This window comes from Aricia agestis, chromosome 5, assembly GCF_905147365.1.
Source record: "Aricia agestis chromosome 5, ilAriAges1.1, whole genome shotgun sequence".
Lineage (NCBI taxonomy): Eukaryota > Metazoa > Arthropoda > Insecta > Lepidoptera > Lycaenidae > Aricia > Aricia agestis.
The window spans coordinates 19854779-20120882 of NC_056410.1; the positions used below are offsets into that span (position 1 = coordinate 19854779).

At 37.1% G+C, this 266104-nt stretch overlaps 7 protein-coding genes and 3 long non-coding RNA genes across 13 annotated transcripts; 6 read left to right on the plus strand and 4 right to left on the minus strand.

Moving 5' to 3' along the window:
- The first annotated feature begins 19289 nt into the window (after nt 1–19289).
- On the plus strand, nt 19290–70871 carry LOC121726967 (fatty-acid amide hydrolase 2-B). 3 transcript variants are annotated; one of them, XM_042114630.1, is made up of 9 exons: nt 19290–19307; nt 61876–62058; nt 64203–64422; nt 65980–66197; nt 67037–67166; nt 68348–68487; nt 68819–68959; nt 69595–69864; nt 70441–70871. In XM_042114630.1, the coding sequence occupies exons 2-9, from the start codon at nt 61885–61887 to the stop codon at nt 70741–70743; spliced, it is 1596 nt and encodes a 531-aa protein (XP_041970564.1). In that variant the 5' UTR covers nt 19290–19307; nt 61876–61884; the 3' UTR covers nt 70744–70871. The 3 variants fall into 3 exon arrangements, with proteins under 3 accessions (XP_041970564.1, XP_041970563.1, XP_041970562.1); XM_042114629.1 differs by lacking the exon at nt 19290–19307 and adding an exon at nt 29339–29416; XM_042114628.1 differs by lacking the exon at nt 19290–19307 and adding an exon at nt 39728–40319.
- LOC121726968 lies at nt 42345–43064 on the plus strand. The gene is made up of 3 exons (XR_006035602.1): nt 42345–42400; nt 42650–42817; nt 42935–43064. It is a non-coding gene; the product is annotated as an uncharacterized LOC121726968 (long non-coding RNA).
- A 12941-nt stretch (nt 70872–83812) lies between the features above and the next one.
- Nucleotides 83813–96057, plus strand: LOC121727151 (carbonic anhydrase 7). The gene is made up of 5 exons (XM_042114830.1): nt 83813–83860; nt 88925–89128; nt 89575–89846; nt 93724–93954; nt 95114–96057. Exons 1-5 carry the CDS (start codon nt 83827–83829, stop codon nt 95315–95317), a joined length of 945 nt encoding a protein of 314 aa, XP_041970764.1. The 5' UTR covers nt 83813–83826; the 3' UTR covers nt 95318–96057.
- A 477-nt stretch (nt 96058–96534) lies between these two features.
- Nucleotides 96535–98090, minus strand: LOC121727152 (V-type proton ATPase subunit F). Its single transcript, XM_042114831.1, has 5 exons — nt 97931–98090; nt 97771–97852; nt 97476–97681; nt 97121–97144; nt 96535–96627 (listed from the first exon to the last, which is right to left on the minus strand). Exons 1-5 carry the CDS (start codon nt 97982–97984, stop codon nt 96595–96597), a joined length of 399 nt encoding a protein of 132 aa, XP_041970765.1. The 5' UTR covers nt 97985–98090; the 3' UTR covers nt 96535–96594.
- Nucleotides 98091–98215: 125 nt separating this feature from the next.
- LOC121726840 (pre-mRNA-processing factor 17) lies at nt 98216–135267 on the plus strand. Its single transcript, XM_042114412.1, has 11 exons — nt 98216–98469; nt 98552–98819; nt 99068–99227; nt 99676–99791; nt 101982–102085; nt 103407–103514; nt 103904–104012; nt 104316–104470; nt 107008–107141; nt 107712–107933; nt 134965–135267. Exons 1-11 carry the CDS (start codon nt 98296–98298, stop codon nt 135140–135142), a joined length of 1728 nt encoding a protein of 575 aa, XP_041970346.1. The 5' UTR covers nt 98216–98295; the 3' UTR covers nt 135143–135267.
- On the minus strand, nt 135161–137082 carry LOC121726841 (5-aminolevulinate synthase, erythroid-specific, mitochondrial). Its single transcript, XM_042114413.1, has one exon. The coding sequence runs from the start codon at nt 136837–136839 to the stop codon at nt 135319–135321; it is 1521 nt and encodes a 506-aa protein (XP_041970347.1). The 5' UTR covers nt 136840–137082; the 3' UTR covers nt 135161–135318.
- A 4687-nt stretch (nt 137083–141769) lies between these two features.
- On the plus strand, nt 141770–142692 carry LOC121726903 (glycosylphosphatidylinositol anchor biosynthesis protein 11). Its single transcript, XM_042114547.1, has one exon. The coding sequence runs from the start codon at nt 141917–141919 to the stop codon at nt 142622–142624; it is 708 nt and encodes a 235-aa protein (XP_041970481.1). The 5' UTR covers nt 141770–141916; the 3' UTR covers nt 142625–142692.
- A 962-nt stretch (nt 142693–143654) lies between these two features.
- LOC121726799 lies at nt 143655–160872 on the plus strand. Its single transcript, XR_006035580.1, has 3 exons — nt 143655–143730; nt 147377–147388; nt 160862–160872. It is a non-coding gene; the product is annotated as an uncharacterized LOC121726799 (long non-coding RNA).
- Nucleotides 150813–243465, minus strand: LOC121726797 (protein GDAP2 homolog). Of its 2 annotated transcripts, none has more exons than XM_042114326.1 (12): nt 243371–243465; nt 210836–210965; nt 209748–209890; nt 208792–208924; nt 205626–205735; nt 204975–205172; nt 196709–196847; nt 158857–159010; nt 157007–157146; nt 153002–153056; nt 151844–151987; nt 150813–150921 (listed from the first exon to the last, which is right to left on the minus strand). In XM_042114326.1, exons 2-12 carry the CDS (start codon nt 210955–210957, stop codon nt 150877–150879), a joined length of 1383 nt encoding a protein of 460 aa, XP_041970260.1. In that variant the 5' UTR covers nt 210958–210965; nt 243371–243465; the 3' UTR covers nt 150813–150876. The 2 variants fall into 2 exon arrangements, with proteins under 2 accessions (XP_041970260.1, XP_041970259.1); XM_042114325.1 differs by lacking the exon at nt 243371–243465 and adding an exon at nt 228448–228584.
- LOC121726800 lies at nt 166607–184500 on the minus strand. Its single transcript, XR_006035581.1, has 3 exons — nt 184490–184500; nt 175608–175616; nt 166607–166696 (listed from the first exon to the last, which is right to left on the minus strand). It is a non-coding gene; the product is annotated as an uncharacterized LOC121726800 (long non-coding RNA).
- Nucleotides 243466–266104: the final 22639 nt, after the last annotated feature.

Here is a 266104-nt window from a genome sequence, read left to right on the forward strand (position 1 = left end):
TATCGAAACAACTTAATATGAGAACAGTAAAAGAGGAAATAAAACAAGCCTCTACCGCCTATAAATACTGACTTGAAAATGACCTAAAGGCTAAATGACTTGGCTACTGTATACTGCTTCTGTAAGCTACTGAATATTACCTACAACAAACGCCTCAAGCGCTCTGAAAGTCTGAATAATCTGATATACAAAGCCTAAAAGACCTCTGGTAAAACTGAAAGGTGTCCTGCTGTGGAGACATAAAATGACAAACCGTGATAACACATTAGTAGTCAAGAGACTGATTGCAAATTAAAACAGAAAAAAATATATCGAATTGATGATGATGCTACATTCAAGATGTATGATATTGATTTTATGATAATAGAAACGAAAAAGTATTTTGTTATACTTAGTAGAGACAGTTATCAATTATTTTTATTTGGATTGTTACAACCAGTTCTTTTAAAGTTAAAAATAATTAAAAGTACCCTTCATCTCATCATTACAAACGAATCGAGGTGACGTATCATGTTATGTTACCCACGAAAATTTTATTTTGTTTGAATGCAGTCTTGTTCTAAATCATCTAGAGAACATAGCTGCTTTCATAATTGAAAACGTGGGAGAGCCATGCTCTGGCACGAATGGGCTGGCTCGACCGGAGAAATACCACGTTCTCACAGAAAACCGGCGTGAAACAGCGCTTGCGCTGTGTTTCGCCGAGTGAGTGAGTTCACCGGAGGCCCAATCCCCTACCCTATTCCCTTCCCTACCCTCCCCTATTACCCTATTCCCTCTTAAAAGGCCGGCAACGCACCTGTAGCTCTTCTGATGCTGCGAGTGTCCATGGGCGACGGAAGTTGCTTTCCATCAGGTGACCCGTATGCTCGTTTGCCCCCTTATCATATAAAAAAAATACGTATTTTTTTGTGGGAATACTTAACAGCATCCATTAATATGATTATATCTACTGCTTAACAGGACCATGTGTAATAACGGCTCTATGTTTATCCTCACTCAGTCTCACTTGTGTAAGTTAAGGAAAGGTTAAGGCGCCCCCACACCCATCCCAGACGTTTCCGAAGGCTCCCGAATTCCCCCGATGTGGCCCGAAGTATCGCTTAATGCAACTTTATTATCTCCCACCGTTGAGTATTAATTAATGCTTTTCGTTACTTTCTAAGAATTTTCCATTTTATGCTTCCGTGTTTATTATCTCGGTTGAAAATCTGATTTGATCCCGGCCGATCATGAATAAAAAATCGTAGATTAAAATTATTATAATTCGAGGCGAAATAAGTCACTAACAATATTTATTTTCATAAAATATTATAATCATATTATGATAATATGTGTACCATCCCATATGATGGTTAAAATGTTCTATATCTATTTCAATATAGCAATATAAAGAAAATTGGGTGGAAGAATAATACAGTTACACATACATAGATTCTCCTATAAGCTTACATACCACTTAATATAAAATAATATAAAATAAGGTATCGACGACTAAATTGTAACCTTGAATGACTCTAAAGTGACACGAAACGTCATTTTTATCATAATATTAATTAAAGTTTAAGCTAGTGTAGACGACGCATTATGAAATCTTCAAAGTTTGACGCAAAGTTAAGTAGAGTTGTACAGTCAACTAGCTATAAACTGCAACTTAAAGCAATGTTTTGTACAAATGTGTCCGGATATTAACCGATGAGCAGAAGCATTGTTTCAATAATTTTTCACCGTGTAAAAATCGTCTGGTTTTATCTTAAACATAGTCTATTATAATCTATCATAGACACGAATTTTTAGTCCGCAAAAGTACTGTAGGTACAGTAAGAATATTATAAATGCGAAAGTGTGTCTGTCTTTATGTTTTTTATGATTTATTTTGCTACATGGAGACACATCGAGTCCCGGGAAAGGACACATGATACTTTTATCCCCCAAAATGTACTTTCTGCGCGATAAACGAAATCTTATGCAACGTAGTTGTGGAAGTCATCTAGTACTTTAATATGTAACTTGAGAAAAACCTAGTATATTTTAATACCTTAGATACAAAAAACCAATGTTACTATATAATATCAACTACGCATGTATTATTATGATTGCGTATTAACAAGATAACCGTAAGCAAGACAAATAATCAAATTAATCGGAAGGAGGACCGATATCAACATTATTAATTCAGACCACCCGACCTCCCGGCTCGGGGGGTGAACCCCCGCCCTCCACCTCCACGCCAGAAGGTTACAAAACTCAGACCTAAACTATGTGGGAATAAACCGCAATAAAAATGAGCTGGACTGAATGTGTTTAGTTTAGAGTAGTAAAGACAGTTTAAATTGTATTAACGCATTTATAATACTAATAAATAATAGTATTATAAATGCGAAAATGTGTCAGTCTGTCTGTCTGTTACCTCTTCACGCCCAAACTGCTGAACCGATTATGCTGATATTTGGTATAATAATAATAACTCCCACACCGGTTTCGATGACGGTGCCCGGCTTCATTGAAACCAGGCCAGTTACGCGGGAATAATTTTATAGTGCCCAAGTATGTGCGCAGGACACAAGAGCACACTCTATTCCTTTTACTCTCATAATTCAGTAAGACGGAAGACCGACACGACTGGCGAGAGATCAGGCGCAGGATCGACTTTTTACATGCCCATCCGACGTATGGATCATCTTACTTGTCAGACAATCTGGTTATCAGCCTGCAGTGTCCTAACCAAACTTGGAAATTACATGTTTCCAACGCGGGAATCGAACCCACGACCTCCGAGTCAAGAGCCACGCACTAAACACACGCTTAAAATGCCTTCTATTTATATAGCGTTTTGATTGTTTTTAACATCAAATGGAACGCGTAACGCGTATCATAATATGATAATATTATGAGATATATACCTCATAATATTATCATAAAATGCATGCATCTAAATTTCTAAATAATTAGCATTTTAAAGATTGCGTTTTGGTTACATTTCCTTGAAAATTCCACGTGTATCCATTTTCCTGCTTGTGCCTATACCACTAACATACCAGGCCACCAACCTACATGTCCCTAGAGCTTCCGCTAACTTAATTACAAACTTGTACCACATTGATACGTATAATAGACCCTTAACAACTTCAAATTATACATTAATAATAATAAGGCTGTTCGGCGCATTCCGCATAGTGCGTCCAAGTCAAGTTTTTTTTTAAATATTAATTACATAAGGAAAACATACAAAACAATAAGAAACACATGAAAAAAATACTTATTAATTTTTATGCTAGACTACTTAATACTAACCCTAGACTTTAATAAGGCTGCGTTCACACCAAACTGACTGTCAGCCGCCAAAAGTGACGAGTGTAGTTTATGGTATTTCCATCAATACTAATAATAAAGTAATATTATAAATGCGAAAGTGTGTATGTCGTTTGTTTGTTACCTCTTCACGCCCAAACCGCTGAATCGATTTTTCTGGGTATAAATATACCTTGAGTCCCAGGATAAGGCATCTAACGATACTTTTCATCGCGCAAAATGTTTTTTGCGCTATAAACGAATTTTTGCGCAAAGGAGTAGCGGGTGCCATCTATAGCATAGTAAACGAATGCTTCTGCTTGGAAAAGTCGAAAGCAGAAATTTTGACTTTGGTACCTTGTTTAAACTAGTTAGGAGATAAACATACAAAAAGTCCTGACCCCTCCGAAAAGGAGGTCCCGTTTTTTGGTTTTTTGCTTACTCATCATAAACGGTGCTTCATACGAAATTCTCTTGTACTACATAATAAAAGCTATTTAAATTTTCTATAACTTTGTCCTTTCCACTTTATATTTATCTCCAATCATTGCCTCGCTATGAGCTTCTAAAATTGATCGTTCACACCTAACCGACAATAGGAATGACGAATTTTTTTTTTCTAGTTGGTAAGTATTTAGGATCATTAAAAATAAAAATATCGGTGAAAATGACTCTGATAGCTTAAAAACTCCCCAGGATATCACAATTCAAAACTTACATAAAATAGACTTTCCCAAAACGCTCCATACAAAATGTAAGCTAACTATGACGTCACGCCTAGCTAGTTTGTTCGCATCGCGCGAAGATTTTGTTCGATATCTATGTTAAATATTGCGTTTATGAAATTGGTCTCATAAGAAAAATTGTTATAAATTGCACAACTCACCGAATGGTATACTTACATAAAAATTAAGAGATTTCATTTTAAAAAATCGACTTGACTATCCAACTTTGAAGACTCATAAGTCATAACAAAAATAATACATAAGTTATAAAGCTGAAATTTTGGGAATACTTATTTTTTATCGCTATATCATTATTTTATTTAAAAATCAGCAGATCTTTGACCTTGTCGTCATCACTATTCGTTATTACGATATTCTATTGAACTAGTGAGCTTTTTTTCAGTTGGCAGCTGACATTAGATGTTTGGTATGAACACAGCCTAATTTAAGTATAACTTTAACTAAAAAAAAATCTAACTTACAACAAAAAACATGTTGTCACGCCATACACACAGCCTTAAAGCTATAAAACCAAACATTTTTCCGTATAATCATAACACATTCAGTGAATAATTTAGCTGCTCCCTTTTTATGGCCGTTCATTAGGATGGAGGCGACGGAACAATCAGGACACGCCTACAATATTGTCAATTTTGTAATTATATAATGTGTTTTAAGGTGCCGGTTGGCAGCGGGCGACATAACAGATGACGTGTCGTCGCGACACTACTGGTTCTATGTATTTCTATGAAATACCCTGCGCAGCTAGCGACACGAAGCTAGCATAGTAAAAGGAGGGGAAGTAGGATAACTCCGGCCCAATCCGCGATATAATTACCTACTGTCTTAGGGTTGTCAATTTTAGGCGGCGCGGCGGGTTGGTGTGGGAGCGGCAGTCCGACAGTGCCGTGTGGCGAAGCATTGATACCATGGCGCACACATACAAGCCGCGCGCGGTGCCTTTGTATGAAGATAACTTACTTCCCCTATTTTTACTATGAAGCTAGCGACACTTATTCATATAAATACATAGAAACCAGTAGTGTCGCGACGACACGTCGTCTGCGGTTGCTTCATGTCGCCCGCTGCCAACCGGCACCTTTAATCATCTACTACCTAATCGTCATACACGAAAAAAAAACATGCGGATCAAAGGCGAGTTTTATTCGACAAATATATTATTATCATCCCGTTGCGCCAAAATTCGTTTATCGCGCGGGAACCATACATTTTTCCAGGATAAAAAGTATCCTATGTCGTTTTCCGGGACTCAAAGTAGTTCCATACCAAATTTCAGCAAAATTGGTTCAGCGGTTTAGGGGTAAGTAACAGATAGACAGATAGAAGGACAGACGGACATACTACTTTATTTATAATATTAGTATGGATTAGACTTCGACACAATTTATTTACTAAAATATTGCCATACCAACTTGAATGCTAAACTACATCTGACGCTTAAGACGCTCCCCCAACGGAGATGCCGTAATTTACCGTTGTAGAGCCTTATTAACTCAAAATTTGAATGCTACAAAATTATAATAAAAATACAGCAATAATCTTCAGCATAATATGAACGTTCCTTTCATAGTTATAAATTTCCTATTTTTGTTTATTAAACTCATGATATCAGCTTCCAAAATAATACCAATTTATTTAAATTCAAACAAATATTTAGTATCTCCCTAGTATTTACAAATTACGGTTATTTAAAACACACGCAAATAGATCGACAATTTAATTAACTACATACTCCCGTTTGAATTTTTTAGGTCAATTTTGAACTAAGGTAAAAAATAGGATTTTGGCGCGATCTCGGCTACGCGGCAAATGTATGGTTAAGGTCGTTTGCTCAGGGGATCGCCTTAAGAGTCCGGGTGCCATCGAAACTCTCATACAAATGTAATACCAAGATCATTTCGTGTCGAGCGTGAGCCTTTGACGCGGATTGACGTACACAGTAAAATTTTATTGATACTAACTGTACACTATGAATAAGTGTGGTCTGTGGAATTTGTAAAAAAGCGGTCACGAAAAAATCGCCCGCAATAACTTGCAGCCGATGTGAAATTGCTGTTCATGAGAAGACGGAATGCAGTGGTCTAAACAACAAACAAAGAACCGCTCTTCGAGCAACTGAGACGCTCGAATGGGTGTGTAGCGCATGTCGCCTCTCGTCAACTCGAAGAACATCATTTCTATCAGCTCAAGAAGATGAGGACGAAGACGAAGATGAAGTTAATTCCGACACTATGCCTGGGGTTGATGTAAAGAAAATGCTGGATAATATAAGCAAAGAAGTTCATAAAATTGTAACGAAGGAGTTGGAGCAAATAATAAAATCAATGCAACATATAAGTGATAAATTTGATGAATACGAAGAACATATTTCTGCAACATCTGAAAAAATTAAAATACTAGAACGTAAACAAGTGGCACTAAAAAATCAATGCACCCACCTAGAAACAAAAATGGCTTCTTTGGAACAACGTCTAGAATTGGGGGAACAGTCGGCGTTGGTAAACTGCATTGAAATTGCAGGAATACCAACCCAAAATGATGAGGATGTGAACAAACTGGTAAAAATAGTAGCTAACTTAGTACAAATGGGCACCGAGGATAAACCCCAATTACAAGGTGCGTGACGCCTACCCGCACGAAAAGGCAAAAATGGTGCTATTTTGGTGCATTTACATGACCAGGAACGAAAAACTCAATGGATAACCGCTGGCCGAATCGCAAGACGCTTTCTGTGTGCTACCTAACTTATCTGGAGAGATTGCAGCCGAACCCATCTACATCCGAGAAGCACTCACCCTACGTACCAAGTATATTTTGTCTAAGGCCAAACAAGATCTTAAGGAGACAAACAAATTTAAATTTGTATGGTTTCTGGCACTTGCAGAAAGCATCATTTCCTACGGATTAAGTAGTTATGGCCGAACGTTTAAAACACACTTGGACAATTTTTATAAACTACAAAAACGACTTTTAAAACTTATTATACCTTACCATGTCAAAACAAAAATTAAAAATGATTTTGATTTATTTCAATATTGCAGTATTCTACCTGTTCACATTAACTTTAAATATCAGATACTAAAGGAACAATATTTTAGGCAAGAAATTCAGTATCTCAGTGACTCCCACAAGCTAACCAGGAAACTCACAAATAAAATTTTAATACCGCCCAAATTTACAAACTTCTATGGTCAGAGAACGTCACGATATACAGGGTGTAACAAAAATAAGTGATAATACTTTAGGGTGTGTACGTGTTCCTTGTAGAGAGTTCACTGTGAAAGTAGCAGCGCTGAAAGAATAAATTTTTTTTTCACTTTTGTATGGGGAAGCTCGTGACGCTCGGGCCCTTGCCCATACAAAAGTGAAAAAATTTTTTCATCTTTCAGCGCTGCTACTTTCACAGTGAACTCTCTACAAGGAACACGTACACACCCTAAAGTATTATCACTTATTTTTGTTACACACTGTATAATACCCCATCTAATAAATCAGATCCCAACATATGTTAAGGAAAAAATTACAGTCAAGACCCTACATAAAATCATAAAGAATCACCTTTTCGAATCGTATAAAAATACTTACCTTTCAGATCATTCTGTATAACATTACTGCGAACCGGTTGACGAGTTGTTTATTGTGCATACAGTACTGTGTAGTCAGTAGTGAGCGATTCACCGCGGCCGTGCGCGGCGGTGTGTCGCATTTCACTTCAACCGTTTTCGCTTGCGTATGCGCTCGACATCTAACTTCCAAGTTTGTATTAAACTAATAATTTATTGATTTATTTAATTAGGCTGTCAGATAGTCGGTAGTTTAATGCAAATATGGCACCGAGACAAACCCTTGTCGGGTTTAATGGTGCTGCCATTCGGTTTAAATATAATGTTTGTGTATCCTATGCTTAATAAATAAACAAATTTCCCATACGAGAATACCAAAAATATGAACGATTACAATATTTACATACTAAATTGTAATCGTTCATATTTTTTGGTACTTATGTAAATATTTTTCAGTGAATCTTTGTACAGGAACCTAGGTAATTACTATTTTAAGCTGAATAATAACTCAAACATGTTAAATATTTTCGTATTAGAAAATGATTTTGGTATTACGTATGTATGAAAATTTCAATGGCACCCGGACTCTTAAGGTGCCGGTGCTATAGCTGCGCAATATTATATAATCCCAAACTACAAAAAGAATCAACTGGCCACTGGACATTGAAAATTTCTAGAAGTTAACTTGTTTTGCTGTCAGCTATAGTTCTACTTAATACAAAATCAGTCTAACTATAATAAAAATGTAAATAAAAACGCAATGTCTGTATACGCCCTTATTTCAGGAGTACTATTACCTATCAATATCAACGCAATCTCTACTAATAGCGCTAAAGAGTTTGTTTGTTTGTTTAAAAGCTCAGCTCTAGAGGGGAAATGGCGGGAAAAGTTTTTACTGTGACTGCGCATTTTTCTGTCAAACTTTTTTTTAAAGATTTATAGTACTTATAAAAGAAATATATCAACGATTTAATATTATGATCAAAATTTATTGATAGGTGATCAATTTCTAATTAAGTACTTGTTGCATTCGTGTCCTAGCTAAATAAATATTTACAGAGTGTATATTATTGTATAAATATATTGTATAAATTATAATACAATGTCTGATCGTCTTTGTCTTCCATATTGAAAACGTCACATGACAGACCTTAAAGTCAGAAGACCTTGATGGCACAACGTTATATATATTTATTACATACTTATTAGCACGAGGAAGGGGGGAAAAGTCTTTACATTTAGTTTTTTTTTATCCTGTTTATAGTCAATACGGCAAAAAAAGATAAAAAAAACTAACTGTAAAGACTTTTTTTCTTAACGGAATCACTGACAAAGAAATAAAGTCACACGTCTCTATAACGAGTCTAAATATGAACTGAAAAAGTCAAAACAATAGAACTAATACGAGCGACAAATCTTCAAACATTAAGAGTAACAAACCAAGACTAAATTTTCCTGTTGCTTACGACCCATCCCCGCGCACCCATCCACACCCATGCGCACCCATCCGCACCCTTCTTCCCACACCATAAGGTAACACTTCCAGTAAAAACTTATTTTCCGTTCGCAAATGTTGCCGTTTTATCTGTCACACTAGAATAATACACACTAAACTAATATCAACTCTATTTGCATAGAAATTGAGTTGTATTTCGCTTGTGGTAAGCTTTCCAGTGGCGGGCTTAGGGTGGGCCCCCCGCCGCCCAAACTGTACATGTTATTTACGCGCGAACACAACACCGAGGGTTCAATTTATCTGACCTACTGGGCCTCTAAAATATTACGAGTACCCTCACATACCCAGGAAATACTTGGATTAGTACCAAATGTGAATAGTTAATCGATATTTAAGTTGGCAAAAAGGGAGGTAGAAGATTACTTACTGGAAACTTTTAAAAGGTGTTAAAAAAATTTTTCTTTCAAGTTTTCAATCTCAAAAATATTTCAGATAAAAAGTATTAAATCGGAAAATAATGTGAAGAATATTTACGACAAAAATGATTATCTATTAATTATTTTACTGATAGAGCAAACTATAGAGAAAGTTAGTGCTATATTTAAAAGTTTTAACACTCCTTACTCGTGAGAAAAGTTGCGGCAAATAAATATGTTTTGGAACCAATATTTTAATAATTTAATTTTAATCTCTGTAAAATATTTTATAAAGCGTAAATAAAAACACATTTAAGATACCGGAGCGGGTAATAAAAAAAAATAATGGTACAGTAAAAAAATAACAGTCGCGCGTAACTTCGCAGTTCTAACACCCCCCGGCCTCAGAGAGAGGACATCCAAACACCTCCCGGTTATACCAGTATCACCCCTGGATATGACGGACCGAGTATCACAATGTCTTATATTTTTGTGTAGAAAGCCGATATTCCCCTAAGAGTTACGACATTTCAATTTGCCAAGGCGGGCGGAAAATGGAATTACGATTGAGGCGGGAACGGCCGAGCGGCGGCGAACGCGCCCGAGCGGGCCGAGTCGAGCCGAGCGCCGCCGAAGACGCCCGAACGCGGTCGCATCACGCCGTATTGATTAGATGCGGAACGCCCGATGCCATATAAATTAGGCCGCACGGAAAATATTTTTTTTTTTATTATTATTATTTTTTAATAATTGTTATTATATTGTGCTGTTGATAATAATTAAGAAAATGTCTTGCAGGTAAAAGTAGATAAAGTGAGAATTTTATAAATTTTTTACAAGTACAGTCAGCAGCGAAAAAAAATAGCGAAAACTTCTTTGTAATAAATGATATTAAATTTTATTATTAGTGTAGAGTCAGTGAAATTTTTCGGTAATGTTTTTATAATTACATACAATTATTATGATAATAATACTTTTCTTCCAGACAGTGCGTATTTAATGCTTAAAATATCAAAATTTCTGCTATTTCGATATCTTATTTTGAAATTTATTTTTTTAAATAGTTGCCTAATAATCCATTTTATAAAAATATATGCAACAAATCTCAATGTATTTCGAGGGGAGTAACCTTTCTTGAAATTCGAGGCGCCCAAACTTTTTAACTCTTTGTAAATATTAGACAAATTTTTAATAAGCCTTTAATTAGAAACATCATAACTCCCTCGTCTTTGTCTCGTTTCGGAGACAATTAATATAAAAGCCTATCTCAAGTAAACCGACTTCAGCACTCCAGAATAATGTAGACGAATAAATATACATTACATTATTAACGAATGTTGGCCCCGTTTTGCGCTCTCTTTGTTCCTATCGCGATTTCACTGGCTGCACGCGATTATGTACCGTATGACCGGGAAATAGAGTTGAAACAATTTGATTACGAAAAGATTTTGTTCTCGTCGATTTGTGATTTGTTGTTGATCGAATTTGAGCTCTATGGATTGTGGGAATAAGGTAGTATGTCGTCTGTGTGTCGCGAGTGGCAAGTTTCATGATTTGTGAGTTTATAGCGACGGTGGAGTGGCGGCGGGTAATGGGCGACGTCGGCGACATATTGAAAAAGTTTTGGCGCGAAAAAGGACAGCTCATACTGTTTACAATCGGTTAAGTTATCTGTTAATTTAACGAAAATAATGTTATTATTTTTAAAATTGTAAAACAATGAATTTTGTTTAAAGTTATTGTAAAAATTGAGTCTCTGTTACTAGACATCTACGATTGAAACTTATATTTTCTCATTTGACTTTGATAATAGATATGAAATAGTAATTAAGTACTTCTTAACAGCTACTATTTTATTTTTATTATGTACCTAGCGACGTGTTACTCGCCACGCCAATGTTTTGACTGCTACTATCTGATGTTTTACAAAATGACCAGCGTCACGTGATGATTTAACCCGGCGTCATGGGGGCAGAAAAGTGTTACACGGACGTTGGAGTGGGTCTCACATACCCGTATGTTAGATATCAAAATTAGTCCAACCTTTTATAATAATCATTTTTTTTATATGTTTATATTAAATTCAATGTGTATTTATATGATTTAATGAAACATAAATATGTTATATAATTTTAAACCATATTTAATAGAGCTTTAAAAAAAGAACGACAAAAGTCAACAAAATATTTCACCCCTACTTAAATGTTAGTCTATTACTAATTAACAATCAGTTTTAATTTTTAGGGTTCCGTACCTCAAAAGGAAAAAACGGAACCCTTATAGGATCACTTTGTTGTCCGTCTGTCCGTCCGTCCGTCTGTCAAGACCCTTTTTCTCAGGAACGCGTGGAGGTATGAAGCTGAAATTTATATCAATTACTCAGGTCTACTGTCCCTTGAAGCTGTGAAAAAATCAAACTTCTAAGCCAACGCAATCAAAAGATACAGCCGTTTATGCCGCAAATTTTCGACACTTGCAAGGGAATCAAAACCTACAGGGTGCTTCCCGTGAACTCAGAATCTTGAAATTTGGTACGAAGCAACGTCTTATAGCATAGATAAAGGAAAAATTACGAAAACCATAAATTTTTAGTTACATCACATAATATATATTTTTTTAATAATTTTAAACTTACTACCCATTTCCTCATAAACGCGTAGAGGTATTAAATTGAAATTCATACCAAATACTCAGGTCTATAATACCTTTAAGCTGTAACAAAATCAAACTTCTATGTCAACGCAATCAAAAGAAACAGCAATTTAAGCTGCATATTTTGAAACTCGCAAGTACTCGCAAGGGAATCAAAACCTAAAGGGTACTTCCAGTCGACCTAGAATCTTGAAATTTGGCATGAAGCAACGTTTTATAGCACACATAAAGGAAAAATTCCGAAAACCTTAAATTTTTAGTTACATTACAAAATATATATTTTTTAATAAATATAAACTTATTACTTTTTTCCTCATGTTCGCAAGTCTGCTGCAAGGCTAGTATAAGTGTTTCAGTTATATTATAGATAAATGATATGTGTTAATATAAAATAAAGGATTACTTAAACGATAAAGAGATCTTTGTCTTAAATTTATGCTCCTCCATCTTTCCCCATTGTAATGTTATGAATTTCATTTTGCAATAAAAATACCATAGTTATGACTCGATTGTCGTAATGAACGAACTTTGTAAACCTTGCAGGTTTGTACGGAACCCTCGGTGCGCGAGTCCGACTCGCACTTGGCCGGTTTTTTTAATAACACTTATTTAAAGAAAACTAAAATATTTTTATAAAAAAATTAACAAATAATCACATTTAATCATTATCTTTGGTGCAATCAGCACAGAAAGGTACAACATGTTCTAAGCAAATGTGTTTGGTGCAAGTTGCAACTTTCGCAAATGAAATAATTCGTTTTACGGTCTTTTTTGGCTGAACAGTCTTGGCATCTTTTGCGAATATTCGGCTTCTTTGCCGGAGGTTCCCCTGAAGATTCACCAAGAAATTTTTCAATAGGCGTCTTGTACCAAATTGTACCGTCTTTGCCACGAACAGCCGATTCAGATACAGTACAATGCTCTTCCGACAATCGATTTCTATCTGCAAGCGAAGACAGTGGAATGTCATCATCACCAGAGATATCTTGCTCTGCGTCACTAGGATTACTACGTTTACTCAAGAGATCTTCTTCTTTGCATATTTCCTGGTCTGACGAGGTAGAATCAGAGTCCGAGTTCCGACTCTTGTAAAATTGAAAGAATGCAAATGGGTTGTCGTTCTTCCTCTTCTCAATCCATTTTGAGATCCATAAAATCACCGGTGATCGCGATAACAATAGAAAAACAATAGATTTCCAAGAATCCACGATCGAAAGATTAAAGTACTTCAAGTACTTACCTACAAAAAACGCAAAGTAATTAAGTAAGTACCTACAAAAAATAAAATACATTTTACTATAAATCATCTAATTTTATTGTAAAACACAACAAAAATACAAAAAGAAATATTAAAAACACTGATAATCATTAAAATAATGTCTGTGTAAGATGTCCCGAAATTGTAACACTGACTGCGGGGATGGGTCTCACATACCTTATGCAACTTTGGGCCCCTGTTACTACCGCTGCGGCCGTCGCAGGACTAACGCGTTACCTGTGACTCATAGACCAACTCAACAGCTCCAGCTATTGAGAAATTTGGCAATGCTGAACGCATGGTAACTGAATTACAAGTGAAATAAAAAGTGATGGGTCTCACAGACCCAACCCCCATGACGCCGGGTTAATTTATTACATCCTACCCCCCGTAGCAGCCGTAGCACGATTGCTACGGCTGATTCAAGTAAGATACCCTAATACAGTAGGCCATCTTGAATGCACGCACACATAAGCGTGGCTTCATAATATAACTTTAGAGAGCAGTATAATGAAGTATCACGCTTAAAACTTGTATCTGAATTGCACGAATTTGATATCAAGAACATGGTACATTACTGTATCATTAATACTTTTACAATAGACATAAAGTCTGTCTCGCTCTTTTACATCTCGACTCTATGGCATATAAAAATACTGTATTTTAAATTACAATAATACTATGCGTATAACTTATTGGCTCCTGATATTTCTTTACCATCTGATACACAATACAATACAGTACAATAGTTGTGATGGTCTTTGTTTATCCAGAGACAAAAATAATTACTCCTTTTGCCCCCACTTGAAGTTCCTCTTGCCCCATCCGACTTGAACTTGCTTGGGATCGATGTGAATTCCTCGTAATTTAAGACACTTACGGCCGTTCCCAATATTTGATCTATCTCTGGTTTTGCCCTACTAGAGATAGGAATAGCTCACATTTGACATAAAATATATGTCTCTAATGTCTAATCTGAGCTATTCCTATCTCTAGTAGGGCAAAACTAGAGATAGATAAAATATTGGGAACGGCCGTTAGTTAACAATCACAGTTAAGTACGGTCAGCACAATCTCAAGGCCATAAAATTTTAAAATTGACATTTATTTACAAGTTCGTCTATTTAAATTTGATTAAAAAATTATAAGGCGCATGAGGGATAATGTTTTATTGTTGATTAGATTTAAAATCAGAAAAGGTATAAACTTTATACCCACATATCAATTATTTTTCACATAGAATTTAAGTCGTTATGTAAAAAATATTAGGCAAGTATTGTCCTTTGTATTTTTTTGTCTAACCGTACTTACTTAGATTACAATCCGGCTGCAAAATTGCTCAGTAAGTCTGTTCATTTGTATCAAATCTCTTGATAATATTAGAATACTTAATACGTTTATTTTACATAAGTGAAATAGTGTTTATTGTTACGTAAATAAATATAGTGATATTGTAATTTGATAAAAACAATATGTCCCACCTTAGGTATTCCTAAAATCTTCGTTCAATATCCAGATATTGAAATTCATTTTACCTTTAACAAAACTCGTGGCACATTTTCACATAAAATAAAATTCTCATCTCAAGAGATCTTTACGTTGGGAATCAGACTTTGTATATTGCTCGAGAGATAAAGGTTAGTATACACCCGTATAGGTATAGCCCTACGCACCCAGGGGTGACCAATAGGAATAATCTTGCAAAACCCCGAAAAATTCAAGGTAAGAGTAATTAAAATGCACAAAAATCTACCTTACGTTAATGGGTCAGGGTGTATTTCACATGAGCCAAATTGTGGGAGATACAACCTTTTTATAGGGCGGCGGATTGACACCTTTTTGGGTGCTTATGGTAGAATTGTTTCACAGGATGAGTACAGGTAATATATTTTATTTGGATTTTCTGGTACAGTCGACGTGAATAAAACCTTTACTAGATTTGGATCAATTATTATGATTTTGTGTTTTACGTGGTTAACTGTAGTTGTCTTTAGAACTATGAGCTAATTACGAGTTAGCGTTTCAACTTTTTGTTTTTTGAACATACTTTTCTAGGACTACTTCAAAAAATAGACTAAACAATATATTTTTATACAATAACTAGCTGTCCCGGTGAACTTCGTGTCACTTTAAAACCTTCCCTGGACTTCTACGAACATTTTAAGACTAAAATCAGCTTAATCAGCCCAATCCGTTCAGCCGTTTACGAGTTTTAGCGCGACTAACACATTTGAAAATCCATATTTATATATAAGTTAATTACTTAATAATAGTATTATCTTACTTAGAGTTTTGGTCATGAAACTCTACCTAAACTATATTTTTTAAAGCTTTCTCAAATTAGATAAGTATTCATAATAATACATAATGCAATACAAAGTAACTCCAGAGGTTAAAAATGTTACTTTGTGTTGTATTTTAAATTTTAATAATAATATTAATAAATCCACATATTATGCGTTGCGGGGGTGTTGGTGGGGCTTCCACGATGGCATAATATAGTCCATCGGCGACGTTTGCACACGCACCAACTGACTGACGGTTTTCACACCGTGTTGCGACGTCGCATTGCATCGCTGATGTCCGAACGCACGGCATCCCCAACATCATCCTGAAAATACTCTGGCTATAAAAAGCTGGACAGCCCCCTCCTGAAGCACTGGGTCCATGCACACGTGCATGTATCCGGTGCGCCAGAGGGTGGCAAATATTTAAATTAATAAAAATTATTTCCTTCTAGCTTAAGAATTTTTCTATGGGTATGAAATAAACGTAAAATATTTTATTTTATTTTTATATTTTATATCATAAAATTCAGGGCGCCCGCGCCGCCGCCCTACCGTGCGCCCACATTGGCGCGTGACGTCACCGCCTTAGCGCCGCCCCTGACAAATTGACATGGCTGTAATCACACGGATGATGGAAAACTTTATTTTTAGTCGTCAATTTTTATCTCAATTGATCGTTAATGATTCAGAAAGAAAGTTGCAATTTTTTTAACTGTCATCCATGATCCATACTAATTATCTATAACAAGTTTGAAAATGTCTGCCTTTCAGCTGTTAGTTACAGTTACTTTTTACCCTCGCGCTTAAACTGCATAATTATCATGAAATTCTGTATGGACTACTTTGAGTCCGCTTAGGTTGAAAGACATAAAAACGATTTTATCCCGAAAAATGCGCCGATCCCGGTAACACGGCGCCTTATATGAATATCGGTATAATAAAGTCGCGAAAAACATCGTTATTTACTTAGGTACTTTATAAATTAAAATCAAATTTTATAACAATTTAGTCTAGTTACTAGCTACTATAACAGCTCAATGCTGTAACATGCTGAAGTTTCCCGCCATAAGCCGACCACCGTAAGCTGATCTGTACACAGTATAAGTTATATACAGTAAACAATACATACGATACCTGGGGCCGTACAACGAAACCTGTTTGAGACTCAATCGAACGATTCGGAATGCTGCGTCCTACACTAACAAACGTGAAATGACGTTGTTAGAGCGGGACGCGGCATTCTGGGCCCGTACCACGAAACCGTTTTGAGACTCAAACAATCGAACGAGAATACCGCGTCGTACTCTAACAAACGTGAAACGACGTTGTTAGAGCAGGACGCAGCATTCTTGTTCGATTGTTTGACACTCAAAACAGTTTCGTGGTACGGGCCCAGATTTGATTGTTTGAGTCTCAAAACGGTTTCGTTGTAGGCCTCCTGAATCGGGGTGACTTTAGATAAGTTTCGAAAGCAGAACAGTGCAGTATCTCTATGTTGCATGAATTTGTTTCAGTAATACGGCTGCTACTGTACATATTTTGTACTATAGTAACAATTAATATCCATGTACAAAGAAGTTTTGTCTTAACTTCTTTGTACGTGGATATTAACTGTAACGCCTCCGTGGTCTAGTGGTTAGAGCGTCGCTATCGACTCCGGAGGTCGTGGGTTCGAATCCCGCGTTGGAAACATGTTATTTCCAAGTTTGGTTAGGACAATGCAGGCTGATCACCTGATTGTCTGACAAGTAAGATGATCCATGCGTCGGATGGGCATGTAAAAAGTCGGTCCTGCGCCTGATCTCTCGCCAGTCGTGTCGGTCTTCCGTCCCACTGGGTTATGAGAGTAAAGGAATAGAGAGTGCTCTTGTGAACTGCGCACACACTTGGGCACTATAAAAGTACTCCTGCGTGCCTGGCCTGGTTTCAATGAAACCGGCCACCGTCACCGAAACCGGTGTGGGGAGTATTATTATTACGTGGATATTAATTGTGAGAAAGTTCAGATAATAACTAATAACTGCACAGTACACTGTACAGCACTGTCTGTGTATCATTTTTTAGATTTTGTAAAATAGAATAAGCCTGACTTATAAGAATTTTTAAAATTTTCAAAACTTTTGAAATTCCTTAAACGTACCACAGGTATAAAAATACGTGTGGCACTCGGGATCTGCTGCGGTAAAGCAAAGCAAAGGCTAGTCGCACGCACATAAACACCGTGCCGAAACAAACTGAAACGACGTTAGACGATGTGTTAGTTTTAATTTCGTTACGGAATTTTCGTGATTCAATAGCTTTAAATCGTTCTTACAACGTTTACACCTGAAAACTTGAAATTAATCCGAAGCGACAAAACTCATCCCAATGAACAATAAAATAATGTGTAAACAGGAATGAGATTGGATCAGTTAATGACAGCGGCGGGCAGGGACGGGGACACGCTGCCATAAATCAGAGGTAGGGTTGCCAGGTCTAAGCCGAAAGGCCGGACTGAGAAGCCGGACAAATTTTAGCCGGACCGAAAAGCCGCAGAAAGCAGCGTAGCCGGACAAAGGTTAGCCGGAAAGAAAAGCCGGACAAAGCAGCGAAGCCGGACAAAGATTAGCCGGACCGAAAAGTCGGAAAAAGATTAGCCGGACAAAGTAGCGTAGCTGGGCCGAAGAGCCGGATAAAGCAGCTTAGCCGGACATTTGTATAAGAAAGCCGAAAACCCTGCTATCAAGTACTTACAATACCTTCGGCAGCGCGTGTACTTTTCTTTTGTTATTAAAACAATTCAAACTGTTATTGATAACATTTTACATCCTATTAGGTGTAAAGTTTTTCATAGGGACCTGTCATTTTTCATCTTATTGGGCAAAGAGCGGTCACGCGTTCAAGCATTCTGCGTTCGAGCGGTCAGTCACACAGAACTCCTGACGGAAATCTGACGCGGTCAGAAACGCGCCCCGTTTATTGTGAGTATCTCTAATCTCTATATAACATAATACAACACAAAGAAAGCATAACTGACCGCTTGGCCGCTTTTTGTCTGATAGGTCCCTAAGGTGTCTCAAATTATAAAATTATAGGTTCAAAGCTCTACAAAAGCCGGACTTCCTTTAATTTTGGCCGGAAACGCAATCGGAAAATCTTGACTGTCTCCGGCTTTATCCGGACGCCTGGCAACCCTAGGGAGGGGGTGAGGGGGCGACCCCCCGCGCCAGTGGGGCGGGGGGCGACCTACCCCCGGATCCGACATTTTTATAACGGGTTTTTGGGGTCACGACATAATGTGTGAATACTGAAAATGTTTATTGCCCTTTGTTGGGATTACAGGTATGACGGTGGTGACGATGATGGTGATGGTGGTTGTGGTGTGATGACGTAATGTGATGATGAGACAAATGGACAGACGGAGCGCCTGGTGAAGATCACCGTTAACCTTGAAGACTTGACACTAGAAGAGTTAAAGGTGTAAATTGTGCTGTGGTATTAAATTGGGTTTTTATTTTCAATAATCTCATCTTTAAAACATTAAAAAATCCTGACATCAATGGTCAATAATATTATGTAAAATATATTAAGTACTTATAAAAACTATACTTAAAAAACTATTAATTGTTTCAGGTTTGGAGTCTGAAAATGGCTAAAGGTAAGTGTAGCACTGTCGCTCTCAATATTTAATATCGTGATTTGTGAACAAAGATAAAATATATTGGAAAAAGTAAATGCGCACGCGCAGAACGTACCGCAATTTAGAATTATTCGTTGCATAATATGGTTGTATGAAATGATGTGAACCTTGCACATTCGTCCGCAGACCGCACCGTACGCGCCGCCTTAGATGAATCTCGCGCGCGTGAGACCAATCATTTATCTAAGCGCGCCGCATTTTGTACCCGATAGTTCGATGCGTACGGCGCGTACGATGCTGACAAAATATTTGCGATCAAGCTTTATCGTTCCAATTCTTTTCAATTGGACGTAAAACAGAATTAGAACGCTAAGATGACAAGATACCAAAGTATCTACTGCTTAAATAATAAACCATTGACACTATAATTTGGCCAAGTCCTTTATATTTACAGTTAGATCAAATAAAATCTAAACGTAGTTATGAAAATATATGAAGTGATGTTCGATAATAAGTAATAACAATTCAATGCTGCGAATTGCGAAATTCTGTCGGTGATATAGCAGACTTATTAATGACATTACAGTTAATTTACCTGACGTATGCTAACTGAGGGTTAACCTCTAGTTATGTAATCGATAACATTAATTTTGCACAACTCAAGTAATATTTATATGTAATAATTACGTAAAATGACATAAGATGGGTAATTATTGATTATAATTAACCGACAATTTGTTGAATGCTGAACTGTATTTTAAGTGCGAAGAAAAATTTTGAGCTCTTGATGCAACACTGCCATCTAGCGTCGAGTAGATGAGTCGTGTGAACTTAAAATTTAATAAGAACAATTATTTGCCATTAAGCATGTTTAACAATAACAATAATAATGTGTAATATTCCAGAAAATGTTAAATTTTTAAAATTATCTAAATAATTCTAGATTTTCAAATTAAATTGGTTTTGTAGTAACCAGTAACTCCACATTGCGTCATCTAGCGGCAAATGTTAATACTACAACGACTGTCAAAGACAACTTTGTTTTGATATATTGGCACTAGATAGCACTTCTATAACTGCATGGTCAAGAAAATTTTATTTTATCTTAATTTTATTTTTAACTTAAAAATTTAACAATTATTAATAAAGTAAGTACTAGACTAAATGATGAACGCAACTCGTTTTAAATCGCGCAGAAACTTTCCGTGAGCATTGTTCAAAACGCAAAACGTGCATTGTCTTAGAAATAATACGTGTCATTACTCATTAGACACCTGCATGGAGACAACAATTAATTCAAAGACAAACTTTCTTCTTCCTTGGACCAATAAAAAATGTCACTTCTTAAAAGGTTTCATCCGCCAATGAAGTTTGAGAACATTGCACATATTATATTTTAGTACCTGGATGACCGAGCTTTGCTCGGTAGGTATATCAAATCAAATCAAATCATTTAATTCAGGCATCAGAGGCCCATATAACAAATACCTTAAATCTAACATACATATAATTATATAATAAATACCTTAAAACTAACATAAATATTTTATATATACTTAAAAACTAACACTGTCACATTTTGCCGGCGACGTGACTCGCTTCGTTCCGGAGTCTCCCCCGGAACCTCCGATAGACTACATCCATCGGCCAGAACTCCGGCGCCTCGAAAGTCGACAGAAGATTCGTCGGTACTCTCACCACAAAGGAGCTAAAGTTAACCTTGTGGCGAGACTGCAGACGCTCGACCCTCAGGCGCAGTATCGTCTTCTTCTGGATGTAGTCCACGACGTCCTGGACCTCCATGGACCAGTGCAGGCGGAATATGTACAATGGCGTCGCGGGGACCTCGCTCCGCAGACACAGCTCAGGTACATATGGTGCGGTGCCGCGATGGTTGCAGGCGGCGGGCTTCTTCCTCCTCTCCACCAGTATGAAGCCCTCCTCATCGCACCTCCTGCCTTCGTCCTTGCGAAGCCGAGAAGACTCCACCTTGCGGCTCTTCGTAGCCTTGCGGCTCTCAGTCTCGCGACTCTTCGGAGCCTTGCGGTTCTCATTCGCCCCATTAGTTTTCACCCGCGGGGGAGGTGCGGGGCGACCAGCAACAGTCGCAAAGTTTTTCTGAGTCGCCTGAGGACTCGGGGTCGGCGCAACCGGGAGGGGAGCGGGGGCGGGGGCGGCAGCGGCGGTGTTCGTTGAGCCGTCCGATAATGCTGACGGGCTAAACGTGCTCGCTTGCGCGCCACGACGAGTAGTGACGAATGCGGCATCAGCATCAGGGGACCTACATATTGAATTACCACTTTTTAATTGCGATAATTCAATACGTAAGTCACTGATCGTAGACTCTGATGCCTGCAATCTACCTCGAACTCCGGCCAGCTCCTCCTTCAGGAACCTGATGTCCTTCAGTAGGCTGACGACGTCGACGTGGTCCAATGTGACGGGTGGCAGCTTGTGGAGCTCCTTTGCCACAAAAGCCGGCACCTCATCAGGATCCGTCTGCTTCAGCAGGGAGATGATGTCCTGCACGCTCCTTTCCGTTCCGTCTCTTCCTCGCGACGGCATATTCGCGCTCTGTCCGAGCGTCTCGTATAGCAGCTGCTTGCCCTTGCAAATCTCCTCGCTGGAGAAGGAGGACCTGCAGATCTGCATGATGCTGACCTCGTCCATAGTGTCGATGGCGTGCTGGATAAACGCCAGCAACTTGTTGGCCACGAGCGCCATGGTCACGTGCAGCGGCAATGTGCCGCGCGATTCGCAAAAATATTACTTTTGCTGCGTGTGTAACGCGGAGCACGACCGGTCGCTAACTCGACGCATTACACACTCATATATATATATATAGCAAACACTCATTGACTTCGTGTTACTTAATAACGCCTTCTGCTGGTCGTTAAAACAATTAGTTGCTAACAAAATAGTATTATTATTCGCCAATAGATGTCAGGAAGAGTCATATTTTTCAGTTTATCGATTATCGATAAAACACGAATAAAACGACATTTTCTGAAAATGATTCCTAGCTAGATCGATTTATCGCCCCCGAAACCCCCTATATACTAAATTTCATGACAATCGTTGGAGCCGATTCCGAGATTCCAATCTACACTACTATTATAAAGAGGAAAGATTTGATTGTTTGTTTGTCTTGAATAGGCTCCGAAACTACTGGATCGATTTGAAAGATTCTTTTACCATTGGAATCCTACATTAATTCTGCTGAACATAGGCTAAATTTTATTTTGGAAAAAAATAGGGTTCCGTAAGATATTTGGGATTTTCGGACGCAAGGTGTAAAAAATCAACCAGAAATGTTACTTTTTTCGCGTACGCTGGCTAAACTATAAAAGATAGAACCATAAAATGTTCTAAGTAATTGTAGATCTTTTAAATATCTACAAAAAAGTCCGGGACACACTATACCTATCTATGTTGAGTGAGGCACAATAACCATTTTTTTATTAAAAAATCTTGAATGTTTTTGGACTACATTTAAATGCCTTTATTTTACTCGTGGCATTAATTCTTATCAAAATAAATTATTTCATTACTAAGTACAGTTAATGTAGATAATATTTGGTCTTTGAATGATTTAAATTGGACGTTTGGTTTTAATGTTATGGCGAAATTAAAATATTACGATTTCTGCTGCACGTTGCGAATTGGGTGTCGTCAAGGCGCGCCGCGCGGGTGTGCTCGCCCGGAGAGTCCACGTAAATAATAAATATTAATTATTATTACCTCGATCATGGGAATCGCAGACACAATAGATTTATAATATAATAGTTTTGCGACAGCCGGGTGCCGCTTCATTGATGGGATAATATTATAGTGCTTCATTACGTTTTGAATGACTATTATTTTTGATTGCTATTATAATTAATTTCTATAACTATATTTTTATTTATTTTTTTTATTTATTGATAAAGTACAACCACATCGCATACATTTTTTACTTAAAACTAAAATAACAATTTGTATTACATCTAGTGCATACGACAACTACGGTGTACATAACATTAATAACAATAATATTATGTAATTATTATTCATCAAAATTTTTAATTTAAATAAAATAATATAAACTTAAATAGATGAGTCTCTTAATTTTTTCGTAAAGTCAAAATGTTTATCATGGTACACATCGAGATCAATAATACTATTTATTTTATTATATTGAGCAAATATTTTAGTCATCGGAGATTGTAACCCAAGATTAGTTTTGCAGGGAGGAATATAAAATGTCTTAGTTATTTTATTTCTAGGATATTTGTATGGTACGTTTAAGGTTACTATAAATCTCCAATAGCGGCAGCCGGCTGCCAGCATAACAATTATTGAAGATCTATTGTGTCTGCGATACCCACGATGCCGATGGAAGTATTTTTAAATCTACACTATTTCTGCTGAACATAGGCTATATAATTATTTAATGAGAGAAAAAAGGGAACCGTATTAACATTAATGTTAATTGTGTAAAAAAACTACCAAAATATTCCATATATTGTAAGCTTTATAAATCATTTTTTTTTATGAAATAAGGGGGCAAACGAGCAAACGGGTCACCTGATGGAAAGCAACTTCCGTCGCCCATGGACACTCGCAGCATCAGAAGAGCTGCAGGTGCGTTGCCGGCCTTTTAAGAGGGAATAGGGTAATAAGGGAGGGTAGGGATGGGAAGGGAATTTGGGAGGGTAGGGAAGGGAATAGGGTAGGGGATTGGGCCTCCGGTAAACTCACTCACTCGGCGAAACACAGCGCTAGCGCTGTTTCCCGCCGGTTTTCTGTGAGAACGTGGTATTTCTCCGGTCGAGCCGGCCCATTCGTGCCGAAGCATGGCTCTCCCACGTATATAGACTCAAAGTGATGTACTAGAGTCTTATAAGTTATAGAGGACATTAATATCAACGTAAAAGTCCGCGATATCGTATGTCTGACTATTACAATTATTATTATCCTACTTTTTATCTAAAAAAAAATATCCACAGCCGAACATATAACCTCCTCCTTTTTGGAAGTCGGTTAAAAATATGCAATAGTAACGTTGCGCCGGTACAAAACTACAAACCGCCGAATTACTTACCAGCTATAGCTTAGTTAGTATTTACCAGATTTAATAATAATAATTGAATTATATTTTAATCAAGTGTAACAATAATTATCCCAACCATTACATTTACTACGTTTACTTAATTAATAATGGTAAGGATAAAATAATCAAACATAACACTTAAAATATAAAAAAAATACAATAAAAATGTGTATAATAATTATAATATAGTAGTTACAAGCTAAATACTGTAAACCATTTTTATGTTCTGCTTAACATAAGGATTGACTAAGAAATAAAGATTGAAAACAAATTATTTAAAAATCTGTCCACCCGTGCGAAGCCGGGACGGGCCGCTAGTTAAATATATATATATATATATATATATATATATATATATATATATATATATATATATATATATATATATATATATATATATATATATATATATATATATATATATATATATATATATATATTTAACTAGCGGCCCGTCCCGGCTTCGCACGGGACGGGCCGTATATATATATATATATATATATATATATATATATATATATATATATATATATATATATATATATATATAAAATATATAATTTATTGCTCGTTTAAAGATAAAAATAAGTATACGTTTAAAGATAATATATACTTACGTTACCGTTTGCCACTATAACCTACTGTATAAAACTGGTATGTAATTATCCAGTAGTTAAAATGGTGGATGCAATGCAACGGATGGATGCCCAAGATGGGGATTGCGCATGTTGTGGGAGGCCTTCAGCAGTGGCGATAGGCTGATGATGATGATACCTTAAACTAGGTATAGATAGATAGGAGGCTGTTGCAAAATATGTATAAAGTATAAACAAAACCGGCTATGTGTGAGCCGACTCGCGCACGCATGGCTCCATACAAAATGATCAAAATTACGTTTTTTGAAGGGAACTTTATTGTTACAATTTTAAACGACTTCCCAAAAGGAGGCAATTATTCATATTTAAGTATCATTATTAATTTAATTATTAAACCGAACCGAACCGAACACAGATTTCTTTTCTTTATTACTTTGTTGTTATAACGATTGATTTAAAGCGATTTTGATTATTCTTTTTCCATCGCATGGTGGTCGCAACACCCGTGATAAGGGAATGTTGTTTGAAGACGTTTTCATTGCTGAAATTATTATTACCATTGACGTGCAAAACCCTAAAAAGCAATACTACCACTTTAAAATTTTGTGGGACACGGTCACTCGTTACATACGAGTAAGAATGTGTCATTGTCTTGACAGGTCGTGTGTACCAGAACTGTTTACTACGTACAACATACATGTAATGCATTTTCGTACTTGTAATTTGCGTGGTAAACATGCGTTTTAGTCGCACTCCAATGATTGTAAAAAGTAAGTTGGTTCAACCCACCCTGGTTCAGGCGCGGTCGCAGCCTAAAATTTTGGGGGGGTCACTCAGTAGTCACTATACTAATTTTTTTTTATCGGCGCCCTCGGACGGTTCTGGGTTTTATTTTATTTTCAACTTTACCTTACATTTTGGGAGGGGGGGGGTCATGTCCCCTGTGACCCCCCCCCCCCCCTTCGGACCGCGCCTGCCCATATTCACAATATAGACACCTGATGATGAATAATTTCGAAACCGGTCGTGTTATTTGTTAAAAGTTATAATAATATCTTAATATAGTGGAAAAAGTGCAAGAAAAGTGTGTTTTATTAGTGTAGAAAATATGTCTGTCTGTCTGTTACCTCTTCCACAGTTAAACCGCTGAACCGATTTTGGTATGCAGATACCTGAATCCCGAGAAAGGGCATAGGATAGTTTTTAGCTCATAAAAATGCGTGGCTCCCGCGTGATAAACTGCTTTCGGCGGAATGGATTTGCGGGCCTTATCTAGTAATGTACATGTCGTTTGCCGTGTTAGTTAATTTATATAAAATATAAAAATATATTCTTAGGGTGGGCTGCATCAGAGGCGTTGTTAAAGTTAAAGTTATGGTCAAAGTTATAGTTATAGTTAAGGCTAACTATAACCATATAGGTCAAAGTTAACTTCAACCTTAACTTTGACCACAGAATTTGACAGATGACAGCTGGTCCGACAAGGCTTGAAATGAGCGTTAGTTCCTTTTTTCGCCACGTTCATTCAAAGCCTTGTCGAGCTCAAGGTTATGGTTGAATATGGCGTCCATTTTTGACTTTAACCAAAGATTTGACATTTTGCATTGTCGTTATAGTTAAAGTTATAGTAAAGTAAGTTGGTGCAACCAGGGCAGGCGCGGTCCGAAGGGGGGGGGGGGGGGTCACAGAGGACATGACCCCCCCCCCCCCCAAAATGTAAGGTAAAATTGAAAATAAAATAAAACCCAGAACCGTCCGAGGGCGCAGATAAAAAAAAATTAGTATAGTGACTACTGAGTGACCCCCCCAAAATTTTAGGCTGCGACCGCGCCTGAACCAGGGTGGGTTGCACCAACTTACTTTTTACAATCATTGGAGTGCGACTAAAACGCATGTTTACCACGCAAATTACAAGTACGAAAATGCATGTATGTTGTACATTATAAGATTGTAAGTTAACAATATACATAATATAAAATTGTTACATATCTTAAAATCTAGACAACTCTACGTAGTAAACAGTTCTGGTACACACGACCTGTCAAGACAATGACACATTCTTACTCGTATGTAACGAGTGACCGTGTCCCACAAAATTTTAAAGTGGTAGTATTGCTTTTTAGGGTTTTGCACGTCAATGGTAATAATAATTTCAGCAATGATAACGTCTTCAAACAACATTCCCTTATCACGGGTGTTGCGACCACCATGCGATGGAAAAAGAATCATCAAAATCGCTTTAAATCAATCGTTATAACAACAAAGTAATAAAGAAAAGAAATCTGTGTTCGGTTTAATAATTAAATTAATAATGATACTTAAATATCAATAATTGCCTCCTTTTGGGAAGTCGTTTAAAATGTAGAACAATAAAGTTCCCTTAAAAAAACGTTATTTTGATCCTTTTGTACGGAGCCCTGCGTGCGCGAGTCGGCTTACGGGCTTACATATAGCCGGTTTTGTTTATACATATTATTTTGCAACATCATACATCAGCCTATGAGCCTTTATACCTTTCGAGAAGCTTATTCTGGTATGTTGAAATAAAAAATTATGAAAATACGTCTCTAGTCGTACGACTCGCATGCACACAAACACTGTGCCGAAGTCTGGCAACTTCTAGCTTAAACCTCGTAGCAGCTCTACAATGCTACTTTTTTCAGACTATATATTTATGTACTTTACAGTTAACTTAGCAATTTAAATATCATTTGACTTCTAACCCGAGAATGCTTGTTACACGACGATACGTTTAAATTATTCGGATTGTATTTAAACTTAGCAACAATTGGGATTTTTACACCATTGAACAGCAATAAGGAAAATATCGTCATACATCTAAATCTTTTGTTCGAGTGTTGATTAAATTCCTAAACGGCTGAACCGATTATGATGTCATTTTTCGTATTCGTTTAAGTAGGGTCGATAATAGTTAAGATTCAAAATTCAGTGAAGTGGAAGTTTTCTTTTTAATTGTTTGGTCCAGCCCCTTTAGCATGACCACAGTAGAAATGTGAAAAAATAGAAACACTCTGGAGATAAACCTTTAACTATTCTGTGGATAAACTCAAGGTATCGTTCCGATCTTTCTTCGGTTAACCGCGACCGACAAAAATTCAAATAAAATTCTACTTTATGACATAGACTATATTTATATCTATAATCTATATCTGCGGTTAGCCGCGGTAAAAATCGGAACGTTACCCTTAGTTTATCTCCATTTCTATTCTTTCGCATTTCTACTGTGGCCATGCTAAAGGGGCAGGTTGTAAACTACATAAGTATTTGAACAGTTTCTATGTGGGCTAATCTCAACAAAAACAATGCAATTAAATATTTTATATTACATAAATAATAATATATTTTCAAAATAAAATATAATATTATAAATTATAATATTTTGAGCAGAAGTAGATGCGTATTTAGGAGATGAAAAACTTGCAATAAATTTTATTTGTATTCCTGCTAGCATTGTGCAGACCTTGCTATTTAGACTATTTATTAATTCTAGATATTAGTATTCCTAAAGGCTATGTGGGATTAATAAATTAAGTTTATCTGCGAAAAATGCAGAATCGCAAAGTGTTTTGATGTGTCGTTACATAATTTAATTATGTGATAAACAATAATTTATATTAAAATATTTTATGAATAATAATAATAAATAGATTTTTCACGTGACTTCGTGCGAATGCGTAAAATAAAAATTCTGGAGAACTGTACATTTTCGTGTAGTAAAAAGTAGAAGTAAGTTTTCCTGTGGTCAACTCAATTTTAATAAAATCGGTCTAGTAAGTTTCTAACAAACCTTTTCTGGAATTTAATAAATTTAGATATTATGTTTCTATTTTTTATAAAAATATACTTATTATTAAAAAATGATATTCGAATAACAAATAAAATAATATTAGGTAGCCAATAAAATAAACCGATATTTGATTAGCTAATTGAATATTATACATTTTTATGCACCACCACACCAGCACAAAACAAAAATATAGGTAATATTATTTTTCTTTCAGAAAAAAGTAATTAAGTAAATAGTAAGTACTTATGTACTTTTTTTTATTTTTTTATAATTATTGATGAATGCAAAAAGAATACCAAAGTCTTATAAACCAATATAAAATACCAATCAACATTTTAAACTCTGTAACAAAAACTGCACAAAAATACCTAATGGTAAACTTCTGTTTATTTGTAAATAACTCCAGTTTTTTTCCAAATTTTCCTGTCAATGTTATAATAATTATGATTTAATGATAGTTAATGATTGATATTATTATAATTAAATTATCATTAAACTAATGAATGTGATATAGTTACCACTTAGGTACCCGTGACTCGTGAGTAGTGTCCGCGCCCCGGTCGTGAGCGCACGTGCCAGTTCGAACATCGATCTCACTTGGATTTACTTTCGATCTAGTTTTATACATAACGTAAGTTGTATTTACTTTCTATAATAGTAAATAGTTGAATAAAGTCAGTAGGTAATTTTAAGTAAAAGTTTTCTTTTTTATTGAAGAGGAAAAATATGAAAAAGGATATAAAATTTTTTGGATGGATTTATTTACTGGCTAAGTAACAGTACCTACTTTCTATATTATTAAATAGTTGAGTAATATTTTTAATAATAGCTGTAAAGAAATTAAAAAGGAGTTTGTATACATAAAATTAAATAAGTACCTATTATATTTGAATATTATGGCACTATACGCTGAAATAATCAATTTATTAGAAATTAATACCTTATTAGTTATTTATTTATTTATTCACCAACAGAATCACATTTAACAAACTACAAAATAATACAGCACAGTTTTGTATGGATGAAATGTGTTCCAATGAAAGTTATAGTCAAGGAATCAAGCGTGAAGGGCTAGATTGATTTTCATTAAAATTTGGCAATTTAACTAAGTAGACCACGGGGAAGGACAAGATAATATTATGATATTGTTATCTCGAGAATGTGCAAGACGTGTCCTGCGGGATTTTCTATGCGAAGTCGCGAGGAACAGCTAGTTAGTAGGTATTCAAATGAGGTTATTACATTTAATTATATATTATTATTCTATTAATTATTTAATTATTTAATACGTCTGAGCAACAATCATAATTCACACGTATTAAAACATTGTATAAGAGCATATTTGGCTAAAATGCACAGTTCCATGCATATTTTTCATATTTTTTTAAAAATATTTTTATTGTTATATTAAACAACAATTAGCCAGGGTTTCACAGAATATTCGAAATATCATGCTGGTTATTAAATTAAAATGTTAGATATTTATTAAAGTTCTTTCTTTTAATTGTATTTATTTATTTAACTTATTTAACTGTATGTTTGTCTATAATTGGATTAATTTTCATGACAGCTTTACAAGCTATTAAGCTAATAAATCATTGTAAAGCTATTAAAATAATAGAAGAATTATTATAGAAATCCATATCTAATATCTTACATATCCCAACATTGTATCCTAGAAGTAGCGTCTTTGACTTTCGCACTAATACCTCACTGTAAACATGTCGCCCGAAAATCTACGCTATTAGTTTATCGCGCGGCCGTGCATTTTTCGGTATGAAGTATCCCCTGAGACTCAAAGTACCTATCTCCATACCCAGCAAAATTGATTCACGATAACGCCCACGTGGTCTAGTGGTTAAGAGCGCGTCTCTTGACTCGGAGATCGTGGGTTCGATTCCCGCGTTGGAAACATGTTATTTCCAAGTTTGGTTAGGACAATGCAGGCTGATCACCTGATTGTCTGACAAGTAAGCTGATGATCCATGCGTCGGATGGGCATGTTAAAAGTCGGTCCTGCGCCTGATCTCTCGCCGGTCGTGTCGGTCTTCCGTCCCACTGGGTTATGAGAGTGAAAGGAATAGAGAGTGCTCTTGTGTACTGCGCACACACTTTGGCACTATAAAATTACTCCTGCGTAACTGGCCTGATTTGAGGTTTCAATGAAACTGGCCACCGTCACCGAAATCGGTGGTTTCAGTGGTTTGTGCGTAAAGAGGTAACAGACAGACAGAAACTCTTTGGCACCAATTTCGTGCGGTATTGTGGCGTGGGGCGCGCGGAGAAAGTTCCGGCGGCGTGTCCGGTGTCGACACAGCCGGTTTTGTGTTACGCAACCTTAATCACTTTCTTTCATCATCAACACGTGGTACCGTGTGCTAAAGGTCCCTTACCTTTGGTACACGGTACCTATTATAAGTTCCATTAGAGCAGGGGTTCCCAAACTTATTTTGTCTACTGCCCACTTTGAGAACTAATTACACTCTAGCGCCCCCTTTGTTTAAATTTAAAATGCATCCGGATGAAGTAAATCACCCCCCAAGCCCCTACACAACGTCCCATTTTTTTCTCGGTCCCACACTGCCCGCCTTTCAAAGACCTTCAGCGCCCACAAGGGGGTGTTATCGGCTTATCGCCCACTTTGGGTAAGGCTGCATTAGAGAGACTTCGCTGTATGGCCTGTATGTCTATCACGAATATCACAATGTAGCTGATTAATAAGTAAGTAGCTGTGAACCTTGAGGCTTGAACTGTATTCAGTATCCCACTCTCGAATAATGTATGTATGGTTTTGACATTACAGGTATCTTTAGTGTTACTCCAGAGTCCAGACTTTTTTTTTAATTAAAATATATGATTTTTTTGTCACTATAATGCCAATTTTTATTTTTCTCTCTGAACGTTACTTGAAAAGTATAGTAGGTCAGCGGTCCTCAAACTTTTTTGGTGGCGGAACCCTTTTAGAAGTGACATTTTTGATGGACCCCCAAATAAAAAGATTTTTCTGTCTTTGAATGAAATGACGTTTCTGAAAACTCGCTGACGGAATTCAAAGGTCTTTGCGAGCCCCGGGGTTCTGCGGAACACACTTTGAGAATAGCTGCTGTAGTTGATTTTACTTAACCTTAAAGCAGTAGTAAAATCGCTTGAATCCAAGCTAATTAAACTATAAAAGTTTTATGGATTGGTTAAAAGTACAAAACATTTTATATATAGAATTTTTATATCTCTATGACAAAAAATTACGCAAATGTAATTTAGCTCTTATCGGTCTTTTAATGTCACTAAGTAACATATTAATAATATTTTTGTTTTTGTGTACTTTTTTATAATTTTATATCCTGAATCCTGCTTGAGTGTATTAGGAGTTAGGACAATGTTTTCAAAATGCATAGTATCGCGGTCCGCGGAATATAAGTGCAGCTTTATTTCAATACGAACTTTAACTTATAACTTATAAGTATTGTCTGATACTCATGGTCCAAATCATACGACGAGTCACAAAACTTCACACTATTTCTGTGTAAACAAATTTACAATGTAAGTTCCAATATATATCCAGTATATGATTAGTGCAGTGTTCATGGTATCAAGAATCGACGCGACATCGTAGGTACTATCGATTCGTTCTGAAAATATATTCTTATAATATTATCACTTCGTTTTTTCGTCATAATATAATTTTATTCGTTTACATAAAGCGTCGGTTTCAAGACGTCATACACTAGACAGTACACTGGGTTTTATTTCAGAACTCACACATTATACTAGCGTTGTAGTTTGAAGTATTATACCTGCAAATTTAAAATGACAATCGAAACAAAGCGCCTTGTGTTCAGGATTTTTAAAATCTATTGTATGTTAATATCAGCTATAAGAAGATAACATTTTGATTTTACGTCATTAAAAAAAATATCTGAAATGTTATATAAAATAAATATAATATTCTAAACTACCCATAGATCAATGATTATATTAGCTGTCGAAGCCAAAATTTTCTGATACAAAATTACAAATGATGATGCGCAAAAATGTATGGGCTCTGGTATTGGGCTCAACAGGAATGGATTGTATATTTTTAGGAAGGTATACCCATGTACATTAATGATCAATAGGGCAATGTAACGTGATGTTAACAGTATGAAATGTATGAGCTGTATGGGCTCTGGTATTGGGCTCAACAGGAATGGATTGTATATTTTTAGGAAGGTATACCCATGTACATTAATGATCAATAGGGCAATGTAACGTGATGTTAACAGTATGAAATGTATGAGCGCTGATGTCACTTTTAACATGGCTTTACTCAAAAAGTACAACGAATCTTGACAAGCCTTGTCGAGATTCGTTGTACTTTGAGTCATCATTTTTAGGGTTCCGTAGTCAAGAAGGAACCCTTAGCCCTACCGGGCGCGCATTAGCGGTCAAACCTCAGCGGTGGCGGTCGCGACGGCCATCGAGATCACCTTAGTATGAAACCTCCATAGACCACTCGCACCTGGCCGCACGGCGGCCACTGGCCAGCGGTCACACCGTACTTTCGATAGCCGCCGCGACCTGGCCGCTGTATAGATTATAGATAGTTAATCCTATCATGTGCACTTTATGCTCGTTACGGAGGTTGTTGGGCAACAGGTAATTACAGTATTCAGTGTGTTGGAGTACATCCGATACGCTCTAACAGACCGGCTGAACATATTATTGTGATGTAACATAGTTCGTATCATCAAATTACTTTAAGTTACAGGTGTATAAGTTACAGGTGTATATTTATTATGTAAGTTACAGATGTAGTAGGTGTCCCTGAAAAAATCTCACATTAAAATCTCAATTTTAGTCTTATGACACATTGCTATTTTTTGGTTTAATATTATCAAAATTACGGACAAGTACGCAGCCCTTTAATTATATAAACCATTTTTTTTAGATCTTAAATACTTAATATGAGTAAAAATATTATAAAGATTTTAGATATTATGTCAGTGAATCAAGTCAAGCCAATGAATCAAGTCAAGTCAAGTCATTTTTTTATTAGGTTCACAAAACAAGATACAATTCACAATACACGTAGCCATAAATAATACAGTATGAAATGAATAATACCAGAGAATATTGTATCTCTCTAAGGAGTGAACACAACATGCACATTGCACATAACAAATAGAAATTGTATAGCACATAATATTATATTGTAAGAAATTAAAATGGGCAAACAAGCAGACGAATCGCCTCATAAAATCTACGGCTACTAGCAACACCCGCAGGCGTAGCATGGTCACCATAGAAACAGTTTCTTTCTACGGAAGAATAGACAAAGTGACAGTTAGACAATGGAAATCCGCCATTTTGTTGATAAAATCTGTCAGTATGTCGATTCTTTCCCATGTCTACTGTTGTTATGCTAGCCCTGCAGAAGAGTCGCAAATGAGCCTTTCTATCAACACAATTCCATCGTCATTTCACATTTAGCAGCAACATGGGGGGCGAAGTTCCATGTGCCAACTGCCAACGACCTTGAGGTGACGAAACGCATTGGGCCGCATTGGGCAATGTTTATCAGCCGGTCGCGCTCGTTAGAACCGTACCGTGATTGAAGGACGGACAAACACTTTCACTATATACACGCGTTTGTACATGAACATTGAATACTGAACAGTGAGAAATCGTGTCGATTTTGCAGAGGAATGTATAGGAATAAATAGATATTATATAGGAATAAATAACCATTCAGGCCTAAACTTGGTTTCACAAACTTGGGTTTGTGAAACCAAGGTTCACGCAAGGGCCGTTACATACTATCCTCGCAAATTAGATTACTTTATATTTACTTTATATAAATTTTTTATTTACTTTATATAAATCTTATTTTATTAACTGGAATTGATTTCATTGATTATATATTTTTATAAAATATTTATACTTGCAGCAACATTTTAACAGATCTTTTATACAAGGCGTAGCCTGTAATGTGGATTGCAGGATTACAGTTTCAGGATAATATTTATTGTCTATTACTTACTAAAGTTAGATACCCTTATAGTTAACTTATAGTTTATATACTATATTTTATTTTTCATTTGTTTTAGTACAATCACGTCTTGTCTATAAACAATATGTGGGATAGCCACGCTTGGGCACGAATGGGCCGGCTCCACCGGAGAAATACCACGTTCTCACAGAAAACCGGCGTGAAACATCGCTTGCGCTGTGTTTCGCCGAGTGAGTGAGTTTACCGGAGGCCCAATCCCCTACGCTATTCCCTTCCCTACCCTCCCCTATTACCCCTTTTCTCTCTTAAAAGGCCGACAACGCACCTGCAGCTTCTGATGCTGCGAGTGTCCATGGGCGACGGTAGTTGCTTTCTACCAGGTGACCCGTTTGCTCGTTTGCCCCCTTATTTCATAAAAAAAAATGTTATTTTCTTTGTTTTAAGTTATTTGTTCTTCCTTCCTTATAATATTTTATCTTTATACTGAAAACTGCTGCGATAACCATCCCTTTATGGGACCCAAAGTAGGTAGACAATACCTATCTCCAAACCGAATTTCATCACAATCGGTTTAACGGTTTAAGGGTGAAGAGGTAACAAACCGACAGACATGCTTTTGCATGTAATATTATCAGTATGGGCATTGGATAGTAATATTTAAAAAGTCCTACATTGATGTCCCACAGACACAAAAACACTACAAATTCTACTTCTTCAAGTTGGATTCATAAGTAATGCTTGTAACACCGAGAAACCCCACCCATAACCGGTTGAAGATGTTATAAAATTAATGACACTTAACCGCTAATACCTTGAGTAAATCATTGTAGTAATAATACGAGTGTATGTTTGTTTGCGTCGAGATGGCGCAAGAAACCGTCGTTCGCCGAACCGAGGTTGTTTAAACAAAAATATTCATGGTGCCACAGCCATTCATGGCGAAAATATGATGGTTATTATGTACCTACTTGTAAAGGCTACAAAATAATATTATATTGTATTATGGGACTGAACAGCCCTAGTGGACAAGTGGCAAGCGATTATCGTAAACGCTAACAAAATGTATGCGATTTGACATAAGTCATCGCTTCGCTAGCGAATACTAATGTCAAATTCCATACATTTTGTGGCTTTGGCGTTTACGATAATTGCTTGCCGCTTGTCTAGGCCCTCTGACAACTTAACAGTCAGCCGTTTGGGCGTTAAAAACTACCGGTAACTAAATAATAATTTAAGTAGGTACTATCAGAGAATTTGATTCCTAGGCAAATGGAGGACCTAAATAATTTGGCCGCGTAACGTCAAACGCAGCCGACAGATCACAGCTAACATTGAATTGACATAAGCCGACCACATCACGTAGGTCCGTCAACTGCCTAGGAATCAATTTCTTCGATGGTACCTGCATGGCAACGAAAATATTATATTAAATAAAAATAAATATATTTACATATTCAGATTACAAATACTTACTAAAATTCTTATTGTAACAAAAATCTCTGACACAATAAGAGTCAACCGAAAATATATTGGTGACTTCACTGTACGGTATCTTATCTTATTTGTAACTGAAAATGTATGATTTCGTTCTTGCACAGTCGCACTTTATAGTGAAAAAAGTTTAAGAACACTGTTTTATAAATGTCTACCAAAAGTCAAAGCTGAAAATTTATATACTTACGAAAGACGTTACAAGATATAATTTTACGCCAGTTTTGTGTGTGGATATGGTATATTTTCTATTGAGCTAGTTCATGGCCAATCGAGACGGACATAAGATAACAAAATAGTGATAAGAAGTATTTTTATTGGTTAATTTTTAACCGATAGTTATTGTTGCATAACAGTCAAAGTGCAATAACGAGATAAGGTTAAAATTTAACTGTTAGATAAGTATACAGATAAGAAGTGTTTGATAATGTCACGTCAAAATAATATGGATTTTTTTAATATTGTGTGTGTTCAAAAAAATGTTTCAGAGGCGTTCGCAATTCCGTAGCGCCAAAATTCGTTCATCGCACGAACTACATTTTCCGGGATAAAGGACTCAAAGTATGTCCATACAACATTTCAGTAAAATCAGTTCAGTGGTTTGGGCGTGAAGAGTAAACAGACGATAGACAATTTCGTACTCATAATATTATTAGTATCGATATACAAGAGGTAAATAAAAACCGGCCAAGTGCGTGTCGAGCCACGCGCAATATAGGGTTCCGTAGTACCGCTAGTTTTTGATAATTTTTGTATGAATGTCTTCCACATAATATACTACTCGGAATACAATTTTTTTAGTTAACCCTTAAGTACTGACGTGGTTATGTTGAGTAATATGTAGCGTGACGTGACGTCTCACAGACGGATTCGCAAATTACCTATAACTTTATATATTTTAAATGAATTAAGATTATTTCATAATTTGTAATATTTTAGAGGTATTCTGGAGTAATATAAATAAAAATACGGAGAAAATATATGCAACATCAACATTTATTTGGCATCTAGATAGGCCCTATTTAATTTCAGTATTTCAATTGTGTCTTGACTTTTACACTAGATTTTTAGAACTGTGAGGAAAAAAAGAAAACGTAAATGCTTTTAAACGAGTTAACAAATAATGACTTACATAAGAAAAATAAAATATGATATAATATCACTAAGAATTTCAAATAATTTCAGCGCAGTCAACACACATAGTTTTTTTCACGATTGGACTTGAATACGGAAGTGTAAAAGAGGAGTCATGAAAGCTTTCGTCTCTTCACAATCTGTTGGCCGTATTTCAACTTTATTAAGGTTTTTGAACTTGTCACGAACTTGAGAAAGTTTTTTATTAGTGTGATCAACAATTTAATCGATCATATTATGAGAAAAAAGTTCATACTACAGATTCTCACAACTAATAAATAATCTGGGCTGCATTCGAGGTATTTCAACAATATTGTGGCTCGACACGATCTACTTATAGGTTCTTCTGCCGACCATTTAAAACCGTTTTTGCCAAAACAATATTTTTGATATCCAGGATTGGAAGATCTTTCTGCCTGTAATTGTTCTATTAAGTTCCGTGTCTGAGATATGATAAGCGATATGTTTTCATCTTCTTCAAGCTCGGACTGCTCAGATTCGGTTTCATGAGCACTTTCCAAGTGGAAATCCGGGTCAACTTGCTCATCATCAACATCGCTGAAATCACCCTCAAAGTCTTGCTCTAACCACGTTTGTATGGCGTCATCAAAGTCTGGAGCCGTGCTAGATGTCACTTTTCTTCTTTTATTGCTACGTCCAGAAGTACTTGGTTCGTCCATCTAAAACAGTTGAACATTTTGTGACGTGACGTTCATGAGACACTTCAGAATAAACACACAAACCAGGACTTGACGTCCAAAAAAATAAATACACTAATACTGACCTTACGTCTCTCAGACACCAAAGCAGCGTACACGTTAAACTGTTAACTCGACGAGAATGCGAACTCGACAGGCCAATGGGAGTCGCAAATCCAGAAGCGGGGCGCGCGGGTGAAAAATATTTAAAACGACTAAATTACGGAGAAAATTGTCAACACGCCGTCTGTGGGACACCCACGTCACTACTTAAAGTTTAATTGACTATTACTCAATAACTTATGATTTATGAAGTCTTCTTACCCGTGATAGTTTTCCTTTTAAATTCAGCATATTTCCTACCCCTGTGAAGTTTTACACATTTCTAGAAGCAACCGTTTAGCTGGTAGAAGGGAGGGACACTGGACTATGACAACTTTTTCCACTTTAAAACTTCATATTTCACAAATGGATCCCTAAATCGGAAAATGGTAATTAAATATTCATAATATTTAAAAAAAAAACTGTCCAACGACACTACACACGCTGGAGGGGACGCGGAAAAAATAAATCATCCCGTTTGATGTGTAGGGGAGGTACCTACTTACCATAAAAACATTTATTTTAGATTTATATAGCATTTTGTCGGTGTCATTAAGATGTTCATACATGCCGAATTACAGCTTTGACAGCTTTGTAGGCCTTGTAGTCTCTGAGAAAAACCGCGGACAGACAGACGTACAGACGGACGAACAGATCGAAACTATAAGGGTTCCTTGTTGACTACGGAATCCTAATAAAATGATTGAAGATACGTTAACAAGCAGCAGGAGGCATCACAGGTTAAGCCAAAGATCCAAAAATATAACATTTTTTATAACTTTGACGTAAGCATAATATAAAAAACAACTTAATCAAGACTATTTCCTCTATCAATAAAAACTTCTAATAAATCGATTTTGGTAACAACTAGTTAAGTTAGCAGATCTACTTCTATATCGTCACATTTTGTCAAGTTGTTATTTACTTAAATTTTAAGGTTAAAAAATAATCTGCCGATACACCTCTACATCATTCTAAATATAACATAATATAGGTGTGACTTTGTAGATAATCATCATCACCAGTCTCTTGAAAATACCTTCTAAAATTATTTGCACGGCATGGTCTACATTGGCCGAAAAATCGATTTTCCTTCTTTCATTAACTTTTGACATTGGTGCCAGCGGCCAGCCCCAAAAATTGCTTAAATCCTTTGACACTCTATAATATTTAAGTTGGCTGGTACGCCTTCAAAAGTGTGAAGATTGAGTAGAGATTTTTTTAATTACTTATAGGAGAATTCTGAAAAGCCCGTGTTTAAAATATAACAATGATTATTTGATTCTTTTTTTGGAGTTGGAAGTTGGTTTACATTTTTTTGTTTAAAAACAGATACTTAATAATTTATTATTTTATGTTATATAATATCAACCATGTTTGTGGTCTTTCTTAAAGGCAAGCTATTCTCAAAGGAGAAGAAGAACCATTGATTGCTATTCCTATGAATGTAGGTAGTTGAAAATAAAAACAAAGGCCATTTTAATACAAGTCGAACCTTGACCTCTGTAATTGATAAGAAATATTCATTAGTAAATGTCGCCGGGTGTAGTGAGTGGACTGATATCAGAGACAGTTGTTCGGTACTAGATAGTGTACATGTGTAACATACTATGTTTTAACAAAAGGAAACTGTAAAGTGACTGTATACAAAAGTTAAAATGTTAAAATATATACTGAACAAAAAAAAAATGTGACAATTACGTTAAAAATGCAGTGAAGTTGTGCTTAAACAAAAAATAAATAATAATATGATTTTTTGGTTGTTTATATTGCAAATAAAAAAGTGAACAAGTGTTAAAAACACTTTCAACTTTCTTGAACCTTAACAGTGCAATAAACTTTTGACAATAGTGACACGATACTTAGCACGTGAACTTTTAACAATGAAAGAATCGGTGTTAAATTTGACAGTTCTATGTTTTTCTATCGGTGCTGAAATCATAACTCGGATCATTCTTATAATAATTCATTCTATGGTGTACCAAAGTTTCGTAATAGCTGAAGTACTAATGAACAACTATGCCGTGCTATATCCACAGTATATTTCGGATATAGTAAACGAAGTTCGTACTGGGTGCTACTACATTATATATTTTATTTTGAGAACAGTTTCAAAAAAGGTAGGTTGATGTTATTAATAGCCTTATACCAAACAGAGTTGGGCAAAAAGTAATTAGATTAACGATTACACAATTACAAATACATTGTAGTTGTTAATCTGATTACAAAATAATCAGATTGATGAAGTAATTGTGCACCTGAAATTAACCAGTAATTGATTCGAATGTAATTGGAATAAATTTTATTCTAATTACAATTTAATCAGATTACTTGTAATTTAAATACATGGAATTACTTTTTTTTTTCATAATGATAAGTCCTAGACCCTAATTTAACGTCGGAGTATCCTGGATTGACAGTTCACAATAGGACTTCCCATTTCGTAAAATAATCACAAATATTACATATTAACTCAGAAATAATACTTATAAACTAATTTTTTTTTTTATGAAATAAGGGGGCAAACGAGCAAACGGGTCACCTGATGGAAAGCAACTTCCATCGCCCATGGACACTCGCAGCATCAGAAGAGCTACAGGTGCGTTGCCGGCCTTTTGAGGGAATAGGGTAATAGGGGAGGGTAGGGATGGGAAGGAAAGGGAACAGGGGAGGGTAGGGAAGGGAATAGGGTAGGGAATTGGGCCTCCGGTAAACTCATTCACTCGGCGAAACACAGCGTAAGCGCTGTTTCACGCCGGTTTTCTGTGAGAACGTGGTATTTCTCCGGTCGAGCCGGCCCATCCGTGCCGAAGCATGGCTCTCTCACGAATATTTAAATTGTGGTTCGAATAAAGGTGAATGGCAGGATCCATACAGCATAATTTTGTTGTTGTTTTTCAACAGAATTTTTACTATGTACACACAACAGAATTTTTATTATGGCAATTAGACTATCTATTTTGATAAATTTATCTAAATAGGTATTTATAATGTAGATCTATCAGAATCTGATGGCGATTTTTAGCAGCAGATTATCAAAAAATATCCTTGATCATTAGATAGTTTTTTATATTTGCATGTTTCACACACAGAATCAGGCGCTATAAGAAAAAAAAAGGATCAAAATGTTTTATTCCAATTAATTACCCCGGTATTGCTAGAGTCAATAGGTACTCAATTTACTTTCTCACTTTTTGCTATCAGATTCTGGTAGACCTATCATTTTATGTTATATTTTTTTAATGTTGCCATAAGTAAAATACTTAATAAATACTAAAGTTATTATAGAAACGTTTATTATGAATTATTATTAAACTCTTATTTACTTATATCTCATAATGAAAAGAATATATTACATAAAATCACATTACATTATACATATTAAAAAAAAAAATCCATCGATATTTTTTCTTGTCATGGCAATCAGTTAATGAGGCCATTTATAAAGAAGAAGAAGAAGACAGATGAAGAAAATCATTAGAAAATCTCAAATCTCAATAATCCACTAATCTCAACTTGAACCAAAGATTATGAAACCCGCGGTAGTAATTATTATAATATTATTCTCTTTGTATGAAACCAATAATCAACATCCAACACAATCAACGGTAGCAGTTAGCACCATGTACCTATTAATTTGTTTGGGTAGCAGTTGTGAGTTGTGACTTGTGATTGTCAGTTATTTTCTGTTGTTTTCAAATTGAGAACTGAGAAGGCCTGCTTTATGCGACGAGAGTAAAGATCTTGTGAATATTAATCGACTGTGGATATATCTTGGATATTATGTAAGTAGTTTACTTCAAATAATATATTTTACGTGTTAGCCTAACCATGAACTTTTTATTAAATTTTAAGTGTTGAAATGTTTTCCTTTCATTTTAAACCATGAAACTTATCTAGCAAAGTACCTATTATTAAGGAAAAAGTAGGGAAGAACTAACAATACTTCTAATCACTATCATTATTTCCAGATTACACCTACTGATCATGTTTGCCATGCATGCTGGCAACTTGCGTATCATGCATCTACTGAAAATATGTCCAGCAGCAGCAGCGGTTCGCCATCATAATATCTGTGTTGTATCATGTGGATTATCCATAGCAATAGCAAATCGATGCAAAATTTAAATTGAAGGGACAAATGAAGAACAACAAAGAGTGGCTTCTATACCTAGTATCTTCTTGGATTCAAGCACGAGAGGTAAACAAACAACCAAACAAATCTTTATTTTCACATAAAAATTTTACAGGATATTCTTACACAATCACTGATCTCCATACTAGGATTCCGTGTGTTGTGGAGACCAGTAAGGTATTAAAATAAATGTATATGTAGTACCATCACTACTGTTTCTTAATTCATTATTGCAGTAGGAAATAAAGTAATTTATTTCCTCAGCGTAATACCGGATTCATGGCAAGCTTTTCTCTAATTATATTTTTATTTTAGCTTTGGTCTCAAGATGAAGAACCAGAATAGTCCAAGTAATTGAGGACTTTCAACCTGAATATATGGAATCAGCTTTAATGTGTACTGTATGTGGCCAGTCTGGACACCACAACTTCAGACTTAGAGTGGAATCCTGAAAACATTACTCGTTTGCTGGAGCAACAAGAGGTATATAGTTTAAACTCTAATCTAATAATCATATTAACATAATATGTCAGTGTTTAATTTGTTTTTTACTATTGTTGTTTTGATATCTGTCCATCTCATCAAATGATTTATTTACAGATGTCATCTATGAATGAAGTTTCTGGAGTTTGTTGGAACTAAGCTCGAGACATAAGGTCAGATATTCCAGAAGCTGATGAAAGATCCCAACAAAATATAGTGTTGTTCAATATAAGAAGAGCAGCTGAAACACCAGGACGGACCAGGACGACGTGCGTTTTTCAAGAATGCATGAATCCTGAGCAAAATGTTGTGCCTTGAGTTGCCTGTGCCTGTGTTGTGTTGTTGTGCTTTAAGCTAAAAAAAGTCCTGCCATTTAACTGCCAACAAAATAAGTTTTTCCAGAAGGAAAAACTTATTTTGTATTTATTGTAACAGAAAGAAACATGAATGGTCAGGTCGCTATCAAAAGCTATTGCTGTTACTGCATTGTAGGCTTTAGAACAGTGGGATGCTGCTCACATGTTTATGAGCATCATTTGGTACCTAAGCTATGTTCGCCATGAGGGTACTCCTGCCCCTGCCCCTATCTTAGATAAATATAATTGTAATAAGAATAATTATTAAGTTATAAATTATGATAAAGTTTTTCTTAAAAAAAAGTGTTGTTTTATTACCTGTGTATGTAGTACTTATATCTTAATGCCTGCACCCGAACCTTTTGTAATCTACAAACGTAGCGTACAAGCACAAAACAGCATAATATGATTATAGGTAAGGAAATGCTTAAGCAGCTCCGTAGTCTATAAAAATTATTATGAATGCCTTGCCGAGCTTAAAGAGAGATCTAAAAACAAAGGGATTATGGTGTCCTGCAGACCAAGAGGAAATTTTGTGTTCAGCTCTCACTTAACATACAAAACACAACAGCTGAAGCTGTCATTTAACACTATTTTTATGAGAGTGTAGTATTTCCCCGGTTACCGCTGTCCATTTTGACTGCAGGTCTAGCAGCTTGGCACTACCACTATTAAACTTCATAATTAAGTATTGAATTGTTGCACTATGCTTTTATACTGTACCTAAAGGTATGTCCAAGTTCATCCCACTGAGTGGATACCATCCTCATCTCAAATTATCTTCGGACTGTTATTATGTAGAACGGTAAAAATATGTAAAGTAGGTACGTTGAATTTATGAATATACTTAATTATTTTTAAAACATTAATTATTTACGTTTTTACGCAAAACTATAAGTACTGATACACACTGTAGGTCAATAATGTTTTTTTTAATAATATTGTAATGAGTAAGTATATAATATAATTAGGTAAGTAAGTATAAGTAATAATATCATAGCTGTAGGTAGGTACATAACCTCAAAATTTCAAACAAAACTGGCTATTACTTTTATGTCCCAAGTTTTAAAATCTATACGTAAAGTATTTAAATAGGTATACTTACTTATTATAAATTATAAATACGAAAGTGTGTCTGTCTGTCGTTCTATCTGTCTGACCTCTTCACGCCTAAACCACAGAAAGAAAAGGCTTTTTCTTGGTAAAGTAAATGTTTTTATTTTTCTTTGTGAATGTCATAAGCACAGACGTAAAAAAAGTACGGACGTAACCTTCTCTAATCACGAGTGAAGCCTAGTTATGGCCGCCCGTGTAGGACGTGTGCGTGATATGAGGGCTGCCATATAAATCATAAATTTCCCTACTTTTAAATTTTGTAAACTCAGACAAGTTAAATGTATTTTTTATACTTAAACATATTTTTATGTTTTTTTCGCTTCAGAAATGTAAGCTGTTGTTAAAGATGTCATAATGAAAATATTATTTTTATGACACTATAGATAGAAAAAAACACATATTACGTACAGAGAAGTATATTATTTACATAACATTATTAGTAATAATGATTATGTACAAACATTTACAATAATAAAATTATTACTAGCTATTTGACCGAGCTTTGCTCGGTATTCGATAAAACACGAATAAAATGACATTTTCTAAAAATAATTCCTAGCTAGACAGATTTATCGCCCCCGAAACCTATATAAGAAACCTGTATACGAAAAGATATAAGATACTTAAGTCCCGAAACCCGTTTCATCAAACAATCAAGTAATGTTAAATAAATAATGGCTTGTTAAATCAGTTAACGGCCTGTTAGAGCTATCGAGAGTTCTACCATGCGCTAACGTCAAATCAAATCACCTAACATGGTGTTAAATTTATTCCTGGTCTAGAGGTCCATTCAATATTTTCATTCCTACTAGGTCTCAATGACGCTCGAGTGACTACACCAATAGCACCTTCTCTCCCCTACTACTGAAGGAAATCTAAGACAACAATTTTATCTATGGACGCTTCACACCACGTCAGTCTGACCCCGTGCTAAGTACCTTCAGGTACTTAGTGTACTCCACCCGGACTTGTGTTACGGGTACCAGACAACGGAAATATATTTAATACTGTTATACTATACATATATTTAAGATTTTTATTATATGATACACATATTTAATACACACCCATGACCCAGGAACTTTGAAAACTTTTTGTTCCGTCGGCAGGATTCGAACCCGCGACCCCCGGCTTGAGCCACCGACAGCCCACCCACTGAGCCACAGAGGTCGTCAAACAACAGTTATATCCACTTTTGTAAATTAAGAAATTAATAGGGGTGTAGACTATTTTTAGGAAATATATTTATTTTACAGATGTACCATCAAGGAAGTTGATTCCTATGCAACTGACAGACCAACGCGACGTTATTTGGTCGAATACTTATGTCAATTTAATGTTAATTGTAATCTGTCGGCTGGGTTTGACGTAACGCAACCAAACTATTTATGTCCCCGATTTGCATAGGAATCAACTTCTCTGATAGTACATAAGTATTTTGTTACACCTAAAAATATGTATAAAAAATAAAAACACTCTTATTTCAATAAAAAAAATCACTTATTAAATATAAAAAATATTATAAAGTTATTAAGTAAAATATGTCCATTTTCGGTAATTCTATAATACAAACTCTCAAAAAAACAATAATTTGTATTAGATTTCGTTTACTGTCAACACCCCTATTATTGTATTCCTGCCTAATTAATGGTCAATAGTATGCTAAATACTTACATGACACTAATAAAAGACAATAAAATTAATTATTTGATTATTTAAAATTTAAAAATAATTGAAAATTTTCCCCGGTTTGGGGAAAATTTCCCCACTTTGTTATGGACATTACTGACCTGTTGAAGTTGAATTAATATTTACATTATTTTATCAAAATACTTTAAAAATATGTTATTTTACCTATGAAATATTATTCCTTGATGTTTTTTGTGTAAGATTGTATTGTTCTTGCGCCATTTTACAACACAAGATGGCATATTTATTTTTATTTATGAATGACAAAGATGTGTCACCGCGATGCAGTCTAATTGCGTAATGGCGGTACGATCGGCTTATTACAGTGCGAGTGTTTGTGCAAGATGTGTACATATGATCGCCCGGGCTTATTAAGGGTGCTTCACTCATTTCTTAATGGCGATCCGTCCGTATTTTTTTTACGTCCGTGGTCATAAGTACTTACTTCATGTTGTATTACTTATTTGTATGATATTATAAATTATTATTTACAATCTCCACTTCTTGTATCAATCTGATGGGCATATTTAATGCTTTATTTACCTATACCTACAGTAATTCCCTAAAAATAATACCTCTAGCACGGACGTAAAAAAAATAACCTCTAGATAGTAGATACCATGTAGATACAGTAAGGTGCATTGGGGCAATATCGTAAAGTTTTTGGAAGAGTGAGTATATTGTGTCATTGTTTCAAGTTTAGAAGACGAATTTGTATATATTGTTACCTATAACTGTAACATTTTAGTTATAATAAACATATTTCCATGTGAATTGTATATTTTTTAGTTCAAAAGTATTTACGGATTCTGATATAACTACCCCTTTAAAATATAACCCTATTTCTACTTTTCATGGGTAATTTCGAATACTCAAGGGGTAATTTCGAATATCAGCCGAAACACGACCTAATGTAATAATACATTTAAGGCACATATTTATTTTTATTCTATTTTACCCCATACAAAAACATTGTGCATACAAGCCATAGAAGACACCAAACTAAGTTTTGTACCGAAAAATTTTCGAAATTACCCCATCGGGGATGCAGATGTCCTCAACATTTGGAGCACAGAAATAAATAGAATAAGAACAATAAAAAAGCCAACGAAAGTGGTAGCTAACAGAGATAGAACTATTAACCTATCAATATACAGAAAATCAGCTGGTTAGGGGTGCGTTTTAGGGTTCCGTAGTCAATTAAGTTTTGTTGATTAGTGAACTAAAACGACTAAAACGGGTACCGTTTTAGTAATAAGCTGTTTTTTTTGTATAATGATAGGTTATTATAGTTATATAATTCAAGAGTAACCTTGTCCTACAAATAGAACAATCCATATTTTAGGACCATCAAATTTGGAATATTATATTTTGTTGGGCACCCCTGCAAAAGACTATGAAAAATTTTTTGGGGAAATTTCGTTAACAAATTTACCCCACTGGGGTTATTTCGAATGTTTATTAAAAATTATAGCTAGAGCAACATAACCTATTCTTAGGAAAGCAAAAAACGTCAAAGCTTCTTTAAGACAAACAAAATATTACGTAACTTACCTAATTTCTGAGTAAAACAATACGGGGTAATTTCGATAATTTCGATAATCCCAAAAAAATCGTAAAATTGCACTTGGCGCGAAAAAATGAACTTAGCGCACATACACTGCCGGCTGACGGCTCGAGGGAAAGGAAGTGGGGGAGGTGATTAAATTGGCGTCTCGGTTAATGTAGCCAGAGCTCAAAATTACTTTCTGTTTGGTAATTATTTGCCATTTTCGGAATATCCCCATTTTTTTTTTCTTCCGAAGTTACCCCAATGCACCTTACTCTGTTTTTAACTCCTGACAGTTGACACTGTAATAATATTAGAGTAATTAGTCGAAACCAAAGTATTCAATTACAAAAAAACTTAATTTCAAATTAATTAGATTTCTTTGAAATTGGATTACATAGGAATCAATTGCTTTGTGTAATTCTATATTTAAATTTGAAAGTATTTGAATTACAATGTAATTAGAATAAAATGTATTCTAATTACTTTGTAATTAGATTGCTAATTAGATTAACCAGTATTTCAATTATGCCCAACTCTGATACCAAATGATACCTAAGATTACTGTTGAACATAATTTCAAACAGAACTAAATGAGTCGTTCATGCTTATTTGTAATCTAAATCACAAACTAATTTCCACAAATTCATCTCAACTTTAAGTTTAAATATAGATTTTTAAAAATGAAGAAGGTTCAAAACAAACTTCTTTTAATTAAATAATCGGCTAATTGCGAGTCGGACTCGTGCACGAAGGGTTCCGTACCTATAGAGCAAAAATTTGCCAAAAATTGTGTATTTTTTGTGAAATTTAAGGGGCCCTTAAATTTTTATTTTATTTAAATATTATTATTAACTATTAAAGTACACATATATTTTAGGCCTTTGTGAAAATTTCAAGTGCCTACCTGTTGCCATTATTGATATCGAGCAAGAAAGGCCAAAATAATCACGTTTGTTCTATGGGAGCCCCCGTAAAATATTAAGTATTTTGTTTTTAGTCACTTAGTAAGTATTTGTTGTTATAGCGGCAACAGATATACACAATATGTGAAAATTTCAGATGTCCAGCAATAGCGGTTCTTGAGTTACAGCTTGGCGACAGACAGACAGACAACGAAGTCTTAGAATAGGGTCCCGTTTTTACCCTTTGGGTACGGAACCCTAAAAAAAGTAATAAACACAAATGAAGCAAAAAAATCGCAATCAAGTATTCTGTTTTATTTTTGTTAGTATTGTTTACCTCCGTAACTCAAAATCTGATCACAATGTCATTGTAGGTCGGTCACTGACTGATATTTTAACATCATCTTTGACATCGCTTAAAAGCGCTCGTCTTCTCAGACGAGACGTTTTTTCGACCCCTACAGTTTGAGCTTCGTCCTCCACCGTTTGTACTTTGTACTTTAGCCACCTAAGCTTATGAAAGCTCTGAGTACTAGGATTCAATCCCCGCCAGATTACTATTTCCTATTAGTATAAAGCATGTACTGAGTTAGTAACTAATAACTATATAGCATGTAGTCTACAAAATTCCTCCACAAAAAACTCATTGATATTCATCCACCGAATAATAATAAATATTATTATAACAGCTTAATGAAAAAAACCAATTATCTTGAGACCATAACCTATGCAAAAAATATGATATAAGATTTAAAATCTATTCCCGAAGTCGTAATAATCATAACATTCTTAATTTAGTGCGACTAACGAGTTTCCCATAATTGAAATCGTAAATGTGTATGTCTGATTTGTTCATATTTTGGTTATTATAATTTATAAGCAGACTTGGAGTTATCATTATATTAATACGCGAACGAAAAACTTTGTAACCCTTTTTACGAAAAATGGGGAAACGTAGGTGCATTAAATTTTGCACGATTATAGTTTATATGGTGAAGGAGTGCATCGAACTAATATTATTTTGAAATTATGCTTTTATCATACATTTTTTTAACAAATAAAACATTACACACACTACAACACACACACATGAGAAATGACAGATTTTTGAGTGACAAGCCTATGTACACTCTTTTATTTATGGTTGAAGTGTGTTGACAACAAGTTGACAAATTGAAAATGGATTATAGTTTTTTTATTGAATCTAAGATACTATTAGACAATGCTTACACAGCCAGTCTGAGATCAGCTAAGTCCCAGAGACAAGAGTTGAAAAAAAATGATAAAGTCAATATATTTTACAAAATATAGGTAGTAGTCCTAATGTCGTTGAAACGTATTTTAGGAATAATTAATATTGTTAAAATTAATTGTTAAATGATAATACTATAATATTATTATAAAGCCGAAGAGTTTGTTTGTTTGTTTGTTTGAACGCGGTAATCTAGATACTAGGACCGATTTCAAAAATTCTTTCACCAATGTAATAGCTAAGATATCCCGGAGTGCGTATGTAACACGGGCGGAGCCCGGGCGGACCACTGGTGACTATATAAAATAAATTAATTAAAAATCAAAAAACCCGACTGCAAAAATTGGAGGCATGTCACACCAAGTAAATCATAAAATATTATGCCTCCGACTGCATTTTATAATCCACTTTCTTCTTCTTCATTTTTCTATGTAACCTTCTATTTATCCTGGCATGAAACTCGTAAGCAAGAGTAGTATCAATTAAAACATGGATTCGATGCCTCCGGCAGAATTAGGTCTTGTTTCGTTCTTTTTAGTTAACACTTTTTTTGCAGTCGGGTTTTTTGATTTTTAATTAATTTATTTTATTTTCGACTTTTTAGTTGTAGCCATATAACCATTTCGACAATCAATCTAATACAAAATTGTAAAACTACTGTGCTGATATTTCTAAGTGTACCTACTATACGTTATAATAGGTACATAGGTACTGTTTCAATGTATGTTTCTAGTTTTAAGTACCAAATCATTGTTTTTTTTTAATACTTTGTCATTGAATTTTCATCTTGTTTCAGTAATGTCAGTTAAGATAACATTTTAAACTTTCGCGTTGCATTATAATTAAACTTTTTAATCGGGACTTAACGCGACTTATTTAAGTAGTAATGCTACTACGAGTACATACTTTTTCTCGACGTTTCGGCCGTGTTGCAACGGCCGTGGTCACGAGGGGACTGCAGGAGCGCGACGTCTTCGTTTGCACCGGGCGGTCGGTTCTACGACTACCCTCGAATTGTCCAATATTTGTGTTCCAATACACTGAAAGTCAGTAGGTTCACTGCGACACACAACACTAACTGTATCCGGGTTTACACTTATAGACAGAGGTGACACACGCGGTTTGCACTTATTGATCACTGGATTCCAGGCGGGCGACAATTTAAATCCGTCCTCACGATTGAAATTTTTGTACTTTTTAATTTCAATTGCTTCACGTATTACTCTCGTGTGGTAATGACGATCCGTAGAGAGGATTTTAGGGTCGTGTAGCTCCATCCAGTGATTAGTCCCCATATCAAGCAGATGTTCTGCTACCGCGGATTTATTTGTCTGGCGATTTTTCACTGCGGCTATGTGCTCTTTCACTCTTTCGCCAATAGTCCGTTTCGTTTGGCCAATGTACGAACTACCACAGCTACAATCTATTTTATAAACCCCAGGAGTTTGGAAAGGTAAGGAATCCTTTGGTGACCGAAGTACTTGTGATATTTTACGTAACGGAGTATACACAGTCTTAATGGAGTATTTCCTCAGCTCTGTTCCAATTTTGTCCGTTACGCCTTTGATGTATGGTAAAAATGCTGCTTGACGGTTCACCTCTGGATACCTCGTTTTCTCCTTTTGTCTTCTCAATCCCCTCGACACCTTATACCCGTTACGTCTAAGTACCTCCTGAACATGTGTTAGCTCCTTGGGTAAATGTTCAGGGTCACAAAGGTTATGAGCTCTGTTTGTTAATGATGATATAACAGATTGAAGATGCCGAGGATGATGATGAGAAGATGCGTGTAGATATCTGTCAGTGTGTGTAGGTTTTCTGTACACAGTGTGGGATAATGTACCATCCTCCTTCACTTTGATCTCCACATCCAAAAATGCGAGGCATCTGTTTTTCTCCATCTCGTAGGTGAACTTTATTTTTGGATGGATTGAGTTAAGGTAATTAACATACTGTTCTATTTCCTGTTGACCTCCATTAATAATGCAAAAAACATCATCAACGTACCTCTTCCAAAGCTTCACAGTACATGGTCCAGTAGCTAAAGCTAGGTCTTCAAAGTGCTCCATCCAGATATTTGCAATTATCGGTGCCAGAGGGCTACCCATTGCAACGCCATCGATCTGGAGGTAGTACTGATCTCTGAAGAGAAGGTAATTACCGTCCAAACAGTGTTCAATGAGAACAATATATTCCTTAGGCAACTCATGGTCACACAGCTTGTTTTTAATCACCTCGATGCAATCCTTGAGTGGAACGTTAGTAAAAAGTGACTCAACATCGAAACTCACCATGGTATCTCCGGGTTCCAACCTTATACTCTTCACTATGTCCCTGAAATGGACCGAATCCTTCACGAAAGACGGTGTTTTCCCAACTAATGGTCGCAGCACTCCAGCAACATGTTTAGCCAAGTTGTATGTCGGAGAGTCAATTTGACTCACAATGGGCCTCAGAGGAATGTTCCTTTTGTGAATTTTAGGCAGACCATATAGCTTAGGGGGTTGCACAGGTTTGGGTTTGTGTAGAAAATTGTACTCGTCCTCCGTGAAGACATCTTTGTTTTCGTGGATCAAAGTTCGAATGCGCCGAGTAACTCTGGCCGTTGGATTGTATGACACTGGCTTGTATACATTTGTGTCAGACAGCAAACTCCTTATTTTCTGCACATATTCTTCGGTACTCATAACTACAGTAGCGTTTCCTTTATCAGCCCTTAGCACTAAGATGTCATTGTTGTTTCTTAACTGTTTAAGTGCTAGCCGCTCTTCTGTAGTTATGTTACTCTTTGGCAGCTTCGACTTACGTAATATCACCGCTATATCCTGCCTTATAACTTCTGCATCCGCGGTTGGAACTTTATTACGTGAAATAGCCTGCTCCACGCTACACACTATTTCCTCGTAAGGAATTCGCTGAGGTGTTAATGCGTAATTCATTCCTTTGGCCAATATACTTTTTGTAGGGTCATCCAGCACTTCATCTGACAAATTGATCACCACACGTTCAATGTCTGACACAGAGTTAAGAGAAAAAGTATGTACTCGTAGTAGCATTACTACTTAAATAAGTCGCGTTAAGTCCCGATTAAAAAGTTTAATGTCAGTTAATTTTTAATTATGTAATCCATGCAGGAGGAATTTGTTTTTTCTTAATTTATTATTAGCGGTTGGCCGCGGCTCCGCCCGCGTGGATGTCGGTGAGCGCTGCAAAAAGCATACCCAGGAAAGACTCGGTTAGCAAAATTATTCCCAGGTCAATTCACAGACTCCAACATTAACATCGACGACGCAGTCATTATACGAAGGCTGCACCCTGCACAGATTGTCTTCCTCCCGCACGCGCACTATAGTAATATTTTAATTTCGCCATAATTTCAAAACCAAATGTCCATTTTTTTTCATTCAAAGAACAAATATTATTTACACAAACTGCACTTAATGATGGAATAATTTATTTTGGTAAGAATTAAAAGAATGAGTAAAATAAACGCGTTTAAATGTAGTCCAAAAAAATTCAAGATTATTAAATAAAAAAAATGGTTATTGTGCCTCACTCGACATAGATACGTATAGTGTGTCGCGGACTTTTTTGTAGATATTTATAAGTTCTACAAATACTTAAAACATTTTATGGTTCTATCTTTTATAGTTTAGGCAGCGTACGTAAAATAAGTAACTTTTCTGGTTGATTTTTTACACCTTGCGTCCGAAGAACCCAAATATCTTACGGAACCCTATTTTTTTCGAAAATAAAATTCAGCCTTTGTTCAGCAAAAATAATGTAGAATTGCAATGGTAAAATTTTTCAAATCGGTCCAGTAGTTTCGGAGCCAAACAAACAAAAAATCAAATCTTTCCACTTTATAATATTAGTGTAGATTTATCGTTCTATTTAATCGACATCTGCCATTTTGTTTTTTTTTTAATGTCACCTATCTAAGAACACTTGGGTCATTAAGACAAATCTAACGATACCTCAATTGTGAAAATAATAATAATAATAATAAAACATTTATTCAACACACATTCACACCACACTAAACTTAAATACATAAAAATATATTTAACATTAAAAAACAAAGTAAACTACAAACACAAAAAGAAAAATAATAATAATAATAATAAGGACATAAAAACTAAAATTTACCTTGCTACACTATCACTAGGTCGTAAATCCGTTTAGCGGTTCTGGAGATACAAGGTAATAAAGAATATTACAAACATACAAGATACGCGCCAAACACAACCCTCCTGGCAGTCGGGTAGTAAAAATATAAATTAATAAACCTGTATGTTTCCTAAATGGGCATTGTCCAAAAAAAATCACATGTACTTTTTATATTTTTTTTCGTTAAAATAGGGTATTTAAAGAATATAAATTAAATAATTTTGAAATTCATTAGCTAGTTTTTTCTCAATAAATTTTTAAAGTTTCGCTCTGACGTCATCATCGGCGGCCAATAATTGACCTCTGCAGTATGTTTTTTCCTTTCAATCTTATTTATAATGGCTGGTTCGTCAAATGCAAGTTCTCATTATGTGAAAGCTGATACGAGAAGCTTACCAAAAGTTCGAAACGTAATGTTGGTCGAATTTATTGCTAATTTAACGCCATTGAAGGTCAAACAAAGGTTAAACATATTTGTTCAAAAATATAAGTAACTAATGGGTATTTTTTTCGTTTATATACAGAAAAACGATCACTGACCTTATTCCTCGAAATGTTTTTGTAATGAGCAAAATAGAAAAAAAATGGACAATCCCCATTGAAGGGTCCTTAGACCTTACGGTATTTTAAAATACATTAAAATAAATTCGTTAAAAGTACCTGTACTGCCTCTCAAATTATGTATATGTATAGATATTATTTAGTATTTACTTGCACAGATATAATTGACATTCAATATTTCTGGACTAAAAGTATTAAACGCGGGCGAAGCTCATCAATATATTCAATCAAATCAATATATTGTAATAAGAATATTAGTGAATTGTTAATTAGGTTTCACTATTATCTTACAATAATTATAATCCCCTATGCCTACTTTTACATACTTACTTTTTTAGTGGGTAGATCCTACGGGGAGTCCCACATACCCCGGCCGATGTCTCTAATCCACCGGAGATGCGCAAAGCATTTCCACATGTAAAAAAAAACCGGCCAAGTGCGAGTTGGACTCGCCCATGGAGGGTTCCGCAGCAGCAATAAGATTTATCTTCTTGAAATTAAAAGTTTTTGATTTATTTTTATATTTCAGTTGATTTATTGAAAGTTAAATTAAGGTTTACTATTTATGACGTATAAAAAAACTTCTTGCTACATTTTTTTAACGTCATATTTATCATAACTCAATCACCTAATCATACAAATCAACTAATCATAATTAACGATTTATCATGCCCCTACTTTAGAAGTTAGAGGGGGGGGGGGGGGGACACATTTTACCACTTTGGAAGAGTCTCTCTCGCAAACTATCCAGGTTAGAAAAAAGTGATATTAGAAACCTCAATATGATTTTTAAAGACCTATTCATAGGTTTTCCACCCACACGCATAGGTTTTTTTGTTGCAGTTGTACCTATGGGGACCCCTAAAATTTAAAAAAAAATCTATTTTTGTATCAAAATCTTAATGCGGTTCACTTAATATTACATCTACTTACCAAGCTTAGGACAGACGGACGGACGGACGGACGGATAGACAGACAGACAGACAGACAGAAAAATAGGCCCTGGTTTCTTATTAGACAATAGGGTGGTCAACCTGCATTCTCGTAAAGAAACTTGAAAACAACGAACTAAAATCTCTAATGCGGGAGTCAAGCTATAAATTTTATACCACGGTGCGTTTTACATTTTTCAAGTCAATTCTTGTGAATCTTACATTGATGTACATTCCACAAAGGCCGGAAATATGAATGTTGTCTAGCAATCACACGTAAATCATCCAAAACGTGTAAAGGCCGAAGATGATCATGACAACAGTCTATAGGATACATCTAATACGATAAATGAAGCGTAAAATACATTTTTATGTGCGGAAATGAATAAGATTTATAATATCGTTCACAAAAACTTTGATTTACAATAGACTGGATGGTGCCCGAGACTTGGTACAAAAAAGACTTGGTTATTTTTAGAGCACCCGCCAACAAAATATTATAGATATCACTTATCACTTATCAATTTAACCTCCTTAAACTAATACCAGGTTCACAGAAACTCACCAAAAAGGAATTTAATGTAAAAAAAACTATTTGGTAAATCTTTTAGTCAAGCTATTGTCTGTTTAACAATATTCATCAAGAGGTATATTTTTTAATAATTAATGCAAACGAACAAACTGATTGCCTGATTGTGACAAATGCATTACCGACCGAGACCTTTTAAAAATAAGTTGTACAATAGTAATATCTTTGTCTTCATGTAAATAGATTCATGAGCTAAAGGGCCAGTTCTAAAAGGAACTGCATTGATATAACTATTCCTGACTAGGCCCTAGTTCGTTCACCGAAGGGTCGGACTCGTCCTACAACAAGTACTATAATTAGGGCTACATGCGCTGTACATTCCAGTTTAAATAAAAAATAAAACATTTTTCAAAATGTGAAGGACGGTCTTCTGACGTGACCACTTTTAATGCGTTGGGGCAAAATTATTTCTGTCCCACCATTTGCATTTTATAATAGTAGTAGGAAATTCTTTATTATTATTTATGATATTACATGGGAACCGTACATTTTTCCTTTATAAGCTTTCTATGTATTTATTTCCATTCCCATGCAAATCAATACAGCGGATTGAACTTGAAGACATACACACTTTCGCATTATAATAAGTATTCGTAAGGGGGTCTTTCCTGTTTTCATTAATTTCTTTCGAATCGTTTCTATGGTTTGATTTTAAAGAGGTAAAAACTAACATACATACTTAACAAGAAGCCTAAATAAGCCCTTACTTAGATTATAATAATTCCTAATTATGCCCTTCTCCCAAGTGACAGCCCTATTAAAAATCGTATGAATAGAATGCGTTTCGTCACCCCGCCTGACCTACCGCCGCTGTCGCAACACCTAGGGCTACCACTTGCACAAACGGATAACATGCTCCGGTGTGAAACTTCATATTACCCATGTTTTGTAACAATGTATTATAATGAATTTATTATAATAATTTCGCAAATCTGCCGCTCATTGCTGGAATTGCTGCAAATATCTAATATGTATTTTGTGGAAAAGTTAATAAAATAAAGTGGGAATATCTAATGTATGTCGTACGTGTAGACTAAGTTTATACCTGGGAGAGGCATGCTTCGGCACGAATGGGCCGGCTCGACCGGAGAAATACCACGTTCTTACAGAAAACCGGCGTGAAGCAGCGCTTGCGTTTCGCCGAGTGAGTGAGTTTACCGGAGGCCCAATCCCCTACCCTATTCCCTTCCCTTCCCATCCCCTACCCTCCCCTATTACCCGGCAACGCACCTGCAGCACTTCTAATGCTGCGAGTGTCCATGGGCGACGGAAGTTGCTTTCCATCAGGTGGCCGTTTGCTCGTTTGTCCCCTTATTTCATAAAAAAAAAATAACATATTACAGTATATGACTACTCTTCACCGTTCTAAAAACTGTAGTTTTGTTGCAAATTGCCATTGCGTGCAACATCAACGAGCTATTTATGTGGGCCATGGACACGTTTGGTAAATACTTTTGCAGAGTCTCAGTCTGTGAATGGCCTACAGGTAGATATTATGTAGTACATCCATAATATAAGTGTGTGCCTACATAAAGAAAAATATTTGGCTAGGACATCGCCAACTACTGAACGCCAACAAAGTTGGAAATCAAAAGCATTCGTTAATTTATAGGTACATATTTCTGACCTTCCTGTCGAAACATCGCAGCTCTTAACTCTTAAGCAGAGGTTCCCAAGCTCCTTTGTTTCGTGGCCCACTTTTAAGGTGTTGGTGCATACTGCGAACCCCCTGTAAACCCCCCCCCCCTCTGAATATTATGGAATATGCAAGTTCTAACAAAAACAATTTCTGAGCTTCATGATATTGGCTGCCTTTTTTTTTATTTATTAAATAAGGGGGCAAACGAGCAAACGGGTCACCTGATGGTAAGCAACTACCGTCGCCCATGGACACTCGCAACATCAGAAGAGCTGCAGGTGCGTTGCCGGCCTTTAAAATTCCTATAGGCCTATATTCATAGGAGAAGTAAGTCGGGTCATTTTATAGACCGCGGGGGTCTTGGTGGACCACCTGGACCACTTTGGGAATCAATGCTCTAAAGCAACGCCTATCTTCAATAGTTCTGTCCTAACTCATACAAGGGCTGCTATTTATGTATCCGGAACTGGCCACTTACAAGAACAATATTTAAAAAGTAATTACAACATTTGAAAATAGAACTCTTTGGTTGAAGAATACATTTTGTTTCATGTGACTGTCAATTATTTTTCCATTGTGGCGTCATTTTGAAAATTGCGTGTCTTCATTTGCCATGGATTTAACGCGTGAACATTTTCGTGCAATGATTTACTACGATTTTCGGCGTGGGCTAAATCAACAACAGTGCTTTATTCAACTCACCGCAACTTTTGGAGATGAAGCACCATCAAAAACCACTGTTTATCACTGGTACAGTGAGTTTAATCGTGGGCGGTCTATGCTCACGGATGAAAATAAAGAAGGTCGCCCAAAAACAGCTGTTGTCCCACAAAATATAGATGCTGTGCGGGAACTAATAATGCGTGATCGTCATGTTACATATCGCGAGATAGAGGCGTCCTTAGGCATAAGTATGACGAGCATACATAAGATATTACACGAACATTTGGCTGTAAAAAAAATATGTTCGCGTTGGATTCCGCACAACTCGACAATCGATCAAAAACGGGCTCGTGTCGATTGGTGCAAAAAAATGATAAAAAAATACAACCGTGGTACGTCAAAAGCCGTTTATAATATCTACACAGGTGATGAATCTTGGATCTATGCATATGACCCCGAAACTAAACAACAGTCAACGGTGTGGGTGTTCCAAGATGAGCCGAAACCAACAAAAGTTACTCGTGCAAAAAGTACTTTGAAGCAAATGGTCGCCTGTTTTTTTGGAATTAATGGACATGTGACTACAGTGCCATTAGAGAATCGTAAAACGGTTAATTCTGAATGGTATACGACCATTTGTTTACTAGAAGTCTTTGAAGAAATAAGAAAGGACAACCGACAACGCAGAATCATATTACATCACGACAATGCTAGCTGTCACACCTCAGCTGAAACAACTCAGTTTTTGGAGGGTCAAAAGATCGAATTGACTGGTCATCCGCCGTACAGCCCTGATTTGGCACCTAACGATTTCTTTTTATTTCCATACGCGAAGAACAAATTACGTGGTCAACGTTTTTCGAGCCGCGAAGAGGCTGTTGATGCGTTCAAAATGCACGTTTTGGAGATACCTCAATCAGAATGGAAAAAGTGCTATGAAAATTGGTTCCAGCGTATGCAAAAGTGTGTCGATCATCGCGGCGAATATTTTGAAAAGCAATAAAACCATATTAAATGATATATGTTTGTTTCTTTTTCTAATTCCGGATACATAAATAGCAGCCCTCGTAACGCAGTGCTTGAAATGCCAGACTAATAATTAAGAATATTATTGTTGTTTATTATTTGCAACATACGACTCAATATTTTCTATTTATTTGTCATGGATCACTGATGCGTAATTACTAATTAACTGGCTGATATTTACACATGTGTACAGTGAGCCATGACAGATAAATAGATTATATACATTACTAGATATATTTTAATATAACTTATTGTTAATTACAACTTGAGACTTAAGTAGTAAGCACGTACTACTACTATAAATATTTACTACACGTTGTCTCTTTGTGCATCATAATTATTGGTGCATAGATGCAAGTGGTAATTAAACTAATAAAACATATTCAAATTCAAATTCAAATTCAAATATTTTATTTGCCAGAATATGGTACAAAAAAGATGTTAATGACCATTTAGCCGTCCATATTTAATTTACATAATTATTATAAATAATATTTATTATTAATGGTTTCCTGCCTGCCTAGCATACGCAAACGAGATATCTCAGTCTCGAGATATTTAAAAACTAGGTACTCGTCTCATAATGTCAATATCTCGATATTATCTCGACAAAACTCTATAAAAATGTGTTACTTCGATGATAGATCTACGCGAGAAAAAATGTTTGTCATGCTAGGGTCAATAGAAATGAAGAGACAACCTATCAAACATCGAGAAAACATGTAGAGTGAGATATCTCGTTGGCGTATGCTAGGCAGGCTGGACACGAAAAACCAGATTACAAGTTACAACTGACATTTGTATTACTTTTGCAAAGTGACTTTCAACTTAGAAGAAACTTTAGGAGTAAGGACTAAGAATTTTTAATTTAAGCATGATATTGAAATAACAAGATCTTGATACAGATTTTACCATTGACATTGACATAATTCAATCCTCCTGGGTCTCCGAGACCATCACTTACTAACGATGAAAGAATGTGAGTACATAAGATGAAACAATGTGAGAACGTTAAGTCACATTTTCAAGTCACGCACTTTTCCAAAATGGCCAAGAGCATAGGCACCAAACCTAAAAAATATTTCTAAAATCATAATTGTTATGTTTTTTCATTCAAAATACCTGTAGACACGTCGGCGTCATATATCTATATATATGAAACTCAAGGGTGACTGACTGATTGACATAGTGATCTATCAACGCACAGCCCAAACCACTGGACGGATCGGGCTGAAATTTGGCATGCAGGTAGATGTTATGACGTAGGCATCCGCTAAGAAAGGATTTTGATAAATTCCAACTCCAAGGGGTTAAAATAGGGGATGAAAGTTTGTATATAATAATCCTTCTTAACGCGAGCGAAGCCGCGGGCAAAAGCTCGTCTTTCAAATAAAATTATATCTTTAACCCATTTGGCATTTACCAATACGATCCAGGAGACAATCGAACCCAAATAGTGTAATAAAAAATCAATATAATAAGTACCTCTCTCTCCATCCTATCTGCTCGATAGATTTAACTTTTCCCACCCTCCTGAAATCCCGTGCAGATCCAGTGTCAGAACTAACCTCTCCCTCCCATCCCATCGTACCAATTTCTACTCCTATTCCTTTACCGTGCACGCAGTCAGATTATGGAACTCGCTTCCCCACACTGTTCGTGACAGTCCAACTATCGCTGTGTTTAAAAGACGATTGAAAGAGCATTATCTTAATTCTCAATCACCGTAATTTGTATTATTATGTATACATATAGTATTTATTTATTATATTCATATTATTATTTATTGATTTTATATATAGGTTTTATATTATACTCTTAGTATAAATTATTATTAGTTCGATATTGTTGTATATATAGTTGATTTAGTTAAATTAGTTAATAGCTATTGATTGTGCACGTCCTATCTGCTGTCTTTTAAATTGTATCTCTTCGTAGGGCTGCTGTAAGAGATTTCTTTTAGAAATAAGCAGTTCCTTTGTGTCGTCTTTCTGTGTTAATTATATCTTTATATGTGTTTCTTGTGTACAATAAAGAGTTAAATAAATAAAAAAAAATACCTTTATGATTTAAATAGCAAACACGGTCTAGAACAGTGGTACTTTACCCACCTGTACCTTTTTTTACTGTACAATTTGTACATTCTTGTAGGGAGAGTAAAACACAAAATAATGTTATATCACTCAACACCACCACTCGGGCTCGTAGCTGATAGAAGAAGTGATCGTCAGACCGAAGTCGAGCGACCACTCCACTCTCCCTACTACCTACCCAAGTAGGCTTGTCTTTATTCATCAATACACTACATTTACAAAGGCCGAAAACACCTTTTTGTCTCGGTATCGCGGGTCGCAACCAAAATTTTTTAGGGTTAAAAACAGAATGACGTTCTTCAAGACAAGCGATTCAAAATAAAAATATTCACGACTTTAACCTTGACTTTGAACTATTTTGCCGGTGGGCGTGAATTTTAAAATGGTTTAACTTTACGCGGGCCACTGATCAAGTCCCGGCGCGGGTCCGCATGGGGAACGCGTGTTGAGGATAGCTGGTATAGACTATAGAAGACCACTGAACATGAATAATGTAACTTAAAATTCTTCATTTCCAGCTGGTCCTGATGCACGTGTGGCTGCGATGGTGCTGCCGGGCGCTAGTGTCGCTGTCGTGGGTGATCGTCTACCCGCTGACGTACCTGCTCAGCATTCGGCGGAACCGGAAGTGCCCGCCGCCCGCCAACCCCCTGCTCATGAAGTCCGCTACCACGCTCGTGTCGATGATAGCTAAGCGACAGGTACATTGTGATGATCGTTAACCCATCAAGCCCCATAAGCTCACCGGTGAGCGAAACACAATAGAATAACAATAGATTTCCAAGAATCCACGATCGAAGGATTAATCCCCAAACGGCAGCCGGCCTACGCATAACAATTGAAAATCTATTGTGTCTGCGATACATACGTTAATTCGTACATATCCATATTGATATCATTATACTTAAACTAGATGACGTCCGCAACTCCGTTGCACCGAAATTCGTTTATCGCGCAGAAATCGTACATTTTTCTGCAACAATAACTGTTGAGTCTTTCAAAGCATTTGCCAAAATTAATTTTAAATCAGTTTAGCCATTACGTATTCTGCTTTTGCTATTGTTAAAAACGGAGAATGAAAAGAAAAAAGACGTGCATTTTTACGTTACGTTGACGTACATTTACACGTCACGTCAACGTACCGTGCCACGTTACCGCACCGTTCCACGTTACCGCAACGTTCCACGTTGACGACGTCGTGAGTCGTGACGTGGAGATGTGGACGGCCTGTCCACATCAAACTATCGGATTCATAATAGCAGTAAGGGAGAAAAGGCGGTAACATTGCATCGAAAGGGCTATCCTTACTCAGCCTCCAGATAAATCCGGCATTACATGTTTTGTTTGCGGCGTTCATATGCATACACGATTACATTTTTCTATATTTAAAAATAATGTTGTTTTTTTTTAATTTCATAACCCATAAGTTTAAAATATAACCTTTCATGCGTTGTTTTAAATTACAAAATAATCGTGAGCATATTTTAATGGAACTTCCATGCGCCACAAAAGCAATTAAAATAATCGTAATTGAAACTATAGATTACCGATTACGCATATTAATATTCTTATAACGTTACGTAAAAGGTGTTTGGCCATCATCTTATGTCTATTATATCAGACATGAAGCAGTGTTTTTAAAATATAAATTTATTTAAACGAATAAGAAAAAATATTAAAATGAAAGTCAGAAGCTTGGCTACATAATCACGGTTTTATGCGTCATTAATTATACCCACTTTCACAATAATGCGATGTTAATATGACCATGTTCCAACCATGTTCCAACCATGTTCCACAGCCGAACATATAACCTCCTCGTTTTTTGGAAGTCGGTTAAAAAAAGTAGATTATCCGTAACATTCTACGTGAACTATCAAGCGAGCTGGGAGACCACTAATGTCACCGTCACTAGCTAACACGTTGCTTTGTATCAGAGAAGAAGAAAGTTGTATAAGTCGTAAGCATGACATTGTGTTATAATTTCTTTACGTTTATATACACATGAGAATTTTGTAAAATGTCTCAAGACGAAGCTGGTTAGCTTTTTTTGGAAACTGCAGCTATTTCTATTTTGTAGAATAAAGTGCACTTTTTGCTAAAGCAACTATTTGAAACAATTATAATATTTATTATTATTTGAGTACAAATTATACATTTACAAACTATTTTATTTAAGTGTAAAATGTTAACTAGTGTTTTTGTGTCAGGTTTTATAAAGTGCAATATTATTTGAATTAAAATTAAAACTGATTTTATTTATTTTTCACAAGCTTGTGAAGTTTAAATTTCTTTGTAAATTACCTAATGAACAGTACCTCTACTTTCATCCCCTATTTTAACCCCTTAGAGTTGGAATTGATCAAAATCCTTTCTTAGCGGATGCCTACGTCATAACGTCTACCTGCATTCCAAATTTCAGCCCGATCCGCCCAGTGGTTTGGGCTGTGCGTTGATAGATCACTATGTCAATCAGTCAGTCACCCTTGAGTTTTATATATATAGATTTATATATATAGATACAATATATAAAACAAGTTATAGTGATGAAACTTGACTCTGCTCTAAATAGCAGTAGGCTTTAGTGTAAATTTACTTTTTTTAACCGACTTCTTATATACTTACCTTTATTTAAGTAAAGGGCTTTTGCCATACATGGCATGCCAGCCCCATTTTTTTTTTATTGTATTATGAATAATTATGGTTCTTTAAAATGCAGGCTTACATTTTTTCACATTTATTAAAGTAAGCTTCATTTTACTTTTTTACGCACTTTTCACTTCATTACTATTATTATCATTTAACTGACCAGCAAAAATTCTCATATTATAACTTTTCTTTGCAGGTAACATCAGAGGAAGTGGTATCAGCGTACATAGATCGGTGCAAGGAAGTCAATCCTTACCTGAACGCCATAGTCGAGCCTCGCTACGACGCGGCGCTCAGGGAGGCTCGGTATATCGACAAGATGGTGGCTTCCAATGAGAAGACCCCGGAACAGCTGATGAAGGAGTTCCCGCTGCTGGGGGTTCCAATGACGGTGAAGGAGAGCATCGCCGTTGAGGGTGAGTCTAGTTTTTTTTTTAAATGAAATAAGGGGGCAAGCGAGCAAGCGGGTCACCTGATGGAAAGCAACTTCCGTCGTCCATGGACACTCGCAGCATCAGAAGAGCTGCAGGTGCGTTGCCGCTCTTTTAAGGGGGTATAGGGTAATAGGGGAGTGTAGGGAAGGGAATAGGGGAGGGTAGGGAAGGAAATAGGAGAGGGTAAGGAAGGGAAAAGGGCAGGGGATTGGGCCTCCGGTAAAGATCCTGGAAGGAAGTATTTCGATTTTTGCAACATACAATAAGATATTGTTGCCGTACCCCTAACCAACTCCGTGTATCGAATGCTTATGTTAATTCTATTCATTTTTAATCGACTAATTTATTATGCGATAAATAAAACCTGTTGGACAAACCCCCCTATTTCGTTTTCGTCACCACAAAATAGCGCTGCCAAAATCAATATCGCCTTTTTATGTTTTAAATCATATAAACTTATTATTATTTGCGCACAATATAAGAGTTCAGTAATTAATTCTACTCAACTTATTACTGCTAATTAATAAGAATTATGCGAAAGTGTGTCTGTCTGTCTATCTGTTTGTCTGTTACCTTTTCACGCCCAAACCGCTAAACCGATATTGGTGAGGTGTGGCTAGATAGATTGATTCCCGAGAAAGGACATAAAATACTTTTGTCCTCGAAAAATGTACGGTGCTTTCGCGATAAATTACTTTTGGCGCATGTAAATTAAGTACATAAATTAATTTTTAACCTAAAATTAAAATTATATTTTGTCGTGTAGAAGATGGCAATAAATTTTCTAACTTTAGTGGTTAAATTAACAAAATATAAGTAATATCACTATTTTTTGTTAAAAATAAAGTCGGTAGCAACATAATAGCAAAACTTATATAAGATAAGACATTTTATTATTATTATTTTAATTATTGTATGTAATAATGGATATAAATTATATGGGACGGTTTTTATAACTTATTGTAACATTAATTAACAAGTTAATTGGAGCAGCTCAGACTTTAAAATAATATGTTCATGTGAAACTATATATTATTATTATTCATTATTATGGTCTTATTCAGAAGTTATAAGTATTTATGCATGAATCATGATCAAGTAGGTACATTAGATGATTGGGGTTATTTATATTATCATCAGGTTATCCATTTCCCCTGTCTACCCTTATTAAAAAGGTTTGCCCCCTTCTTAAGTGGTAGAGCCATGTTTCGGCACGAATGGGCCGGCTCGACCGGAGAAATACCACGGGCTCACAGAAAACCGGCGTAAAACAGCGCTTGCGCTGTGTTTCGCCGAGTGAGTGAGTTTACCGGAGGCCCAATCCCCTACCCTATTCCCTTTCCTACCCTTCCCTATTCCCTTCCTTGCCCTCCCCTTTTCCCTCTTAAAATGCCGGCAACGCACCTGCAGCTGTTCTGATGTTGCGAGAGTCCATGGGCGACGGAAGTTGCTTCCCATCAGGTGACCCGTTTGCTCCTTTGCCCCCTTATATCATAAAAAAAATTTTAAAAAAATTATGATTTCCATAATGATTTTCAGGGATGAGCAACGACTGCGGCACGGTGTACCCCGTACGGAACCCGGCCAAGAAGGACGCAGATATAGTGAAGAGGGCGCGCGCGGCGGGGGCCATACCCATAGCGGTGACCAACACGCCCCAGCTGTGTATGAACTGGGAGACGTATAACAACGTGACCGGTTTGACTATGAACCCGTATGACCAGAAGCGCACCACGGGCGGGTCTTCAGGGGGCGAGGTGAGTTGCTGTGTGACTTTTTTTGCGTATAAAAAAAGTAGGGTTAACTCTCAATAAACTTTTACTCATAACTACTCATTAGTATCTTATTAGTATGCTTAGTTTTCTGAATGAAAATGAAAGGTTGAAGGGTGTACCTTTCCACTCATTATTATTTTTTCATCACCGCCAGAAAAGAATATTATCGCTAAAACACACTGAGTTATAAGTACTGTGGCTTACGTAGCATTGGGAGTTTCAACATATAAAGGACTTAACCGAAACCATAAATTACTGAATAGAGCCTTGGACACGGTTATCTAGAATTTTTAGTATCTAGCAATACCTATGGCACAGGTTACTATACTGTAATAGTTACTACGTAATTGTGACATGGTGACCAATAAATGCTAAGCGCCTAAGCATTTCGAATGGTCTCGTTTCAAACATTATTGCTCTATGAATATGAAGCCTGCCAATTGCCATTATTTACTGGGAATTAACTGACAAGTTGTATATTTAAATGGTTGTCTAGAAACCGCTCAAAGCGTTAAGACCGCCAATTGGTGCTCTTCCAATAATTTGTATTTTTTTTCTTACTTTGTATGTAATATATAAAATTTTTGTGTCACAGTGTTTGTGTGCGAACTCATCCAAAACGGTTCAACCGATTTCATTCAAATTTGTATAAGTTACATTCGTTAGGCCTAAGAATATGTTTTTATCGACTTTTTATATTGATACTAGTAATAATTTATATAGTAAAACAACATTTGCCGGGTCAGCTAGTGTTTTATGTAGATATGCAAAAAAAGAGTTAGTTTATTATTGTTTTAAACAATGTAAAACGTAATTTTCAGTGTGCTCTCCTGGCGTCAGCGGCCTCGGTGATCGGCGTGGGCTCCGACATCGCCGGTTCCCTCCGTCTACCACCGATGTTCAACGGGGTATTCGGCCACAAACCCACACCGAGGCTGCTCTCTGTTGAAGGTGAGTTTCTTTAAAGAAACCCGACCAAATATTCAGAGGCTTACTGCCTGTGAATCAATTTCTTGGATGGTATATCCTACTATTAGAATGTACCATCGAAAAAATTGACAATAGCTAATTCATTAATTTTAGGATACCCAAAGGGTAAAAACAGGACCCTATTACTAAGACTTCGTTGTCTGTCCGTCTGTCTGTCTCCAGGCTGTATCTCAAGAACCGCTTTAGCTAGACTTCTCAAATTTTAATAGATTATGTTACATATCTGTTGCCGCTATAACAACAAATACTGAGAACAAAATAAAATAAAATATATTAAAAGGGGGCTCCCATACAACAAACGTTATTTTTTCGGCCTTTTTGGCTCTATATAAATAATTTCAAGAGGTTAACACTGGAACATTTTACACATTCTTTTTTTACATGTGTACTTTAATATTTAATAATAATATTAAAATAAAATAACAATTAAAGGGGGCTCCCATACAAAAAACACAATAGCCTATTTTTGCTCTGTATCGGTACGGAACCTAAATAATAAGTAAATTAAAGTAAATTTAAAAAAGTAGTCAAAGAGCGTTTGTGTGCCAAAGCTTATTATAAGATCAATGATTTCATAGATGATGGCACATCTTGGTAGTAGGATGGCTTCTTGCAAGGCTACTTCTACATTATTATATTATGACTTACAATTATGTATGTTGACATTGTATATAATATTAAGTTACAAAATTGTAAACTTTATTTTAAAAAGAACAATTTTTCTCTCACTTTTTTGGTAAAAAGTGGGACCCGTGCGAGTTTCTTGCGCCGGTTCTTCTCGCCGGGGTAGTTCCCGAACCGTTGGTAGGCATCAGGTAGACATTCTGAAAAAATTAGATTCAAATTTACTCAGAAATAAAACATTTTTTATTTTATTTTATTTTAACCCTTCGTGCACGAGTCCGACTCGCACTTAGCCGATTTTATTATTTTACGTCTCCGTTGTAGTAAATAAAAAATATACATATAAATCGCCAATATCATGATGAAGATAATAATACCGTCTCATGTGCGTTAGTTTAGTTATTTGCGACTGCTTCATCCATATAACTCTAAGCTAGTGTCTCTATTAAACCTAATAATTTAGGAAAAAACTAGGTATCCTACTGCAATGACTAATAATATCAACCAACACATTCCAGGTCACAACCCTGACTGTTTGGACCCGGAGTTCGAGGAGTACTTCGCGTTAGGCCCCATGGTGCGGTACGCCGAGGATCTGACGCTGATGCTGAGAGTGCTGCGGCATCCCAGCGGCCCGCAAGTGCCGCTTGAGAAGCCCGTGAGTTATAGCTCTTAATTTGAGAAATTTAAATTAAAATATTATTGCAATGAAGGCACGAATGAGAGATTGACGGCCTTCCTAGTTTCTATACATATTGCATATTATTTTAGTTTCTTTTTTATTAACATTATTAATTTGTAAGTTAATGGTTACTACTTACTATACAATCCTGAAGAATGTAAATAAAACTGCCTTCTTTACATAGTTATCTCAGCACCTTAAATGTCCAAACACTTCTATTGCTTTTCGTAAAGTGTGGGTCACAAAGACCCAACCTCACCAACTATGTATCCACTCACATCACAGACTACATTTTTTTAATTTCCAGGTGGATATCAAACGTTTAAAGTTCTACTACATGGAGTACGACGAGAGCTACATCACGAACAAGATCGGCCCCGACGTGAAAAAGGCGTTTGACAAGGCCCGAGCGTACATGAAACATACACATGGGATTGAAGTTGAGAAGGTAAGAAAATTATTATTATACTAGCTGTCCCGGTGAACTTCGTGTCACTTTAAAACCTTCCCTGGACTTCTACGAATATTTTAAGACTAAAATCAGCCCAATCCGTTAAGCCGTTTTCGATTTTTAGCGCGACTAACACATTTGAAAATCCATTTTTATATATAATATTATTTTACTATAACTGACAGTGCATCCATCATCATCCATTCATTTAGGAAAAGGAAGGAAAGGTATTTGTTTTTATTTTAACTGACGGTGCTAGATGTATATTTTATGTTACATGCTCATCCAGCGCGCTCCTGACTATAAAGCCTTTTAATCGATTTATCGAATTTAAGCTTGAGATTTGTCTTTCCTTAAAGTGACACTAAGTACACGTTTTTTTATTCAAGAAACATACATACAAGTATTCGACATCGAAAATATAACAGTTTTAAATTGTATAATATTTTACATACTTAATATATTTTCAGATTATACAATTTGGTCATCTAAGCCCATTTAAATGAGTAATTAAACTCAAAAAAAAAATATATACCCACAGCCGAATATATAACCTCCTCGTTTTTTGGAAGTCGATTAAAAATCATCGAAATCTTCAACTAGTAATTTTCATATACTTAAAATTTTTTCAGTTAAAAATCAAGAATGTCGGTGACATGTTCGAAATTAGCGTCAGAGTGTTATTCAACATTCAGCACATAAAGAACATTTACACGGACCCTCAAAATCGGACGGGCTGGGTGTCGCTATGGCCCAACGTACTCAAGAAGATGTTCGGTCTCTCAGACCACAGCCTAACCGCCGTGTGCTACGGAGTGGTCAAGAAATTCTTCGATACCCTCCCGAAGTCGTCCTACAACAACATAGTGAAACAATTCGAGGAAATCAAACAAGACTTCGATGTAAGTATTACAAAAACATTATTAATTTATATTGAATACATTTAATATACAAAATAATCATAGGAATATTATTGGCACTCAATAACAATTGAAATCATATTAATTTCGGTTTCCAAAACTTTTATCCCTTTCAAATTCAAATGTCATATTGCGAAATAATCTTTGAATACTTAAACAACTGGTTGACTATAGTATATTTTATGTTTTGTCTGTACGTTGACAAGCCGGTTTAAGTAATAAAGGTAATAAACTGAATAAGACCACTGATTTTAGATTATAGTAGTGAATAACAAAGCGAGTAATAGGTAATTTTCTTTTTTACCAACTCCATTTCCGTCCCTCGATGGTATAGGGGGAGTAACAAAACTAAGTCATAATACCTTAGGGTATGTATGGGTCACCTGTATAGAGTTTATTGTAAAAGTAGCAGCGCTAAAAGAGTAACGTTTTCATACTTTTGAACGGGAAAATCCATGACGCTCGGGATAAATCGCAAAAAATTGCTCTTTCATTTATCACTTACTTTTGTTACACCTTTATTATTCTTGGCATTAAAATACTTTTTGCACATTCCAGCGTGCCCTATCAGACGACGCGGTGCTCCTGTTCCCCACCTACCCGGCGCCCGCTCACCTCCACTACCGCGTGTTCTCCAAGTTCCTCAACTGCGGCTACCTCACCATCTTCAACTGCCTCGGCCTCCCCGCGACCGCCTGTCCCATGGGTCTCACAGACTCAGGGTTACCGGTCGGGTTACAGATCGTAGCGAACAAGAACAACGACCACCTCACTATTGCGGTCGCCAAGGAGTTTGAGATGGCTTTCGGGGGTTGGGTTCCGCCGAATAAGCAGAGTATGATCACGATTAAGACGGCGTGAGGAACCCTAAACATCACAAACGTACGTGGTTTGGTAAATGTATAAACTATAAGTGTAACGGCCGCACAAAGACTAGGGTGGTTGCACCAGAGGCGTTGTTATAGTTAAAGTTAAGGTTATCGTCAAATATGGCGTCCATTATTGACTTTTACTAAAGATTTGACAGTTCATTTGACATTTTGTTAGAGTTAAAGTTATAGTTAAAGTAAGTTGGTGCAACCCGCCCTTAATGGAAACTTTAATTTTAATGACGATTTTGATATATAAACTCTTTACTTTATGTGTCAAACTCTTCATTAAATTCAAGTTAAGTTTCTCTGAGTGTGACCGTGTGTGTGCAATGTGTAATTGTTAAGATAACAATGATTTACTCAATCCAGGGCAAATGACAAAAATGATATAGAAGAAAGTGAGATGAGTGTAATATGATGTTTTTTCTCTTTGAAAAGACCTGTTGAGATGAGGTGTTTAACTTGAACGTGGAATACTTAGTCAACTGAGATTCGATGATTTCGACAGTTGGAAAAAATACAGCGTCGTAAACGCAAATCCTACACAATTTTTGATTTCTAACTTTTTCGTCTAAATTGTCGAATGCAAGTTGTCTAAATACACTGGTGTGAACGATCTACAAATAACTCTTCTAGGTTTATATTCTAGCTAGCTTTAAAGTTCGTGGCGGAGGACTGTTGACATGTCACTTTAGTTATAATGTTACTTGGCTAAGGCACAACAAATATTCAAAACATACTACTTAATAATATCACAAACTATTTCTTTGTTACACTTAAGGCTTTTTTACATATGTGATAAAATGTTTTATAGATGTTTTATACTCCCACTGAAGATATCTTACAGTATTTTTGTTAGTTATTAAGTTTTGCCTACCAAAATTTAGAATAAAGACATGTTAGTAATAATTAGGTATGTAGTTTTATTATTAAAATTCCTTTTTTAAAAAATATTGGATTTCATCGAACTATACTATAGTTCGTAGTATGTAGTTTAGCTGGCTTTTGTCACGTGGTGTCCGGCCGCACAATATCCGAAATTTCTGATCAGGAAAATTCGGACGCCCCGCCCCGCTCATACATTGTGACGCGTCAGAATAAATAATAATATATGCGGGGTCCACAACAAAATTTATGAACAGAGTGCGTTTCGGCAGGGCGTCCGATTTTTTTCTGATAAGAAATTTCGGATAATGTGCGGCCGGGTTAGGTTACGTCTGCTAGTATTGGTCTGGACTCTAGGTACAAATTAAAACGTGATTTAGTATAATAATAATAATAATATCTATAGACGCTTCACACCACGTCAGTCTGGCCCCGTGGTAAGTACCTGAAGGACTTGTGTTACGGGTACCAGACAACGGAAATATATTTAATACTTTTATACTATACATACATTTAAGATTTTTATTATATGATACACATATTTATAATACACATCCATGACCCAGGAACTTCGAAAACTTTTTGTTCCGTCGGCGGGATTCGAACCCGCGACCCCCGGCTTGAGCTACCAACGCGCTCACCACTGAGCCACAGAGGTCGTCAAATGGAGTATGATGTTATCACACTCATTTGTAATATTATGAAAGAGAACGTACCTATGATATTTTTAGGAACAACTTAGCGGGCCCCTTGACGATCAATTTTATTGCACAATATCACGTACTGGTCAATATTTTTGACCGTCTATTATTAACGTTCGTTAATTTTTAACGCCTTTCAATCTTATTGTCAAATAAGTTGTTCAACAAAATTGTTCAATATTATTGTAGGCCTAGGGCAGCCTTTCCCAAAGTGGGGGATAACGCCCCCTTGTGGGCGCTGAATGTCTTAAGGGGGGTGTAGGACCGACAAAAAAATGGGAGCGTTGTGTAGATACTTGGGGGGTGATTTCTTCATCTGGATGCATTTCAAATGAAAACAATGGGGGCGCTAAAATATAATTTGTTCTTAAGGTGACGCCTTGATAATTTGGCTGCAGCGATATCGATTTTTCTCAACAATGACTAAAGCTAAGAAAGTAAAGTTCATTGTCAGTATTTATCTTTGAATTACCCATAGCTTACCACGATAGGGCAACTTTTATAGCACAGAATAATTAATCAAAAATACCTCTATAAAAACAGGGATTCTAGTTTTGCCAACAGAGGAGAGTGATTATTAAGCTTCCAAAATTTGTACATAGATTTGTCCAAGCATACACTATAATTTGCCCATAGCTTATATATGAAATATATTTATGGTTTTTAAATTACGCGACAAAAAATATTTTGTCGCTTACGTCCTTTCCATTTCTTGCTGTTCCATTTCCTGTTTTCTATGAGAGGCCGGCCCTGCCCGGATCATAGAAAACAAGCGATCTAACCCATATCCAAAACGATTTTTTACTTTAACGCGGCGTCACCTTAAAGTGGGCGGCAGACAAAATAAGTTTGGGAGCCTCTGGTCTAGGGTCTCGCTAAGAATCTCAGTGAATAAGATGCGCTTATCCTAATTTTAATTCTTTTGATCCTTCTTAAAGCCTTTTAATTTGTCACGAATTCTTAATTTTATTACTGCTGCGTCTCCTTATCAATTGTATTGGTTGTTAAATAAATCTGGGCGTTACCTACTGCTTAATATTCTAACGCGGTTGTTACGTCGTAAAATTAATATTACTTACATCAAGTCTAGACGATCATTTATGACCTGGCAATTTATATTCTAATAAATCTAATAGGGGTAGGTACAGTCGATTTTTAGGACTCTTTGGTTGGGTAAGGATTGAGTTTTTGGTAGATCGCAATCAAACGGTAGGTTTAGTAGCTATATTTTTTTTTAACGGGCTTTGGCCCACCACACATTCCCACCACTGTATCTCCTGTGTCGCCAGGATTGACAGCGGTATCCAACCACGAAAACCCTTTGATATGATCTCAGGGAGCCCGAGGGACATGCTAAAGCTGTCTTGGGACCCGCAACGAAATTAATCAGAAGAAAATAGGAGGAGTAGGAAGAATTCCAGATTCCCTCCCCATATAAAGCGGGAGACAGCACAAGGTTGCAGTGACCGAAAGTCAAAGAACTGAAGGGGAGAAGCACCACGGGAATAAACGTTAATAATAATAGTGACTACTACGCTAGAGCTAAATTAATTTATTGTGTTAGACTGTTGCCAGTAGTAATTGTGACAAAAACGCTTGAAGGCACGGAAGTTCCTAGCGCTGTCCACGAGATCACCGTAGTATGCGACACCAGATGTACAGAGTAGGTTGTTTAGCATTGTAGTTCTTTCGTCCTGCCAGAGACTGCACTCCCAGAGAACATGATGAGCTGTTTGTTCAAACATGTTGCCTTCGGTCGAGCACTCGCACATGGGTGATGCTACTAGATTAAATCCGTAGAGTTTGGCCTTAAAATTTCCATGACCGGTCAGGAATTGAGAAACGCAGTGATCAATATCCATCCAATGTTTGGATAGCCGTTCACGAATATTAGGGAAAAAATTATAAAGATGTCGCCCTTTGTTGGAACAGTCCCATCGCGTCTGCCATTCGGAGATTAGGCTTTGCAAAGAGTTTTCTAAAGGTTCAAACAATCTTGCTATTTTAATTTTATCCCGAGCGCTTAAAAAAAACGGGTTGTCAATGTTTTTATTATGATAGTACATTGTCGCACGACGCTGAATCTCAAGGTCAACGGGTAAAACTCCGGCTAGCACGGGCAAGGCTTCGGTGCTTGTGGTTCTGTAAGCTTTGCACAAGAATATAAGAGCAAGACGTTGGCTTTGTAGCAACTTGCGACGAGCCGCGCCGATAGTTGCTCTGTCGGCCCACACGGGGGCCCCGTAGCAAATGCTGCCAAGGTAAGTAGCAGTGTAAATTAATTTTAAGGTTTTGAATGAGAGGCCCCATGTCGACGTAGATATTTTGGTAAAGGAGTAAAAGTTGCGTTTCGCTTTCTCACCGGTTTGAATTATATGTTCTAAAAATGTAAATTTATTTTCTAAGTAAAAACCAAGATAACAGAGTGACTGTTTGCGTTTAACGTTAATATTGTCAAGTTTGATGCTAGGGGAAGATATAAGGGATCCTTTTAAAAGAATTTGGTAAGTTTTTTGCGCGGCGAATTTCAGACGATTACGCTTACCCCAGTCAGATATTAAATTAAGACTACTGTTGGCTTTAGACTCAATTTCGGAACGCGAGTTTGCTTGAACGATAAGAAACCCGTCATCGGCGTAACCAACTAGTATACAAAGCGGTGGAAGTGGAAGACTTAACAAATCGTCGAATCCGATGTTCCATAATTTAGGCGAAATTACCGATCCTTGAGGGCAGCCGCAAGTTAAATCTTTGGCGTGTGTACAATGTCCTAGACGAAGCTTAGTTTGACCGTTAGAAAAGTAAGAATGTATTATGGAATAAATATTACAGTAACACCCTCGATTTTTTAGTTTTAATAGCACCATCGGCCACCAAGCATGGTCGAAGGCCCCGGAAATATCTAATGAAATGGCGACCACATATTTAGTTTCCGACAAGTTAACTATTTTTCTTACTTCTAACGCCGCGTCAACAGTCGATTTCCCGGCGGTGAAACCGAACTGATGGCTATGAAATTTAGGGCCACCAGGAAGCAGGCGAGGTACGATGAGACGTTCTAGTAATTTACCTAAGCAAGGCAGTAACGTTATCGGACGGTAAGATTTTGGGTCGTCAGGAGGTTTGTTTCCCGCTTTAGGTATTAATTTTATGCAACCGGAACGCCAAATTTTTGGAAATATACCTTCTGCGATACATCTGTTGTAAACATATTGAATCGATGAATTGGCCGCTAAACATGCTTGCTTTATCATAATATTCGATATTTTATCCTCACCCGCAGATTTTTTTATAGGTAAAAGGTTTACTATTTTAATAAACTCCTCCGAAGTTGGTAAATCTGAGACCGGTGTATGAATGGGGTCTAACATTCTACTCCTAATGTCGCGATGGTGTTCATCATCCAAGGAGGGCTCGTCGTCTGGGATGAGAACGTTTAGATATGCCTTCGCCGTTTCCTCTAAACTACAAGTGTAAGAGTTGTTAATTTTAATATTTGAGAAAAAGCTATAGCCTAAACTATATATATATATATATATATATATATATATATATATATATATATATATATATATATATATATATATATATATATATATATATATATATATATATATATATATATAGTTTAGTAGCTATAGCCTATAGAACGATAATGTTAGATATTGTATGTATGTAGTTATGTCGACGATTTTTTTTATGAACTCGCAGCATCAGAAAAGCTGCAGGTGCGTTGCCGGCCTTTTAAAAGGGAATAGGGTAACAGGGGAGGGTAGGGAAGGGAAAAGGGTAGGGGATTGCAAATGAGGAGGATTGGGCAATAGGTCCAAAATATTGCCCCTTCAATTTTGCCGAAAATCTTAATGTAACACGACACCTAGAACTTAGAAGCATGAACAAAAGTCGACAGATGCGTAACAATAATGAGACTGAAAGTGAACAGTAATCAATGATAAAAATATGTACTTATCCCTAAATTTCAAAGATATCTTTACGATGTTAAAATATTCCTGCTTCTTAAATATTTTTTTTATGAAATAAGGGGGCAAACGAGCAAACGGGTCACCTGATGGAAAGCAACTTCCGTCGCCCATGGACACTCGCAGCATCAGAAGAGCTGTAGGTGCGTTGCCGGCCTTTTAAGAGGGAATAGGGTAATTATAGGGGAGGGTAGGGATGGGAAGGGAAGGGAATAGGGGAGGGTAGGGAAGGGAATAGGGTAGGGGATTGGGCCTCCGGTAAACTCACTCACTCGGCGAAACACAGCGCAAGCGCTGTTTCACGCCGGTTTTCTGTGAGAACGTGGTATTTCTCCGGTCGAGCCGGCCCATTCGTGCCGAAGCATGGCTCTCCCACGTATAAAATATATTCTTTATAAAGACACATCACACACGTTATACCTACTCCTAATATGGTTACAGCTCGACTAATTAAAAATGCTCCCAAGTTACTAAGTATTCGTGGAGAGTCGCTGACAAGTAATAAAGTGCGGTTTATGATCTGCGCCGGTTAGGACCACGTAAATGTATTATTGTTCAATTAACGCGTGTGGTACAAGTCATAGGAGTCGGCATAGTGAATATATTAAAAAAAACTTAAAATCTTGAGATGTTTCTTGCGAAAATGTATTTTATTTTTAATTCTAAAAGTATTTATTTATTACAAGTAATTTATATTAGCTATTTATATTCTTAATAGAACAGTTTTTTGTTATGTATACTGCAGAGTGCAGACCCTTAAATAACTGTATTAGGTCTTATTTTCGCTGTGGTGATTTATACTCTACGAGCTTTTGCCCGCGGCTTCGCTCGCGTTAAGAAGTATTATTATGTACAAACTTTCATCCCCTATTTGAACCCCTCTACGTTATAACATCTACCTGCATGCCAAATTTCAGCCCGATCCGTCCAGTGGTTTGGACTGTGCGTTGATAGATCACTATGTCAATCAGTCAGTCACCTTTGAATTTTATATATATATATAGATTACGATGTATTATTTATTTTATCTTAACAAGATACTAAATCGCCGTTAATATTATTAACACTTACTTTTTGGTACCTTACGTCTGCTTAAATCCTTATAGATATTAGAAAAATACAGAATCGCTTGACGCTCCTACATTGTGCCAGCAACTTGCATACAATTTTCGTCCCGTAATTGCGATGCGATGCGCGTGCGCCGTCCGGACCATCCATCACAGGCGGAGTCGGGCAGACATAAATCATGTCACACTAGCGCCAGATATTAGCGCCGACACTAGCGCCAACTGACGTCGCTCTGCAGGGCGGAGCCAGCATATACGGGCGCTGGGATAAAGGATCTCAAGTTATAATATGCACATGCACCGTAGCGGCGTTAGGGGGGGGGCGGAGCTGGGCTACCGACCAGGGCGCCGGATAAAAAAGGGCGCCGAAGGCAAACAAAAAGGGGCGCCGTAGACTTCCCTTTTTTAGCACTACCAGTACCCTGGGCACCGAAGAAATCTCGCCCAGGGTGCTGGTAGTGTAGTGCTATTTTGTAAATATTTTTTTTTATAAACAAAAGTTTGAGTATCAAAATGTCTCTCAACAAAATCCGTCCTCTTACGTTATCCATCAAAAATCGACCCTCAGGGCCACGCAAAATATATCTTACCCACATCAAATTTCGGTCTTGCCCCGCCACTGCACTGAGCACATAATTCATTGTAGCCTGTATCTCCTTTTTCTAATCAGCGCCGAATTTTCAATTAGACGTAATAAGAACGCATATAGAATATTTTCAGCGTCATTACGTGGTTTGAATTGGCGCTGCAAGATCATAAATTACCCACCCTGGTAGCTGCATGTCAGCGTGGTGGATTGTTATTTGTTACCTACCCATAATCGGCAGTTCCTTACTGCGGTCCCAGAACTTTTCGCCTGTTACACAAAGAAATTCTACTCATAGACCATGTCGCTTACCTTAGAGCGGTGGAGTGGACAAATTGTGAGCTTATGGCATATTATATTATATGTATTTTGTTTTTAAAAATGAAAAGAAAAGTGAACAAGTGGATTAAAGAATTATTTATTGGTAGGTATTCAAATTCAAGTAGCTGTGTCTAAATTTTCTCACAATAAAAAATACGAATAATAAATAACCGAAACTGAATCTCTACACTGTACGGATACGGTTCATGCAAAAACAATCAGCTCAGCCATGAGTTAAGCGCGAAAAGCCACTCGAATTGTAGAGTTCCGTAGTTTTGCTTCCAAACCCCAATATTTTGCCAAACTGGGATTGCCAGTCGACAAATATAATAAATGACTAGCTATTGCCCGCGACTTCGTCCGCGTCAACATGGTACCTATAATAACAAAGATGGATAGCTTGTGGCATCAAGACTGCCCTTAATCAAAAATTATATTATTTTACTTAAGTGAGCATTTTATTCAATGGAACCCTAACATTATATTTAGACGATCATTATTAAATTTTTCTCGAATATCGGTGTTATGGTAGGTAAACGACCTCATTTTTACGATTACAACAGAGATAGACAATGAGAAGATAATATATCTCGCACATTTTGTCCATCAATCGTTAATTTACCATGCATTAGGGTTGGTTCACACTGAGTGGCGACGATACGCGATGCGGCGTTCAAAGCTAGGAAGACACGACACAGGACACAAGACACACAAGAGCGTCACAGAACCCGCAGCGTAATCCTACATTGAAACTTCTTGCATAGGAAATTAAGGCACTGTATTCCCAAACTCGATTTAATTGATGTATAAAAAACGACGATCAAAAAACTATAAAATAGCAGGCGCAAAGTGTGTGACTGAAAGCGTACCAGCCGAACCTTTGCGCCTGCTATTTTATAGTTTTTTGATCGTCGTTTTTTTATACATCAATTAAATCGAGTCAAAAAAACGAATCTCCCTAGATATATTCTTTGTCTTTAATTCAGTGCAAAAATTATCTGAAAATTCCAAATAATTTGGACATAGTATGGAAAATTCGTTAAAAAGAAGAGGTAAGTTTAGGGTTTGTTTCTATCGAGTGAAGTTCATGATATTGTGTAATGGAATATAAATTCCACTGTGTTAGATCCTTAACTACCACATATATTTTTTTCAGAATTTAAATTACTATATTTTTGTGTCTACTGTCACTTTTAAATCTTGAAAATCGTCCGTTTTTGGGAATACAGGGCCTTAAGGTCAAATTTTTGCGTCAACAGTTAAGTCTCCGATCATAGATGACGCCCGCAACTCCGTTGCGCCAACATTCGTTTATCACGATGGAACCGTACATTTTTCCGACATAATGTTCTTTTCCGGGACTAAAAGTATCTCCATACCAAACGGGAAAATCGGTTGAACGGTTTGGACGTGAAGATGTAACAGACAGACACACTTTCGCATTTATAATATTAGTATAGATTACTATGGGATCATTATTTCATTAATATAGGACTACTGGATATATCTGCAGAAGTCAGTAAGAAAACACAGTATATCGTAGTTTCTATGAGAGGTTGGAAGAGTAGCAAGAATGGGAAACCCAACTTCACACACCACATTCCTCAATTTATGATAAATACATATAGAATTCTTACTATTAAGATATTTCACGAAGACCTACTGACCTATCTATTTCTATACGATTTATAAATATCATGATTCGTGAACAATAAAAAAATTTAACTATAAATAATCCCATATATCATACAAATGAGACTTCGAGACGCGAGGCCCTCAAGGGGCCAGTTTCATATAAATATAACCATAAAAAAATTACCATCCATCGTACATAAATTGGTACCTTTACCTATTTATCTACGATGATAACTAAATAGTACATCAAAAAATTGATTCATAGGCGGATGATGGGCCTGTGTCATTTGGTCGGGCTATGTCAATTCAGTAGGTATTAGTTGTGATCTATCGTACTTGTGCTAGTAGTCCATTGAAATGTTACATCTTAAGGATTTATTAGAGGACGCAATTTTATTTTTGGAATATGTTGGGGGGAGGGGGTCAATAGAAGCTAAACTTCAAGTTTGTGGGGTCGCTATCCTTGTCCCTCGGCCGCCATCTTGAGAAAGGGGTGACAACACTATTTTCGCGATATTTCGGAAAAATTTTGTGAGATCATAATTTGTTGAAAATTATTATGCCTACAATTAATATGTTTTGACCCTAAATTAAAAAATTTAAAAGTTATTTAGCAAAAAAGTAAGATTTTTTTTAGGTTTTCTTTTTGCTCTTTAGCTTTGTTCAATACATTTAAAAAAAATACCTCAAATCAATCTTGCCCTCAATCCCCCCAGATCTCATGAAATTAATTTCTGCAGATGCAAAGGAAACTGTGGAAGCATGTGTGGCTGCAGAAAAGCAGGCGTGAAATGCTCTACAGTATGCCTACTATTCTGTAGAGCATTTCAGGTCTGCTTTTCTGCAGCCTCAGTCTACAGTATGCCTACTAATACTAGTCTAATCCAATACTAGTCTACATATGCCTACTGTACTGTAGACTGTAGAGCATTTCAGGCCTGCTTCTCTGCAGCGAAACATGCTTCAACAGTTTCCTTTGTATCTATAGAAAATTAATTTCATGAGATCAGGGGAGATCGGGGGATATTTTCCACAAAAGAGTATCTAAAAGAATAGTCCGAAGTTTTTTTTTGTAAAATGTATTTAACAAAGTTAAAGAGCAATAAGAAAACTTAAAAAAAATCTTACTTTTTTGCTTTAACTTGTTTAATTTTAAATTAAGGGTAAAAAGTTATATGAATATATTTGTAGGCAAAATAATTTGAAACGAATTATGTTCTTACAAATTTTTGTAAGACGTGTAGTTTCTGAAATATCACGAAAATAGTATTGTTACCACTTTTTTCAAGATGGCGAAGGGGGGACAGGGGTGGCCACCCCACAAACTTGAGGTTAAGCTTCTATTGACCCCCCCAACATATCCCAAAATTAAAATTGCATCCTCTAATTTACTATCGTGGTAAAGCTAATGCATAGCATTTTTATCAACTTATGCAATTATAATTCGCGTATGATGTATGTCTAGTCGCACGAACACAAACTCCGTGCCGAAGTCTGGTAACAACACTGCTGTGCCGGTCAAAGTGGGGATGTGTTAGGTTTTTTCGTGACGGAAATTAAAACAGCTATGCAATATATTGCTTAATATATATCTCTAAATAAAGGGCTACGCGACATACTTCGCCCAAATTTACTTTCACTGACGGGAATCCTTATTTCATCGACTTGTGAAGCCAAACGAGCGTAATTTTCTTAGTCGTGAGTCGCAGAATTTCGGTCGCGTAAATTATTTTTCATACTTCTCAGTAATCATGACTCATAAAATTACGCTCGTGTGAATGAAGTAGGAATTTTCTATGAAACTGACTGTGCCAGCAGAATTTCCGCCAACCGAAATTCCGCGACTCACGAGTCACGAGTCATGACTCACAAAATTACGCTTCACCCTAACTCCTGTCGGAAAAGACTTTTAATTCTCACCCTACAATATACTACAGTGTTGTCACTACATACCAAAACAAAGATCTCGCGTATTTTTTATTATGACAGCGATCAATGGCGATGTTTTGGTTATCTCCTAAATAATTGATCTATGCTAATATATCTATTGTTCATGATTTAACTAATCTGGACTTAACCCTTAAGATGTTGGTGTAATTTTTGCAACACAAGAACTCACGAATGGTGCAGGATCGACCCACATCCTTTTATTCCTATATCGATTACAGATTGACTAAAAGGGTAAAGTTATTAAGATAATCTTCTCATGTTTGTGCTCTATTATTTCTTTTTTTCTTCTTCTTGATAGATAAAATGTTACTAAAAATATAAGATTTTAATTATAATATATAAGTAAGTATCTGATATTTTTCATAATTCTTAATTCAAAAGCTTATAAGCTTCCCATCCCGTCATCAATGTAATTGCAAATATACTAGTGAAGCCAAACGAGCGTAATTTGTGAGTTGTGAGCTACGAATAATAAAAACTAATAGTATTGGATCCGACCGTCAAATCCTGCAGGAATCGTTTTTTTCGATCAAATATATTTTAAAATAATCTTTAGAACGTATAGAATGGATTAATGTTGGGTTGCCTTGTCAAAAGTAGCCGCAAGTACCTCTAATTAAGTTGAATGTTCATCAGATAAATGCATAATTTGCATGTATATTTTTTTTGTAAATTTTACATCATTTGTAAGAAAATGACGTGAGAAAATAAGGTATAAATGGTTGCCAGCACTAAGTCGGCCGCAACCTAGGGTTGCCAGCCCGTAAACAGACATAGTTCATCATCAAAATTGAAGCATCGATTTTTTAATAATTTTGATACCAAATTAAAGTTTTATGCATCTTGTACATGAATATCCATGGTTGCCAGTTGCACGATAGCCGCAAACTGGGGTTGCCATCACTTTTGTATATGACAATTGACAAATGTTCAGGCCTACAATTATTATGCCTGTCATTATTTGAGGACGTCGAGAACTCGCAAGATTGCTATTTTTATTTAACAGGCGTTTTTATTTTTATGTGTATTGTCCTGTCATTCCTCAATCTCATTCCTTCTTAATTCTCTTACTTTTCTATTGAATACACGCAAGTTTGTATTACGCGCTTTCATTTTGCTCAATTAGAGGTACTTGCGGCTACTTTTAACAAGGCAACCCAACATTAAACCATTCTATACGTTGGATTATTTTAAAATATATTTGATCGAAAAAAACGATTCATGCAGAATTTTACGGTCGGATCTTAGGATATAAGGAATCGTAACTCCCATACTATTACCGTTCTAAATTTGGTTCCTTTTGATCTGTCATGTAACGTCAGTCTAGTACCGCTCAAGGTCACCTAAATATTGCAAATGTATTGAAATGTGTACCTAAGGTACACTTTTTTGACAAGTATTGTGGAGCATGATTTTTGATGGAGTTACTTTTCCTTAGTTTTTATTATTCGTAGGTTGTGAGTCAAAGAATTTCGGCTGGCAGAAATTCTGCTGCATTCAGTTTCATACAAAAGTCCTGTTTCATTCACACGAGTGTAATTTTGTGAGTCATGATTTTTATGATAAGATATTTACGCGGCCGAAATCTGCGACTCACGACTCACAAAATTCCGCTCGTTTGGTATATATATATATATAAATACCCTAACTTTACAAAGCTCAAAACATGGCTAAAGTAAAATTATTTATTTTACTCGTAGATACAGTACGAACATAAAGCTACACTATCGGAAAATTTGAGTAATAAAAAAACTATGATACTGCAAAATGCACCTCTCGACTCAACTACTTACATCCAGAAAACAACGCAAAAACAGAATCATTGACAAAAATACCCCTTAAATGCCATAGGGTTAGCTCCATGACGTGTGCCATTGAAATCGCAGCGTCCAGCAGCCGCTAGTATATAACACCAGGTCTCGGAGACCACATCGCCTCAGTGTTAACATGCATTACATAATCACACTTGCGCTGATCAACGGTGAGTACTTCATTTTGATAAGAAAAAAATTAAGGGGTCAATTTTGATTATTTTAAATTTTAATCGTCATTATAATGTTATCTTTAATTAATATAAACGCATTAAAAATATTATTAAATGTGAGATTTTGCAGGATTATCAAAAAGTGCAAAATAGCGTTCCTATTTAGTATTTACTAACAATATAATTTCTTATAATTAAGACGTATAGCTTATTTTTGTCTTTAAAGGGTTGATAAATATTATATCTACGGAGGAGAATAAAAATTAGGTACTAAAACTTGATATCCAAGTGCATCCTTATAAGAGTAGAACCGATTATTAGCTCGATAGAATTTTTTTAATTCAAACTGTGAGAGGAAACTTCTTCAGTTAGTTTAACATTATTAACAGTAAGTAAATGACAAAATTTGAGACTACCTTCTACCCTCGACTTCGTTGCCCCAAAATTCGTATATCACGCGAGGACCATTTGTCCAGGATAAAACTATCCCATTGTCCTTTTCCTGGATTCATAGCGTGAACAGATAACACTTTCGCATATATATTATTTATTACCTCTATAGTATGTTTTTATTTTTGCAATAATATGTGTAAACAATTAGCGCTAAAAAGTCGCCTGAAAGCATGTAATTTTTTGCGCAAACTCTCGCTTATTTATAATATAACTTTATACATTATGTTACTACAGTAGAATACATTTAATAATAATTACTTGATTTGTAACTTTGCCCACATGTATTTCAGTTTTTAATTTATAGCTTATCATTACACATTGTCTTAAGTGGTCATGAAAGTATTATAATTTTAATTGTCGACCAAAGGAAGTTGTTAGGGGCATTTAAATATAGGTAATACAAATGACGTAGGATTGTAACCTTTCCAGGGTGACAACAAAACTAAGTTATATTAATACTTTAGGGTGTATATTATGTGTTCCTTATGTGTCATTGTGAAAGTAGCAGCGCTGACTGGGCACAATTTTTTTGTGATTTGTGTGTTGCGATTTTTGTGAAAAAAGTTACTGTTTCAGCGCTGCTACTTTCACATTGAACTCAAATTAGGGGACTCATAAGCACCCTAGTATTATCACTTAGTTTTTTACACCTTGTATATTTTGAAGAATTGTTTAAAACCAAATCTCTACCACTTAGCTAGGACAGAAGTCGGCAACAGGCCGACCACGAAAGATCGAACCGCGCACTGCCAAAATATATTGTAACGTATTTTAGTTAAAGCTTTTAGTTTAATACAGTTGATACCTAGCGTGAGGTATTATAATATTTTGCGATTTTTTGTTCAAAATGTTCAATCCGAACTGCAAATGAATGAAAGACATGGAGATGCTTTGAATTCCAGGAATGAAAGGGATGGGATATGCCGGCCAAAACTTATTTAAAACAGCCGTCCTTGCTGACAACATTTATTAGGGCACAATATAATTAGGTATTCGGGTTATAGCATTAACTTTTGCTATAATATTGGATTGTGCAGCTCCTTTGGAGACAACGCATTGTGAGACAATAAACAGTATAAGTACTGTTTACAAACAACACATTCTTCATTCAAATATTTCAGCATGAAAACAATAATTCTTTCATTTCATTTTCATTCAATATCTTCAGTAGTGTAGTACATAAATTCCCTCGGTCGCGGATTCTTGGAAATCTATTGTTATTCTATTGTTATCGCGGTCGGATTCGACCGCTTGGGGCTTAGAGGTTTAGTTAGCTAAGTATAAATATTTTCCTGAAATTCAAAAATAGAATACGAAGGTACAAAAAAATCTAAGCTACTTTACCTATCCCCTGTCCCCTGATCAATAGGGGATTAATACTGGACAGCATCAGGGGCGGATCTATCACCATAAGGTTTTTTTGGCTTAAGTCCAGGGCCCCGTGAATTAAGCCCCCATGTATAATAAAGTCATTGTTAAAAATAGACAATAATGCGACCACCCAAGGAGCCGATGAAAAGCTACCAGCGCCCTGGGCGCCGATGAAATCTCGCCCAGGGCGCTGGTAGTGCTAACCAGCGCCCTGGGCGAGATGTCTTCGGCGCCTAGGGAGAGCCATGCTTGGGCACGAATGTGCCGGCTCGACCGGAGAAATACCACGGGCTCACAGAAAACCGGCGTGAAACAGCGCTTGGGCTCTGTTTCGCCGAGTGAGTGAGTTTACCGGAGGCCCAATCCCCTACCCTTTTCCCTTACCTACCCTCCCCTATTTCCTTCCCTACCCTCCCCTATTCCCTTCCCTAGTCTCCCCTATACCTTATTCCCCCTTAAAAGGCTGGCAACGCACCTGCAGCTCTCCTGATGCTGTGAGTGTACATGGGCGACAGAAGTTGCTTTCCATCAGGTGACCCGCTTGCTCGTTTACATAAAAAAATAACCGGCACTGCTATAAAGGGGGCCCTTATTACATAAAAAAATAACCGGCACTGCTATAGAGGCTGCATAATATGCAGATATTCAAGAGCTACATAATATAATTTTTATACCTATTTATTAATTAATGAAATGATCAAAAAGTATAAAATCTTATTATTATACTTTAAACTAATAGAAGACAAAGTAGAAAATCAATTTTACCATGAAAATCAATTTATTACGTTGAAAATGAAATTAAACATTTTGTCACGTATCTTATATATATATATATATATATATATATATATATATATATATATATATATATATATATATATATATATATATATATATATATATATATATATATATATAATTGGAATCTCGGAATTGGCTCCAACGATTTTCATGAAATTTAGTTTAAAGGGGGTTTCGGGGGCGATAAATCGATCTAGCTAGGAATCATTTTTAGAAAATGTCATTTTCATCAAATACCAAGCCAAGCTCGGTCAAATAGCTAGTAATAATTATACTAATTACAATAATATACAGGCTGTAACAAAACAAAGTGATAATTCATAAGTGTCCCCTGTGAATATAGCAGTGCCACTGAAATAGTAACTTTTGAACTCTATGTTTGTGTGAAAAATGCCATAATGTTTTGAAATCGCCCATACAAAATCCATACTTACTAATAATATAAGTATGGATTTTGTATGGGCAATTTACTAATATTATAAATACGAAATCTGTCTGTTACCTCTTCAGGCCTAAACCGCTGGACCGATTTTGCTGAAATTTGATATAGGGATACTTTGAGTCCCGGGAAAGGACATAGGATACTTTTTATCCCGGAAAATGTACGGTTCCCGCGCGATAAACGAGTTTTGGCGCAATGAAGTTGCGGGCGTCATCTAGTCTAACTCTTTCAGCGCTGTTAGCCTGTTACTTTCACAGTAAACTAAAATATTAATTTAAATTTAATTAAGATAAAATTATTTTAATTAAATTATTAAAACTAAAATACTAATAAAATAAAAATAAAAAAATATATTAGGGACATATACACATTACACACCCAAAAATATGATGACTTTGTTACACAGCCTGTATAGTAAGTAGTAGACGAAATAAGTGTCATTTAAAAAATACGTACCGTACGTAATAAACACGGGTTTTCTGTGAGACCTCGAGGGCTTTTTTCAATTAAAAAAAACCGTAATCCAAGGAAGCGCGTTGAAATCTATTATATTAACAGTAACCAAAGTTTTACAAAATATAGAATTGTTAGAAAAGCTGAAATTAAAGTAAGTAGCTATATTATAGAATTTATAAACTAACTATATTAAATCGATCTGAATTAGAGTCTTAAGTGTACAGTTTACTTTATATTGAATTGTTTGTCATATATGGTTTTGTTGTTTGCTTGGTCAAGTCAAAGTCAAATTCCTCATTATATTAAACTTAAGTGATCAATAAACTCTCTGAGTATGGCCCCAGGTATGGTAAAATGGCACGTGATTTGGTTTATGTAGTATTTCAGTCACCACTTGCCTGCACTCATGTCTCATTACCATTCAATACATAATAACTCAAAGTTCACCCAAACGTATTTGACTAATTTGAACTGATCAATATTCTGTGGGTTTCTGGCATCAATTATAAATCTTGTATAAGCTGGAGCTGGCAGTTGAATTGTAATTAATAGAAATAGCTTTTTTTATAAGAATAGGGGGTCGGTTCTCGAAGAATTTGTCCAAAAATTCGGTACTTTCCTACCGAAGCGACTCAATCGCGCATAATTTGTCACTATCGAATAATCGAAGCGACATTCAAATTGCGAGAAAAACGGAGGTAAACGAGCAGCAAACAAATCGCCTGATGGAAAGCGATAACCGTCACTCTATAAATACGACATATTATTATTAGAGAAGTCGCTATCCAGTGATGTTGACTCTATGTATTGTATAATTAAATTGCAGTATTAAAATGCGATTCTAACCTGTAACCTTATTTATTTACTCAAAATTTAACAGAGTTTAATGATCACTTTTTAAAATCTATACATTTTCTGCCAGTCTTTATTAAATTTAAATTTAAGTAATCGTTAAATGTCTCTCGAGTGTGGCCGTTACACGTTGAGTAACTAGTTGTTAAGTTCAAGCGTGCTGCTAATAACACATTTTATTTGAAAATAATAGACAGTTCAACAATGTGATTGTTAACTAATACCACGTTGTCCTGACCATTGTTAATGCATCTTATTACACCAAACAAAAGGGAACGTTTTCATGAAAAACGTGAGAGCAGAAAATGCGAGTTTAGTAAATGTAGAGCATATAGGCTCCTATATAACTGATTGCTTGTCGAAACCGTGGGTGTAATCTCCGCTTTCCATGCGCTTGCCAATACGTTTAAAATAATTTCAATAGATTTTGTTAAAATGTTATAAAATACATTTGCTGATAGGTTAGGTTAGGTCACGTCTTTTGAGTGAAGAATCTATATTCTCACTGCATATTGGAGCATGATCGTAAGTCGATAATAACAACCTTAATTACACCTTTATAGTTCTTAAAAGTGCATGTTTTTATGCAACCATAATATAGTTGCATAAAAACATGCATAAAAACATTGCAATATAATAGTTCATAATAATGAAATGCTAACATAACTTGCTTTTTCGTTCTCCAGTGGCCCTCGTCCAGGGTTGGGGTTACCGCGCGTCGGACCAGCGACGATGGGCAGTGCTACACCCGGCGTGCGGCGGCAGGCAGCAGTCGCCCATAGCCATCTCCGCGCGCCAGGCCATACCCATCAACATCCCCGCTATGGAGCTGGTGGGCTACCATAACCCCCTGCCTGGACCTCTGAGCATCACTAATACTGGACATTCGGGTATGGCTGGCTGTGAGCCTTATATTATAGCAATCGCCTCTTCCACAAATCCCTTTGTGATAACTGATAACAAATATAAGGCTCTATATCAAAAACTATTAACTATGTAGGTGCTCTATTAAGATCTGACTGATAAAAAAATAAATTTGAAATGAATGTGTATTATAGAATGTAGATACAACTATAATCCACATTATTTTACGAGTAAAATAATTTTTTATATCCCTAGTTTCCCAAGGGCTTCGCTCCCGTTTAAGTCTTTTTCATCATACAAATTTTGAAGTCATGTATTTTTTTAATTTTGTTACTTAATTTAAATTTTGTAATCAGCAAAAATCACATGGGCGCCATGTGATTTTATCACGGTTGCTGATACCACAGGAATGAGAAAGTAGTCTCAATCGGAATTGCCTATTAACGTCTTATAGCCGAAAATATTTTTTCAGTCGCCCTAACCATCCCCAAATACTCAACCGACGAGGTGAAGAAAGGTTTCCGTCTGCCATACATCTTCGGTGGTCCCCTCGACAACGAGTATGAGATAGAAGGCCTGCACTTCCACTGGGGAGACAAGAACAACCGTGGCTCGGAACACACTCTCAACGACTTGAGACTGCCACTTGAGATGCACATCATACACAGGAACAGAAAGTATAAGAACGTGGGTGAAGCGCTGCAGCACCCTGATGGATTGTGTGTGCTTGCTTTCTTCTTCCAGGTGTGTAGAGTTTTTTTTTTATGAAATAAGGGGACAATCGAGCAAACGGGTCACCTGATGGAAAGCAACTTTCGTCGCCCATGGACACTCGCAGCATCAGAAGAGCTGCAGGCCTTTTAGGAGGAAATAGGGTAATAGGGGCGGGTAGGGATGGGAAGGGAAGGGAATAGGGGAGGGTAGGGAAGGGAATAGGGCATGGCTCTCCCACGTATAGCATGGCCACGTACCTATAGTAGGATTTTTTGTGCCAAGTCGGGACTTTGGAACTTTTTGAGTGAAAATAACGAGATTCTTCCGTCAAAAGCGACACATACCTAGTATAAAACGTACAAAACCAAAAGTTTTCGAATTTTTGTATTTTATTTGACTTAAAATACGTTTACATGACAGTAGATAGATAGTCAAAGTAGCCAAAACCCATTCCTCTATCTCCCACACTCTTATCTTCATTACGCAGTACGCTCACTCAGCACGCTGCAAGTACGTTCAAGTTATCCCCGAAAAGCGGGACTGAGAGTGTCCCGCGCGAGTCATTTAATTTTGATTTAAAAATCGGCACGTCTGGCAACGGAGAGTTTGTTGATTAATGAAAAAAAATAGCTCAACCTTAAATTAGCGCCATCTATCGGCAAGTAGAAAGGTTTCAGTTTAATTTCGTCTCTTCTTGGGTAATTCATGTTCGCTATTTTAAACGGTCAGATAGTAAACTATCTAACCTAACCACCAGAGGCGTGGTAAACTCTAACCACCAGGTTGCACCAGAGGCGTGGTTATAGTTACAGTTATAGTCAAAGTTATGGTTATGGCTAACTTAACTTTGACCACAAAGATATTATGTCTGTTGCTGGTTTGACAAGGCTTTAAATGAACATGGGCGGTCGCGGTGCTGGTAAAGGAGAACTGACAAAACTGGCGTTTTAGTATGATGACAGCGATAGTTCCTTGTTTCGCCACGTCCATTTAAAGCCTTGTCAAGCCCCTATGGTTATGGTTAAATATGGCGTCCATTTTTTACTTTAACCAAAGATGGTTACTAGGTTCATCGGATCATTGCCTTGTTAGGAGTTCTGTGCCACTTACGACGGTGTTAAGACAGCGCGCTGTTAAATACCGTCGTGTGTGGCACTACAAGTCAGCAGACTGGGATGGGATGCGGTCGTTTTTTGCATCCTATCCTTGGGGACACGTGTGCTTCTCGCCGGATGATCTCGACAACACTGCCAACTCTGTTGCCGATGTGGTGATGCAGGGGATGGAACTTTTCATTCCGACCTCTGTAGTGCCAACTGGCGGCAGATTTCGTCCCTGGTGTGGTTCATCCCCCAAAAAAGCTTCTCGCCGGAAGCAGGAGGCTTACCAATCCTGGGTCAACGCAGTGTCTGCTCGGGATTTAAATACCAGCACATATAAAAAGGAGTACAACCTTGCCTCTAGGTCCCTCAAGAAAGAGATTACTCGGGCAAAGCAACAGCACGTCAATAGAATTGGCAAGAGATTTGAGTGCCTCCCCTCGGGAACCCGTGCATTCTGGTCTCTGGCCAAAGCTATTGAAGGAAATTTCTGCAAGCCAACCCTACCATCCCTACACGTAGGAAATGGATCGTTGGCCCAGGACCCAAAGGACAAAGCCGATCTTCTGGGCATGCTCTTTGCGTCAAACTCGACCCTGGATGACGGGGGGCAGAAACCACCGACCATACCGCGATGCACGAGCATCATGTCGGATATTCGGTTTCATCAGCGCTCAGTGCGAAAAGCCCTTTATATCCAAAAGTCGAGTGGGCCTGACGGAATCCCGCCTATTGTGTTGAAAAAGTGTGCTCCAGAGTTGGCTCCGGTCTTGACGCGTCTTTTTCGGCTCTCCTATTCCACTGGCATCGTCCCGGCTTCCTGGAAGACAGCCTTGGTGCACCCGATCCCCAAAAAAGGTGACCGCTCAAATCCTTCCAACTACAGACCAATCGCTATAACCTCTCTCTTCTCGAAAATAATGGAATCCATTATCAATAGCCAGCTTCTTCGATACTTGGACGGCCAGGGATTGCTAAGCGACAAACAATACGGGTTCCGTAAGGGTCGCTCGGCTGGTGATCTCTTGGCATACCTGACTCATCGTTGGGCTCAGGCAATTAAGTCGAAGGGAGAGGCATTGGCTGTTAGTTTGGATATTGCGAAGGCCTTTGATCGGGTTTGGCATAAAGCGCTGCTATCAAAGCTTCCATCATACGGGCTGCCCGAGAAATTATGTAAGTGGGTCACTAGTTTCTTAGCAGACAGAAGCATAAAGGTCGTAGTTGACGGCGAATGCTCGGAAACTCAGTCTGTTAATGCTGGTGTCCCTCAGGGCTGTGTACTATCGCCTACTCTATTCATACTGCATATCAATGACATGTTACAAACCAACGGCATTCATTGCTATGCGGATGATAGTACAGGTGATGCTGTATATACCGGCTCCCCTAATATTTCTCGGCAAAATGTCACTGAGAGTCGAAACGAACTTGTGTCTAAGGTGGAGAATTCATTGGAGAAGGTCTCTGAATGGGGTAGACGTAACTTAGTCCAATTCAACCACACCAAGATACAAGTCTGCGCGTTCACCACTAAAAAGTCACCAATGGTCGTTTATCCTCGTTTCGAGGGCACATCTTTAACCATCTCCCCTAGCATTGAGATACTTGGCGTCAACATATCGAGCGAAGTCCAGTTCCGATATCATCTTGAGGGTAAGGCCAAATTAGCCTCGAAGAAGCTTGGTGTTCTTAACAGAGCGAGACAGTACTTCAGTCCGGACCAACGCCTACAACTCTACAAGGCGCAGGTTCGGCCTCATATGGAATATTGTTCTCATCTCTGGGCAGGGGCGCCAAAATACCAACTGCTCCCTCTGGATCGTATCCAACGAAGGGCTGCTCGAATTGTTGACTGCCATAGTGTTTCAAACAGCTTGGACCCCCTAGAATTACGCCGAGATGTAGCTTCACTCTGCATCCTCTATCGGTTGTATCACGGGGAGTGCTCTGAGGAATTGTTCGGAATCATACAACCTGCAACTTTTCGCTATCGTCCCACGCGAAAAACATACCATCCTCATCACCTTGATGAGTGGCAGTCTTCAACAGTGCGTTTTTCGCGTAACTTTCTGCCGCGCACTGTAAAACTCTGGAATGAACTGTCACCAGCAGTATTTCCGGACCGATACGACCTGCAAACCTTCAAGAAAAGAGCGTATTCCCTCTTAAAAGGCCGGCAACGCACCTGCAGCTCTTCTGATGTTGCGAGCGTCCATGGGCGACGGTAGTTGCTTACCATCAGATGACCCGTTTGCTCGTTTGCCCCCTTTAATAATAAAAAAAAAGATTTGACATTTTGCATTGTAGTTTATATAGTTACTCGTACAGTTATAGTTAAAGTAAGTTGGTGCAACCCACCCAGTAGCCTTTAATTAGTTTCATTAGACTTTAATTATATTGTGTATCGTAGGAATCACTAACGGCCGTTCCCAATATTTGATCTATCTCTGGTTTTGCCCTACTAGAGATAGGAATAGCTCACATTAGACATTAGAGACATAATTATATTTTATGTCAATTGTGAGCTATTCCTATCTCTAGTAGGGCAAAACCAGAGATAGATCAAATATTGGGAATGGCCGTAATTCAATTTGAAGTATCTATTATTTGATATAAGAGATACTTACTTCAAATTGAATTGAAATGTAGGTACTTACTTAATTTAGGAAGAGCTTAGATTTGGAGTTAATTTCCTGTTGCAATTTTTTAACCGACAATTTATAAGTATAAATAGGTACCTAAGTAAGTAGTTAATAATTATAAAGCGAAGATATTTTGCATAACCAAGCCCACTGTCTCTACAGGTCGTCGAATTCGACGCGAAGCTCCTCAGCCCGATCGTGAAGAATCTCTCCGCAATCGAGAACTACAACACGACGGTGCAGTTCTCCCACACGTTCTCTCTCTCCTCTATTCTCTCCGGGCTGGACGCGGAGAGATTCTACACGTACCGCGGGTCTCTGACAACACCGCCCTGCGCTGAGGCTGTCACTTGGGTTGTTTTCTCGGACTATTTGCCGATTTCTGTGTACCAGGTAAGTTTTTCTTTTAAATTAATAAAATAAGGTGGCAAACGAGCAATCGGGTAACCTGATGGAAAGCAACTACCGTCGCCCATGGACATTCGCAACATTAGAAGAGCAGGTGCGTTGCCGGCCTTTTAAGATGGAATACGCTCTCTTCTTGAAGGTTTGTAGGTCGTATTGCTTCGGAAATACTGCCGTTGACAGTCAGTCAGTGTGTCACGATCGCTCTCTCACATTACAGTTTTCAATAAAATTCAAGTAAGTAAATCATACGGGACTTGGGAGTGAATAGTTTTGGGTTAATGTATGAATTTCTATAGTAGGGTAGACTGGGTACGGTTGTGCCAGGGAACGGTTGTGACAGTCATCATAACAGCGAAACTATACGGAATATGGGGACGGGTGCTAAGAGAGAAAGACGCGTCTTGCAAGTCTGAATGCTTCTCCCAGCATTGCTTCCGCCAGCACTTGACGATAATGTTATCAGGGGCCTTCATTGCTTTTTAACAGTCAAAAGTAGGTTTTCTTGCTTGATTTATTTCAATGTTTACTATTTTTTGTATGCAAATAGCCTATGTCATTTATTTTCATGTTATAAATTGATCATTAGTAGTGAACTACAAGTGGTTATTTTTTACTTAAATCGTTTAGCCGATTCGTGGCGCTTGTTTGATAATTAAAATTCTGTGTTGGGTACGGTTGTGACAAATCTTATGGGTACGGTTGTGACATACATTTATCCTATAATTTTTCTTACATGTCAAAAAACGCTTGCAGGAGACCAAACGAGTGCAGGATATTATCAGTCAATACGACAATACTTACGAAGAAGTCAAACGTAGGACGTATTTACAGAGAACGGAGAAATTCATCAAATGAATCGGATGTCGTAGTTTTGGTCGATAAATATGTTTAGAAATAGACTATGTTTTGATACGCTAGATGAATTTGTTTAGAATAAGATTATGATGTTTTATGGTACATTTTGATTGAAATAAAAATCATATAAAACATTTTTTTGTAGATGTCACTACCGACCCCAACCACCGTCACAACCGTCCTTGGGTTGTGGTCGGTTAAAAAAGAGATAGTATTCGTACCTAAGTAATTAGTAGTTAGTTTGCATAGATGTTGTAGATATTGATCATATTATTTTCTCACTTCACAGATGGACAACTTCAGAGGTCTACTATCCAACTTGAACCTGCCTCTTGTCGACAACTTCAGGCAACTCCAGCCGCTCTTCGGCCGGCGAATCTTCGTCAGAATCACATCTAAACACCCCAAGTTCAAGAAGAACAAACTACAATACTCCAAGTGGGATTGGATTGGACACAGGAAGTCTGAAAATGACGTCATGGAAGACGATTGATGGCATTCCGACATCCCCTGGATAATTCACTAACAATTTCTAACACATCATTAATGTTCTGTAACACAAGGACAATCTAAACTTATCACTTATAGTTACTTAATTGAGATTTTCATAGGTACTTAATTGAAAAAAACCTTGATTGGGAAATGAAAAAACAATCCAACTATAATAACAATTATCCTTAAATTTTGAGTTATTAATGCAGCATTCAGCAAAAACTGTAGTCTAGGCCTTTCTTGTCCAGCAAGTACCTGACTCTTGAGCAGTAGCGGCGTAACCGAAACCGACGGTAAAAAGGCGACCGCCCAGGGCACCAGTTAAAAAGGGGCGCAGAGGCATGCAAAAGGGGAGACCATTTTTCAGCACTACTTTCATTCTCGCCCAGGGCGCTGGTAGTGCTAAAACCGGCCCTGCTCCTGAGTAGGACAAACCGTTTTAAAACATAGAGCGTAAACCATGATCTAGGTCAGTGGTACTCAACCTTTTTTTATACGAGCCACAAACACGTTTTGGTCTTGATGTCGCGGGCCGCAACTCGCAAGTCACAACCAAATTTTTTTATGGTTGAAAACTACTGAAAATAACGTTTTTTCAAGATTAGCGATTGTGGTAAATTTTACACGACTTTCACGACGACTGCACTATTTTGCTGCGGGTTGAGTAGGGTGGAACAAAACTAAGTGCTATTGGGTGTGTACGTGTTCCTTGTAAAGAGTTCTCTGTGCAAGTAGCAGCTCTGAAAGACCAAACAATTTTTTTTTTGTATGGGCAAGCGCCCCAGCGGCACGAGTTTCCTGAACTTTCTAGAAGGAACACATACACACCCTAAAGTATTATCACTTAGTTTTGTTACATCTTATATATATCTAGGTTATTTACCTATCAGATTCTATTACTAAGTTTTGCTTTCAAAAAACTAGTAACTTTTAGTCACTTTATAGCCTGATTTTGTCACTTAAATAATAAGCACTTTAGTGTCCTTTACCAATATTTCACAATTTATTTAAATAACTAATACACGATCAAAATATCTGTAGACTTCAAGCAATAGGCCACCATGCCGTCAGTCGTCATCAAATCAGAAAGTTGTCTTCAGAAATTTTGACCAAGTCATACATGTGCTCTTACCAACTAAACTTATTGTAATTTTGTATGATATTACGATAGTTGTGTTATTAATAAGATAATATTATAATTTGTAAATAAATAATTACTTATATAAACAAATATTTTTATTTGATTAAAAAATTAACTAAGTACATGATAAAGGAAAATTATGTAGCGTAGTTTTCAGCACCAAACATAGACTGTAAAAAGAAAGTATAAAAGTATGATTAGAAAATATTTTCATAAATAAAATAATATACAATAATACGAAAATAAAGAAATGAAAACAACAATACATAAATTAGTATAAAATAAAATACATAACAACAATACATAAATTAGTATAAAATAAAATACATAACAACAAAAAAATAATCATGCATATTTTGTTATACTTACCAAAAGTCCCAATCAGGAAAAATAAAACACATTGTTGATTGTTATAACATTACTCTATAATACATTTTTTAACATTCTATACAAGATTTGTAACATTTGAAACACATACATAAATTATTTAGTATTTGTAATTGAAAATGATTGCATCTTATTAGATTGGAATGAGCTGTTATTGTATCACACTATCAATCAAATGCGATCCCATTCGGGAATGTTAGTTAGTTATCTTCGTGTTGGCTATGTACATGTTGGTTGTTGTGCACACACACATGCAATATATTATATTTAGCGTACCAAGTCGTCTGGGTTGAACATGCCCTGAAAATTTAAAGTTAGATTGTTTTACAAATATTTAAAAGGCAAGAGTGTTGAACTCTTTGGTACTATTTGATTTGGTATATAGTAAGAGAATTTTGTAATTCTTAGATTGGTCTGTCACCACTTTTCTATTTCACCCACACAGAGATTTCTTATTCACTTGCTTTTATACACCCAATAAGATAATAATTAATAGCAAAATGTTTGTAAAAGTAACTTTTATTTTGCACTTGATAACATTAGAATTTAACAGTCAGTTTAGCGAACATGGGCCCACAAGTCAACGGAGTCGTGCGTGACAATAGAGTATCATTATTAAAATAACATTTACCTTTGCGCGACGTAAGATAGAGTCCTTGGTAGCGTCATACGGGTGGTCCTTCGATGGGATCTCCAATACTGAGGGAACGGGCGATGTGTGAGAGTCAATGACGTGACGGATCAACTCTGCAATGTTCTGGTTGATCAGGATGATGTCAATGTCGTCACGCTTGACGAATCTCTTGAAACAGTCCTCAATTTCGCTCACTGGTGTGTCTGAAAGATGTAAACCATTGATGTAAACATTAAACTACGATGATACACAAAAGATGTTAAATTGGTAAGTAAACGGCAAAAATACTGACTTTTGTCAACTACCATGAAGTTTGGGTGTCTGTTTTTGTTGATTTCTCCGATTCCACCCAGCAAAAACCCAACACAAGTGTCCTGAAAGAAGAGTTTTGATTCTCAGCACAACATGTAAATACTGGATAGTACCTGCGATATTTTGGAGCTGACACTTACTTCATCTCCGATAACACTGATCAGTTTTCCTTTAACGGCAGCTTGGAGGGCCATTTTTGCTAAAATATCCTCACAATTTTATAAAAATTAACAAATTGCGAACTGTCACAAGAAATCGTCACCTGACTATAGATTTTTTTTCATAATGTTGGCCATCCTGAAATAATGTTACCAGTATTTAAAATTCCTTTCCTTGATTGGTTTCCTTACCCATATTTTTGAACTTAAAAAAGCATAAACGTCACACGTGCGTCACAATTGTCAACGTCAAACGTACATCATTTTCACAGGTTGTTGTGTTGTTGTGCTAGAGTTTTGTGAAATATTTACTTTTTATTAGTTCTACTAATGCATAGACAGAAACAATGCTAAATATTCAAAACTACGGTAGTAGCTCTGAAGATGAGGAGGATGCAGATAAGGGGGTTGAAAAGCAGCACAGCAACGAGGCCTTGTTGACTCATTTGAAACCTGTTGATCCCAATTTCTCTGTTGCTAAAAGCATGCAGATATGTTCAGCCCCTGTTATTGTTCCAACGGTTTGTAGACTTATTATACTATACAATTTATATTATATCAAAAACTTATACCATGTTGTTAAGACAATTTTTAAAATTTTAGACTAACGACGACACTAGGATGTTACTCAAAGCTGGACAGGAATTAATGCATAATCCTAAGGTTGAAGAGTTGTATGCACCGTCGTATGGCCCGGAGAATCCCTTCCAAACACAACAAATGAAAGCAAACAGAAATATGCTCTCCGGCTATGTAGAGAAAGCACATATTAGTGAATTTCAGTTTGAAAACCAAAGAAGAACATTTACTAGCTACGGATATGCCATAGATCCCTCTACAGAACCAACAGAAGGAAATGACTCTGTTGTCTGTAAGTATCCCGAACAATTTACAATCTATCAGATAAAGTCAGATATTGCATTCAGGCTACAAATACTTTGAGTATTTGTAGCCTGTAGGACACCAAATAACAAATGAAATAATGTGTATTCACATTGTTTTTAACAAATCTCTTATAGAGATCCTAAAACAAGTGACATAAAAATTCCTGTAACAATAAATTTGTCAATATAATAAATTGTGTATAAATTATTAATATAGGAAAATTGTTATTTTCAGTGTCGGCTATGGTCGCACCCCCAGAGGAAACAGAAGGTAAAACAGTGTTTGAGAACATAAAGAAAAGGCCACTAGATAAGAAAAAGAGACATAAAAACGACAACCCTGACGATGTGAATGGATTTTTAGGACCCTGGGGTGGATATGTAGGGGAACAAAGGTATGCAAACTATTCAATCAATATTCTTTATCCAATGCTACAACACCTTTGTGTTATAACTTTTTAAATGTTTGCATGCTATCTTTATAGTTAATAGTGTAAGACCTGAGCAATGAACTTATGTTTACATCTATTGTACAACTTTTAACCTATCAACTCCCAAGCGGGCCGCAAATCTCAATAACAATAGATTTCCATGAATCTGCGATCAAAGGATTAAAGCAAATAATGATTGATTGATTGCTGTAGAGTTAGAACTTGATTCTAGTTTTCAAGGTAGTTGGTCCAATTCCTGCAATGGTCATGGAGCAGCAAAATTATTGTTTCTAAGTCTGGTTAAGACTGCATTACAGACTTATGTAAAGAAAAATTTATAAAACTTTTATTTGCATTTAATAACTGTAAATTTTCAATCTTTGAAGTTAATTAATTTTTTTCTAATTTTCAGGGTGATGAAACCTGAGGGTGAAGTGGCTAAAGAATTAGAAGAAATCCTGGCTAAGAGGCAGAAGAAGGGCAAAGTTGAAGATGATAAACCTTTGGAGGAGAAATCTATATTCCATAGTAAGATTTGTATTCTAAATGCATTCATAAATATGCAAATATTAATATAATCTATATATATAAAACTCAAAGCTGACTGACTGACATGGTGATCTATCAACGCACAGCCCAAACCACTGGACCGATTGGCTGAAATTTGGCATGCAGGTAGATGATATGATGTAGGCATCCGCTAAGAAAGGATTTTGATCAATTATACCTCCAAGAGGTTAAAATAGGGGATGAAAATTTGTATATAATAATACTTCTTAACGCGAGCGAAGCCGCGGGCAAAAGCTCATATGCAGATGTGTTTGTTTACATATATGTCGCAGCCGACTGGTTTAAATAGCCGTTCAATCAAACAGTTAGCCCTTTGACTGAACAACGCCATTCAATCACACGTCTAGCTTTTATATTGAATATTTTAGTCGCTCAAAACATTCAACACTACACCTAATTCAAAAGACGCCGTCTAATTGAAGTGGTTCAGCGCGCACCGCTGCGGCGCTAGGTGCGTTTTATTTACAATATGGCGTCAACTAGCAGGTGTTTGTGGTTGTTTTTCGAAAAGAAAGTAGTAAATAAAAGTTACAAGTGTTATTAAAGAGACAAAAATTGTGGAGGCACATACGAGTGAATTAAAATTTCAACAAATATTCGAGGAGAAATTACGGGATTATGAAATGGATGGACGCAGCCTCCCCCGAAAGCCCCCCGTCAAAACAAAAAGAAACACAATCCAGAAAGTCCAAAAGTTGGTTAGGTTAGGTTAGAACTTAGACCTCAACTCGGAGGAAGCCGAGCGAGCGTGCTGCGGCAGCAGCCGGCGACCGCCGTGAAATAAAAGGAGGGCTCGGGAGGCGCCCGGAAAACAAAAACAAACTAATTGGCTAAGCGTCGTCTAGCTGTAGTGTTGAACGTTGTAGTCAACAAGTCGGCTAAACGACGTATAGCCGTGTGATTGAATGGCGTTGTTCAGTTAAACGGCTAGCTGTTTGATTGAACGGCTATTTAGACCAGTCGGCTGCGATATATACATGCAATTAAAATGAAACAATTAAACTGATACCTGAGCTCTGGAAAAAAAATTGGCAGGTAGGTTTAATTATATATATATATATATATATATATATATATATATATATATATATAATTTCGTAGAATATATATATATATATATATATATATATATATATATATATATATATATATATATATATATATATATATATATATATATATATATTTATAATTATTGCAAAAGTGAAACACTAATAAAACACAATTTACATGAACTTTTTCCTACATATATAGCAATTTTTAACAATGAAAAAAAAATACACGACCCGTTTACATACTAATCATCATCAGGTGAAATCATACAATGAAATTCGCTATGGAGATACTTTTAGAGGCATAAGAGGACATAAAATAGGTATAGTATAGTTGTGGAAAAATGTATATTTTGTACTACGACGACGCCTCCGTGGTCTAGTGGTACAGAGCGCGGCTCTTGACTCGGAGGTCGTGGGTTCGATTCCCGCGTTGGAAACATGTTATTTCCAAGTTTGGTTAGGACAATGCAGGCTGATCACCTGATTGTCTGACAAGTAAGATGATCCATGCGTCGGATGGGCATGTAAAAAGTCGGTCCTGTGCCTGATCTCTCGCCAGTCGTCCGTCCCACTGGGTTATGAGAGTAAAAGGAATAGAGAGTGCTCTTGTGTACTGCGCACACACTTGGTCACTATAAAAATTACTCCTGCGTAGCTGGCCTGGTTTCAATGAAACCGGCCACCGTCACCGAAACCGGTGTGGGAGCTATTATTTTGTACTACGAATAATAAAAACTAAGGAAACGTAACTCCCATACTATTACCATTTTAAATTTGGTTCCTTTCGAACTGTCATGTAGGTAACATTAGCCTGATACCGCTCAAGGCCATCTAAATATTGCAAATGGATTGAAAATGTGTACCTAGGTACACATTTTTGACAAGTACACATAATTGTAGAACATGTTTTTTGACAGAGTTACTTTTCTTTAGTTTTTATTATTTCGTAGATCTCGTACAAAAAATAAATTCGAAAATCGTTGTTATGGGTATTGCCTAGTTATTATATAATTATATCTTAAAGTTTAAAGGCACACTGAGCATAAGTCAATGAAAAAACCCTAGCATAAATTACTATTTATTGCTATTGCAGTTGACAACGCGACGGACTACCAGGGTCGGTCGTGGCTGGAGGCACCGCGCGGCGAGACTCAGCTGCGGAGTGACACACCACCTGACAAATGCTTCCTACCTAAGGTGAGATATAAAACCAGTAGCAGTTTGGAGTCCAGAGCTGGTTTCTCAATAACTTCATGATCTGTACATTTTTTATACATGAAATATCTGTAAAGGTATTTCATAAATATTACAATCTAGCCTAGCTTAGAAGACTAATAAGCAATTTTAATTTAACAAAATCTGCTAAGTAGAGTTAACTAAGATTTTGTTCATCAACACTTTCTTGAAGTATCTATAAAGGACAAACAATAACGCGTATTACATTATTGTGTGTGTTCTGTCAAAGTCACTTTACGTTTTTCATGCTGATTTTAGTACATAATACACTACAAACGTTTTGTCCTTTTCAGTTCAATTATTATGAACTAGCTGTTGTCCGCGACTTCCTCCGCGTGGACTGCAGGTTAATAGCGCGCGGTGTCAACAAAATTGTCGTCAAATGTATTATTATTTTTAACAAAAAATTAAAACCGACTTCCAGGGTAAAAGCAATAATAATTTAAAATGAACAAAAAAGTATTAAATAATTTAATAATTCTTACTCTTTGAAGTGCCTTAGGCATAATTCTCCTAAACCTCAACTATTTCTGTACACAATCTTCATTATTTTGAAGACGGTACCAGCTAATAATACTGAGTTCTATGACAAAATATTTTTTATATTTAAGATTGGTACCGACTTCAAAATAATGAAGATATTTTGAAGTCGGTACCAGTTTTTTTTCACCCCCCTAACAACCCCCTTTTCCAGTTAAAAAGTAGCCGATGTCCTTTCTCAGGCTTTAGACTATCTGTGTACAAAATTTTATTACAATCGGTTCAGTAGTGTTGGCGTGAAAGCGAGACAAACAGACAGACAGACATACTTTCGCATTTATAATATTAGTACTTATAGATAACATTTTTTGTTTTACTGAGTGTTGGCTAAAATTACAAAGATTTTATGTGTTAGTTAACTGTTAACATTATTTATGACTATGCAGTGGGTTAAATCTGTAATAAATTATGTAAACTGATACTAATAAAGCTTTGTGTATTTTTCGAATTAAGTGCAATTTTAACCAATAAATTTAAAAAAAACTTGAGAGGTGTCAAGGGACACCCGAATGGACCGAAGTTATAAAAAAAACATAAAAGAGAGAGAGAGACAGAGAGAGAAACACGTAATACCGCACGGCTTACAACTATAGCATTTTTGCTCTCGTTGTAATATACGGACACTCTTGTGTCATGTTGTTACAACTTTTTCCGTTTATCCCCCTTTCGCAACGCGCGATAAGGAACTTCGTTCCAACTAATATATGTAACCAGATGTAACATAACTCTTTATCAATTCCAGGCACACATCCACACATGGAAGGGTCACACAAAAGGCGTGGCTGGTGTCAGATGGTTTCCCAAGACCGCCCACCTCATGTTGTCTGCGGGCATGGACTGTAGGGTTAAGGTACCATATAAAATAGGACAAGTAACAAATAATAGTTACAACGAATTATATTATAGTCAAGACCAAAAAATATGGTACAGAACTTGTTATACAAAGTGTAACAAAACTAAGTTATAGAGTTATAGTGCTTCAGCCGGAGCAGTGCTGAAAGAGTCACTTTAATTTTACTTTTGTATGGGCAAATTCCTGACACTGGGGCGATTTTATAATAATTAGGATCACTGGTAGCTGATGTTAAGTGATATGTATAATTGTATATGTATGAATTTATATGTAGCTAGCCAGTGGAGGCCTTAGGGTATCTAGATAAAACAAAACAAACTTCTTTGTGATATTATGATCGACTATTTCATAAAGTAATTAATAATAACTGTTTCACAACATTTCAGATCTGGGAGGTGTACGGGTCGCGGCGCTGTATACGGACGTACTTCGGTCACCGGCAGGCGGTGCGGGATGTCAACTTCTGTAACACCGGCAAACAGTTCCTGTCCGCTGGTGAGTTATTTTGACACTGTTAATAATGTGTTTAGAGTTTAACATACTAAATGTTCGTAGTTTAATTCTTAACCGTTGTAATCAATAATTCGTACGCCACATGTGTGGCGACTGGCGCATCATCTCAACTGGAATGTCAAACTGAAACTTGAGGGCTTGTTACTTGACTGTGGTCAATCCTAGTCCAGGTATTAGGCAAATAATTTAAGACCGCCATGAAACATTTAAGTTCGATCTATTAATAAAAACTTGATTTGAGTATAATCTTAGCGGTAATCATGGTAATAGTGGTAAATATTTCAGCGTACGACCGCTACATCAAACTATGGGACACGGAGACTGGCGCGTGCGTCTCCCGGTTCACGTCTCGCAAGGTGCCCTACTGCGTCAAGTTCCATCCTGACGATGATAAGCAGCATCTGTTCGTTGCTGGTACTAGTGACAAGAAGATTATATGTGTGAGTTGACTTAAAGTATTATTATTATTGTAGTGGTGTTTGTTTGTGATATAAAAATAATTATTTATTTATAAACTAGCTGTTGCCCGCGACTTCGTCCGCGTGGACTTCAGTTTATAGCGCGCGATGTCAACAAAATTGGTGTCAAAAGCTTTTATAAAAAAACCCTGGTACCCCTTAAATCAATACAGCTGTGCAGTGTGCAAACAATAAGTACTTCATTTTTGTATGTTAAACTTTATATATTATGCCAAATTTTAAAGCTTATTTAGCCCCCCAATTACACAACTTTACCCATAAACTATTTATCATTGATAGGTTTAGCCCCAATTTCACCAACGTCTGTTAGTGTTAACAGCTTGTTAAAATATCCTGTCTTCTCTTTCATTCATATGAAAAACGAAACAGCTAACGTGATACTAATTCGAGCATTAACTTTAACAGTCGTTGGTGAAATTTGGTCTTAAGGTTACGTCACTGCCTGCACAGATAAAGTACTGAGTTATTTAATACCGTAGAATAGATATAACAATCGAAAAAAATCGAGACTTAAATGTAAGATGACACCACCTCTTATAGAAAGACTTTTGAGCAAGCGTCAGCGCGATGTAGAAGACGCACGGCGCCATCTATTATGAATTTTTTGAACAAATTTACGACCCTTACAACCCTTTTTTCCAGTAAAAAAGTAGCCTATGTCCTTTCTCAGGCTTTAGACTATCAGTATACAAAATTTCATTACAATCGGTTCGGTAGTTTTGGCGTTTGGCGTGAAAGCGAGACTGACAGACAGACAGACAGACAGAGATACTTTCGCATTCATAATATTAGTACAGATTATGTGCACACTGCACAGCTGTTTTTGGGTATTTTGATTAATTAAGGGCCGCGCTACACCGGAATGGCAGCGGCGAGGCGAGCACATTCAGCGCTGCCATTCCGGTGTAGCGCGGCCCTAAGAGGGGTACCACTTACCAGGGTTTTAAAAAGTTTTTAAATTTGACACACATTTTGTTGACACCGCGCGCTATAAACTAAAGTCCACGCGGACGAAGTCGCGGGCAACAGCTAGTTATGAATAAAAACAATAATATATAATAAAGTAGGTATGATTAGTTCTGTTATAATAATGAAGTAAAAAATAAAGCGCCATCTGTTTTCATATATTAGAATTAAAATGTAAAAATATTTTCTGGATGGAATATAGGCCAACACAACACACTCGAACTCCTTAGAAATGCAGTAGGATTTCTATAAGATAAGATAGATTGATTATTATTATAGCAAGTGATAATATTATTAAACATAATATTCTAACGTATTAAAAACTATAAACAAAAACATAATAACTAATAAGTATGATTAGTTCTATGTTACAACGAAGTAAAAAAAAAGCGCCATCTGTTGAATCGTATTAGAACTAAAATGTTCATTGCATCGCGTCGATATATTTCTGGATTTTTTATAATATTATACATAAAATATATTTAAGATTTTTGAAATATTATTTTAATACACATCCAAGACCCAGGAACATTGAAAACTTTTTGTTCCGCCTGCGGGACTCGAACCCAGGACCCCCGGGATGAGCGCTGGCCACGCGCAATGCGAAGTAATTTTCATCGATATTTTCATGGAAATAAGATATTTTCCCACATCAAAATGTAGCCTATGTCCTTTCTCAGACTCTAGAATAACTGTGTACAAAATTTCATTGCAATCGGTTCAGTAGTTTTGGCGTGAAAGCGAGACAGACAGACAGACAGACAGACAGACAGACAGAGATACTTTCGCATTTATAATATTAGTATAGATAAGGTTCCGATGCAGTCCAAGTCCGGGATTCACAATGCACAATTCGATTCAGATTCGGAAACTTCATAACGCGACATCCAATTAACGCTCGCCGCGCCTGCATTGACCAATATCAGCATGGCAAAGTTTCCAAATTCGAGTATTAAATTGCCCTGCTCAGTGGCGTAAATAGGGCGGTGCCACCGGTGCCCAGGCACAGGGCGTAGAGTCTGAGGGGCGCAGGAATGGTCAGACAAAAGAAGCCTAAATAATAAATAGCATTGCTCTGGGTACCTATAATATATATAAAAAATCAGCCAAGTGCATTCTGTACCAATACAGAGCAAAATTAGGTTTCTTGAGATACCGCCTGGAGAAAGACAAACGGACAGACAACGAAGTCTTAGTAATAGGGTCCCTTTGGGTTCGTTTTTACCCTTTGGGTACGGAACCCTAAAAAACCAAGGGCGCAGTTATGGAAGCTCGCACAGGGCGCAAAAAAGGCTATTTACGGCACTGGCCCTGCTGGTGTAACAAGTAGCTGGTGTGTTTTAAATCTCAACACTTGAAATAAAAAAAAGTTAATTTGTCTAAATTTTGACATTTCATTTTTTTTAAAGATCAAGCGGCAATGAAAATACCAAACATCGATCGATACTAATGATGCGCTTCTGACCAATAGGGAATGGTTGCTGTCTATCAGTGCTGTTAACTAAGTCCTATACTTTTTTTTGTACCCACAGTGGGACACCAGAAGCGGCGAGATAGTCCAGGAATACGACCGGCACCTGGGCGCCGTCAACACCATCACCTTCGTCGACGACAACCGCCGCTTCGTCACCACCTCCGACGACAAGAGCCTGCGCGTGTGGGAGTGGTGAGTGACACTGAGATATGTGCTAAATAGGGTGTAAGAGAAACAGATGCACGATGGCGTGTACAAGTGCGTACGTGTTAGCGTGCATGTATGTTAGTACGTGCACGTAATGTGCAACGTAATTCAAAGTTTTAAAAAATGTTACCACACCTTAAGGGGGTAAAAAATAGAGGTCAAAAATTTGTTTAACGGCTACAAAACATCTTGAAACAACCCTTGGAATAAAGAAAACATTTTTATTGTTGTATTGTTAAGTGTTTCCCAATTGGTCTTTTTAGTAAAGATGTGCCACGTTGACGCAAGCGCAGCCTTGCTTGTCAAATAGTACATTGTAAAATATATAAGACTAGATGACGCCCGCAACTCCTTTGCGCCAAAATTCGTTTATCGCGCGGGGACCGTACATTTTTCCGAGATAAAAAAGTATCTTATGTCTTTTCCCAGTATACTTATATATCTACATACCCAGCAAAATCGGTTCAGTAGTTTGGGTGTGAAGAGGTAACAGACAGGTAGACAAACTTTCGCATTTATAATATTAGTATGGATTCATGGTACCTTTCCATACAGGGACATACCGGTCGACATGAAGTATATAGCGGACCCGGGAATGCACTCCCTGCCCGCCGTGACCGCGGCGCCGAACGGCAAGTGGCTGGCCTGCCAGTCCATGGACAACCGCGTCGTGGTCTTCTCAGCGCTCAACCGGTTCAAACTCAACCGCAAGAAGAGTTTCACTGGACACATGGTTGCGGGTTATGCGTGTTCGGTTGACTTCTCGCCGGATATGAGGTAGGTTTTGATATTTATTGTCTAGATTGTTGTACTTACCTAATGTTTCTAGATTCTTTTAGTTCTCCTACATTACCTGTGGAAAAGAAGTAAAAAAACAGGTTGTAACAAAACTAAGTGATAATACTTTAGGGTGTGTATGTGTTCATTTTTTCAATTACCATAGAAAAAACCAAGATTATCAAATGCCATTACATTGTTTTATTGGGACTATATCATCGTTTACATAAATGATGTCTGTTTTATATCGCGCGTGTAGTTATTACTATGTATTCTTAATACATCATATTTAATAATTAATAAGTAACTAATAACTCATTATAGATTTTATATGGCGCGTGTAAGTTGTTAAACTACAAAGTTTTTGATAGGGCTGCGAGGACGAACATAGTCAGATGCCGGATAAAGTCAGACATCAGACTATGTCCGGTTTTCGTGTCCGACGAAAATTAAAGCGGTCCGGTTTTTGTTGAGCTTTGCATCTATGATTACTACTTATATGAAAATTTTACTAATTACTCGCGATACCAAAGTCCAAATCTATTGATAGACTGAGAGCTAAGATGCTAACTGCCGCAGTCAGAGACATAATATTTTAATGATGAGTAAACTCGTAAACGCTTAAATGAAGAATATGATAGATAATAATAGTGCATGACTGGTGAGACATGTTCAATACTCGAGGATGTGATATTCGGCTATTATATTAGATGAAAAAAAAATATATAAAGAAATAATATCAATAATTGATCACTGAGTAGCGGCGCGGTGTTTCTTTGATGGCGCACACTGCCGCGCCGGTCGCATAGTATGCCTGCTTGCCTAACCGCGTAATTTACTTAGTGTCCATGACTAATTTATCTAACGGGAAATTCGGGCAAAAATTAAATACCTAATTTTATTACTTACATAATGTTAATGAGAATCGAGAATAGAGTGAACCTTAAGTATTGAACTGCATGTCTCACCAGTCATGTTGTACCTATATGGGGCTAATGTCAAAATTTTCATTTAATTATAGTTAAGTAATAAACAGTTATTGTGGCAGTAAGTCACCAATAGGCTAAGCTGGTTGGTTTGTCTGGCTATTGCATTTATCTGGCAACCCTAGTGCCAGATTACATTTTAGCCGATAGGTTACACGTGACTGGCTTTAGTTAAACAAATGCATTATCGCCACCTTTGGCCCGCGCTTTGCGGCGTTTTCTTTTTAAACGATTGTCACTTATTTAATAAGCGTGATTCTGATAACGTACATCTGTTAAATGCCGCTTTTTTGTGATGATTTCTTATCAGTTATCATGGTTGATTTATAGGTAGATGTGTGTGATTTGGTCGGGTTATGTCAAGTCTAGCGGATATACTACTTACCTGCACGCTTAGCATGGTCACCATACACAGTTTTATTCTTACGGTAAAGTAGACAATGTGATGGATTAACAAAGGAAATCTGTCAGTTTGTCCACAAAAACTGTCAGCGTTCCTATTCTTTCGCATTTCTACCGTGACCATGCTAAGCTTAATTTGCTATCAGTTTAGCAATTAATTCATCTGATTCTACATAATATAATAATATCTATGGACGCTTCACACCACGTCAGTCTGGCCCTGTGCTAAGTACCTAAAGGACTTGTGTTACAGGTACCAGACAACGGAAACATATTTAATACTTTTATACTATACATATATTTAAGATTTTTATTATATCATACACATATTTAATACACATCCAGACCCGGGAACATTATAAACTTTTTTGTTCCGTCGGCGGGATTCGAACCCGCCACCCCCGGCTTGAGCTACCAACGCGCTCACCACTGAGCCACAAAGGTCGTAAATAGATACATAGATATTAGGATTCCGCTAGTACTTTTTTAACAATTATCATTCCAGCTTACGTGTTGATTCAAATCAATGACATGAATATAAAGATTTATGAGTTATGGAAGAGCAAACACTAGATAGATTAGTCAGAACCAGCTAAAGGTTGAGGTACTTAATAAATAATCAGAAACATAGAAGAAACTTTCCGGAAACTTGAATGAAATAGGCGGCGGAATACGCTATGGAAAACGCCATGCTTCATGTACTTTGGCAGACTATGGAATATGGATGTTGTTTTTGTTTTATAACATAATCATCATGATAATGTCATAAAACAAAATCATTATTAGTGGTGGTTTTTTCTATATTGTAAACTGTAGGACCCCTGCCCAACAATATTAAATTTTAAAGCTTCCGTTTGACATCAATAATTTTCCAGCTTTCGTTTAACGTCGTTACAATGTTCTAGCGTTGTTTAACATTTAAATAATTATTTAGCTTTCGTTTAACGTGAACTTTAGAATTATCTGGCTTTTGTTAAACATCAATAGGATTTTCAAGGTTACGGTTAGCTTTAATAAGAGATAGCTTATATTTTACTAGGATCTTTTAGATTTCATCTATCGTCAAAAGAATTCTGTAGCTTTTCAAAGCAGCTTTCATTATCTTGTTACCTACTTAATATCAGTGACGTGCGAATTTTGCTGATAATAATATTTAATTTGTTTTTTCAAAGCTTATAAACAGCCGTATCTTTGACTTTTAGGTCGGCGAATCAGAAGATTTTTTAAATACACCGGTGATAAGTTTCGTGTAAACAATCTTCTTATGTGCCGAATTTTGATAAGGGGTGAAAGGGGAAAAAATTTTAATTGGAGATAAAACAGTTAGAAAATATGTACTAGGTAGTCATAAGTTCTATCTAAACGACAGCAAATAATCTATACTAATATTATAAAGCGGAATAGTTTGTTTGAACGCGCTAACTCCGGAACTACTGGTCCGATTTGAAAAAATATTTCAGTGTTAGATAGCCCATTTGTTGAGAAAGGCTATAGGCTATATTTTATCACGCTAAGACTAATAGGAGCGAAGAAATAAAGGAAAATGTGGAAAAAACGGAGAAAGCTATTTAAAATTGCTTATTATCTTAAGAAACTACTGGAGCAATTTTTATGTTATTTGGCACACATGAAGAATAGAACACGTAAAAGGACATAGATTTCTTTTTTTCCCAAAAAATGAACGGTTTTCGTGACATTCCCAAATTACGCGGGCGAAGCCGCGCGAAACATCTAGTTTATAATAATTTCATTGCACATCCGGAAAATCAAGAGTAAATCCTCCGAGCTTAGTCATGAACTTTTTTTGTCATAATATCAATATTTATTGAAGTATAAACTTTAATAATAATATAGTCGAATGGGCTTGGGAGTTGGGACGACCTTTTAAGTTCTGGTTTAATATTTTGTATTTAAATATCTAAGTATGAGGACGGTAACACGGTCAGACTGGCATCAGTTCAGTCCATAAGTTTTAGACTGACGCCAGAATGATGACCGGAAAGTAAATAATAATAATAAAAAATCAGTCAAACGGTTACACCAGGGGTTCCCAAAGTGTGCGCCGTGGAAAGGCAAGAGGGGCGCCGTGAACAGATCCTCCATCATTTCCCAAAACCACAAATAATATAAAATAAAATTATGATATCAATTATGTTAATCAGGTAGACGATTAAATATTTTGTATTACTATTGACTTGCTTAACCTAACTATATAATCATTAAAGGTATTTATTTGCGTATATTTTTGTAATAGCTAGGTGGAGTAGGGCGTCGCGCCGTGACAACATATTGTGACGTGTAACTGCACCGCAGGCTGAAAAAGATCGGGAACCCCTGGGTACTCACATACGGTTTTGCTCGATAGTTTTACTCCAAATCTAGCAATAACCACCGTGTGGACCGCAAAACTGACAGCTCGAAGGCTCGCTTCGAGCCGGCTCGATAGAATTAAATATGTCAATTATGTCATTTACTTCGATTTGGAGTAAAACTATCGAGCAAAACCGTATGTGAGTACTTAGCATTACACGAACATTCTCCCGTCAGTATGGATCATAGTTTTTCGTAGTCTTAGAGTTATTCCCCAGCATTTGTTTTGAGAACATCTTAATTTAAGAGCAGTAGCCAGTAGGCTTAGCATGGTCACCATAGAAGCGGTTTCTTTCTATGGAAGAATAGACAAAATGGCAGATTAACAAAGGTGCCGCGTAACAAAATCCGCCATTTTATCTGTAAAATCTGTCAGTATGTCGATTCTTTCCCGTTCCTAATGTTGTTATGCTAAGCCTGCAGGTGTCAATACCTTGCAAATCGGAATTATGTGATCGACGTTTAAAATTCCACGGCTTATGACATAATGCGACCTTTAATATAAACAATATTGTTTGTAGGTCAGTCTGTGAGACTTTCTCTTTACAGCCTCGGATTTTGATAGCTTTAGCGTTTGCTGCCGAACCATACTTTGCTCGTTGAAAGCTTAACTTTTATTGCCATTAAAGGCTAGTCTTGGGCTAGTTAACTGGACCAATGAAACGTTCACTGGACCAATGAACTGTTTCACGTAGACTCTCAGTGAATCACGATCCTAGTGGTAGGTACCAAATACCAACACAAAGATGAAAAAAAAAGTTACAATACATTTAACCCTGCATCAAACCCCATGCGGTACCCGGCTGCCGCATAACAATTGAAAATATATTGCGTCTGCGAATACCACGATCGAGGTATTAAAACATAACACTGCAATAACGACAAATAACGAATAAAGTATAAAATTTACAATGCAATAAAACACTTCTACGTATTTTACACTATACCTACAGTTCATTACAATCACAATATAATCTTAACTTAAAACAAGCCATCCTCGAGGCCAAACATATTAATAACCTATGTTTGGCCTCGAGATTTGTGCATTACCTTCGAGCTTCGACGGTATCTAGAGGTCTAATGGTAGAGACACTCGCAAAAATTCCAAAGCTTAAGGCTCAACTACACATTACTAAAATCGGAAATTCTTTTGAAGGGTTCAATTTTCTTGGGTTACCAGGTAACTTATTAAAAAATAGGTATTAACCTATTTTATGACTTGCCAATTATGATAAAAATCCCTTCAAGAAATATTTGCATAAAGAAACAAACATACACTCACAATCTTTCGCCTTTCTTATATTAGCATGATTTGTTAAAGTTGTTAGAATTCTAAGATCTTACAATATTCAATATTAGAGGATAAACGAGACGAAAATGAAGATTAGATTGCGTTTTCCTGTCTTTGTTTTTAATTTTTGCGAGTCAGTGTGAGCCAGCATATTCCTGTAAATATTGACAGTATCGAAGTAGTTTGAAAAACAAATCAGTGTCATGATCAGAGCACGTGATTCGATGTCAACGCGTAGTTCAAAATTAACATAAAATATTGAAAAAAATACTGCAAAACGCAAAAGGAATGTTGATAGAAACTGTAAAATAATTTAGCACTAATGTAGAGTCGCCGTAGCAATCATAATCATATTTTGTTCTGATATTTTAATCGAAACACGAAACTGGAAGGTTTTCATTCTATTCTATTCTAATTAGCCGTTTGTGTCCCACTGCTGGGCAAAGGCCTCCCCTCTTTCCTCCCACACGTCTCTATCCTTTGCTGTGTTTGGCCACTTTTTATCAACAGCATCTTCATACAATTTTTTATTTTTGTCATTTCATTTGAAATTTTCTAACTTGCTTCATGATTTGAACCACACAACAAAAACATGATGAAGCATCTCGTAGATTTATGATGGAACAATACAGGCGATTACGGACGTGTAAATTGGGCATAACATTCGTCTATCATGATTGAGTTGTGTCCTACTATATTTTCGCATTTACGGTGGCTATATTATCCACCATGGGCGTCGAGAGGGTTCTTAAGATAGATGATGTTCGTCGTTGAGGTTCATTTAGTAATCTGTGGTTGAGTCTACTGTACATAAATTAAGGGTTTTTGCACAAGTCTATTACACTTATTAACCTTTAACTTACATCAGTATCTCCTGAAGTATACCGACATTTATCACCTCTCAACAATTCTGAATATTCCAAATTATCTGTCCAGTGTCCACATTCTCGGCGGTGTAGGTAATGTTTTATTATTTTAGGTCTGTGCCCGGGGTATATGATCAGGAAATAACAAAAATTATCAATTAAATAAGCTTGTTATTGTCCGTTGGTTATATTTTGACCTTTAGGGGTGAACATTTTGAAAAATCATTACTGCCAATAGGAAAAGACGGCTAATGTTTTTTATAGTCTCATCTATGTTTATGTACCTAATATGTATGTATGCACCGTAGCATCCAATCTATAAATTATATAAAAATGAGTTGTAAAATGAGAATATTGGTATTCTTAATACATTATAAACAGATTTTTATAATACCAAACTTTAATTAGCTTAGTACCAACTTTCACACATTCATACCAATTTAATTGTTATCTTCTGGTTGTTAGACTAATATGACTGATACTTAATTTTTCGGAGATTACCACGTCTATCTTAACATATCGTAATACTTCATAGTAATCTGATATTATCCAATTTTTATCTCAATTCAACTTTGAGTCATAATTAGTTATCAGTAAACTATTGATCGAGTTAAAATATCTATTTCATTTATTTGTAAGTAAATGGAAATAGCTGAATTAAAAAAATGTTTTGTATTCAGCTCCGGAAAATGGTTAATGGTAATAAGATCGCGGAAAAATAGAATAAAATCCTCCACGATTGTTTGGAGCAACGTGTCTACTTTTTAAATAAAACTTAAAGTATATTTAATACATATTTTAAATACCATATTTCATCATTATCGACTCGCGCAGTTAATGTGTGAAGAGGTATCAGAGCGATAGACAGACGCACTTTCGTATTAATAATTAAGTATTAGTGGATTGTAGATGAATGATCTCTTCAGCCCTGTAAGTGGGAACAGGACAGATAGACACTCACTTTAGCATTAGTAATAAGTAATAACTAATAATTTTATCGAAGATGTCTGACGTTGCCAATCCCGACAATGTCGGTAAAACCCTGTATTTCCTCAAAGTCTGTATAGCGGAAAACCTTGTGTAAAGTAGAGAATATTGGTATTCTTAATACATTATTTATTTGGGCAGGTCTTTGCTCCACGGTTTTACAAATAGGAGTGCAAACAGAGGAACTTTCTAGTAAAATGTTCTATAGTCAAGCTCTACGCTTCTCACTTCTGTAAACATTTCTATTACGTATTTGACATAAACCTATGTAATTATAATAAGTAATTATATATACGTCTACGCTTCTATTTACGTTTTTATCCGTCTGTTTTGTTTTTGTATGTAGTGTACTATACACAGTACACACTTGTAACTAGGGACTGGAAAATCACGAATTCAATTGACAGCGCGTCCATTTAATGAAAATGGCCGATCAACACTCCAAAAATAATACGTACGTCCGTAGAATATAAAGATGATCAGGTTCTCGGAAGTCTTCTAAACAGCAGTTCCGTCAATGAAAAGCATATTAACCCATCAAGCCCCATAAGCTCACCGGTGAGCGAGACACAATAGAATAACAATAGATTTCCAAGAATCCACGATCGAAGGATTAAGTTTTGCTTTGATTCGTCAATGAAAAGCATAAGAGTGAGTCTGGGAGTGAGCATAAGATTCAGAAAAAAAAATTATAACTCTACCGGTATTATCCAGGGAGGAAACAGCGGACAGCGTTTGTATGGAAAAACGGCGGTGTGGATCGCTCTTAAAATTTTCTCTATAGAAAAAAATCACAAAGATGCATCTAATTTTCACGAATTTTTCATTTATTGCCATAACTGTGCATTGAACTAAGTTAATATTTTAATACAGTGTATAAAATTATATCATTGAGAGATCGACCTAGCGGATTTTAAAATCCTACATAATATTATAAAGGCGAAAGTTTGTTTGGATGTATGGATGTGTGGATGTATGGATGTTTGTTACTCTTTCACGCAAAAACTACTGAACGAATTTTAATGAAACTTTACAATAATATAGCTTATACATCAGAATAACACATAGGCTAATATTTTAACCGACTTTCAAAATGAGGGAGGTGTTATGTTCGTTTTCTTATGTTCAACGATTACTCCGCCGTTTGTTAACTAATTTTCAAAATTTTTCTTTTGGTATATAGGGTATCATTCCAATTTGGTATTATATTCACAAAAGTGGTGATCTGATGAAGGATGCATAAGTAATCGAGGGAACTCTTAAAAATTTATATGGAAAAATGTGATGACTTCGGTTTCGTGAGAAGTATTCTAAGCATAATATGCTACCAACAAGTAAGATTTTGCACCGAGGTATACCTGGTATACCGTGGTTCGGAAGGTGCTGAGAGAACTCCCGATTCTTTATAGATACAAGTTTGGGAGTTTCGGCGTTGTTTTAAGAACGGAAAGCATATGCTACTATGCAAATTACATTCATCATCATCATCATCATTCTACCATTTTATACCATACATCGTCTCATCGACTTATGAGCCTATAATGACTCTGTTATTGGTACGTTTTATAGTCTTTTAGATCGAGACTCGAGTTTGTCAAGCGATAATTAAAAAAAATCAATACCTACCTAATATTATAAACCTGAAGAGTATGTTTGTTTGAACGCGTTAATCTCAGGAACTACAGGTCCGATTTAAAAACTTATTTCAGTGTTAGATAGCTCATATTTATCGAGTAAGACTATAGGCTATATATTATCACGCTAAGACTAATACGACCGAAGAAACTCAGGAAAATGTGGGGAAAAAGGGGGAAGTATTAGAAATTACGAACTACTGGAGCAATTTTTATGGCAATATTTGGCACAGATATAGAGTAAACCAAGTGAAGGGAGTAGGGACATAAGAGCTATTTTTATGGCAAAATGTACGGTTTCCGTAAAATTCCTAATTTACGCGGGCGAAGCCGCACGGAACATCTAGTGTTGTATATTTATCGAGTTAATGAGAAAAAACTAATTTGGCGATGAATCCGCGTCGTTCTTTTTCACCTGGCATATGAAAGATGGGCGTGAGTGTGAAGAGAGAAGGACGATGTTTGATTTTTGGGGTCTGTCGCCCTCTTAAGTACAGTCATAACAAGGAACGACATTTTTTTTTGAGTATTGGAATAAAACTCATAAAAAGAGCATGTTTACGTATTTGCCGCAAGGTGGCACTTCACGTAACTAAAATATTTCTCAAATTAGTAGTTTACCCGTTACACTAATAATTTATTATAATACTATATAAGTTATAGCATAAACTATATACGGAAACCTCTTTAAGCCTTGACTCCTGACTCAGACTTGGTTAAGTTATTATCACTTTTTTGACAATGCAGAATTATACTTCTTTTTTGCACCAGTTACATTTTGCACCAGTTACATTTTGCACCAGTTACATTTTAATTTTTATCGTCATCAAATTTATGCCTGGAAGCGAAAAGGCCTTGATGATGCTACTTGGACCACAGAATATATATTAGTAGTACCAACTTGGACTTTATACTACTCTGATTAACAAATACTATATTATGAGAATTATTTCTTTATAAAGTTGTTCGCATGTTATAATCCTCATAATCAGTAGGCTTCTATGGCCCACTAGCACTAATCTGGATTAAAGTTATTCATAGGTTATATTTATTGTTTATATTTATTGTATAAGTAGTCTATTCGTTTTTAGGGCTCCGTACCCAAGGGGTGAAAACGGGACCCTATTACTAAGACTTCGATGTCTGTCCGTCTCTCCGTCCGTCCGTCTGTCTGTCTCTAGGCTGTAACTCAAAAACCGCTTTATCTAGACTTCTGAAATTTAGACAAATTGTATATTTTTGTCGCCGCTTTAACGAGATTTTTTCGGCCTTTTTTGCTCTATATCAATAATGGCAACAGGTAAGTAGTTGAATTTTTCACAAAATCCTTTATTATATGTGTACTTTAATATTTAATTATAATATTAAAATAAAATAAAACTTTAAGGGGGTTCCCATACAAAAACACGATTTTTGGCCTATTTTTCCTCTATAATGGTACGGAACCCTTCGTGCGCGAGTCCGACTCGCACTTGGCCGATTTTTTATAACTTATGATTTATGAAAGGGAAATAATGCTACCTATTACTTAAGTTAATAACAAACAATTTCCGTTGTCTGGTACCTGTAACACAAGTCCTTTAGGTACTTAGCACGGGGCCAGACTGACGTGGTGTGAAGCGTCCATAAAAAAAAAAAAAAAAAAAAACGCGCGATACATTTCGATAACTTCTTTCGTCTTTACATAATATTTTCATCATATTTTGTCTATGAACTATGAAGTTGAGTTAAAATATACACATAGTTATATTGAGAGCAAGCTCACTGTCATTATTATGGCTGATTATTTTCAGCCCTGAAAAAAGTTAGAGAAACTCGTCGAATGAAACTTGTTCTTATCAATTGCGATTACGTTTTATTGCAAATTCCTGACGCGCATACTGCAGTTTGGTTATAAACTTATACACATTTAAATGCCTTAATAGGTGGATAATGTCAAAGTATGACCTCAGAACAGCTGACTAAATTCGATCAAAGAGTAAACGTTCATACGTGGGAGAGCCATGCTTCGGCACGAATTGGCCGGCTCGACTGGAGAAATACCACGTTCTTACAGAAAACCGGCGTGAAACAGCGCTTGCGCTGTGTTTCGCCGAGTGAGTGAGTTTACCGGAGGCCCAATTCCCTTCCCTATCCTCCCCTATTCCCTTCCCTTCCCATCCCTACCCTCCCATAATAGCCTATTCCCTCTTAAAAGGCCGGCAACGCACCTGCAGCTCTTCTGATGCTGCGAGTGTCCATGGGCGACGGAAGTTGCTTTCCATCAGGTGACCCGATGCTCGTTTGCCCCCTTCTTTCATAAAAAAACCGCTTTGTACCGAAGCTATGAACGAAATAATTAGGTACTCGTATTGTAGGTACAAACAAGAAAATATTTTGCCAAATGCCAGTGCCATCATCATTAGAATATAAAATAATATATCTGTCTTCAAAAATAATACAATAATAATATTACGAATATATTATTATATATATTCTATTCTTCTATAAGGCATAATGTTATCATCAAACTGTTGTGTAAAACCTCTTGTTCGTAAGGTTTGAGGCCAATTATGAAGAAATGTACATTTTTTCATGTTATTTGCGAGTAAATACGCAAGGAATTTTAGTTATTTTTATTATTCTAAAAAGTTGAATTCATTCTTAAATCAAAATTTATTCAAATAACGATGAGTTCGCAATTCTTTATCAGTTTACATAATATTGTAGAGTCTAGTATACGGTAGTATGAATAGACGCTTACTATTATCAGTTATCACAATAATATTATTATGGTCTCTGTATTGTATTGTATAGCAAACAAAATATTTGCATAATCACCATGACAATGTAAATGACCGTACAGAGGTCAAACAAGGAGCGTTTGTGTAGACCTTTATAAAAATAACATTAAAAATAGTTTATATCTTATAGTTAGATAGTGCTTTATTATTTTATACACATTTGAAGTGTCACGTACGTATCTAATACTTGAGGCACTAATCCCACAGGTATAACAACTAACATCCTATTATACGCCCATATACATAATATATTATAGGTCGTCTAGCTTTAACACTAGAAAGACCGGAGCGGTCAAATGACCGCATTTTCATTTTTAATTTGCGATATTTTCGTTACCGTTGCGTGAAATTCGTTTTCCTCTCGTGACATTTAATAATTTTCGATAGTTTAAATTGAGATAACGTGTTTTTAATGATTGCTCAATAATTATAGGTTTTAAATAACAATCTTTCTAGAAAGACCGCAGCGGTCAATTGACCGCTTGAATAAAATTTCTAAAGAAAGTGGGTTTTTCTTGCAAGTATTATTTTTCTTTCAATTTTTTTATTATTATTATGGTTTGTTTGTGTATTTTTTTTAAATTTGATTTAAAATTTATAAAAAACTTGACTGAAATAGACTTGTCAATGACTCATAGGACAAAAGTGGGATAAATACTTTTATTTACATAAATAGTCTAAAAATTCACATTTTTATATGTGAAAATAATGGTAATATATTTACAAATATAGTATGTGCACAAATAAAACCTTTTGCCTTGCCTATTTTGATATTAAAACGTATTTCAAGTATTTTGCCTAATGAAACCCTGTTTTTTGAAAATTATCAACGTTACTACAAAAATCTGTGTCAATTTTTATAACACTGTTCAATAAAAAATTTATGCTGGGTTAATTTAATTTTTTGTTTTACCTATACAAACGAAGCAAATAACAAACTAAAGGTTGCGAAATTGTAGTTATATGAAAATATGATAAAAATTGTTATATTTATGCTAATTTCAAATATATTTCATTTTTAAAACATATTTTCGTACTTTTTTAGCTTTAGTGATAAAAGATTTTTATATTGGGACCAAAAATACGACACGAAAAAATAATAGTTTTGTCCTCCAATAGGGTATTTTCATCAAGATATTCATGGCTTCTAGACGTGAATTACTGTACATAAGAGTAACTTTACCATTCTATTGCTAAAATGAGAAAATATAAAATCTGAAACAGCGATGTTTCGGATATCCGCATCCGCATCCGCAAATGCGGAGCATCCGCATATGTTTGTACATCCGCATCCGCAAAAAATCAATGCGGATTTTTATGCGGATGCGAATGTCATACGAGTTGCGACAAGAAAAAAAAAACCCTAAAAGCGGCGGGGCTTGTGAATGGCGCGTGCCGTTTGCGCGTGACAAATGATCAATTATAGCTATGTCCACACTATGCAATTTCATCTTCAATTTTCGTCATCATCGTTTTATTCAACTTTCGTTTGGCATAATATTCAATAATTGAATGCGTCAAAATCCACCCGCGCTGGAAAGAAAAGTGTCATAGCGTCGTAGTCATACCTCACGTGCGATGTTGACTGCGCTATAACGCATGCCTTTGATGAACAAAAAAAAGCACAGTGTGGACAAAGCTAATGGGAGCCGGCCAAGTGCATATCGGCCACGCACAATAGAGGGTTCCGTAGTACCGCCAGTTTTTGATAATTTTTGTATCGTCAATGAATGTACAATTATAACATGTTTTACACTACTAAAAAAACATCATCTCAGTTAACATTCAAAGGAATTTGAATGAAAAATTACTCTGTACTTACTCAATAACTTATGAAGTCTTCTTAGCCGTGATAATTTTCTTTTTAAATTTAGCATATTTCCTACTCCCGTGAATTTTCCCACATATTTTTAAGAATCAACCATTTAGCTAATAGCTGGTAGAAGAGGGAGACACTGGACAGTAACGATTTCTTCCACTTTAAAACTTCATATTTCACAAACGGATCCCTAAATCGGAAAATGATCTTGGAATACTCGTAATAGTTTTAAAAACCCTATCCAACGACACTACACAGTGGAGTGGACGTAAAAAAAAAGAATTATCTCCGCGGAAGGGGAGGTTCCATATATTTTTTAAAGATTTTATATACCACTAGATAACGCCCGCAACTCCGTTGCAACAAAATTCGTTTATCGCGCGGCAACGGTACATTTTTCTGGGATAAAAAGTATCCTATGTCCATACCCGGGACTCAAAGGATCTCCATGCCAAATTTCAGCAAAATTGGTTCAGCGGTTAGGGCGCGAAGAGGTAACAGACAGGCAGACAGACACACTTTCGCATTTATAATATTAGTATGGAAGTATGGTTTTTGTCGACATCGTTTATAATGTGCATTCATGCTGAATTTCGGCTTTGTAGCTATTCTCTGAGCGAAACCGCGGAGAAACAGACAGACGGACAGATGGACCGAAATATAAGGGTTCCTTGTTGATTACGAAACCCTAAAAACGGTGACAGGATCTGACGCGTTTATTGTGGTGCATCAATTTTCTTGTGTAAATTAATCACTACGTGTTTGTTTGTGCTTCATACTTAATAAAAAGTGGCATTATTACTATTTAATAATTTAAGTATAATGCTTTATGCCCCTTTTTATAACTTCGTGTACTTACTAACAAAAAAGTGGTAGAGGTTAATACAGTGGAATTAATGTAATTTTCATTTAAAATTATCTCTTTAATACAAAAGTATTATTATAGTAAAGGTTCCCAGAACAATTTTTATTATTACTATCAAGGTAATTTTTCGTAAGCAGCTTCATTTTGATAAAACGAATAACAATTTCCTCAGCGAAAGTGGTAGCTAACAGAGATAAATATAATTTAATATTTCGATTTGATGGTCCTAAAATATGAATTGCTCTATTCAAAATGCGTTTCAAAATGAAGCTACTCACGAAAAATTAGCTTGATTAGCTAGATAGAATTTTAAAAAATGGTTCTAGGGAACCTGTAATATCTATCTATGGACGCTTCACACCACGTCAGTCTGGCCCCGTGCTAAGTACCTAAAGGACTTGTGTTACGGGTACCAGACAACGGAAATATATTTAATACTTTTATACTATACATATATTTAAGATTTTTATTATATCATACACATATTTAATACACATCCAGACCCGGGAACATTGAAAACTTTTTGTTCCGTCGGCGGACTTTTCGAACCCGCGACCCCCGGCTTGAGCTACCAACGCGCTCACCACTAAGCCACAGAGGTCGTCTGTATGTGTCTGTATCTGTAGTCTGTACTATTATATTTTGTAACACATTAACGCTTCAACTGTTGCCGCGAGAACAATAGATTTCCAAGAATCCACGATCGTAGGATTAATAAAAATTAAAATAATACTTTTTATTTTATAAACTAGATTTATGTAGGAACCGAAACATCCGCATTAGCGGAGGTGAACCTCTATAAATCCGCATCCGCATTCACATCCGCGGATGTGAAAAAATCGGGATCCGCAACATCCCTGATCTGAAAAAATGGTGTTTTATGCTCAAATACAGGAACAAAACCAATAAATCTTGTGGAGCCATTATAATGTCATTATACCAGTAGCAGGTCTATAAAATGCTTTTTTAAATCATTTTCTTGAATATTTGTACTATAATTTAATTTAGTTACATTTATAAATAATTAAATGATCAATAAAATGCAAAAGCAAGATAGTAAGACACACAAAAAATGTAAAAACATACGATGGGTCATTTGAGCGCTCTTGGTCTTTCTAGGAAGTTCAGAATTACAATACTTAAATTAAACAATACTTTACTCCTGTAAAGTATTGTTTTACTAAAATCTAAATTATTAGATCGTGACGAGTCTGAGGGGCAAAAGTAATCCAATATTATCAGAATCTACTTGAGTAGGTAATAGGTATACATAATATTTTACTTTAACACTAGAAAGACCGGAATTCTGAACTTCCTAGAAAGACCAAGAGCGCTCAAATGACCCATCGTATGTTTTTACATTTTTTGTGTGTCTTACTATCTTGCTTTTGCATTTTATTGATCATTTAATTATTTATAAATGTAACTAAATTAAATTATAGTACAAATATTCAAGAAAATGATTTAAAAAAGCATTTTATAGACCTGCTACTGGTATAATGACATTATAATGGCTCCACAAGATTTATTGGTTTTGTTCCTGTATTTGAGCATAAAACACCATTTTTTCAGATCAGGGATGTTGCGGATCCCGATTTTTTCACATCCGCGGATGTGAATGCGGATGCGGATTTATAGAGGTTCACCTCCGCTAATGCGGATGTTTCGGTTCCTACATAAATCTAGTTTATAAAATAAAAAGTATTATTTTAATTTTTATTAATCCTACGATCGTGGATTCTTGGAAATCTATTGTTCTCGCGGCAACAGTTGAAGCGTTAATGTGTTACAAAATATAATAGTACAGACTACAGATACAGACACATACAGACGACCTCTGTGGCTTAGTGGTGAGCGCGTTGGTAGCTCAAGCCGGGGGTCGCGGGTTCGAAAAGTCCGCCGACGGAACAAAAAGTTTTCAATGTTCCCGGGTCTGGATGTGTATTAAATATGTGTATGATATAATAAAAATCTTAAATATATGTATAGTATAAAAGTATTAAATATATTTCCGTTGTCTGGTACCCGTAACACAAGTCCTTTAGGTACTTAGCACGGGGCCAGACTGACGTGGTGTGAAGCGTCCATAGATAGATATTACAGGTTCCCTAGAACCATTTTTTAAAATTCTATCTAGCTAATCAAGCTAATTTTTCGTGAGTAGCTTCATTTTGAAACGCATTTTGAATAGAGCAATTCATATTTTAGGACCATCAAATCGAAATATTAAATTATATTTATCTCTGTTAGCTACCACTTTCGCTGAGGAAATTGTTATTCGTTTTATCAAAATGAAGCTGCTTACGAAAAATTACCTTGATAGTAATAATAAAAATTGTTCTGGGAACCTTTACTATAATAATACTTTTGTATTAAAGAGATAATTTTAAATGAAAATTACATTAATTCCACTGTATTAACCTCTACCACTTTTTTGTTAGTAAGTACACGAAGTTATAAAAAGGGGCATAAAGCATTATACTTAAATTATTAAATAGTAATAATGCCACTTTTTATTAAGTATGAAGCACAAACAAACACGTAGTGATTAATTTACACAAGAAAATTGATGCACCACAATAAACGCGTCAGATCCTGTCACCGTTTTTAGGGTTTCGTAATCAACAAGGAACCCTTATATTTCGGTCCATCTGTCCGTCTGTCTGTTTCTCCGCGGTTTCGCTCAGAGAATAGCTACAAAGCCGAAATTCAGCATGAATGCACATTATAAACGATGTTAGTAAAACAATACTTTACAGGAGTAAAGTATTGTTTTACTAAAATCTAAATTATATAATGTGGGAAATAGGAATTTCCCACATATTTTTGTGGATTATCATAGAAAACGTTGAGGTTACAGTTTAATGTTTATAATAATCAATATGGATAACTGGATAACCATTTCCTGGGTACAACTTACAAGTCACTGGGTTAGTTGGCCAATGCTGGAGATAAGCACTAAGGTCTATCCATATTCTTTACTAATATTATTATAAGTAAAAAGAGTCTGTCTGTTTCTCTTTATTATTAAAGATGTTCCGCGCGGCTCCGCCCACGTAAATTACATATTTGCGGGAACCGTACATTTTCTCTGAAAAAAGTACTCTATGTCCTTCCCAGTGGTCTACTCTATGACTGTGCCAAATGACATGAAAATCGGTCATGAATTTGTGAAATAAGCGCGTTCAAATTATAATTTTCCCCGTTTTCTCCACATTTTCCAATGTTTCTCCGCTCCTATTGGTCGCAGTGTGATGGTATATAGACTAAAGCCTTCCTCGATAAATGGTCTATCCAACACTAAAATAATTTTTCAATTCGAACCAGTAGTTCCTGAGATTAGCGCGTTCAAACAAACAAACAATCTCTTCAGCTTTATAATATTAGGTATAGAATAGTACTCGTATAGATCTCAAAATCAACAGCAGAAGTGAGCTGCTGAATTTGATAAAATGCATGTACTATCAGAGAAGTTGATTCCTAGGCAGATGGCGGACCTAATGGCTGGTTTACACGTATTAAGTTGATAAGTAGTTAACTTAATTTGAAGTGCCTGCCCGAAATGTGTCAAGTGACAAGCCCCGCCTGCCAACTTAACAGAAAATAGTCAAAATTCTACATTAGTTCCGTCCCTAGCATTTAGGAATCAATATCCTCGATGGTACATCAAAATACTATGAGTTCCGGAAAAGTCATAGAATTTTCCGCACGAGTAGCACAAGAGTGTCCTCTTTCGGGACTCAATGTATCACCATTCTAAATTCTGACACTCCGATTCCGATCCGATTCGGTCCAGCGTTTAAGCGTGAACAGCTTACAGAAGACAAAGACAATCTCTTGTATTTATTATAGTACCTGACCTTACTCAAAATCAACATCCGATCAATCTGTCAGCTTAGCTTAGAAACCAGTTCTTACGAGGCCAAAGACTAGGAAGTTTCTGTTTACATATTTTGGTTCTGATTTTGTTTCTTAAATCTAAGTATTTTGGGCTAACTACTAGTAGTTAGTCAATAAATTTAGATAAAGGTGATATCCACAATTGTAGGTATTTGAATGTTTACCTGAAGCGGTTGAGCGTGGGACCACCTACAGTGACGTCTGCAAGGCCCGTCAGGAAATTGACTTGGCGGCCCTGGGACTACTAGATGGCGTCAGAGTAAGGCGGGCGGCAACAGGGGCTTGTCTCATGGAGCTCCCGCCCAGCGCGACGAGCGAGATAGCAGACCGCCTGGCCGAAAAACTTAGGGGAGTCCTTGCCGGCGCGGCCAGAGTCTCTTGGCCTATCAGGTGTTCGGAAATCCGCATATCCGACCTCGATGACTCGGTAACTCAGCAGGATATTTTGGCGGCGGTAGTGCTGAAGACGGGCTGCTCCTCAGAACATGTTAAGGGGGGTGACATCCGCAAAGGTTCAAGAGGTATGGGGACCATATGGGTGAGGTGTTTCGCGACTGCAGCGGAAACCCTGGTGGCCATGAAGCGCTTGCTCGTTGGCTGGAGTTCAGCGCGCGTCCACCAGCTGGAACCAAGAGCAATGAAATGCTACCGCTGTCTTGAAATCGGGCACACAGGGCAGAGGTGCAAATCGGACGTCGACAGAAGCCAATCGTGTTTCCGCTGCGGCCAGACTGGGCACAAGTCTTCGTCCTGCATGGAAAAACCGCACTGTGTTGTCTGTGCAGAGGCAGGGAGAAACCCTAACCACACCATCGGCGGTAAAGGTTGCGCTCCCCCGAAGAGAGGGCGTAACCGCGAAAAGTCGCGTCCTAAAGAGACGAGTCGGCCTCAAGTCCGACAGGAGGTTGCCATGGGATCATGATGGTTAGACGACCTATGCAAGTCCTTCAGGCGAACATTAACCATTGCGCCGGCGCTCAGGATCTTTTGTTCCACGCGCTAGTGCACTGGGAAATAGACCATATTATATCCCGGTCCGTAACACCTGGGCTGGTGATCTGACGGGCTCTGTCGCTGTACATATAAGCGATACTGGTCCTCCGCTCGTTGTGCGGGAAAGAGGTCGAGGTTTCGTCGCAGTGGATCGGGGAGAATACACAATCTTCGGCGTTTACTTCTCCCCGAACCGAACACTCGCGGAATACGAAGCCTTTCTTGGCGAGTTGCTAGCGGCAGTTCTAAGAGCGGCCTCGAGGCCTACACTTGTCGCCGGCGACTTTAACGCTAAGAACACAGCATGGGGCTCCAGATTGTCCAACGCTAGAGGAAACGTTGTGCTAGAGTGGGCTATTCAAGCCGGACTGGCGATTTTAAACCGCGGAAACACACCTACATGTGTCCGACCGCAGGGGAGTTCTATAGTAGACCTCACTTTTGCCAACTCCGCGGTTGGTCAACTGGTCACGGACTGGAGGGTAGTTGGGGACGTGGAGACGCTGTCGGACCACTTGTATGTCCGATTCAGTGTGTCCCCGGCGAGTCCGCCTCGGGCGGTTTCTCGCCTACAGGGAGGTGCACCAAAGTTCTTACGTTGGTCGTTGACCAATATGGACCCGAAGGCCCTAAAGCAGGCTTTCGAAGCGGAGGCATGGACGCCCAGACCCCCGGCACTCATCGATGTGAACGTGGAGGCACGGTGGTTCCGGGAAGCTATGACTAGAATCTGTGATGCTGCCATGCCACGCGTTCGTGGCCCGTCTCCAAGAAAAAACGTATATTGGTGGACGGATGCAATTGCGGAGCTTCGGCGGCGTTGCGTAAGAGCCCGCCGACTATTCCAGCGTCAAATGAGTAGGAGTACGCGTGATGAGTCATTAGAGAGGGGGCTTAGAGCCGATTATAGCGTCGCTAAAAGCGCATTGCATCTGGCCATCAAGCAACCAAAAGAGTGGAAATGCTGGCGGAACTCGACCGAGACCCGTGGGGGCGCCCGTACCGAATGGTACGAAAAAAGTTTGGCCACGGCCCGCCGGTGATTGACACACTGCCTCCGGAGCAGCTACAGTCAATCGTGTCTGCTCTTTTCCCGACTGCTACCAATACTGAGTCACCAGATACCGTCTGTCTCGGAAGGAGAGCTTGATACAGCCATTTCCAGGCTGAGCTGGCGAAAGTCTGCGCCTGGCCCGGATGGAATCCCTGGACGGGTCTTGATGAAGGCTCTGGGACCGTTAAAGGAGAGGTTGCGAAAGCTTCTCAGTGAGTGCCTCACACAGGCGAAGTTTCCCGAGATCTGGAAGGAGGGCAAGCTCGTTCTCCTCCGAAAAGACGGCCGTCCTATGGACTCTCCTTCGACTTACAGGCCTATAGTCCTGTTAGACGAGGCTGGCAAACTTTTTGAGAGAGTGATCGCCTCCAGGGTGATTAAAAATCTCGAGCGTGCTGGGCCGAATTTGTCCGGAGCTCAATTCGGATTCCGTGCACAACGCTCCTCGAGGTGAAAAAGTTCTGCACGGAGCAGACGAAGAACGGCGGTGTCCTTTGACATCGCCAACGCTTTTAACACCTTGCCTTTCGAGGCCATTGAGGACGGGCTAGAATATCACGGACTGCCCCTGTACCTGCGCCGCACCATCAGCGGATATCTAAGGCGGCGAATTATCCTCTGTGTGGGTCGAGACGGTCGGGTGGTGCTTCGGATTGTAACGTGGTGCGGTGTTCCACAGGGGTCTGTTCTTGACCCACTCCTGTGGAACATCGGCTACGACAGAGTCTTGCGAGGTGCTCTTTTCCGCGGGCTACGCATAGTCTGCTACGCAGATGACACCTACATGCTAGCCAGCGGAGCATGCTTTGAAGAGGCGATTCGCTTGGCGAGGGTGAGTGCGTCCCAAGTTATTACACGGATCGAGGCGCAGGGTTTGCGCGTGGCCAAAGAAAAGACTGAGGCCATTTTCTTCCACGGTCCTCGTAGACGGCCTCCCGATGATACAACCCTCCTTATTGGTGAAGTCAGAGTGCCAATTGGCAGGGAGATGAAGTACCTGGGTTTAGTCCTAGACTCTAGATGGTCCTTCACGCCCCACTTCCGCAGATCATAGCTAAAAAAGACGGCCATGGTTCTTGGACGCCTCCTGCCCAACTTGGGGGGTCCGGGATCCGCCTTTATTATTAAGGAGACTTTATGCGGGGGTCCTTCAATCCATGGCCCTCTATGGAGCTTCTGTCTGGGCGGATAATCTCAATGCGCAGAGAAGAGCCTTATTCCCGACAGCCTGGGGGAGCCCAGGCGGCTCCCCCAGGCTGTCGGGAATGCATGAAGCATTTCCCAACGGCAAAAAAAAAGGTATTTAAATGTTTATTTGGTACACATTTCCTTGTTGTATCTTAGTGGGAATAAATTTGCAAAAAATTGTTAATTTTTTGGACATCTTTGTGCTTGATCTGCACATTGCACCTCAATCCTTACTAATTTTATCTAAACGCGAAAGTGTTAGTGTCTGATTCTTTGCCTCTTGGCTATTCACGCTTAAACAGTCGCTGAACCGATTAGGATGAAATTTTAGTATGGAAAATGAGTCTCGAGAAAGGGTATAGAATATGTTTAATTTAACGAATTTATGTGGAATGGGCACAATATAGTCTCTTATATAGTTATAGCTTGGCTCCATATTAGCTATAGCTTGTAAGTTCTATAGTAGTAATAGTCTTGCTACCTCTTAAACCTTAAGAAGACTTAATAGTGCCGAAACGATGTCCTAGATAAGAGTGACCTACAGTCGGTGCATTCACCTGAAATCAATCAAAATTCAACACAACACATTCTAAACTCTATCACCTTGAACATAAAGTTGGAAATCAATTAAAACATCTCTAAGGTGTTGTGATTTTTGCTCGCATGCCAAGTTTATGATAATTAGTCATTTTGTGGAAGGTGTGGACTGATCCGGATATTGATGATTATTTACTAATAATATAGTTAAATATAGTATAAGATTGCACATTGCACTTAGAGATATTATGTACTTTAAGATCTGCTTATGTAATATCAGAGAAGTTGATTCAGATGGCTGATCTATATGTAATTTGATCGTCTTATGTCAAATCCAGCCGAGAGATAACGACTAATGCTAGGTACTTCCATACGGTTTTACTCGATAGTTTTACTCCAAATGGAGTAAAAATTATCGTGTGGACCGCAAAGCTCACAGCTCGAAGGCTCGCATCGAGTCGGCTCGATGGAATTAAATAAACCTAATTTCCTTCGAACTTACTTTCGAGCCGTCGAGCTTTACTCAAGCCATACTCAAGCGTGTGAGTTTTGCGGTACACACGATAATTTTTACTCGATTTTGGAGTAAAACTATCAAGTAATGCTGAATGTGTGGACAAAAGCCTGAGCCGTGGTTTTCTACGAGATTGCTCGATCATACAAAGCCTTGCCTTGCCAAGTACTTGTCCATACAAAAGTGAAAAAAAATTCGTCTTTCAGAGCTGCTACTTTCACAGTGAACTCTCTACATGGAACACGTACACACCTTAAAGTATTATCACTTATTTTTGTTACACCCTGTTGTATATTCTCCGCTCTACTATTATCTATTCTGTGGCTCTACATTTTTCTTAACTTCGGCTATTACTAGTCATATCATTTGCTACACGATCCCTCCTGTAGTATGTTCCTTCCTTACATTTTAGTGACGATTATCGCTCGAAGATGATTGCAATGACGATAGCGAATTATTTAACAAATACAAGTATGTTATAGCGTTCATAAACATTATATTGTCGGATAGCTCCTAACACGTAATAGACAATACCTTTAATTGGAATACACCAAACGGTAACAGCTAATGTTTCAGACGAAACATTGCTAGAGCTCCAAAGAGAGAACTTTCAAGATTTTAGAATAAGCACAAAAAAGTTTTAAATAATCCAACGATTCTGAATTGCGCTCAATTACGAACAAAAGCTACATCAAAATCAGATTGTCTGTTTCAGGTGTACAGACAGACACATCAAAACACTCCTCTGTTTTCGTCGGAAGGATCATTTCAGAATGTAGAGTAACAAAACAAGCAAGCCCCCGAAACTTAGAACTAGAGTTACTTACTTTTTCATTTAAGGAGCTCAAAAAGTAGTTAATAATAATATACCTATAACCACTAGGTATTAAGGCTTTATAATATGTCGAGGACCACTAAAAATTAATTGCTTTTTCTTTACTGTCGCTATTCGCTACCATATTGGCTATTTCTTTTAGCAACAATAATTGGTTTCTTAATGTATTTATATTGTTACAACTTTAGCATTTAGGTGAATTTACGTGTCCTATCGAGTTTAAATTTTATTTTTGTTGAAAATGACTGTATTACATACGTAATATTATTTCCCTTCTAATTCCCAAGAATGTAGAGTAGAGACCACTCAGAAATTGTTAACTGAAATACTATGCCTTCTCTTTCGAATAAGTAAACGAAGAATGAGAGAGATAATATTATTGAATAAATGATAATAATCTAACAGCTAGTCTGTTGTCGCTCGCAGGTCTAGCTCTAGGATTAGAAAGTCTTTGGATTTCCGTGTATAAACTTTGTTTTACTTCCTGAACTTAGTGACTCGAGCTTTATTATAGAAGTCGTCTGCGGTCTGCGGAACATATTACTAGAAATATGTGGAATTAAGTATACTCAATACTTATTTTGCATTTCAGGAATACCATTAATTTGTGACTTCTTCAAGTCCCCTAAAGGGGTTATCTTCTTTCTAAAGGCCTTACTTTCTAAAGGGCTATGAAGAATAACTAAGATTGCGAAGCTGTCTACACTCCACAGTATGCACAATCGACGTCTATCATGGACAGTTAAAGGCGAAAATAAACTATCGTGATCGCCTAACTCTGTCCATCATGACCCAACGTCTATTAGGTCCAAAAGAGCTTGCCCACGTTTTGACATGACAATAACGAAGACTGTATGTTAATATATACATAACGACTCAAAACGTATAAGTTTAATGTAAATTCATTGACGTCATGAATTAATTTCCTACTGCGATGTTATTCGCGTGGTGTTTTTCCTAATGTTTTGGTCATCCAGGTTGCCCTTTGAAGGTCACTACCTCGATGACTGATCTGAGATTCCCTTACTGCATTGTAATGACGTCATCATCATGGCATTAATGCAGGCACCGATAGGTAATTTCGGATAACCGGACTTCTACCAAAATTTGGAAACCAACAAAATGCCACTTTGCAAATCGATACCAAAATGACAAGCATATCCCCTGAAGGTTGGACCTGGGTCCTATTCTAAACACATGCTGCCTACAGCCTAGACACCGATGATTATGAATATGACGAAATTAAGCCCTGGGTACTTGTACTACTATATATTTTGTGTCCTGGGGATTGAAAGTAAAATAATCTGTTCTGGAATATAAACAAATGATATTATACTTAATAATTATATGAATAAAATACATTTAGCAAAAAAATACGATATTATGAGGTAAATTACGTATACAATAGTCGTTAGGTGTAATAATTATCAATATGCACGTGAGAGTTACATAAGAACTGTGTCAATATTGGAATCACGTGAACACCGATGTGCCAAGTTGCTGAGGACACTTATAACCATGGGTGTTCCGTGTTACGTTCGTGGATGGACCAATTTCTGAGGACAGGTGGTTCACTATCCTATGTAACGTAAGCCAATTAATTGGCTCACGTCGAATACAAAGTTAACTAATCAACAAAAGGAAAGATAAACTCCTGTTGAAAAATCTCAGAAACAACATAAGTAGTTGAAGAGGCAGCAGCCAGAAGGTTTGGTCACCGGGGCCGGGTAGCAAAGTGCTGTTATCGATTATAATATGGACGTGACGCTGAATTGTTAAAGCGTCTCCCAGACAGACGCGGCCTGCGGTGGCGGTGGCGTTCAGTAGGATGTCTTGAGAGTTCTAGGAACGACACAGACACACGCGGCCAAGTCATCCAACTGACCGCCACCGCTGGCCGCGTCTGTCTGGAAGACGCTTAAAGGGTGACTGCCGGTCTTTAATCGGATCCGGAAAGACTGCCAAGTCTTTATTAATATTGCTATCGCTAATTCTATTAATCGATAGAATGCTAACATAACAACATTGATAGTAAAAAAGTTAAAATTGAGATGGCTCTATACGTACGTTTTTCGATGGGCTCCAGACCTTAGTTAGTTTAGACATTAGATAGAAATTCTTTAGATAGAACTTAGAAGCAATAACACAAGAAGTGCAACAAGCAAATCTGCAAAGCAAATAAAATAAGCTATTATTATTTTAAGTACATGAAATGAACGTGTGACGTTCTATGCCTAGTGCAGTTGAGTTAGGGACGCGGGCTATTTCTGTTGCCAAGGTTTCAAGCTCCCACTGTTACAATAAACAACTACAATTATAGTTTTGTTTGTTTGTGTAGATGTGTGGATTATTTGATCAGAGAGGTGTTGACAAATTCTCTGAAATTTCGGCGCGAAGTGGTTTGATCATGGACACAATTACTAACGTTGCACGTTGTTATCACAAAATCTAATACTTAGACTGAAGCCTGTATTAGATTTTGCTTATTGGTATTAGCTTATTTGTGTCTTCCTTTGAGGATTTTCTATAACAGATCTATTAAATAATTTTGAATCATAGAAGCTAATTAGTCTTTGACTCTTTAGCATTTCGGTTCGTTACTACGGTAGCTACAATTACTAAAATCGATGTAAGAATTTCCACAATATAACAATTAAGTTTTAGCGGAAAATTCTATATGTTTTGTCTGTGAAATCAGCCGTGTGCCAAGGTTTAGATTAGGGTACATACAACTGTGTTTCTTTAAATGAAAATTGGGGGCAAAGGAGCAAACGGGTCCCCTGATGGAAAGCAACTTCCGTCGCCCATGGACACTCGCAGCATCAGAAGAGCTGCAGGTGCGTTGCCGGCCTAAAGGCCCCTATTACCCTATTCCCTCTTAAAGGAGGGAATAGGGTAATAGGGGAGGGTAGGGAAGGGAAGGGAATAGGGGAGGGTAGGAAAGGGAATAGGGTAGGGGATTGGGCCTTCGGTAAACTCACTCACTCGGAGAAACACAGCGCAAGCGCTATTTCACGCCGGTTTTCTGTGAGAACGTGGTATTTCTCCGGTCGAGCCGGCCCATTCGTGCTGAAGCATGGCTCTCCCACGTATAAACGTGTCATTGGATAATTTTGGTCTTATGTGTGTCTGAACTCTGATATAAGATTGTACTTAGCACTAACTCGTCCATTTACTTGACTAGTTAAAGATGAGTTAAAGCCTAGTCAAAAGGTAAAGTTAATTAGCTATATTATACTATGCGATATTATATCTACTTAATCGTCGAGTCTCAACATTTGCATTTAAACCCGCGACAAGAAAGAGGGGTGTTATAAATTTGACGTTACTGTCTGTCTGTGTGTGTGTCTGTCTGTGGCATCGTAGCATCCAAACGGGAGGACCGATTTTGATATAGTTTTTTTTGTTTGAAAGCTGACATTACCAAGGGTTTATAGCTATACCTAGATCATTATCAGTGCTGGAGAATTTGAGTTAATCTACTTTTTTCTTAATTCAACATGTTAGACTAACTAAAACCAAACTATACTTATGATTAGTTTCATCATATACATTGTAGTCTAATTCAACCACAACAAGTTTCATTGAATATCTAGTAATTTTCCATTGAAGTTTAATCAATATCTCTATATTTCTGTTTAGTGGAAATCTATTAGCAAGCATTTAAATTTTTGAAATAATTACCAGAACTTTAGGCTTGGAAAATTATTAAAATACAAGATACTTTGATTAATACTTAGATTAAATTGTTAATATAATATGTATCCTTATTTATCTGTTATCGAATTTTATCTCGCAAATTATAACAAAATATTTTAAGTGTTAACAACAAGATAATATCGGATATTGGACTTTAATCTCCAGCGAAATAAATTCTGTTGGTCGTTTAAAATAATGTAAAAAAAATAAGTAGTTAATTTTTTAGTTAAGATAGTGTGCATTTAATTATAATCTTAGTTTTTTATAAAGCAGAAGTCTGACTTAAAAATAATTTTCTATTGTTTCAGTTACTTGGTGTCAGGTGATGCTGACGGAAAATGCTATATTTGGGACTGGAAGACGACGAAACTATACAAGAAATGGAAAGCTCATGACGGAGTCTGCATCACCTCGCTCTGGCACCCACATGAGCCCAGCAAACTGCTCACGGCCGGCTGGGACGGAGTCATCAAGTACTGGGATTAAATCATAAGACTTCATTTCAAGATATACATTTAATTCCCAAATTAAGATATTTTTTTTAAATTCTAAACAGTTACACCGTTTACCATAAATAGATCAACTAAATAAACTTTATATAAAACAACATATTATATGTCATATTATTTGCCCCCAATTAAAATTTACTAATAGAATCAACATTATGCTGCGATTTTAGGGTACTTCAGTGGTTCTTGGTACCCAATGTCCACCTTGTACTCCATGCTACATTCACGACATGCGCCGTTCTTCATGAACTCGTTGAAACTTATGTTGTTTTCGTGGAATGATTCAATAAGAGCAGTGATTAAGCTGTCTATCATCTCTGTAGTGTGGTACGGACCTGGAGCGAATCTCAGGCGTTCCTCGCCCCTCGCGACGGTGGGATAGTTTATAGCTTGGACGTAGTGGCCTCGTCTCATGAGGGACTCGGCCACAAGGGCCACCTTATCCGCCCCCGTAATAGGCACAGGGACGATGTGGCTCACAGATGGCAGTTGCGGGAGACCAGCTATCAATAACGACAGCTTCAGGTAGCGAACAATAGCTTGGTGTTTGGCTCTCAGACTCCTTCCCTCCTCGCTCGCCAGAAGTCTTATGGCGGCCAGAGATCCCGCCAAAACCGGAGGCGGGAGGGCAGTGGTAAAAATAAATCCCGGAGCTAAGGACCTCACGGTGTCTATCAACAGGGACGACCCGGCGATGTAGCCTCCCACGTTACCAAAAGCTTTTCCGAGGGTTCCTGACACAATATCTATGTGGTCCTCAATACCACGCTCCTCCCCAATCCCGGCACCATGCTTTCCATAGAGACCCACCGCATGAACCTCGTCTACAAAAGTAAGGGCTCCATACTCGTGGGCGATGTTGCACATCTCCTCCAGGGGGCAAATGGCTCCACTCATAGAGTGGACAGTCTCAAAAACGACTAGTTTCGGTACTCCCTCGGGCGACGCGGCCAGCAGCTCCTTCAAGTGGCTGGGATCGTTGTGTCTAAAGATATGCTTTTGTGCTCTACTGTTTCTGATTCCCTGTATCATTGATGCGTGGTTGCCTGCATCAGAGTAAACAATGCAACCGGGCAGTATCTTAGCTAAAGTGGAAAGGGTCGCGTCGTTCGCGACAAAACAAGAACTAAATATTAAAGCGGCAGGCTTCTTGTGAAGCTTAGCGAGCTCGTATTCGAGTTTTTCAGTCATTTGTGAGTTACCAGCGATGTTCCGGGTTCCCCCGGCGCCCGTGCCGTAGGACTTGATGGCGGAGATGGCGGCGTCCTTCACGACGGGGTGACGCGACGCACCGAGGTAGTCGTTGGCGCACCACACGGTCACGCGGCGGTTCTCGGCGCCCTCCAGCGCTTGAGGGTAAGCGCCGTCCGCGGCCAACCGCGAGACCTTGCGAAATACGCGGTACGAGTAATCCTTCTTCTTGGCGTTGATCTGGTCGTTGAAGAAGTTCTCGTACTTGTAGGCGGGCGCCTCCTTGATGTCCTCCGTCATCTCCTTGGGCGCGTCCGAGATGATCGGGTTGTTCTGGATGAAGGGACATTTCGTCTCGTCGACCCCGAGCGAGCGGAAACCGCGCGAGATGATGGGGCAGAAGTTTCCGTATTGCTTCATCAGAGCCCCTCCGTAGTTTCGGACGAAGGCTTGATTCATTGATCCCACGAACGGACAGGGCATTTTATGTAATCGATGTCGAGCACTCGGAAGCTGAATATAATACAGAACACTGCTGGTGCGCTGGAGCGATGAATTGCCTGGTTTTTTGCCGTCAACGTTGACTCGCACTGTAGCCGAACGTCTTGGGGATTAATATTCAACTGGTGGTTTAATACTCGTTAACTTTCATTTATAAAGTGTGTGTCGTCATATCGATCACGGTTACACCAACGTTATTGATAAACTTCGACTGGGTCAGGCAGCTGGCATCTGACAATTGACATTCCACGTAAAATTTTGACTTTGACGTTTAGATTAAATGACAGCAGCTGTGTAATTGCAACATCAAAAAAATATAATATTAATTACGTTGTATTTAGCGGCTAAACTTAATTAGCCATGAGAATGATATGTAAATGTAACCAGGGCAAAGGGCTTCATAACGTTATCGAATACCCGAAAAAATATCGTTAAGTACCGGTATTTTCATAATGGTAGCCAGATAACGGTATTTTTTTTTACGATATCTAGAACGATATCTAGTAACATAATCAAAAAATATCGTTATAAAAATATCGGTAAATATAACGATATTTTCTGGTATCAGGTATGCGGTATGCGTCGTGCAACAAATCTCACTCGCAGCCCAACTTCCGACTTCCGAGCACCAGTTTTGACATACGTGGGAAAGCCATGCTTCGGCACGAATGGGCCGGCTCGACCGGAGAAATACCACGTTCTCACAGAAAACCAGTGTGAAACAGCGCTTGCGCTGTGTTTCGCCGTGTGAGTGAGTTTACCGGAGGCCCAATCCCCTCCCCTATTCCCTTCCCTTCTCTTCCCTACCCTTCCCTATTATCCTATTCCCTCTTAAAAGGCCGGCAACGCCCCTGCAGCTCTTCTGATGCTGCGAGTGTCCATGGGCGACGGAAGTTGTTTTACATGAGGTGACCCGCTTGCTCGTTCGCCCCCTTATTTTCATTAAAAAAACTTTGACTCAACAAGTCAAGGTGGTGCTGCAATTTGTTAGGTCAATGAATGCAGAAAATTATGCAAGGTACCTATGTCCGTATTTATATACTTGTTTCAGTTGTGGCGAATACGGGGGATGGGCAAAATATAAATAATTATTTGTATGCCTTAGTATTTATTACTAGAATTCTAAGTTTAATACATATATATTTTGTAGACTGTAGTTAAAAACATCAACACATTTAAAAAAGGAAGCACAAAATTATATAATTTTGTGCTTCCTTTTTTAAATGTGTTAATACCTACATATTCTGTAGATGCTATCATATGATAGCATTTACAGAATATGTAAGTATTATAACACGGAGAATATTTTAAGGAGCGTAGCTCGTTGGATCAGAGGCGCCTTGCACACGACGGGGCTGGGCGGACCGGTCAATTTCGCCGCGAACGATAGCACAAAGGGAATCCTACAATATGTATTACCAACGCACACCAAGGGAAAAAAGACCGCTGCGCAGGTCCCCGGCGGGCTCTGGTGGCGCGGCATGTCCGCGACATGGCACACAAACCAGTTTACATGCAGTAACGCAGACGACGCGGCGGCGCGAGGCGGCTGCTAGCTCTATTCTTTCTATCTCCACTAGAACGAACGTCCTGAACTGACTGCCTCCACTCGTCGTGTGCTTTATGTACCTACGTGGCGAGGGCAGCTGCAGACATCGACGGGCAGACGCGGTCTTTATTCCTTCGTGGACAAAAAGCCCGCCTCGCCCCGTCGTCTGCAAAACAACAGAGTCCGCCCGGCAGCCAGCGCACGGCGCACGTGCTGACAATACAATAATTTACTATACAAACCATAAATTAGTAATATTTGAACAAAGATACTAAGCACTGAACTACTGAGTACTGACCATGTCATTCTCATTAGACGTATTTTTTCCTATAATAAATACCTACTGGTCACCAGACACCTCTAGTTTAATTTTGTGCATACTGGTGCATACTGAATTGACTGATTAAATTAAGGTACTTATTTTACAAAAGGTAACGTTATCAAAGAACATAATATATTTACCGTTATAAATCCTATTTACCGTCATAACATTTACCGGTATTAATTCCAATTTTTACCTTTATTTCTAGTACTAGCTGTTGCCCGCGACTTTGTCCGCGTGGACTTCAGTTTATAGTACTTTATAGCGCGGTGTCAACAAAATTGGTGTCAAAAGCTTTTATAAAAAAACCCTGGTACCCCTTAAATCAATACAGCTGTGCAGTGTGCACACAATAAGTATTTCATTTTTTTATATTAAACTTTATATTTTATGCCAAATTTTAAAGCTTATTTAGCCCTCCGATTACACAACTTTACCCATAAACTATTTATCATTGATAGATTTAAGATTACGTCACTGCACAGATAAAGTACTGAGTTATTTAATACCGTAGAATAGATATAACAATCAAAAAAATCGAAACTTAAATGTAAGATGATACCACGTCTTATAGGAACACTTTTGAGCAAGCGTCAGCGCGATGAAGAAGACGCACGGCGCCATCTATTATGAATTGTTGGAACTAACTTAATTTGAACAAATTTACGCATTTTCACCCCCTTACAACCCTTTTTTCCAATAAAAAAGTAGCCTATGTCCTTTCTCAGGCTTTAGACTATCTGTATACAAAATTTCATTACCATCGGTTCGGTAGTTTTGGCGTTTGGCGTGAAAGCGAGACTGACAGACAGACAGACAGACAGAGATACTTTTGGCGTTTGGCGTGAAAGCGAGACTGACAGACAGACAAAGATACTTTCGCATTTATAATATTAGTATAGATTATGTGCACACTGCACAGCTGTTTTTGGGTATTTTGATTAATTAAGGGCCGCGCTACACCGGAATGGCAGCGGCGAGGCGAGCACTTTCAGCGCTGCCATTCCGGTGTAACGCGGCCCTAAGAGGGGTACCACTTACCAGGGTTTTAAAAAGTTTTTAAATTTGACACAAATTTTGTTGACACCGCGCGCTATAAACTAAAGTCCACGCGGACGAAGTCGCGGGCAACATCTAGTTAGTTAATATTAACGTGTATAACAATCGAAAGAATCGTAAAACCTACCTCAACATGGTACCACCTCTTATAGAAATACGCATGAGCAAGCAATAGCGCGATCTAGGGGACTCTTGGCGCCATCTGTTTTGAGTTTTTTGGAACTAAGTTAATTTAACCAAATTTACGCATTTTCACCCCCTTACAACCCCTTTTTCCAGTTAAAAAGTAGCCTATGTCCTTTCTCAAGCTTTAGACTATCTGTGTACAAAATTTCATTACAATCGGTTCAGTAGTTTTGGCGCTGTTGTTTTTGAATTTGATGTCTAAGTTGGTAGGTGAGTTATTAGTTAATAACGTGTATAACAATCGAAAGAATCGAAAAAATCTAGCTCAATATGGTACCACCTCTTATAGAAATACGTATGAGCAAGCAATAGCGCGATCTAGGGGACTCTTGGCGCCATCTGTTTTAAGTTTTTGGAACTAAGTTAATTTGACCAAATTTACGCATTTTCACCCCCTTACAACCCCTTTTTCCAGTTAAAAAGTAGCCTATGTCCTTTCTCAGGCTTTAGACTATCTGTGTACAAAATTTCATTACTATCGGTTCAGTAGTTTTGGCGTGAAAGCGAGACAGACAGACAGACAGAGATACTTTCGCATTTATAATATTAGTATGGATCGGGTAAATTTTCATACCGTTATCTATGCCCTTGAAGCAATAACGTTATGAAAAGTACCGGTATTTGAAGCCTTATATGTAACAGTTAACACCAATAACGCCAAAAACTCGTTCCTATTCTAATAAAGTCTGGCCAACGAGAGTTGAACCCAGCATTTTCAGTATTTATTGTGTTTTTATGATGAAAACCATAGATAGAAGAGAAAGGGTGCTTACAGACGAACGGCACGTGTCGGAAGCAGGGACAGAAAACGGTATCAAAAATTTAACGTTAAATTTACCAAAACATTACTTACAAATTACCGCAACTTTTTTGATATCGTTAAAAAGTATCGATAATTTTTACCGGTATGTTTATCGTTATTTCTTTACGCCAGCGGTAGGCAACAAGCGGACCGCGGTCCGTATACGGATCGCGAAATATTGGAATGTATTTTATACCAAACTGTACCAATTAATACATAGATGAGGTATACGTAATACCTTTATTAATGAAAATAATATTTTTACGCTACATAGGAGAAGAAGAAGTGTGTTTTTTTCTGGACCTTGTAAAAAAAATCCCACAGTAACCGGACACCACCTAAAATTACTTGCCGACCCCTGCGTTAGGCCATTGCTTTACGCGCGACGTTGCCAGACCTCTGTGGTGGCAACCTCGCGCCTTGCGCAACGTCAACACGCGCGGGCCGCGGAGTGCGGACACGGGACAAGGAACTTGTCACACAGATTTCTTAGCTGCTGCGAGTGATGCGATTCGGCAGCACGCGTCGGCGGCAATCAACGGCAGTCAGCAGCACGCGTCCGCGGCATTGGCAGTCAAAATTTTTTACTGTTTTTTTACTAAAATTATATTTGAAAAGTAAGTACGGTAATGTTAAATGTAATCTTATAACAAAGTGTTCTGGAAACATTCAGATAGTTTTAGGAAAGGTCGCGACTCGTGGTAGGCCCTACAGGCTACAAGCGTAATAAACTGTCAACGGCTGCCATCAACTGCCGCCAACACGTGCCGTTGACTGCCATCGTTTGCCGAGTGCCGACTGCCGACGTGCCGTTTTTCTGTGAGCGCTTTAAAATCGATTGGACTTACCAGCGACCTCTAAATGCTAATGCCTTATTTACGACATGACCGTTGCATGCTTATATCCGCGAAAAGAAACATTTTTAATGCTGTCACTTGTTAGTTCACAGCACAGAATACAAATTACTCAGTTGACAGTTCACAGTTGTCATATTTCGAGTTTCGACTTTCGTCATGAATTCATGATAGTAGAAAGTTTATCAAAAATATTTAGGTATTTCAGTTGTCTTTACTTTTTCAATAAATAAAATGTTATAATTGAAGAGAGAACTGATTGACTGACCACTTAGGACGTCTGCAATATGTTCTCCTTAAATAATCAAGCTGAATTGAGAAAAGTAACGATTTCTAGTTTGATAACATGCATTTATCTTCCCAGTATTATTACGGTTATATCGTATAAAGATTTGCTGTACACCGTTGGAAACGGATCATCCTTTTACATACTGGTTCTTATCTTTATAGCGGAGTTGTTGAAATCCTTTTATTTATCATCTGGTGAAGATGCGCCCAAGAGGAAAGGAAGCAAGAACCGGGCCGGGGACATCATAAAGGCCTCCATATACTTGCTCGGTGTAATGTTCTGCTTTTTCGTGGGGATCATATTATTTGGAGCACCGTTTTTGGACAATCACGAGGAGACATTGATGCTATCAAGTTTGCTGACATTGCTCACAGTTTTCCCGTTGATAGCCCACGCAGGCATCGAGCCTGCGATGCAGCTGCTATTTGGAGTCAAGAATTACACAAGAGATACTGTAGTTTGCATGTTAGTGAACAATGCTCTGTGGGCGGTGGGCGGAGCTTGGTTGGGGGCGGTAGTGATACCTCTGGACTGGAACAAACCATGGCAGCAGTGGCCTGTGCCCTGCTATCTCGGAGCCCTCTGCGGCTACCTCATGTCCAATGTACTGACAGTCTCCAAAGTCACCTTGATGTCGGCAGCCACAAAATACCCAGTATTAAATATTATAGTTAACTGTTTGGACAGGTTACACATGTCCAAGTAAAATAAAATTTTATTATTTGTTAACATTTTTTAGCAATAAATTATTCTTATCAGTAATAATTGTGTTTTGTTAATACCAATCTAAGATTAGATTAATTTGTTTTATTATTTGCTTGTGCATTTTTATTATATTTTACTGATTTGTTCATAATTATTTAATTTCATTTAAAAGTAATTTGTGAAACATTAATGACGCGGATGCATTCTTGTTGTTTTAATTTCTGTTTTGGTCAGTAACTCCAAATTATTAAACCCTGGCATGTAGCAGTAATAAAATGAAAATCTAGGATTTTCCTTGTGTAACTTGCTTCTAAAATCATTATATTATATTAGAAACTTGTTTAATTTTTTTAAACAAAAGAAATCTTATAGGCTACCACATATTAATTAACTGACATTTTAATAAATAAAAGATTTATCAATTTTACGTCTTATTAAAATCCTTTTACCTGTTTACTAGGCAACTTTGAACCTACTTACATACTAAATAAGTCAAAATAGTGGTAATTTGATGATGCAATTACAAAGCATCACATACATCTCTCTCGCCCATAAATCTTGGTTGGGCGAGGTTCAATAATTGTAATTTTAAGTTTCATCAAATAAAATAAATACCATTACTTAATTAAAAAATCCCAAGTTTATACACAATATATTAGTCAGGTTTTATTGGAATTTTTGTTTAAAAAAATATTATAAAGGAATTATGATTTCACTAGTAATAAAACAAACCAATAGTAAATTAATAATTTTATTTGTGTTATATTTACACAGCTCATTTCAATGCTTTAATAAAATATGAAACTTAATAATTTTTCATCACAATAACTCTTAATTTACTCATCTGGCTCATGGTGTTCTTACACTCCTCAACACATATAGAATTTGCGACACATAGGTACTAAAACAACAATAGTCAACACACCTAAGGCCTGGCGCAGTGCAAAGTGATACAACACAACACATTTTCAAATACTTCTCTGTCTACTATCTAAGTACAGTCAGGTGTAAAAATACAGCAACTTAAATATACTTACCAAAAACATGTACTTTAGAGAGATTTGAAATAATTCATGTCCATGGTAAAATTTTAACACTCACTTTTTAGTACTAAGACTGGGTTGCACCAACTAACTTTGACTTTAACCTTAACTATAACCGGAAAAATTGACAGATGTCGTATGAGAATATGGGGTGTTTGGACGCCATATTTAACTTTAACTATAACCACGCCTCTGGTGCAACCCAACCTTAGTGTGGTTTGAAACAAGTACACTTAAATTTTTACACCTGACCAAAATTTTAACAACCTAATAGACCAGGGTAGAAGCCTTTAAAAATAATGAAATGTGAAAAAAATTTATAATAGAATGAAACCCATTAGAAAAGGAGGGAAATATGATAAAAATTAAAGGAAAAATAATTTACGGGCGATCTGAGGTTGGGAAGGGGATGGGGGTGAGTTTTTAAGGGTAAAAAACGGATTTTCTCGATTTCCGGCAAAACTAAAAGTCCTATCGAAAAAAGTCAAATGAAAAAGTTGTAGATAATAAAAAGATCTAAAACTTTTGTATTTACACTTTTTTCACATAACCTCAAAATTTATGTGAAAAATTCAAAAAACCAAGTTTTTGGTTTTTTATTTTTATCTTTTACAAAAATTATTTTTTTATAACGAAATTTTGTGAAAACTTACCTTTTTATGTCCCAAATACACTGTAATTTATTTAATTAAAAATATTTATTTTTTCACCTTATTTTGAATTAATATCGAAAAAACACCCTAATTTTCAATCGAAAATTGACCCGTCAAAATATCAGCTTTTTTCAAAAAGTTGGTGTGGTTTCTGTTCGTTGAAATCTCTACTTTCCGATGGTGAAAAAAAATATATATGTTATTATGGTAAATCTTCTCAGAAAACGCAAAAATTAAAAAAAACTTGAATTTGAAAAACTTTTTTTAATTATTATAAATAATTTTGAGCTATTTATTAAAATTTAGACTTTAATTACTCGAAAAACGTTAGATTACATGTGACGTTAATAACAAAAAAAATGCAAATAAAAATATACTACTATAATTAACAAACAAATAAGTTAATTAAATTAATATTTAATAAGACATCTACAATATTTGGAGAAAGTTGTCTAATTTTCTTTAAATTATATGCGTAGATGCTTATTTATAACTATTTTGAGATAAATTATATATATACCTGAGTGACCTACGAAAAATTGTAGCCCATCAAAAGGTATTTCGTGGAGAAGTGGGGAAGGGGCTAGGCGGGTCTGGGTCTTACTACATACATACCTACTATTATATACTATATATTTCGTAGCAGCTGTTACATTAAATTATATTTTAGTACAAGATAAAAAAATAATTATCTCCTTAATTTTGCACAAACAAATTTAGTTAATCCCATGAAAAAAAATATATTTCAAAATCTATAAAAAATATATTTAAAATCTATAAAAATATATAAAATATATATCGTAAATATCGATTTTCATATATATTTTATACTTTTTTATAGATTTATAATATATTATTTATACATTTTGACATTGATTTCTTTAATTTTTTTTTCATGGGAGTTTATTCACGATTAAATAGTGAAGACATTATATTAATTCGATTTTTTCTTTTCAGATTATCAGTATGGATGAATCTGTTTGTATCATTTGCAATAAGGCAGATGATAAGCAAGTGTATGCAATAAAAAAGCAGCTTTGAATCGTTTAGTGGTATCCAGCAAAAAAAGAATCGACAATAAATACAAAAAATTTGAGACTTTGACATCAGCTTTTATTCATCGAAGTTGTCAAAGTCAATATAATGACGAGACCGCAATAGCTACATTTTGTAGTTCAAGACAAAAAAAAGCAAAGGAAGGAAAAGAAGTAATTAAAGATGCTCTTGGATTTAATTTTAAATCTCATTGCTTTATCTGCGGTGGATTTTTCGGTAATAAATCAAAAGAAAAAATTTCATGTGTTCAAAGCAGCGATACAAGAAATAATGTATTACAGTATATTAAAAAACAGAACACATTAAATGATTTTGATAAATGTAATTAGAATTAAATAAATCAACTTTTTAATTGAAACAAATTGCAGCAATCACATTTTTTAGATGAAATTATTTATAATAATTAAAAAAAAAATTTCGAATTCAAGTTTTTTTTGAATTTTTGCGTTTTCTGAGAAGATTTACCATAGTAACATATATATTTTTTTTTACCATCGGAAAGTAGAGATTCCAACGAACAGAAACCACACCAACTTTTTGAAAAAAGCTGATATTTTGACGGGTGAATTTTCGATTGAAAATTAGGGTGTTTTTTCGATATTAATTCAAAATAAGGTGAAAAAATAAATATTTTTAATTAAATAAATTACAGTGTATTTGGGACATAAAAAGGTAAGTTTTCACAAAATTTCGTTATAAAAAAATAATTTTTGTAAAAGATAAAAATAAAAAACCAAAAACTTGGTTTTTTGAATTTTTCACATAAATTTTGAGGTTATGTGAAAAAAGTGTAAATACAAAAGTTTTAGATCTTTTTATTATCTACAACTTTTCCATTTGACTTTTTTCGATAGGACTTTTAGTTTTGCCGGAAATCGAGAAAAACCGTTTTTTACCCTTAAAAACTCACCCCCATCCCCTTCCCAACCTCAGATCGCCCGTAAATTATTTTTCCTTTAATTTTTATCATATTTCCCTCCTTTTCTAATGGGTTTCATCCTATTATGATTTTTTTTGGTTTTAAAAATTATCGACCCTGGACTATAAGTATATGACAGACTTATATAATAGTATACAATACTTATTCACAGTACACTAAGTCTATTCAAAATCTTAAAAAATTGACAACAATTTTTTAAGGCCATAAATATAGATCATGGAGCAGAATATTTTTGATCCTTAAAAAGTTGTGTCAGCAATGTTTTAAATAGGTACTTTTAGCAATTTAATATAATAACCATTGTTGCAGACATATTTTATTAAAAGGGTTGTTTTGAAGAAATATACAATATTATACAACACAGATATCAACTTGTTACATCTATACTAATATTATAATTCTGCAGAGTTTGTTAGTTTGTTTGTTTGAACGCGCTAATCTCAGGAACTTCTGGTCCGATTTGAAAAATTCTTTCAGTGTTAGATAGCCTATTGATCGAGGAAGTTTACAGGCTATATTTTATCACGCTAAGACTAATAAGAGCGAAGAAATAAAGGAAAGTGTGGAAAAAACGGGAGAAATTATTTGAAAGGGCTTATTTGAACGCGCTAATCTCAGGAACTACTGGTCCGATTTGGAAAATTCTTTCAGTGTTAGCCTATTTATCAAGGAAGGCCATAGGTTATATTTTATTATTCTACGACTAATAAGAGCGAAGAAATAGAGGAAAATGTGGAAAAAACGGGGGAAATTATATGAAATTTCTTATTATCTTAAGATTTTTAAGAACTACTGGAGCAATTTTTATGTTATTTGGCAAACATGAAAAATAGACCACGTAAGGCTATTTTTTGCGGAAAATGTACGGTCGCGTGAAATTCCTAAATTACGCAAGCGAAGCCGCGCGGAACATCTTTATATAAAAAAAATCGTAGGAAAGTCAATGATGTACATTGAATATTTTTGTACAATAAATAATACTTGGGACGTGATCTACTATACTAACGCGGACGAAGTCGCGGGCAACAGCTAGTGCTTAAATAAAGTTTCCTCGGTATAAGGTACCGAGTTAAGTTCTGTATTGTAGTGAGTGTAGTGAGCTATCTATATCATTGAGTAATGTACTTATATTGAATTAAGTAAGTACATACAAAACATTCAAAATTTATTAGAACATTGCTTTTCTTTTTATTCACAAAATATTAAATCGCTAATATACAAACTTGCGTTACAAACATAATATGTTTATCTAAGTATACAATATGGTGGCACATATAGGATTTAGATATGTTATAAAAATACCTTTAATGTTGTTATAATAGCGATCCAATCTTCTTTTGCACCAGTTAAAAAAATCCAAATAAGTTCAGTATTTTTTCTACTTATTCACATGACCAATTTGGCTACAACATCAAAAATATTCTGAAAATGAGAATATGTATTTTTACAATTTTTAAGAGATTGAAACTTGGCCTGGGTAGTCAAATGCTTTTTTGTTTAACATACACATGCGTTCTGAACGCACATAAATTTCTAATACATGAATCTATGCCTTTAAAACTCTTATCAATAATTACAGATAATGGAATATTGCGATGAATGACACTGGAATTTAAGGCTTATAAAAGTTCAACATGTGTTCTGCGTCTAAAGTCCAGTCGCAGGACAGAGAGAAATTCTGCCTATGCTATTTGTTGCTCTCATTATATTATATAATTATATATTATCGCTTGTGAGTGAAAGAGATAGCTATAGGACATAGGTACGTTGAATGTTGACCTTTTCTCTCAGTCCTGAAACCTTGTAGAAGTAAGTCGAGTCGGTAAACAAACAACTACCCTTTAAATTGGCAGTGCGTTTTTCTTGGCGTTTATTTCACAAATAAATATTACAATCGGAAGCAAAAAATATTTTTTTCAACTGGAATTTAAAAAATCTTGATTTTTACTTACTATGTTAACTTAAAAATTACAACTAAAGGCGAATACATTTTAAGGTGTTTTTATAATATAGTGTAAATAATCACTAAAATATAATTGTACACACAATACACATCCAAATACTACACTTTACATTGTTATTGCAAAAAGTTTATAAACATCGAAAGTTTACAACGCAATAATTAGTTTTAAAATGATTACAAAACAACTGATAGGTACTTGGCGCCTTATTTGTATTATGAGGCAAATTTTACCAAACCTGTACCAAAGACTAAATTTTATAACGAGTATTTTACTAAGTACTATCAGGGAAGTTGATTCCTTTACGTCCGCGTTACGTCAAACCCAGCCGACACATCATAAATTAAATTAATTTGACATGATCCGACCAAATAGCGTTGATCTGTCAAGTTGCCAAGGAATCAATTTCCTCGATGGTACATTATGCTATAGGAATTGCAAAGAACGCACTAGCTGGAACCAGAATATTTTTTTAATATAAATCATTAAAGAAATAAAATTGAGGCGAAAACTCTAATACCCTGTCGGACACAAATGAATTTCAAACAAGCTAGGCCTACAACGTAATTAAAGCTGGGGTACATATTAAATTTTCTATGCTAGCAACACTCAAATACTTATTAGACACACTCTGGGTATGGTCCATTTAAAATAGTATAACAGAAGACACGCGTTCGCGTTAAGAAGGCAAAATTAAATGAAGCATTATGCTATTCCGCATTAAACAAGTACAGCTAAAAGTTAGCCATGACATAGTAAAAGGAGAGGAAGTAAGTTATCTTCATATAAAGGCACCGCGCGCGGCTTGTATGTGTGCGCCATAGTCGCCACGTACGGCACACAACAAAATCTCGGCGGTACCAGCCTTATAAAACTGGCCGAGATTTTGTTGTGTGCCGTACGTGGCGACGCATTGATACTATGGCGCCACATACAAGCCGCGCGCGGTGCCTTTTTATGAAGATAACTTACTTCCCCTCCGTTTACTATGGCCATGACATAAATATTTGTCATTTATGTATTCTTGTCCTTTTAACGCGAACAGTCTACATATCAACACGTGTTTCATAAAACTGTTCACGAAAATAAATATTGAAATTTTATGTCCGTGAATACGAGTAATAGTATGAATATTTTTATCGTGAATGGATAATGGATATTTTATACTTCAATGGATACTAGTCTACTATTACATTAACATTATCATAATGACCACAATGATACCATTATGACGTTACAAAGTCAGTTGACTGATATAATTTGATAATATTTTAATCATTATACATAACTAGGCTTTGCCATCTCACACACACACTACAATCATTCAGAAATTCTCAGTAGGTTTAAAAGCCAATTTTTACTTTTAAGTTTTAACAAATTATTCTTTAAATCATATTATGGTTATTAAATTGAGTAATGTAATAATATGATTTTAGTTTTGTCTGTCTATATTAGATCGGTAGGGTTCAAATTGCGAGACTCTGCGCTATATTATTATGCATAATGCATGCAGCATCTTTAGACTTCATTCGCGCAATCAGCGGACAGCGGGGCGGAAGCGGCGGCGGCGCGGGAGCGGCGCGTTCCAGTGTATAGATTTATAATATTATGGTACTGGCCTCGAAAGCAGCAGCCTTCGCAGACGCCTTCCCGCGCCGCCGCCGCTTCCGCCCCGCTGCCCGCTGATTTCGAAAGTGAAGCCTTAAACATCGTCACATCGCGTCCCAGACTCCCAGTATGAAACTATTAACAGGCCCTTAGACAACAATAACAATAATGTTATTCACATGTTTTCGTCTATGACAGACATTCTAATAGGCAGCTTGCGTACAATTATTTTAGTTTTCATATATTTAGCGTAGCGTTATATTCACGATCCATTCATTCACTTATAAAGTATAAAAAATGCACCTTAAACTATGTTACGAACGATAATTTTAACAATTTAATAAAAGTTTAGTAGATTCTCTGTAACTTACAATGATTTACATAATTTAATAGTTGGTGCATTGATTTAATTTCAATAAAATCAAATCAGCATCCCTGCTTTTATTGCACTCAAAAAGCTTTTAATATAATGTCTATTCAAATCATTGTTTTATTTTAAACAATACTTATATCTTTTTTATAATAGTATACTTTATACGGTAATTTATTTTGAATAGAGTAATAATTATGTTTTTCTTACAAAAAATCCACTAAACTCTGTAACGACTAACTTTCAGCCAACAACTACACGCGCGATATTACAATCTCACTGAAAAACATGTCATCGACATAATATTATGAAAACTACTTACTTTTGACAAGTATGCCCAATTGTGGGACCTAATCCCGCTTTATAAACAATTGTATGAAATAGTATATTTTATAAATAGTATAGTTTATAAATATATGCGATGAAAACAAAATGCAAGTCACATTATTAATTTTTTGTAGGCCTCTTTAACGTACACCGGACTATACATTATAATGTATTATAATAATTATATTGATAATATTTTGAAATATATAGATATCCCAAGATTCTATTGCAGCTTCGTCGTATGCATGTTTTCCCGTATGTATGTATGTCGGCGTGTCCGTCTGTCCGTCAGCTCTTACGTGCTGCTCGTGTCCGGCTGGAAATAGTGTAGACCGTTTATCTGCAATGAGAAAATTGAATATTATTATCACTTTCATACGAAAATTATTAAGGCGAGGATAAACCCCAATTTGTTATTCCGTGACTCCCGGTTTACCTAGTTCCAATATAATAACGAAGTGTTAAAAAATATGAGATATAAAGCACAATATTCAAAATACCTTAAACCATAAACATTTTAATAAAACGTAATACTTTGGCTGTAATTAATTTACAAACTTACCTCCGAAAAAACTCTATTTCATCGAAATATAAGTATTAACTAGGATAATTGTACATTTTATTTGAATAAATTGTTAGTAAATCTATATTAAAAATTCTTTAACCGAACAATTTTGTTTCTTAATATTTATTTCTAAAGATATTAAAAAAAACATTAAAAATAGAGAAGATCCGCCCGAGAACCTATAGTTTTATGCTAAGCTAAAATGAATCTTATTACGATGCGTATACGCTTGGTCTTTGGTTGTGTGCAAGGTTATCGTTTTTGATTGAGATTAATCCCCGCCTTAAGGGACAGTGCAAAATGCGTAAGAAAATAATTTGTCATAATTGAGTTCTCTTTTCTAATGATGATTATTCAGGGAAAGCGTGGGGTGTGAGGTGTGTTACACGCCTTAAGGGCCATGTTACACCTACACAGTAGAGTGGCGGGACAGTGCTATCCGCCAAGCAAATTGGCCGAGTGAATTGGCCAAGAGCACTGCCTGCTTGCCTGTAACTGACTTGCAACTCTACTCGGCCTAAGAGAAGATTTTGTGACCGAGTGGAGTGCTATTATTCCACTCGCATAGATGCGAGCTATCCGATAGGCTCGGATCAGGAGTTGCATTAGTATCGCCATTCTGCTTCTTGCATCTTCAGCAGTCAGCACTATAAACGTCGCGACCCGGCGGCGGGTCGGGGGGTCGGGGGTCACTCACCGTCATGTCGTACTCGGTGACGAAGGCGGGCACCTCGAGCTGGTCGCGCGGCATGGCGGCGTACAGGAACTCCACGCCCGGCAGGTTGTGGACCTTCGCCTTGATCGCCGGCGCCATGAACGTCGTGAACCACCACGTCATCATCTGACAAACAGAGGTAACGTTATGGCGGCTGTACACACTCGTCGAGACACCCCGACGCAGGCCGAGCGCGAGTGTGTACAACCGCCATTAAGAGAGACATATTATGGTAGCGGAGATTTGGCAATCTAAAAGTTTAGCATCATCATAAGAAGAGAACTAAGAATTTCTACGACTTTAGGTTTAGCACAGTCACTGTGAACACGAAGAAATTCGGATATTGATCTGCGAAAAGACAAATATAGTCAATACCTACCTATAGCTACTTATAAATCCTTTTGCCACTTGTGTTTTTCATTTAGTGACTAGGCTATATAGCTTAATATAACGCAAATTATTAATATTTACGACAATATTAGAATAAAATCTATCATGTGTACGAAAAGCGTAGCGGTGCTACGCCGTAGGGGAGGAGCTACGAGGTGCTACGAGACACGTAGACCCAAGGCAATAACTTGATTTGAGAAAACGTGACAAAATAATATAACAATATTCTGTTATTATTGCTGTATTCTTGTATTTTATTATTGAATGTGTGTTTACTTTCAAAACAGATAAAGTACTACTAAACTGATATAAGGCAAGTAAAAAGTGTTTCTCTAAAGACTAATATAAATCGAGATACCTCTCCAGCGTTTAATTTTTTTTCTACGTGGGAGAGCCATGCTTCGGCACGAATGGGCCGGCTCGTCCGGAGAAATACCACGTTCTCACAGAAAACCGGCGTGAAACAACGCTTACGCTGTGTTTTGCCGAGTGAGTGAGTTTACCGGAGGCCCAATCCCCTACCTTATTACCTTCCCATCCCTACCCTCCCTTATTACCCTATTCCCTCTTAAAAGGTCGGTAACGCACCTGCAGCTCTTCTGATGCTGCGAGTGTCTATGGGCGACGGAAGTTGCTTTCCATCAGGTGACCCGTTTGCTCGTTTGCCCCCTTATTTCATATTTAAAAAAAATTTACTCTATCAAAAGAAGTAACCATAAATAAGTGTATAAGGGTAGTAAAACTACTCACTTTAGTCCAAAACGTTGGATGAACAATGTAGAACGCTTTCAGGTTCTTCTTATATCTGAAAAAGATTAATAATGTTTTAAAACACATAGTGTGTATGTTTGTCAACTCTTTACGTCTAAGCATAGAATCGATTTCGATGAGTACCTATAAACATCGTAATATGAGTTTTTACTGAAAAAAATGTGCGGTTCCCGTGTCATAAACGAATTTTATCCCTACGTAGTTCCGGGACCGATCTAGAAATTAATAATTCACGATAATATTGAGTGTTTGTCGAGAGCTCGAGCACAACAAACTTTTCGATGGCCAGTAAAAGTCTTATCAAAAATTAAAACCCCTCTAACATAAAATTTTATAACATGTAGTTTAGAACGAAATAGCTTTGTACTTTTAAAACTGATTTTGTATTTTTGTGTTTATTTATTTTCGTGACTGGGCCACGGCTTTACAAAATACGTTTTATTTCATTAAAAGCACCCCAGTTTTTAATTAATAAAAACAGTATAACGTTCAGTTTGAATCCACACTAAGTACTAACATTATAAACTCGAAAGTAAGTCTGTCAGTCTGTTAGGGCCAACCCACACGTACCACAACCACACCACCACCACACCACGTGGTCGGGCGTATATCTCGTATTGTAAATGAACTGGACTATTCACACGTACCACATTTTGCAGCCGTTGTCGACCACTTGTGTGATACCGACCACATAGCAACCTCAAGCGAACTAGTGGCCGACCACATCGCAACCACAACGTTGCGTCGATACAATGACAGTGCGCGCACACCGCCCGCGCTCTTACTCCCTTCAGTTGCATTGTCTTTCGTACGTAACCACATCGCAACCACTGGTGACAACGCAACCACGTCGGCATTTTGTCGGACCACAAAACTAGGCCTTTACATCCGTTATGAATGATTTATACAGTATTTTTCACAGCGAAGTAACAACTCCTCGAATACTGTAGTGCCTGGGACAAGATTTTTAAATGTCCGTATGGTTGCCCAAGCGCATACGGCATTCTCGCATCATAGTCGGCTTAGTCCAGAGGAAAGAACTAGTCAATACGTCTGGGACCAACTATGTGCGGGTTTCCTCACGATGTTTTCCTTCACCGTACGGGCGTCCGTATTATGTACTTGAGATCGGAAAATGTCTCATAGGTACACGCCTCCACCCGGGTTCGAACCTGCACTCTCTAAGAGTGCGAACCAAAGGTCTATCCATTTGGCCACGGACGCTTTTCGGACCACAACGCAACTACAAAAAGCTGCAGCGACACCATTGCGACGTCGACGCGACATGGTGTAGTTATGGTACGTGTGCATTGGCCCTTACCTGAATCTCTATCTGTCTGTTATGTTTTCACTCTTAAACGGACCGTGCCATCTACCGATTTCGATGAAATTTTGCATGGCACTATCATTGGCAAGAAATGGTGTAGAATAGTTTTCATACCCGAAAATATGTATTATAGTTCCCGCGCTAATAATTAATTTTTGTCCCAGCGATACGTTATAGTAAATGTATTTCACTTAAAAATCATTGTTGGAACTTCCTCCAAGTTATTATTTCCAGCAACTAGCAAGAATAATAATTATGTTACATTTTAGACTTTAGAGTATTTAAAAGCTTTCCACTTAACATAAAATATATAAAGCGGATGTGTACAATAACTAATTAGGTATTATCAGATTTAAATTACATAGCTGGATAAGTGTCATATAACACATACTTAACTCTGAGTGTGTGATATTGTCACTTTAAAGTGACATTTAAAACATGTTGATGATAACATACATTAAAGATACTAAGGGCCTGTTTCACCACTTCCTGATAAGTGCCGGATACTGATTAGGTTATCCACAACTTATTTGACAGATACTCCATTCTCTACCTTTTTTTTATCGTTGGGGAAATGCAATTACGCATCCCCGGCGGTCTGGGGATGGCTACCGGGGTATGTGGGACTCCCCAGGGCGGTAAGGCCGCGCCTGGGCATACCCACTAAAAAACCAACGAGTGTTCCTACTTTCCGCTGTAGGCAGAGCCACGGGATACGTGGAATACACAACCGCAACCCTGCCAGCGAATGCCCCTAAAGGCACTAGTGCATGGCTGTTAGGCCCACACTGCACGGTACTATGATGCGATGCGCGGAACCACTCCATTCTCTACCTGTCAAGTTAAATTGTGGAGAGCCTATCCGGAACTTATCAGGAAGTGATGAAACAGCTCCTTACCTGACATACCAACTCTATCTGTGAGTCAAATTGTGAATACCCTATCCGGAACTTATCAGTAAGTGGTGAAACAGGTCCTAAGTGTTCTGTATGTTAAAGTAAAATATATAGTATAATAATAATAGCTCCCACACCGGTTTCGGTGACGGTGGCCGGTTTCATTGAAACCAGGCGAGCTACGCAGGAGTAATTTATAGTGTCCAAGTGTGTGCGCAGTACACAAGAGCACTCTCTATTCCTTTACTCTTATAACCCAGTGGGACGGACGACCGACGCGACTGGCGAGAGATCAGGCGCAGGACCGACTTTTTACATGCCCATCCGACGCATGGATCATCTTACTTGTCAGACAATCAGGTGATCAGCCTGCATTGTCCTAACCAAACTTGGAAATAACATGTTTCCAACGCGGGATTCGAACCCACGACCTCCGAGTCAAGAGCCGCGCTCTATACCACTAGACCACGGATGCGTTCATAGTATAATAATAATACTCGTAATAGCAATAACATATCACTTAGTTAATACACAATATTATGTCATCAAGCCTCTTACTAATAAGCCACACATAGTCCACATATACAAACTTTTGTTTAATTCTATACGAGTAGTATAAGACAAGGACATATCTTGTATTTAACGATAACGTCTCTATACAAATGTGTTTATTTTTTATTAGTAAATATTTTTGATATGACCAAAAGCTTATTGATATTATGCGTCTCTTTTACTCGTGCAAAGAATAATATTTTAAATGACATTTTATTCACTACTAAAGTTACTCTGAGTGTTAATAAATATCAAAATTAATATGAATTATTTACATTATTAATTACAAGCTATCTTGAGCATTAAATTTTAATTACATTCTTGTTGTCGCTAATGAAATTGCAAGAAAATGAACGACCAAGGTGAGGGCGCGCGTCAGACGATTTGGGGTCACCGTACGAATCGCGTGCGAGTAGAAGATCGTTTATTGCTAAAAGATAAACTAAGGCAATGATCAATGCTTGAATGAGATAAATATAAACCATTGAACAGGCCAATGATCGGATTGTGTTGAAATCTGAGTTCTTTTGGTTCGCAGGTCGTCACGTAAATTATAATTGCTGTCTCGTACTCGAATGGGACAATCTGCGATTGAAGAGTCTCATTCGAGGTACGCAGAATCGGGCTCTGAACTTGAAAAGCTAAGGGATCGATTATACTATTTTCAAACTTTACTTAGCTCCTAAATAGTAGAATGCATAAAATGCATAGATTTTTAATTCAGAATGAAACTGTTGTTAATATCTGTGCAAATTTTCACATAATTAGTGCAAGGCGTGACCCCTATGTGAGTCACAGTGAGTCACGGTGCATTAGTGCGAAGTGCACTACACACTACACATTCGCTAATATGGCTAATTGGCACGTTGCTCTACATTTCAATTTTAGCCAACGCCTAATTGGCTAACGGCTAACATAGCTGTGTACTTTTTACATTTATTTTAGATACTGATATAATATAGTGAATAAAGTAAATAAACTTTATGTACATGTTAACTCTATTCACACACATTACACATAGCCATAGGCTTATTGCCTGGATTTGAAAGAAGAGGGAATGTAACGATTTTTTAATATGCTTTTATTAGGTTGGGCTGTATGTATGTTTTTTAAACTATTATTTACTATGACATCTTCCTCCTCAAAATGTTGTCCTGCTATCTCCTATTACTCAAACTCCTATAACAGCTACTAATAGATAGTACTAACTTGTAAGGCAGCACGGTGTAGACCTCCTTGAGCCAGGAGAACGGCGGGTGGTTGTTGGCGGAGGTGAGCGTGTGGAAGTACGCGATCACGTAGTCGCCGCGGACGATCGGGTCCAGCAGCTTGATCAGGTACAGCAACGCCTGGAAACGAGTGGGGTAACTTAAGAGTGGTTATAGCAGCGTATGGTTACAAGAGGGGATTAGTGTACGATTGGGTACGACAGCACAAATTATGGTACACTATTGGGCACATCATACAGCATCAGAATATAGAGATATACAAAATTGCCAAATTGCCAAAGTCCCGGCATTGGGGTTTTCAGCTTCAGTTCAGATAATAGTTCAAGTCACAAGGCGAGTCACGAAACTTCACATGAAATGGAGGAATGAAAGTTTGTCTTGTGGGTTCGATGCTAGCCGGTCAACCGATAACATAGTTTAATCGTCTGACTAGAATTGACCTCAATTTTCCAAGAATTGCTAGTTTATAATGCAGATTTTTCAGGCACATCTCACAAACAACGTTCTTGTCTAATACGTTTTAATTATTTATGAATTATAGTTAAAGGACATTTAAATTGAATTTTTGATCTATTTAATGTAATTATTATTTTATAATTTAATTTTTTGACCTATTTTATATTTATGTTGCTATTTAAGTACAACTCCTATTTTAGTCAATAATTTATCAATATCAAAGGTTATACATTTAAAAATTTAATTTGTAATTTTTTTTGGTAGAAGAAATTGTTTTTGGTAGAAAATTGTACTAAATGGTAGAAATTTTTCATGATGCTGACAACCCTATTTTTGTTTAACAATTTTTTTTTAAATTTAAAATTACCTGCACTACACCTGATGATGATTTTATAGAAACCGGTCGTGTGAAACATAATTGTAATAAAATAAATTAATAAAAGTGGAAAAAGTGCATGAAAAGAGTATGTTATTACTGTGAAACATGAATTTCCACCAAGAAGTTACGGTACATTCAATATCATATATAAAGTGATTACACTTAAGGAACACTTAATTAGTAGAAGATCTAATAACATCATTACTGCAACTTCTTTTTTCGATCCTGTCCTTTCCTATTAGACTATAAATAACAGTATTCTCATAAAAAATCAAGTGAACTATTCAAATTTAGTTTGTCGTGTATCTTATATCTTTAAACGAGCAATCCTTGTATATATACAAATATATATTTGGAATCTCGGAATCGGCTCCAACGATTTTCATGAGATTTAGTATATAGGGGGTTTCGGGGGCGATAAATCAATCTAGCTAGGAATCATTTTTATAAAATGTCTTTTTATTCGTTTTATTTTATCGATAATCGATAAACTGAAAAATATGACTCTTCCTGACCTCTATTGGCAAATAATAATACTATTTTGTGAGCAACTAATTGCTTTAACGACACAACAACTGCAACAGCTAAAGCTATTCCAGCAGATGGCGTTGTTAAGTAACACGAAGTCAACGAGTGTTTGCTATGCCGAGCAAAGCTCGGTCATCCAGGTACTGAACTACTTATTTGCTGATAGAAAAAAAGAGGGAATCAAACAAGGCGCTAAGCTGCATTTGCTCTTAGAATGCTTATCAGACACGTACTATGACTGTTGCAGCGTGCAAGATATACACTGCAACTGACTGGATAACAGCGCTACAAGTGTTCCTCTCTTATCCAGGTTTATATCTGGAGATGGGGAACCACTTCCCGATCCCGGTCGTAAGAGGCGGTTCACGCCGCTCTGATACAGGCAGCCGACGCCCGACAGTGTAAAAGCGCATGAAGTGCAGTGCTACTAGGTTTATCACCTGCAAATACAGCGCTATAAGCCTCACCTTTTCCAAGTCGATGTCCGAGATGGGGAACCACTTCCCGATGAAGACGACGACGGGCCGGCCGAGGCGGTCCACGCCGCTCTGGTACAGGCAGCCAATGCCAGATACCGAACTCAGGTCTTCACTGCGCGCGCGCCGTAGTAGCCGCTCATATCTGAGGACAAGAGATGATTGTGATGAGAACTTGGATTTTGATTTAGCTTGGATTAGTGGCGGTAAAATTGTGGGGATTTCGGTTATCTTAAGGCCCGTCCGCACTGCGAATTTTAAGCGCGCGGATATTTTCTCGCAATCATTGAATCTTTGCTTACTTGCCCTAGAAAAGTATTCGCTTAGAGGTAGAATAGACAAATCTGTGAGCGTTAATCTATACCTTCTTTTGTATTAGGTACTACTTTGGCTATACTTATGTTCCTGTCACACAAGTGACATTTTTAATAGGATTGAAGAAGACAAAACACTGTATAACTATTCAAAGCTTATACAGCGTTTATTAGTAAGGGGGTATGTATATTATTTATCTATTACCATTAACCATGCTAGAGCGATCTGTGGATGAGGTGGTGTGTAAATTTTGAACTTGATTTAGCTTTAGTTTAGTGATATAATATTTAATCATAATATTTATCGTCATAATATTTAATCACACATGTCATTAGTAATTCTCTACAATATTGAGTCATTCAATTTTTACAAAATATATGATGTAATACGGCGTAAGTTGTAACGAACGTTTTATACGTGGGAGAGCCATGCTTCGGCACGAATGGGCCGGCTCGACCGGAGGAATACCACGTTCTCACAGAAAACACGGAAGATCAGGCGCCACGGCTTGCCGCGGTCGATGCCTGAGTGGATTACCCCTTTAAACATGCGGTGTGTGCATTGCACAGCCATAAGTCATAACCGAGTTTAATTTTAAGTAGGTAGTTAAATGTTGTATGCGTTATGTCAATTTACTTGAATTCCTTGTTTTATTGTTATTTAACTCTGGCTGTGTTCTGTCCCTTTCACATGTTTAATAATGTTATTTTTATTTTTTTATTTTATTTATTTTAAAACCGGCGTGAAACAGCGCTTGCGCTGTGTTTCGCCGAGTGAGTGAGTTTACCGGAGGCCCAATCCCCTACCCTATTCCCTTCCCTACCCTCCCCGATTCCCTTCCCTTCTCTACCTCACCTATTCCCTTCCCTTTCCTTCCTTACCCTCCCCTATTACCCTGTTCCCTCTTAAAAGGCCGGCAACGCACTTGCAGCTCTTCTGATGCTGCGAGTGTCCATGGGCGACGGAAGTTGCTTTCCATCAGGACCATGACCCGTTTGCTGGTTTGCCCCCTTTATTTCATTAAAAAAAAAACGAACTTCAAAACGCAATTAAGGGTGGGTTGCACCAGAGGAGTAGTTTTAGTTAAGGTTAAGGTTATCGTCAAATATGGCGTCCATTATGGACTTTTACTAGGAATTTGACAGTTCATTTGACATTTTGTTTTGGTTAAAGTTAAAATTATAGTTAAAGTAAGTTGGTGCAACCCACTCTATAAGTATCACAAAATTTGCAATATAGTCTAAACAAATCAGGGACCAACATTTCTTTGAAGGCGGTACATTCAAAGACATGCCTACCTATCATTTAGTCAAGAAAATGTATCTTTTGGCTATTTAGCTATCCTCGCCGAATAGTAGAGCGAGCCAATAAATACAAAAATATGATAAACTAAAAATAATTTCACAAGGCCAAAGCGTTATATCTGATTTGATGCGAAAATATTTACAATACTCGCTAGTTACGAATAAAAAAATGTGTTTTCCTGTAAAACACTTTTACGTCTAGTCAAATCGAGGTCGAAATTTTATTACAGTTCAAATACATAAAACAAACGCGGATTTGTGCAGGATCAATGATTTCGAAATAAGGCTGAGCCCGTACAAACGCAGTACGCACCCGAACGACTTGTTGACACATTAAGGTCTAGGACCTAGGTAGAGTCTAAGGGAACTTTGTTCAGGTGTAGTTTGATCGTATCAAAATTCTACTTTAAACTTCGTCACGACTTATTTTAACAAATGTCAACGTCGACACATTTTGCAAACGTCAATAGCAATTTCTCTCTTTCCCAGACCATAAATATCACTTTGGTTCCATTGGGACCATCAAATAACAGGTAACCAGTTAAACATATCCTTACGCCAGAACACAAGTCAACGTAAGCCATAGATGTCACTTTGGCCCTACTTGGGTCCACAAAAAACACTAACCAGCACATATCCTTACGCTGAATCAGAACTCAATGTAAGTAGGTATACACTATACAGTATACATTATACACTGATACAGTAAGAGGATCGTTAAATTATTCGGCTATGGGCTATAGCGTCTCATAAATTACCAATATTAGTGTGTCAGGGTTGTCTAGATTCTGATTCAATTTGGTACTTTATGTGTGTACTTGATCTCAAAAGTAGATTTTACATTTATATTTATATCGAGCTCGCATTTACAATTTTATTGAGATTAATATTTTATTGCTCATTCCTTTAAATATCAGCACAAATTATTTTATACTAGAAGGTTTCAAATTTAAACTGCATCTACATAATACTATAAACTATTATATTTTTGTTCCTTTTTGAATTTTGATGGTAGAATAAAATCTTTACTAATATTATAAATGCGAACAGCGAAAGTGTATCTCTGCCTGTTAGCTCTTCACGCAATATAGGGTAGTCTTTGTTGCAGAAAAATTTTACGTTCGATAAACGAATATCGGAGTTGCAGGCGTCATCTAGTCTATTATAAACTCTAATGGTATTACTCAGAGAGTACCCTTTATTTATTACTACGTTTAATATAAGCAATATAGGTACTGCATATATACATAAATAACTGATTCATCATTTAACATAGTATGCAATCACATAGGGTGTAGAATCGTAAACCATTCGCGCGGTTCCGAGTTGCGGATATGCATAAATAACTTATATCCGCCAAACTATACGCCGACTCATTCGAAGTGCAGTGTACAGGGAAATTTAACTAAATGTACTTTTAAAGATAATAATACTTTATTTCAGTTTATTTCGGTTTAAATTTAAAGAAGAATTTAAACTCGACAAAATAAAAAATAAAAAACTCAGTTTTGTGTGACTCAACAAAACGTAAACACGCGCATAGAAGTCACACATCTTTGCAGAGGAATTATTTTGATCGTAATAATTTTATCAACATTGCATATTTTTTTTTATATGAATATCAAAATCCTCAGATGTCGTCAACTATATTTTGTGATTCGGTTGCGACTTGCGTCCGAACAATGTTGGTATGAGACCGTATGACTAACATTCACACTCGGTATGCTAGTTTCCGAGCTATGCTGAATTGAAGATGGAATTACACTGTTAGAATGCGAGAGTGATTCATTACATACATGATACACTTCATACATATTCATACGATATTTATAAGTAAGAAAACAAAGAAACTCGTTGAATGAAGATAAAGTATAATCATTTTACAAATGGAATACAGTACAGCTTACTCAGTAGTCAGTACAGTATCTACCAAATACTAAAAACATGCGCACAGTACACTCTCTATATACTGCTGGTTTTCTTCACAGCAACCAAGACCTATACGTTCAAAAAAGGCAATGTTTACAGTAGTAAACACGTGGGCGTGTGCGTACGCTGGCGGGCGTCCAACGCCGCGCCCGCACGCTACGCCGCACTGTGACGTCACGAACACGCCAGATACAAAACACGTACATTTTAGTGCTTTGTTTTGGTGTTTTGCTTTTAGGGCTTTTTATATCCATTATGTATGGTATGATTGTAATGTGGCGGTGATTAAAAAGTACGCTTTTACGTTTACTGCTTTGTTTTGAAGCTTTTTTGCTGTTCAACTGACTGCGCCAGAACGAGGGTTATGTTTTTCAAGGTGGCAAGCCGGTTGTCGTTGCGGTCGTGTATCACGCGTTTCCCGTAGGAGCTTAAGGAGCAGGAACACCGTTGGGGTTTTAGTGGGTTATGGGTAGTCCCGGGTGCGTCTTCCGTCCGCCCCGGGGAGTCCCACATACCTCGGTGGTCCTCCCCAGGACCCGGGGATGCGTAAATGCATTCCCCCAACGAAAAAAAAAGCTGGTTGTCGTATTTGAACTTGAACTATTTGTAATTAGAATTTTTTTCGTCGTGATAAAGGATTATTGTCCATTTCGAACTATTTCTCTTTGATTTCGTTAACTATTCTTCCACGGGAATAATGATAAATTCTATTTTAGCTCTAATCTGTTCAAGTTTTTGTTAGCTGGCTTTTATTGTGTCTAATCGCTGGTTTTTGTATTTAAACTATCGCAAAATCACAATTACCCTATTTACTATTGTTTTCGAGAAAGATCGAAGGTTAAAACCTAATTGTTTTGAAACATTACGATTACAACCTCAGGCAACCAGTAACTACTTATTTGAACTAACTTTAAATCTAGCATTAAAAGTCATCACTCAAAAACCATGAAAAACAAAAATAAAAAAATTTGTTTAAACATTTCTTTGTTCAGAGAGATCTACGATCAGTTTTTTTTATCATTAAGTGAAAAAGCTAGCAAGAATAATTAAAATACTGAACATAGCTTAAAGTTTAATAAAGAGTCTAAATGAAAACGATAAAGATAGTTAATAAACAGGGTATTACAGGATGACTAAGAAAACTAGGTTTTTATTAAACTTTGGCTTAGCTTTGAATGCTCCGACTTCCAACATAAAACCATTCATGGTGATATGAAAATATTCTCCACCGCATATAGGTCATGACCTATATTATGGTGTTGAATGACAATATAATATTATAATGTCTACACCATACTTAATGTGTGTATATTATACAGATCATAATATTACTTTAAAACATACAACGAATTGAAGTTTTTTTTAATGCTGTATGTTAACAAAATATGACAATCCAAAATGAGTTAGTTCAATTAGCTAGATATATGTGACTTGTGAGTAATCTTGGGATTCCCTAAACATATTATAATGTTTTTATAATTTACTAGCTGTTGGCTTTTTTATATTGTTTTTATAATTTACAAGCAACAAAATTGGTGTCAAAAGCTTTTATAAAAAAAAACCCTGGTACCCCTTAAATCAAAACAGCTGTGCAGTGTGCACATAATATTTCATTTTTTAAAATTACACTTTATATTTTATGCCAAATTTAAAAGCTTATTTAGCCCCCCAATTACACAACCTTTTACCTTACCCATAAACTATTTATCATTGATAGGTTTAAGGTTACGTTATACACTGTATATAATACAAAGTACTGACTTATTAAATAACTTTTAATAGAAATAACAATCGAAAAAAATCGAAACTAAAATGTATGATAATACCACCTCTTATAGAAAGATGTTGGGCAAGCGTTAGCGCGATGTAAGAGACGCACGGCGCCATCTAGTATGAATTTTTGGAACTAACTTAATTTGAACAAATTTTCGTATTTTCACCCCCTTACAACCCTTTTTTCCAGTAAAAAAGTAGCCTATGTCCTTTTTCAGGCTTTAGACTATCTGTATACAAAATTTCATTACAATCGGTTCAGTAGTTTTGGCGTGAAAGCGAGACAGACAGACAGACAGACAGACAGACAGACAGACAGACAGACAGACCGACAGACAGACAGACCGACAGACAGACAGACAGACAGACAGAGATACTTTCGCATTTATAATATTAGTATAGATAAGTCACTTTAGTTGTATTAGTAGGTTAACAATATTATGGAAATAATAATTTTGTACAGGATTTTTTTTCGCAAGTAAAAAGCGAAAAAATATTCATAACATCCGACGCCTTGCCTTCATATTTTCTAGTAAAAATTTTTTTTCATCCATCCTTAAAGGATGGATAGTTTTTGTAGGTCAAAATCGCTTCGACACTCCCACCAAAACTTGCTGAAAACTCAAACATTTCGGCCTCTTTTTGCAAGGACAATTGAACCTAGATTGATCCTCTGTGGGTCATACTCACTTGTCCTCTGGCGTCTCCTGAGCAGGGGGCTGGTGGCTGCCGAGATCCGGCAGTTCCACCGTCATAGTGTCCATCGCCATTTTCACACTAGTACACACTATGTCCACACTAACGCACACATGTAGAACGTTTGACACTTTCACTGACGTTTTTTTTTCAAGTCTGGATATTAGGGCAAAGTAAATATTTTTTACCTACTTGTTTTGACTGTAAAATAATATCAATTAAAATCGGTGCACTATATAAAATCCTTCATTTGCGTTAAACTGAGTTCATTTACTCTTTATATTGTACCATAACAAAAAATACGCGATTTATGTTTTTAAAATTTATATATTTATATACCTAATTAGTAATTACTCATGTATCACAGCATAAAATATGTCTGTTAATTGTTATGTAGCTGTAGGTAAGTGTTGTAGCCGTGTAACATACTCATTGTTTACAAAATGCCGTGATATTATTTACAGAGTTATATAATATAATATTTACATATACATATAATATAACAAACTATAATATTAGTATTCATATAAAATTAAAATAAAATATCTTTTTATTCAAAATAGGTATCATAAATACTCTTTTTGAACGTCGTAGAAAGAACGAAGAAACTAAGGTGCCTACCTCCATATAAATGTAGATTTCGATACTAATAAATAAAAATTATGAGCAAATGTGCATTTAACGGAATAATTTATTTTATGAAATGAGTAGGTACCTAATAGTTATTACAGATTTTATACTAGGTATATTGTGTTACTTACGATAGATAGATCGAAAGATAAGTTGAATATTGGAAATGGCTAGACATTACTAGACATTACTAGACATTATTAATACCGCAGGCGACAATTCTGTCAATTCAATGTGTATTAAATATAGTTCAGTTTTTAACTGGCACGTTTAAACATTGCATCGCATCGCTTACTCTACTTGCAATGTGCACCGACCCTCTAAAGCTAGATTTACACGCGACTGACTCCATCCGAGTGTAATGAGTGTATAAACGGAGCAAAAAGTACGTAATTATCCTTTGATAGACGCCTTCGCTTGACCCAGAATAGTCTGCGTGCATGAGGACAGTCCGATAGGGTTGGTAACTTTAGAAGATTTTCTCTATATTATGCAAGTATTTGAAGGGGAAAAATTACATCAATGGCAACCCTGACACGCTACGCTGAGCGTCAGCCAACTCTATTGTAAACTGCTATGCCTCTACTATATGATGTAAACATAAATAAAAACATATAAAACGCTTTAAAATAAATAGGTAGGGGATGACAGACTATTTCTATTTCTAGTATCTTGGCCTTGGTCCTTCCTTTTCACGTCCTATGTCTATGTGCATAGGACGTAATTTGATTCTTTGTTAAACAAATCTAGAAACGTCGATCAAAGTCTTAGATTTCACGATAACTTAGACCTTCAACTCGAAAGTTTGGAAACCAATTTATTAGACATTTGTATACAAACATTGTACGCTATATCAAAACACCATCGGATAATCCCAAATCTACAATAATGTTGTGATTTTTGTGGCGATGCGGCATTAGAAATAATTTACCCCAAGTCGCACGCGAACGCTACATTACCCTTTACAAAAACTACTACAAGGCTTTACGTGAAATACCAACAACCATTCTTACTTAGTTGAATTTTGTTCGTAATAAGGATTTTTAGGCCCAATTTCACCAACGTCTGTTAGTGTTAACAGCTTGTCTTTGTCTTTTCTATCATTCATATGAAAAATGAAAGAGAAAACGTGATACTAATTCGAGCATTAACTTGAACAGTCGTTGATGAAATTGGACCTAAATCTTTCTTTGCTAGGAGCTGCTAGGAGACTCACACGAAGCGCTGACTTATGACCTTTTTTAAGATTTTATTATTGAAGTTTATTATTATAGAGCTTTTGGTTGGCTGACGTCTAAAAAGTTAATTAACAACGCTGTTGAATACATAAACTCCTGTCAAAAACTCTCAGAAGCTGGACAAAATGGAGCATTAAGCGACTATAAACTTTCTTTATCGAACTGTAAAAATTAAAAAAATATATATATATAAAAGATTAATAAATGATTGTTAAAATTAAATTAAATTAAAAGAAGTTAACTGTACTTAAAAACATGTATTTATAACTATCAAATAAATCTACGTTTCTATTTCCCTAATGATATATTAAATGGCTATAATTACTGCAATTAACGGTTCATTATCGAAGACACCGTTACAATACATTAATATTTTATCTTAGTACGATCGCCATTTTGAATGTATATTATATTTATGTCAATGAGGGTTTTAGAGTTCGTGAGTTCGTGACAGCGTTCGTGAGGTGGTTGACATAACAATTGACACGAAAGACCCTACGGCTACATAGCTCCCCCTGGTGGCAGGTAGGAAAGTGTCGGAAAATTTTATTATCAGTGCTCAAAAACACGAGTCTACCAGACTTAGCACAACAACATAAGAAACGGGAAAGAATCGACATACTGGTAGATTTAAGTTATAAAAATTTTCCTATTTATTTATTCTTCCAAAGAAAGAAACCGCTTCTATGGTGACCATGCTAAGCCTACAGGCGGCCCTTTGTAAGTAGGCATCTGCCTCCTAGCGGCAAAGGAAATATCGAAAATTACTCTCATTACCGAGCCAAGTAGCCACGGAAGTACATCATAATTCATAATCCACATCGGTGGGAGGCCGTGCAAGTGCGTTTGGCCGGCGTCGGGCACATTTCACCGGCACAATAATTGGTACATTAAAGCTTGACATTAAACGTTGACCTTAGAAGCCAGAAGCCATGCAATAAGGACTAGTTTTTGAATGTTATATAAACAATAATTCTTTGATATGTCTCTGTTATGCAGCGAAATAGTGTAATGACAATATAGAAGCTTTATCGAAAATGCCCTCAAGCTATATTTCAAGCCCATACGAGTCGAAAAATCGGCAAATCTATCAAAACGGGGTGCGGGTTTGGAGTAACAAATCTATGCAACAATATATCTTTCGCTATTTCCTTTTAAACAGACCAACTTACCTAGGGTCAACCAAATATTTTTATATCATCATAGTATTCGTATCAAAACTAACTATTGAAAACTAATCCAAAAGAAAACAAACCACCAAAGACAAAACTTTAACCTCGTAAGCATAAATGGTATTGAAATAGCAAAGTATTCTTGCCTCTCGGTTATTTTCGTTGGAGTTTATCTGAATGGCTCAGAATTGGCCGGTAGCCAGAAGCCACAAGCTCGCCACCTTGATATTGATACTATACGATACGAAAGCTATTTTACGATGGTAGATTAGAAAGAGACTAGACAGACTGATCGTTATTTAAATGCTTCTTATTTTCATTATGCCATAGATGATAAAAGGTGACTCGAAATAGTACATACACATAGTCTGTTTTGCTGAGCTAATACTATGTTGGAAAACACTGTCTACCTTTCTGGTTTAACAAATGAAAGGTCCAGGAAAGAATAGCGCGTAAAAAACTTGTCTATGTTCCTTTTTGACACCTTCTCATCCCTTTCAGAATTATCGCGAGAGGCTGGCCTTTGGGCAATAAGCATAATCGCTTAGGGCCTAATTACACCTACTCGTACCGAGTAGAGTGGCGACTTGACGAGACAGCGCCCTCGGCCGAGCACTCGGTATGTTTATTATGAATGTGCTCGGCCAAGGGGAATCGTCTCGCCACTCGGTAGATGTAATCAAGGCATTATGGTCCAACGTTAAGACCTCATTAGGGGGAAGTCCCTTAACGCCGGACGGCACCTAGCGTCGGACACTAGTAATATTTTGATAATTCAAAACGCGGTGGTTTGAAAGATGTTTGAGAGGGGAGCGGGGGATGGTTTCAACGCCGGATCTCATAGGGCAGCAGGCCACTGGCCCTTGAGCGTAAGCTAGAGAGGGTTTTTGTTTGTGTTGGCGGGAAAACGATGCACCGCATAAGATTCAGGTAACTATTAAGCTCTTGGTTTTTTATATACTACTATGTTACGTTCTCTTATACACGAAACATGACAACATATTCCATGTAATCTAAAAAAAATATCAATTTTTATAGTAGTATTTGTATGAATTGCATTAATTTTTGACGTTCTGGTCCCCTAGTATCGGACAAAGGCATTTCCCCCAGTACCGGACACGAACATGCTCCTTAGGGCTTATTTTTATTTTCATTGATATTTTTAACCTAAAATTATTTTATTTCACAGAAAAAACTGTTGGAAACTAAAATGTGAAAAAGAAAGGACAGTGAGACCCAAAGAACTTACAAGAAGCGATCGATAACGTGTTATCAAAAAATGAGTTTAGAAGACTACGACGAAGATTGGATACAGTGGTCCAACTGTCATGGGTGGGCTCACGAAGACTGTGCAGACATTCCTGAATGCGCAGGTTGCGATATCTGCGTAGCTAGCACGGGGTTTCCCAGTCGATTCTTCGGAAGAAAGTAATGGCAGTTTCTTTCCCATGTCTACATATTTTATTCCCGAGCATGGCACCACCCATCGACTTGAGTTTCAGTGGACAAAGACAAGAAACTCTTTCCATAGCAACCATTAAAGCAACGGCAATTTTTTTTTTGACATTTAGTTTCTTGGTTCTTTTTTTTTAATTATGGCACCTCGGCTATAAAACCATGGCCAGTGTCGAGTAAATGGCGGCAAATTCAAAAAAATCGACGTGTAGCAACCTTGTCTATAGCCGGAATTATAGTTTTGATCTACGAAATACGAATAATAAAAACTAAGGAACTTTATTATTCGTAGTTTGTAGATCAAAACTATAATTCCGGCTATAGACAGGGTTGCTATACATCGATTTTTTGAATTTGCCGCCATTTACTCGACACTGGCCATGGTTTTATAGCCAAGTGCCATAATAAAAATAAAAACAGAATCAAGAAACTAAATGTCAAAAGCGGATCGTCATGCTTGACATATAGATTTTCAAAAGCAAAAGATATCGAGATACGAAAGAAACTTTTACTCCAATGTTTTTCCGGTAAAACTGTCAAAATTTAGTTTCTTTCGTTTGTCTACGTGCTTGTGCTAGCTATGCTGCGATAGGTGTTTGATTCGCTGATTATGTCCGGCGCTACGGGTTTGACTTGATATGCTTCCGGTACTAGGTTTCAGAAACTGATTTATTTTTCACCAAAGTTCAATTTAAGTTCCTAATTATGTTTAAGCAAAAATTGTTGTTTTGTTAGTTTCTATTGATTGTATACTCTGTTACTCTTGAGATCTCATGAATAAAAGTTATTTTTTTATTTTCTATAGTGAACTATTTCCAAAAAACCTTAAGTGTCCGCCACTGGGGGACCTCCCCCTACATGTCACTAATTAAATGGAAATTTTGATTCTCAGAAGGTGGTCCGAATAAGCCCGCTGCAGCTGACATCTGTTCTTACGTAGCAATTAAGGAAATTCCGAGTGAATAATCGTTCTGAATCACCTTTAATCAGGCTATCTGCTTGTAAATACGATTTTAAAATAACAGACCAACCTATGGAAAATTTACGTTTAAGCATGTGTTTTTCTTACAATTTAACTAAAATATCCCGATCTAACTACCAGAGAGCATCTAGGTACTGCATCTATAGTTTCTTCACACAATTGATGCAGTAGATGTTACAGAGTAGGCAATAGACTACGAAGCTTGGGTTGACTGGCGACTGCAAAAAATACTCCCCATATCGGACCACGAGAAACCAGGATTGCCCGACTAAGGCCCAATTTCACCAACGTCTGTTGGTGTTAATCGCTTGTTAAAATATTATGTCATTCACATGAAACACGAAAGATGTAGCGTGATACTAATTCGAGCATTAACTTTAACCAGTCGTTAGTGAATTTGGGTCTAAAGCAAACGATTACGATCATGGACAATCATAGACCAAAACGTTTCTAAATTACTTCTAACATCTACCGCTTCAATCTAAATCCCTGGCCGAATCAAATGCCATTACAACTTACAAATTAACGAGAACATATCGATGTATCGTAAGCTAAAATCGATGTTCCAGTTAACAGGCGTGGAGTAGCGAACACCGGAATCGAACGCGGTGCCGACATTGAACTCGATTAGTAGCGGCATTGGACACGAGTCTGATACGTGTGTCACCACAGCTGGTCCAAGGAAATTAAGTCTATAGCCTGTTTTTAACAAACAGGCGTCCAAGTACGTCCCCTGGCAGTCTATAAGTATTATACCTCTCAGCCAAGAACGACCATGGCTGAAAAATATTTGATAATCCATTTGGTGTAAAAGGAATGCTTATAAATTATAAAATCATATCTTAGAATATAAATGAAAGTATTCTCCTTCACGGGATAGTTCCCCAAACTGGGTAGGCTTTGAATTTACTTTCAAAAACAATGAAAATGGTCTTCCCCAAATTGTAAATTGTTCTGTTCCACCCTCACTTTTGAGGCCATTAAAAACCTAAGGGTTGAACACAGAAAAACTGAATCAGCTAATAAACGATTGACGTCTACCCTGGCCTTTAAAGTACTCCAACGAAATCAATATTATCCAGCACCAAAGCATCTGGACTGAGCGACCTCAGTTTGAACATTTAGATAAACATGCGGAGTTTGCATTAGCGAAATTAAAAATAAATGATGGCTGAACCACTTTAAATACATTAGCGTGTATGTTTTTGGCTGATCTCTCCATTCCCGTATTGAAGTTACGATCTGAGCGAAAAAGGCCGCGCAGTTCACGAGAGGTGTTGAAAAGTAATGCCGCAGGAGGAGTTAGTTTATGATCTGCACATTGATTCACTACTGAGTGTTTAAAACAACAAGGGTAGGTATAAAAGAGAATTCAGGGTCAAACGAAAAATAAATTGTTTCGAATAAGGGTAAAGCCACAACAAGTCTATATTATTTTTCATACTAATCATGACTGAAGTCGCATATTATTATGAAGCCGAACGTGTGCGAACCTGCAACTTTAAAATTTCAAGTCGTTGTGATAGTCAGAAGTTTATGGTGTTAGCAAAATATGTAAATCGTGTTGCACTGTGCACAAAGTGATATTGTCGCGATAATGTTTATTAAATGCTCGACAAAGCCCAAAAACTGCATTTTTTTCATTAAAATATTACGCGATCTACGCACCACTCTTTTTAAAAAGCCAAGTTTTAAAGAAAATAAATTTAAATAAATTCTTTTAATTAATATATATTTTTCTCTGAAAATATTATGTCTGTGGATTTTGCTTCATTCTAGAAGGCTCAATGTAATCTTTGGGCCTTATTAGAAAAACTAATTATTATGAGATGAATTTCGAGATTTAGAAAAAGACAACTCTTTTTCTAAATCTCGACAATGCCTACAATGAGTCCGAGCCAAGAGCTAGTGTTGTGATGATATTTCGATATCGCCATAAATCTCATGTCGCTGATCTAAAATAGTCCGACCTCATTCATGCGGCACACTTTTTAATTAAAGTCGGTACGAACTAAAATTAACTTTCAGATTCATAATTTACGTAATAGGGATTATGTATGTAACGAGATTAAGAGCTGATCTTTCATATCGTTTAATTACTGAATATAAAATCATAATATTTCACATTTTTGTAATTTATCTATGAAAATCTTTCTTCGTTTATTATTTTGGTTAAAATTTGTTTCAGTAAAATTTTAAATACACAATTTTAATACTCTTTTAAACGGTTTCTTTGGTTTTTCCACAGGAGTAAGTCTATTCAACAGAGTTGTTCATTGGTTAGTTTTTTCACGTTAGCCTATCTAAAAACAATACATACTATAAAGTAGAAACTCCTCCCAAAAACTCAAAAATTGGGCCATAGACAAATATTATATATTTTTAGGGCTAATAAATGTACTTATATACTTTAATGACGGTCAGCTTGATCAAAAAGATTTTTTGCTACAAAACCACCAAAATGCATTTATTTTTTTCAAAAATTATCGACTATTTTGTATATCAATGACTATACAAATAGTAAAACTAAGGAAACGAAACTCCCATACTATTACCGTTTTAAATTTGGTTCATTTCGAACTGTCATGTAACGTCAGCCTGATACCGCTCAAGGCCACCTCAATAAAATTGCAAATGTATTGAAAATTGAAATGTATAGGGCATAACAGTTACACTTTTTTGACAAGTATTGTAGAACATTTTTTTTGATGGAGTTACTTTTCCTTAGTTTTTATTATTCGTAGACTGTACCTAAATATTGTGGACATAAGATAAGTGTCAGTTCCAAGTGTCAGGTGTTTGTAAAGATTTCCATCAAGCAATTAATCATCAGTGACACTATACTAAGGACGAAACTTAATTAGACACGGTCACAAACATCACTATGTAACAACAATACCATGGGGTATTGTTTCGCGTGGGAACATCACTACGAGGGCCTTATAAGTTACAACTAATATGGTCCAAATTTTGACGCAAAATTTTTCTAAGTCTTCTTCCCATTATGGGAAAAAATTTCGTCGTTTCCTCCAGTCCAACCACAGTATTAAATATTATTAAATAGTTATGGCTAGATGTAATTATTGTCTTTAATTTAACTTCAATAACGTTTTTATTATAATTACAAATAGAAGGTAAGGTAAAAATCTTGGGGCCAAACATAAAATAATCCAAACAGTGTAAAATATGTTCGTAAAATGACATTTTTCGTACATCATCTCTCATTTAGAATTTTAGACGAAAGATCACCGAGAACCATTAGCAAATTGGTTTTACTGTACTTTTTCTGTTGTTAAGTTTTGTGTTGAGTCAAAATGTTTTATGTAAGTGTCTCCGTATTTCTAAATTTTGTGTCGTGTAAATGAATGTAAGGTAGGTACTATAGAACGAAAATCATTTGCGTTTTTCGACAGGATTAGGACTAGACCCTTCTAAATATAGAAAACACAGCCCTGTCCTTCTGTTGGTTTGGACTTTGGAGAATAAATATCATTGTGCCACTTATGGAGGTACCAAATAAATAACAATCTAGGGAAAATTTGATAACAATAGACTATTATTTTTAAAAGCTTATTACATTTAAGAAACTATGGCGCAAAATAATAAAAGCCAAGTGCGAGTTTGACTCGCGCACGAAGGGTTTCGTACCATTAAAGAGCAAAAATATGCTAAAATTGTTTTTCATTTTTGTATGGGATGTATTATTTATTTTATTTTTCTTATTAATTATAAGAGCATAAGTACAATTGAGTATTTTGTGAACATTTCAAGTGCCTAGCTGTTGCCATTATTGATATCGAGCAAAAAAGGCCAAAAAATCAGGTTTGTTGTGTGGGAGCCCCCTTTAAAAATGAATTTTATTTTGTTTTTAGTATTTGTTGTTACAGCGCAACAGAAATACACAATCTGTGACAGAAGTCTAGCTTTAGCGGTTCTTGAGATACAACCTGGAGACAGACACACGGACAGACATCGAAGTCTTAGTAATAGGGTCCCATTTTTAGCCTTTGGGTACGGAACCCTAAAAACAAACTGAATTAATTAGAAAATTAAGTTTGTTTTTATTATAGAAAATGAAATAAAAATAAACAAAATTAGAAATAGCAAGGCTACAACACTTTGTTTAGTTTTATTGCTATCTTTAATAATGCAGCATTATGTTAAACAATTATAAGAAAATACTACGTGAATTCGGTAAATTCTTGTACCACCGAAACAGCTAATGATCAAAAATTCTTCCCTACCAAAACAACCGATATACTGCCTTTCTCAATTACCAAACTTACAACTTATACGTAGGTACATTGAAGGTTATACAGTATTGTATATTATACAGTGTTCTTGTATATTATACAGTGCACCGAACAGTAAACACACACAATCGATAGCGAACGTGCGCGCTGCGCGACGGTACGGAGTGGACTAAGGGCGACGCACGGAGATGCGCAATACGCAAGTGTATTTCAGGCAAGAATCGGTACAACAGTGAACAGGCAACCAGACAGATTCCGGATTGTCGAGGAGCATGCTTAGCATGGCCATTGGCCACCATAGAAAGGTTTATTCTTACGACGAAGTACCTACACAAAGTGTTGAAATCTGTCAACTTGTCCGCAAAAGCTGCGTTTCTATTTCGCATTTCTAATGTAGCCAGAGCCAGCAGGATTAGAGTTTCAGTAAAAAAGTGTTGGATGTTTGGCTACTAGACCAAATACGCCAGATATAATGCGCATATTCAGGAAATTCAAGAAAAAAATATTTTTTTTCTCGACATCCATTTCATACACCGATTAAAACCGAATTTTTCAGATTAGAAATTGGAGCTAGGTCATATAATATGAACTAGCTCCAATTTCTATAAGACACTAGCTGTCCCGGCAAAGTTGTTTTGTCATAAAACGATTTTCCCTGTTTTCCTTCTTTTCTCTTGAAGTTTTTTCTGATATTTTTTTTATAGACCTTACGGAGCCCGAGACCCAACGAATGCAAAACCGTGGAAATCGGTTCGTGCGGAACGGACTTATAGCGTTTGGGCCTGTAGACAAGTGGCAAAGCTCTAACGCAAGCTAGCGCTACAAAATGTATGCGATTTGACATAAGTCATCGCTTCGCTAGCGACTACTAATGTCAAATCCATACATTTTGTAGCGTTAGCGTTAGCGTTTTGCCACTTGTCTACGGGGGCAGGAAGGGAACCCGACTTATTTTTATATATTAGATGTGTCCATAATGTCTTATAATATAAGACATGATAAATCTTTGTAATTTATTATGTTACTCAAAATATTAATCTTTTCTAACGTCGTAGTTTCTTAACCTTGATTATTATTATTTCAGTCACAATATTATCATCCTCTGGACGCATTTACTTACTATCATTATTTTTATTTCTAGTTTAAGACTGATCGCGTTCCAAATTTTACAAATTCTATGTAAGAATAACTACACTTATCTACTACAGACATTGCATTTCACTAGTGAAAGCGGTCTAACATTAGAAATTAATTAGTTACGTCTACATTAAAACTGCGTCTGTTTGAACGTTAAATTCTTTATATTATAGCTGTGACGTGCTGCATATCTCATTTTATAAATTTCATGAGATAATTAATAGATAAGATCTCGTGACTGCGGCAAAAGATAATTCCTGTCATCACTCATCATCATTTTCTTGCTTCTCTGAAATATCTTTTGGAACTTAAGACTTGAGTTCAAATTACGAATTTACAAACGCCATAACCACAATACAAATGGGCGTAAAGTTTACCTTTGTCCTTTACGCCTGGAATCACCTAAGTTAGATAGCGTTACCTGGGTTCAGTGTAATAGTAACATTTCTGGAAATATTTCCAGGCCTAGGTTTGTAGGCCTTATTTCTTGACATTCAAACCAGTCAGGTGAAACTTTTCTTTTTCCAGATGTGTTTCTTACTTCTTTCGCTCTGAAACTTTGTAGTCCAATTTTGGATACTCGGCTCGATTTTTCGCCCCGCGAATTGAACTCCATACTGTGTCCATGAACTGAATACAACGTCCCTCTATAACTATAGTGTACCTAAGCAAAGCTGTCAGAGACCGCCCGAGGAGAATACGACTTCAAAACTACGAGGGGAGGTCCAAAAGTTCGCGGAATGAAAGGGTTGTTAATAAAATATAACAATAAATTTATTTTTCCTTATCAATATAATCACCCTTAAGAGTAATACATTTATTTGATCTATGGATTAATTTTTCTAAACCATCGAAAAAATATTTTTTGTCTTTGGCCTCAAAATGCGCCGAAATTGCTTCCTTCACTTCGTTATCGTCGGAAAATTTCCTTCCCCTTAGCTCTTTTTTCAAATTTGGAAACAAATAAAAATTGCTAGGGGCCAGGTCTGGACTGTAGGGTGGGTGAACAAGTGGTTTGAATCCATGCGTGTGAAGAGCAGCCATGGCAACTCGGCTCTTGTGAACCGGCGCGTTGTCTTGCAAAAGCAACACACCCTTGGCCAATTTTCCACGACGTTTTTCTTTAATTGCCTCCTTTAACTTTTCCAATATTAATGCGTAGTATTCTCCGGTTATAGTGGTACCTTTTTCTTTATAATCAATCAGTAATATTCCCTCATAATCCCAAAAAACAGTGGCCATCAACTTTCCAGCCGATTCTGACACTTTGAATTTCTTGGGAGGTGGTGAACCCTTTTTGTGCCATTGCATGGACTCCTGTTTTGATTCAGGTTCAAAGTGATGAACTCATGTTTCATCTCCAGTAACAATCCGCTCCAAAATCTGCACAGGGTTGTCTCCACACACCTCCAAAAAGTGCTTAGACGCGTCGATGCGCTGCTGTTTTTGAAGCGGTGTGAGCATTCTCGGCACCCATCTTGCACTGACTTTAGTCATGCCCAAGTGGTCGTGCAGGATCCGCAAAATGGTTGTATCTGATACTCCAACAAATGCAGATAATTGTTTTTTCTTTAAACGTGTGTCTTCCAGTACAAGTTTTTCGACTTTTTCGACGATGTCTGATGTGGTGGCCTCAACTGGCCGCCCAGAGCGAGAGTCGTCTTCAATTGAATCTCGACCATGTTTGAAAAGTCCATGCCACTTATAAACCATTGTTTTACCAGGGCACTGATCTCCATAAACGGCTTCCATTTCATTTAAAATGGTTTGAACGTTTTTTCCTTGCTTGGTAAGGAATTTTATCACAGCGCGATGTTCAATTTTCTCCATAGTTGCAGTTTGCTTCCGGATTGACTTGTTTAGCAGGCGAGTACTCGTAAACGAATGGCGCTATAGGGTTGAGATTTTATATATATACTAATTATGAGTGCTCAATTAGTATGACACTAAGCGAGCTACCCTATCCCCACTCCATCCCCTCCATTCCGCGAACTTTTGGACCTCCCCTCGTATGTTGCCTTTGTACAATAAACATTTATAATATTATACTAGCTGCACGTCGCGGTGTTACTCGCAGTTTATTAGGGAAAATAAATTATATGAGTAATAACATAAATAAATTATAATAAAACGTTTATTGCGTTTAACTTTAACGCCATTCATCATAAAGTAAATAGTTTAAAACATTTTGGCGTGTTTTTTAAACTACGCATTGTAAAGATTTGAGATAAAAAGGCAGTTAGCATTAAACGCGTCTTGTTTTTGAACCAAGCAAGTAACACCATTTTACTTCCATAGTCCATACTAACATTTATATAATAACATTTATTATTTATACAAACAAATGAAAGCTAGTAATTTAATTATATTTTTACGATTTGCTTAATCCTCAGTATGCAGGGCATAAATTGTGTCAATGACAAGTTCTCTCGAGACGCCGGCGATAAAACCACCCTCGCCGCCCCCGCCCTAGCCGGGGCGGATCGATCGCTCGACCGGTCGACCAACTTGTCGAGACCTTAGAGAGAGTAGATATACATAAACACCGATAAAGGTTAGGTAAGAAATAGTTCTACTCATTCCATTTCTTTAAAATATATACGATTATTCCCATAATCTCCGTTTCTAAATATTTTGATCTAAAATTCGCATCGTACATCTTATGGCCAAAATGCTGTACTTACAAGAGTTGCAAAAAGTTACAATAAATACTTTTCTGAAGTTGACATTTTTGTTGGAAATAAAAAATCTTTTATGAACAAAATAAAAAGTATTTTATCTGGTGAGAGCGCTCATTAATTTCATCTTAATTTATTTTAAGTATTAGTTTATGACTTTGCATGTGATATACCTATGTATTGCTGCTAGAAAGTTATATAAGTAATGATAATTAGTGCAAATTGAGTCAAGGTTATTTTTTGTTGTAATAGTTTCTATATTATTATCTATAACATAATAAGTATGTATTGTAGTGTGACTAAACCATATCTTACCTCAACGCAACATTCCATGAAATGGTAGTGAGGCAATCTAAGTTTTTGTTTTTCTTCTCTACCCTCTCTTATATTATTTCTTTGTTTAAGTACATTGTATTAGTTAAATTTATGTAATAGTAATTAGATATTTTAAAATGATGTGTGCTTATACTTAGATATTCTAATTAAGTCGGTTTAAGCTTTAGTTTAGTATTTAAGCTGTATTTAAGTAGGTAACTTTAATTGACCATCTAGTTAACTATACACTGTTTATTTAAATAGTTAGTTTTAAGGTTGTAGTTATCTTAATAAAATAAAATAAAAAAAATAAAAATAAAATAAAATAAAAATGTAAACAATGCTTAGAAATGGGCGACCATAAAGCTACGTGCTACATGAAAGTGCTGCCTCTGAATGTATTGAAACAGCTATACATCCCCACTAACGCCGTGCTGTAAACGTCATTTTGCATGTAGCTAATGACGATTTTGACAGCCAACTGCTGAGAGCATAAAATACATCTAGTATCATTTTGAGTGATAAGTGCATAGCATTCCCTCTTATAAAATTAATATCACCCCAATTTCATAGTAATCGCGTAGGTATGTATTTGTAAGTTATAATACATTATACCTCTACGCGTTTATTTATTCTATGACCCCCACTCTACGACACTGGTAGCGGGCACAAAGTTTGCACACTCGACCTTCCCCTGAAGTTCACTAACGCGAAATTTATATTAATTCCCTTACTTATCGACTTTATTGGCATTTCGTATTGTTGACCGATTGGCATTCTTCGCGAAAAATAATAGAGTGAAATAAATTGGTTTAAAAATGATTACAATCAGTTTTACTAATAAAAATATTTATCAAGCGAATGTTTGCTTGTCGCTGTCTGACATATCGGAGAAGTTAAATGCCAGACATAGACACTGGACTTTGAATACGCTGAGTAAATATATAATATTATGTATTAGTACGAGTGTATGTAGAGAATAAAGATTAAAGTTTTGTAGATAAATCCAAACAAAAGCGCATTTATCACACGCCATTATAATAATATTTGAAATAATTAATGAACGCCATTTAAATATATTTAAACAAAATAAGTAATTACTATTGGCCTCTTGAAATAGTAAAAAAATAAAACAATTTGTCGGAAGTAAGAATTAATAGCTTAAAATTATAATATTCATAAAATATTCCGGTTACATTTATCGAGTACAAATAATATTTACTTTACAAAGCAATGTGAATAAACTTTAACATTCCTAAACGTTTCTTGAAAAAATCTTAACACAACAAAGAAAATTAAATATTTAAATACTGGTTAATGATTTAAACTACGCCGTACCTATACGACTATATAAGTTTTATAACAAAACTTGTTATGCACTAGAAACTAGAATCGCGAAATTATAAATATTTCTGTCTTATGCCAAATTTTTGCGACAGTATGTCGTGTAAGACCCAGGGCCGAATAATAAAAACTATTTATTATTCGTAGCTTTAAACGTACTTAAATAAAATTTCATTATCGAAGTATGTATGGGATTTGCTATACCTTCTATTAAATCCGAGACGTTTTCATTTCTAATTTCGGCAGAGAAACAAATGTATACACCTTGACTATGGGCACTACACTTCAGACAAGTATTCCAGCGATTTCCGACAGGTAACATACACATTCCGCCATCTGCAGTGGGCATGTACGGTAGGTGTTGATTTCCGCTAATGCTTCACTCGGTAAATAAACACTCAACAAAGCTTTTCATTGAGGAATTTCGGGATAGTTCCGCGAATACGTGGGAGTGCTTATTCTATGAGTTATTTCGTTGACGAGTAAGGCCAAATCTATATTTGTAAAGTGCCCATGTCGCTGCATCGTTTTCAAAGACGAAAGAGTTGGAAGAGTGAGTTGGATTCGTTTTGGTAGGCATTTTTAGCATTTTGATACAAATGGCTTTCTCCCAATTTCGACAAAGATACGTAAAGATACATTTTGAGATTGATGACTAAAATGAGGGCAGCGCAGTTTTCACATAGGACAAGATCATTCATTTTCGAGAGCTTTTTCTTCCTATGGTAATAATTAGGACGGGCAAGGTGATTTAGTGTTTACTAAGCAAAGACATACGCTTGACAGTTGACAGACAGAACTTATTTAGGTGATGTTCTATTTGGGTCGCCGCGTTCAGAGCAGTAAAATAAATTAAGACGTGAATTTTTAACGCATCAATAGCCTTAGGTCCACTGGTGCTAGTCTGACGGTGAAAAAACATTTATAGACTGCCAATAACATTACTTCTAGCCGCAATTGGGTAATAAATATTGTACATCACACGTGATTGTGACCGGGTAATGGACATTCCCAGTGATGGATGAAGTGTACGTCGTCGTGACAAAAATATTACAATATGTACAATTTACCATCGCGGAAATGTATTCCTAGGCAGTTGACAGACCAACGTCTTTAGCTTTGTCCACACTAGGCCTTTTTTTTCATCAAGGGCATGCGCATAGCGCAGTCAACATCGCACGTGAGGCATGCTCGCGACGCTATGACACTTTTCTTTCCAACGCGGGTGTATTTTGACGCATTCAATTATTGAATATGCCAAACGAAAGTTGAATAAACGAAAATTGAAGATGAAATTGCATAGTGTGGACATAGCTAATTGGTCGGATCATGTCAATTCAATGTTAATTATTATTGTGATCTGTCGGCTGGGTTTGACGTAACGCGACCAAACTACGTAGGTCCATAATCTGTCTAGGAATCGACGTCTCTGATAGTACATAACTCATAATTAACACCACATAGTAAGCCAATACCAATAATTGTTGTATGGGACTAGTCAACCTGCGATTCGTTATGACTTGAGTTATGACATATCCCATACATTTTGATATCGAACTTTGCTGCTGAAACTATCGAATGTAATTTGACGGCGTGCCATACATTTTGATATCGAACTTTGCTGCTGAAACTATCGAATGTAATTTGACGGCGTGCCATCTGCATTCTGTACTGACACACTTTTTGGCCCTTACACAAAACCGCGCATTCGTATCGCAATGCATTTTGCCGCTGCGATGCGATGTCAAAATGTCACGGTCCTGTGATCAGTAAACTATCAGTAAGGGTCCAGCCCTTAACAGAACCCATTTTTATTTACTCCATATTATGTTGTAATATTTCTTTAATAACTAGGGTTATTCGTCTCTATTTCTGTGCTTACTTCATTTTGTAATACGACAATCGCGTGCGTAGATTCCTCAGGTATTAATGATCATAACCTTACTCGATTAATTTCAACCCCGTATTATATCACTAATTATGAAAGGGATCTAAAAAAAGATTTCTATCACGTTTCGTATTACAATAAGCACCGAACTGAAACTGTATTATTTCCATCGCTAGCTATCGTAAAATTAAGAAAATAAAAAAGGCCAAAGGCCTTAGATTTGTACTAGAAACTCACGATAGGCAATATTGTTTAGACAAAACAGATTTTAAATAAAAGAGAGTTGTGCTAAGCCAACGTATGCTACGTTGGCTTACGATGCTTGTAGCATGTTACGTCGGCTACAAGCATCGTAGCCGACGTAACATGCTACAAGCATCGTAGCCGACGTAGCATGCTACAAGCATCGTAGCCGGCGTAGCATGCTACAAGTATCGTAGCCACTGTAGCCGCTACGTCATTATTCATTATGGTTTATTCCCGTGAAATAGACATTACCGCCATGTCATGTATATGTATCCGCTACGAAATTGGCGGATTCTAGGCAAGAAAAGAAACAAAACAAAAAACATGAACTCGGATGTTGAGGGTTGTGCTAAGCCGACGCCATACTACAATAATTTAATCACCGTAGCCACTACGATGTTATATCTGGCTTATTGCCAGGAAAACATTACTTCTAAGTTCTAATTGCCATATTGTGATGGTTTACTTAAGTTGACGTGAACACAGCTTATGTGAGATTGCTCAATTTAAACATCACGTACCTACTGCTTTTCATACGCGAACAGACAGAATTTCAATATTTTGGCAGGTACAATTTCCATACTATTCCACCCCAGTTAACTCAACCGAAAACAAAGCGTGACGGGAACATTGTTGGCACGTGTATCGGATATGAAGCGGAGTGACAACGTGACAGTACTGTCACGCAGATGAATATGCGCTGAGAGGAAATGAAAGACGGGGCAACGTTGAATTTAAGACAATACAGTGACACGGCGGAAACGGAAACCAAAGTAAAACGTATATTACATACTACTACTGTTGTGAAGTTAGCAGCTAATAGCTATACTTCTACTTCAGAAAGTAGAAGCACGGGTACCTTTTCAATACCATTAACTAGACTTCACTAGAGTGAATATTAGACAATGATATTCTATGTTACTAACGTAACTAGATTGGAAGTTTACGGTAGCAACGCGTTGCCACTTCGAAGATGCCTGCAGGCATATCTCACATACATAATGACATAACGAATAAATGACTTGACATTGTCTTTTGAACAAAAAAGTGGTTACGCATTTCTGAGAATCTTTTGTAAGACATTGCTACTCTAGTATTTTAGAAACTCATTGATATTAGACCACGTGGAACTGACACGACTATGTAATTTAAATTATTATTGCTGTATTAAATTAGCTACTATTTAATTTAACCTACTTAAAACCTAACTTTACTTAAATGAATACTGAAACGAAAGAATATTTTAATTAATATAACCTAACCTAACCTAACTTTACTTAAATGAATACTGAAACGAAAGGATATTCCCATCAGTTTTTATGTGAATCTGAGCCAGTTTCAGATTTAAGTTAGAGGCTGTTTCGTCCTTGTTAAAAAGAGCTAGACTTTGAAATAAAACAAAAGTAGAGTTAGTAGCTCAGTTTCTATCCACTAGGCTACTTTTAGCTTCGCTAGCCGCTAGTCTATTAAAAATCTAGCTATTGTTTTTAAGTCTATCTAGCCATCTAACAGTAAAACATTGTAACGTCATTTTATCAACAAATCTTGATTGTTGTCTACTATTGTTAGCTGCGGAGGAAAGTATCATACAATAAGATCTATTTTTAATTCCACTACAACAAAGAAACTTATATTGTATTCAATAAATAAAAATTACGCATATTTTTATTAATAGAAGTCAAGATATAGATCAATGACTAATTTCCTTGAAAGTTGAAATCATGATTCATGACTGACGATCGAATGATGAAACGACTCCTTATTAGACATTATATTAATTAAAAAGGAAAAAGGAATATCTATTTACATTACCTTTTCATTAAAAAACCATCAGTTTTATACTAATATTTACAGAGGGACAGACAAAGTATGTATATAGAAATAGTGACGTCAATATTATCCTTACGGCTACACTAGAAGGCGATAATTATTAAATGATTAATTAAGGAGTTACTTTGTGAATGTTTTGATATAAAGTACATATATTTGATATTTTATTTAAATCTTTATTAAAATACTACCTACCTAAGTGATCATTAAATGTATCTGAGTGCGACCGTTACATCTTAATGGATAATAATAATAATAATATCTATGGACGCTTCACACCACGTCAGTCTGGCCCCGTGCTAAGTACCTAAAGGACTTGTGTTACAGGTACCAGAAATATAATTATATATTAATACTTTTATACTATACATATTGTTGGCGACTGGCTGGACAGACCATTCTGTTTTTAAATATTGTATTTTTTACTTTTCTATGTCACATTTTTTTCCTTTTGACGTCTTTACTGTTTTTGTGATTTAGTCTATCTTGGAACATTACAGTTGTCGCTTCACTTGGTGTTATCATTTGGTAGTTACAGTTTTCCTCATCTTCGTATCATACAGTCCATCTCTCCCGTCGTTATCATTTGGTCCTTCTTCGCTGTAATTTAGAACCATTATTTTGTCTTCATCGTAGTTTTAAAATCGTCTTAGTTCTAGTTCATTGTCGCCTTAGCGTAGTACTATCATTAATGCGTTGTAGTATCACCTTATTTCACTTTATTTGTAGTATCCTTCTCTTCACCGTAGCTTATTTTCGTCATTTACTTCACATTACATTTTAATCTTTCGTTTGCGCATTTTTTTTCTTAGAACTTCATCATGTTGACGCTTTCTAAGAGTTCTAGAAAATCCATCGCAGAAGCGGCAACTGCCGAAGCCGAGCAAACCCAGTGCAGTGATCGTTCGCTTCACGACGTTCGCCTGGTTTCGAACACTGGTTCCGAGATTGACCCGGCATCGTTGGCTGGGAGAGTCTTACAGCCCACAGACACAGCGCCTTCCGGCGCGTCGCCAGGGCCCGAGGCAGACGACCATCCCAGCCGGCGCCGAACAGGGGAGGCTTTCTTTCAAAGCACTAACGCGAGTTCTTGCAGTGGTCGAACCGGAAACGAGCGCACGCAGTCTTCGCGCTCTTCAGCAGCCGTAAGGGCAGAAAGGTTGGCCCTGGAGGCGGAGTGCACGCGGCAGCAACTGAAGAGGCAGCGCGAGCTCTCACAACGCGACGCCGAGCGCGAGCGCGAACTCGCGCGCCTGGAGGCCGAGGTCGAGCAAGCGGAGCTTCGTGCGAAGCTTGCCGCATCGGAGCTAAAAGATAAGTCTCGTTGTAGTTCTTACTCTAGTTTACGACGTACCGCGTCATGGGTACGCGGGCAAAACATGGCAATTGCAGGTGACAGGCCAGGTAGAACCCCAGCTGTGACTTTGGGAAACACCCAAGGTCCACCCGTACAGCTGGCGGATCTGACCTTCGAGGCCTTGTCACCACGTGCTACCGCCAACCCTTGCCCACCCACACAAATGACGGGTACTAACGGAGGACTACCGAGAGCTGATTCATCGTCCGAACCGATCGCTCGACTCGCCCAAGCCATCAATGCTCTCGCCGACCGCCCTAAAAGACCCGAACTGGTCCCCTTTGCTGGTGAATTAAGCCAATGGCTTGCCTTTAAATCCAGTTACGATAGAAGTAACGCAAATTTTTCCGCAGCGGAAAACATTTCGCGGCTGCAAAACGCGATTCGCGGACCCGCCTACCACTCCGTGGCGTCCTTGCTGTGGACGTCTCTTGACCCTCAGGAGATTATCGACGCCCTGCAGCAGACATACGCCCGGCCGGAAATTCTGGTGGCCCGAGAAATCTCGGACATACGAGGCAGTCCTAAGATAAGTACCCCTGAACATTTAAATGCACTTGCGAACAAACTGCGAAACTTAATTAGTACAATCAAAATTTTAAATCAAAATGACTACTTGTACTCGCCCGAGCTTTTCCGCTCTATTCTATTAAAACTAAACGAGCATACGAGGTCTCGATTTACCGACTTTGCCGCCGCTTGTATGCCTTCGTCTCAAAATATGACAAAATTGGAGACGTTGTCAAAATTTCTTTTAGCGGAGGCGGACAAACAACTTAAATATAACTTTGTATTCGATATTGTTAACGTGACGCCCAGGCCGCCTGTTTATACTATGCACAAAACCTTTCCCAAACGAGTTGAGTCGGTACACGCAACAACGTCCGGCAACTCCGTACCCACTTGTAGTTTTTGCAAGAAAGGACAACACCTCATAAGAGCGTGTCAACCATTCCTTTCTCTATCGGTAAGCGACAGGTGGCAGTGGGTAAAAGACTCAAAAGCGTGTTATCGATGTCTTAAAACTTACCCACACTCGTGGAATAACTGCCGCGGAACTAAACGCTGCGGGGTCGACGGATGTCTCAGACGACACCACGCACTACTTCATGGCCAAACTGACATTACATTACGCGCACCGGCCGACGTGCAGGTAACCAATACCAGTACCGACGTTCAAAGTGCCGTCACAAGCGCCACCATACGTAACAGTAGCGAAACAGAAGCACCGCTACAGATATCTAATACTGACCTCCCACAATTTCCAGAAACTCCGCAGCCCGTCAACTTCCCGCGCGGCCTTCTTAAAATCATTGCGGTCACTATTGAGGGCCCCGACGGCGAGTATGAGACGACGGCACTACTGGACGAGGGCAGTACCGCGACGCTCATCGACAGCGAAGTAGCGACTCGTATCGGTGCTGTTCCCATCCGACAGGAGCGGGTCAGGTTAGAGGGGGTTGGCGATATGTCGAAGGTCGTGGACGTAAGTTATGTCAACTTCTACATCCGTGGTCGCAATAAAACCGAACGACACCTTGTCGAAAACGCAAGGGCCATTAAGCCCCTTAATTTACGGGTGCGTAACGATAAAGTGAACGTGGTAAATTACGACCACTTGGCGGCTTTGTCCACCGACCTGACGACAAGCAGCGACCCCCCTTCCATACTTATCGGTGCCCCTGACTGGCATTTGACAGTCAGCCGTGAGGTGCGTTGTGGACGGAAAAATGAACCTGTCGCCTCGAGAACCCTCTTAGGGTGGGTACTCCACGGTGCCTCGTCTAACTCTTCCAAGCCAATGCAATTCGTGAACCAGCTCAACGTTCACCAGCACTGCGACGAGTTGGACGCCTTGATTAAAAGTCAATACGATATTGACTCTTTAGGCATTACAAAAAGCCTACCTCGCCAGAGCGTCGACGATGCACGCGCCGTCAGTATCATTGACGAGTCGGCTCGACGACTGGCGGATGGCAGGTTTGAAGTCGCTTTACCCTGGAAGGAGCACTTACCAAACGTTGTACCCGATAGTTACCCACAAGCGTTGTCCCGCCTTAAGGCTCTTGAAAGGCAAATGTCAAAGGACCCAAAGTTTGAAGTAGCGTTTAGAAAATTTATTACGGATATTATATCTAAAGGATATGCCGAGGAATGCGAACCTAGTACCTACCACGGAAGCGACCAGCATCGTAGTCGCGTCCGCTGGTACCTACCTATATTTGGTGTCTTCCATCCGCAGAAAAAGAAGCTGAGAGCCGTTCACGATGCTGCCGCTACGACACGAGGTGTCAGTTTGAACAGCATGTTGTTACAGGGCCCGGACCTCCTGCGATCTTTGATAGATATACTATTCAGGTTTAGAGAAGGGCCCGTAGCTTTAAATGCGGATATAAAGGAGATGTTTCCCCAGATTAAAATAAGTCCTAAAGATAGGGACGCTCAGCGCTTTCTCTGGCGGTCAAACGGAGTGGTACGCGAGTATCGTATGTCGTCGATGATCTTTGGCGCCGTTTGTAGCCCTTTTATAGCGCTCCACCTTAAAGATAAAAACGCTAAAGAATTTCAATCGACTCACCCAGAAGCCTGCAGCGCCATCTTAAACGATCACTACATGGACGACTACCTATCTAGCCATTTTAACATCGCTGACGCAGCACGAATAGCTTCGGAGATAGTCATGGTTCACAAAAATTGCCAATTCGAAATGCGATCCTGGATCTCCAACGTACCAGACGCATTATCTAAAATTCCAAAAGAACTCCGAAGCGATTGTGATGACGTCTACTTACCCTCTAACAAGGAAGTAGGCGTTCTTGGCGTCAAATGGAATCCCGCCCGAGACACTCTCACCTTTCGGGCGACCACTGAAACGACTGACGAAGCCGTTACCAAACGAATTGTTCTCTCAAATGTGATGAAGCTGTACGACCCTTTAGGTCTTCTCATGCCCATCACAATTTGGGGACGCATTCTTATACAAAAATTATGGCGCGAAGGCGTCGGTTGGGATACGCTACTGCCAAGTAAGTACGTAGAAGAATATAAAGCATGGTGTAAACTCCTAAGGGAAGCCTCCTCTATAGAGGTGCCACGATGCTACCTTCTCAACCTGGAGCGGAGTGACATTCAACTTCATGTCATTTCGGACGGTGGAGAACAAGCATACGCCTGTGTCGCCTTCTGGCGCGTGATGTACACAGATGGCACCGTGTCTGTAGCCCTAATCGGTAGTAAAGCGCGAGTGGCGCCACTGAAGCCGTTATCGATACCCCGATTAGAGCTACAAGCAGCGCTAATTGCATCACGTTTCTCGCAAACAATTAAAAGTGCCCACCGTCTAAAACCGTCGCGGACAATATTTTGGACGGATTCCACTACAGTTTTGAAGTGGATTAGGAGTGACGCGCGTAATTTTAAGCCCTTCGTAGCGCATAGGTTGGGAGAGATAGCGGAACTCTCCAACCCGTCTGATTGGAGATGGCTCCCTACCTCTCTCAACGTGGCTGACGATGCCACGAAGCCCAAAGTTTTGAAACTCGAGGCTAACCATAGATGGTTTTCTGGCCCGTCTTTCCTTTTGCAGACTGAGGACTTTTGGCCAAAGGAAACGCAAGCCAATACCGCGAACCTTTCAGATTCCGAATTAAAGCCAGAAATTGTTGGTCTTCTTACCGAAGAACCTTTTTCAAAATTCCCAGTGCCCGATCCGAGACGTTTTAGTAGTTGGCTGCGCCTTCTGCGATCCACTGCACGCGTTTATCAATTTGCTAGATTGTTTATGTCCAAAATAACTCGTTCGGCTGATCTTAATTCTTCAATTTTCATGTCCATAGGTCCAGGGAGCACCACGTCCCTTCTTCAACTTCTAGAGTCCGACCTCGCCTGGGCGGAGAAGACATTATTGAGATACTCGCAATGGGATTGCTTCGCCGAAGAAATCACACACCTGCGGGCCTCGCTGCCCCTCCCCAAAGCCAGCCGAATAGCGTCTCTCTGTGCGTTCCTGGACAAAGATAACCTCCTGCGGGCGGACACCCGCATCAAATTGGCATTAACGGCTACCGAAGACGTAAAAGCCCCAATAATATTGGACGGTCGGAGCCACATCGTGCGATTATTAATAATGGAACTCCACGTAAAGATGGGACACGGGTTTGACGAAACTGTTCTCAACGAGCTTCGACAAAGATTCCGAATTATTAACGCTAGAAAAACCATTAAAAGCGTCTCGAGCTCTTGCGCTGGGTGTCGAAGATTTAAGGGTCGCCCGGTCCTACCACCAACTGGAGACCTGCCCCTGGAGAGGCTGAACCACCACACAAGACCATTCACGTTCACTGGCCTAGACTATTTTGGTCCGTTCGCCGTAGCTGTGGGCCGTCGACAAGAAAAAAGGTACGTCGCCCTTTTCACATGCCTAGTCACGAGGGCTATACACCTGGAAGTGGTTACAACGTTATCTGCCGACGCCGCAATATCGAGCCTAAGGCGGTTCATCGCTCGAAGAGGATCGCCCAAGCAGATCCTCTCTGACAACGGAACGAATTTTGTCGGTGCAAGCAAAGAAATGAGAAAACTCCACGGTGGCCCCGTTATTGACTTCGCTACGAATGGAAGAATACGATGGCGCTTCATCCCCCCGGCCGCGCCTTTTATGGGGGGGGCCTGGGAACGGTTAGTGCGCACCGTGAAGAACGCGCTCAAGACAACTCTCAAAAACAGGTCCCTCCCCAAAGAGGACACATTCAGAACATTGCTCTTAGAGGCTGAGGCAATCGTCAACTCCCGGCCACTGACGTACGTCCCCACGGCGACCGACGCTCCAGAAGCGATAACACCATTCCACTTTCTAATAGGCACGTCATCGGTGGTTCCTTGGACTAACGACCTGACAGATGGGGAGTTTTCACAACGCCAGGAGTGGCGGAAGGCACTTCGGCTGGCGGACCACTTCTGGGCTCGATGGCTGCGGGAGTACCTGCCAACGCTGAGAGAGAAACTGAAGGAGTCCCAACCGTATCAAGACATAAAGGAGGGGGACGTGGTGCTGATCGTGGACCCTACCCTTCCGCGCGGCCTGTGGCCGCTAGCTAGGGTCTCGAGGACGTACCCCGGTCAGGACGGTCGAGTCCGCGTAGCGGACCTCCTCACAAAGGGAGGTACGCTGCGCCGACCGGCTAGAAAATTAATTGTACTGGAGGCCCAGCCAGTCGCCACCGAGTTTTAGTGTCCCACTGGGGGCGGGTATGTTGGCGACTGGCTGGACAGACCATTCTGTTTTTAAATATTGTATTTTTTACTTTTCTATGTCACATTTTTTCCTTTTGACGTCTTTACTGTTTTTGTGATTTAGTCTATCTTGGAACATTACAGTTGTCGCTTCACTTGGTGTTATCATTTGGTAGTTACAGTTTTCCTCATCTTCGTATCATACAGTCCATCTCTCCCGTCGTTATCACATATATTTAAGATTTTTATTATATCATACACATATTTAATACACATCCAGACCCAGGAACATTGAAAACTTTTTGTTCCGTCGGCGGGATTCGAACCCGCGACCCCCGGCTTGAGCTACCAACGTGCTCACCACTGAGCCACAGAGGTCGTCAATGGATAATTATATCTGACTATTAATCCCTACATTTAATGTAGGTAATTATAGTCAGATAATTAAAAAAAATATATAAGTTAGTGATCGCTATCGCAAACACCTTTTACAGATGACTAAAACTCTCTTTCATTTTCGATTTCCTTCCTCAATCCTTCTATTTTTAACCGACTTCCAAAAGGACGAGGTTATATCATGTTCGGCTGTGTTCGGCCGTTTCAACGATTACTCCGCCGTTTGTGGACCGATTTTCACATTTTTTTTAATATCCACTAACTGGCACTGCTAAATTTAGCTAAGGGTGGGTTGCACCAACTTACTTTAACCATAACTGTAACTTTAACTATAACTACAGTGCACAATGTCAAATATTTGGTTAAAGTCAATAATGGACGCCATATTTAACTATAACCATAGAGTTCAACAAGGTTTTAAATGAACGTGGCGAAAAAAGAAACTAACGCTGTTAACATACAAAAAAGCCATTTTTGACAGTTCTCCTTTACCAGCAGCGCCAGCGCGCAGCAACAAGTAGTTTTATACGTGGGAGAGCCATGCTTCGGCACGAATGGGCCGGTTCGACCGGAGAAATACCACGTTCTCACAGAAAACCGGCGTGAAACAGCGCCTGCGCTGTGTTTCGCCGAGTGAGTGAGTTTACCGGAGGCCCAATCCACTACCCTATTCCCTTCCCTACCCTCTCCTATTCCCTTCCCTTCCCTTCCATCCCTACCCTCCTTTATTACCCTATTCCCTCTAAAAGGCCGGCAACGCACCTGCAGCTCCTCTGATGCTGCGAGTGTCCATGGGCGACGGAAGTTGCTTTCCATCAGGTGACCCGTTTGCTCGTTTGCCTCCTAGCGCCCCCGCCCACGTTCATTTAAAGCGTTGTCGGACCAGCAACAGACATCTGTCAAATTCTGTGGTCAAAGTTAACGTTACAGTTAAGTTAACCTTAACTATAACCATAAGTGTAACTATAACCACGCCTCTGGTGCAACCCACCCTTAAAGTGTAAAACGCTACCTTCTCTTAATACATTCCGAGTGGCAACAAACGGCCGAATAAGGGATGCATATTTGAACAGTGGGCCACCGTACGCGCCTTTGACGTAATTAATACAATCAAAACAACCTTGGGCTACACGTGTACTGGGTGTGAGTTTTGCCTCTCACTGGGAGGACATATACCATAACTAAGATGAAACATTGGTTGCCAATGCCGATTTTTTTTTACGAGAGTAGGCCACTTTATTTCCACCGCCCTATCTATGTAGGGCCTATATGGCCTCTGACAGGCCGTGGCCTATAACGGCCTTTTTATAAATCCGGGGCTGTTGCTTGCCACCATAGGCGTTGACCGTTGTTGTTATGCCATAGCTACCATACTATACTCAATACAGCCATAATAACTTTCATTACTTACCTACTTTTTTGAAAAACGAACACTGCATTTTTATAAACTGCAAAATTTTATCTGCAATTTTGTCTACAACATTAAATTTTTTCAAGAGAAATATATATCTGAGCAGACTGTAATGATGTAATCATCATTATCGTTTAAAGTAAAACTATAAAACGTCATCCATTACTACGAAACTTGCGCCATTCACCAAGTTCAATTTTTCAAACAAATAGGTCAAACTGTAGAGAACAGTTCTACTAGTCTGACTTGTTCCATCGATTTTTTCATCTATGGAATGAGCAGAGGGCGCGGTATGAATACCAAACTAGCCTGAAACAATAAATCTACTCCACAGACTATACGTACATCCATCAAAGTCTTAGATATTAAACTTTCAAACGCTTTTACTAGTTTACAAAAAGATACTAATAATGTCCGATAAGATAAACAAAACTAAAACTTTAAATTTAGATGTGTAAATATTATGAAACTGTTTAATTAACGCAGTTGTTAATTTACGTTAGTGTTATTAGGAAATATTTGTTTGATTGCGTGTGGCTCTGAAAGTACTGGGCCATCTTTGATGATTTTCGACTCCCATTATACCATACTGGAAAAGCTATGGTACAGAGTTGAGAAGAACTATAAGTGGAAGAACTATAAGCCATAGTACAGAGTTCATAGTTAAAAAGAACTAAGTATAAGTGGAAGAACTATAAGCCATAGTACAGAGTTCATAGTTAAAAAGAACTAAGTATAAGTGGAACAACTACAGTGTGTAACAAAAATAAGTGATAATACTTTAAGGTGTGTACGTGTTCCTTGTAGAGAGTTCACTGTGAAAGTAGCAGCTCTGAAAGACGAATTTTTTTTTTAACTTTTGTATGGGCAAGGGCCCGAGCGTCACGAGTTTCCCCATACAAAAGTGAAAAAAAATTTTGGTCTTTCAGCGCTGCTTCTTTCACAGTGAACTCTCTACAAGGAACACGTACACACCCTAAAGTATTATCACTTATTTTTGTTACACCCTGTATAAGCCATGGTACAGAGTTAAGAGCGAAGAAGAACTATAACGGCCGTTCCCAATATTTGATCTATCTCTGGTTTTGCCCTACTAGAGATAGGAATAGCTCACATTAGACATTAGAGACATATATTTTATGTCAATTGTGAGCTATTCCTATCTCTAGTAGGGCAAAACCAGAGATAGATCAAATATTGGGAATGGCCGTAAGTCAGATTGACGTCTAGGTTAAAATATCGTGCGTTAGTATCTTGCGTCAGCAAGTGGATTTGTAAGTATTGTTATTTATATATTTTGATACCTATATCTATAACATCATAATCTACTATTCTACTTGTGGGCCATAATATTTAGTAACATGTCGCCCCAGATACGTCATCTGTGAATCTCCGTCAAATATTTGTACACGGAGCCACACTCGTGTACGTCACGGCTGCCGGCTGGTACAATCCTGTATCGTGTTACAAGTTGATCGGCGAGACTTGGGTAAAAATCCATACTAATATTATAAATGTGAAAGTGTATGTCTGCTATCTCTTCACGCCTAAATAGCTGAACCGATTGTGCTGAAATTCGGTATTATATATTACACTATGTGTTAGTGTAAACACCGTTATCCTTGAAACCATCAAATGAGCCCGTGAAAATGAACAACTTTTTCTATGAGAACAATGCTGGGAATTAAAAAAATGCCGTCTTCATACCCATACGGATGACCGGATCGGCAATTAAGACGGATGAAGACGGGTATGAAGACGGATTTTTTTGAGTTCCCAGCATTGCTCTCATAGAAAAAGTTGTTAATTTTGACGGGCTCATTTGATGGTTTCATAGAGTAATAAAGGTCTCTGATGGTTTCAAGGATAACGGTGTAAACACTAACATCTTGTATACTTTGAGTCCCGAGAAAGGAGATAGGATACTCTTTTCCCGAAATAACGTACGGTTCCCGCGCGATGAACGAATTTCGCCACAACTCATAAATAATGGAACGGGCGTCATCTAGTGTCACATAATTTTTTAGAAGTTAAGCTTCAAGTGCAAAGGCAAATGCAAAAATAACGCTTTGGTCTTGTTGCTAATGCAGCTTCAATATGTCCGTGTTTACACCAGAATTACGGACGTGTCATTGATCAATTATTACAACCTTGGCGGATTACAGCAGATTCACTTTATACTTTTACATCTTTCAGTTCCCGGACGCACATTTCTGGAGGCCCGATTCATCTTCTTTCCGCAATAATAACTATTTAGATTCACAGAAAGTTACGATTAGTTCTTTACCCGCCACCATTTACGAATCCACAATTTTCAGCATTCAAAGGAATTGAGAGAGGAAGGAAGCTCTATGCTTTCATACTGCATACCAGAGGACGATAGTCAACTGTGCCATACTGTGCAAACAGTCGATATAAGACAATCCATCATCGCTTGCGCACGGCCCTCATCTAGAGTAAACAGGATGCCCCAGAGTATATCTACTAATATTATAAGTGCAAAAGTATGTATGTGTGTTCCTCTTATACCACTGGCCTAAGGCCAATAGCGCACTAGCGGCTAGGCCGCAGCGGCCAGGTCGCGGCGACCGAAAAAGCTTGGTGTGGCCGCTGGCCGCGGTGGCGGTTTGATACTAAGGTATTTATCTCGATGGCCGCCGATAACCTGGCCGCTGCACCCTAGCCGCTAGTGCGCTATTGCTCTTACATAAGCCAACATATTTCCTGCAACTTATTTGTACCGAAATTCGTTTGTCGTGCGAGAACCACACCTTTTTTCGGGACAAACACTTTCTTGAGTAATTTTCCAGGAATGGAACGCGATACTGAATTTCATCTAAATCAGCTCAGCGGTTTGAGCGTGATGAAGTAACTGACAGACGCTTTAGTGTTTGTCATATTAGTCTATAACTATTATGCCTACTACTAGTCAGACTGGTGTGGTGTAGTAGGCCTAAGCAAACACCTTTACATGCCTTTACATTTATTTTATCCTTGCAATAATTTCATAGCATGGCTACGCAACTATAACTTTTGATATTCTATTTGAAGTTAAACATACATTTGAATTATATTTAAACTAGCGACCCCCGCCCCCGACGCCCCGGCGTCGCACTGCTATAAAAAATATAGCCACTGAAAAAAATATTAAAATCGATAGCCTATGATCCTTCACGTGGTCTACTTCTTATCTGTGCCAAATAACATAAAAATTGCTCCAGTAGTCCGCGAGATAAGCCCTTTCAAATATTTTCCCCCACAATCTTCTATTAGTCTTAGCGTGATAAAATATAGCCTATAGCCTTCTTCAATAAATAAGCTATCTAACACTGAAATAATTTTTCAAATCGGACCAGTAGTTCCTGAGATTAGCGCGTTCAATTTAGCCCTTTCATTTTCCCCGTTTTTTCCACATTTTCCTCTCTTTATTCGCTCCTATTAGTCTTAACGTGATAAAATATAGCTTATAATAGCCTTCCTCGATAAATGGGCTATCTAACACTGAAAGAATCATCAAATCCGTTGCGTAGTTTTAAAGATTAAAAGGAACAAAGGGACATGGGGAAAAAAGCGAGTTTGTTTTATAATATGTATAGATACTTAGTAAATAATTTATCAACGTCAAGGTGGCTTGTCGTTGTTGGTTTTTTCAATTAAAAATGTTTTCCTTCCCGTTCCAAAACTAGTCCAAGGAGGTATTTTCATTTTATCACGACATTTTAGAGGTTATTTTAGATTATTGATAAATCTCAGGTTACACATGTGTCTAAATCGTTTAAGATCATTGACATTGTGAGAGAATCTCTTAGTAAATCATAATTGCCTTCCATTGTAGCCCTGCGTTAACTCATTTTTAAGCGTGTGTTCCTAAACTTTAATCTCTTGTAAGATTGTGAGCGTGTATCCTTATCTAATAGCTTCAAAAGGTAGGTTGACATAAGGAAAAAAAAGACTATCTATGTTATAACATCTCTTTACACAGTTCTTCTTAACTATGAAGCCTCGTTCTTAGATCTGATTCATCAATCGTTAGATAACTTCTAACTAAGAAGTTAGTTTTGACAGTTTCACCTTTTTTTTCATACAAAATCTATAAAAGCGTCATATTTAAAATTAACAGAATATTGAAGAACAGCCTTAAATTAATAAGAGGGTAACCTCAACGTTGACGTGAACTGGCTACCGACATACCAATTCGCCCTACCCATAAACTGCTACACTTTAGGAACACACGCTCATCAAAAATAAAGGAGCATACTCACTGGTCGGTGTTGACGCGTCGTACGGGCGGCGGGCGCGCGGACGGCAGCAGGCGCTGCGTGTCGGGCGAGCACGCGCGCGCGAACGCCGCAGCCGCCTCCATCGCCGCGTCCTCGTCGCATAACGATGTGTCGTCGTCCGCTGTAATAGGGGCGAGTTTAGCTTGTCATACTGGGTATAATAACATGTAGGTAAAATATGCATAATACACCATGTTACTTGTATGATCAAAAACCTTGTATGATCATACAAACGCACATGTGGCATACGCAAATTGATGGTGTTAGCAAGCGTTTTCTTGTGTAAAGAGTGGTTCAAAGTCACCATAATTTACTTCAAATTAACACCTCTTCTTTAACATTTAATCATGGTGCAAATGATACAGCCAAGTTGCATAAATTGGCCATGAAGATATCAAGAGAGGCAGTACGTCTGTGTGGTTGTGGACGTCACAGATCTCATAACCTTGACAAAAGCGATAAAAAGGGCCATCTCTTTTTTTTTTATTCTATTTTATAAAGACTCATTTTTTCTGTTTTACAGAAACAATGTCGATTACATCTTTCTCCACTTCGAGAGACATTCCTCGGCAGGTTAAGGATCTAAGAAAGGCATCAAATTGCCACGATTAAACTACCATGGTCTTAACCAGACCAGTAGCTTAGACCCTTTCGAAAAAAAAAGGCATCAAAATTTTGGATTTAAAATAGATAACAGAAATATTTTTATAAGAAACAGGAAAACACATTGGGAAACTAAACAAAGCAAACATAACATTTAGTGTTTGCTCAATGCAAAGAACAGGAAACACGAAATTAAACTTGAAACGTATACAAATAAGATTTTAAGTCGTAACACAATAAAATGTACGTACAGATAGACAAATAAACAAAATCCTGCAATGCGGGTGCTAAGATGTTTGGTTTGTGATAACATAATCAGAATTTGTGTATTTTTAATGAGAGCAGTGTGAGGAGTGTTGTGTAATATTGACGCGATAATTATTGTGTAATGTCGTCACCGAAAAATGCACGAAGGCAGTTTGCACACCGACGCAGCGAAACGCAGAAAAGCGACTAACACATGCTTTATACGTCAAACGGCAAAGCATAATACTATGTTGCTCGCTCTTTTGCTGCTTAGTTTTGATCAGTGTTAAGTTAGTACTTGCACAAACACCCCGTGAGCACCTACGTGTACTTTAATTATTATTTAAATACGTATTTTTCGGTGCGGATATGACAAACATTGTATTAAAACTTTAAGATAATTATACTGACTGATCTAGGGAGACTTATAGTTTTGTAATATAAAGTCAATGTAAATGTACTACACTACACTGTGGTAGCATTTGGTTACAATGTTACTCTGCAACAAAACCCACATAAACCGTGTAGGCAGAACAATCGCCAGTGTGAACAGTTCTTTAAATGGTGTGCAATTTACTAATCATAAATTCATTTCTAGAATTTTTTTATTAACAATTTTAGGAGTTCCCATAAATTTCTAAATTGTACCATTACATTAACGTTGTAGTATTGAGCATTCACTTTGTATCATTTTCTAATATAAACTTTCTCTGTACTACCACAAACATTTCCAAACTAAAATTAGCCAAATCCATCCAGCCGTTCTCGAGCTTTAACGAGACTAACAAAATTTAAAATTAATTTTTATTTATATAGACAAACTGATGCTGCGAGTGTCCATGGGCGACGGAAGTTGCTTTCCATCAGGTGACCCGTTTGCTCGTTTGCCCTTATTTTATTAAAAAAAAAAAAAAAAAAAAAACATTATAACATAACAATAGAAGTCACACTATAGAACCTAGTATAAAACCAGTATCCTTATTCTCTTAAGCAAAACCGTATATACCTAATATACTTACGATGGTATTCAAACGCATAGTTAATCATTTTCCACTCACTGCTGCTTTATAATACCATTTTAACCGACTTCCAAAAAGGAGAAGGTTCTTTTTCGGCTGTGTTTTTTATACTATAACTATAAACTCTATTACTAATATAACTTCACTGTAGTAAAGATGCAAAAACTCGTAATAATTAACCGAAACTAATACCGGTTTACTCGGCGATAATTTGGTACTGAGTTCATATAACGATAAGAGGCGTATAGCAGACGAGTTTTTGCTTTACTTTTAATGTATTGTTTATTTTAATTATTATTTAAATATCGAGGCAATTATTTTGTGTTAAGTACTACGATTTTTGTGACTGGGTTAGACCGTCAGTGATTCTCAATTCAAAATCAAATCGTTTATTTGTGGGATAGGGGGCTCGCTTAGGAACAGGAGGGTTGGATAGTAAAAGATACAATAGTATTCCCATACTCTCCCTGATCGAAAAAATTATCTAATCAAGATACAAAAAAAATTGTAATCTACTTAATTTAAGTCAGTGTACTACTAACGCCATCTGTTGAACAAGAAGGTAACGTAACAAGTCCCTGTAGGAAACGTGGGCCGCGATGGTGCTGCGAATAGATGTTGGCAATCCGAAACGTAAAATTGGTCATTTACTAGACAAGTGCTGCCACCTATAATAAGAAAAGTTCCTGTACGGCCTATATAATTTTAATTTATTTTAAAAGATTATGAAGATTAAAGATTATGAGAAAGAAAGTTATGTTTAGCTACCACTAAGGGATTTTAGTTTATTACAAAATTCGTAGAAATATCGCCAATTGTATCGAGGCAGATAGCGAGAAAGTTAGTATTTGGGTCGACTAAACTATAGATTTTTGATTCATCATAATAGGGATGATGAAAAGGTCAAAGATTAGCGAATTTTGTTAATAAAATAAAGAACTAACGGTAAAAAATAAGTGTTTCTAAAATTTCACCTTGATAGCATTTGTATTTTTTTTGTGTTATGCGCCTTCAAAGTTGGATATGCAAGTCGATTTTTTTTTCAATTTTTCTTAATATTTGTATACCTACCTTCGATAATCTATGTAATTTAAAACAATATTTGTTACGAAACCACTTTCATAAATTAAATATAGCTATCGAACAAAGTTCTCCCGCGATGCCTACAAGCTACTGTAAGGTGACGTCATAATCGAGTAGCATTTTGTATAGGAGCGTTTAGAGCATGTCTATTTTATGAGATGTTTGAATTGTCATATATTGGTGAATTTTTAAGCTATCAGAGTCATTCTTTCACCGATGTTTCTATTTTTGAAAGGTCTTTCAATTACCAATAAGAAAAAAGTCATCATGCCTATTATTTCTAGACTTTCTTGACGAGTGAAGTGGGTTACTATTTTGTAAGTACCTTAAAATTATGTGAGAAAGGAGGAGAAAATTTTGATGGAACTCTTTCACAAAAAGTACTAAACGGATTTAGATAAAATTCAGCGTGCTATTTGTTATAGAAAGACATAGGTTTCTATCATCACAAAAAATAGAACATATCACTTCGTATTTCGAATATCTTAAGTATATCTATTGTCTGTAATTTTTACAGAAAAACGTTAACTTTAAAGCCCTACTAGTATATCAGTAATGCTACTAATAAAATAAAACTTGAAATTACCCCTCAATTTCGGCTGTAGCTCTATATCGACGACTTCCATTGCACAGTTATTCACTGTTATACAAACACTGCGGTCGATACATGCGTCAATATACGATAATCTCCGTTATCACAGATAACATAACACTACTACACTTGTCCGCTCGAGTTATTGTTTAAAAATCAATTATTATTAACGTCATTATATCTTTGAACCGACTATGAAGCTAAATGGGAGGATTATCATATTTTTATTAGCACGTGTATGTAAAATGTAGGTTTTGTTCAATCATAGCCCTTAAAGCCAGGCCTAAGCGGGCCCCCTAGACGAGCAATTTTATTGCGCAATATCACATATTGCGTAGTATTATTGACCGTTTAATGTTGATATTGAACATCGCGCGCATTCAATCTAATTGTCAAATAAACTGTTCAACAAAATTGAAGAGTGATATGGCACAATACATTTGATCGTCTAGGGGCCGGCTAGTTGTAGAAAGCCAGGTAGGTGGCCTTAAGACTCGGGTAAGCTTCTATTTTAGTATTGACTACTTTTTGTCCAAAAAATATGTAGCACAGCTAAATAATATTATGATATCATCAATAATTGGAAGACATACAATCAAAGCTATTTTTTATTATCGATACGACATTGCGGAACATGTTATCTATGTGGGTCTGTTCTGATAACTGCGATTTGTTTTAATTAGAACTGTATCCGTATTTACTCATCGATTATGCGCATTAGCAGATTCTATAGTTTATTAACACATTCGTGACACATACCTTCTAAATATAACCTACTCCTTTTTGGAAGTCGGTTAATAAAAATAGTGTCACAATTGATACTATTATTATTACTTATAAAATTTTGAAAATGTTTAATGGTGCCAACAAAGTGCTCAGAAATTGACATCTCAATAGAATTTTGACATTTGAGAGGTTAGAATTCGTTTTTATTAGGGTTCCGTACCCAAAGGGTAAAAACAGGACCCTATTACTGAGACTTCGATGTCTGTCCGTCTGTCTGTCTCCAGGCTGTAACTCAAGAACCGCTATTGCTAGACTTTTTTTCACAGAAATTTTCACAGATTATGTATTTCTGGTACTGCTATAACAACAAAAACTAAAAACAAAGTAAAGTTAATATTTAATTCCCATACAACAAACGTAATTTTTTTGGTCCTTTTGGCTCGTAATCCATAATGGTGTTGCCATTATAGATTACGAGCCTGTAGGTACTGATACGAGATGTAGGCACTTGAAATTTTCACAAAATCCTCAATTATATGTGTACTTCTCTCGCCGGATGATCTCGACAACACTGCCAACTCTGTTTCCGATGTGGGGATGCAGGGGATGGAACTATTCATTCCGACCTCTGTAGTGCCAACTGGCGGCAGATTTCGTCCCTGGTTTGGTTCATCCCCCAAAAAAGCTTCTCGCCGGAAGCAGGAGGCTTACCAATCCTGGGCCAACGCAGTGTCTGCTCGGGATTTAAATACCAGCACATATAAAAAGGAGTACAACCTTGCCTCTAGGTCCCTCAAGAAAGAGATTATTCGGGCAAAGCAACAGCACGTCAACAGAATTGGCAAGAGACTTGAGCGCCTCCCCTCAGGAACCCGTGCATTCTGGTCTCTGGCCAAAGCTATTGAAGGAAATTTCTGCAAGCCAACGAATGGATCGTTGGCCCAGGACGCAAAAGACAAAGCCGATCTTCTGAGCAAACTGTTTGCGTCAAACTCGACCCTGGATGACGGGGGGCAGAAACCACCGACCATACCGCGATGCACGAGCATCATGTCGGATATACGGTTTCATCAGCGCTCAGTGCGAAAAGCCCTCTGTTCCCTTGATATCCAAAAGTCGAGTGGGCCTGAAGGAATCCCGCCTATTGTGTTGAAAAAGTGTGCTCCAGAGTTAGCTCCGGCCTTGACGCGTCTTTTTCGGCTCTCCTATTCCACTGGCATCGTCCCGGCTTCCTGGAAGACAGCCTTGGTGCACCCGATCCCCAAAAAAGGTGATCGCTCAAATCCTTCCAACTACAGACCAATCGCTATAACCTCTCTCTTCTCGAAGATAATGGAATCCATTATCAATAGCCAGCTTCTTCGATACTTGGACGGCCAGGGATTGCTAAGCGACAAACAATACGGGTTCCGTAAGGGTCGCTCGGCTGGTGATCTCTTGGCATACCTGACTCATCGTTGGGCTCAGGCAATTGAGTCGAAGGGAGAGGCATTGGCTGTTAGTTTGGACATTGCGAAGGCCTTCGATCGGGTTTGGCATAAAGCGCTGCTATCAAAGCTTCCATCATACGGGCTGACCGAGAAATTATGTAAGTGGGTCACTAGTTTCTTAGTAGACAGAAGCATAAAGGTCGTAGTTGACGGCGAATGCTCGGAAACTCAGTCTGTTAATGCTGGTGTCCCTAAGGGCTGCGTGCTATCGCCTACTCTATTCATACTGCATATCAATGACATGTTACAAACCAAAGGCATTTATTGCTATGCGGATGATAGTACAGGTGATGTTGTATATACCGGCTCCCCTAATATTTCTCGGCAAAATGTCACTGAGAGTCGAAACGAACTTGTGTCTAAGGTGGAGAATTCATTGGAGAAGGTCTCTGAATGGGGTAGACGTAACTTAGTCCAATTCAACCCCGCCAAGACACAAGTCTGCGCGTTCACCACTAAAAACTCACCAATGGTCGTTTATCCTCGTTTCGAGGGCACATCTTTAACCATCTCCCCTAGCATTGAGATACTTGGCGTCAACATATCGAGCGAAGTCCAGTTCCGATATCATCTTGAGGGTAAGGCCAAATTAGCCTCGAAGAAGCTTGGCGTTCTTAACAAAGCGAGACAGTACTTCAGTCCGGACTAACGCCTACAACTCTACAAGGCGCAGGTTCGGCCTCATATGGAATATTGTTCTCATCTCTGGGCAGGGGCGCCAAAATACCAACTGCTCCCTTTGGATCGTATCCAACGAAGGGCTGCTCGAATTGTTGACTGCCATAGTGTTTCAAACAGCTTGGACCCCCTGGAATTACGCCGAGATGTAGCTTCACTCTGCATCCTCTATCGGTTGTATCACGGGGAGTGCTCTGAGGAATTGTTCGGAATCATACCACCTGCAACTTTTCGCTATCGTCTCACGCGAAAAACATACCATCCTCATCACCTTGATGAGTGGCAGTCTTCCACAGTGCGTTTTTCCCGTAACTTTCTGCCGCGCACTGTAAAACTCTGGAATGAACTGTCACCAGCAGTATTTCCGGACCGATACGACCTGCAAACCTTCAAGAAAAGAGCGTATACCCTCTTAAAAGGCCGGCAACGCACCTGCAGCTCTTCTGATGTTGCGAGTGTCCATGGGCGACGGTAGTTGCTTACCATCAGGTGACCCGTTTGCTCGTTTGCCCCCTTATTTAATTAAAAAAAAAAACTTACTTTAATATTAAGTAGTAAATAAAATAAATAATTAAGCAGGGCTCCCATACAAAAAACACAGTTTTTTTCCCTATTTGCGCTCTATAACGGTACGGAACCCTTAGTGCGCGAGTCCGACTCGGACTTGACCGATTATTATTACTAACTAAAAAAAATATAAAGATATAAGGCGCGCAGAGCTTGTGGCAGTGTGTTCGATTTTTATGTCGTTTGTTGGAGCGATATAGACGCAATGAACGCCTCCGTGGTCGTTTTAAGCGCGGCTCTTGACTCGGAGGTCGTGGGTTCGAATCCCGCGTTGGAAACATGTTATTTCCAAGTTTGGTTAGGACAATGCAGGCTGATCACCTGATTGTCTGACAAGTAAGATGATCCATGCGTCGGATGGGCATGTAAAAAGTCGGTCCTGCGCCTGATCTCTCGCCGGTCGTGTCGGTCTTCCGTCCCACTAGGTTATGAGAGTAAAGGAATAGAGAGTGCTCTTGTGTACTGCGCACAACTTGGGCACTATAAAATTACTCCTGCGTAGCTGGCCTGGTTTCAATGAAACCGGCCACCGTCACCGAAACCGGTGTGGGAGCTATTATTATTATAGACGCAATATTTAACATACCAATTGAACAAAGTTTTCTAGCGATGAGTGTAAACTACATAATATTTGTGACGTCGCGGGAAGTACTCCGAGCGAGTGCACGTAGCGACGATAGAGCGTACGCGCCCGCTACAACTAGCTACGCCCCCACTATCAATACGCCTTTTACTCCCTCCAGTTGCTCGAGCGATCTCAAAGTTGTCCCTAGTCTGTTTAGCTTATTTTCCCCTCCAATTGCGCATAGAGATTAAAAAGCTGTGAGTGGGGGTTGTGTATCATGCGTATGCAGGGCCACGGTCCGCGGGCGGCGGCGGCGGCGGGGCGGGCGCAGGAAGTACGCCAGCGCGAGTGTAAGCAACGACGATAGTGCGTACGCGCCCACTACTTCTGACCATCACTAGTAGCCACGCTTTTTCCCCCTTCCAGTTTTGTCCATCAAGTTGCAATATACTAACCATGAGCAGCGTGTGAGTGGGGGTTGTGCATGATACGTATGCGGCGGTCAGCGGGCGGCGGCGGGCACAGCGCGACGCGGGAAGTACGCCGGCGCGAGTGTACACGATGATAGTGCGTACGCGCCCGCGACTACTTGCTACGCCCCCACTATTACTAGCCACGCCTATTGTCTCCTCTAGCTTCTTAGAGCGATCTTAAGCTTATGCGTGGCTTATATACTAACCGTGAGCGGCATGCGAGTGGGGGTTGTGTATGATGCGTATGCGGCGGTCAGCGGGCGGCGGCAGGGGCGGGGCGGGCGCGACGCGGCGCGGGAAGTACGCCGGCGCGAGTGCACGAAGCGGCGCTAGAGTCGATGCGGAACCCGCTAGTACGACGAGTGACGGTGACGACGACCGCTCGAGGTGTTGGCGTATCGCGCCTATGAATAAAAAATTATATTTTAATTACATAACAAAAATAATATCCACACATAGGCTGCCTTCACATTAAGTCGCGAGTCGCGCGGCTGCCGCACTACTCGCGACTTAATGTATATATATATATATATATATATATGTTCAATCATGCTTGTGTAAGTGTACACATATTTTCACACAGATAAAAACCAATTTCGGTTTCGTTTGACAGCTCGGGATTGTTGCTCTATTCCGCTAGGTATATTAACTTTATGTTTTTACGAAACATAATTTGTCTAAGGGGGCTGATGTCGCTAAGTGCAGTCTCGCCTTAAATTTTTTGGATGACTAGCACTTTGCTGTCACAGAGATATTTCATGCTGTAAGTAATATTATATGGTATCATTACCATGTCTATCACTAGAACAAAAAACCACGATCTTAAGCGCATTATAATATTATTATATTATACTTACGTAGCGCGACATGTGCGGCGAGATCTGTCGGGAAGATCCGTCGCGGCGCGCTGATTACGCACAGAGCGAGAGATCCTACGCCCATCTCGCTCGCCGCGCACAACACGTTCCTGAAAACAGGAGAAAAGAAAACATTTAATAATCTTTTTCGACTACTACTATGAGATAAATTGCTTCATCTTCATTTATTCATGCGCAAATGGGGGACCTAAGTTATTTAGTGTCGTCATGTCAAAAAAAAATTCATTGTCATATAGATCACGATATGACAATGAAATGACTTTATATCCGCCTACTATGAGTCTTCGAAATACAGCTTTTGACCATTTTAAAAATGCCTATACTCCACTCTTGTCATTTTCCATATAAAACCACGATAAACAATATCTGACACTTCATTGTCAATCGCGGTTTATATGGAAAATGACAAGTTTTTGACAGGGAGTCAATGACCGCTAGCGACAAGTTAGCCCGAGTGGAGTATAGGATGCCAGCTGTGTAAATATTTCTATCATAGTTCGTTTCGGTTCACTTTAATTTAATGTAAACAATATTAATCCATACTTCCATACTAATATTATAAATGCGAAAGTGTGTCTGTCCGTCTGTCTGTCTGTCTGTTACCTCTTCCCGCCCAAACCGCTGAACCGATTATGCTGAAATTTGGTATGGAGATACTTTGAGTCCCGGGAAAGGACATAGGATACTTTTCATCCCGGAAAAATGTACGGTTCCCGCGATAAACGAGTTTTGGCGCAACGGAGTTACGGGCGTCATCTAGTTTATATAATAAAGTCGTAAAATTAATATGCCATTATATTTCTTTGCGTTTAATGTGTAAACATTAAACGTGCTTGATTTAAATGGTAGCATAGAACACAATGAACTTAGCAGAGCATAGTAGGCAAAATCCGAATCAATAGAAGAATACAGGGGTATGTTGTGAGCTCGATTACGATGAAAGTAATAACTAAGTCAAGTTTTGATTTTTAATAAAAATAAAAAATAAAACATTCCTTAACCAGCGCGGCATCTTACTGAGTTTAGTTCACATAAAAGGCCCAATTTCACAAACGTCTGTTAAGGTAAACAGCTTATTAAAATGTGTTTGTGTCATGTCTTCGCTTTCATTCGAATGAAGAACGAAAGAGGTAACGTGATACTAATTCGAGCATTAACTTTAACATTCGTTGGAGAAATTGGGTCTTAAGATCACAATGAAGAACGGAGTATAGTTGGTCAGGGGCATGCTCACTGTTGCAAAGAGCAATTTGCGCAGCAACTGTGCAAAATATATTGTTTACTAGAGACGAGTCTGCAATCGTTACGCCGAATAATCCTCTGTCGTTTTCTGACTTAAAGTATATTTATACGAAAGTTTATCAAAATCACTTCTATAGTTTAAAAATCACAGCAAACATAACTCTGAAGTGGTCTGTCACCTACTCGAGATATCTATACTAATATTATAATTCTGCAGAGTTTGTTTGTTTGTTTGTTTGAACGCGCTAATCTCAGGAAGTACAGGTCCGATTTGAAAAATTCTTTTACTGTTAGATAGCCTATTTATCGATGTAGGCTATAGGCTATATTTTATCACGCTAAGATTAATAGGAGCGAAGAAATAGAGGAAAATGTGGAAAAAACGGGGAAATTATATGAAAGGGCTTATTTGAACGCGCTAATCTCAGGAACGACTAATCCGATTTGAAAAATTCTTTCAATGTTAGATAGCTCATTTATTGAGGAAGGCCATAGGCTATTTTTTATCACGCTGAGACTAATAAAAGTGAAGAAATAGAGGAAAATGTGGAAAAATCGGGGGAAATTATATGAAAGGGCTTATTTGAACGCGCTAATCTCAGGAACTACTGATCAGAATTGAAAAATTATTTCAGTGTTAGATAGCCCATTTATCGAGAAAGGCTATAAGTTATATTTTATTTCGCTAGAACTAATAAGAGCGAAGAAATAGGGGAAAATGTGGAAAAAAAGGGGGAAATTATATGAAAGGGCTTATTTGATCGCGCTAATCTCAGGAACTACTGATCCGATTAGAAAAATTCTTTCAGTGTTAGGTAGCCCATTCATTGAGGAAGGCAATAGGCTATATTTTATCACGCTAAGACTAAAAGGAGCGAAGAAATAGAGGAAAATGTGGGAAAAACGGGGGAAATTATATGAAATTTGATGAATTATATGAAATCTTAAGAACTACTGGAGCAATTTTTATGTTATTTGGCAAACATGAAGAGTAGACCACGTGAAGGGACATAGGCTATTTTTTGCGGAACAATGTACGGTTGCGTGAAATTCCTAAATTACGCAAACGAAGCCGCGCGCAACATCTTTATGTAATAAAATCGTAGGAAATTCAATTCTGTACATCGAATATTTTTGTACAATAAATAATACTTGGGATGTGTCATGTGATCTACTACGCTAACGCGGACGAAGTCGCGGGCAACAGCTAGTAATAATAATAAAAACAACTGCCACACCGGTTTCGGTGACGGTGGCTGGTTTCATTGAAACAAGGCCAGTTACGCAGGAGTAATTTTATGGTGCCTAAGTGTGTGCGCAGAACACAAGAGCACTCTCTATTCCTTTACTCTCATAACCAAGTGGGACGGAAGACCGACACGACTGGCGAGAGATCAGGTGCAGGACCGACTTTTTACATGCCCATCCGACGCATGGATCATCTTACTTGTCAGACAATCAGGTGATCAGCCTGCAGTGTCCTAACCAAACTTAGAAATAACATGTTTCCAACGCGGGAATCGAACCACGACCTGCGAGTCAAGAGCCACGCTCTTAATCACTGGACCACGGAGTCGTTGTATTACTCCACGACTCGAAATGTATTACTCGAGTGTCTAACCCCCTACTGCAAAGCGCTGTAACTTTTAAAGCTACTGCATAGCTTTTATCGCGGGCTTTGCGATTCAAAAATTCTGTAACTAAAATCACCCAACGTCTCAGTTCGGCTTGGGGTGTGGTGCTGGCCGCACCGACCGATGCGGCGTTGCCGCACCGCTGTGTCGGTCGGTGCAACGTTGCCAGACTTCATACAGATATAGTCTATACTCTATAATCTATATGGAGCAATCCGTACCGACGGTCCGCGTGATACTAAAACCAGCCTAAGAGGTCAGTAGCATACCTGTAACAGTTGTACAGCGCGGTCTCGGCAGCGGACCGGTACTCGGCGCGGTAGTTGGGGCACACGGTGTGTATGAGGTGACGGCACCGCAGACCGAAACCCGGCGTCACCACCACCTCGCCGACGCGGCATTCTGAAACATTCGTTAAAATAGTATGGTTTCAATGAGTATGTAATTATTACGGTGACTGGGACACATTACGACGCGTGCCGTCGACAAGTGCCGTTCGTCTGTAACGGCCCTAAACTGCAGCCGAGTAGCGACATTTCACCTACTTTAGTACTGACGTTTTGTATTGCATAGCGCCGTTGTCGCGTAGTGCGGCTTAGTTCATACAAAAAACTGTGCGCCGCTGCAGTGTTGTTACGTTTATTATACCTACCCTACCTTACCTAACCTTTAAGTAAAGAAGTTGAGGCAACAATTACACGGGACAATTTGTCGTTTCGATCGATCGTCAAGAAAATCGTCCAATCGATCTTTTGAACGTAAAATCGTTTGCGATATTGCTACACACGTACAATATTTCGTTCGATTTTAACATCGAGGAGATAAATCGTTAAGATAATTGTCCCGTGTACCTTTAAAGCCTTATGGCATTATAATATGTCAGACAATCTTGCTGCTGCGTCCATAATTGCTGCACTCACACCTCTATAGAAAATTGCGTATAGCTAGACAAAAGCAGAAGCTTCTTCTATTGTCTAGCTCCTATACGCAATTTTCTAGAAGCTAGCAGTATCCGCTCACTGACCACGTTACATTCCACGACGTCACACGCGGCTGTGCAGCAGCAGCCAGCAGCATCTAGGAGGCCGTACCTAGCGCTCTGTCGACGATCTCCTCCTTGAGGTCGGGCCCGGCGGCGTGCAGTATCCACTCGCTGACCACGTTACACTCCACGACGTCACACGCGGCTGTGCAGCAGCAGCCGGCAGCATCTAGGAGGCCGTACCTAGCGCTCTGTCGACGATCTCCTCCTTGAGGTCGGGCCCGGCGGTGTGCAGTATCCGCTCGCTGACCACGTTACACTCTAACAGCGTCTCATCAGTGGAGTTGGTGATGGCGTCCACTTCGAGCGTCGATATGTCGCCTTGCCTGGAACGTAAAGTATTGTAGGTTAGAAAAACTGTAGGTACAAGTTATATTGAAACCTATCAAATTGTTTTCACAGAATATTTGAATAATATTTCTTGGATCCGTAGGGACTAGTGTTGAAAATTTCGGAAAGTTTACGAAACTTTGGAAAGTTTCAGGAAGTTTACCGTCAAATTTCCGTGAAAACTTCCAAAGTTTCCGAAATTTTGGAAACTTTCAGAAACATTTGCGAATTTTTTAAAACTGGTTTTTCTTCTATAAAATAGTAATTTTTACCGACGAAAACAGATGAGGTACTCAATTCAATACGTAATTTTTTTTATGTAAGTATGAGTAAGATCAAATCAGCTGATTGACTTTAGAAAGAAGTTTAGCCGTTAATTCGACCCTTAATAGAGACACGTATACTTAAAAAAATGTTATTTTCTGTATTACTATTAGAAAACTATTTTAGTTTTTACTAAAAAACATACAATTTTATATGTGTCAAAGAAAAATATAACATAAAAATCGAAAGAAAGAAGCAAAGTCAATCCTGAGCAATATATTATGTTTGGAAATAATATTATCTTAGATAAATATTTATAAAAACGATCTAAATCATGCGACTGAATAATAAAGTAGACAAATCTGCTTTCATATCACATATTTTATACCTAATGTATGTTCAATTTAATCAAAACTATAAAAAGTACCTAATTTTAGTGTTATTTGCATTCAAAAATAAACGTCACACATTTAAAAATAAAAGACAGCTGTCTTTATAAAATGACAGTTTTCAAAACTTCCAAATTTGGAAGTTTTCAGGAAATATTCCTTAGAAATGGAAACTTTCCGGGGAATATTCATTTTCATTTTCCATTATAAGAAAATTTAAAAGATTACTTTGTCACACTTCGTTCTCTTTCAAACGGCACGGAAATATAGTCTTAACAGTAGTCTTACCATATAGCCAGGCGGTTGTTGATATCATCATCGCAGGGATGCAGTGGCGACGGCGCTGGCGCGGCGGGCGCGGTCGGTGCGGGCTCCTGCGACCAGCGGCACACGCGCGCCGGCGCACGCATCACGCCCTCTGGAATAACACCACAAGTAGGGTTAGGTTAGTAGTGTCAAATGTGTGGAGGGAGTCCTGTGTTAGACAGATACAGGACATCCCTCCCTATACGGCTGAAGGCCTCGCAGGTGGTTTTAGGGGGTAAGCCCGGAGTCCCACATACCCCCGGGGTGCTCAGCTTAACTGAGGCACATCCCCAACCCGGGGCACCCATTAAAAGGGTTTTCCCTGCGCATAAAAAAAAGTAGTGTAAAATTTAAAGGACCAAACAACCCTAAACCGCGCTATCGAAGTTTCTGAGATCAGCAAGACTAAAACTGAAAAGACGACGTGTCCCTGAGCATGGAAATCGGAATACAATATGATCCTCTTCTAATAATGAAACTAAACCATGTCTCGCTTACTATATTAGCCAATTTGATTTGGATGAAACCAATTTCGGTTTCGTTTGACAGCTCGAGATCGTTGCTCTATTCCGCTAGGTATATTAACTTTATGGTCTAAACACGTGTTATATTTCTTAAGAAATGTAGACATGAGATCATAAAATCAAAATGGGGGATCAAGTGTCCCCAGATTCCCCTACATTAATACTAATAAGTAATACTCCTTGTATTACTTATTAGTATTTTTTAAATGTTAGTGCTTTATAAAATAAGGAGGTTTTCTTTTAAATAGTAATAAAAGAACTCAATAATATCACGCCACTGAGTGTTGATTTATTTTCGCACAGAAAAAAAATTGCTATATTATAACTATAATTATGTCATTACGGTGGCTTAAGAATTATAATAACCGACAATCAATACATTTTTACATTTATTTTATCCTTGAAGAAGATTCCTTGCATAATAATGAAATAATCATTAACCAATATACCTTATTTATTACTTACCTACTAGATATATAATATATTTTATTTGGGTCTTAAATGATAGCGAAAATATGCAGGAGGGAGAAAATGGTGATCCACCGTATAACTTTATTTACAAAGTTAGATTCTAAAACTCTATATGCAAAGAAAAGTAGGATATTTTCGTAGGGTCTGACCACAAAGCGTCAAATCTAAATTCATCAGTATTTATGATTGTTAAAATAAAACGAGAATATTTTTGCACATACATTTTGCAAGTCATTATGACAATTCGGGGCGTCCTAAGCAAATGCGGAAATGAAATATTTTCAGCATTATTCCAAGGTAAAGATTGGCCGTTGGACAAAGATACTTCTTAAAGCACAATCGCAATGACCTTGCAAAAATCAGGAGTTACATAACCCATACCTATAATAGTCATGTCACTAAATCACCCGCGTATTCCGTGCCAAAAATAGCACGTCCACCCCGCTCGGCAAACGGCGAACATGTGACCTCGGGACCGTAACACACCCCCGGGTGACGTCCGCCCCCATTCGCCCCTCCCCCGCACCGCCCCGCGAGAAGCCGTGACGTCACGCGGTCGATGAACCCAGGAAGTGGGTCATGGGATACGGTCGATCTGCCAAGGAATAAAGGAGCCGAAACGTGCGGAACGGTGATTCAGAGGTGTGAAGCGTACTCCATTGAATGAGGGGAAACCGATGGGCACTTCGTGCGATATGATAGGTAAGTGAGGGGAATCCCAATGAATGAGGTACTTAATATAGAAGACGAAGTGGAATACAAATGCCATTCTTCTTGAATTGATTACATCAAGGAAAAACGGTTATGCCACGTGCAATAACCACAGAGTTCCGATCACTCAACTTGGACTACACTAAATTAACTAAACTTGAACCTGGTATTAAAACAAAATCACTACATCTTTGGTGGTACTTTAGAGATTGCTGACCACCACAATAGCAATACGAATTGAGCCTTAGTACAATATAATCTGTGTTCGGAGTCCCTATATTATCTCCATCAGAATTTAACACAAAATATGGAACGCTTAAACCAGCAAACCCTACCAATATTGAAATATCACCAGATTCAATGCATAAGTATGCGGACGCATACAGTGCTCACTCAAATTCAGTGCGTTGTTTCCAATAAACGTACTCCGAAGTCAATTATCACTTAGCATCAATTACCGTTGACATCTCGCTAACACCGACAGCGATAACACATTAAATACCTGTCTGTTGGGAACATTGACGGGTGACAATTAAGGCCGAAACACTGGTAGTTCCGAATATAATGGTAATGGTGGTAAAATGGTAATGGTGAAACTGGCGATAGAATAGAGCTGAAGCTGAGTTGCATACTTGTTATCTGAATGTGAAGAGTAGTGGGTCTTCAAATTACCAATTTTATCAAAGAGTTCTGTTGCAGTTGCGGCGACAGCCGAATTCTGCATTGGGTAACCTACCATACATTGTTTCAATAGAGTTGCTAAATCCAAAACTTTATTAATATAAGCAAATAAAACAACTTCTACCAAAATCAACAACAGTTGAAATGAAACTGCAAATACTGTGCATTAAACTAGTCGAAATCGTAGTGTTTGACCCAGTTACTGAGATTATTACAAGTGCAATAATACTATATTATTAAAACGGCACGGATTACATTTTATCGATTTTCAATGTGGAAAGCAAATATGGTTTACCAAGTTATTACATCTGAAAGAAACTAAAAACGGCATTATAATAAACCTGTGCAGTGTACAGTAATTATACACTCATTTTTATTCCATAGCTTCTAGTGTCTAGCTTTTTTGACGTCTCTTATTTAGGAGAAAAAGTCGGCTATGCATTTATTGACCAACTGATATGTCCAAATTGCCCTTTACTAGGGCACTGTGCGACTGACCTCTATACCATGCGCGTGCGCAGAAACAAAGGCGCTGTTCAAACTGAATGACAATGGTCGGATTAGCGGATAAACTCTTTAGCAATCAACAATACGACTGTTTGTTTACAAGGCGCATTATCCCATTTTATTGTCCCATTGTAGCTTATCTTCAGCGTAATTTACACATCCATTATTTGAACAGGAAATTGTTTCTCACAATAAATTCGTCCAATAAATAATCTGAGAGCAATGTATAATCATCGTTGAAAGATTTAAATACAACAAAGACACATCTGATACATGAATTAAGGAATAACTAGGCACTAGCCTAACCAGCCAGTCAAGCTAAGACCGAAGTTATGTTCTACAAAACATCTTAGATATTTTTAGTTTGCCTGCATCGCACAATCGCGGTGGCCAATGTAAATGATAATTTCTGGTACAAACAAGAACCCCTCTGCTTATAACTTTATGTTCTCTTCGTATGTCATTTCTGATACTAGACATCCCCTAATGACATCCATCCACTGAAAGCCAGGAGGATGGCAATTGGCAGAGGGTGGATGAATAAAGGAGGTTCTTCAAATCGTCATTACTTCATATTACAGGACGTCCTGAGCTGTATTTGCCTCATAACACCTTTAATTAGTTTTACCTAACCCCGTGTAATCTCGGTTGATATTCCAATATCAGGCGTCACAAGGACAAACATTAATCAAGTTGTGATATTATAGGTCACAACTCACATCACGTCATACTTGTTAGTCGTGGGCTTTAGGCCTCAATACTTCACAATCATTTAAGACTCTTACGTTTTGTCAATCTTCTTTTTATTGGAGCCATTTTCTTATATCTATTTTTAAATAGTTTTTGCTGTTTAAATTATATCAGTGAAATATCGATAATCTGTATTCTATACCGCATTGATTAAAAACGTGACACCACATAATGATTCTTAATTATTCTGCATTTTATATCAGTCCATGTACTTACCTATTAATGGTGTCATATTTATTTTATTGCATTAATACCCACTGCAAACACTTTTTACTTTTGGTGTGTATTTTTGTTGCTAATGTCGTTTTATAAACAATAATGATAACCTTCCCTATCTGTCAACGCGATATTTTAGTCTCCACGCTTCAGGCTGCGCATCTCTACAATTAATTTAAGAATCGTGTTTCACAAATTTCACTGCTTAAAGATCCAACTAAGTCCACCATGATATATAGTACAGACTATGCACAACCTAAATAAAAGAGCTATTAACCTAAAATAAGGCTGTACTGGCGCCTATTTTGAACACTGGGGCGGTCGGTAACGCTACAAAATTCATGTAAATGTACCGGCTCCGTGCAATTATTACATTAGGGTCCGGCGAAGCGCCATGTTGGGACCTTTTTAAATCATCCGTCAGATGAGCTTAACCATCATCATCATTATCATCACCGTCACGTGCACGAACACAGTTTTCAATACAAATCGGTTCTTCATTTAAAACTATAATTTTTAAGATGACTAATTTACTTTTTGGTTCAAGTCGCCACATTTGGATTATTAAAATCGAGAAATACATTCGAACAAATTGACCGTGGAAAGTGCTCTATACTATTTAAACAAGAGTGAACGAACTCGTATCTGATAAAGAGGTTATAAATTAGACAATAATCTATTCAAACAACTCATAATTGCGAAGGTCATACAAGTAGCAGAGGAACACAATGAACAATAATGAACATTAACTTGATAACGAACTGTATGACTATGAGGGTCAGAGACCTGTAACGGTAAAATGGTTGGCCCTTCCTGTCACTAATGGACTTTCAAACTGCGACTAACTCTGTTGCCATTCCAAACATAGGTACATGTTTTGAATAACTTCCTTGTTGCGAATGTGTTCCTGTATTAGGAATATTAGAATGGTATTTAACAGGATAGTATAATCGTAGTACTCGTAGCTCTTTTTTTTATGAAATAAGGGGGCAAACGAGCAAACGGGTCATCTGATGGAAAGCAACTTCCGTCGCCCATGGACACTCGCAGCATCAGAAGAGCTGCAGGTGCATTGCCGGCCTTTTAAGAGGGAATAGGGCAGCGTTGCCAGATTTTTTTTGTGCCAAGTCGGGACTTTGGAACTCTTTGAGTGAAAAAGCGGTATTCTTCGGTCAAAAGCGGGACAAAGTAAAAAAAAAAGGTATAAAATCAAAAGTTATTTTGAATTTTTACCCGACTGCCGGGAGGGTTATTATCTTTTTATTTGCGTTAAAATAACGTTTACGCGACAGTAGATAACTAAAGTAGCCAAAGAAAATCCACCCCTCTACCTCCCACACTCCATCTTCATTACGCACCTTTCTTTCTCAGCAGTCAGCACGTTGCACGTACGCTTGGGCTTTCCCCGAAAAGCGGGACTGAGCCTGTCCCGCGCGGGACATTCAATTTTGATGAAAAAATCGGGATGTCCGCCATAATCGAGACGTCTGGCAACGCTGGAATAGGGTAATAGGGGAGGGTAGGGATGGGAAGGGAATAGGGTAGGGGGTTGGGCCTCCGATAAACTCCCTCGCTCGGCGAAACACAGCGCAAGCGCTGTTTCACGCCGATTTTCTGTGAGCCCGTGGTATTTCTCCGGTCGAGCCGGCCCATTTGTGCCGAAGCATGGCTCTCCCACGGCAAAGCTCTTCTCAGTTTCCGCGTTACTCAAAAAATCACTTATCCTAATTTTATTAATTTAATGGGTATTTTATAGAGCTCGTGTGCGCCCGTACGAGCATGTTTCGCTGGACAGCCCGAGAATTCAAACGACATTCAAGCTACGAGAATTAGATCCCTTACGTAGGTATGTACCAGGTAGCGCAGTGTAATCAACCAGGTTATTTCGAGCAACACCTTAATGTTTTATTAATACAAAGACTCGTATTAGGGCGGTTAGGACGGAAACGTGACCGAACTACCAAGCGACTTTAAATTAGCTTTATACGTGGCAGATGAAGGCTTCTAAAACGCTCCAGCGCAAATATCCTGTGATTTTAAAATCGCAGTACGTGATACAATTTAAAATTTTAATCGACGCAAATTAACAAATGCATACTTGCCCTCATTAAACAGTATTTCGTCGAAGTTCGTAATTCTCAAAAGAATATTAAATCCAGACATAAAAATACTCCAAAACCTATCGATAGCGATCAACGTGAGAACAAAGAACCAATTACGCCAAGGTTCAGTATAAAAACAAAGGAAACACTCCCCACAATGGCGAAACAAAAAAAGTGATGAGTATAATCTCCGAGACGTTCTTAACCCATATCATAGTGCTGTCTAAACACTGTTTTGTCTCGCACAATGACAAACCCGCGACAATGCTCTTTTGTGTGTGACCTGAATCCGCCACTTTGGATACACTAGATATCTAACAGCCCTATGAAATACTCCACCATTGTATATTACACGCGCCAAAACTTGCTAATACGGATCAAGGAAGACAGAAGGGGTTGCTTAGCATGATTAATAGTTATGGACTTCTTTAGCCTGTTTCTAGATGTGGACAATAATATCCTATGTCCCCGGGACGTTTTCGGCAACTGTGTTTATGGATTATGATTTTAAGTCCTCTTTTGGTCAATCCACAAACGTATTTTAATAATTTCAACAAATGTTCGAATTATCACTTTATTTATATTGGTAACATTGACCTCCTCGGTCTCACTATCAAATTAACCTTCACGTGTATTGTACGTTTTTTTCCATTCAATTAGCATTACTTATCAATTCGATTAAATATTGTACCGAGGCTTGCACTGAGTCTACAGGGTATATTAATGTATTCATTAAACTGTAACTTTCTTTTTCCATTACCTGCATTGACCTGAATGAAACTGCGTACTGCGTAGGTACCTACGGTTGATACGAGCGTTCGACCATGGTTCGACTCTTTATTTTCTGAACAGGCAGCAATATTCTAAGAAAAAGTTAATAATTTATTAAAGTACACATAAATAGTTCCGTAAATCGTAATTGATTTTATTAAAAGGATATCAATATTTTCATTCGTTCAAATCAAGTCACATAGAAGTAATTCTATAGGGACTTTTGCGCGCAATACAAAAGAAAAGCGTGTTGTTTACTGATAAGTGATAACCTAATAGGGTGGTTCAAATCCAACATGCATTTTCCTTAGTCCTAACCAAATCTAGGAATAGCATTTCTGTTGATTCTATGCCAAGCCGCTGAATCATCTGACGGAGGCTATTAACAAATGGAAAAAACATTAACAAGATCATATTATTTTTTTCTGTTTATATTCATACACCTTAATCCACTGCTCTACAATTTGCTGTAAGCAAGTAAGTTATGTTCAGCACGTTTCTTTTATAAATTCTCATAAAGAAGTGCTTTTTCCTCGTACAATAGCAAACTGGAAAACACATTGAAACGCAAGCACATTAATTGCTCTATGATATCATGACTCAAGGTTCAAACATATCGTGCTGACTAAAATACAGATAAGTCCAACTTCACGGTTGAAAAGACATACTCATGGTACTTGTGTTTTTTTTATAGTCGTTGCTAATGCGCAACAGCCATCAAAACAACCTATAGAGACGTACAGTGAAGGTCTTATACTTGAACTTGTTTGCTAGGTAAGGTTTTCTTATATCAAAAAAAAAATCTACTGCATATTGCAAACGTAAGTATGTAAGGCTAATGAATGCTGACGATTGGACGACGAAAGACTTAGATTTAGGTGGAATTATTAGACTTCAGAGAAGCTGTAAGTATTCCATTGGATGCATACCTTAACAAATTTTCCAAAAGCCGTTTTGTCGAATTGATCTGAACCATATATATTGAGCGAAGTTTATTTCAAAGAAGATGTGACCCTTCACATGGCTTTGGACATTGTTGTCCTTGTCTTTAATAGATATGTAGGTCAAAGGATTACCTACGACTAGTGGTAATAACGTTACTCATCCTCGGACAGCATTTACGGCTGTCTTTGATGGATTGGCCTTTGGTAATCTTAGATGTCGTAAGTTATTTAATGCGGATAGTGCAAAATACACGTGTCGACTGTCGATGGATTAAAGCAGCACTGGAAAAAAATTTACTAACTAACAAATAAACAAAAATAATTCGCGCACGAAGGGTTCCGTATCGTTATAGAGCAAAAATAGGCCATAAATTGTGCCCCCCTTAATTTTTCATTTAATTTTAATATTATTATTAGTTATTAAAGTATACATATAATTAAGACCTTTGTGAAAATATTATCAAGTGCCTACCTGTTGCCATTATTGATATCGAGCAAAGAAGGCCAAAAAATCACGTTTGTTGTTAAAAACCTATCCAACGACTTGACGACCTCCGTGGCTCAGTTGGTGGGCTGTTAGTAGCTCAAGCCGGGGGTCGCGGGTTCGAATCCCGCCGACGGAACAAAAAGTTTTTCAAAAAAAGTTCCTGGGTTTTGGATGTGTATTAAATATTATGTGTATCATTTAACAAAAATCTTAAATATATCATGTATAGTATAAAAGTATTAAATATATTTTGGTTGTCTGGTACCCGTAACACAAGTCCTTCAGGTAGGTACTTAGCACGGGGCCAGACTGACGTGGTGTGAAGCGTCCATAGATAGTTATAACGACACCCCCCACGCAGTGACGGATTAAGACTAATTGATGCCCTAAGCAATCCATGCCTGTGGGACCCTCTATCCGTATCTCAACTAGAATCGGTCTTTGAACCTTTACTCTTCTGGTGCCCCCTCAGACGTGATGCCCTAGGGCCTAGGCAATTGCTTAATTCTTCAAGCCCCATAAGAGCACCGGTGATCGCGACAACAATAGAATACAATAGCATTTCCTGGAAACTGTGATCTAAGTATTAATTTGATTAAGGGCTAATCCGTCACTGCCCCCACGGTGGGGTGGACGCAAAAGAATATAATATCATCCCCGATTGATGTACCAAAAAAATATATTTTTATGATTTTATATGACGCGACGGGCAGACGGACGGACAGACCGAAACTATAAGGGTTCCTTGTTGACTACGGAACCCTAAAAAATACTCGGACGGACTCAAACCCGAGCGAAAACTTTTCCGAAATCCAATCCATCGGGATTGGGAGAGTGCGTCAAAGAATCGAAATTTCAAAGACCAGGTAATATGTTAATGCTACCAGAATTGTCTTGCTTGATGACCTACCACCGCTTGTTGAACTAGCCCTAAGAACAAGTGCGTAGATCCATCCACTAATAAGCACATAAGATCAACTTGTTCACATGGTACCTGCAATGACTTATTACTTATTATAACATAACCTTATATAGAGAACGTGGACGTAGTTCAGGGAATCACGTGGTAAACGGCTTCTCAGAGCAATTCATGACAATTGTATTATAGGTTTTCATGACCAAGTCGTTACGTTCAATCGATTTTCCGTATCTATAAACAGTGCGACAATGTTCAATTATTGTAATTATGTTTTGCTTCTCATTACACTTAAATAGGAGCATTTTCTCAGACAATACCTATAGCTGAAGTGCGCAATTTGCCGGATACTGCTTTGTCACGTATCCTTTAGAAATTGCTTGGTAGTAAAGTAAGAGATAAAAAAATTTGAGCCCTCATAAAGAAAGAAGAAAAATAAACAGTTCAGATGATTTTCAAAACCATCAGCACTTGTTGATTCTCCAGACTTTGGGAATCATAACATGTACTTTTATTCTTGAGAAAAGACGAGTTCAGAGTGTAGTTCCGTGACAATTTTCTATACAAGATTACCATCTGGAATATTCAATTCCAGTGAGCGAATGTAAGTCGTATTAATTTGATATGGTCGAGGCTTATCTTTGCTTTGTGGGCTTCCTCTAGTGAAGCCTGGTGACGTCTCTCTACTTACTACACCGAATAAAACATATTTCACACCAAAGTCGAGCTAAAAATACAAAAACAGAGCTTCATTTGCATGTGGCAAATAAATGAATTTCAAATCGGATATCTGCACCTTAAATTGGAATTCGTTTTACGGGTGATTCCAAAAAAATTGGGTAACTCGCTGTCACCAGTCAATATTTATTAAATCACATATATTTTTAAGACCTTACTGTCAGTTGTCACAAACCGAAAAACGTTCAATCAAGATAATATATCAGATTTTACGATTAATTCCAGAGAACTCAATATAATTACAATCTTTAATTTATGTAATAATGAATTTCAGGACTTTTATAATGTAAAATCTTTAGATTTGCATTGTATTTAAAAAAACGAGAAAACTTTGTCATTAGTATCTTTCGTCAGTCCTTTGTGTACTTTTCAAATGCGAATTTTTTTGCCAAAAACATGTATGCGTGGGTAAACATATTAATTATGTTTAGTTGGTACTTGGTAATATTGTCTTATTGTAACTTAAGGCGAGGATAAACCCCAATTTGTTATTCCGTGACTCCCGGTTTACCTAGTTCCTATATAATAACGAAGTGTTAAAAAATATGAGATATAAAGCACAATATTCAAAATACCTTAAACCCTAAACATTTTAATAAAACGTAATACTTTACTGTAATTAATTTACAAAGTCACCTCCGAAAAAACTCTATTTCATCGAAATATAAGTATTAACTAGGATAATTGTACATTTTATTTGAATAAATTGTTAGCAAATCTATATTAAAAATTTTTAACCGAACAATTTTGTTTCTTAATATTTATTTCCAAAGATATTTAAAAAAAACATGAAAAATAGAGAAGATCCGCCCGAGAACCTACAGTTTTATGCTAAGCTAAAATGAATCTTATTGCGATGCGTATACGCTTGATCTTTGGTTGTGTGCAAGGTTATCGTTTTTGATTGAGATTAATCCCCGCCTTATTATCAGTACTGTGTTACCCTCGTCATTCCTCTTGCAGTCAAATTCAGAAAAATCTAAATATTTTAAAAACTACTCTAAAAAGTTACTGTCCCGATTTGCAACAATATGTTAATTAATATTACTCATCTTACAAACCCAAACTTGTCTAAAACCATAAAAACTACAGTAAACAAAATATTCCTATAAGTCACCCATTTTTTGTAGAACCACCCATACTGAGGTAAAACTTTTAAAAATTAACAGAAACGGCACACAAATGAATAATGAGCGAGGCGAATAGTAATTCTAGAAAAAAACAAATTAAAACGGTCACATGTAACGCTATTAGTGCACTGTTTGTCAGTTTACAGGAAATAGTGACCTCGTTGGAGCTTTCATCAAACCAGTAATTTGATGCACTAGAGCAGACCAGGAAACCAATAATTTGATTTGCAGCTTGTTTGAGTAGTACACAGAGTTTTTATATTAATTTAAACCAATTTTTCCCAAAGTGGTCCAAGTAGACCGACCACCAGGGTCTTTATTTGGTAGTAATGTAGCTTTTTGTGCACGGGATTCAGCAAAATTTGAATATGGTCTATAAAACAAGAGTTTGGGAGCCTCTAATTTAAACGGATTCAATTTAGACCGAAACCAGCTCTAAATCTTGGGACTTGCGAGCTTTAGAAGATTAGTTCCGTTTTTATTTGAGATTTTTTACTGACGCGTAAAATTAACAAAGTATACTTCGTATAGACTATGACTAAGAGATTCTCACATTGCATCACATAAACCGCGACATCAGATAAGATATTAATTATGTAAAGTTATAGTCACAACAAGGACTCAAATATTGTATTTCAAAATAATGTTTAGAGTTTTTACGTGTAGATTTGTAGGGTTTATTTTAGTTGAACAATGACAAAACCACAACATATTCTCGAAACTACATAGAAGACTAGGTTAGAAAATAGTATAGAGAAGATAGAATAAAATTCAAGTCAGAAATTAGTGATGCAAATGGACCAAAAATAAATAAAACGTGGACAATATTTTTTGAATGTATTCTAAAAGCACCCTAAAAGGTTACGTGACCCTAGGTTGATGCTTTTTTATGGATTACCTTTTTTTATTTTATTTTTTTCATTACTTATAAATACCTCTAGCACGAGCCGCTGGACCTAACAGAACAATTTTAAAACAGCCAATAAGCTGTCAGCTGTAGGTATCGAAACCTCCGAGTCGGTCAAATGCAACCGTCCTTACATAACGGTATCATTCGCGGCTGACTGCACATAGCCCTGTTCTGATTCAATAAGTATATTTTATCTACCGTTGTGTGGTGGAGGGGAGATCAACCGCAAAGAAGTTACAACTACAATGTTATTACTTTGAGCTGTCTCTCTCTTTGTAAGGGGAGGTAAAACTGGTACTTGCTAGTGTTCCTAGCCCAAGACAGCTTTAGAATGTCCCTCGGGCTCCCTGAGACCATATCAAAGGATTTTGTGGTTGGATACCGCTGTCAACCCTGGCGACACAGGAAATATAGTGTCGGGAATGTGTAGTAGGCCAAAGCCTGTTAAAAAAATCTTCAATTTAAAAATGTGCAATGTAAACAGTCTCCGAAATGGTTTTCACCATTGCTAGAGATAAGTCCGCATAGTGCATATATTTGCTCCAGGCTTTTTGGACATCGTAGCTTAACACCTCCATCGTGCGTATCGCAGACACAATAGATTTTCAATTGTAATATACGGCCGGCTGTCGCTTGGGGATTGATGGGTTAATATTGAATTGACATGATCCGACCGAATAAAGTTAGTCTGTCAACTGCCTAGGAATCAATTTCCTCGATGGTACATTACACACATGAAATATCCATGGGAGAAGTTCTCAATGAATAAACACAATTCAAATCATGCGCCAGAGCGCCACACACTCATGCAAATTAGTTTATCAAAATTTATCATGAACTGTCGCAACCATTCATGTCAGAGTCATTGAACCGTCGAGTACGATTTAACTCTTATTTATAAATATATTTTAGAAGCCTCAACTGAGAATATCGGGGAATACGGGACATAAAAAGTTTGCCACGATAAGAGGTTCGATTGGCAGTTGGCACGCTACACCAACTCCCAAAGGATTAACTAAGCACACAATAGAGAAGTTGCAACGTTTATTATCCTTCTGTGCACCGAACGAGAACAATTCTACGACCAAGCTAGAACACAGATACTCGTAGCTATTCCAACTCGGTTCGTGTGACGTCATTAAAAAAAAACTAAAGGAAAACGACGAAGCACACGTTCTATAAAAACTAATGATGATGTTGATGACTATGAGGCATCAGTATAAAGGTCGGTACTCGCAAATGGAACAAAAACGAAAGTTGGGTAAAACCCAATTAAAGTATTAGTAGTACCTAACTATCTACCTAACTATATAATATTATTGTTTATTACATATTACTTTAGTTATATCTTTAAACGAGCAATTCTTATATATATATATATATATATATATATATATATATATATATATATATATATATATATATATATATATATATATATTACCCCCTATATACTAAATTTCATGAAAATCGTTGGAGCCGATTCCGAGATTCCAATGAAATTTAGTATATAGGGGGTTTCGGGGGCGATAAATCGATCTAGCTAGGAATAATTTCTAGAAAATGTCATTTTCAACGGATACCGAGCAAAGCTCGGTCAAACAGATAATTAGTTAATTATGCATTACACATTTTCCACGCAGTAAACATTTCTCCTGCAACCGTAGATAGAGTCTGACAAACGAGACAGGTACTAACAGAATAGTAAAACTAATTAAATAAGTACTGAAGTCATAACAAAGGACAAATTAGTTTTCCACGCTAGTTCGTGCACACTATGACACATAGTTTACTAAAACACAGCAGCGTAACAACTCTTTAAATATTTGATAAGCCTTTCGTTATGCACTGTTAGCAGAGCGGGTCCTGGGGGACCAAACTAAAATAACATTACTTTCGTTATTACCACCAGTGTCATCGTATTCAGAATTTAATTTGATACGTTTTCAACTTTAGTGTTGTCGCGTGAAATAAAGTTTTTGTACCTAAATCAGATTACTCTATAAATATAACTCGAGCGTCACAAGATTACACAATAGGAAGCCATACATGCGACGCAGAATCCGATATTGCAATGAAATGACAACACGAGATGACCTAAGCAATAAGCATTCGTTGCACAAGACAATATTGTCGTGGGATGATTTGAGAGGGAACAGTAAATTGTTTATTATCGCAAAGCTTATTCCTCGTTTAACCTATTTTCAAGACCTTTTCTCCCGTCGTTAAAGCAGCGTATGAGAAGCGTGAAAATTTTTAGGTTTTTTGACAGAAGATCTATAAGCGCTTTTGATTGGGTAACGTCAAAAATTTAACCAACCATCCATTGATGATTGGTTGGATAGATAAACAGCCTCTGTCTGCCTCAAAAAACCTCTGTATGCCTCAGGAACCAGGCATAAGCATTAGTAGCAGTACGATGGATGTGTAATCTACTTAATAACTCCGGTCACTGCGATGACATGATTCCAATTCCGAATGCAATCCGACAATTATAGGCGGATATCCTTCGATTGACGAACCAAGTGGTTGTCAGGGTCTTGAATTACAATCCGACGAAAATCATGATGCGTCGGTGATAACTTGAATTAGATTTTTTAAACCAAACCCTCATATTTTGACAAAAAATAAGCTTAAATGATATTGAAGGTTATCTTGTTTAAATAGTTTAATTTATTTTATTTTCAGAATGTGGGAAGAAATAATTGTTTGCAGTATCTACATTCTACCATAATATTTTTATGCTGTTTTACTTAACTTTTACAGTTATTATTACCATAATTACTAAACTGGTGGGTGAGTTTACCACTTTAAATGTAAATTTATAATTCTAGACGTATGATTTATTAGAAGGCCTCGTAAAATCTAGGCTAATCATCAGATCGATCGAGCTATTGTAAACAATTTTAATTAAATTTTTTCTTGTTAATGTTCGGTTACATAACAAATAAATCACACGAAAAATACTTACTTAATTTAGATTTATTGATAATGTCCCTGGTATATAAACTACAGAAAATTAATAGGTTCTAACTTCTTAAAGTCATGATTCTATCATAAATAAAAAAATGAGAAAAATGATGAATATATTTTGCTACTATACCAAGTGATAGGTTTGGTATGTTTTTTACTTGCAAAAATTAGTGTTTCAGATGTTCATGAAATAAAGGAAAGCTTTTTAACATTTACCTACTGTGCAAGTTTTACTTACTCATAAATGACTATTTACCCAAACATTGACCACATTAATCCTCATTCTTTTCAGATAACATTATGATGTCATGCAGATAAGTCTAGCTGACTAAAGTGCGACAGATTATACACACCTTGAAGTCGACCAAAACGCGATAATAGAAAACGAAAACGTTGACAAATAACATATTACGCCATCACATAAACAGGTTTATAGCTATATATGAAACTGCAGGTTTATCGTTCAGCAGTTTGGGCGTGAATAGGTAACAAACTAACGGACTTTCGCATTTATATTACTACTAGTAAGATTAAAAACAACAAAAATAACAAACAAATAGGTGATACAAGGAGTGTAAGTAATAAGTATGCAATTACCTCACTCCCATTGTGGAGTAGTACGTCTGGTAGCTAGGCAAGTCTTATCTCAATGGTTGCCTCTGTGGTCCAGTGGCAGTGGCGCGGCTCTTGACTCGGAGGTCGTGGATTCGATTCCCGCGTTGGAAACATGTTAATTCCAAGTTTGGTTAGGACAATGCAGGCTGATCACCTGATTGTCTGACAAGTAAGATGATCCGTGAGATGACGCGTCGGATGGGCATGTAAAAAGTCGGCCCTGCGCCTGATCTCTCACCGGTCGTGTCGGTCTTCCGTCCCACTGGGTTATGAGAGTAAAGGAATAGAGAGTGCTCTTGTGGACTGCGCACACACTTGGGCACTATATAATTACTCCTGCGTAGCTGGCCTGGTTTCAATGAAATCGGCCACCGTCACCGAAACCGGTGTGGGAGCTATTATTATTATCTTATCTCAATTTCCACAAGAAGGAAAACATGTTCCAACTAAAACTAGCTGTAGAAAGTTCGTCTAAGTGAAAAACTATGTTCAACAGCTTAAGGTTTCTAGGTTAGCTATAAGCGACAAGCATTTTGCTTGGAAAACACACAAGAATTTAATGTGAGGTTTTATGACGTAATGACTTTATATTGTTTACTATCGTAAAACCATATACGAATAGCTTTTTTAAATTGCAATTCTAAGGAAATAACAAATAAATATTTTAACCGTAACACGTGGTTAAGTTGATAGTGGAGCAGTGTAAAGAATTGATAGTTATTGTTATTTTAAAACAAGTCGAAGTTTGCACGGAATTACTATAGGAAACTTTTAAGTGTAGAGTCAAACCATGTCAAACACTGAAACATACAATAATTGGTACAAGCGTAAGAATTTTCTAAATGTATTAAAAGAAATATACAGCCGAATATAGAACTCCTCTTTTTTTAAAGTCGGTTAATTAGTTGAATAAAGTATCTAAATAAGTCAAGCAACACTGAAAGTACCCTTCTAGCATATCTCTACATAGCATCAAACGGAATTTTGAAGATCAACACCGCCTACTACACAACACCTAAGTTTTTTGCCGTTTCGTAAAGCAGAAAAAATACTTGGACCATGAAAAGTATTTTCGTGAAGCAAAAACCTATTAAAGCCTCAGATATAGACGACTGTCGTCACGACTGTCACGACATGGCTTCGCTCCGTGTCAATGGCAAAGCCAATAAACGAAACAATATGTACAACTCCACCCTGGCGGAGAATTATCTCATAATCCTAGACTACAAGAGGTGGAAGTTGGAATATGAGAGAAACGTAATTTTCCAAATAAATATAACGCACAGCAGTAGACTGCTGTGTGTTATATTTATTTGGAAAATATCTCTATGAAACAATATAGTGCCAGAGTTTTGAGCTTTTACTCAACTGAATCTTCTTAGAGAGAAGTATCGATGTATAGAACGTATCTATCGTTATTATGCTATTGTTTTAGAATAGTCTCTCTACCTAATTTCTACGTTTAAATGACAGCGGTCATAAAGAGGACTTAGCTAAGACAACTTAACTAGAATGCTTGAATGAGAGAGCCAAGAGGGCTCAAATGGAGACAAGGATAGTTCGTTAACCGCAAACCTGTATTGTGCAACTGTATCGGATGGTATTGCAATCTAAATCTTAAAGATTCGTTCACCTAACCGTTATTTAATCCATTTCAATTTAATTAAGTCAAGCTATTAGAAGATAAGCCGAAATGACCTACATTTTATTTGAGTTTTAACAAAAACGTGACCTTACATCTAACAATTTTTGAAATCATCAAAAGGTCTCAAGATTGGATCTTTTAAAATGGACATGATGTTTCCAGTTGGTATAATTTAAGTGGAGGAAAAATGTTTCCTGGCAGTTTTTTGTATAAATACCTCATTTAGCAAACTTTAGAGCGCGTTTTGTTTTGAATTCGTCTGATGGTAATATTTGCAAAAGGCTTCCCTAATAGGAAGTACCTACCATTTATTTGCTTAATACTTTGTACGCTTTCATAATAACATCTGAATGTTGACATACTCATAGCGTCATTGAATATTTTTTTGAATCATCAATAGACGCCAATAACTAAAATGGATTGGCACAGGTTTGATAGCCAGCCGTAATGGTCCGAACTTCGAAGCCTTAAACCAATAAAAAAATACAATGCCAGTGACATACCATCAGCTTGGAAATCCAGTGTGATAGAAGTATTCAACTGGTGGAACAGAAACGATCACAAACGATCACAATCGTCAAAACTTTGTCACAACAACATACGTCCACTCCCCACGCACGTTGAATAAGTACTGAATTACTGATCAGATGATGATCAACAAATATGCATTCCGCGTCATCGCTTCGGAGGAAACTAGTCTCTATATTAATGAGCACAGAGGCTAAGTTTCCCTACAGCAATATGCACATTGCATGCGATTACTATTTGTATTTCCAGTTTTGCCTACGCCCTACACTCTCGTTCCAATCAAGCCTTTAATATAAATAGACTGATTAACGTAGTTTATTGAAAATGTTTCCTGAATTTACAACTATAGTGCTAGTAGATAAAGTTTCAAACTTTAAAGGGCCTAGATCATTCCTATTGCTTTTAATAATAACAGTATACCCTATATTATGTAGTCATCATAGGTTTAAATGTTGGTATCGGTAGTACAGTATCAATTTCCTCTTCTATCATGCGGGCGAAGGTGCCCCAAAACTACTAATATAACTCATTTATAATATAACCATTGAAAGTCCTAGACCTAAGAGAATTGTTTGTAAGAGTACATCTCAAGCCCAACTTAAAATTAATAGCTTCAGAGTTGAAGGTGATGAACTGACTTCCGCTACGCAACCTTACGAGTGAACCGGTCGTTATGGACGGATTTGGCCTTGACTATTGTTATTTTACTTTTGTTTCTTGCTTATTGAGAAATCGAATGGACGGAACCTTTGCGCCCATTCCTTTCCGATTTTAGATGAATTCTAGTCTAAAATGAGAGATCAGAGGAAAAAGAGCGATATAGAAACACACCCATCTATTAATGGATAATAATTTTTCTCGTCGTAAATCTGAAAGTGACCGCACTGTTTTAGCTAAAAATTGAACCAAGAAATAATTTTTATTGTTGTTGTATAAGTGATATAACGCAGGAATAGAAATCACGACCTCCATGGTCGAGACTCAAGCTCTAAAGTTATAGACCTAGGTATCTCTGAAAACTTTATGTGGAAAACGGTCATACATAGGCCAGACCATATCTACTCTTAAAATTCGCGTCCTTCTGACAAAGTCAACAGCAAAGAACAAAGAAATAACATAACGGTAGCAGACATGTTTCAGCAAAAACGATTATTTAAACATTGTTGGCTGTGAAGAGCGTGCTACTTAAGCCGTTGTTTTGGTACGAGATGTAGAGTTCAATGATCTGATATCACAATTTCCGCAAGTGATCTTGTACAAGTCGTTCAAAACATTAACGTTATCAATATTGCACGGTTGTAAATGTTGAACCATTCCTAATAGACGTAATTACAACTAGGTGTGGTTAATTTTCCTGATAATCCCAGTTAGGAAAAATAACACAAGGACAGCAGATTCTTAAGTAGATAGATGAGGCCCGGAACCCCGTAGCGTCAAAATTCATTTGTCGGGCAGGAACCATACACTTTTACCAGATAAAAAGTATTGTATGCCCTTTCCCGGGACTCAAAGTATCTCCATGCCAAATTTGACCAAAATTAGTTCAGTGGTTTGGGCGTGATAAGGTAACACATTGAGCATTCGCATTCGCGTCGAAGAACTGTTTGAGCATTTGTCAATTAGCCTGTGCAGAAATTTATTTACTGTCAAATCATGAACCTACATAAGTAATGTGGTCGAGTTGTGCCACCTAGAGGTGGAGGAGGCTGATGGATTACGACTACCATTGACTTGACATAACCCGACCAAATGACGAAGGTCTGCTATCTGCCTATGAATCGATTTCTCTGATAGTACACGCGTGGGTGTAAGAAGCCTAGCGAACATGGTCATTGCAAATTGGTCGGTAACTCTGTACGGAGTAGTTTTGGAGATGTACGTAGGCCGTAATTGTCTCATGAGTTATGACGTATACACTAGACACTATACTGCATAATGGTGGTCCTAAAATGATTGTACACAATGAGAACATTAAAATAATAATCATAATAAAGTGTTAACTGAGTTAGTCGCTGGGTCAACAGACATTAAATTCGAAATATTATAACATTGTAGTAGTATAACAATAGCTACTATTCTAATAGAATCTTTTTTTACATGAGGAAATGCTTTAGGTATCTATGTGGGACTCCTGCGTAGTCTACCCACTAAAACCCCATGGTGCTCCACCCCTCGCTTAAGGCAGAGTTGCGGGTACAATAGAACCTACCGCAATTCTACCAGATTCTAATATGACCTAGGTCACGGCAAAATAAGTAGATGAAAACGAATAAACGCGTTTCAAAATTAGAGAAAGGAAGTGTTTTTGGAGTTTCTGTAAAATTCACCGTGAATAAAAATATTTTCGACTCTTATTATATTGCTCACAGTTGGTGCGCTAAATGTTAACACAATTCATCAAGTACATTTCATCAAGTAATTTCTAAAGTCTTATAGCTCTATTTGATCTCTGAACTCTAGAGATAGACATCGTTCACTCATGCTGAATGTAGATATTTTAGTCTCTATATAATGTAAAGAAGAAAAACGTGTGTTTTTAGTACATTCGTTTCTTCCAGTCATTGCATATACCTACAATCTAAATACATTCTTTATTTGAGTTAAATCCAGGAAAGGAACTAAATTAACAATTGCAAACGATTTGATAAACAAACCGTGTTATTTTATTTACCAGATAATAACCATAACCACATTCCTAGCGAGTTAATCACTAATCAGAATAGTGAATGGTCGTAATATAATGTGGCAATTCATTGGTTAGCATAGAGTGGCATAGACTATAGAGTATAGAGCAAGAGCATAGTTCACTATTGAGTTTTAAGGCCATGCTCACCACATGCCATTATGATGAGGAAAACTAGTCTTGGTCTTGCAGTCTTGGTCAAGGTCTTGCAAAAAATGCAAATCCAAGACCAAGACATCTGTATAACATGAATTTCAAGTTCAAAGAATTTTTTAAGTGATACCTACAACCTGGAAACAGGCAGACGACCAGGTGATGTATAATTAATTGGGTCCCGTTTTTACCCTTTGATTATGTAACCATGCATTTAAACTAAAAATTTGGAATATACGTAGCGGCCGAAAAGGAAGATCTTCCAACCGACAGAGAATCCGATAATCCGGATTTTTTTTAATAAAATAAATCGGCCAAGTGCGAATTGGACTCGCCCATGAAGGGTTCCGTTATACTTATTTCAAAATTTTAATTTTTCTTAAGGACTTATTTCCGCTAAAAGATCAGCGTATGCTGAGTTGGTCCTCGGCTTTTCATTAGTATTTTCAATTCAAGAATCATTCTCTTAATAAGTTAAGAAGTCATGTAGCTAGTCTAATAATTTAGGTTTGAGTTGACGACCTCTGTGGCTTACGGCCGTTCCCAATATTTGATCTATCTCTGGTTTTGCCCTACTAGAGATAGGAATAGCTCACAATTGACATAAAATATATGTCTCTAATGTCAATTGTGAGCTATTTCTATCTCTAGTAGGGCAAAACCAGAGATAGATCAAATATTGGGAACGGCCGTTAGTGATGAGCGCGTTGGTAGCTCAAGTCGGGGGTCGCGGGTTCGAATCCCGCCGACGGAACAAAAAGTTTTCAATGTTCCCGGGTCTGGATGTGTACCTATTAAATATGTGTATGATATAATAAAAATCTTAAATATATGTATGGTATAAAATATATTTCCGTTGTCTGGTACCTGTAACACAAGTCCTTTAGGTACTTAGCACGGGGCCAGACTGACGTGGTGTGAAGCGTCCATAGATATTATTATTATTATTAAAATGTTTTTTCAACAAAATTAAAACGTTTACAAAAAGTTTTGAAAAATGTTTGCAATAGTCTTGTTTTTTTGCAAGACCAAGACCAAGACTAGACAGATTAAAGCAAGACCAAGACCAAGACTGGTCGAGTCTTGGTCTTGGTCTTGCTTTGCTCATCACTACATGCCATTAAAGGCTCCACATATACGGTTGGATCCGTTGGACTGATCGCAGGCGGACCTGACTGACTGAACTGCATACATAAATACAAAATGAGCGTAGCCAAGTAAGTTTGCGATGAGGGCCTTAAAGTTTAGATTTTCGGATGCCGATATGAGACCCTAATCCTAATTTTTTGCACTTTTTTCGCGTTTAAAGACAAGTCAAGAAATGCTCTAAATTATTTTGTGTATGACACCGGTCATGCCAACTACCTAGTTGTCAGTATAAATTACAGTAAAGGGTAAGGGCGGAAGCATTTACATATTTAATAGGGACAACGCGTCAAAGTTACTTGCTCTCCAGAGACTAGACCAAATGTTCACGTTCCCTGGAGCATTACCTAAACCACCATTCCTTGTATTTTGGAAAGATTCTACTTTTTCCAAACCAGCAGGGCAGGTTTTGAAGCTTTATACTAAAATTATAACCTTGTACCTTTCTCACAAGCCAACTTTATGGCCTGATACTATGATTCAAACATCAAGGTAAGAACCTCCATACAACCATAGTAACATAAACCATTTAACACAGGTGACAGATACTTGGGACTTACAGAGGACAAATTGGGAAATCTCAAATCTTTCCAATCTTTTAATAGGTTCATAGAACCTAAGCTTAGGCATAAAGAAGATTAGAATAAGAATAAGAATGGATTTATTTTTAGCATCACACAATACATCATAATATAAGTATACAGTTCGACTATAATATTATTATAAAATTGACAACTACAATTCTGTGTGACACCAAAAATTGGCCCCAGCTCAGTAAACGCAGCAAGCAAGCATTAACCAATCTATTGATTGACTCTTCAAATCATTTGTCCTCCGTCATAAAATTATGCCCTTCGTCTGTACGAGAACGGTTTTACCTGAATATTAAACGGTATCAGTCGTCAATTCGCATTAATGTTATTCATATCGATAGGGCACGGAATTTGGGTTAACAACCGTTAAGCATTGTCTTTCATATTTTTCGTTTGTTAGCGTAGCATGGCAATCATCATCGTCACTGTCATCGATAATACCAATAGACATTTTTCGGGTTTTCGACCTAAATCTCCCCCCTTACTCTTGTCTGCAGCCGCGCCTTGCTAGAACGCAGATGTGCAACTCGTATGCAATTCTTTTATTGCCATTGGAAAAAGTTCCGATTTAGAACCTTCTAGAAAAACAACTCAAGTACGCTAGAAAAATTTGGCTTTCAGGCCAAACTGATCTAAGAGTTTACCACGATTTTTTTTCTCGGGAATCGGGAAAAATTATTTACATCTTGTTACAACCATGGAGGGTTGTGACAAAATGTAACAAAACACGGGACAAAAAAATAAAAATTACACAACTTTCAAACTAAATCTTCTCAGATCCCAGGAGGCTGTAAATCTATTTGCAGAAATGAATGAAGTTGTATTACTAAAAATAGCCAGCTATTTGCGGCCCCAATCTGAATGGAGTTTAAAATAGGTCAGTGTGTCATGACGTCATAGTGACGTCACGAGGTGAACCCGGAAACTGGGGCGCTGCAGCTCAATGGAAGCTGGGAAGCCACAATAGAAGTATACACAGTAGCGTAACTCTGCTAAATTCTAGAATAGAATGAAAAATGAAAATGGAATCTTGGATAAGCGAACGTTTTACGCAATGATAGTAGATAAGGGCTAACCCACACGTACCACAACCACACCAAGTGGTCGGGCGTATATTTCGTATTGTAAATTGTAAATTTTGTCGGTACCACAACGCAACTACAAAAAGCTGGAGCGACACTCATTCATACGTAACCACTGCTTGATGGCATTTTGTCATTGCGACGTGGTGTGGTTGTGAATTGTGATACGTGTGGGTTGGGTTTATTATACTTTCGGACCCTTCTTTTGGACATTAACGGTCATTACAATTTGGCTGTCTTCCACTTTGCCTGGATAGGTAAATTGAATTATCCTCTACTCCTTCTACCTTCTTCTGATTAATTTCGTTACGGGTCCCAAGAGATTTAGCTTCTTCCTTGGGCACCCCTGAGATATTCTCATCCAATGGGCAATGAGTATGGTCAACTAAAAAGATTAAAAGATTAGTTTTTTATCCTCCTTTTTTTTTGGTAAAAAAAGTGGGCCCCGTGCGAGTTTCTTACGCCGGTTCTTCTCGCCGGGATAGTTCCCGAACCGGTGGTAGGCACCGTAGCTAATATTAACGTTCTGAAAGTATTTTATTATAATCTACTCAGAAATAAAACAATTTTTATTTTATTTATTTATTTTATTTTAACTGATTTGGGAGTTCTAGTTACTAGAGAGAATTATTTAGTGTACTGTATGATAATTTACTCTGTCATAATGCGGCTTATGGCATCATCTCGTAGGGTTTAAAAGCCTCTATAAAGCAATAAGGTTTTATTTCTTTGTAGTCCACAGATTGACTAAGGTAACTTCGGTAAAGGGTTAAAATTGAATGGTCACCTATTTTTGGTTGATTTGATGAAGAACAAAAATTGAGGGAAAAATAACACAACAAAAATACAATACAATACTGTAAAGCTACCATGGGGTAGCTTTACAGTATAAATACAATAAGTATGTCAGCGTTTGCGAGCAAGGCGCTTTAAATTCTTTGTTCCCAAAAAGTAGCGCAGTGGAAATATCAGTTATCATTATCATGTTTCCATTTATAAAGGTTTTTACGTACTTACAGCATTTCCGAAACCAACAACAATAATTGAACAAGTACCGGCAGAGGTAAAAAGTAGAGTTCAAAGTAAAGCTTGAGTTTTAACTCAACAGCGGGGCTAAAATGGTAACTTTAAGCAATTCCTCTCAATCAATTTAGCGACGATATTACGAGCAATATCATCGGTGATTTACCTAATTTTGTAAAATAACGTCCTACGTCAATGGCAATTCAATTCATTAGCAGATTCATAATTGAAACTGTATTGCCATTCTGAAAAACATAAAAACGAACATGACCGGTTTTTTTTCTAAATTTATTTATGATTTTATGAATGACTCACGAAATATTTGATATAATTGTTATATTTTATGTATTAAACTGTACATTTATTGTATATTTGTTCATTAAAATCATTTTATAACTAAAAACAAAATGTTGTTTAATAATTTCACCATAATCTTCAAATATCGTTATATTTTCGTAACGTTACTGCCGCAAGGGCATCTATGCCCATATAACAATATGAAAATTTAACCGATACTTGAAATTGGTGATTTTGATTTAAAGAGAAGTATCCTAAGCATATGCTACCAAAAAGTAAGATTTTGCACCAAGGTATGCTATGGTTCCGAAGATACTAAGAGAACTCCGGATTCCTTATAGATAAAAGTTTGGGGGTTCCGGCGTTGTTTTACGAAGAAAGCATATTATTATGCTACTATGTAAATTACATTCATCATCATCATCATCACTATCATCACACCACAGACCAATTATACATAAGACTCTTGAATCCCATAAAAAACAGCGTGTCTGCAGTTTTTAGTTCTCATCTGAACGATAGATGGCGTTGAGTGTATCAAATTAGCCTAACAAATAAAAAATACAATAAATAAATGCACATCAATCAATCAATGCACACAAACTGCAAAATTCTCCCAAAGATGTCGCTGATTAATTTTAATCGGAAATGACATTTATTAAAGCTTTCTTAACTCGTTTAGTTTTTGGCTCTTTTAAAATATCTATATTTTTTTTAAATATAGATACTAAAAAAATTGTTTTTTTTTATTCCGTCGGCGGGATTCGAACCCGCGACTCCCGGCTTGAGCTACCAATGCGCTCATCCATCTGTTTTTCTGACACTATGTATTTCTATTGCCGCTTAAATACTAAATACTAAAAGCAAAATAAATTAAATATTTAAGGCAGGCTATATGTAGCTTCACTCTACATCCTCTATCAGTTGTATCACGGGGAGTGCTCTGAGGAATTGTTCGGAATCATACCTCCTGCAACTTTTCGCCATCGCCCCACGCGAAAAATATACTTACCATCCTCATCATCTTGATGAGTGGCAGTCTTCCACCGTGCATTTTTCGCGTAACTTTCTGCCGCGCACTGTAAAACTCTGGAACGAACAGTCACCAGCAGTATTTCCGGACCTATACGACCTGCAAACCTTCAAGAAGACAGCGTACTCCCTCTTAAAAGGGCGGCAACGCACCTGCAGCTCTTCTGATGTTGCGAGTGTCCATGGGCGACGGTAGTTGCTTTCCATCAGGTGACTCACGACTCACAAAATTACGCTCGTTTGGCCTCACCCTAAGGGTTCCTTGTTGACTAAACTAGGCCTTTACATCCGTAATGGATGATTTATACAGTATTTTTCAGAGCGAAATAACCACTCTTCAAATACTGTAGTGCCTGGGACAAGATTTTTAAATGTCCGTATGGTTGCCCAAGCGCACACGGCATTCTCGCAACATAGTCGGCCTAGTCCAGAGGAAAGAACTAGTCAATACGTCTGGGACCAACTATGTGCGGGTTTCCTCACAATGTTTTCCTTCACCGTACGAGCGTCCGTATTATGTACTTGAGATCAGAAAATGTCTCATAGGTACACGCCTCCACCCGGGTTCGAACCTGCACCCTCTAAGAGTGTGAACCAAAGGTCTACCCATTACTTGTTGACTACGGAACCCTAAAATATGCGTCATGTCGAATTTTTTTTTTATGAAATAAGGGGGCAAACGGGTCACGGTTCACGGTTCACTGAATAATTAAATTAATCAACAATCTTGCGCGTATATAAATAGTACGAGCACACCCGCATGCACTGTGCAGTGTTCGCTGTAAATAAGAACAAGTATGACATGTCCGTGTTCGCGTGGAATGGCGCGTAATTTCAAACGCGGTACAAGACGGTAAGTATAGATGTCCGCATCTGGCACAGTAAAACTTAATACAGACAGACAGACGGCCTGACAGACCGAAACTATAAGGATTCCTTGTTGACTACGGAACCCTAAAAAGTAGGTAAGCACAAATCTTGCGAAAAAACTTTGGTGCTCGAAGTTGGGCTTTGAGTGAGATTTCGTGCGTCTACTAACATGAACGGAAGGTGTCGCGTCGAACTGGCATCGTTGCATACCAAAAATTACCGTTAAAATATCAGTATTAATTATTATTTTTATACCTACAGGTATCTAAGAATGTTACCCACAGACTTGTATGAATATTAACGAAATGTGTCGCGTCGAACTGGCAACGTCGCATACCAGAAAATAACGATATTTTTACCGGTAATAAACGGCATTTTTTAAACTATATTTAAATGTTATGTTACCTACTAGATATCGTTAAAAATATCGTTAAGCTACCCTTATAAAAATAACGGAACGTAACGGTAATTTTTTTAGTAATCGATAACGTTATGAAGCCATGCTATATGCTGGCAACATTTTTTACTTTAGTCATGTTTGTATACAAACTTCAAAGTTTTGAAACCGACTTTGTAATTTTAAATTTCTTTAGTACAATTGAACTATAATGTATTACGACATAAGAATAGTTCTAAGATCAAAGATGACGTTTATAGTAACATTAATTGATGATACTGCTATTTGACAGAAAAGCAATTCGGATTTATTGGACCATTTTTACGACTTTTCATAGAAAAATGTCAAACAAATGAATTGCTTAGTACGAATCATTAAATTAATTGCACGTTATGAGAAGTTTAAAAATGAATCGTAAATGATTCATTGTATGATTCAACTAAGCGACCATTTTAGCCCCGCAGCTCTCGTATTTGCATAGCCCAAGGCGGAGAACAATTATTATTTTAAAACAACGGCAGTATTATTTTAAAACTGGAATGCCAAAGGCATTATAATGAGGTGCACTAGCAAAGAGCACTTGTACCTTGAAAAACTACACACAATTTTCCATATTTCTGGTTTGCAGGCTCTTTTTTAGGGTTCCGTAGTCCGTACCCAAAGGGTAAAAACGGGACCCTATTACTGAGACTTCGATGTCTTTCAGTCTGTCTGTCTGTCTCCAGGCTGTATCTCAAGAACCGCTATAGCTAGACTTCTGAAATTGTATATTTCTATTGCAACAATACTAAAATCAAAATAAAGTAAATATTTAAGGGGGACTCCCATACAATAAACGTAATTTTTTGGCCTTTTTTGCTCGTAATCAATAATGGCAACTGCTAGGCACTTGAAATTTTCACAATATTATATTTGTACTTTAATAATAAAATAAAATAATTAAGGATGGGATTTCTCCTCTTTTTCTTAAACATACCGCCGATTCATTGAGTATTCCATTATCAGTGCTATTTAACTGTAGCCTCAAAGAAGGTATTGTGCCTCGGGTATGGAAGACTGCTAATGTCACTCCTGTATTTAAAGCTGGCAATAAAAATCAAATTACTAATTATCGGCCAATTTCATTACTGTCAGCCTTGTCTAAGGTCTTGGAGAGGTTGGTACATGACGCAATTTACCCTTCATTGCATAGTATACTGATTCCTGAGCAACATGGTTTTGATCGGAATCGGTCAACAGTAAGTAATCTAGTCTTGTACTCAAATTTTTGTTTGAATGTATGGATATTAAAATACAGGTTGACTCAATCTATACCGACTTCTGCAAGGCCTTTGACAAGGTTGATCATAAGATGCTTTTGAAAAAGATAGAATATAACGGTATACGTGGTAATTTACTTCGCTGGTTTGCATCTTATGTTACAAATAGGACTCAAAAAGTGGTGATTCAGGGGTTTTCTTCAGATACGATCACCGTCACATCCGGCGTGCCTCAGGGCTCTATTTTGGGGCCTCTACTCTTCGTTCTCTTCATTAACGACATTGGCAAATGTTTTCTGAACAGTTATTTCCTCCTGTACGCTGACGACTTAAAAATATTTAGAAAAATAAGATCCCTTGAAGATAGTGTAAAATTACAGGAGGATCTGGATAGACTATCCGATTATTGTGCTGCTCATAAGCTATATTTAAGCCTGACCAAGTGTAAGTCAATCACATTCACAAAAAAAATCAATGTCATAAATTTTTCATACTCTCTTTGTGGTACAGCATTAGAAAAAGTCTCGTTGATTAGAGATCTTGGTATTCACTTTGACTCTAAACTATACTTTGATGCTCATGTAGCCCATATCACTGCCAAGGCCTTCAAACTCTCTGGTTTCGTGAGACGTACATGTACTTTGTTTAAAAAACCTGCAACAATGTTAATGTTATACAAGACGCTCATCCGATCGCAACTGGATTACGCCACATGCATACAAAAAACACAATTTTTGCCTACTTTCGCTCGTTCTATAACTGTAGGTACGGAACCCTTCGTGCGCGAGTCCGACACGCACTTGGCCGGTTTTTTTATTTAAGTGAGTATATCACAGTACTTTTATGCCATTGGGTCCAGTTACTATAATTACATAACATGTACAGTTCAAGGTACTTGTATATTCGATCACGCCGCCGACCGAAAAATGTCGGCGCGCCGCCGCCGGCCGATTACCCATCGGCGCTCATATCTAATTTGATGTCATCATTTTGTATCATATAAATTTTACTGTTCCTATCAAAATAAAGCAGACCATAATAATTAGGCATCAACTTAATAATTTTATACCCTTTCACCTTCACTATGGGCATCAGCATCTACTATCATCTCTAATATGAAGACATGAGATGAACCAGATTTTAACTCACATAATAATATTATTGGAGCGAGACAGATGGAAGACCTTGGGGGAGGCCTTTGCCCAGCAGTGGGATAGCATAGGCTCATTAAAAAAAAACAACATAAGTACTTTTTTACCCTTAAAATTTGAACAAACCTTGTAACTTACCTACTTCATTGTCTGGATAATATGTATATCTTGCTGTATAGCCAGATTTATACATATTACTGTCCACTATGTGTACATGTGTGGATTTTATATAAGTACATATTTTATGTAAGTATATAAAATCCACACCATTTTTAATTGTTATGAAATGAAGATGTTAGTAGAAGAAGCTGGTCATCTACTAATCTTCATACATAGATTATCACCCTACATAACAGAAATTTAAATTTACTTTACAGAATCATACCATGTACCGAATAATGTGTGTTTCTTCCTCAAAAACACAACTATAATATAATGTAGGTAAAAAAGGTTGCCAACAATTCACTGGACTACTTACTACAGTAGTACTAGTACTAAGTGACTATGTAATATTCCGTATACGACAACTGTACAAGACATGCCCAATACCCATAAGACTCAGTCTTTACTACATAGCAGTTAAATTTAATGAGCGGCGCGCACGCGATCCTGAAATATCGTACTTACTTAGATACTATAATGCTTAATTGTTTAATTGCTTGGGGACCTATGGAGTAAATTCTTTTTGGTATTAAAAAATTATGAGCTCCTTAGTGTCTCACTGGATACTCTTTTCAGACTCCATTTAATGTTTGTATTTAGTAAATACTATTTTTAATCATAATAATATTATCTATGGACATTGAACAATTTAATGAAAAAATAAATCAGTCTGGTTCTGCGCTGAGCTGCTGACCAGACAATGGTACTTTATTTAATACTTTTATTCTATGTAACATAATTATTATATAAAATTTAAGATTTTTAATATTATATTATGATACAAATATTTAATACACATCTAAGACCCAGGAACATTTGAAAACTTTTTTACCCTTGGCCAGATTCAAACCCGCACCTCTGACTTATGCATTGAAGCTTTCACCATCAGCCATGAGCCAACTGAGCCACACTGGTTGTTGTAATAAGTAAGTGTCCTCACAGTAAGTGAGGAGGTTGAGGGGTGGCGGCATCGTGGTGTCATCCCTTTCTAATCAATCCAAGAAAAAAGGGATGACACTAGGATGTTGCCACTTTTTAACTTTTAATTTTAATTTTTAATTTTTTAATTTTTAATTTCTTCACTTTCTTGACTTTAGTTCCATGTCAATTTCTGAACGTTTTACTGTTTAGTTTATTAGTATTGTGAAGCCACTCATTGGCCCCCGCAGAATATCAGTGCAGCGGGCTCGCTTGCTGCGTTTGCTGAGCTGGGGCCAATTTTTGGCATCACACATCATTGTAATAATATTTATAGATCTTATATATACTGTTTGTGACTAGATCATAATAACTGTACCACTGAATACTGTTTAATTATTATGATGTTTCATGTGATGCTGGAAATAAAATTATTCTTATTCTTGTATGTACAAATAATAAGAATGCATTTTCCTGATTTTTTTTATTTACTAATGAAAAAAAGACATTGAAGTTGGTAGCGTAGTAATACAGCTGTGGTACAACTTACATAATTTTCATTTCAAAGAAACTTTTTGATATTGCTTAATTTTTTGCAGTTATTTTATATTTTTTAGAGCTGTTCCTAGCTGTTTGACCGAGCAAAGCTCGGTCAAACAGCTAGAAAAACAGCAGTAACTATTATAAAGAGGAAAGATTTGATTGTTTGTTTGTTTGTCTTGAATAGGCTCCGAAACTAATGGACCGATTTGAAAGATTCTTTTACCATTGGAATCCTACATTAATTCTGCTGAACATAGGCTAAATTTTATTTTGGAAAAAAATAGGGTTCCGTAAGATATTTGGGATTTTCGGACGCAAGGTGTAAAAAATCAACCAGAAATGTTACTTTTTTCGCGTACGCTGCCTAAACTATAAAAGATAGAACCATAAAATGTTCTAAGTAACTGTAGATCTTTTAAATATCTACAAAAAAGTCCGCGACACACTATACCTATCTATGTTGAGTGAGGCACAATAACCATTTTTTTATTAAAAAAACTTGAAATGTTTTTGGACTAAATTTAAATGCCTTTATTTTACTCATGGCATTAATTCTTCTCAAAATAAATTATTTAAAAATCAATGTCCACCCATGCGAAGCCAGGGCGGGCCGCTAGTCATTTATAATTACAATAAATTATTCATACAAGTATAACCCCCGATAAAAACAGAGGGTTGTTGTGTGTGTCTATCTGTGGCATTATAGCATCCAAACCGGTGGGTCAGTTTCTATATTAAATAAAAAAAAATTTGAAAGTTTATTTCATTAAAAATTCCTTATTAAAAATACTTAGATAAATAATTGGTACTTAATTTACATATATTTAATTATGCTCCCTTTCTATGCTTGAGTTGTTTTAGTCAGACCTATTATATCACTTTCTCTAATAAAATATAATATGAAAAATTATTGCTTACACTGTCTCTTTCCTGAAAACCTGATACAGTCTATTAAGTGGCAGGAATCATTGAACCGGTCAAATCACTGGCAATAATTGATGAACCTAATATGCTCGGCTTTGGCGAAAAAATATGATTATGGCTATAATATAACATGATATTTTGGAAGTCCACTGTTTGATATGCTGGCTAGTGTCTGTGTACTCTTAGTATTCTTAATGCAATTTTCCCCCATATCATGTACCTAATTGCTTCTTATGCACATCTAAGATAAGGTTTAAGCATATTTAAGAATAAATATTATATTACTCTTATGATTAAATTTTTACCATTCAAGATGTAGACCAAATAACAAAAAGTTATAGTGTACCAGTAATTAAGGACTTATGAATAATCCTATGAACATACTTGAAAGCCAGTAAACTCTAAAGAGAGTATCGAGATTTCAAAACTTTGACCCATTAATTAGAATAATGTTATCATCAATAATAATTGTAAGAATTGTATACGAAATATGACATTTTTTAAGCTGTATTGAGAAGTCTTTAGCTATAAGTTTCTTTTAAATTGATCAGATCAGGTAAATAACCTAATTCACTCCGGTATTTTGAAGGTACGTTTGACATTGGCCTTCCAACTGCGGGGAATCAATACGAGACCTAAATGACTATAGATCAACGAGTACTTACAATTTAACAGCAAAATGGTCAAAAACAGGGCACGGTGTATTAACACTGAGGTAATTGCGGCTTGAACAACGTTTTTATAAACAACTTATGATAAATAACAACAAACAACAATGAACAACATGAAACATTGACATGAAATTTGTACAAATAAACTGGGTTCAGGGTTGCCAGCTTGGGAAAATCTCTGAAAAGTGAAAAGGAAAATGAGGGATTTTCATTTATATTTTTTAATTTTAATTTTAACAATCTTAACTAGATGGCGTAAGAATAGACACTTCTAGATTTTCTATTGGTTCCTCACCGATCTGAAATTATCTGCAGGTTGGCATCACACAAATGGGTTGTGTTTCCAAAAAATATCAGTGTACTGTCAAGTGTGACATAAATCAAAATATCTTAAACCTAAGCGGTCATTGGCCTAAGGGATTAGGTCAGTACACTGGTAATAGTTTCGGAACACGCTGACATAATAAAAACTTGTCAAACTGAAACTTGACAACTGAAAGAGTTTTGGCGGGCATGTCACTTTCAAACTTCTTCTACTTTTTATTGTTGGTGTGGTTTTTATTATTTTTTCCCAAATTGTGGTTTTTGATATTCATTATTGGTAAAATATTAGCCATTAAGTATCCGTTATCTTGCACAAGTGCAGGTAAGATGTTGTCAAAACCAAAATGTATAACAATGAAATATGGTGTGAATATCGGTAAATAGGGCTATTTCTTCCATGAATTTTAGCTAAAACATCGTTTAACCCATAATAGATAAAAAGGGCCCATTCACTGCAGGACTGCCGTGCAGTCCTGCTGTGAATGGGCCCTTTTAGTTCCAACTTCCAAGATCTGCAGTTGTGGACGTGTATTACAACTTACAAGTATTCAGTTTTATTTTAAATTTAATTAAACATATTATTATAAAAATTAGTATGCGTGCCGACTAATGCATAATTTCTGGGTTATAGTGTTAATTCAAGATAAACAGATAATATTGTTATTATACGAGTCTCATCGATTATAGGAGTATCATCGCAATTATAATGGAATAAGGCATATATAAAATATTAAAAACAAAACTTGAAATCACCTGAAAGGGTGTTGTTAGGACTAAAAAATAATTCATCAAAGTTAGTCGTCTGTCAATCCTCGTGAAACTGAAATTTGGACACACAGTGACATCTATTGAACTGCATTGTAACTATTGTAAATAATACTGCAAGATATTAGACGGCACACCGCACAACTAATGAAAAGTGTCCGTCTCCTATACCAGCTACAGTATCCGTTCTTCCTTATTTAGTTAATTAATATTTTCAGTCTCAGTTAATAAACAATTTCTTATTACATCAGCCAAATAAACAAAATTAGTTCTAATTTTGGTTTAGTTTTGGTAATGTATCTCCACCTATCAACAATATCTTGAACTACTTTCGTAATTTTGTTTTTGTAGACTCTTTTAGTTATATGTTTTGCTACTAGATGTCTCTGAATATAATGTACTGAAAAAATATTTTTTTAACTAAGTAATGACTAATCATCATGGACAGAGCACAAAAACACTATACTTATTAGGTAATAGCACAGGTAATAGGTAGGTATTTATTATGGTGGCTTTAAAAACAGGCAGTTTTTAAAACAATCTTAATAAATGTTGTGTTTTTGTGGTTTGTCCAAATATAGGTAAGTACCTATACAAATTTAAAAAAAAACATTTTAAGAACGCTATCACAAAAAATATGACAAAAATTAGCAGGTCAGTACGAATATCGACGTTACGCATAAGGACATTAAAATCCCACCAAAAACATTTTCATGTAAAAATGTTGCCAAGATGAGAACATAATACTATAGTTCGTCGTGTCAAAAAGTAGTGAAATCTCATGTAGAGCCAAGTTTCTAACCTTACATACTCAACCCTAAATCTAAAAACCTTAATTTTACACTAAAGCGCGGCAAAATATTTGATAATAATATTATAATGTGTCAACCGCACGAGAAGAATCTAAAAACTCTACACATTAATCAAAATCGGTGGCTTGGCCATTTTGTTATTCGTCAGGGCTTTGAACTTAATATACCGTAAGTTTAAGTAAACTTGAAATAGATTGATAGTTAAGTAACTACTAAGTACTTAATTATTATTATTATTATTACTAATGAAATATTCTTATTAATTAAATATTTGCAAAGAAATGCTACTACGAGTATTCTTTGAACTTACGTACTTATGTACCGAAAGGGTTAAAACGTATTTTACTAAGACTTTGTTGTCTTTCGGTCTGTCTGTCTGTCCGTCCGTCTGTCTGTCTGTCTATCTGTCTCCAGGCTGTAACTCAAGAACGGTAATAGCTTGAGAGTTGAAATTTTCACAGATTATGTATATCTATTGCCGCTGTAACAACAAATACTAAAAGCAGAATAAAATTAATATTTAAGGGGGGCTCTCATACAACAAACGTGATTTTTTTGGCCTTTTTTGCTCTATATCAATAATGGCAACAGGTAGGTACTTGAATTTTTCTCAAAGTCCTTAGTTATATGTCTACTTGAATAATTAATAATAATATTAAAATAAAATAAAAAATTAAGGGGGGCTCTCATACAAAAAACACAAATTTTTGCCTAATTTTGCTCTATAATTATACGAATATAGGTTAAGTTGGGTTTGATAATTTTTTTGTTGTTTGAGTACTAATATTATGTTACATAATTTCAGCTTCCTAAGACTTTAGGAAGTACCCTACCAGGTTTGATGATCGGTGAGTGAGTGACCAAATTGTGGGTTTTTGGACGCCGATAAAATCTAAAGTATAATAGCTACGGTATTCAAACTTTGCGCATTTAATAACTATACCCATGTCATTATATCTTAAAAATTTCAACTATCTGGCATTATTCAAACCAAAGTTACCAGGGGTCAAAAATACGACGAAACGTTTCGAGAAAAGGTAGGTAGTGCCCTTGCGCGCTTCGCTTGGCTCATCTTGGCGGGGGCACTCCCGTGCCCCCAGATAACATTCAATATCAGCGCGCCTTGTACAGTGGCGGTTACGACCCTCGCCGTTTTCTTGATAGGGCGAAAATGTATGAAGAAATTTGAGAGCGTTTCTTATTTTTCTTATAAATGGAAATGTTATTTATTTTTATATAAAATATTTAGCTATTCGTATAGGGGACTAAATAAGCAACAATTTCTTCGTATATTTATTTTCCTTAGTTCAGTGTATTTAGCTATTATAGTGGTACATAGACCTACTTAATCAAACCCCATTTTTTATCTTTTGCGATTGTGATAAGTAATTAAAACGTATTTATGTGAAAATTTTATATGCGGCTATAAAATTTGTATGGTGGAGACGTGGAGATGAATAATTATATACTTATTACATACATATTAATATTATCTTTCATTTGAAACCAAAATATTATCCTTGCAGTGTGACTCCTAATTCTTTAAATTGGTACCTGAAAATCGCTGATATTTATGAAAAAATGTGATAGCGTCGCGTCCTTAAGAGCGATCCACACCGCCGTTTTTGCAAACAAACGTGGTCCGCTGTTTCCTCTCTGGATTATAGGTACCGGTAGAGTTATAATTTTTTTCCTAAATATCTATGGCCACAATGTCCCTATGTTTACTTTTTTTTCATAATTTAATTATTAAAAAAGATATAAACGTTCAAAAACACAAAAAAATGACCAGATTTTTCTCTGTGTTCAAACACCCATAAAACAAAACTGGCTGGAATATACCAAAAAAGTAAAACATAGGAACACATGGCCCAAGCCTTGCTTTAATTGTTAATGAAAAAAGTACTTAAATCGGTTAAGTTTTGGAAAAGGAATCAGAAGACAACGAATCGATGATTTTCTTTTATTTTATTAGAACTTTTGTCGTGTTGTCTCTATCGCGTTCTGCGGTGGGAGACTTGAAATTGGTGAGACAGCAATACATTTTCAAAATACCTATTTTGAATTTCTCTCGCCCCTGGTGTATCCTCTTAAGCAGGTGCGTTAACGTAAGTACCTACCTAATTTTCGTTATTTAACTACCACTTAACTACACAACAAACTTATCAGTAAAAAAAAAACGATTTTTTTCATAAATGGAGGCTTTAGGGCCGGAAAAATGATAAAAAAAAATCGGCCAAGTGCGAGTCGGACTCACGCACGAAGGGTTCCGTACTGTTATAGAGCAAAAATAAGCCAATTATTGGGGTTTTTGTATGGGAGCCCCTTACATTTTTATTTTATTTTAATATTATTATTAATTATTAAAGTACACATATTAATATTATAACGTAGGCCTTTGTGAAAATTTCAAGTGCCTACCTGTTGCCATTATTGATAACGAGCAAAAAAGGCCGAAAAAATCACATTTGTTGTATGGGATTGGGAGCCCTCCTGAAATATGCTATACGTGGGAGAGCCATGCGTCGGCACGAATGGGCCAGCTCGACCGGATAAATACCACGTTCTCACAGAAAACCGGCGTGAAACATCGCTTGCGCTGTGTTTCGCCGAGTGAGTGAGTTTACCGGAGGCCCAATCCCCTACCCTATTCCCTTCCCTACCCTCCCCTATTCCCTTCCCATCCCTACCCTCCCCTGTTACCCTATTCCCTCTTAAAAGGCCGGCAACGCACCTGCAGCTCTTCTGATGCTGCGAGTGTCCATGGGCGACGGAAGTTGCTTTCCATCAGGTGACCCGTTTACTCGTTAGCCCCCTTATTTCATAAAAAAATATGTATATATATATTAATTTTATTTTGTTTTTAGTATATTTTGTTATAGCGGCAAGTGGCAACAGATATAAGTACATAATCTATGAAAATTTCATAAGTCTAGCTACAACGGTTCTTGAGATACAGCCTGGTGACAGACAGACGGACAAAGAAGTCAGTAATAGGGTCCCGTTTTTACCCTTTGAGTACGGAACCCTAAAAACTGTAGATTATGTATATACATTAGCCAGATGATGAGGCAAATTTTTAAGGTTTGTTTAAAATATAAGGGGAAAAAATGAGTAAGAACTTAATTATTCGTAACTATGTTACAAAATGTTGTTCTTAAACTCACGTCTTCAATTAAGGTTGCTCAGTGCTCTATTGGTAAATTGAATTGATGGGCTTATAACTTATGCATAAATTTCCACTTATACCAAAGCAAATAGATGTGAAATTACTGTCAATGCAATGGGATGTAAGTATAAATTGGGATAAGTATAATTGTAATTGGGGTAACCCGTTGTAATTAACTTTAATAAAATAAATAAATAAAAAAACAAACACGTTACAACAATATTTATTCACCAATCACGGAAACTTGATCGTCACATTCGGCAGGATCTTGTACCGGACACCATACCTCCTGGCTGCGCAATAAGTATCGTATTGCTCATACAGCATCTTCACAGCAGCAAAGGAACAGGCGAAAATGGCCACTATGATTATGGCGCATACGGCAGGGCACAGGATCGCCCCAATCTTGCTCACGTCTCGCGGCCTCTCCTCCTCCGCTTCCGAGGCCAAATCTGATGAGGCTTTTGACATCGCTACAAGAATACAATGTTATGTATGGTAGCTAAATATATCTAAGGACCAGCTGTAATGGTCCTTTTAAGATGACTGGCCTAATGGTAGGTTCCAAGTATTTTTTATTACCTGCAATGTTTTTAAAATTTCTTTTAGAGGTATAAATTAATATTTCATTCTTTAGGAAAATGAAATAATATTATGAAATGGAAATTCCCATAAACTGTAGAGTTTTCTGTCATTTTTCTTTAGAAAAACATAGCGAAAACGTAGAGTGGAAAGACTTACTACACTTGATTTTTATTTATTTTAATATCTAGTTAGAGATGCACTACGTTGGCTAAAATATTTTTATAATTTATTTATTACGTATTTTAAATTTTAATAATTAGAATAGATAAACACAGATCCATCTAAAATGCAACTCAATCTGTGTGCTGTTAGATCTCTACTTCTGATTATTGTTCATAAAAAACGAATTTGTCAAAGTTCTAGTAAACAACAAAGTAAAAGGGCCCATTCACTGCAGGCTGCCGTGCAGTCCTGACGTGAATGGGCCTTTTAAACAAAGACATAACAGAATTTGATAGAAAAATTATGCCAACAGAAAGCATAATGAAAATGATTCCGTTTCTACCCTTTTTGAAGATGTTTCCAAGCATTTAGTTCTCTAATATGGGCAAAAAGGCAATTATCATAGCAGTTGGTTCCTCCGTGGTCCTCTGTTCGCTGTGCGTCACATTTCTGCTGCTGCTGAGGGGCATGGAGCCAAGGAAACGTGATAGAGTGGAAACCGTGACTGTGGTACCACCACCTGTGAGTATTATGTCCGTTTCCTACTCTCCGAACGATCCTAAACTTATGCGTGGCTTTAGGTACCTACTTACATAGTACAAGAGGGATGAGGGTTCCTCTTTTTAATTTTGTATAAAATTTCTAAGCAAATTTTGGCCCCGGTTTCCTTGAGTTTGGTCTATTATGGGCCACAGCTGCAATACTATGCCGGCACCGCTTTCCTAGGACCTTCTTCTTTTAAATCCCATGATGAAAATAAAACAGGCAAAAGTATAATCCGAAGTAAAGTTACAAATTTATTTGCACTTTTTACTGCTTTTATCAATTCTAACACAAATTATATAATTAACAGTTTTTGTAATAAAAATTTACGTAATATTATTGTCATAGATCCAAGCTAAGAGAATGATGGAAAATTTTGAAAACGAAGAAGAATTTCCCAGTGAGCGTACATTTCTTTTAGTAGCAAATCCTACAGAGAAAAATAAAATTGAAAACAGTTCCTATTTCCAAAATACGACGTCCCAAGGAATAAGAAGGAGCAATGCAAGAAACAATACAGGAAATCCAGGATACTATGAAAATTCAATTGAAAATCATTTAAAAGAAAATGCCTCTGATTCTCAAAGTTTATTAGATATTTTGAAATGTAGAATTCCGAATTTATCTTTTGAAAGAAACAACGATAGAGACGATAAAGAAAATAAAAATATACCCGCTGAGGTATCGTCTCAGAATAAAAGGAGTGTGGGACAGAATATAACCGAAACCAGAAGTTAGCACAAAAAGGTAGTGGAACACTGACCACCGAATAAATCATAATCAAAATAAAGGTGCGTTTACTTGTTGTATCCATTTTTACCGGAACTTTTGTCCGCTTGCCAGTTAAGTACTTTTATTATATAGAGAACCATTTCTGTAATAAGATATCTTCATTACTTATGTAATTATTATTAATATTTACTTTTAAAGTGAGAGATTATTTATCGATATTATATTAAGTCATTCGACGTAAATAGTAATTATATTAAACGACCATAAACTGTACATGTAACGGTCCTCGCCTGATGGGAATTGGGAGGTGCCGCGGTGAATGTTGATATTTAGTAGTGGCCGATAAACATTTCGGCTTAGCTACTTCGGGTGAAATCACGGCTTAAGTTGGAGGCTCATCGAAGGTTCATTTTCTTGTAAACATACGTTGAAATTTAACGAACTGTTAGTTGTTACTAATATCGAATTTTTATTTCGGGTATTTATTCATTATTAAATATTAAATTAATTGTAATATTTTACAGTCAATGAAACAATCAAAATTAAAGCCTACCTCCATCGGAATAAATAGATAAAATGGTCAGTGCGTTTAATATTAACATGAGCTAGCCCATTCGTGCTATAGCATGGATAAGCAATGTTTTATGTTATTTCTATATTCACATTACTTTACGTATACCAAATGATACAATTGCCTCTGATAATGATAACTAGCTATTTGACCGAGCTTTGCTCGGTATTCGATAAAACATGAATTAAATGACATTTTCTAAAAATGATTCCTAGCTAGATCGATTTATCGACCCCGAATCCCCCTATATACTAAATTTCATGAAAATCGTTGGAGCCGATTCCGACATTCCAATTATATATATATATATATATATATACGAGCAATTCTTGTGTATATATATATATATATATATATATATATATATATATATATATATATATATATATATATATATATATATATATATATATATATTTTTTTTTAACCTGTATTAGGAATTAATAAAAGCCGATTGAAATAGGTTTCGGCTTCGGCCTAAAATCGGCTCTCGGTCAGACACTAATATTTAGCAAGCGCCGCATATTACAATATATCAGGGCGGTTGACATTTATAAAATATTAAGACAATCTGTGATTTTACTATCATACAACTATCGCGCGTTGTGCAAATAGCCGCAGCCTTTCGCAACGCAATATTGCAACTGCAACTTTGTTTTACACTTAGCTATTATAATACGACCTTTTAAAGCAGGTGTTTACTTTTATACTTTATCCAGGGTAATATCTAGTTTTGTCAGCATTTTTTATGGCAATGAAAAAATCGCATAAAATCAAAATAACGCCCCTAGTGTTTAGAAATGGAAACTTCTGTTTGTAGAGTTCAAGTAAATACAATATATTATAATATGTACATGTACTATATTATATTGCTTAATATATATTTTGAAAAACATGCATCCTACTAATATTATAAAGGCGAAAGTTTGTTTGGATGTATGGATGTATGGATGTGTCCATGTATGGATGTTTGTTACTCTTTCACGCAAAAACTACTGAACGGATTTGAATGAAACTTTACAATAACATAGCTTACACATCATAATAACACATAGGCTACATTTAACCGACTTTCAAAGTGGGGGAGGTGTTATGTTCAACGATTACTCCGCCGTTTGTTAACCTATTTTCAAAATTTTTCTTTTGGTATATAGGGTCCCATGGTATAATATGGTAGTGATGATGCCTTCTACTTATGAGCCTATAATGACCCTGTTATTGGTACTTTTCATAGTCTTTTAGATCGAGACTCGAAAGAGTCAAGCGATAATTAAAAAAAATTATACCTACCTAATATTATAAACTTGAAGAGTATGTTTGCTTGAACGCGTTAATCTCAGAAACTACATGTCCGATTTAAAAACTTATTTCAGTGTTAGATAGCTCATTTATCGAGTAAGACTAAAGGCTATATATTATCACGCTAAGCTAAGACTAATACGACCGAAGAAACGCAGGAAAATGTGGGGAAATATTAGAAATTACGAACTACTGGAGCAATTTTTATGGCAATATTTGGCACAGATATAGAGTAGACCAAGTGAAGGGAGTAGGGACATACTTAAGCTATTTTTTTATGGGAAAATGTACGGTTTCTGTAAAATTCATAATTTACGCGGGCGAAGCCGCGCTGGACATCTAGTAAATGATAAAACTGACAAAACTATCTATTTACTATATCTATCCCACGGAGCTCATACGAAGAGGAGCTGGCCTAAACAACTGTGCACTGTGATTTTCAACTAGGTCCTGACGTCATCATTGTGGGCGGGGCTTAAATCAGTACACTTTCAGCGTTTGTCAGGTGCACACGTAACGAGATTCCCAATAAATTTGTGTTTTCTACGTTTGTGTTTTACAATGTCAAAATTACTCAGACAGACGTTCTGATAATATAAATAACATCACATTGCATCTGTAAATAATTTTAAATATAATTTAAATATAAAAGTTCTAGAACATTTCAGATTTCAGCGTTAATTATACTACTTGACACTAGATGGCCAAACCTTTGAAAGATAATACAGACCCCCCCTCACCCCGCAAATTGTCACGCGTTGTTTCTTAAGGAAATTTGATTACCACACCTCCTCTCTGTATTAGCTCCGTGGTTCTAGCAGCCACGGCAGAAATAGTCCCTATTTAATATTGTATCTAGGTTTGACTAGTGTGTTCCAACTAAAGAACTATTTCTCTATTTTGCGTAGGCTGACTTGCTGTAGACTAGCTTCGTTATTCATGTTTTGCTAATAAATACTAATAAATTACTAAAATAAATTGAATTTCTAATATCCCAAGTGCGATCCGCCTTTACTTTTTTTAGTTACCTTGATAGTGGCAGGGAATTTGCTAGAGTTATATCGGAGTTCTTTGCAAGAATTATTATGTTTCCAAGGCCGTGTTCGTCGGCGTAATTTTTAGCGCATTCGCTGCAAAACCTAGTTATTGCGCATGTCCAAAACATGTCATGCCATGGCAACGACAACTGTTTACGACTTGACATTTAACCCAATTGCAATTTGTTGGTGGCGTTGCAATGAACAAACCAGTGGGAGAGCCATGCTTCGGCACGAATGGGCCGGCTCGACCGGAGAAATACCACGCTCTCTCAGAAAACCTGCGTGAAACAGCGCTTGCGCTGTGTTTCACCGAGTGAGTGAGTTTACCGGAGGCCCAATCCCCTACCCTATTCCCTACCCTATTCCCTTCCCTACCTTCCCCTATTCCCTTCCCTTCTCATCCCTACCCTCCCCTGTTACCCTATTCCCTCTTAAAAGGCCGGCAACGCACCTGCATCTCTTCTGATGCTACGAGTGTCCATGGGTGACGGAAGTTGCTTTTCATCAGGTGACCCGAAACAATTAAATTTTTAAATTTTTCCAAGTGATCCATATCCATATTTTCCAAAATAAAATAATCAAACACTATCATAGTGTTAAATAAATTATTTGTGCGGCTGTTAGACAATTTAGGCTTATGTATTTATGTTTAGCTTTTATTATTTTAATCATGTATAAACAATTAAGACGTTGATTACGACTTGACCAGCAACTTGTTATGGCGTTGCCATGACATCTTTTGGACATGCGCAATAAAAGGTTTGTCCAAAAATACGCCGACGAACACGGCCCAAGACAAATGCATTGAATATGGCAGGCGAAAAGTTTGCCAATCGCTGGTGTAGACTGTATTCTACTCATAAAGTTAATATACCTAGCGGAATAGAGCAACAATCTCGAGCTGTCAAACGAAACCGAAATTGGTTTCATCTGTGTGCAAAAATATGTGTACACTTACAAAAGCATGATTGAACATGATTTCTATGAGATTAAATTGTCAACGTGCGGCACGTGCCGACTGGACGTCAAAAAAAGTGTTGCTGTCATGTATCACATGTCTCTTTTTACCACGCAGTGTTACTTATAGTGACATCTCGCTTGCTCAGGCCTTTGTTTCTCTATTCCGCTAGGTATATTAACTTTATGATTCTACTACACCGAGTTGACAGTAGCTGGCCAACATTGGCAATTAGTTAGTAAATATATTGAAGTGTAACGGCACGATATCGTTTCGTCGTTCCCACGTGCGCGCCGCCGCGCGCCGGCCTGCCTTGAGCGGCCTTGTCGGTCACTTTTGTTCGCTACAGTACATTCTACTAATAAGGAGACGCCATATTAGAAAAGATAACATGTACTTATGATGTATCAAATTGGAGGATCCAAAAGTACGGCACGTACAATTATATTATTAGTGTAAAAAATAATTACTTGGGACCAATCGCCAGATGAAAAAAATGTTAAAAATTCATATCTGGTGATTGGGCCCACTGGGCCCAAAAACCTTGGTTGGGACGAAACACCAGAGTACTCGATCGGAAGCCAGTTCATATGTTTCTGATCAGAAATTTCGGACAATTTCCGGCCGGCCATCTGACGTAACTTGCAAATGGACGCTTAATCGCTATTGGTGGTAGAAACTAGTATTAGTTCCAAGTACTCCCACTACTGCTATCAACGCCAATATGGCGACTTTCAAATGTCATTTTTACGTCAAATTTAGTTCTCTTCCCCCGCATTGGGGGCGCTGATTCCGCTTCAAATAGGCACAAAAACCAGCAGTAATTTTAAAGGGTATCGTAAGTCCAGCGTACTTGTATAATAGAGGTCAGTGTTAGTAACGCATTAATTAGTACCACAGTATTGCGCGCACTGGCCGATATATTGTCATATTATGACATACTGGAAATACTATGTCAAACGTATCGAGATCTCTTCTTAAGTCGGCCTACTTGTTAGTTCTGTTTACTCTGGTAGGTACAAGTGACGCGTCTGTCTCTGAATTTTATCAAAGTTGGAAAAGTAAACCCTGGATCCGACAGTGCATAGATCGGTTCGGTGTAAATGAGCAGTTTAACTAACGTAGTAACTATTGGTTTATCTGTGGTTTAAAACGCCGAGAGATCGTTTATTCAGGCATGCTTTTCTCTTAGGTCTTGTAGAGTAGAATCACGTGATTTCATACTTTACTGTATGACATAATATTTGAGAAACTAAAAAGAATTATGCTAAAAAAATAAATTAAGAGCCCATATGACCCTAACTTGACTACATACTTTAATCTAGATCTCAAAATCTGTAAGGTCTAGAAAACTGATTTTTTGACAAAAGTAACTTCAGTTCATAAAGATTAAATGCTCAAGACGAAAACACGATTACTCAAAAAATGCTCGATAGTTTCTTTTTTAGAAAAAACCTTGTTTTAGACACATTTTTGCTTGGATCTTCAAAGTTTGCTGTCTTTTCTTTAATATTTTTTAATATCTAAAAAGGTATTGATAAAACCTAAATTTGCTCAAAACACTTTTTTCATAATCATTATAGTTCGTCTTTTATTTAAGTAAAACTAACTCGGCGATGATTCCGCGCCGTCCTTTTTCACCTGGCATATGAAAGACGGGCGTGAGTGTGAAGAGAGAAGGACGATGTTTGATTTTTAGAGTCAGGTGAGCTCTTAAATGTACTGACTTTCAAAAGAACTGAAAAGCCCGCACACGTATTTAGCGCGCAACCAATACTTGTAGCTAGCATTGGACCTACTGTTGCAATCGACCCCGTTTCTCTCTCCTTTTTAATCTCATATTAAACACCACAAACCTTTTTGTTGCGTTTTTCTTGATTTATAAGCCGTCATCATATTAATCGCTTAGCATAATAATGTCAATAAAGTTTAGGTTAGGTATTAATGGAGAGATTGTAAATTGTCCTTGAATTTTTTTTATTCATTTTATTATAATATGTTTGGTATAGGCTTATTTACTTTGTTTGTAATCACGTTGTATCATGTATTTAACAATTAAGATTTTTGGGTTTCAAAAAGGGGCAATGTTATAACGTTAGTTTGCTACAAAGCTTATAAAATCTAGATAATATGTATAACGTAGTCTACTAACTCCCTTACTATTATTAATCTATATCTATACAATTATACATACTATTATAAAACAAAGTAGCTTTTTTCCCTCATGTCCCTTTGTTCCCTTTAATCTTTAAAACTACGCAACGGATTTTGATGATTCTTTCAGTGTTAGATAGCCCATTTACCGAGGAAGGTTATATGCTACGAATAATAAAAACTAGATATAGGCTATATTTTATCACGCTAAGCCCCAATTTCACCAACGTCTGTTAGTGCTTACAGCTTGTTAAAATGTCAAGTCTTCTCTTTCATTCATAAGAAAAACGAAAGAGGTAACGTGATACTAATTCGAGCGTTAACTTTAACAGTCGTTGGTGAAATTGGGGCTAAGACTAATAGGAGAATGTGGAAAAAACGGGGGAAATTATTTGAAAGGGCTTATCTCGCGAACTACTGGAGCAATTTTTATGTTATTTGGCACAGATAAGAAGTAGACCACGTGAAGGATCATATCAGGCTATCGATTTTAATCATTTTCTCAGTGGCTATATATTTTACACCCGTGCGACGCCGGGGCGGGTCGCTAAGTATTTATATAATTAATACGCAATACAATGTTATGTCGTTGTCTGATACACCGGAAAAGTCGGTCAAAAAACAAAGAGGAACTTTGTGTAGCTCAGTGTTTAACATTTTATTAGTAATGTGCCTTTAAGTTGATTCTTTCATTTAAAATCCTTCTACAAGCTTAAAAACGAAAAACAGACAAATGGACGAATATACGTCAGAGTTAATTTCCTTCGACTTAAACATTTTAAATATCATAAACAGTATATATTATAAGTCTATGTTAAATATAAATGTTTACTTTGTATCGGTTTTTGTCTTGAAACATAGGAAATAATGATTGTAATATTAAAATAAATATAACAAGAAATCAAGTAACAATTATTTTAATTTCACATGAGGTTTATAGAAAAATTAAAATAAATTGTGTTTCAGCCGGAACCTATGTGAAGTTAGCAACCGAGTTCAAGGTAAATGATTTTTATATATGTCATTCGATTGTACCCGGAGTGTACCCGATTGTACCGCAATTAAAATCGTTTGTACCTCAATAGGGCAGAAATGGGGGGGTGGTAAAATTTCCTTAGCAACCGACATAAAGATTACGGAATTTCAATGATGTCATCTGGAAGAGCATCGTTTGTACCGGATTGTACCCGTTTTTAAAGTTATTTTTTTTTTATTTTACGAAAAAAAAACAAAAAAAAATGTTTTCCTTAAAAATAAGGTTTTGTATGGAGTAGAAGGAAAGAAAGTATATAAAGCAGTACAAATTAGTAAAATAAGTTAATTTTTAGAAAGATTATTAAAGAAGACACTATTTTCTTTATACTCACTGAAAAATTCATGAGGTACAAACGATTTTTCACATAGTAACAATGTCAGAGATTCGATCCGTCTTGACGAATTTTCCTATATCTTACTATGAAACTCGGAGTAAAATTTTGTAACATTTATCGTTTGTACCTCGCCAAAACAGAAAGATTATTAAAGAAGATACTATTTTCTTTATACTAACCGAAAAATTCATGAGGCACAAACGATTTTTCACATAGTAACAACGTCAGAGATTCGATCGGTCTTGACGAATTTTCCTATATCTTACTATGAAACTCGTAACATTTATCGTTTGTACCTCGCCAAAACAGAAAGAGTGTCTTCTTTAATAATCTTTCTGTTTTGGCGAGGTACAAACGATAAATGTTACAAAATTTAACTCCGAGTTTCATAATAAGACATAGGAAAATTCGTCAAGACCGATCGAATCTCTGACGTTGTTACTATAAGAAAAATCGTTTGTACCTCAAAAAATTTTGTGTGAGTATAAAGTGAATAGAATCTTCTTTAATAATCTTTCTATTTTGGCGAGGTACAAACGATAAATGTTACAAAATTTAACTCCGAGTTTCATAGTAAGATATAGGAAAATTCGTCAAGACCGATCGAATCTCTGACGTTGTTACTATGTGAAAAATCGTTTGTACCTCATGAATTTTTCAGTTAGTATAAAGAAAATAGTGTCTTCTTTAATAATCTTTCTGTTTATGCGAGGTACAAACGATAAATGTTACAAAATTTAACTCCGAGTTTCATAGTAAGTTATAGGAAAATTCGTCGAGACCGATCGAATCTCTGACGTTGTTACTATATGAAAAATCGTTTGTATCTCAAAAAATTTTGTGTGAGTATAAAGTGAATAGTATCTTCTTTAATAATCTTTCTGTGTTGGCGAGGTACAAACGATGAAAGTTACAAAATTTTACTCCGAGTTTTAAGTGTTTTCGGCGAGTTTCTTAATTCTTTTACCTCGGTGAAAATTGTTTGTGCCTAATTATTGTGGATTAATTTAAAAAAAAATAACTTATTTTACTTATTTGTACTGCTTTATATACTTTCTTTCTACCTACTCCATAAAAAGCCTTATTTTTAAGGAATTTTTTTTTGTTTTTTTTTCGTAAAATAAAAAAAAAATTAACTTTAAAAACGGGTACAATCCGGTACAAACGATGCTCTTCCAGATGACATCATTGAAATTCCGTAATCTTTATGTCGGTTGCTAAGCAAATTTTACCACCCCCCCATTTCTACCCTATTGAGGTACAAACGATTTTAATTGCGGTACAATCGGGTACACTCCGGGTACAATCGAATGACATATATAAAAATCATTTACCTTGAACTCGGTTGCTAACTTCACATAGGTTCAGCCGGACAAGATTATTTTGGCCGAAGGAGGCCGAAATCCAGCTTAGCTGAAAATAGTCCGATAAATATTATTAGTATGGAATTATGCGCTTTCAGATCGACTTGCAAACAACTGAAGCTGAAAAGATTTTCATACTGTTGGCCTCAATAACAAGAAGGTCGTTGTACCTACAAATGAATCGTAATAATTTAATGATTAATTAATAATGCCTTATACGCTCACCGGTGGACGAGACACAATAGAATATCTATTGTGTCTCGTTTTCCCACGATTGACGGATTAAAGACGTGAGTGGAAGAACCATTCAAAATGTTATAACATCAGAACAGTTACTCATTATTAGAGTTCCGTATAATGAATATAAATCAAAACTGCTGAATCGGTTATAATAATTTTTTCAGTGGCTATATATTCTATACCCGTGCGAAGCCGGGGCGGGTCGCTAGTTGTTTATAATATTCATGAGAGATTTGAATAAAAAGCAACCACAGAACAGGAAAATTCCATCCATTTTCTATGCTATAACTTCTATCAGACAATTTTGTTTTGTAATACTAAAATGAAAGATATTACCATTTTAATCTTTTCACGCCCACATAAAATACCGTACTATATTTATGTTCGTTATTAACAAATTCATTCTTTAGCTTGTAAAAAATATCTCGTACACAAAACACAGTTAGGCGCCTGAAACTCTTGATGTTGCGCACACACGTACCTATGCACTATTACTATGCATATTCCTCGCGTTAAACGTTTTTAGAGCTATCAAAACCCTCAAAATAGGAGGCGTTTTGAGCGCTTTCATCGTTTTTAACGCTTAATGGAACGCGGGGATTGTGACACGTCTACAAGAACAGTGGTATATTTTGTCTGTAGCTGCATTGGTACTTTGTACACAGCAGGTCATTTGATATTGCGTACACACATCCGCACTCGGCACCATATTATGCATCATCTAGAATTCTAGATTCTGGTTCGTCTTCTACAAAAATTATATCATCTATGTAACAGCCCGACTGTACAAGCCAGTGGCGCAGTTTACAATATTGAAATTCTACCGAGATCCGCTTATAAACAAGTACGAAGTTTTTAATTTAATATTTTTTTCAAAAGCCAACATTTGAGCTCGTCGGTGGTGGGAGGGGTGGTTATTAACAAGTTTTTCAATTTCCCACTGCGCACTCTACAGGGCTGAACATTGTCCGTGCTAATAATATTAATATGTGTGTCTATTTGCTACACTCTGCTGAACCCAGTCCAATGAAATGGAAGTAGTTTGAATCCCGGGAAAGGATACATATATTATGATTTTTGTTGGCACGGAAAATACACATAATTTCAGGAGCAATGGTAGAATTTAGCACAATTTCTCGAGAAAGACTACATCTAAATAAAATACAATTTCGCAACAAAAAAGCGTAAACTGTGTATGGTTTCAGGTGAAACTTCAGCGCAAAGTATAGTTTTTAATTTGAATTTATGCTACAGTCAGGCGCGTACCGCCGTATATGGCCCCCGGGCCACAAAGACAAAAATTAATATAGACTTTCCATTTCTTAAAAGTAAAAAAAAGGCAACCTTACCTTAGGGCCCAAGACTCTTTTCATACGGGGCCCCGCCAAGGCACGCTACGCTTCTGGCAGTCTGGCTAAAGTTCTACATACATAATATACAATATACTACATAACATTATTTGAGTAGGGTTAAGGTTACACAATACGTATGCAAAATAGGTTTCACTATTTTTATAAAATCTTTCAAGAGCCAACCCTGATACTTATTTAACGTTGTTCGTGGCGGCCGAAAAGGAAGATCTTCCGACCGAGCGAGATAGCATACTCGGTCAGGCCGAAGCCCACTGACGGCATTTCAGACGTTGTATATATCTTGCCGTTCTCCGAAACTTCGATAGCGCGATGCAGGAATGTTAGGCGAATTGTGGGTACCGCCACATCACTCCCCCCCGAAGACCTGTGGTATTCTTCGATGCGCTTGTGTTGTCAGGTGTGGGCCGAAGCTACGCGTGCAATGACCAGGAGAGGGACCCCGTTGCTCTGCTTGCTGACCGGTCGTTGTAGCCTATGGCTGCCCCGTTCAAGCCAGACGCGGGTTCGACCGGCGCGGACCTCCAACGCGGCTTATGGTCGAGGCGACCCGGTTATGCTTGATGTCTGCTGACGTGGTGCGGAGGGGCGGGGAGTGTTGATGATGATTAATGTCCAGAAGGATGCGTGTTCTTGTCGGTGGTCACCAATGTAACGTTGTTCGTGGCGGCCGAAAAGGAAGATCTTCCGACCGAGCGAGATAGCATACTCGGTCAGGCCGAAGCCCACTGACGGCATTTCAGACGTTGTATATATCTTGCCGTTCTCCGAAACTTCGATAGCGCGATGCAGGAATGTTAGGCGAATTGTGGGTACCGCCACACTTACATAAAAGTAGATTGTTTAAAACTGTAATATCTTCAATAATGAAATTAATGTTATACACGTAAATAAATTAGTGTATCTGTATGTCTAATGTCTATTATCAGAGTACTGTTAAATCTTCACTCCGCCGCTGAACTAATAGGATCGTGGGATGGCTAATTATTCGACATACCTATCTACTTTGAGTCCCAGGAAAGGGCATAGGATAGTTTTTATTCTAGCGTTGTGTAAGGTTTTACTACGTTGGAACTACGTCTTTCTTGCATAGTAGATATAACTTTTAGAAATTAAAAAAATCGGCCAAGTGCGAGTCGGACTCACGCACGAAGGGTTCCGTACCGATACAGTATTATACACTTAAATATTTAATTTATTTTGTTTTTAGTATTTGTTGTTATAGCGGCAACAGATATACACAATCTGTGAAAATTTCAGAAGTTTAGCATTAGCTGTTCTTGAGTTAGGTACAGCCTGGACAACACACACACAGACAGACAGACATCGAAGTTTTAGTAATAGAATCCCGTTTTTACCCTTTGGGTACGGAACCCTAAAAATCAACGACGTGATATGATATGTTTTAGTCCTATTTTGTTTTCTTAAACAAATATCTGCCCATGGTTGTTGTCCTTCCTCCTTAGTTATGGACACGAGTGTACGATCAGAGAAATAAATTCATAGACATATAGCAGACCTTGTAATTTGGTCGAAGGAAAACCTTCCCCACAAATATAATGATTAATATTGATTTGACATAGCCAAATAAAATAGATCTTACCTCTATACTAATATTATCATTTTAAATGCGAAAGTGTGTCTGTCTGTCTGTCTCTCTGTCTGTTACCTCTTCACGCCCAAGCAGCTGAACCGATTTTGTTGAAATTTTGTATGGAGATACTTTTGGTTCCAGGAAAGAATATAGGATACTATCTACTCCGAAAAAAATATACGGCTTGGCGCGATAAACATTTTTTTCCGCAACGGATTTGCGGGCTCATCTAATCAGGATATGAATCAATTTTACCGATAGTACCTCTATTTAATATTAATACAACGATTATGTACGCGCTCCCGAAACTGAAGTTATTCAGAATACGAACATTGAACCTGAGCTGAATACTGTATTAATGTTAAACTATGTATCGGACACGCTTCAGAAACACATGAAAGTGTAATGTACCGTAACGTATTATTTTGGGGATGTTATAACGGGAAATAAGAACGTACAAATATCTATACTCCGTTCTATTTATTCTGATCTAAATGTAATCAAAGCACACTATGGTAAGCTGTAATGCCACATTATTCTAATATATATGTTACGCTCAAAGACCGAAATCGCTCAATGAGCGAAAAAAAAGCTCACAACGCGTTGTGGTCACAGTGAAACAGCCACGACGCGAAATTCGCGTCGTGGCTCTAATGAAAACGGCCACGACGCGTTCTGGCAATCACCAAAAGACCATAACGCGAAATTCGTGTCGTGGCTGATATGCTATTCGTTTTTCTTCTTGATTGATTAATCGTCCATAGGTATGGAAGATTATATTTAAATTACCACGCGTACTACAAAATATCATCTCTTACACACGAGCAAGCTGCCTTGAAAGTAGACATTTATCAGTTTATAGACGAAATAGTGAGGGAGCCCTAAAACAAGTAGTCAACCAAGTTTTGTTGATTACAGAACCCTAAAACGGAACCCTAACCAGCAGATTTTTTGTATATTGGTAAGTTATTACTTATTAGTTATATAATTTAAGAGTAACCTTGTGCTACAAATAAAACAATCCATATTTTAGGACCATCAAGTCAAAGTATAAAATCCTTTATAATTCTGTTAGCTTTCGAGATTTCTCGAAAATAAAAATGTTGTTCGTCTCATCAAAATGTTTCACAAAAAATTTGCTTGTTAGTAATCACAAAAAAATTTGTTCTAGGGCTCCCGTACTAAAAGGTTAAAGGTAGCTATCCAATTAATTGTCTCAAGGATACTTGTAAACTAAAGGAGTGCTGGTAATCAGAAAAATATCGTTATATCCAACAATCCTACCCTACTATCCTACTAATATTATAAAGGCGAAAGTTTGTTTGGATGTATGGATGTGTGGATGTATGGATGTTTGTTACTCTTTCACGCAAAAACTACTTAACGGATTTTAATGAAACTTTACAATAATATAGCTTATACATTAGAATAATACATAGGCTACAATTTTAACCGACTTTGAAAATGGGGGAGGTGTTATGTTTGTTTTCTTATATTCAACGATTACTCCGCCGTTTGTTAACCGATTTTCAAAATTTTTCTTTTGGTATATAGGGTATCATCCCAATTTGGTATTATATTCACAAAAGTGGTGATCTGATGAAGGATCCATAAGTAATCGAGGGAACTCCTCGAAACTTATAGGGAAACATGTGGTGACTTCGGTTTCGTGAGAAGTATTCTAAGCATATCCTACCAACAAGTAAGATTGTGCACCGAGATATACCTGGTATACCGTGGTTCGGAAGGCGCTGAGAGAACTCCTGATTCTTTATAGATACAAGTTTAGGAGTTTCGGCGTTGTTTTAAGAACACAAAGCATATTATGCTACTATGCAAATTACATTCATCATCATCATCATCACCATCATCATCATCATCATCACTACCATATTATACCATTTCATAGTCTTTTAGATCGAGACTCGAGTTTGTCAAGGGATAATTAAAAAAAAATCTATACCTACCTAATATTATAAACCTGAAGAGTATGTTTGCTTGAACGTGTCAATCTCAGGAACTACAGGTCCGATTTAAAATCTTATCTCAGATATTTAGAATCTTATATCAGATAGATCATTTATCGAGTAAGAATATAGGCTATATTATATTATCACGCTAAGACTAATACGACGGGGGAAACATTTTTTATGGGAAAATGTACGATTTCTGTAAAATTCCTAATTTATAAATAAAGCAATCAAGTTTCCTAACCACACAATTTAATTTCACTGCGAGTAAGTATTATTAAATACAGATTTTTTAATAGATTCAAACTTGCACTTTTTCATCGATCGAACAAAGCAGGGGTTTCCAAATGTGTAATGCAGGCCGGGCCCAAATGTAAGGTCGCTCGGAAAAGATGGAAAACTAATTAGTTATTTTTCAACTTTGCGAATACTAGAAGTTTCATCAAAATCGGTTAATTAGGTTTGACATAGGGATTTTTGAAGTCGGTTTTTTATTCAAAGCTATCTCAAAGTTATGCCTGACCTAGCAATAATAAATTTGGTTGCTCGTGTAATCTTAGGGATGATTAAAACTTTGTGAAGAGCTCATCAATTTACACAATATCCGGTGCGACTGAAAAGAGGAGTTCATTTTACAAAATGGCCGTTTTGAGCGTTTAAAGGAACTAAATTTACTTTTTAAGGGGAGGTTATTCCTAAATTAGCAGGCCGATGTCTGTCAGTGCCAATATCGACGTAAATGACAATAAAATAACATTCATATCAGCGCGCCTTGTACAAGACGGTTACGACGCTCGCGGCGTCCATGATAGGGCGAAATAGGAGAAAAAACCTTTTTACTTAGATAAAAAATTGTATAACCAAACATGTATCCGTACATTTCCCTGTAAAATTTTAGTAGTAATCGAACTATCCAAATTATTTTTTGATTGAGTCCCTGTAAGTCCTATAAAACCTCTATATTAGCTTCATGTATAAAACTCAAAATGTTTTTAAAATCGAGGTTGTTTCGGATTTTTTTTTTATCGAGTAAAATTATCTGTATTGTGTTTCTAACCATAAAAGTCATGTATACATGTATATATTTTTCAGTTTTTTTTTAATGACGCTTTCTTTAAAAATTACTCATTCTAGAAAAGTGAATTTGGAATAACCTAGCCTTAATAGGTATCTAATATCTTAGACAATATCTTATGATTCAACGGATTTATGACCACTGAACCGATTTTGCTGAAATTTGTATGGAGATTTGGTTTGATTTCGGTTTGGGCGTGAAGAGGTTAGAGACGGACAGACAACTTTCGCATATTTTATACTTAATATTAGTATGGATTATCTAATGTATACTAGTAGGGATACATGTTTACTAACAGAATAGATCTTCACGACCATCAAATTGCAAAAATGTAGGTAACCATTAGATCTAAGTATATAATATTATAAGTACTTACTTTTTTTTTCAAATAATTTAAGGTATTTTCTCAAATAATAATATTCAGGTATCGTCATAATTAAACAGTATTTAAAAAATAATACTTGCTCTCGTACTGCCGTCTGCCGACCGATTAAGGCGGTTTAGTTATAATTTGAAGATTATAGAAGATTAAGGTATTTAAAACACCTAATTATAGGCACTTTAAGAGTTCACAGTAAGAGTATTGGAAATTATTACATTTTTAAACATAATTATCTAAGTTCTATCAATA

Excerpts from the sequence above, each read along its gene's own strand:
- LOC121726967 (XM_042114628.1), top strand. The coding sequence starts at position 40,083 with ATGAAAGAATCGGTGTTAAATTTGACAGTTCTATGTTTTTCTATCGGT. Across the intron at positions 62,059-64,202 it reads CGATGATAGCTAAGCGACAG|GTAACATCAGAGGAAGTGGT; the intron begins GTACATTGTGAT and ends TTTTCTTTGCAG. Across the intron at positions 67,167-68,347 it reads GAGGCTGCTCTCTGTTGAAG|GTCACAACCCTGACTGTTTG; the intron begins GTGAGTTTCTTT and ends AACACATTCCAG.
- LOC121727151 (XM_042114830.1), top strand. The coding sequence starts at position 83,827 with ATGCATTACATAATCACACTTGCGCTGATCAACG. Across the intron at positions 83,861-88,924 it reads CACACTTGCGCTGATCAACG|TGGCCCTCGTCCAGGGTTGG; the intron begins GTGAGTACTTCA and ends TTCGTTCTCCAG. Across the intron at positions 89,847-93,723 it reads TGCTTGCTTTCTTCTTCCAG|GTCGTCGAATTCGACGCGAA; the intron begins GTGTGTAGAGTT and ends CTGTCTCTACAG.
- LOC121727152 (XM_042114831.1), bottom strand. The coding sequence starts at position 97,984 with ATGGCCCTCCAAGCTGCCGTTAAAGGAAAACTGATCAGTGTTATCGGA. Across the intron at positions 97,145-97,475 it reads CTATCTTACGTCGCGCAAAG|GGCATGTTCAACCCAGACGA; the intron begins GTAAATGTTATT and ends TTAAATTTTCAG. Across the intron at positions 96,628-97,120 it reads TGTTCAACCCAGACGACTTG|TCTATGTTTGGTGCTGAAAA; the intron begins GTACGCTAAATA and ends TTCTTTTTACAG.
- LOC121726840 (XM_042114412.1), top strand. The coding sequence starts at position 98,296 with ATGCTAAATATTCAAAACTACGGTAGTAGCTCTGAAGATGAGGAGGAT. Across the intron at positions 98,820-99,067 it reads AGGAAATGACTCTGTTGTCT|TGTCGGCTATGGTCGCACCC; the intron begins GTAAGTATCCCG and ends TGTTATTTTCAG. Across the intron at positions 107,142-107,711 it reads AGCCTGCGCGTGTGGGAGTG|GGACATACCGGTCGACATGA; the intron begins GTGAGTGACACT and ends CTTTCCATACAG.
- LOC121726841 (XM_042114413.1), bottom strand. The coding sequence starts at position 136,839 with ATGCCCTGTCCGTTCGTGGGATCAATGAATCAAGCCTTCGTCCGAAAC.
- LOC121726903 (XM_042114547.1), top strand. The coding sequence starts at position 141,917 with ATGTTCTCCTTAAATAATCAAGCTGAATTGAGAAAAGTAACGATTTCT.
- LOC121726797 (XM_042114326.1), bottom strand. The coding sequence starts at position 210,957 with ATGCGTGCGCCGGCGCGCGTGTGCCGCTGGTCGCAGGAGCCCGCACCG. Across the intron at positions 205,173-205,625 it reads CGCCGCACATGTCGCGCTAC|GCGCGATACGCCAACACCTC; the intron begins GTAAGTATAATA and ends TTTTATTCATAG. Across the intron at positions 159,011-196,708 it reads CGACGCGTCAACACCGACCA|ATATGAGCGGCTACTACGGC; the intron begins GTGAGTATGCTC and ends TCTTGTCCTCAG.